General features: G+C 42.3%; 2 protein-coding genes, 3 long non-coding RNA genes and 4 pseudogenes across 15 annotated transcripts; 6 read left to right on the plus strand and 3 right to left on the minus strand.

The window, feature by feature from the left end:
* Window positions 1-3,629: 3,629 nt before the first annotated feature.
* Window positions 3,630-6,868, minus strand: LOC100400326 (F-actin-monooxygenase MICAL2 pseudogene; annotated as a pseudogene).
* A 649-nt stretch (window positions 6,869-7,517) lies between these two features.
* On the plus strand, window positions 7,518-9,402 carry LOC144581422 (uncharacterized). Its single transcript, XR_013532228.1, has 3 exons — window positions 7,518-7,646; window positions 8,446-8,494; window positions 9,266-9,402. It is a non-coding gene; the product is annotated as an uncharacterized LOC144581422 (long non-coding RNA).
* Window positions 9,403-22,448: 13,046 nt separating this feature from the next.
* Window positions 22,449-89,315, plus strand: PTPDC1 (protein tyrosine phosphatase domain containing 1). Of its 10 annotated transcripts, none has more exons than XM_054253651.2 (11): window positions 22,449-22,742; window positions 37,431-37,555; window positions 52,923-53,010; window positions 72,419-72,590; window positions 74,954-75,034; window positions 75,257-75,375; window positions 76,350-76,487; window positions 78,359-79,617; window positions 82,577-82,762; window positions 84,410-84,520; window positions 87,333-89,315. In XM_054253651.2, the coding sequence occupies exons 3-11, from the start codon at window positions 52,929-52,931 to the stop codon at window positions 87,447-87,449; spliced, it is 2,265 nt and encodes a 754-aa protein (XP_054109626.2). In that variant the 5' UTR covers window positions 22,449-22,742; window positions 37,431-37,555; window positions 52,923-52,928; the 3' UTR covers window positions 87,450-89,315. The 10 variants fall into 10 exon arrangements, with proteins under 10 accessions (XP_054109626.2, XP_054109624.2, XP_035154937.3 ...); XM_054253649.2 differs by lacking the exon at window positions 37,431-37,555 and adding an exon at window positions 46,171-46,340; XM_035299046.3 differs by lacking the exon at window positions 37,431-37,555 and having other exon boundaries at window positions 22,449-22,777.
* On the minus strand, window positions 69,191-195,397 carry LOC144581420 (uncharacterized). 2 transcript variants are annotated; one of them, XR_013532221.1, is made up of 6 exons: window positions 132,388-132,529; window positions 129,972-130,156; window positions 109,880-110,030; window positions 102,637-102,716; window positions 98,885-99,127; window positions 69,191-72,759 (listed from the first exon to the last, which is right to left on the minus strand). It is a non-coding gene; the product is annotated as an uncharacterized LOC144581420 (long non-coding RNA). The 2 variants fall into 2 exon arrangements; XR_013532222.1 differs by lacking the exons at window positions 102,637-102,716; window positions 132,388-132,529 and adding an exon at window positions 195,025-195,397.
* Window positions 135,634-136,224, plus strand: LOC144577580 (splicing factor U2AF 35 kDa subunit pseudogene; annotated as a pseudogene).
* Window positions 147,818-159,481, plus strand: LOC100404216 (NUT family member 2G-like). The gene is made up of 7 exons (XM_078365152.1): window positions 147,818-147,939; window positions 150,107-150,800; window positions 152,554-152,682; window positions 153,661-153,800; window positions 154,264-154,553; window positions 155,025-155,141; window positions 158,832-159,481. Exons 1-7 carry the CDS (start codon window positions 147,924-147,926, stop codon window positions 158,907-158,909), a joined length of 1,464 nt encoding a protein of 487 aa, XP_078221278.1. The 5' UTR covers window positions 147,818-147,923; the 3' UTR covers window positions 158,910-159,481.
* On the plus strand, window positions 155,176-156,523 carry LOC144577613 (NUT family member 2G pseudogene; annotated as a pseudogene).
* A 7,039-nt stretch (window positions 195,398-202,436) lies between the features above and the next one.
* Window positions 202,437-215,837, plus strand: LOC144581421 (uncharacterized). The gene is made up of 3 exons (XR_013532227.1): window positions 202,437-202,490; window positions 207,446-207,701; window positions 212,240-215,837. It is a non-coding gene; the product is annotated as an uncharacterized LOC144581421 (long non-coding RNA).
* Window positions 215,838-218,492: 2,655 nt separating this feature from the next.
* Window positions 218,493-223,764, minus strand: LOC118153557 (small ribosomal subunit protein eS28 pseudogene; annotated as a pseudogene).
* Window positions 223,765-268,078: the final 44,314 nt, after the last annotated feature.

Below are 268,078 nucleotides of genomic sequence, written 5' to 3' on the forward strand. Positions count from 1 at the left end.
CAGGTCACTGGTCCTCACAGAGAGCATTTGGTGTGGCTGTGGGACCAGAAGCCAGCATGACAGGGCAGTGTGCTGAGATGCAAGAGGTAGAAGGTGGAGGCACTGACTATGTTTGCTAAGTGATTCAGCAGACAGGCAGAATAAGGTGGCACTCGGCCTTACAGGAAAGAAGGGTCAGAGAACACTGTTTTTGGGATGGTAGCATCCTCATCATTTTGTAGTGTAAGGGGAAGAATCAGAGGAAGAGATAAAAGATATAAGAGAGGGGTAAAAGGTTTGAAAGTGAGGTACTATATATATATTTGCTCCTGTTGGTGATTCAAGTGTTTTGTCACCTGAGTCTACTTTTCATGTTAATTTCTCAGATTGGGGGTAAATTTTTAACCCCAAGGCAAACTGAGAGTTTAATTTCTTTTTTTTTTTTTTTTTTGAGATGGAGTTTAGCTCTCGTTACCCAGGCTGAAGTGCAATGGCGCGATCTTGGCTTACCGCAACCTCCGCCTCCTGGGTTCGGGCAATTCTCCTGCTTCAGCCTCCCGAGTAGCTGGGATTACAGGCACGCGCCACTGTGCCCAGCTAATTTTTGTATTTTCAGTAGAGACGGGGTTTCACCATGTTGACCAGGATGGTCTTGATCTCTTGACCTCGTGATCCACCCGCCTCGGCTTCCCAAAGTGCTGGGATTACAGGCTTGAGCCACCGCGCCCGGCCCGAGTTTAATTTCTTAAAAGAGAGACTTTGAAAAATCCAATTCAGGTGAAGCAGGGGGCATGAACTTCCACACCTGCTCTGAAGTAATGAGGAACTGCCTTCCTTGGATGTCAGCAGAGGCTGAGGAAGAAGCTAGACTTCCATACCCACCTGGCAGTACCAAGACAGCATCCTCCTTCTCCCACTAGTGCAGTGCCAGAGGAGGACGGCTGAAACAAAGGATTTTGATGAGAACCTGGGTCTCATAATATAACACTCAATATGTTCAGAACATACTAGAAAATCACCAGTCAAATCAAGAACCAGGAAAATCTCAACTTAAATAAGAAAAGACCATTAACAGAAGCCAACACTGAGAGGACATGAATGTTGGAATTATCCGGTGAGGATTTTAAAGTAGCTATCATAAAAATGCTTCAGTGAACAAACATGGATACATTTAAACAAAAATACAGAAAGTCTCAGCAAAGTAATAAAGATGTAAAGAAGAATCAAGTGAAAATTTTAGAATAAAAAGATCCAATGAAAAACTCAATGGATGAGCCCCATGGAAAATGAGAAGAACAGAGGAAAGAATCAGTGAAGCTGAAGTTAGGATAATGCAAATTACTCAGTCTAGGAACTGACCCGATCTCTGAGAAATGGAGGAAAAATAGACAGGAAAAAAAAATGACTGCAGCTTCAGAGTCCTATGTAACTACAACCAAAAAAATCTAGTATTTTGCCATTGGAGTCCCAGAAAGGGAAGAGAGACAAGGTGGGGCTTAAAAAAGTATTCAACAAAATAATGGCTGAAAACTTCCCAAATTCAGCAAAAGAAATAAAAACAGATTCAAGAAGGTGACTAACTCTGAATAGTATAAACCTAGTGGAATCTATGCCAAGACATATCATAGTCAAACTCCTAAGACAAAGAAAAAAATCTCAGAAACAGTGAGGGAGAAACACCACCTTATCCATAGGGGAAAAAATAAAGATGGCAGCAGATGGCCTCCTGGAAACCGTGATGGTCAGAAGGGAGTAGCACAGTATTGTTTCAAGGAACTGCAATAAACTGTAAACCCAGAATTCTATATCCAGTGAAAATACCCTTTAAAAAGGAAGGGGAAACCAAGACATCCTTATATGAAGGAAAACTAAGAGAATTTGTCAATAGTAAATCTACCATAAAAGATCCTCTTGAGACAGAAAGGAAATAATGAAAGAAGAATTTTGGAACATCAGGGAGGAAAAGTAAAAAATTGAAAGAGGAAAAGTATGGGTAAATGGAATATGCTTTCCTTCTTCTCTGCTTTTTTTTTTTTTATCATGACCTTGAGAATTTACTTTCTATAATCAAACAAAAGGAATCAAGGACTCCTCCCACCATGTTGAACATTAAAATCCCAGCAAAAATTGGAGAAAACACAATGCAAGTCATGGGACTGAGAACAGTGCCAACGAGGACAGAGATGCCAGCTCCCAGAGTTGGCCATGGCCATGCCTCTGTTCTTCCCAAGGATTGCAGGGAAGTATTTGCAGAAATGCACTTCGTTCTTTCTTTCCATCCCATATAAACTTATCATCTTAAAGCTCTCAAGAGCTCTAGCTCCTCACCCACACCCAGGCACCCTCTTAGTTAATCCAGAGGCATCTCTAGTGATAACTGCACGGAGCTATCTTGGGTCCAGCAACTCCAGATACACTGAGCACTGCAGACTGCCTTTCTCTAGCAGCCTCTTGACTGTTCAGCCAGACCCTGAAGCTGTGCATGTCTAGGTGTGGAGTAGGGAGAGCTGAGGACTCTTCCAGACACCCAGAGTGAGGAATAGAGGTGGGCCCATGTGTTCATTTTTACCCTTACTAAGGCATGTTTCCTTTGGTTCAGTCCATAAACAGTTTCCACTCCCAGCCCTCCCTGCCAGTCAAGATACCGTAGAGCTTCCCCTGGAGGTCAGACCCGTTCCTTTGCCAGGGCAGTGTGAAAATGGTTTCCGTTTTGACCACATATGCATGGCAGTGGAACAGTTAAGCAGTCAGGATGTCCACAGGCAACACTCACTGGGCAGGCCACACTTCCCAGCAACAACCTGATGTGCTAACAAACCCCCTCAGTCTCTAAGGACACCACATGAGCGAACAGAGTCTTCCACTCCACTCAGCCTGATCCATATGGACCCTGCATGCCCTTAGCTCAGCCTGCAGCCTGGCTGGGGGATCTGATGGGAGCCGCAGGGGCTAAAATGACATCAGCTGAAAGCGCTCATCTTCAGCACCACATCAGCTCCCTAGTCAAACGCCAGTGAGCTTGCACTGCGGTGCCCATTAGTGGGAAGGGAAAATACATGTTTGTAAAATCTGCTGAAACCCTTGGTTCTTTGTCATTTGGCTGTGATTTGATATGCAGTGGGGAAGCCTTTAATCTACTATTTAACATCAAAACAAGGGAGCAAAATAGTCCTCCCCCCGGGGGACAGATAAGAGCCATCCACACACTACTCTGTGCTTTTGTAGGTTGAATTCTATTCTGCCCTTTACTCTCTTCTTCTAAAGTAATTATGCTTTCATGTTATAGAAAGCATCCTGCTGCTGACAAGTGGCATTTGGGCACCTAAGTCAAAAGGCACTGGTCAGGAGGTGGCACACTCACTTTCACGTATGTAAAATCCCAAACCATTCACTCGGCAGGCAGTGGCTCTGACAACTCACTGCGATGTTGAAGGGGTTTATAAAGCTGGCTACGAACTTCAAACCCCCATATTTAGAAAAACTGACACTCACATAAAAAAATGCTTTCTCTAGGCTTATTAAAAAATTGAAATGTAAACCCAGAAATATGGCTCACTTTGGTGTATACATATAAAAGTACAAAGCTACAGAAAAGATCCTTCATCTCGCCCCTGGCCCTAGCATCATGAGTAGATGTTCACCCTGACAAAGCAGGTGAAAGTGGCCCACATGAAACTCTTTGGCTTTGAGCTAATTTTTTAGAGAATGCTAGGTTTCCCGGCCAAAGCCTGAGCAAACTGCAAGCGCACTGCCACCTGAACCCTGGAAATGTGAAGGCTCTTTGGGGCAGCCAGGTGTGTCAGCGGAGCTTCATTGGGAAGCATCTGAGCACCCAGTTGCGGATGCTCTCGAGGGAGCCCTCAGATTCCCTGTACACGGCCACCAGGACCTTAGAGAACACCCAGAGGAGCAGCAGTCCCAGGCTCAGGAGCTTGTACATGTAGCAGTAGTCGTAAGCATTGTCCCTGACATGGAGGCCAATGGCTCACAGGAGTCCCTGCATTCAGTTACACAGGTCCCTCAGCAGCCTGAGGGGCCAGCCCAGCGCCTTCCTAAAGAAGGAGGTGGAGATACCTGGGGGAACTGACTTCCAGGGTGCCAATGGCAGCCACGGTGCAAGAACTTTTGGTGGGAGTGTCTCGCCAAGGTGCTTCCTGCTCTTGCCATGTCGCCTCCTCCTCTCTTTGTTGCTTCAGCTCTGCCCATCTCTTCCATTGTTTGCTATTGGCTTTACAGTGAATGAAGTGAGGCTTGCAGTAAAATTTGCCTTCGTCGCAGTCAAAGGTGTAGGTGGCCAGACGCAAGGTGCTAGCGCAGGTGCTGCAGCGGAAACACTCCTGGTGGAGGAAGTGGCCCTCAGCGCTCAGCCGCTTCATCACGTACACACACTTCTTGCAGAAGTAACACATGTCACTGCCTCCCAGGTTCAGGGGATATGACTTTCACATCGATTCCAGGTCTGGAGAGGTGGCCTGGGCCTTAGGTCTGTGATCATTCATGTTCAGATTGACCAGGACTTCAGCTGCAGCCCCTATTCCTCTGGACACTTTCCCTACTGTCAGCTGAGGACGCACTGTTCTCAAATGGCTGGGATGAAAATGGAACCCTGAAGGTGACTTCTCTTCCTGCTTCATGAGTGAGGGGTTCTGAGTGCTCTTCTCGAACTTGGCCAGCAGCTGATTCGCCATGGACTTGACTTTGTTCTGATTTCCACCTTCTTTACTGCTCCCACACTCTTGATTGGAGCCCAAGCTACGGCAGGAAAAGTTTGAAGGCTTGTCGAAGTTATTGAAGCCCTTCTGCCTCCGTTCGTTCATGTCGTTCTCTCCAGTTTGACCATCACTCGTGGAGTCCTCTTCCTTGGAAATGTGAGGTTGAGATAGTTATTAGAAATGGATGATTTGGCCAAGCTGAGGTCAGCATTTTCTCCATAGTTTTTGCACCAAGAATTCACGGGCCTCAGCTGGGTGCCCCGGAAGAGCTCATAGAACTTGGAGAGGTACATGACCATGCTGAGCTTGTTAGGCTCCTGGGCAGATGCCATCTCTTTGCCCGTGGTCACCGGAGGGATCCCAAACTCTCGCTCGGCCACATCAAATGCGAGCTGGTTGTTCTCCACAGCATTGTCTTCATTCAAAGAGTCAAAGTTGATGAGCTCAGGCCGGAAGCAGTGGATGATGGCACACAGGGCCAAGCCGCTGCGCCAGGATGTGGTCAGGTCAGTGATGTTGACATGCTGGTAGCCCTCTGTCTGCTGCTGGCACCAAGTTAGGAGCTTGCTGGGCCGGATATCTGACTCCCTCCTGGAGAGGCTGACAGATCTCCTCACTGAGCCCATCTCCTCACTGAGCCCAGTCTCTCGAGAGGGTAGCAGTCCAGCTCCTTAGTGATGTACAAATGCTTCACCTGATGGGGTCGGACACAGTGTGAGTTGAGGTTTGGGTACCGCGTCCCTGGGTCCAATGTGTACTGCTCAAAGTTCTTGTTGATGTTCTCTGGGGCTGTCTGAGGCAAGAGCCGGTAGACACTTTCCCTTTCAGTCAGCAGCTCCAGGGGAGGGGTGCCCTGGTTCTAGTTCTTCACCATCCATGCTGTGTCAAAGGCTGCCAGGAAGACACAGGCACAGCCTGTACCCATGGGCCAAAATGGCTTAAGCAAGCTGTCACCCACGAGGGCCACAAGCAGCTGGTGTGCCTGCCGCTCCCGCACCAGGGCTGCATTCTCTGAGGCATACATGGAGGTGAAGTCAAACATGGCCATGTCAGGCTGCCCATAGTGGTCCATGGCAAAGTCTAAGGATGGCAGCTGGTAGTTGCTGGCAAAGTCTGCAGCTTCCTGGGCATAGGAGAGCAGGTTGTCTTGGTTCACGTTCTCCACACACAGCAGCATCTCTGTGTCGATGTAGTCATTAATGATGACACCTTTGTCCAGCAGGCTCTGCTTCTTGGCTGTCATGGCAAAATAGTGGGTGCAGTCCTTGTAGTAAACAATGTTCTCAAGATCTATGCCTGTTTCTTCTTTAAGGTCCTGAAAAAATTTCTGATTGAAGATGAAAGCCACACCGCTAATCTCTTCCACCTTGGCCTCCGCTGTGCTGTTTCTGTTTATGACGTTGGCGGTGATGGCAATCGCCAGCTTCCCACGGAATTCTTTTCTTCTGAACCCTTCCAGGGTGTTCCTGCGGCCTGGAACCAATGATGACGTCAAACTCAAACTCTGACAGAGAGTGGTCTGCAGGGAGAAATTCTGCCCGCCAGCCAATTTTTTTATTTTCTTGATCTTCAGGAGGCTCTAGAACCTTCACAAACTCCACATTCACATGGATTTCAACTCCCACCATCAGGGCCACCTTGAATAGAATGAGCTGTAGTTGGCGAATACTGATATGGTCGATGGAGCCAGCACAGAACTTCCCATAGAACTTCTTGGCTCCCAGGCCCCGAAGGTCGTGGATGGTGAAAGGCCAGAGGTGCAGCACGTTGTTACTGGAGAAGGTGTCCCTCTTCTCCACCACGACCACTTTGACTCCCAGGTAGGCAAGTTCAATGGTGGTGCGCAAGCCACAGGGTCCTCCCCCAACGATGAGACACCTGGTGTTCGTGCACGACTTCCCTCGATTATACTCTTTGTGGGAACCACGCTTATCCAGTTTATACCACAGGGCTTTGGCTTTCCAGGTGGTCACCTTAGACTTGAGCTTGGAATAAGTTTCTGTGGTCCAGAGGGTCTAGGTCCAGCTGCCGTGTGAGGATGTCGAAGGCCTGGAGGGTACCTTTGCACGTGGACGCCTGGACAAAGTTCTCAAAAACCTGCCCTGCCTGGGCCTGCTTCTCGTCCTCGTTCTCCCCCATGGTTTAGGAGTCGTGTGCACCAGTGGTGTGGCAAGGACAGAGGCGAACAGCATGAAGTACGTGGAGAAACGTCACACTCACTAGATTCTCAGGCATCACAGTGGCTAAAGTCTTCTCCTTCCGGGATGAGAAACACACTGGTTGCCATGTTACGAAAGGTGCGGGCGCCAGGCCCCAGGTTAGCGCCTGCCTCCGCCCTGGCCGCGGGCGCTGCGATCCGGCCCCGTGGGCCGCTGAAGAAGCTGGGAGCGAGCGAGGCAGTCCCGCGCAGACTTAGCCAGCCGAGCACCTGGGGTTCTGCATCTCTGCATTTTTTTTTTTTTGAGCTCCGCCTCCTGGGTTCAAGCAATTCTCCTGCCTCAGCCTCCCGAGTAGCTGGGATTACAGGCACACGCCACCATGCCCAGCTAATTTTTGTATTTTTAGTAGAGACGGGGTTTCACCATGTTGACCAGGATGGTCTCGATCTCTTGACCTCGTGATCCACCCGCCTCGGCCTCCCAAAGTGCTGGGATCATAGGCTTGAGCCACCGCGCCCAACCTGCATTTTTTTTTTTTTTTTCCTGAGACCTCTGTTGCTCAGGCTGGAGTGCAGTTGTGCCATCTCGGCTTACTGCAACCTTCGTCTCCTGGGTTCAAGTGATTCTCTTGCCTCAGCCTCCCAAGTAGCTGTGACTACAGGCATGTGCCACCATGCCCAGCTAATTTTTGTATTTTTAGTAGAGGCGGTTTTCACTACCTTTGACCAGGCTGGTCTTGAATTCCTGACCTCAAGTGATCCACCTGTCTTGGCTTCCTGAAATGCTGGTATTACAGGTATAAGCCACTGCACCTAGCCTCCTTCTTCTCTTGAGTTTTTAAAATAATATTTGGCAGCTGAAGCAAATCAATGTTACCTTGAGTCTGCTAGATAACAATGAGCATCAGTGTCAGGCATGCCCTGTAACTGAGGTTTCAAGATAAATGAAATAGTTTATATGTGTAAAATGTTTAGAACAGGCCAGGCACAGTGGCTCACACCTGTAATCCCGGTACTTTGGGAGGCCAAGGCAGGCGGATCACTTGAGCTCAGGAGTTCAAGATTAGCCTGGCCAACGTGGTGAAACCCTGTCTCTACTAAAAATACAAAAATTAGCTGGCTGTGGTGGCAGGCACCTGTAATTCCAGCTACTTGGGAGGCTGAGGCAGGAGAATCGCTTGAGTCCTGGAGACCGAGGTTGCAATGAGCTGAGATCATGTCACTGCACTCTAGCCTGGGAGATAGAGCAAGACTCAGTCTCAAAAAAATAAATACTTAAAACAGCACCTGACACATAAAACAATAAATAAGATATCTACATGCAATAAATGTAAAAAGACAAAAAAAAGTCAAGAGAGGGCCACCCACTAGCAAATAAGGCACTGAAACCTTCTTTCTTCTCTCCTAAATGTGGGCACAAAGCAAGTGCAGGCAGAAATCCATCTAGCTTTTCCATTTGAGTCCCATACTGAACTATCTGTTCTTAGTGTACCAGGACTGAGGTGACCATAGAAACTATTTTAGTGTGCTTAGGCTGCCTTAACAAAATACCATGCATTAGGTGGTTTAAACAAAAGAAATTTATTGTTTTCCCAGCTCTGGAGTCTGGAAGTTGAAGATCAAGACACAGCTGGTTGGGTTCCTGGTGAGGGCTGTCTTCCTGGCTTGCAGTGGACACCTTCTCATCATGTGGTGACATGGCCTTTCCTTGGTGCATGGGAGAGGGAGTGAGCAATCTCTCTCTTCCGCTTCCTCTTCTTATAAAGCCATCAATCCTGTCATATTGGAACTCCACCCTTATGACATCATTTAATTACCTCCTAAAGCCCCAACTCCAATACAGTCCCATAGTAGGTTAGGTGGTCAGCATATGGATTGGGTAGGGAGAGGGCACAATTTAGTCCATAGGGTAAATGTCTGGGGGGAGATGAGTTCTTCTCAGTCTTTATCCCCCACGGGCTTTCAGGTTGCCAGCTCCATCAGAACGCTAAAATCTGTTCTCAGAGAAAAGTCCTTCCCTTAATTTTCCATCCTGAATATACACTTTTCCCTGGGCCCTGAGCCACAGAGCCTAGAACATAAGAAACAGGTTCTGCTCTTACTGCTCTTATCCAACTTCTTTCATCTGACTATTTCAAAATATCCTCACAGCTCTAATTAGGTAATGAATTAATCAACAAAGTCACTGGTTAATTGGCTTTCATTTTTGGAAGTACTTCCAGAAATGTCAGGAGAAATGACATTTTTCAGAGTTTAAAAATGCATTGCTTAGCCTGAAATGAAAAGGTTTCCTGCTAGAGTAGATCAGAGTGAATCGCGGGGAGGTGGAGGGGGCAGGATGACTTCTCTCTTTCCGTGGCAGTCTGCTACAGGCTGGAGCGTGCACCCTCTGCTCTCTCCTCTGATTCTGTTTCAGCGGGCTAGAAGAGAAAGACTGCATTTGAAGTCAGAAGACCAAGCCTCCAATCTCTGACCATAACCCAGCTCTGTCACTAACCAGCCACCTGACCTTAGACATCAATTCCCCAAGCCGTGCCTATAAAGTGGATATTAATCTACCCCATCTAGCCTTTGGAAAAGAATTAAATGATTATGTATGTAATCTATAACATGGATATAAATTGACACAGTCTAACTTTTTACAGGAATTAAATGATTATATATATACAAAAGAACTTTGTATATAATTACCCAGTCCTTTTCACAGTACAGGCACCCAACCCAGGCTGGGGTAGAGAAGTTGGGGCAAGGCTTCAAGGAAGAACTAATAACTGAGTTCAATCATGAAGTATGTGGAAAGGAAAGCAGGGACATTCTGGGCCAAGAGAGCAGCATGACAACTGTGAGAGAGGGCCTGGCACATCTGACCAAGCACCTGATGTTTGCATATAGCTAGGCTTAAAAATTAAGGGGAATGGGGAAGGAGGAAGGATGCTAGAGAGAGAGGGTGAAACACTTTGCATGCCATCCTAGGGAGTGTGGACTTTTCACAGGTGTGGGAAACAGTGAAAGCATTTAGAGAGGAAATGCCATCAGATTTGTAGTTAGAAAGCTCACTTGGAGGACAGCAGTACAGCAGACGGATTGGAAGCAGTCTAGACTAAACAGAGAGGTCACGGAGGAAGCAAGTGCAGTAACCTTGTTGAGGATCTAGGGCAACCGTAACAGAAGTGGAGAAGAAGAGTTAATTAGTTCATTAATCCAAGTGGTTCTGAGGAGGTGGAATCCATACGACACATGGCTGGTAAGCATGGAGGCAAAGGAAAAGCTCAAAATGGACTCCCCAGTTTCTGGTTTGGGCTAACAGATAAATGGTGGTGGTTACATTCATTTGGCTAGAACAGTTAGGTGGAAAAAGACTAAATCGAGTTTTAGAATGTTAAGTCTGTGGGATAAGAAGTAGAAGTGTCTAATGACTGTTAAATATAGGGTTCTGGAGCACAGGAGGGAGATCTGAAATGGATAAATGGAAGACAGTATGTTTTAGAATCACATTATTCACTTATAGCTAATATGAAAGATACTCTATATCTTTTTCAAACTCTGCACTCATTTTCACAGATTTTTTAAAAGAAATTAAACTGGAATTCCAATATCTAAAATACATTTTAAAAGGTCTTTGGATGGTTTAAATCTTCATCTTGCATGGACCATGGTTTTAAAGCCCTCTGACTCATAATAATCTGAGAATACTGCTGCCTCACTATGCTTTTCCAGGATAGAGAAGCCTCAGTAACGTGGTCAGTGTCATATAACTTTTGGTCAGGAATTGCCCTCTATATCCAATGTAAATTTCTTTTGTCTACTTAAGCCCATTGTTTTAGGTTCTGGTCTTCATTGGAAACAGATTAATTGCTTATTGTCAGCTTACACAATAATAGTTACAATTTTAAACCTGTGATTTGACTATTACAAACATATGGATGAAAAATTTTAAATGCAGTTGTCCAGATGTTTCCAAATTTCAACTGATAACATTGACACTATTTATGATCATGCCCCTAGGATAGGGACTAAAAAAATAGTTAAAATTGCCCTGAAGGCCCTTCGTGGTCTGAGCCTGGCCTACCTCTTCAACCTCATTGCACAGCCTTCTCCCTCTTGCTTACTCTACTGCCACAGTGGGCTTCTTTTTATTTCTGGGTGGCACTGGCCCTTATTTTCACTGTTTTTTTTGAGACGGAGTTTTGCTCTTGTTACCCAGGCTGGAGTGCAATGGCCTGATCTCGGCTCACCGCAACCTCTGCCTCCTGGGTTCAGGCAATTCTCCTGCCTCAGCCTCCCGAGTAGCTGGTATTACAGGCACGTGCCACCATGCCCAGCTAATTTTTGTGTTTTTAGTAGAGACGGGGTTTCACCATGTTGACCAGGATGGTCTCGATCTCCTGACTTCATGATCCACCCGCCTCAGCCTCCCAAAGTGCTGGGATTACAGGCGTGAGCCACCGCGCCTGGCCCACTGTTTGTTTTTTATAATGACTGCAAATAAGCTGATATATTAAGATCAAGCTGATAAATTAAGATCAAGAACAGAAATGAGATCACTTCCTTCCTCTTAGCTGTTAGTTTCTTCATCTATAAAATAAGAAAGTTGAACTAGATTGGGGTTAAACTCTAAGGTTGGGATCCCTGAATTCCTGGGATGGGGAGCTCAGCAATATGAATGGGAGCTAGTAAGCTTACTAAAACCAAACTTTTGCCCATGAGAAGGCTAGAAAAGGGATAAACATTTACTTACTACCCTCTTAACAGCTCATTTTTCCTCAAGTTCCTTAAAAGTAGGTGTTGTTATATCTATTTTACGATTTCCATTTTCAGATGAGGAAATGGTCCTACAGAACGGCAAGATAGCTTTATTAAGGCAGAGCTAGAGTTTACAAGGCCAAATGAAATACAAAAACCAATTTCTTTGCTTTTACAGGAAATTATATCTATAAAATAATCCAGTTAGAGGAAAGAAAAAAGGAAAAGGAAGTGTATCAGCCATGGCCTGGTGGCTCATGTTGGTAATCCCAGCACTTTGGCAGACAGAGATGGGAGGATTGCTTGAGCTCAGGAATTCAAAACCAGGTAGGCAATATAGGAAGACCCCAACTCTACAAAAGATATTTTTAAAGTAGCCAGGCGTGGTGACATGTGCTGTAGTCCCAGCTATTCGGGATGCTGAAGTGAGAGGACCACCTGAGCCTGGAAAGTTGAGGCTGCAGTGAGCCATGATCATGCCACTGCACTCCAGTCTGTGGACAGGGTAAGACCATATCACAACACAAAAACAAAATTAATTAAAAAAAAACCAGTGTATCTTTGTTTAACAGAAATCTTTCAAAATATGGGCTCATGTGGGAAGCAGATAATCAGTGGTATCCCTCTCAACAAAACTTGGAAGCCAATGAAATAGCCTTTTCTAACGCAAAGACCTACAGCTCAAAAAGTACTAGGCGTCCAAGGAAACCTGTTGACACAATATGTGCAGTGACAGGCAATTGCCACAAGATGGCAAAATTCTCAGGAAAAGGAATGAGGTTGTTCCAAGTCTGAAATCTCACTTTTGCCTTCTTCACTTAGAATATCCTTTTTCTTTTAGATATTGTCTTGAGATTTCAATTTAATAAGAGCTAACATAAGAATGTGGTATTTCTTTGGCCTGAAATCTCTTCCACCCTTTCCTCCCTCCCTCCCCCTGTTAACTCACATTCATACTCAGTTATCACCTAAGATATTATTTCCTTAGAGAACCTCACTTCCCTGGATGAGGTTTGTCCCCTATGCATACACTCACTCCCAGAGCATCTTGCCCTTAGCTATCAAAATGATTTTAAGCTTCATACAAGGGCAAGGAACCGTGTTGATCTTTTTTGCAGTTCAAACCTAGAGGCCAGCCCAATGTTTGAGTCACAGTGGGTACTCAGTAAGTATTTGGTCAATGAATAAATTAATGGTAGATTTTAGTGGGAAAAAAAATATTTCCACCAAAAATAAGCAGCTACCAACTCTGTATAATGGTGGGAGACTAGCAATGCATATGAACTACTTAATAATTCTTTAGTATCATACTATTTTCCATAATTGCTAATGTAATTTAACCATCAATCCTTGGAGCAGTCAGCTAAAGTAATAACTGAGTCTCTCATGGCTCATAGAACAGCTAGGACCTAGTGTGAAGACGGGATTTCCTCCTGGCTGCCAGAAGTGGCAATATCAGGGGTATGAACTGTGGCATACTCTCGAAGTGTGCTATAGCTGCTCCATACTTTCCAGCTTTTTGGGTTTGGTGTGTGCAAAAAGCCTGAGCGCAATCCATCAGGAAGCTCTGAATAAGATCCCTACTCCATTTTTATTTGTGTGCTAATTTCAATTTATCGAAAATTAAATTTAATTAGACATTGAGCACCTGCTGTGTGCAGGAAACTGTGCTGTGCTTTAGGTGATATTGAGAAGTGAAAGGAAGTTTGCAAGCCAGTAATTCTTATTTCAGCCCTGTGATTCTGTCATTCAATTAAGGTTCTATTTTGGACAAGAGAGTCTCCAGGAGAGCCTAATAGGATCCTGTGTTAGGTGGCAGGTGGGAGCAGGGTTAAGTTGTGATGTCACTGCAAAGAATATATTCAGTATGTTCTTATTGATTTTATCATTCTAACTACAGAAAGTAAAGCTCAACAAAACTATCCTTCAGAGGCGATAAGCACTAGATTAAAGGATTAGTAAATATTGATTACATTAATTTAAAATTAGTGAGGAGCCAGGCACAGTGGCTCACGCCTGTGATCCCAGCACTTTGGGAGGCCGAGGTGGGCAGACCACTTGAGTTCAGGAGTTAGATACCAGCCTGTCCAACATAGTGAAACCCCTTCTCTACTAAAAATACAAAAATTAGCTGGGCATGGTGGCAGACGCCTGTAATCCCAGCTATTTAGGAGGCTTAGGCAGGAGAATTGCTTGAATCCAGGAGGTGGAGGTTGCAGTGAGCTGAGATAGTGCCACTGCATTCCAGCCTGGGTGACAGGGAGAGATTCAGTGTCAAATAAATAAATACGTTAAATACATGAAGTAAAATAAAATAAAATAAAATTAGCGAAGTTCAACTGATGTTCAATGTGTTCAGCATAGAGGTATCCTATTTACAAAATCCTGTCTCCAGCTTCACCACTCCAAATATTCCAGCAATAATCTATTTTCTAACAGTTCCCACTTACTGAATACCTGCCCTAGGCTTAAGAATCAGCAGGTATCACCTGCACTGTCAGTCTCATTCATGTCCCATGCCTTCCCTTATGCTGCTACCTCTATTTGGACTGCTCCAGCACCAATAGCCTGGTAAACCACAGAGCTTTAAAATCCAGGCCAAGCTTTACATCCTCCAACTAAGACTCCCTCCCTTCTCTGGGACTTCACTTTGTAGTCACTGCTTATTCATATGGACACCAACGCTCGGCCCCACTACCCAGAGTGTGAGGGCAGGAACCTTGCCTTATTCCTGTGGTACTTCCGAGCTCTAGCACAGGGCTCAGGACATTGAAGAACCTCATTCCCTCACGTGCTCCCTAAGTTTTCCACAGATGAGCTGATGGCCTTTGAATCAGGAGTCACAAACTCTATCTTCCCAACATATCCATAGCCACAGCCCTAAAATACAAATTACTTTTCATGAGAAACTGTTTTAAGAATCTTAGAGCCATCTGAGCTGGAAAGAACCTTAAAGATCACATCTGATCCTCTTTCAAGTGAAAATTAAGACCAGAAAAGTTCAAAGACTTGTCTCAAGTCCCAAGATTTTGCAAGAAAAGCAAGGTGTGTGTTAGTTTTCTATTGCCGCATAACACATCACCACAAACTTAAAGGCATACAACTACATTCATTTATTAGTTCACAGTTCTGTAGCTTCTGAGTCTAGCATGGCCTGGCTGGGTTCTCTGTTCAGGCTCTCACAAAGCTGAAGCAAGATGTCAGCCAGGATAAGTTCTGGTCTGGAGGCTCTGGGAAAGACCTGCCTAAGCCCATTCTTGTGGGCAGGTTCAGTTCCTTTCAATTGAAGGACAAAGGTCCCATTTCCTTGCTGGCCATTGGCTGCGAATTGCTCTCAGCTCCTCATGGTCTCCTCCATCAAGGTAAAAACACTGCAGCAAGCCCTTCCCATTCTTTGAATCTCTCTGACTTCTGCTACGGCTACTGGCCAGAATGAACTCTCTGCTTTTAAAGGTCTCATCTGCTTAGACCAGGCCCACCTGTATACTCTCTTAACATCAGCTGTGCCATATAATATTTACTACCCTATAATCATGGCAGTAAAAGCAATCAAATTCACAGTCCTAAGGTTTATATAGAATGGGTACATGGGATGGCAAGGAGGGAAGTCTTAGAAGACATAGAATCCTGCCTAGCATGCAAGGATTTGGGAATCATTCAGACATAGATTTGATAGCAACATTACCACTTAACATCTCTCCAACTGGACAAATCATTAAATTTCACTGAGCCTATGTTTCTTCCTCGGGAGTACGAAAATAATAAATATTCCACATGCCTATACATGCCTTTTGTATGGGTTACAGAGAAAATGGATATGAAAGTGCCTTTTAGTTTTTTGAGATGCAGTCTTGCTGTCACCCAAGCTGGAGTGCAGTGGCCACGATCTTGGTTCACTGCAACCTCTGCCTCCTGGGTTCAAGCAACTCTGCCTCAGCTTCCCGAGTAGCTAGGATTACAGATGCAGGCCATCACGCCCAGCTAATTTTTGTATTTTTAGTGGAGACAGGGTTTTACCATGTTGGACAGGCTAGTCTTGAACTCCTGACCTCAGGTAATACACCTGCCTCAGCTTCCCAAAGTGCTAGGATTACAGGCATGATTCACAACGCCCTTTCTGAAAGTGCTTTTAAGGTATAAGGTGCTACCTGGCAGGGTCTAAATTATTGTGTGCAGGTACATGGCACCCCTTAGAAAAATCTTTAAGGTTAGAGACTTAAGGACGTGACAAAACCAGGGACTGCCTCCCCTACATGAACCTTACTGTCTTTTAGTGACAATAAGATGGAAGTTTAGGGTACCAAGAAACAAGACAGTAGATAAGAGTTTCAAATGGCCATTTATTTCCTATCTAAGGCAATGCCAAGCCACATTCAGATATATCTTGACTGTTCTGGCCCTCAGCTGAAGGTGGGATTTCTTCAAGTGACTAGACAGTCCTGGACCTCCATACTGGCATGGTTCATCTAGTACAGTTGGGACCTAACTCAGACGACTGTCCTACAGATTAGAGCAAGGCACTGCAGAGGTGACCAGGCAAGTGTTTCAGCAAGGAACACAGCCTGTCCACCCCTCCCTGCTTCTGAACATTCCTTAGGGCAGAAATTGTGAGTTTTGATAACAACTCTCTAAATTTAGAACCCTGAGGGGCAAGACCCTGTTACCTGAAAGAACCACTGAAAGCAAGCCAACACAAGCATCTGTAGGAGCTCCATTTTTCTCTTCCTTCAGGGTAGCTTAGTTTCTGAGAAAGGAGCACACAGACTTTGGTGCAATCTGCTTAAGAATGATTATAGTATATGAACTGTTTCCTCCTTAAGCAGAGGAAATCATTATGTGATGGTCTCCTTCAACTCTTCCTTGCTAAATACACAGGGCCTGGCACATAACAATTATTTCAAAAAGCATCTACAGAATGAATAAATGAAACCAACGAGTCAGTGAGCTGGAACCCAATTCTTTTCACTTCCCATCCAACACTTTTTCTAGTACACAATTCTGTTTCCTACTATACTGGTCTCGTGGCTGCCTTCTGAACAGAATTAATAAGTAAGTATTGAGGCTCTAGCTAAACTTAAATGTGCTAGCTCCAACAGTCCCTAGAAATTCTAAGCCAGGCTGTCAAGTTGAAACTGTACTAGACAATAGCCGTGCAGCTGAGGAAGTGAGCACCATGCTGACCATCTGTTCCCTTTTTTCTCCTGGGAGCTGAGCTGAAGGAATTCACAGAGGTTAATGAGCCTTCTCTGGCTCACGTAGTCTTGCACAATCTGTGGGCCTGGGTCTCATCCATTTTAGAAGATAAACACACACATGAAATGCCTCTGGTGTGCAAATGCCTATGCAATGATTAGAGCTCTCTTGCCAAAGTGATATGTGAACTTTTTAGAGGTTCTAAAGGAATACTAGAAAACTACTCAGCCTTTGTAGTCAGACAGGCCTTTGTAGTGCAGGGTTATGACCCCTGATTTCTCCACTTATTAACTGGGTAAACTTTGGTTCCTTTTACCTCTCTGAGCCACTGTTTCTTCATATATATTATTCCCATATAATGGGAATAATACAAAGAATTATGCTTTGCAGGGCTATCATGAAAATTAAGTGAATTAAGTGTGCAAAGTGCTCAGTACAGAACAGGCATTCAACACACGGGCTACTGTGGTTATTGGTATGTAACTAAACTCCCTCTTGAATATATTTCTACACATTTACTTCTTCAAACCATCCATGGTATTGAAACCAAAGGCTTGAAACTATCCCATAAAGATTCACTAAGTGACTAATATACACAAGTACCTGCACTGTGTGATGAAAGCAGACATTACTGGACATCAATCTATTTTCAGTAGACATCAATCTATTTTGAGACAAATAAGAGAATGGCATAGGAGAAAGGGGGAGGAGAATAACATTTATTGAGAACCCATATTGAGCTAGGCACTGTGCTATATGCTGGGAATCCCAGGCAAATAAGTCACACCATTGGAATTTAATGTTTAATTTTTCATTTCACACATTCATTCCTTAATAGAAATCGAGTTTATGAAAGTTCCTATGGCATTCTGGTTACCAGAATCTCTTCTGTGAATGTCACTAGAACGGAAGAACGTACCTCAGAGACTGCTTCACACTCCAGCCAGGCCTCTCCTGGATTCTCAGCTTGCCACTCCTCTCTCTCTTCAGTTGCCCATTTGCAGTGATGAATGACTCCAGTTTCTGAGGCCTGGGTGCCCTTGGCCTCAAAATTATTGTCTTTGACAGTAATTGTGTTGTGGATCATCCTGCCCTCTTAATTAAGGGCATTTGTGCTTTGGTCCTTGTCCCATGTCCTCCTGGTCAATTAGGCTTATTTATTCCCTGTTGTCAATTTGTCACTAATAAGCCCTCTCATATAATGTTACTATAACACAAGTGATACACTTCTATATAATTTCAGGAAAAAGTAGACATTACTGGAACAAAAAGTACTTACAAAATCACATGATGAAGAAAACATTTCAGTGTTGGTTTGTACTCTATTTCCCACAAATCTACAGTAACAAATTACAGATTTTAAAAATAACTCTAGGGCCGGGCGCGGTGGCTCAAGCCTGTAATCCCAGCACTTTGGGAGGCCGAGGCGGGTGGATCACGAGGTCAAGAGATTGAGACCATCCTGATCAACATGGTGAAACCCCATCTCTACCAAAAATACAAAAAATTAGCTGGGCATGGTGGCTCGTGCCTGTAATCCCAGCTACTCAGGAGGCTGAGGCAGGAGAATTGCCTGAACCCAGGAGGCAGAGGTTGCGGTGAGCCGAGATCACGCCATTGCACTCCAGCCTGGGTAACAAGAGCGAAACTCCGTCTCATAAAAAAATAAATAAAAATAAATAAAAATAAAAATAAAAAAATAAAAATAACTCTAGAGTTACCCTTCTCAATTGAATAACTCAGTTTTTAAAAAAAACTCATCACAATCCCAATCGCAATCAATGTGTTTTGCAACCCAATAATTCTAGAACAATTAAAATGTAAATGTTAAAAGAAACCATAAACATTCAGAACGAAAAATAAGTGAAAAGTTTTATGCCTTTATGTGGGAAACACATTTCTAAGCATGCCATCAAAAGTAAAAAGTATTAGGAAAATCAACAGAATTGATTTCAAAAAACATTTAAAACTTTTCTAAGGCCAAAAATCCTCCATAAACAGAATTATCCCCTAGAAACAAAATAACAAAAATTTAACAAACATAAAATAGGAAACATATTTGCAATCCACAAAGAACACTTAACATACAAAGTGCTTTCACAATTGCAAAATGGGCAAACAATTAAAACACCACAATAACCAGTAAACATATGAAAATGTTTGAGTTCACTGATTAAAACAATAAGAAATTTTTTTTCACCATTAGATTGGCAAATGTTAAACTTATGGGTAATGCCAATGTTGCATACAAACCAGCATTCTCAAACATTCTTAGAAATATAAATGGGCTTAGTTTCACTGTATTGCAATACACAAAGTAAGAAAAAAAGATTTAAAAAGAATACCATCTGGGCCGGGCATGGTGGCTCACGCCTGTAATTCCAGCACTTCGGGAGGCCGAGGCGGGTGGATCACGAGGTCAAGAGATCAAGACCATCGTGGTCAACATGGTGAAACCCCGTCTCTACCAAAAATACAAAAAATTAGCTGGGCACGGTGGCGCGTGCCTGTAATCCTAACTACTTAGGAGGCTGAGGCAGGAGAATTGCCTGAACCCAGGAGGCGGAGGTTGCAGTGAGCCAAAATCGCGCCATTGAACTCCAGGCTGGGTAACAAGAGCGAAACTCCATCTCAAAAAAAAAAAAGAATACCATCTGTCTTAGCAATTCCACTCTGGGTTTATCCTAAGGAAATAATCACAGGAGAAGTCACAAAGGTATATGCACGAGGACATTTACTATAACACTGTTTATAATGAAGAAAAATTTAAAACAACCTAATATCCGCAAGGCAAAGAATTGAGGGTGGCCTTTAGAAGGTGACAGCAGCCCATTGCTGACAGTCAGCAAGAAAATGGTGACCTGTCTATAGCTGCAAGCAGATGAATTCTGCCAATAACCTGAGGCCACATGGAAGTGGATCTTATCCCAACTGAGCTTCTGATAAGATTGTAGTCCTGGCCAATACCTCGATGGCAGTCTACTGACAGAAACTGTGACAGGACTGATGATGCACAGAAACAGATAGTAAATGTGTGGTGTATTTTTGCTTTTGTTTTTGAGCCAGAGTTTCGCTCTTGTTGCCCAGGCTGGAGTGCAATGGCACAATCTCAGCTCATCGCAGCCTCCACCTCCTGGGTTCAAGTGATTCTCCTGCCTCAGCCTCTTGAGTAGCTGGGATTACAGGTGCCTGCTATGGCACCTGGCTAATTTTTGTATTTTTAGTAGAGACGGGTTTCACCATCTTGGCCAGGCTGGTCTCGAACTCCTGATCTCAGAATCCACATGCCTCGGTCTCCCAATGTGCTGGGATTACAGGTGTGAGCCACCACGCCTGGCCTAAATGTGTGGTGTTTTAAGCCATTAAGTCTGTGGTACTTTGCTATGCAAAGTTGTGTTATGTAAAAAATAAGTTATATAATATAATCTTAAAGTACATTTATTTTGAATAACAGTACATAAGATATAAATTACATTAATATTTGAATAACAGTACATATGCTATAATCTTAAAGTACATTTCTATTTGAATAACTGTTCACAGAAAAATGTCTTGGAAATGTAAACCACCATGTGTATTCCTCATCCTTTTCTGCCTTTCTTGAAACTTACTTTTAATGAATATATATTTTATAAAGATAGATGTATTCTCATTTTTAAGGAAAAATTATATTCAAAACTTTGATAAGAGTTTGTGATGGTGTAATGTTTGTGTCATCATGACACTACAGTTTTAAGCCCTTAGAAATTTAGAAGACTAAAGAATTTACATATAACATAAATAATACAGTGATTTTTTTTTTTTTCCACTGAGGAGTCTTGTTTTTATTGAGTTAGAACTCCAAGAAGGTTGTTAGGTAAACATGGAATGAAAGAGTAAAACTGAGGACGGCTTTTCCACATATTACTCAAATATGTGGAATAACCATCCAAGTTATAGTAATGATGTCTACATGGTCCAGATTTCCCATTCAGTGCTTACTTAAAATACTAAAGCCATTTAATTTTTGGTTACAAAATATAATCCGAATAACTATAGAATATACCTTTCGAATGCCTGAAATACACGGATGGAGGGAGAGAAAAAGAGGGATTTTCATTAGAGAAGACATTCTAAAGAAATGATGATTGACCTGAGTCTTGAAAATCAAGCCTGAGAGGATCAAGCTACGTAAGCGGAATGGCAGTCCAAGTAGAGGGCCCCCATTACTGATTAATAAGCCCAACTATGGGCACTGCTCTCTGTGGGACAATACTGAGAAATATCAAGTCGATGTTTTCAAATCTCTTCACCTGTTGCTTACTAAAACACATTTTTTATATCACCATACTGGTGTTTAGATGTCACACTATTTTTGCATTGATGTATTATGTGGGGCCTGCTTCCTGAGCTACAGAGCAGTGTCCTATGCTTTAGGCAGAGTGGCCTTTGTGGACTTGGTACAGAAAATTACATTCTTAGGTCACATTCCATGTGCTTCCAACTCTGCAGCCAACTGGTATCAGACCATCTGGTCAATCAAACAGCCTCTCTACATTCACAGTTTGTCACCGTTTCTATCCTCCAGTGTCATCTGCAACACGGGGCTAGTAATCCCTAACTAGAGAAATTAAATGTGAAAATATATGTAAAGTATCTAGCACAAGGTCTGCCAGAGAGTATTGATTTGCCTAACGAGTTGTTCTGCAGACGCAGGGGAAGGGCTTATTTCTACTGAACTGTGAGACACGGGACCTCTTGTGAAGGTGGAAAAACAAGATGCAGCTGAGATTGCTAGTTGCTTAATCAAATTCACTCTTCCCTTCATTTTGGAAAAAAGATTTTTAAGAGCATCAATGTGCCTAGTTAAGATTATAGATCCCAGCTCTGCGAGGCATATTGCTAAATTCGAGTCTATAAGATGTAGTTAGAAGTTGCTGTATGGGGCTTCCAGAAAGACCCTTTCTAAAATAAGAATGTGATGGCTGGAGCTCCAACTACTATTTTGGTCCATAAGGCAAATTTGTGGACGGAAGCCAGGCTGTACAGATGACAGAGCCGAACGAGCTTGGGTACCTTCCTCCCATTTAGTTTTATAGGAGAGGGGAAAAAGCCCCTTGTGGGTTTAGGATACTGGAATCTGGGGGTTTCTGTTACAAGCAGGCAGATGCCGTCAGCCACTGTCAACTGCTGGGCCTTGGTCTCACCCAGACTCTGCTCCTCGGATTTCTCTGAACCACCTGGGGCCGCGATGCCGTAAGAACTGGGCCGATAGGAGCAGGAGAAGCGGGAGGAACGACGCAGGAGGCGCGCCGGGAGAGACGCAGCCAGACGCCGGGCTCCGTCCGCGCTGCTCCAGGCCCTCCTGGCCCTTCCTCCTTCACTCATCCCGAGAATGCGGGCGGAACGCGGGGAGCCAGCTCCGCCGCCCTCCTTCACCGGCGCCCCTTCATGACCAGCGCCGTCCCCTTAGCTAGGGTCCCCTGTCCGTCCCCGCGCCTTCCCCTCAGCGTCCCTTACCGTTCTTACACCGCCCGCGGCAGTTCGAAAATGCCCCGAGCCGCCGATTTCGTCACTGTCCGCTTCGGGCCGCCATTGGCCGGCACACGTCACATGCGGCGGGCGGCGGCTGCCATTAGCGGGCAAGCGGGCGCGCTGAGGGCCGCGCTGGAGACGCGGCCTTCGTAGGGGCGCCCCGCCCCGGGGAGCAGCCTCGGCGCTAGCAGGAGGACGTTGTCCGGCGGGCCGGGCAGGGAGCCCTGAGCCTGCAGGGCGCGTCGGGACCCGCAGGGATCCGTGCCGCGCCGTGAAGGTGCGCAGGGGCTGCCCCCGGGCCCGCTACCCACAGACCCTCCGCAGGCCAGCGTCTCCGGGCCGGCCGCAACTTGGTCAGTCGGCCACAGACGACGTGCCAGACGGGCGGCGCGTCCCGCTGACCCCAGCCGGCGCCAAGGGCTTGGAATCCCGAGCAGGAAAAGGTTCGGAATCCGCATCTAGTTTAGCGGCACACTCAGTATGGTTCTTTCAGATTTGTTTTTTAAACGTCTAGTTATTAAGTGATGCGTGGTTGGAGGCAAATCATTGATGGTCGTGAGCTTGAAACTAGTTTAAACGTCTTGGGTTTGAGGGTCTCACATTCAGATTATCTGCTGGGAGAACCCCCACGTTCTAGGGTGGCAAGTGCCTCTAAACTGCCGCTGAGAGCGATCTCAGATTTTTCTTGAGAAGTTGAATATCGGGATTTTTATGTGAAATCTCTTGGTTTGTAAATGTTGGCAACCAATTAAAAAAAAAAAATACTGGAAGCCAAACAAAAGACGTTTATAAGCTGGTCCTAGTCTGCCAGTTTGTGACTTCTAATTTAGATCTAATTCTGCCACTAAATTAGTCACGTGACCTTGACCAAGTCACTTAACTGTCGACCTCTGGGACATGCATTCCCAACATGTGATATTGCTCATGTTCTTAGGGGGCAAAAAAGATCTCAGATATTACCGTTCTTTGTGGCCTTCCAAGGAGCCTCAAAACAAGCAGACATACATTATACCTATGGCATTGAAATTTTATGGGGGTGGCAGATTCGGAAATAAAATGTCTAAAACGTCTCCTGGGAAGAGAGGGAGAAAGTGAAGAAAAGGTTGAGAAACTGCTTTAGGGAGGTTGATAAGCAGATGATCCTGTGGTAGTTGTGTGTGTGGAAGGATTAAAACATAGTAGCATTCATTCATAGGCTGAGGGCTGGAAAACCCCAAGAGGTCCATCTGATAAAAGTTCTGTGCCAGGCAGTTTTAGCACACATACGCACAGGTACATACATAATACACACACATACATATGCCCACACAATTTTATTTGATCTCCATGACAAAGTGTCATTTCATTTACCTGTGGGAAAGCAAGCTCAGAGGGTTTGAGTGACTTGCCACAGTCAGAGCTGTTAATAATAAATGGAAGAACTGGGATTTAAATCCGTGTCTATATGGCTCTAAAACCACCCACTCATCCCGTTGGTTCCCAGCTTGTCCAGTTGTGTCCAGACCTCTTTGTGCACAAGAATTCCACCTTGTGGCTTTTTAAAAATGCAAAATCTCAGCTCCCACTCCAGAAATGAGGATTCAGTATCAGGGATTGGGCTGGAGGATCTGAATTTTCATATCCTCCTAGGATGATTCCCATATTGGTGACTCAGGGACCATTTTAAGGAAAAGTGTTCTAGTCTCATTTCTCACCCAATCCCAAAGATTTCATGGGGTTGTACCCAAGGGTCTCAAATTTCTCCTCCCAAGCAGAGATTCCATCTCCTTTTCCAGACAAGTGACCATTCAGGCTTTGGAAGGAAATCTTTTGTTGGAGGAAACCAAGGTTTAGGAGACATCACCCTATGCAGTGGAACAGCTCTCATTTTGAGAAGGTCCTAACAATTTTGCTTTGCTTTTTTAAATATGAGCTTCCCTCTATGCTATTCTCATCCTCCTTGAAAACTTTCAAGGAGGTTGAGAGCATTTATTGGAAAGTTACTATTAAAATTCTATTATTTATTTACTTATTTTGAGACAAGGTCTCACTCTGTCACCCAGGCTGGTCTCATACTCCTGGGCTTAAATTAAGCCTTGGCCTCCTGAAGTGCTGGGATTGCAGGTATGAACCACCACACCTGGCCTAACGGTTCTCTTAAAAGCACATCCTTTTTCCCTCCCTCCCTCCCTTCTTTTCTTTTCTTTCTTTCTTTCTGTTTGAAATGGAGTCTTGCCCTGGTGCCCAGGCTAGAGTGCAGTGGTGCAACCTCAGTTCCTTGTATCCTCTACCTGCCAGGCTCGAGCAATCCTCCCACCTTGGCTTTGCAAGTAGGTGGGATTACTACTGTGTGCCACCGCACCCAGCTACTCTTTTTGTATTTTTTATAGAAATGGGTTTTCGCCATGTTGCCCGGGCTTGTCTTGAACTCCTGGGCCCCAGTGATCTCCCTGCCTCAGCCTCCCAAAGTGCTGGGATTACAGCTATGAGCCACCGTGCCCAGCCTGCACATCCTTTTACAAAACCAACAACTGCCTCAAAGTCTGAACATTTTCTTTGCTCTAAATTAAGCAGTATAGAGGATGTGAAAAATGTATATATTGAAATGTTTCTTAAGAATTATGTTTTATGTAATTATATATTTCTTTTTCTAAAAATGATATAAGTTGAATAATCAAAACATTCCTTTGCAAGTATTATCTGGGTTGTTTCATGTACTTAATGTGTTGTTACTGAAAAAGTTATATTTCGTTTTTCTGGTTTCTGTGGAGGCAACATGGGGTAGAGGAAATAAAGTGGGTTTAAGGAAGAACTGGTGTTCTAATCCCAAATCTAGTAATTACTAGTTATGTGACCTTGGGCCGGTGACTTCCTTTCTGATTCTCAGTTCTTCCTCTGATTCTCACTTTCCTAATCTTTCAAATGGGGACAGTGCCTCCAGGGTTGTGACAGTTATATGAGACAGCATGTGTAATGCCCTAGCAGAGTGCTAAGCACAACTGTTTTCTATTAATATTAGTTCTTTTTCTCTCTCACTCTATTTAGAGCAAATTTATGAGATCCTATCTTGCTGTAATATTTAAGATCATTTTCATTTCCAAAAAGATGCATTTTCTGAAGCACTTAACTATACGTGAGATGTAAAAAAAAAAAATTATAAAAGTAGTGGGCCGTCTTTTTTAAAAACTTTGCTGAGAAAACTAAGGGTAGATTACTATCTAGTTCCTTATCAGGTTTTGCTCTCTATGACCCAAATCATCCATTTGTTAATTCAGCAGATATTTACGAACACTTGTTATGTGCCAGGCAGTATGGTAGATGGAGACAATATAACTGTGAAGAAGACAGACAAGGTCCCTAATCTAAGTAATTATATAAGGAAAAGATAGTAAGTAAATAAAAGTAATTAATGCTTTACACTAAAACTGAATAATGTCCATGGATTTAACATGGTGAAAAGGTATGTGCCTCACTGAGTTTAAATTTGTGAAAAAATATTAAGAAATTATCTTAAACTCTTAAATCTCAATTAAGATTTTGAAATTAGATTATGTGTCAGAAAATGAGAGATTTGTGGCCAGGCATAGTGGCTCATGCCTGTAATCCCAGCACTTTGGGAGACTGAGGTGGGCGGGTCACCTGAGGTCAGGAGTTGGAGACCAGCCTGGCCAATATGATGAAACCCCATCTCTACTAAGAATGTAAGAATTAGTGGGATGTGGTGGCATATACTTGTAATCCCAGCTACTCAGAAGACTAAGACAGAGAATCACTTGAACCTGGGAGACGGAGGTTGAAGTAAGCTGAGATTGCACCACTGCACTCCAGCCTGGGTGATAGATAGAGTGAGACTCTGTCTCAAAAAATAAATAAATAAATAAAAACAAGAGAGAAAATGGGAGATTTAAGGAAAATAAATGAGAACACAGTTAAAGATTTCCTAGGTCTGAAGTGTTTTACAGTTGATCCAAGGGTTGTAATTTACATTTTTTCCATTAAAATGTCAATGTTTTGATAATTTTCTGCTTCTAAGAAGTTATGTCATTTTTCTTAGAAATCATTCTTTTGAATAACAATTACTATGGACACTTAATTGTGCCACCAATAATCTTTCTCAGTGGTTTCTCTGAAATTTTTTAATTGACAGTTTATAATTTTATATATTTATGGAATACAAAATGATGCTATGATTTATTAATTCATTGTGGAATAACTAAGTCAAGCTAATTAACATATTCATCACCTCACATACTCATTTTTTGTGACTAGAACATTTGAAATTTACTGTTATCAATTTTGAAATGTATGCGATTCATTTAGAATCATCTTTTGCAGTCAATCGTAATGTGTTTCTTTCATACCTTATAATGATGAATTCAACTCTTAGGTAGAAAAGATTCTAGGAATTTGCATTTTCTCTACTTGAGTCTTCTGTTTTAGGAATTAATTGCCTGTTTAATTGATGTTGTGACTGTGTTTTTATTTTATTTTCTTCCCAGTACTCTTTCCCAAGAAGTTTTCAATATAATGTAATATACTGTTATTAACTATATTCACCACACTGTGCAATAGAGCTCAATCCTTCTTGTCTATCTGATGCTTTGTACCCTTTTGCCTTCATCTTCCTATTCCTCCCCACTGCCAGTTTCTGGTAACCACCATTCTGTTCTCTGCTTTTATGAATTCAAGTGTTTTAGATTCCTAATATAAGTGGAACATGTGGTATTTGTACTTCTGTGCCTGGCTTATTTCACTTGCATAATGTTCTCTTAGTTCTCTTACTCCATCCATGTTGTGGCAAATGTCAGAATTTATTTCTTTTTTAAGGCTGAATAGTAGTTCATTGTGTATATATACCACGTTTTCTTTATCCATTCATTTGTTGATAGACCCTTAGTTTGAGTCCATAATTTGGCCACTGTATATACTTCTGCAATAAACATGGGCATGCAGACATCTCTTTAACTCATTTCAAATGTTTTGGGTAAACACCCAGAAAAGGGAATGCTGAATAGAGTGGTAGTTCTATTTTTAATTTTTTTAGGAACCTTCATACTGTTTTGTGTATAGTGGCTATACCAATTTACATACCCACCAATAGGACACAAGGGTTCCCTTTTTTCACATACTTGCCAACACTTACCTTTTGACTTATTCTTAATGCCATTCCAACAGGCGTGAGGTGATAGCTCCTCATGGTTTTGATTTGCGCTCCCTCACGATCAGTGATATTAAGCACCTTTTCATGTACCTGTTGGCCATTCGTATGTCTTATTTGAAAAAGCATCTGTTAAGGTCCTTTGCCCATTTTTAATTGGATGATTTGCTTTATTGCTACTGAATTGTATGAGTTCCTGATGTATTTTGGATAGTAATCCCTTATCAGATATATAATTTGCAAACATTTTCTCCCATTCTGTAGGTTGTCTTCTCATTTTGTTGATTGCTCCCTTTGCTGTGCAGAAGGTTTTGGTTTGTTGTAGATCTGCTTTTTTATTTTTGCTTTTGTTGACTGTGCTATTGGTGTCACATCCAACAAATTATTGCCAAGACTAATGTCAAAGAACTTTATCCCACTGTTTTCTTCTAGGAGTTAGTTTTAGATGTTAGATTTAAGTCTTTAATTTATTTTGAGTTACATAATTTAGGTGAGTGGTATAAGATGGTGGTTCAGTTTCTTTCTGTCTCTTTTTTTTTTTTTTTGCATGTAAATATCTAGTTTTCCCAACACTATTTATTTAAAAGATTATTCTTTCCCCATTATGTACCCTTGGCACCTTTGTCAAATATTGACCATATATGCATCGGTTTATTTAATTTTTTGTCATGGTTTAAAACCTAACTGTTGTGTTCTTGGATGGTAAACCTTGTGATATTAACCTGAAACTTTTTGAGTGATAAGTTCTACCACAAGTCATCACCTGCTCTGATTCTGGTGGCTACAAAGGAATACTTCCTCTGTGTTCTTTCTGTGTGGAATGAGTAAGTATCAATCTCTAGATTAGACTTCCCTGGCTGGATGCTGCAGTGTACAGCACAGGTAGTTGGCCACTGTAGGTGGAGAATGATTAGGAGAAGACTCACGAATAATTAATCAAGAGAAACAATTGCATTTTTTCATCTGTAAGAGTCATTTCTATATGTTAAATTCAAGCAGCACCATTTGCTCTTTTGACAACTGTTTTATCCAGTAATTTGTGTCAATCTTCCCTTCAAATGGAAAGTTGCCTTGTCCTATATGTTATGAACTCAGAACATTGTTTTATCAAATTTTGAGCACTTAGTATATGCCAGGCATTGTAATGGTTTAAATTGATCTACTACAAGATTACATGGCCAAATCCTGTATGCTTAAGAAGGTCCAGGTAATGTTAGCTTTTGTGGAAACATTTTCTCATTTAGAATCATGCCTTTGCAGTCAATCTTAATGTGTTACTTTTATACCTTATAAAGACCAATTCAACTCTTAGGTGGAAAAGTGTCTAGGAATTCACATTTTCTCTATTTCCTTGAGTTTTCTGTTTTAGGAATTAAATTGCCTATTTAATTAGCGCTGTGACTCTTTTTACTCTATTCTGTTCCCAATACTGTTTCCCAATAAGTTTGCAGTATGTCTTTTAAAAATAACATTGTTTTCTTCTCAAAGTAATATGTATTGCCAAATTTAGAAAATATCAGAAGTCAGAAAATAAAAACCACCTGTAATCCACCCTGTTAATATTTTGGTTTATATTTTTTCCAGTCTTTTATATATGTGTATGTGTGTGATTCTTTTATAAAAATGAGATCGTACTCTGTTCTCTTTTGTAGCTTGTATTTTTTTTAATCTAATATGTGGTAAATAAGTAGGCTTTTTACTCACATGATTCTTTTTAAACAGAATTTTTTTTCCTAGAGCAGGGACCAGAAGACTACTGTTAATAAATTACTGTACAGGATAAATTCAGAAACCCAAATTGTGACTCAGGAACAAAATCCACTTCTCTGCTCCTTTCCGTCCTTAATTCTTCCTGCCCCATTCCCACTCCATAAGCCTAGCTTAGGAGGGTTCTGTTGAAGTCACTGAAGGAAGGTTATCCAGTCAGAAAAATAGCACTTTAAGTTCTCTTCTTTGCAGAGCTTTTCAACTGACTCTTCAGGATGTTCTATGGCTAATCATTCTTCAGAATGATCTACTGTTAATGTACGAATATATTTGACTATTAAATTATCTCTGTTTTGAAATACTTAGTGTTTTTTACTTCATTCTAAATGTCTTTATAAGAAATTATATACAAATAACCCAGGCCACAGATTAAATAAATTTATACTAGCTATTAAAAACAATGCTATTTTAAAATGTAGCATGTATTTTTTTAATCTAATAAAATACATTTTAATTTAAAATGTATTTTAAAATGTAGCATGAAAATATATTTCTAAAAACGTACATAATAGCCAGTGCAGCCACAGTCTTTTGAAAATTGCATTTTTATTCCCATAAAAGTAAAATATTGACTATGAAAATGTAGAAAATACCAATAAGGGTCAGGTGTTGTGGCTCACACCTGTAATCCCAGCACTTTATGAGGCCAAGGCAGGAGGATTGCTTGAGCTTAGGAATTCAAGACCAACCTGGGCAATATAGTGACACCTTGTCTCTACAAAAACATTTTTAAATGAGGCAGAAGGATTGCTTGAGCCCAGGAGGTTGAGGCTACAGTGAGCCATGATCATGCCACTGTACTCTTGCCTGGGTTACAGAGCAAGACCTTGCCAAAAACAAAAAAAGTAAAATAAGAAAATACCAATAAGCAGAAAAGAAAAATCATTTACAATTCTACCGTTGTGAATATTCCATTAGTTTACTAATCTGTCTCTTTCTAAATCTATAGTAGATTCTGTTAAAAATGGTTATATCAAAGGATAGCTCCTATGAGTGTTTTTTGACCCTTGTTAAAAATCAAATTTCAACAAATTTAACTTAAAGATATTTTATTAGGGATTCATGAATTGGGCAGCATCCCATCTAAAGACTTCAGAAGCCACTCCAATGAGCTGAGCAAAGGAGATGTAATTTCTAAGTAGAAAAAGGCTGAAGAAAGCAGAAAGAAGGAGCACAAAACAGATTGGTAGTTACAAAGTTACTTTCCTTACAGGATTCAAACAGAGGAGACTTCTTTACCATGCCAGCTCAGGTAAACTGGGCCTCTACTGATTGCTGTGAATCTCTGGTTTTTTGGAAAATTGGCTCATTTCAGAGTTCAGGTTAATTACATTCATGAGTGACTCCATTCTGGTTTGGTCTGGTCAGTTGATCCTAGTCCAGGATCTCAGTCCAAAACAACGGCCTCCTATAATTTTTATTTGACATCCTCTTTATTTAAATTGAACATGTATACATTAAGTATCTATTTTTAACCTAGTCCATGAACAAATGGTCTTATTCCTATTTTAAGCTCACAGTCTTTTATCCACTCTGTGAATAAACCACAGCAGGTTTAATTTAATTCCAGATTGATTTCCCCTGGATACCTGTAGATATCTGGGCCATCATGTATCTTTAGTGAAAGGTGTTAGTAAAAACTAATTTTTAAAGTTTGTTTTAGTCATTTGAGGAATAATATAATAATAGAATATATAAAAACATACAAAGGAAAAAAGTCAGCTATACTCCCATCATTAGCATTTTGGTCAATCTGTTTCAGTTTGTGTATATTTATCTTTACATACTTGTACACAGTTTTGTATTTGACTTTCTTTAAATTATAGAAATTTTTACCATTAAAACATTGATTTTTAATATATTGCCATGATAATGTTCTGCAGCTAATGCCAAAACGTGTCTTTTCTAACTCTTCATACCTGAAGACTCCTAGGTACTGACCATCCTGACTTGGATAATTTGTAATATTCACTATCATCATTGCTATTACTTCTTGAACAATTCTTATGCTTCTGATACTCTGTATCAGTGGTCTACCTGAACAAGGTCTCCTTCATTGTGTTCATTGAACATTATTATTGGACAGCTATCTCTTTTGTTTTCCTACCTCATAGTTGAGTTGGTATTTTCAGCCCCTATGTTGACTGACCTTTACATCTTCCTTCATTCTATATGCCTATTTTGCAAAAGTTCTATCATGCCTCCCAGGCCTTAGCATGCCTGGTTGTACAAATCAACTGACTCTAGTTCAGTGTTTTCTTTCCTTGGAGCAAAAGCTTTTGAAAACAGAGATAATAAGCAAGGACCACAGGGGAGGTTTTCCTCTCTCTCTGATTAATTGCATTTGTTGCCTGGTACACATGGGGAAAGGATTACCATTTAGATAATTTTCTTCTGTCCCATCTGATGCCACTGTTTAGATAGTTCAAAACAGGGAAAACAGAGTCCTGCTAATTACTTGTGTATTTTTAAAGTGTGAATGCCCTTGCTTAAGTGATTGTAGAAAAATTACACTTTTAGCCTATACCTTCTAAATTCTGTTTTCTAAGTGATTATTACTTGGATCTACCTCCTTAGTAGACAAATCAACTTAAAAATCCCTCAAATTTGTAAAGCTGTAGATAAAATTGAACTGTTTTCATTAAATTTTAGGTTTTCTGTTGCTGCCCAGTTTTACCTGAATACTGCATTGTTTATTTTGTTACTCAAATTATTTCTACTTTTGCCGTTGGGAGCTCTTTCAGTTGCTTCTGAATCTTTTTGACATTCTCACCAGTCTCTGTGTTTTGAGCACTTTCCCAACTTTTCTGGCACTACATGATGCTCCAGGCTAATCTTTTTTTTTTTTTTTTGAAATGGAGTTTCGCTCTTGTTACCCAGGCTGGAGTGCAATGGCGCGATCTCGGCTCACCGCAACCTCGGCCTCCTGGGTTCAGGCAATTCTCCTGCCTCAGCCTCCCAAGTAGCTGGGATTACAGGCATGCGCCACCATGCCCAGCTAATTTTTTTTGTATTTTTAGTAGAGATGGGGTTTCACCATGTTGACCAGGATGGTCTCGATCTCTTGACCTCATGATCCACCCGCCTCGGCCTCCCAAAGTGCTGGGATTACAGGCTTGAGCCACCGCACCCGGCCCCAGGCTAATCTTTTATATTCTCTGCTCTAGCCCTGAAATTAATCACTTCAACAAGGACCCCTGGTTTCTTTTATTGGAAAATAGTATTAGAAACCAGATTTGCTCTGATATGCTCATCACTCTTGGAGTGTCATTGCTTTTAGGCCATGTCAGTGACCACAAGTAGGAACTGTATGTATATTAACCTGTGTATGCATACATATTTTTATTTCTATTTTTACTCATCAATGTGTGTATTAAGCTAAAGATTTCACCCTGAAATTTTAGAATCTAACTGAGAACTACAGAGTTTATTCTTACCTTTCCTCCTTACTTGTCTGTAACTACCCAGTCTCTAGTGAGAAACCTGGCTCCCACCATTCACCATCCTTTTACTTATTTTTTCAATTCCAATATACATGTACAGCAGTATCAGAACTATTAACCCATATTTCCATAAAAACCATTACCTACTACAGAACAGTGCTTATATACAGGGTTTCGTTGTTGTTTTCTTTTACAGTTTCCATTCATTTCTAAAGTTTCTTACACTCCATTCTCCCCTTCCCCTTCATTGAGAGAGTATGTCATGTCATGCATTTTTTATACAGCATACCTCAGAGATATTGCAGGTTGTTTCCAGACCACCACAATAAAGTTAATATCACAGCGAAGCAAGTCACTCAAATTTTCTGGTTTCCCAGTGCCTATAGTAGTTACATTTTTACTATATAGTAGTTTATTAAGTGTGCAGTAGCATTAGATCTAAAAAAATATATATATATGTTAATTTTTAAATATTGCTAAAAAATACTAAGGATCAGCTGAGCCTCCAGTGAGTCATAGTCTTTTTTGGTTTAAGGTCTTACCTCAGTGATGATGGCTGCTGACTGATCAGGATAGACTTCTGCTGAAAGCTGTGGTGGCTGTGACTGTTTCTTAAAATAACAATGAAGTTAGCTGCATCAGTTGACTCTTCTATCATGAAAGATTTTTCTGTAGCATGTGATGCTGTTTGATAGCACTTTGCCCACAGTGGAACTTTTTTCAAAACTGGAGTCAGTCCTCTTAAACCCTGCCACTGCTTTATCAACCAGGTTTAAGGAATATTCTAAATCCTTTGTTGTCAGTTCAGCAGAGTTTGCAGCATCTTCACTAGATATAGATTCCCTATTATGAAACCACTTCCTTTGTTCATCCATAAGAAGCAGTTCTCATTCATTCAAGTTTTATCATAAATTTGCAGCAATTTAGTCACATTTTCAGTTCTACTTCTAATTCTACTTCTCTTGTTTCCACTACATCTACAGATACTACTGAAGTCTTGAACCTCTCCAAATCATCCATGAGGGCTGTAATCAAGCTTCTTCCTAACTCTTGTTAATGTTGATATTTTGACCTGCTCCCATGAATCACAAATGTTCTTCATTGTGATTCATAAAGGAGAGTTCCTGTTATTCTCCATTCTTGTCAGTACTAGTTTGTAAAAACTAAATATTGCTAGTTTTTACAAAAAAACCATTCTAGGCCGGGCACAGTGGCTCCACCTGTAATCCTGGCGCTTTGGGAGGCCAAGATGGGTGGATCGCAAGGTCAGGAGTTCAAGACCAGCTGGCCAATATGGTGGAACCCTGTCTCTACTAAAATACAAAAATTAGCCGGGTGTGGTTTTGGGCGCCTATAGTCCCAGCTACTCGGGAGGATGAGGCAGGAGATTCGCTTGAACCCAGGAGGCGGAGGTTGCAGTGAGCCAAGATGGCACCACTGCACTCTAGCCTGGGTGACAGAGTGAGACTCTGTCTCAAAAAAAAAAAAAATCCGTTCTAATAGATATGTAATGGTATGCATTAGGGTTTTAGTTTGCACATCCCCTATACTCAGCATCTTTTCATATACTTATTTTCTATCTATATGTTTTCTTCAGCAATGTGTGTGTTCAGATCTTGTGTCCATGTTTTTCGGTAGAAATTTTAAAATATATCAAGGTTTTATTTATAATTAAAAAATAATTGTAAAGTTCAAATAATACAGAAATGTATAAAGGCAATAAAATAGGTATACTCTCCCTCTTTGCTCCACACCTGAATCTCTGAAAATCACTCCCCTGTCTCTACAAAAAATATAATAAATTAGCCAGACTTGGTGGCTTGCACCTATAATCCCAGCTACTCCGGAGGCTGAGGTGGGAAAAATGCTGGAGCCCAGGAGGTCAAGGCTGCAGTGAGCCGTGATCACACCACTGCACACCAGCCTGGGTGACAGAGTGAGATCCTGTCTCAAAAAAATAAAAACTCCAGCAAACCAAAGATCCTGTAGCTTTTCTCCAATATTTTCTTCTAGATGTTTGATAGTTTCTGCATTTACATCTAGTTCTGAGATACATTGAGTGAATTTTTGTGTAAGGTGTGATGAGGTTGAATTCACTGCATATAAACATCCAGATGTTTTGCATCATTTGTTAAAAAAACTTTTCTCCATTGGATTGTCTTTGTGCCTTTTTCAAAAATTAGTTGACTATATTTTTCTGGGTCAATTTCCAGTCTCTCTCTTCTGCTCCATTGATTGATGTGTTTAATGTTTTGCCCCTCTATATTTATTATTGTAGCTTTACAGTAAGTCTTGAAATCAGGTACTGTAAATCCTGCAACTTTGTTCTTCTTTTCCATAATTGAATTGGCTATTCTAGCGCCTTTCCCTTTTCATGTAAATTTTAGAATAAGCTCTTATTCTTATATGTCTACAAAATACCTGGCTTGGATTTCAATATGAATTTCATTACACCTGTATATCAGCTTAGAATTAGTATCATTACTATGTTATCTTTCAATGACAAACACAAAATAATTCTTCATTTATTTAGATTTACTATAAGTTCCAGGGAACATGTGCAGGATGTGCAGGTTTGTTACATAGGTAAATGTGTGCCATGGTAGTTTGCTGCACAGATCAATCCATCACCCAGGTATTAAGCCCAGCATTAGCTGTTCTTCCTGATGCTCTTCCTCCCCGCACTCACCGACAGGCCCCAGTATATATTGTTTCCCACCATGTGTCCATGTTTTCTCATCGTTCAGCTCCCACTCTTAAGTGAGAACATGTGGCTTGTGTCAGTTTGCTGAGGATGACTTTGTATCTTGCAACCTTGGAAAACTCACTTGTGTGGGATTCTCTGGGGTTTCCTGCATGCATGGACAACCGTGATAGACAATTATGTTATCTGTGAATAAAGAGGCTTTCTTTCCAACCTGTATGCCTTTCTCTTTTTTTCTTATCTTATTACACTTAGCTGGGGCTTTTAATATGAAGTTGAATAGATGTGTGAGAGAGCACATCTTGCCTCGTTTCTGATTTAATGGGGAAACATCAAGTCTCTCACTATTAAGTATGATATTAACTGTAACTTTTAAAAAATAGTCTTTATTAGGTTAAGGAAATTATTTATTTAGTTTTGGTATTAGGTTAATGCTAGCCTAACAGAATGAATTGGGAAATGATCCCTACTCTTCTATTTTCTGGGAGAGATTATAGAATTGGTATTATTTCTTCCTTAAGTTTTTGGTGGATTCACTGTTGGACATCTAAGTCTGGTGTTTTCCTTTTTGAAGAAGTTTCTTTTCTAATTTCACTACTAATTTTATTGCTTTTTTAGATGTAGGACCATTCATTATCCATATCTCCTTGAGGGAATTTTAGTAGTTTTTGCATTTCAAGGAATTGGTTCATTATATATAAATAATCACATTTACAGGCATAGATTTGCTTATAGTAATTTTTATTGTCTTTTTGCTGTCCATGGGGTTAATAGTGATAACCTCTCTTTTATTCTTGATACTGGCAGTTTGTATCTTCACTCCTTTTTTTTGGTTGGTAAGTGGTCTGTCCCTTCCTTCCTTCCTTCCTTCCTTCCTTCCTTCCTTCCTTCCTTCCTTCCTTCCTTCCTTCCTTCCCCTCCCTCCCTCCCTCCCTCCCTCCCTCCCTCCCTCCCTCCTTCCTTCCTTCCTTCCTTCCTTCCTTCCTTCCTTCCTTCTTGCTTTAGGTTTAAATTGGTTTTTCTTAGATTCCCAAGGAGGAAGCATAGGTTATTGATTTTAGGTCTTTGTTCTTTTCTAAAATGTGCTTTTAATACTATAAGCTTCTCTCTAAACATTACTCTAGCAGCATCCCATAAATTTTGATGTTGTATTTTAGAAATTATTTTTAATTGTAAAATACACATAACAAAATTTATCATCTTAACCATCTTAAGTGTACAGTTCAGTGTGATTAAATACATTCACATTGTTGTACAAGGTATATATATTTAACTTTATTTCAAAATATTTTTAAATTTCTCTTGAGACTTTTTAAACCTATGTGTTATTTAGAAGGGTGTTGGATATTTTTCAGATGTTTCCAATTATCCAACTATCTTTCAGTTATTGATTTTAGTTTAATTCTGGTGGGGTCTAAGAACATACTTATTTCTCTTCTTTTACATTTGCTACAGTGTGTTTTATGTCCCAGATTGTGTTCTATCTTGGTGTGCTTTTCTATTGTTGGATGGAATGCTCTATAAATATAAAGTAGATCAAGTTTGTTGATAGTGCTGTTCAAGTTATTACTGATTTTTCTGCCTGCTTAATCGATTACTGAGAGAAAGATGTTGAAGAACTGTAAATATAGATATATAGTGGGTTTGTCTATTTCTCCTTTAGTTTTTGCCTTTTATTAATAAAGCTAATATTTTTAGTTTCTTGCAATTGGATGTATGATCAATGAGTTAATTTTTATATGTGGTATGAGAAATAGTTTGAAGCTCATGTTTTTGGTACATGGATTTTCAATTGTTCCAGCACACTTTGTTGAAAAGACCATACTTTGTCCACCTCATTGCCTTTGCATTTTGTCAAAAATTATTTGTGTAGTAGATGTGGGTATATTGTTTTTTGTTCTGTTGCTCTATTGCTCTGCCTTTAAGCTACTACCTAACTGGTTTTATTACTGTAGCTTGAAATTGGCTAGTGTTGTTCTGACAACTTTTTCTTCTTTTTCAACGTTCATTTGGCTAATGTAGCTCCTTTGCATATCCATATAAGTTTTATTTTGTTTATTTTTATTTTTACTTTTCATAGGGACATGGTCTCACTCTGTTTCCCAGGCTGGAATGTAATGGCAGAATCATAGCTCACTGCAGTTTCAAACTCCTAGACACAAGCCTCAGCCTCCTGGCTTAGCTTCCCAGGTACCTGGACCACAGGTATGCACCACCACACCCTGCTAATTTTTATTTGTATTTTTTTCATAGAGGTGGAGTCTTGCTCTGTTGCTCAGGCAGAGTGCAGTGGTGCAGTCATAGCTCACTTCAGTTTCAAACTCCTGGACTCAAGCAATCTTCCTACCCTAGCCTCCCAAGAAGCTGGGACTACAGGCACATACCACCACACCCTGCTAATTTTATTTGTATTTTTTGTAGAGATGGGGGTCTCACTATGTTGGCCAGACTTGTCTTCAACTCCTGGCCTCAAGCAATTCTTCTGCATTGGCCTCTCAAAGTGCTGGGATTACAGATGTGAGCCACCACTCCTGGCCCATATAAGTTTTAAAATTGGCTTACCCATTTCTACAAGAAACCTTATGGGATTTTAATTGGATTGTGATTTGTAGGTTATGATGGAGACAACTGATATCTTAACATGTAGTCTTCTGAACTGTGAACACATAGATCTTGCTATTTATTTAGGTCCTTTTCAGTTTTTCTTAGTAGCATTTTATAGTTTTCAATGTACAAGCCTTTCATATCTTTTGTCAGATATGGTAAATATTTCATACTTTTTGATGTTATTGCAAATGTGTTTTTAATTTCAATTGCATTATTCATCTCTATTAATAAGATGACTAATTTTTATATATTGATTATGTTTACCACAACCTTGCCAAATTAGCTTACTATTTTAGTAGATTTTTTGCAGATTTCACTGGATGTTTTGCACAGTTGAGCCTACCATCTCTGGGCAAACATAATTTTACCTCTTTGTTTCCAATATGGAAGCCTTAGATTTCTTTTTATTACATTATTGCTCTGGCTAGAACTTAATAATATGTTGAATAAAAGTAGTAAGAGTCAACATGGGTGTCATCAAAGGGAAAAAACATTGAATGAAAACCCAACCTATCAAAATTTGTGAGCCACAAGTAAAGCCTTGTTGAGTGGAAATGCAAAGCTGGTGCAGTATTTGAAGTTTAACCAGTATAACCCACCATCATATTAATAATAGGCTAAAGAAAAAAGTTACAGGACTGTATCAGTTGGTGCCAAAGAAACATTTGGCACAACTTGACACCTGTTCATTATTTTTCTAAAACTCTCAGAAAATTAAAGAATAAAATGGAACTGCCTCAACTGGAAAAGAGATTTTTTTTCTTACAGAACTTACAGAAATACAGTCACAATTCAGTTTAAACTTATAGAAGTATTACTGTTTTTATATATTATCAATCTTGTATTCTGTCACCTTGTTTATTAGTCCTAATCATTTTTTTTAATGGATTCCTTAGAGTGTTCTATATACAAGTTCACATGATTTGTAAGGAAACAGTTTTACTTTTTCCTTTTCAATATGGAAACCTTGGAGAACGATCCAAGATGGCTGATGGCTAACATCTCGGGATAGCAGCTCCCAGTGAAAGCACAGAGAATGAGAGGACGCCATACTTTCAGACAAATTTTTGTCGCTCACAGAGCAGAAGATTCCCAGTGGAGGAGCCCCACGTGTCGCCAGCACAACTCTTGTGGCCGGCGCAGCAGTTTTGCTGGCACCTCGGCACAGCAGCTCTTGGTGCAGAGTAAACGGGACTGGTTCCCCTTCTGACTGACGTTTGGAGCTCTGGGAAGGCAGAGTCACCTATTACAGACTCAAGAAGGAAGGCAGACTGGAGATTCCCGGGCAGAAAAGCACCATCAGTCTTAACGCCGCTGTTTTGGCCTGCACAGTGGGTTGCTCATATTTTGGCCCTGGGAATTAACAACTTGGACGTCCACTCAGAGACCTAATTTAAAAGTTGGTAATTACAAAGATGACAGGTGGATAAATTTACAATGATGGGAAGAAACCAGCGTAAAAAGGCTGAGAATACTCAAAATCAGAATGCCTCTCCCTCTAAAGAGGATCACTGTTCCTCATCAACAAGGGAACAAGGCTTGATGGAGAACGAGTGCATACCATTAACAGAATCAGGCTTCAGAAGATGGATAATAAGAAACTTCTGTGAGTTAAAAGAACATGTTGTAACCCAATGTAAAGAAACTAAGAACTTTGAAAAAAGGTTTGACGAAATTCTAATGAGAATAGACAATTTAGAGAGAAATATAAGTGAATTAATGGAACTGAAGAATACAATACAGGAACGCCGAGAAGTATGCACAGGTTTAAACACTTGAATTGATCAAGCAGAAGAAAGGATATCAGAGGTCGAAGTCCAACTTAATGAAATAAAACAAAAAGACAGGATTAGAGAAAAAAAAGGATAAAAAGGAATGAGCAAAGTCTCCAAGAAATGTGGGACTATGTGAAAAGACCAAATTTACATATGATAGGTATACCTGAATGCAACGGAGAGAATGAATCCAAGCTGGAAAATATTCTTCAGGATATTATTCAGGAAAATTTTCCTAACCTAGCAAAGCAGGACAATATTCAACCCCAGGTAATACAGAGAACACCACAAAGATATTCCTCCAGAAGAGCAACCCCAAGGCACATAATCGTTAGATTCACCAGGGTTGAAACGAAGGAGAAAATATTAAGGGCAGTAGAGAGAAGGTCAGATTACCCACAAAGAAAAGCCTGTCAGACTTACAGCAGATCTCTCAGCAGAAACTCTACAAGCCAGAAGAGAGTGGGGGCCAATATTCAACATCCTTAAAGAACAGAACCTTCAGCCCAGAATTTCATATCCAGCCAAACTAAGCTTCACAACTGAAGGAAAAATAAATTCTTTTATGAACAAGCAAGTACTCAGAGATTTTATTACCACCAGGCCTGCTTTACAAGAGCTTCTGAAAGAAGCATTACACATAGAAAGAAACAACCAGTATTAGACTTTCTAAAAATATACCAAAAAGTAAAGAGCATCAACATAAAGAAGAATTTACATCAACGAATGGATAAAACAGCCAGTTAACATCAAATGGCAGTAATCCTAAATTTAAATCAACTGAATCCCCCAATCAAAAGATACAACCGAAACCCAACGGTATGCTACATCCAGACCTGTTTCACATGCAAGGATACACAATGACTCAAAACAAAGGGATGGAGAAAGAGTTACCAACCAAATGGAAAGCAAAAATAAATAAATAAATAAAAAGCAGGAGTTGCAATTCTCGTATCTGATAAAATAGATTTTAAAGCAACAAAGATATAGTGGTAAAAGGATCAATGCAACAATAAGAGCTAATGATCCTAACACCCAGATACATAGAGACTTAGACTCAATGAGACAGAAACTTAATAAGGATATCCAGGACTCAAACTCAGATCCAGAACAAGTAAACTTAATGAATATTTATATAGCTCTCCACTTTAAATACACAAAATATACATTCTTGTCAATACCATATCACACCTACTCATAGGTTTAAATGAAATATTGATTGGCCATTATTAATGCCCATTTTTTTTAGAATAAAGCAACATTTCCATTCTCTTTTCCTCTTTTTCTTCCTCTTTCTTCCTCTCCTTCACTCTTTTTTTTTCTTTCCTTCTCTAAAAAAAAAAAAAAACCAGAAAACAAAAAACTGTGCTGGGTGTGACTGCATGCCAAACACCAATCTTAAAAAAAAAAAAAAAATATGGAAACCTTTCATTCTTTTTCTTTCTTTTTTTTTTTTTTTTTTTTTTGAAACAGAGTCTCACTCTGTCGCCAGGTGCCAGACTGTAGTGCAATGGCGTAATATCAGCTCACTGCAACCTTCGCCTCCTGGGTTCAAGCAATTCTCCTGCCTCAGCCTCCTGAGTAGCTGGGATTACAAGTGTGCGCCACCACGCCCAGCTAATTTTTGTATTTTTAGTAGAGACAGGGTTTCACCATGTTGGCCAGGATGGTCTCGATCTCCTGACCTTGTGATCCGCCCGCCTCAGCCTCCCAAAGTGCTGGGATTACAGGCGTGAGCCACCGCACCTGGCCTCATTTCCTTTTCTTACATTATTACACTGGCTGGAACCTCCATTACAATGTTGAATACTGCTAGTTAGAGTATATATTCTTATTTCTGATTTTAGGGGGAAAGCCCTAAGTTTTTTGCTGTCAAGTATGATGTTAATTGTGGGTTTTTCATAGATGCTGTGTATCAGGCTACGGAAATTTGTTTATAATCGTAGTTTATTAAGAATCTTTATCTTGAAAGACAGATTTTCTCAGATGTTTTTTCTTTGTCTATTGAGATGGTCATGTGGTTTTTGTCATTTAATCTATTAATAATTGTTAATATTCTATTCTATTAATATTCTACATTAATTGATTTTTGAATGTTAAACCAACCTTGCATTCCTGAAATAAATACCAGTTGGTCATGGTGTGTATTCTTTTTTTATGTTGTTGGATTCAGTTTGCTAAATTTTTTAGGATATTTGCATCTATATTCATATAAGATTGGTCCTTGATTTTCTTGTGATGTCTTTTTCTCATTTTGGTATCAGTGTAATATTGCTCACTGAATGCATTCTTACATGTTTCCTCTTCCTTCTTTTGAAAGAGTTTGAGGATTGGTGTTCCTTTTTAAATATTTGATAGAACTCATCAGTGAAACCTAGCTTTTCTTTGTGGAAAGGTTTTGAAGTAGTTCAGTTTTTTTTACATGCCATGGGTTTCTTCAGATTTTCTATTTCTTCTTGAGGCATTTTTGATACTTTTCCAGGAGTTTATTTTACCTTCATTACCTATTTAGCTGCATACTTTTTTTCATAGTATTTTTTTATAATCCTTTTTGTTATTGTATTTGGTTATAACATTACCTCTTTTATTTCTGATTTAGTAGTTTGAGTATTCTCTTTTCATTGGTTAGTCTAACTAAAAAGTTGTCCATTTGGTTTCTCTTTTCAAAGAAACAACTTTTGGTTTCATTGATGTTCTCTATTGGTTTACCTTTTGCTATTTTATTTATTGCCACCTTAATCTTTTTTATTTCCCACTTTCTTAGTCTGTGCTGTGTTGCAATAACAGAATACCACACACTGGGAAATTTCTAAAGAAAAGACTTATGTTTTTACATTTCTGGAGGCTGAGAAGTCCAAGGTTGAGAGACCCATATGTGATGAGGGCCTTCTTGCTGCATCATCCAATGGCAGAAGGCAGAAGGGTATAAAAGCATGTGTGTTAGAAAAGAAAGGCATGGAACTCATCCTTTTATTAGGAACTCACTCTTGTGATAATAGCACTAATCCATTCATGAGGGAGCCCTCATGACCTAATCACCTCTTAAAGGTCCCATCTCTTAATGGTGTTGCATTAGAAATTAAATTTCCAACACATGAACTTTGGGGTATACATTCAGACATAGCACTTACCTTTTGCTTGTTTGGGGGTTTGTTCTGCTCTTCTTTTTCCAGTTACTTAAAGTAGAAGGTTAGGTTATTGATTGAGATCTTTCTTCTTTTCTAATATGCACTTAGAGCTATAATTTTTTCTCTGTACACTGCCGTAGCTTCATTCCCTAAGTTTTGGTATTGTGTATGTTTGTTTTCAGGCAACTCAAAAGTATTTTATATTTTCCACTGTATTTTTTTTAACCTTCACCCCTTACTTATTTAAACGTGTTTTTCTTTGACCTTCACCCATTAGTTATTTAAAAGTGTTATTCAACTGGTATATATTTATGATTTTTCCACATTTTCTCTGTGTTGTTGACTTCTAATTTAATTTCATTATGGTCAGAGAGCATACATTGTGATTTCATTCCTTTTTAGTGTATTGAAGTTTGCTTTATAGCCTAGCATATGGTCATATGTTCTACCCTGGAGAAGGTTCCGTGTGCACTGAATGTATATTCTGCTGTTGTTGGGTCTGGAATTTTCTATAGATGTCTGTTCTGTAAAAGGACTAAGTATGCAAAATGACCCCCAAATGCTGAAAGAGCAGAGAAACCAGAGAAGGGGGCAGACAGATTTAGTTTGTTGGTATTGATGGATTGATTTAGGGAACTTATAGAACTGTGGTCTTTGGCAGCCACAAGACAGCTGGATATCTGTACTGTTACTCCTCAGACCCAGGGCTTATATACCATAGGGAAAGGGTATACCTACTGTAGCAAAACAAAGGCAACCCTCCAGTATAGTCAAGGATGCTAAATTCATTATAGCCTATAATTTATGTGATAACATCAAGGTTGCTTTGATCTAAAAGCAGGAGTAGATGTTTTTATACTAGGGACAGTAAATAAAGTGGGAATCAGGAGGCATTCACAGGACTGGGGCTAGTCAGAAGTCAGTATGGTGAATTAGCATCACAAATGGAGTTACTTTTGTCTCCACAGCATCTCTTAGGATTAGCTAATTCATTGTGTTCTTCTGTTTTCTTGTTGATCTTCTGTTTTGTTTTTCTGTCCATTTTTGAAAATAGGGTATTAAAGTCTCTACCTATTGTTGAATTGTATATTTCTCCCATCAATTTTGTAAGTTTTTATTTTATGTATTTTAGGACTCTGCTCTTAATTGCACAAATGTTTATAATTATTATATCTTCCTTATTAACTGACTCTTAACATGATAACATGTTCTGTTGTCTCGAAACAATTTTTGTCTTACAGTATTTTGTGTAACATCAGTATTGCCATGTCAGCACTATTTTGGTTACTGCTTGCATGGTATATCTATTTTCATCTTTTTACTTTCAGTCTATTCATGTCTTTAAATCTAAAATGTATCTCTTGTCAATAACATAGTTGGTTCATTTTTATAATCCATTCTGCCAGGCTCTGCTGTTTGATTGGGATATGTAATCCATTTTAATTTAATGTAATTACTGATAAATCAGGATTTATTTGCCTACCTTTTTTATAGCTTATGTCTTTTGTGTTCCTTTATTTCTCAATTCCTGACTTCTTTTGTGTTAGATATTTTCTATTATACCTTTTCATTTCCTTGTTTCTTTTCTGCATTTTTTAATTTATGTTTTTAGTGCCTCCTCTTAGGATTACAATTAGCATCTTAATTTAAAACAGTCCCTTTCAGATTAATACTTAATTTCAATAGTATGAAAAAACTTTCCTTTAGTGTACTTTCATTCACTTCTACCTCTTTTGTACCATTTTATAAATGCAAATTACATCTTTATATATTATAAGCTCATTAACTCATTTTTATAATTTTGCTTTATGCAGGTATATTTTAAAACAGGTCAAGAAAAAAGCTACATATATGTATTTTTTTTTTTTTTTGAGATGGAGTTTCGCTCTTGTTTACCCAGGCTGGAGTGCAATGGCGCGATCTCGGCTCACCCCAATCTCCGCCTCCTGGGTTCAGGCAATTCTCCTGCCTCAGCCTCCTGAGTAGCTGGGATTACAGGCACGCGCCACAGTGCCCAGCTAATTTTTTGTATTTTTAGTAGAGACGGGGTTTCACCATGCTGACCAGTATGGTCTCCATCTCTTGACCTCGTGATCCACCCGCCTCGGCCTCCCAAAGTGCTGGGATTACAGGCATGAGCCACCACGCCCGGCTCCATATATGTATTTTTATAATATTGATTTAGTTATCTTTATTGGTGTTCTTTATTTCTTTGTATGGATTTGAGAATTAAAATTTACTGTTTTTTCATTTCAGCCTAAGGGATTCTCTTTACTTTTTCTTCTAGAGTAGGTCTGTTACCAACAGATTCTCTCAGGTTTAGTTTTGTTTTGTTTTAATCTTGAGATGTTTTAATTTCTCTTTAATTTTCTTTTCTTTTTTTTTGAGACATTTTTTTCTTTGTCAGCTGGAGTGCAACGTCATGATCTCAACTCACTGCAGCCTCCATGTTCTGGGTTCAAATGATTCTCCTACCTTAGCCTCCCAAGTAGCTGGGACTATAGGCATGTGCCACCACACCTGGCTAATTTTTTTGTATTTTTGATAGAGATGGGGTTTCACCATGTTGCTCATGCTGGTTTTGAACTCCTGACCTCAGGTGATCCACCCACTTTGGCCTCCCAAAGTGTTGGGATTACAGGTATGAGCCACTGCACCCAGCTCTCCTTCATTTTTGAAGGGGAGTTTAAAGAGCAGGTTCTTGGATAACCAGCTCTTGTTCCTTGCTCTGTGGGCTTATTCTTTATAAAATTTCTTTACCAGTCTTTTCACCAGAGTCTCAGGAGGAAGGGAAGGCTAATACATGAGTTCAATCACTACCTAAACTAAATGTCCTGTGTATCTTGCTATGGATAATCTGATCTAAGACTTTGAATTCCCAAGAGCTACACACCTGCCTGTGTTTTAAGACACCCGCCTGTGTTTTGAGACATCCAGGCTTGCCTCCCAGACACATGAAATATATTTCCCAGAATAACTATTAGAAAAATAGAGAAATAGTTCAGGAATTGAAGAAGTAGAAAATCTTGTTATCCTTCCTAGTTTGCATATAAATAGGGATGAAGTGAATAACAAATTCTACTATACTCAGTATTTTGAGCTTTTCCTGTCGAACTAGCTGAAATTATTATTATTCTTTTTTAAGACAGGATCTCACTCTGTCACCCAGGCTGAAGCGCAGTTGTGTGATCATAGCTGACTGCAGCCTCAACTTCCCAGACTCAAGCAATCCTCCTGCCTCAGCCTTCTGAATAGCTGGGACTGTAGGTGCTCACCATCACACCTGGCTAATTTTTTCTATTTTTTGTAGAGATGTGGTCTCACTATGTCGCTCAGGCTGGTCTCACATTCCTTGGCTCAAGCAATCCTCCCATGTCGGCCTCCCAAAGTATTAGAATTGCAGGCATGTGCCACTGCTCCCACCCAGAAATTATTAATTGAAAAATATTTCAAGCAATGTCACAAAAGATGTATTCAAAGGTAAATATAATTGTGTATCTGTAATTATATATTTATTAATATGGATATTCAGATAATGAACATTATTGATTATAAAGTCAGTCACTTTATGGTGTCCAAACTGTGGTATCTGGCACTTCACTAAAAAGTGTCTGATATTTGGGGATTCTTTGATCTTGTTGATACCACCTATATAGCAATGCTCAGATTTCAAGTGATGTCTTTATCCTAAAACAGAATTTTGGTAGCCACATCTCATCCAGGAATATGAGCCTCCTTTTAGATCTGGTTGGTGATGTAGGTCTTCTTACTGTATTTCATGATTTTGTGAAGGTTGGCTTAGGAATTGTAAAAAGAAGGTTTTTAGTGTTTGACAACTAAACAGAACCCAGGAGACAGACCTTCTTAGTAACCTGTGTGAACATGAATACTTGCTGTTAGGTAAAGGCAAACTGCTTACCCAGTACAGTGGTTCTGAAAACACCAGCATCACATGGAAATGAATTAGAAATGCAGAATTCTCAGTTCCACCCTATAACTACTAAGTCCAAAACTCTAGAGGGGGTGCCCAGCAGTTTGAGATTTTAAGCAAGCCATCCAGATGATTTGTTGGATGTTAATTAGGAATTGTTGGCTTTTTGATGAACTTAGAAGTATCTTTGGTAGTGTCTTTGATTTGAGGTTGATCGAACCTATGGGAATAAGTTTCAATCAAATAAGTCATGTGTGGCTGCTTGTGGGAAAAAGGATAGGAAATACAGAAACCTTAGTTGTAAAAAACAGCTTTATCTATAGTTAACATCTTACCCATTCTTTATTATAATGTGTTTTCTGAAGAATCCAAATCAAATAGCCTATTTCTTTAAATGATGAAATAACAGGGTTCCTGCTGAAGTGTTGTTTTTCCCCAGTCTGTGACTAGTCTCCTGAGAGCCTTGGAGACTTCTCTAGGGTGTATTTGAGGTGTGAAATCACAGAAGCCAGTGAAGGTAATAGTGTAGTAAACTGCCAGATATAACATTTCTAGGTGGCTCTCACTCCTTTCCCCAGGACTAACCTAACCAGAAATAATGAGGGGTCTGAAAAAGGAAAAAAGTTTTTTTTTTAATGTTGCCTGGCTTCCTCCAGGATGATTTGAAAAGAAAAGAAATTTTATATAGTCGTGTCATTTTTTAGTTTATAAATTCAGAGGTGAGGACATTTCAGTTTAAAATAGTCTATTTTTGTTTAATTTTACTACATAAGGAATCATAAACAGTGCTTTAATTCTTTAAGAAGAAAATGATACAGTGGTATTAAGAGGCTGTTTTTAATAGCATCTGAGCCACATAAACCTAGATACAGTAGATCTTCACTCAGCCACACCTGATGAAGGGATGTGAGTGAAATATGTAATTGGTATTAGGGAAGGCATCCTAAAGGAGAGTCAATTTGGGCTGAGGGTTGAGGTTACTGCTGTCATGCATATTTGGCTGAGAAGAAAACAAATCCAACCCTCAGGGAATTGGAACACAAATCTGTCATTTAGAAAATGGGCAGGAAGTTAGATATACATGTGATTAGGAAGACTAAATAAGGATAATCCTATTTCTTGTATTTGTGTAGTGCTCCCATATAATTATATATATATTCTTAGTAATAACCCTGAGATGGGTAAGCTCCTACCTTACAGATGAAAAAGCTGACATTCAGAGAGATTAAGTGATAATAGTGTTGGTGGTGGTAGTGGCAGTTACCTTTTATTGAATGTTTATTCAGGCATACATCCAACAAATACAGAGTACCACTATGTGCAGGTCCTGTTCTAGGCTTTGGAGATAAAGCAATTGACAAAGCAGACAAAAAAATCTATTCCTTCATGGAGCTTACATTCCAGTAGGAGAAGGCAGACAATAGACAGGACAAATAAATAAAGTATATAATGTGTTAGATGTGTTTTCTCCATAAGTCCTATGGAGAAAAATGAAATGAGGAGGAGTTGATTTAAATTTTAATTAGGATGATGTGGAGGGTTTTGAAGAGAGGGGTCACATGACTGGCTAAAGTTCACAGGATTACCGTGGCGGCTATATTGAGAAAGACTGACTTACATGTTGAGGACGGAATTAGGTCTGCATATAGGTTGTCATGTCATCTTTACAATGACCCAGTATGGTAGGTAATAAGTCTCAGAGATATTAATATATGTGCCTAAGATCACAAAGCTAATAAGTGCCAACTCCTCTATTGAAAATGTGTTTGGATTTTATAATCTTGAATTATAATCTTAAATTATAAACAAGACTAGCATTCTCGTTTCTGTTAGGAGGTAGGAGGCTAAAATGTGTAAAGGGGCCACATTCCTGATACTTATCTTTGAGACAACAGTGAGTGAAAATTTGGATTAAAAAATTGGTAAATTATTAATATCTATACAAAGGAAAACAGACTTAAAATCTCATAAATAGGGATAGCTGCAAAGTGTCTTTAAGTGAAGGAATTATAAATGGAAATTAATGGTACAAAAATGCATCTGATTTAAGTGAATCTGATTTAAAATGCATAAATAACAATAAAATTTCTATTTAATGTGGGATTTGGTAAATAAAATTTATGCAAGCCCATTGATTTGGACCAAGTTCCTGTGTGAGACCCTAATAGACCAAACCAAGATGGAGTCATTCATGGTACATGCCACATAATTAAACTGAAACTTAAAAAATAAACCAGTAGGAAATCCTCAAATGGGCCAGTTTTCTAGAAAAAAAAGCAAACCAACAGGAAATTTGTAGTGACCAATGAGAAGGGGCCCAGTCAACCTGGCCAGCATAAGGAAATCTCTTCTGCTTAAACTCATACAGGAAAGTAACCTGCTTTTTGTACCGGGCTGTTTTCCTGTTTCTGCTACAGCTAGCTACTTGGGAAGCTGAGGCAGGAGAATTGCTTGAACCCAGAAGGCGGAGGTTGCGGTGAGCCGAGATCATGCCGTTGCACTCCAGTCTGGGTAACAAGAGCGAAACTCCATCTCAAAAAAAAAAAAAAAAGCCAGTTGACCTGCCACACCCAATGGAGCTCCTTTCTATTTTGTAGAGTAGATATTATATTGCCCAGTTCATGAATTGTGAATAAAAGCCAGTTAGATCTTTAAAACTCTATTTGTTCAAATTTTATTCTTTAATAGGTCTTTATTGTTCAGAAACTATGTGTGTAGTTCTTAAGAGCACAAACTCTGGTGCTGAACTGTGGGAATTCAAATTCCGCTTTTCATGCTTAATAGGTATGTAACTTTAGGCAAATTATTTGACTTCTCTTTGTCTTAGTTTCCTCATCTATAAACAGGAATAATATGCAGAACTGAATACATGCTTACTGTACGATGAGCAGTTGTGCTACTTAGTATTTACTCAGATGAGCAGAAAACTTAGGTCTACACAGAAATTTGCACATGAATGTTTATAGCAGTTTTATTCATCATTGCTTAAACTTGGAAGCAACCAAGATGTGCTTCAATAGGTGAATGGATAAATAAACTGTGATATATCCATACCAAGGAATATTATTCACTGCTAAAAATAAGTGAATAATATTCATTTAAGGTTTAATAGCCATGAAAAGATATGCAGGAACCTTAAATGAACATTATCCAGTGAAAGAAGCCAATCTGTAAAGGCTACCTACTGTGTGATTCCACCCCGTGACATTCTGAAAAAGACAAAACCATGGAGATGGTAAAAAGATCAGTGGTTCTTAGGGTTTTGAGGGAGAGATTCATAGTTGGAGCACAGAGGATTTTTAGGGCAGTGAAACCACTCTGCATAATACTATTATGGTGGATACATGTCATTATACCTTTACTAAACCCACAGAATGCACAACACAGAGTGAGCCCTAAGGTTAAATACGGACTTTGGGTGATAATTATGTATCAACGTAAGTTGATTAACAAATGTACCTCACTATGTTGGGGATGGGGAAACATGGGTATATGGGAAGCCTTTGTACCTTCTGCTCAATTTTGCTGTGAACCCAAAACTGGCACGGGGGCTCACGCCTGTAATCTCAGCACTTTGAGAGACTGAGGTGAGCAGATCACAAGGTCAGGAGTTCGAGAGCAGCCTGACCAAAATGGTGAAACCCCATCTCTACTAAAAATACAAAAATTAGCTGGGCGCGGTGGCGCATGCCTGTAATCCTAGCTGCTTGGGAGGCTGAGGCAGGAGAATTGCTTGAACCTGGGAGGCAGAGGTTGCAGTGAGCTGAGATTGTGCCACTGCACTCCAGCCTGGCAATAGAGCGAGACTCCAAAAAAAAAACAACAACCCTCTATTTTAAAAACAAATGGGAATGTTAGTAGTGCTCAATGTGTGGTGAGGATTAGTTGAGCTAAGATTATATAAAGCACTTGGAACAGTACCTGGCATGGAGTGAGCTTATGTGATTTAGTTATTATAATAATATTATATTATTAAAGAGCATAAAAATATTTTTATGGCTTTTATAAGTTCATTCAGGTAGTTGGGCTTCCACTGCTGTTTTTTCCCATGTAAGCTTAAGTTTTTCAACCTCAAATTCTTCTGTTATGATTGCTGTCTAGACTCTAATCACATTGACAATATTCATTTAAGTGTGGGCAGAGGGCCTCCTACATCAGAATCACCTGGAGTATAAACTGATAATACAGATTGTTACATTCCTCCAGATTTGCATTTCCACAAACATCCTGCATAATCCTGGTGCATTCCAGAGTTGGAGAGCTAGTGCTATGAGAGTCTGGGAAGGATTATACCTTTTCTGATCTCCCAGGCACTGCTTAATGTAGTTCCCTGACAAATTTGTTCAAAAAATACACATGTAGATTTTGTCAGAACGCCATGTGTCTGAGAAACAGAAAGGAAAGTAGTGACCTAAGAATTATTCAATCCATCTCAGAGCATAGTCTCTGTGTGAAACAACTTTTATAAAGTAGAACGTTCTTTGTGTTCTATTCTTCTTAGAATGAGTGATAGTCCATTCTTGCACTTAAGTTTTAAGTATTCTGTACTAATTACTGACTGTATGGCTATTTCTAAACAGTTGAGTAATTTGGGTGTTTTTAGGGATAAAAGGAAACCATAGGCCTGGGTGAGCAAAATGTCTGTCATTGACAACAGGAAATAGACTTAAATAATATTGATTGTGCAGTGAAATGACAGTTTTATTATTCAAACCCTTCTCCTGATTCTACAATCAGACATATGAAATAAGTTGAGTTGTGAATGGAAATAATGTTTTTATAAGTCAGAGGAGTTTCCCATTACTAACATTTGTTTCTTTTTTGTTTTTGAGGCTGGAGTGCAGTGACACAATTACGGCTCACTGAGGTTGCAGCCTCAACCCCCTGGGTTCAGATAATCCTCCCACTTCAGCCTCCCAAGTAGCTGGGACTACAGTAGACACGTGCTACCATGCCTGGCTAATTAAAAAAAATTTTTTTTTGTAGAGACAAGGTTTTGCCATCTTGCTCAGGCTTGTTTTGAACTCCTGGGCTCAACTGATCTGCCCACCTCAGCCTCCCAAAGTGCTGGGGTCACAGGCATGAACCGCTGCACCCAGCCTATTACTATTAATAGGAATATTGGACAGGTATGAATGGAATCCTATTCAAATTCTTATACAGATAGGAGGAAAATAAAGTGAGTACAGACTAAGAAGGTAAAACGCAAAAAGATATTGCAGATACTGGTTTGCAAATTAAAATAACAAGTATTTATTTAAAAATACTTAAAAGCCAGGTATTATGGTAGGAACACACACACACACACCCCGTCTTTATCCTCACAACAACCAAGGAGAGTAAATATTGTAGTCTTCATTTTATAGAAGACACTGAAGCTCAGAATGGTTCGTATAGCTGACAGTGAATGAAGAGTCAAGACTTAAACACAGAACTTTTGATTCTAAAATATAGTTTAACATACTTGAAATGTAATTTTTGATCTGCAGTTACATATAGTTGGACTATAAATGAACGGTTTTATGCATAGGTAATGCATATTTGGCACTATTTCACAGTACCCCTGGATTTGACTTATTTGAAGAAGGCCAGAGGGGATTTTCACTTTCAACCAAGATGAAATAAGAGAAACTAGATTTATTAATACCTTTCTGCCTAAAACAACTAGAAAACTGGACAACATATATAAAACAATGTCTTTTGGATTTTGGTATTGTGTTTTTGTTTTTTTGTTTTTTGAGATGGAGTTTCGCTCTTGTTACCCAGGCTGGAGTGCAATGGCGCAATCTCGGCTCACCGCAAGCTCCGCCTCCTGGGTTCAGGCAATTCTCCTGCCTCAGCCTCCTGAGTAGCTGGGATTACAGGCACGCGCCACCATGCCCAACTAATTTTCTGTATCTTTAGTAGAGACGGGGTTTCACCATTTCGACCAGGATGGTCTTGATCTGTAGACCTCGTGATCCACCCGCCTCGGTCTCCCAAAATGCTGGGATTACAGGCGTGAGCCACCGCGCGTGGCCCGGTATTGTGTTTTTAATTGCAGTTTCCAAATGCTTTTTGTTTGTGTGTAGAAATGAAATTGATTTTTGTGTGTTGATTTTTCTTACAAAAAACATTTTTTTTTCCAACAGGCTACCATGGCTGCAGGAGTCTTGCCTCAGAATGAACAACCGTATTCTACCATGGTGAATAACAGTGAGTATGCTGCAAACATGAAAGGTAATATCTCTTTAATATACTTTCTGTTGCTCTGTGCAAGCTGGTGTTTAATGAAAGTAACTATATGAATGGGCTATTCTTCATACTGGAATCCCAAGTTGCAGGTCTTACTGCCTTACCATGCTGGCATGTTAGAATTCCTTTTCAAAATCCTGAATAATGACCGTGGCCTTTTAACTTCTTAAAATACTCCTTCGAGTATTGCAAACAGTGTTTGTCTCCTGCATTATTATCATCGGCTGAGATGATGCATTTGTTCTTATCACACACCTACTTATGAATCAAACTTTAATTTCATTCTCCTTTCATTAGTTGCTGTTGCCACGTAGCACATCCAGAAGCATTCCAGCCCTACTTCTCCCATGTTGTTTTGATTTTTATATGGCACCCCAGGCAAGGACAAGTGCCATGACTTGAACACTTACTACCACAGTTGCCCTTTACTCCTTCTAACCATCACAAGCTCTGAGGTGGGAGTCTCCCTGCTTCTGCTTTGATATTGCTGGTCTTGCAGCAGTAAGTTAGCTGAGGGAGATGTTAAGTAATTTCAGTCAGCCTAATTCCTTTGAGATTCATCCAGGTTGTTGTGTGTACCAATAGTTGATTCCTTTTTATTGCTGAGTACTATTCTGTAGTATGGATGTACCACAGTGTGTTTATTAGTTCACTCACTGAAGGGTGTCTGGATTATTGCCAGTTTGGAGCTATTACAAATAAAGCTGCTGTAAACTTTCATGTACAGATTTTTGTGTGTAGATGGGTTTTTATTATACTGGAATAAATACCCAAGAATTTACTTTCTAGGTCATATAATAGTTGCATGTTTGGCTTTATATGAAACTACCAAACTATTTTCCAGAGTAGTTGTACCATTTTACATTCCTACCAGCAATGTACAAGTGATCAAGTTTCTCTGCATCCTCACCAGCCTTAGGTTTTATTAGTATTTATTTTAGCCATTAGAGCAGTTCTGTAGTGGTGTCTCTTGTGGTTTGAATTTGCATTTCCTTAATGGCTAATAATGATAACCTCTTTTCATGTGCTTATCTGCCATCTGTATATTCTCTTTTTACAAGTCTGTGCACGTCTTTTATCCACTAATTGGGTATTTTTTACTGTTGAGTTTTAAGAGTTCTTTATATACTCTAGATATTAGATCTTGCTGTGATACATGGCTTGCAGATACATTCTCCCACTCTGTAACTTACCTTTCCATCTCTTCATATGATCTTTCTCTGAGAAAAAGTGTTTAATTTTCATGAAGTCCAATATTCTTTTATGGATTACACTTTTGCTGTCAAGTCTTCAGAACTTTTCATCTATCCCAGTCCCCTGAAGCTGTGTGAATGTGTTTGTAGATTCACTGTTCTGTTTCACTGATCTATATACCTGTCCCTCCACCAATACCACCCTGTCATGAATACTGTAGTTCGGTAATAGGCCTTTGTATTGGATAGAGTGATTCTTCCCACTTAATCCTCTTTTTCAAGATCATCTTAGATAGGACCGGTGACTTTCTATATACAATTTTAAATAAGCATATTTATGTCAACAAAAAATATTACTGGATTTTGATAAGAATTAAGTCTCTCAATTTGAGGAGATTGCCGTGTTTACTTTGTTGCATCTTATAATTGTAATATATTTCTCCGTTTTTTCATATCTTTGATTTCTTTCATCAGAATTTTATAATTTTCAGCACATAGATTCATATATGTTTTAAGTTTATACTTAAGTATTTCATTTTCTTTGGGGTGAATGTAACTGGTATTGTGGTTGTTTGTTTGTTTGTTTGTTTGTTTTGAGATGGAGTCTCACTCTGTCACCCAAGATGGGGGTGCAGTGGCATGATCTCAGCTCACTGCAACCTCTGCCTCACAGGTTCAAGCGATTCTCCTGCCTCAGCTTCCTAAGTAGCTGAGATTACGGGCGCCTGCCACCATGCCTGGCTAATTTTTGTATTTTTAGCAGAGACTCGGTCTCACCATGTTGCCCAGTCTGGTCTTGAACTCCTGACCTCAGGTGATCCACCCACCTTGACCTTCCAAAGTGCTGGGATTACAGGCATGAGCCACCACACCTGGCTTAGGTATTGTGTTTTTGTTTTTTGAGATGGAGTTTTGCTCTTGTTACCCAGGCTGGAGTGCAATGGCGTGATCTCGGCTCACCGCAACCTCCGCCTCCTGGGTTCAGGCAATTCTCCTGCCTCAGCCTCCCAAGTAGCTGGGATTACAGGCATGCGCCACCATGCCCAAGTAATTTTTTGTATCTTTAGTAGAGACGGGGTTTCACCATTTCGACCAGGATGGTCTCGATCTGTAGACCTCGTGATCCACCCGCCTCGGTCTCCCAAAGTGCTGGGATTACAGGCGTGAGCCACCGCGCGTGGCCCGGTATTGTGTTTTTAATTGCAGTTTCCAAATGCTTTTTGTTTGTGTGTAGAAATGAAATTGATTTTTGTGTGTTGATTTTTTGCCTTACTACTTTGCTGAACTCACTTTCCATTCATGGAAGTTTTTGGCGATTCTTTGGGATTTTCTTACGTAAACAATCATATCTGCAAATAAGGATAGTTTTATTTTCTCCTTTCCAATTCGTATGCTGTTATTTTTTTTTTCTTGCCTTATGATAGTAGCCTAAAACTTCTACCATGCAGAATTAAGAGTCACAAGAGCAGAAGCTTTGCCTTCTTCCTGATCTTGGGGAAAAGCATTCAGTCATTCACCTTTCGGTATGATGTTAGGAGGTTTTGTCATTGTTGTTGTTGAGACAGAGTCTCTCTCTGTTGCCCAGGCTGGAGCACAGTGTCACAATCTGGCTCACTGCAACCTCTGCCTCCTGGGTTTAAGTGATTCTCCTGCCTCAGCCTCCTGAGTAGCTTGGATTACAGGTGCCTACCACCATGCCTGGCTAATTTTTGTATTTTTGGTAGAGACGGTGTTTTACCATGTTGGCCAGGCTGGTCTTGAACTCCTGACCTCAAGTGATCTATTTGCGTTGCCCTCCCAATATACTGGGATTACAGGCATGAGCCACCGCTTGTTTTCCATAACAAGTTGAATTAGTTCCCTTCCATTCTTAACTTGCTGAGAGTTTTTATCATGATTTGGTGTTGAATTTTGTCTAATGCTTTTTCTGTGTTAATTGATATGATCATATGATTTTTCTTCTTTAGCTTGTTGATATGGTGAATTATATTTTTTGATGTTTTAATGTTAAATAAGGCTTATATGCCTGTAATACATTTCATTTGGTAGTGGTATATAATTCTTTTTATGCATTGCTGGATTTGATTTGCTCATTATTTTGTTGAGGATTTTTTTTCTAAGTTCAGGAGAGATGTTGGACTATAGTTTTCTCTTTTTGTACTCTCTTTATCTACTTTTGGTATCAGGGTAATGTTCACTTCATAAAAGGAGTTGGGAAATGTTCCCTCCTCTTCTATTTTCTGGAAGGCATTGTGGAAAATTGGTGCCCGTTCTCTTTAAATGTTTGGTAGCATTCTCCAGTGAGATCATTTAAGCCAGGAGATTTCTTTTGGGGAACTTTTTGTTTATTAATTCAATTTCTTTAATTTTTACAGAACTCCTCAGGTTGTCTTACTCATCTTGGTTGAGTCTTGGTAGTTGGCAGTGTTCAAGGAGTTGATTCATTTTTCTAAGTTGTCAAATTTATGTCAACAACTTCTAAATTGTTTGTATTAGTTCCTTGTTATCCTTTAAATGGATTCCAGATCTGTAGTGATAGCTCCTGTTTCATTCCTGATATGGGTGATTTGTGTCTTTTTTTGTTTTTGTCAGTCTTGCCAGATCTGTAGTGATAGCTGTGTTTCATTTCTGTTATGGGTGATTTGTGTCTCTTTTAGATTTTTGTCAGTATTACTAGAGGTTTATCAGTTTTACTAATTTTTTTCATAGAGCCAGCTTCTTATATCACTTTCACTGTTGTTTTCCTATTTTTAATCTTACTGATATACTTTCTTATTTTTATCTGTCCAATGCTTGCTTTATGTGTGTTTTGCTCTTATTCTTCTAGTTTACCTAGGTTAGAATCTGGATTACTGATTTGAGGCCTTTCCTCTCTAAGCATTAAGTGATAGAAATTTCTTGCAAATCTCTGCTTTACCAGCAGAGATATATATTTTTTGATATATTTTCTTTTTATTCAGGTCTATGTGTTTTGTAATTTCCTTTGAGACTTCTTATTTGACTCGTTATTTATTTATAAGTTTGACATCTAATTTCCAAGTCTTTGGAGTTTTTCTCATTGTCTTTTCTGTTATTGATTTCTAGTTTGATTTCATTGTGGGCAGAGAACATTCTCTGTATGATTCCAGTTATTCTAGGAATCAGTCCTAAGACACATTATAATTAAAATTCTTATTGGAAATTTTCAGCTTCTCACTTATCTCCATTTTGATGTTTGTTGATTGTGTCTTGTGATTCAAGTTGTGACTTTTCTAATTCTTGGTATGACAAGTGATTTTCAACTGTATTGTGGACATTTTGGGTCCTTTTTTTCCTTGTTTGGCAGGCAGGCTTCCTGTTGAAGCATTGCCCAGGAGCCAGGTGAGTGTATATGCCCAGCTCCCTGTTCAGCCTTACTGACACCACCCTGACAAAAGTGGAATGCTTAGAAACATGCCTCAGTCCAGATGACGAAGTGGAATTTAAGCTCTCTCACCAGCTCTGTTTGACATTTTTGTGGTAAAAGTGAGGCATTGCCTTGCACTATCATGTTGCCTTGAGTCAGGGGGATAAGATCAACAACATGAGAAAAAGCTTATCTGGGCCCCACTGCCACCTGGGAAGAAGTAGAGGGCAGCTCACACTGCTTTGTTTCTGCGAGGTGTGGCTGAAGCTCATTTCCCGGCTGGGCCTTGTCATCCTTGGGAGGTGGAGGTGGGAAGTATAATGCCAACCCTCCCACCCCCCACCACCTCTTTCCTCCTCATACCAGGTGGAGTTGGGGGTTCAGCTCCCCACTGGACCCCATTGATACCAGGGGATTGGAGAATGGGAATGTTGACTATTCTGCTTCACACCCCCTCATTCTGCTTCATTGATGGCAAATGAGTGTGGACGCTCAGCTCCCCTTGAAGCTCACCAATGTTTGGGGCAGTGGACACAGGAGTGCCAACTAGCCCTTCCTCATACTTCACCGTTCAGTCTTGTTGACACCAACTGGACGTGAAGGCTTGTCTCCCACTGGGCCTCTTAAGACTAAAGTATGGGGGAAAGTAGAGTGTATACAGGTCCCCACTTGCACAGTTTTGTTCAGTGTCCTTGATGCTGGGAAAAAAGGTTCAGGACCACTGGGACCCACTGACATAGAGGCAGGTGACGAGCCTCGTGTTGACTAATCTCGCTTTAAACCACCCTGTTAAGACTTGTTGCTGCTGGATGAGGCACAACTCACAGCTAGACCCCAATGACACCACCCTGGCAGGGGAACTGCAGCACTGCTCATTTCTACCTGATGGGGGAAATCATCTTTTTTGCTCAAGTCACTACTGCCACCCAGCAGGGGAATCAAAGTGCCACCTGCTTCTTCCAGTTGGGGTATGGAAAATTGGTTCTCTGATCAGTGCAGAAACCACCCAGTGGGGGAATCAAAGCATCACATGGTCTTCCTAGACACAATAGAAGATGAGCTCCATGTTTATCCCTCTGACACCATCTGATGGGAGAAGTACATTGATTCCACTTCTGCAGAGCAGGACTATTGGATAGATGATTAGCTCCCTGTTCATCCTCCCTGAAACTGGTGGTTGGAAGATGATACGGTGGTTTTAACTGGTATTTAACTGGAGTAGCATGGGTATTGCCAAAAATATATTCAGTTGTTAGGTCATATTTTCCACAGACCTTTGGCAAAGGGAAATAGGTTTTTCTTATAGCTTGTTCTAATTGAAGGATTCTGCAACCCCCTATTTGGGATCTATGGGAGGCAATAGGGAATCCCAGGTCGCTCACAGCCGTATTGTTCTGCAAGTCCTGACGTCCTTAGACAGTCTGTCCCTCTCAGAGTCTTCCTATGTGTATGTGTTCTATTGTGTCCAGAGTTTCTAAGTTGTAAGGATGAGGAATGGGGCTATCCTGCCTGAACAGAACCAGAAGTCTGCCTAGTAGCTTTTTGCTTTATTTATTAAGCAAAGGAAAACAGGAAGGAGAAAGAAAGAGAGAATTTCCTTTAACTTATTTTATGTATAATTATCAATAATTCACCCATTTGAAGTACCAATCCAGTGTTTTTAGAGCATTCAAAGAGCTATGTAACCAACACTGCAGTCAGTTTTGGAACATTATTATCACCCCAAAAATAAACCTTTTGGGCTTTTGTTTGTTTGTTTGTTTTGTTTTAAGACAGAGTTTTGCTCTTGTTGTCCAGGCTGGAGTGCAATGGCATGATCTCGGATCATGAATGTCAGAATGTCAGAATTAAATTGGAGGACATCCATCTGGAGTCCCCTGAAGAATGTATTGCTTGCTTCGTGTGTGGGGAAAAAACCTCTGCCTCCCAGGTTCAAGTGATTCTCCTGCCTCAACCTCCCAAGTATCTGGGATGATGGGCATGTGCTACCGTGCCTGTCTAATTTTGTATTTTTAGGAGAGATGGGGTTTTACCATGTTAGGCTGGCTGGACTCCTGACCTCAGGTGATCCACCCATCTCAGCCTCCCAAAGTGCTGGGATTACAGGCATGAGCCACCACACCCGGCCATCTTGTACTCTTTAGCAAGCACCAGTTCCCATTTGTTCTTCCCCTTCCCTCTAGCCCATGGAGCCACCAGACTATTTTTTCTGTCCTACACATTTCATTTTTTCTGGACATTTTGTATAAATGGAACCATCTAAATACATGGTCTTTTGTGATTGGCTTTTTTCACCTAGCATGTTTTCAGGGTCATCCATGTTGTAGCGTGTGTCAGTGCTGCTTCCTTTTTATGGCTGAGTAATTTTCCATTGTGTAGGTATACCACATTCTATTTATCCATTCCCGTGATGGGCATTTGGACGCTTTTCACTTTTTTGCTATTATGAGTAATAATAAAACCTGAGTTTTTGTGTGAGCTATGTATTTTTCTTGGGTATTTACCTAGGAGGAAAGCTCTGGGTCATTTGGTAACTCTGTTTATCATTTGAGGAACTGCCGAACCATTTTCCAGAGTATTTGCTTCATTTTATATACCTATCAGCAGTAGATAAGGGCTCTCATTTTTTTACATCCTTTCATTTTTTTACATCCTCCCTGATACTTGTTATTTTCTGACATTTTATTGTAGCCATCCTAGTAGGTATGAAGTGGTATTCATTATGGTTTTAATATGCATTTCCCTAGTGACTAGTGATGTTGAGCATCTTTTTATGTATTTATTGAAACTTTCTACATCTTGTTTGGAGAAATGCCCATTCAAATTATTTGTTCTTTTTAAATTATTGAGATCTAAGTCATGTACCATAAAATTTGCCCTTTTAAGGTAGTCATTGGTTTAGATACACTTAAGGCTGTGAAATCATCAGCACTATTTAAATCCAGAATATTTTCATCAGACCAAAAAGAAATTTTCTACCAATTAGCACTTGAGAATACATAGGAATAAGCAAACTCGGTTTCTGACACAAGATGTGTGGGTTTTTTCCCCACACACGAAGCAAGTAATACATTCTTCAGGGGACTCCAGATGGATGTCCTCCAATTTAATTCTGACATTATCTACCTAGAGATAGCATCAGATCCCCCAGGTTGAGGGCTCAGTCTTATAAGATTGCCTCCTACTTCTGATGCCAGTCACAAGCCCCAGCTTGTTTAACCTGTGCTTCTGACTGACTGGCTATAAATTGGGGTTCCCACACCCCTCTCTTTGGATTTGATTAATTTGCTTATAGTAACTCACACTACTCTAGGAAATACATTTACGAATTTATTATAAATGCCGTTACAAAGGATACAGATGAAGAGATGCATAGGGTGAGGTATGGGGGAAGAGGCACAGAGCATCCATGCTGACCCCAAGTGTGCCACCCTCTGCAACCTCCATGTTCTCAGCTCTCTGAACCTTGTCCTTCTGAGCTTTTATTGAGGCTTCATCACATGGACATGATTGACCAAACTACTGGTCGTTGTTGATCAACTTAACCTTCAGCCCTTTCCCCTCCCCAGAAGTTGGAGTTGGTGCTGAATGTCCCAACACTGTAATCCTCCCTTGGCCTTTCCAATGGCCAGCCCCCATCCTGAAGCTACATAGGGGCTGACAGCCCCAGTCAACTTGTTAACATACAAAGAGATACCACCTTGGAGATTCCAAGGACTTCAGGACCTGTATGCCAAGAAACAGGGACCAAGACCAAATATGTATTTCACAATATCCCCACAGTCAGTTCCCATTCCACTTTCACCCTGGTCCCCCTGGCAAACACTAATCTACTTTCTGTCCCTGTCAATTTGCCTCTTTGGGTCATTTCATATAAATACATACTGTCTGTTGTAATTTACCGGTGTCCTTTCTTTTACATGGATTCACATTAATCTTGGGTAACTTGCTTTTAATCTGAAGAACCTCCTTAAAATTCTTATAAGCTGAGTCTGGTAGCAACAAATTCTCTTCTTTTGGTTTACCTCAGAATGCCTTTATTTCCCCTTTATTTTTGACAGATAATCTTGCTGCATGTAAGATTCTTGATTGACAGCTTAATATTTAACACTTTGAATATGTCATTCCTCTGCTTTCTGGTCTCCATGGTTTCTGATGAGACATAAACTATTAATCTTTTTAAGGTTTCTTTGTATACAAGGAGTCATTTTTCTCTTTGAGCATTTTTGCTATGATGTGTTTTAATGTGAATCTATTTGTGTATATCCTACTTAGAGTTTATTGAACTTCTTGGATGTGTAGATTAATGTTTTTCATCAGATTTGGGAAGCTTTAAGCCATTATTTCTAAAAGTTTTTTCTACTCCTCTCTCAACTCTCTTTCTGTTCACTTGTGAGGTATATGTTTGTTCACTTAGTGATGTTCCACATTTCTGTGAAGCTCTGTTCATTTTTTCACTTTTCTCTGTTTTTCAAAGTACATAATCTCTATCAGTCTATCTTCAGGTTCTCTAATTCTTCCTTCTGCCACTTCAGATCTTCTGTTGAGCTCCTCTAGGGAATGTTTCATTGTTTTTGTACTGTTTAACTTCTGAATTTCCATTTACTTCTTTTTTATCATTTCCGTCTCTTTATTGGCATTTTCTATCTGATGAAATACTGTCGTCATAGCTTCTTTTACTTCTTTAAACATGGTTTCCTTTAGTTCTTTGAACATATTCGTAATGGCTGCTTTGAAGGCCTCACAGGTAGTGTCTACTGACTACCCTTTTTTCTGTGTATGGGTCATATTTTCTTATTTCTTTCCATGTCTCATACTTTTTGTTGAAAACTGGACATTTCAGGTAATATTTTTTAGCACCTGTAGATACTCTTCCCTCCCTGGGCTTGTTTTTGTTGTTACATGCTTGTCTGTTTGGTCAGAGACTTGACTAGACTACAGTAATGATAGACTAGTATTTTTTCTTCGTAGTTTGAAGCCTCTGACGTGACTCCTAAGAGAGCATGGCCTTGGCCAAGCAAACAATCACCCTGAGAAGACAGTGTTGTTTTTTTTTAAACAGGGCACCCTTTCACGCATCTCTCTGTTATGCTGTCTCAGTTGGTAGCACACCAGCTTTTGGGTTCCACTAATTACCTGCTGATTCCTCTGCTGTTTTTGACAAAGCCCTAGATCTTCTGTTGCCCCACAATCTGATCTAATTAAGTTTGGGCAGTGGTCGTTTTTGAGGTCAGTCTTTGAGGTTTGCTTAGTTGTCTCTTTCCCTGGGTCTCTCTGGCAAGCTAGCATGACTACAGTTCAGTGTATTGCTCTCATGAAGCTATGAGGCTACTCTTATTAATAACTGCTTAACCAAAGCCTCCATTTTTTTTTTAAAGCATGAACTTTAAAGGCTTGAACTTCCCCATGCTGTGTTTCAGATAAAGATAGTTTTGCAGGGGAAGAGCTTCAGAATTCTGTTTTTAAGGCCTACTTCTCCTTCTGAATGAAGTCTACTAGCCATGTCTCTGGAGCTTGAGGCCAGGACAACAGCCCACTTCTCTGAGTGATACCCCTGCATTGCAAGCTAAGCAGGAATGATAGCTTCTGATCTTCTTGGCTTTTCTAAGTATGGAATCTTTGACCTACAGATGAGGTGGAGCAGGGGCAATTGGGAGAAGCCAGCCAGGGTAAGGAGGAGATCCATGTGGTAGGGCAGCCCAGCAGTGATGAAGCCTGAGCGAGATAACACCTGTGTGGGAGAGTGACCTGGCCTAGGTGTTAGAACATTCCCAGGCATCCAAGCTTGGGTCAGCTTGGGAGGACTCCTGTGTGGTAGGGTGACCCTGCATGGAATATTGGAACATAGGCAAGGCGAGGGCAGCATTTACCCAGGTGGGTGGCAGCAGCAGCCTGGCATAGGTGTTAAGAGTCCAGATGGGATGAGAGAGGCATCCACATGGAGGAGGGAGCAGAGGCAGTGATGGCAGACTGGTTACGTGTGGGGGGCTTGGTTGATTAGGTAAATATATTTAAAATTATGGTAGCCAGACTTCTCCTGGAGTTATAGGTATAGTTGTGAAAAGGGTGGAAATGAGGGGAAACTCTATGGTATTGGCTTGGAATTGGTAGTATCAGGGTAAATACTTTTTCCATATGTATATATTTATACACAAGAGACATAATTATAGATGTAAAGTGTGGTTATGTGTGTGCCTGTGTATAATATGCATATTCTTTAGCTCTGTCCACTCAGAGGGCCTGGCAGCAGTAATACCCTGATGGCAGTGAGCATACCTAACACACAGACATTAGTTTCTAGATACAATTCCTTTTCTTTCTCTTTTTCTTTTCTTTTCTTTTCCTTTCTTTCTTTCTTTCTTTCTCTCTCTCTCTCTCTCTCTCTCTCTCTCTCTCTCTCTCTCTTTCTTTCTTTCTTTCATTCTTCAGAATCTCACTCTGTTGCTTGGGCTGGAGTGCAGTAGCATGGTGTCTTGGCTCACCACAACCTCCTGGGTTCAAGCGATTGTCCTCCCTCAGCCTCCAGAGTAGCTGGGCCTACAGGCGTGTGCCACCATGCCTGGCTAATTTTTATATTTTTTAGTAGAAATGGGGTTTCACCATATTGGACAGGCTGGTCTCTGACTCCTGACCTCATGATCCCTCTGCTGATCCAACCTCAGCCTCCCAAAGTGCTGGGATTACAAGCATGAGCTACCACACCTGGCGATACCATTCTTTACTGATAAATGCAAGGGCTTCTGAGTCTAATCATGAGGAAACAGCATGCCCAAATTGAGAGACATTCTACAAAATAAGTGGCCTATACTCTCCAAAAGTGTCAATGTCATCAAAGTCGAGGAAAGATTGAGGAACTTGTTCTAGTGTGAAATAGGTGAAAGAAACAGGACAACTATATGCAATGTGTCATTTTACTGTAAGGAACATTTTTGGAGTAATCACTGAAGCTTGAATGAGGTCTGAGGAATAGAGGGCAGGTAGTAATATCTCAGCCATAATTTTCTGATTTGGTGTAATTTTCAAGAATGTCTTTGTGGGAAATATGCACTAAATTATTTGGATAAATGGGGCAGCATTTCTGTAACTTACTCTCAAAAATTCAAGGAAAATACACACACACACACACACACACACACACACACGCACATATTTTTGAGATAGTCTCAGTCTGTCACCCAGACTGGAGTGCAGTGGTGTAATCTCAGCTCACTGCAACCTCTGTCTCCCAGGTACAAGTGATTCTTCTGCCTGAGCCTCCCGAGTAGCTGGGACTACAGGCACGCACCACTACACCCAGCTCATTTTTGTATTTTTAGTAGAGATGGGGTTTCACCATGTTGGCCAGGCTGGTCTCTAACTCCTGACCTCAGGTGATCTGCCTGCCTTGGCCTCCCAAAGTGCTGGGATTACAGGCATGAGCCACTGGGCCCAGCCAAGGAAAAATATTCTTTGTACTCTTTTGTAACTTTTCTTTAAGTTTGACATTGATTCACAGTAAAGAGGTAAAATATTCTCAAAAATATATAGGCCAGGCATGGTGGCAGGCAGAGTTGTATTGGCTGCCAAGGAGGCTGAGGCAGGAACATCGTCTGAGCCCGGGAATTCATGACTGCAGTGAGCTATGATCACATCACTGTTCTCTAGCCTGTGTGACAGAGCAAGGTATTGACTTTTTAAAAATTACAAATTAAAACTAAAGCATTCAGTTGTGTTGGATGCTGCTTTGCAGTCAAATAGGAACTCTAAAGAGTCCACCTTGAAATATCATTGGAAACCTTAGCAAGAGCAGATGGAGTTGAGAGTGGAGGCAGAGACCAGAGCTGAGTAGGCTAAGGATGAGACCTGCGGCATGTGGAGATGGCAGGTCAGTCACCTTGGTTTGGAGGTTTAGCTATGAAAGGGAGGGAAGAAGGGCCCTCAGAAGAAGGAAAATCATAGTGAAAGATCTAGAAACAATGACATATACCCAGGAATGTTTGAAAAACAGAAATAGCGAAAAGTCTTGGAAAAGTTCTGTCTTCGGATATTTGGAAATCTTTCAAGACAAAGAGATGCTTTATTCTTTGTTTTTAGTAGGAAGAACCAGAACCAATGCTTATAGAATGGATTTTTAACTCTGCACTAGAGAACATTTGAAGCCCAGCATGGTGGCAGGCATCTGTAGTCCCAGCTATGCAAGAGACTGAGGCAGGGGGATCCTCTTGAGCCCAAATATTTGAGTCCAGCCTGGGCCACATAGTGAGATCCCCACCTCTAAAGAAGGAAGGAAGGAAAACATTTGAGCTGTCTTAACAGTGGAATAGTTCCCATTTGTAAAGTGAGCCTCTTGTCACAAAAAGTAGGGAACACGAGGCTGGAAATTCAGCTGTACAGCAAATTCCTGGAAGTGACTCCTCCATGGACTTAAGAATGTGGATAGGTGGGCCTCCCACACCCACCAGGCACCCACTGCATTCTCAGCCTATTGTTTCTATGACTTTAGGAAGTAATGGGCTCTTCCTGAAATCTTGAGTATAGAAGGAAATTACCAGTTCTTGGTGTTCTAGACCTCACTTTTCAGTGTTTTACCTGCTCACTTGTAGAAATTAAGGAAGAAAAAACTCAGTACTCACTGGTACATTTAGTGAGTTTCTTTGTTGTGTTTATTGTGCCATATATATATATATTTTTTTTTTTTTTAATTGCACATTAGGTTCTGAGGTACATGTGAGGAACATGCAGGATTGTTGCACAGGTACTTAAATGGCAATGTGGTTTGCTGCCTCCATCTCCATCACCTATATCTGGCATTTCTCCCCATGTTATCCCTCCCCAACTCCCTACCTGCTGCAGTCCCTCCCCTAGTCCCCTGCAACAGACCCCAGTGTGTGATGCTCCCCTCCCTGTGTCCATGTGTTCTCATTGTTGAACACCTGCCTAAGAGTGAGAACATGCAGTGTTAGATTTTCTGTTCTTGTGTCAGTTTACTGAGAATGATAGTTTCCAGGTTCATCCATGTCCCTACAAAAGACATGAACTCATCATTTTTTATGGCTTCATAATATTCCATAATGTATATATGCCACATTTTCCCTGTCCAGTCTATCATCGATGGACATTTGGGTTGGTTCCAGGTCTTTGCTATTGCAGACAGTCCTGCAATGAATGTACATGTGCATGTGTTTTATATTAGAACAATTTATAATTCTTTGGATATATACCCAGTAATGGGATTGCTGGATCAAATTAAATTTCTATTTCTAGGTCCTTGAGGAATTGCCACACTGTCATCCACAATGGTTGAACTAATTTACACTCTCACCAACAGTGTAAAAGTGTTTCTATTTCTCCACATTCTCTCCGGCATCTTTTGTGTCCAGATTTTTTAATGATCACCATTCTAACTGGCGTGAGATGGTATCTCAATGTGGTTTTGATTTGCATCTCTCTGATGACCAGCAATGATGAGCATTTTTCATATATTTGTGGGGCCTCGCATCCCCGGGATGAAGCCCATATATGTCTTCTTTTGAAAAGTGTCTGTTCGTTATCCTTCACCCACTTTTGAATGGGTTTGTTTGTTTCTTGTAAATCTCTTTTAGTTCTTTGTAGATTCTGGATATTAGCCCTTTGTCAGATGGGTAGATTGCAAAAATTTTTTCCCATTCTGTTGGTTGCCAGTTCACTCTAATGATTGTTTATTTTGCTGTGCAGAAGCTCTTTAGTTTAATTAGATCTCATTTGTCTATTTTGGCTTTTGTTGCCAATGCTTTTGGTGTTTTGGTTGTGAAGTCCTTGTCTATGCCAATGTCCTGAATGGTTTTGCCTATGTTTTCTTTTATGGTTTTTATGGTGTTAGATCTTATGTTTAAGTTTTTAATCCATATGGAGTTAATTTTAGTGTAAGTTGTCAGGAAGGGGTCTAGTTTCTGCTTTCTACACATGGCTAGGCAGTTTTCCCAACACCATTTATTAAACAGGGAATCCTTTCCCCATTGCTTGTTTTTGTCAGGTTTGTCAAAGATCAGATGGTTGTAGATGTGTGGCATTGCCTTCAGGACCTCTGTTCTATTCCATTGGTTTATATCTCTGTTTGGGTACCAGTATCATGCTGTTTTGATTACTGTAGCCTTGTAGTATAGTTTGAAGTCAGGTAGTATGATGCCTCCAGCTTTGTTCTTTTTGCTTAGAATTGACTTGGCTAAGTGGGCTCTCTTTTGGTTCCATATGAATTTTAAGGTGGTTTTTTCCAGTTCTCTGAAGAGGGTCATAGGTAGCTTGATGGGGATAGAATTGAATCTATAAATTACTTTGGGCAGTATGGTCATTTTCACAATATTAATTCTTCCTAACCATGAGCATGGAATGTTTCTCCATCTGTTTGTGTCCTCTCTTATTTCTTTGAGCAGTGGTTCATAGTTTCCCTTGAAGAGGTCCTTTACATCCTTTGTGAGTTGTATTCCTAGGTATTTTATTCTCTTTGTAGCAATTGTGAATGGCAGTTCGTTCTTGATTTGGCTCTCTTTAAGTCTGTTATTGGTGTATACAAATGCTTGTGATTTCTGCACATTGATTTTGTATCCTGAGACTTTACTGCAGTTGCTTAGTGTAAGGAGATTTGGGCTGAGACAATGGGGTCTTCTAAATATATAGTCATGTCGCCTGCAAATAGAGACAATTTGACTTCCTCCCTTCCTAATTGAGTACCCTTTATTTCTTTTTCTTGCCTGATTGCTCTGGCTAGAACTTCCAGTACTATATTGAATAAGAGTGGTGACAGAGGGCATCCTTGTCTAGTGCCAGCTTTCAAAGGGAATGCTTCCAGTTTTTGCCCATTCAGTATGATATTGGCTGTAGGTTTGTCGTAAATCACTTTTATTATTTTGAGATATTTTCTGTTGATACCCAGATTATTGAGAGTTTTTAGCATAAAATGCTCTTGAATTTTGTTGAAGGCCTTCTCTGCATCTATTGAGATAATCATGTGGTCTTTGTTTTGGTTCTGTTTATGTGATGGATTACATTTACAGACTTGCGCATGTTGAACCAGCCTCGCATCCCCGGGATGAAGCCTACTTGATCATGATGGATAAGCTTTTTGATGTGCTGTTGCAGTCAGTTTGCCAATATTTTATTGAAGATTTTTGCATCTATGTTCATCATGGATATTGGCCTGAAGTTTTCTTTTCTTATTGAGTCTCTGCCGGATTTTGGTATCAGGATGATGTTGGTCTCATAAAATGATCTGGGAAGGATTCCCTCTTTTTGGATTGTTTGGAATAGTTTCAGGAGGTATGGTACCAGCTCCTCTTTGTACATCTAGTAGAATTCAGCTGTGAACCCATCTGGACCTGGGCTTTTTTGGTTGGTAGGCTATTAATTGCTGCCTCAACTTCAGCCCTTGTTATTGGTCTATTCAGGGTTTCGACTTCTTGGTTTAGGCATGGGAGGGTGCAAGTGTCCAGGAATTTATCCATTTCTTCCAGGTTAACTGGTCCATGTACATAGGTTTGTTTGTAGTAATCTCTGATGGTAGTTTGTATTTCTGTGGAATCGGTGGTGATATCCCCTTCATCATTTTTTATTGCATCTATTTGATTCTTCTGTCTTTTCTTTTTTCTAATCTGGTTAGTGGTCTATTTTGTTGATCTTTTCAAAAAATCAGCTCCTGGATTTATTAATTTTTTGAAGGGTTTTGTGTTCTATCTCCTTCACATCTGCTCTGATCTTAGTTATTTCTTGTCTTCTGCTAGCTTTTGAGTTTTTTTGATCTTGCTCCTCTAGCTCTTTCAATGTTGATGATAGGGTGTCAAGTTTAGATCTTTCCTTGCTTCTCATGTGGGCATTTATTGCTATAAATTTTCCTCTAGACACTGCTTTAAATGTGTCCCAGAGATTCTGGTACCTTGTGTCTTCATTTTCGTTGGTTTCAAAGAACATCTTTATTTCTGCCTTCATTTCATTGTTTATCCAGTCAACATTCGAGAGCCAGTTGTTCAGTTTCCATGAAGTTGTGAGGTTCTGAGTTAGTTTCTTAATCCTGAGTTCTAATTTGATTGCATTTTTAGTATAGTTGAAAGCAGTTACTTTTGACTACTCTGTAGATGTCCCCAGATGCTGGTTCTCTAGTGCATGGATTTGTCTGTGCAGAGCTCACCACTCTTTCTCAAGATCTAAGTTAACATTCTCAGAAGCACAGACTTGCCTAGAAATCTTTGTAGACTCCCTCTTACTCAGATAGCAAATATTCAACTCCTTAGTTTGAGCATTTAGGGCCTCCTGCCAGTAAGTTCATACTCTTATCATGCAGACCTCTGTGCAGCCGCTGTTTCTGTGTTGCCATTAGGGTCCTGTGAGTCTTGCCTAGAATAATCCTCATGTAATTCCTCCGACAGGAAAGCTGTGCTAAACGTCCCAATGAAAAGACAAAGACTGGCAAATTAGATAAAAAGTCAAAACCCATCGGTGTGCTGTATTCAGGAAACCCATCTCACGTGCAAGGATACACAGGCTCAAAACGAAGGGGATGGAGGAAGATTTACCAAGCAAATGGAGAGCAAAAAAAAAGCAGGAGTTGCAATCCTAGTCTCTTATAAAACAGACTTTAAACCAGCGAAGATCAAGAGAGACAAAGAAGGGCATTACATAATGGTAAAAGGATCAATGCAACAAGAATAGTTATTAACAATCCTAAATATATGCCCACCCAATACAGGAGCACCCAGATACATAAAGCAAGTTCTTAACAACCTACAAAGAGACTTAAGACTTCCACACAATAATAGTGGGAGATTTTAACACTCCACTGTCAATATTAGACAGATCAACGAGACAGAAAATTAACAAGGATATCCAGGACTTTCTTCCATGGCTGTTTTCTAAATAACAAAGGCATGATACTACACTTAGAGTAGCAATTTGGACACTAAATTGAGATTCTGTGTCCCTGTCTTGTTTCACAAAAGTGCACATTGTTGGGGAGATGGGGGTGGCATTTTAAAAGGAGCTTAGTATAGCATTAATAATCATTTTTAAAAAAACAGAAAATAACCTTATCTCTTGCAGTACAGTAGTTTGTTTCTGTGCACACACATCTGAAGTACCATTTGTGCAGAGAGAGTGAGCAAGCAAGGGCGAGGGCGCAGCCTGACATTAACAAGAGAGGAGGCGGACAATGAGCGCATTAGTGGTTGTTGCACTTTCTGTTTTCTTTGTATCCTTTATCTTCACGTTGCAACCTTCCCCTCATTTAGTTCCTTAAAAAATGTGATACTTAGTGAGTTTTCTTTATATGCCTCTGCCAAGATATTATTGAAGCTTCCTTTTTCCCCTCACTGCAACAAAAGGCAGAGAATGGTGTTTTTGAGTTTTTGAGAGGCATTCTATACCTGTCCAACAGAGGCATGACTAAGAATCAGGTTTTCATAGTCTGCAAATGTCAAGTTAAATGTCTTCTGATAATATGTCACCTCTAAAAATGTCTTCATTTGTTCTATCCAAGTATTTCTTTCATAGTTTTACCAAGAAAAAAATAAGAGTGGTTTTGGTTGTGAAAAATTGAATATTTTAATAATGTTGTAAGGTATCCGGCATATCCCACTTTATTACAATTAACTTTTTTCTACACTATTCAAAAGAGGAGTAGAAAGAGAATTTTTTCCAAAATATCCAGAGACAGGCTCTGAAAGGAATAACAGAATTTAAGCCTTTTAACGTGTGTGTAAAAGGCAGTGTTTGCATCATGAATACAGTTTTCTAAATTCAGTGCAATATTTTGAGGGTAGTTCTTTGAGTAGTTAGATCTTTTAAGTGCATTTGAGAAACAAAATTTAGTAATAAATGTATTTAAAATTTATATTCTTCTTCCCTCTATTTGAACAGTTGTTCCCAAATGCAATCTGTTCATATAGGATTTTGCCCGTTCATATGTAAGTGAGAATCAGTAGTTTCTTTGTTTGTCACCATGGAAACCAGTCAGCCAATCTGAGTGGCTCTTAGATCATACGGAACAATGCAATGCTCCGTGCTCTCAGTGAAAGTTCCTCACTGAGTAAGTGGGGCTGACTCTTCCCTGCCTCTGGCTCTTGCCTCCCAGTGCCATGCAGGTGCAGGATGCAACCAGGCGGCCCTCAGCCATGCACTTCCTCAGCTCCTTTCTCCAGGGCCGCCGGCACTCCACCTCGGACCCAGTACTGCGGCTGCAGCAGGCCCGGCGGGGCTCTGGCTCAGGCTTGGGCTTGGGCTCTGGCTCCCGCTCTGCCACGAAGCTGCTGTCCTCATCCTCTCTCCAGGTGATGGTGGCTGTTTCCTCAGTCAGCCATGCAGAGGGAAACCCAACTTTCCACGAAAGAAAAAGTAAAGATCTCTTTCTTCTTATAGATTGTCATATCTTTGTATGTAAGTTTGAGGAATGGAAATCGGCTGTATTGTGTTTATATCTTTTTAAATATTGGCAGTTTCGTCTATATTATACTTTTCGCTGTCTGTTATGCTATATATTTTAGTGAATATGTAAGAAGATATAAAATGATCAAATGTTTTGTCTTTTGATTAAAAATATAGGTTTGAACAAAACTCATTCCCTTGTAAAACTTTTACAGTTTCTTCTTCTTAATTGCTAGTATATGTGGAGATTATCATATGTGAAAACTTTTTTATGTTAAGAGATATATGTCACTTTGATGACAAGGAAACAGTTTTGTTTTCTTGACAAAATGGAGGGGATTTTGCACTGGCTTGTCATCTACCATCCTGAGATAAAATGGAAGCTGCTTCCCATGTTACAATTTCATTTGGAGAGTGGAATTTTGAATTTCCCTTTCCTTATTTATTCTAGGAAATTTAGCACATCCAACACCAAAGTACACAAAAGTAGGAGAGCGTTTACGGCATGTCATTCCTGGACACATGGCGTGTTCCATGGCGTGCGGTGGTAGAGCTTGCAAGTATGAGAACCCAGCCCGCTGGAGTGAGCAGGAGCAAGCCATTAAGGGGGTTTACTCTTCCTGGTGAGTGATCCTGTTGGTTTTTCATAGTTCTGTCAGTTCTGTGTGAGCCAGGAACCTGCAGTGTGGGAGGAGCAATGTGGGACTTTGAAGTCAGGACCTCACTTTGGCAGTCAGGTCTGGCTTTGCCCAGGCTGTGTGATCTTGGCCTACCGACTCTCAGTTTCTTTATCTGTAGGGTGGAAATAAAACCAAAACCAGAGGTTTTTTTTTTTTTTAATTATGTGAAATGATACACATATAAAGTGTATTGAAGAAATGGGTAATTAGATAGCTCTTAAATTCAGAACTGTTTAGAAATAATAACTGTTCAGCTATAAATTTGAGAAAATTATGAGGTACATGTGTAATTTTTCAGTTTCATGCCGGTAAGCTTCAGCTTTTATGTTTACTGTATTCTCTATGGAAGGTCACATTTTCATACAAATACTCTTCAGTCTACCCTAATAGAAGTTATACAGTTGTCAGCTCAGTAGACAACATACTTGCTTTTTTTATGGTGTACAAATAAAATTAATATTGTTTTTTAATCATACTGCTTTTATTACACAGCAAACTAATCAAGTATACCTTTTTGATGTAGCAACATCTGAAAAATTCTGATAAATCGTATTTGAAGCATACTTAGAGGAATTCACTGTTTAATTCTAGTAGTGAATTATATTATACATCAAGAACCCATTTTTAAATTAGATATTTGTTAACTGGCATATCCAGTTTACGACCTATACTTTTGCTCAATACATCTGTAGTGATAGAGTCTGGGATCCACTGTCATCATTGTTTGCCACAGATCATATAATCGTCCATCACGATCATACTAATAGTATGACGAATTAAACATTCATAGACAAGAAAATTTCTAATAATGTAGCTTAGGTCATTTGCATATTTTTGCTAGTCATGTGAGTCTTTTTCACCTCTGCTGCTTTCAATTACATCCTCCTTCATCTTACACTAATTATCATTGAATAATTATTGAATTGCAGGGATTCCAAACCTTCTTTTTAAATCGCATGCCTTCTTTCAGAGGGAAAGGTGTCATTTTGGATCCCGCTCTGCCAGTCTCTGTTATTCCCCTGAGATTCATGTGACCCACAACTTCCAGCAGACTATCTTACATATCTCATTAGGCCGCTGATGAAAAATTTGAACAGAACAGAAGGAAGCCAGAGCCCGGAGGCCTGACAAGAATAATAGTCATTTATTGGGCATCTGTCTACTCATTCATTTGGCTCAGTAAATATCCATTTGGCTAGAGGCCAGTCAGTGTGCTAGATGCTTTCATATTACTACCTTTTATCTTCATAAAACTGTTGTGAGCTGTTAATGTGATTTTATTGATGACAGAATTGAGTTCCAGAGAGACCAAGTAATTTGTTACTGAGCTAGAAAGTAGAAAAGTCAGCATTTGAAACCAAGCCCAACTGACTCTGGAGCCCATATTTGTCACCAAATTACAGTAACTCAGCATTTATTTGTAACTGCATGCCAGGATTTGCGCCAAAGACTTTATATCCACATCATAATGAATTCTCACATCAACCCTGTGAGGCAGGCATTATTATCCCCATTTAACATCTTAGGTAACTGAGGTTCAGATAGCTGAATAACTCAAAATGTCTCCCAATTGGCCCTCCTCTTAGTCACTACCCAGTGGATAACCATCTAGACTGTTGCTTTCACCACCAGCTGAGTTTTCTCCATTGCGTCTGCTAGAATCTCTTGAGAGTCCTTGAAAATACTTTTCTGGAATCCACAAATAATTTATGTCCTGGAATTTTTTCCATGGATTTAAGAAACTAGAGTCTCTTGGAGCTCTAATCATGCAAAATTGAAGCCATATTTGTATAAGAATATTCTTAAACAAGTGCACCAAAATCTCAGAATTCATCACTAAAGAACTCATCTTCAGAACCTAATATCTGTCTGTACCCCAAAAACTATCAAAATTTTTTATATTAACTTAAAGAGAAAAAAAAGGCATAATATCTAACAGTACCTTTACTACACAACCTTTTGTACAAGAAAAAGCAGAGAAATAAGAATAAATTTTCATATTTGCTTATATTTGCAAAAAGAAACACTAAGATGATAAACATGAAATTAATACACATGATTACATATGGGGAACAGACTGATGGAGTGGATGAAAATGGGTGAGAGCAAACATTTTACTGCATACATTTTTGTATTGTTTTGATTTTATTGAACCATGAAACTGTATTATTACCTGTTCAAATAAAATTTACACACAAAAAAGAATATTTTAACAGAATTGTTGAAATCATAGAAAAAAATCATCTCTCAGGGCTGGAACTTCCTAGGTTTCAGCACATCTCACCAGTCCCTCCACCTATTTACAGGGTCACTGATAACATACTGGCCATGGCCCGCCCATCCTCCGAACTCCTGGAGAAGTACCACATCATTGAGCAGTTCCTCAGGTAAATGCTGTATTGTTCACACAATGAGTGAGCAGACTCGTGATTTTCTTTCATTGCCTTTGTTTTCAAATAAAAAAGAGCTTTCATTTTAACAATAGGCAGTGAAGAGTGTATTTTAAGTAAGAAATTAAGATTTTGAGAGTAATTAATGTTAATACCAAAAATGATTAATTTTTTTAAATGCTAGCTCCCAATATGACTGACTGCTCTTTTTCCTTTAAGCCATGGCATAAAAACAGTAATCAACCTCCAGCGCCCTGGTGAGCATGCTAGCTGTGGGAACCCTCTGGAACAAGAAAGTGGCTTCACATACCTTCCTGAGGCTTTCATGGAGGCTGGCAGTAAGTTCCTCCCACCCTCCTCTCATGAATTATCAAGGACAGCACTCAGAGACTTTTCTCTGCTGGGTTCTTAGATTTAAAAGGTGATGAAAATAAATACCTCCTGCATAGGAGTAGGGATCAAAAAAAAAAAGCTACCATTCTCTTTGGTGTTGCTGTTGAAAGTACAGGATTTCTTTGTTCCTGTAAGAGGGATGTTGGGAGGAGACCCTGTAGTAACAATGATTAACATTAGTTAATGCTTGCAGTATGCCGGCCACTATTATCTCATTTAATCCTTAAAGCAGTTATGTAACATAGTTGTTATTTCTGTTTTACACATGAAGCCAGCCACAGGGGCTTGGAGAATTACCTACCCGCCTAAGATCACACAGCTTAGAAATGGTAGTCAGGTTTGGAACCTGGACATGCTCGTGGTTTTACTGCTGTCCAGCCCCACTCCCAAAATGTCGCCCAGGAATTCTGCTTCTAACAATTTGAAAGCCGCCTCAATCACAGGAGCTTTGGGATGAAATACACTCAACATGTGTCCTTCAAACCAAGCTGGAAAGGATAAACAATCTGGAACTTGTTTTCAAGAAGCTGATTTACACTGGATAGAAAATCAGTATGTGCTGTCTTTAGCTATTTATCAGTCATTTAGACACATTTCCTTGCTTAAATAAGAGTGAATGCAATCCCTCCATAGCTGAGTAACTATGGCATGAATCATTGACTTTATTAATTTGCAATTGTACTTTGCCATAATTCTTTCTGGCTGAGTTTCTGCAGGAAATGTCTTAAGTAATATAAAATGTGCTTTGCAAGTAAATGTTAGCAGTAAAGTTACTGGGAATGTAAAATCCCTCTTACTTTATGCAGTGTATGCACTGACATCTACATGGCTCAGTGTAGATCTGTGTACTTTTCATTAATGTGTGTACTTTCATCAATTCCCTGTATGTTGATTTTCTTTTCCTTTTCTTTTTTCTTAGTTTATTTCTACAATTTCGGATGGAAGGATTATGGTGTAGCATCTCTTACAACCATCCTAGATATGGTGAAGGTGATGACATTTGCCTTACAGGAAGGAAAAGTAGCTATCCACTGTCATGCAGGGCTTGGTCGAACAGGTAAGTCCTAAGAGGTGGTTTTATTGTCTCACAGGCATATTTAAATGTAAAAGGAATAAGGTTTCCTAATTTGAGATAAATGTTTCTCACAATCCTATCAAAGCTTTGGAGTCAGGTGGAAGAAGGGAATAAGTTCTAGCCTTCTGTACCACTGTTGGCTGTCTGTAGTTAACAGTTATATATAATAGTTTCAAATAGCTAGAAGGAGGATGTTGAATGTTCCCAACACAAAGAAATGATAAATGTTTGAAGATTATGCATATACTAAATACACTGATCTGATCACTATACATTATATGTATTAAAACATCACTATATACCTCATAGATATGTAAAATTATTATATGTCAGCTTCAAAAATTAAATCAAAACATTTTTAAAGATATTTGAATATTTTTTAAGATACTGTAAACAGGTAGTTACAATGACCATATGTATGTCATTTTAAAGTCTTCAGCAACAATGTGAGTTGAAGAGCCTGCAGTTTGGGAGAAGTAAAGTAATCTCCTACATTGAGTAAGTAGCAGGGTCAAGCTTTAAATCCATGGTTATCTGACTCCCCAGTTCATGTGCTTTCTATTTTTGGAGGTATAAGGATTTTGTTTGTAAAGGAGAGTCTATCTGTGCCTAGAATTCTATTAAAAAGTCAGTGATTTTACTTAAGAATTCAGCAGAATTTTATTACAATGCTGGTATTAGGGCAAAAATAAAGACCTTAGGGCTGAATATTTCATTGTCATCTGATCCAGGCACATGCAGCTCAACTCTGTCCGCAGTGTACCTGTGCTCCCACCAGGGGATCTGCCACATACTTGGGAGCATGCTCAGGGAGGGGACTCAGCTCTGCTTGAGACTGGTAGCTCTTAGGATCAAGCCAAAATCTCACTGTTTCTAGACATTGACAAGATAGTTCTGCAGACATTTTACATTTTTACTAAGATCTTCTGTGTTCTAGTGAGAAAGGTATGATGTTCCTGACGGTGAATTGGAGAGCATGCAGTTTTCAGAGGTTCAGATTTTCATATGTAACAAGATGTTCACAAACTTGGGGATCACATAGGTATATTTGATTTGTCTTTTACTTTAATATTAATGGACTGTTATATTTGAATTAATTTATTAATTATTACCTTTTCATTAGTTACTCCTTTTAATTAGATGTTAATAAGAATACATAATGTTTACACCATTAAGGCTGGCTTCCTTGAGATTGCTTAATTTTCCATAATTGCTTATGGAAAAATAGAGGTATATCATGGTCTGAAGAAAAACACATATTAATATAGGCACAAATTTGGAAAAAGAATTGCCAGGAAGAAAAGTAGGCTGTGAATGTGAATAATCCCCAAAGAAGAAACTGCCCTGGTAGGGAGAGTGCCAAGCTGTGAAGTGCCAGCAATTGATGGCAAAGATGGCAGGGTGGGAGGTTCCAAACACAAAGCGTATGGATTGATTGGATGGAAATTCTCAAGAACTGCTCAGAGTGGAAAATAGAAACAGATTTTCTTTCTTCTGTTGGAATTGAGTAGAACAAGGAGGATAGATGGGTCAGATGATCAGTTTCCCTTCCCTCCTGGCACACTTACTCACCTATATTGTGCCTCTGCTGGCACAGCTCTGGGCTACTGAGATGACTCAGTTATGGGGAGGGGGTGCCATATAGACATTTAATAAAGTTCTATGCAGTAAGGAGCATATAATAATAATACCTCTACAAAAAGTCATTAAGTTATCATCATAATTGTCCTTAAAGTGCGTCTCTATTTATATGGTTTCTTAACACATACTCAAATTTTAAATCATCAAGGAGTGATAAACTGAATAAAAATGTAAGCTTTTCTCATACCAGTCTTCTCTTCTTCACTGTTTAGGTGTTCTAATAGCCTGTTACTTAGTTTTTGCAACAAGAATGACTGCTGACCAAGCAATTATGTTTGTGCGGGCAAAACGACCCAATTCCATACAAACCAGAGGACAGCTCCTCTGTGTAAGGGAATTTACTCAGTTTCTAACTCCTCTCCGCAATATATTCTCTTGCTGTGATCCCAAAGCACATGCTGTCACCTTAGCTCAATATCTAATTCGCCAGCGTCATCTGCTTCATGGTTATGAGGCAAGACTTCTGAAACACGTGCCAAAAATTATCCACCTAGTTTGCAAATTGCTGCTAGACTTAGCTGAGAACAGGCCAGTGATGATGAAGGATGTGTCCGAAGGACCTGGTCTCTCTGCTGAAATAGAAAAGACCATGTCTGAGATGGTCACCATGCAGCTGGATACAGAGTTACTGAGGCCTAGCAGTGATGTGTCCAACCCGTCTAACCCCACTGCAGTGGCAGCAGATTTTGACAATCGAGACGTGGTTTTCTCCAATGAGCAAGAGTTTGACCCCCTTTGGAAGAGGCGGAATGTTGAGTGCCTTCAACCCCTGACTCATCTAAAAAGGCGGCTCAGCTACAGTGACTCAGATTTAAAGAGGGCCGAGAACCTTCTGGAGCAAGGGGAGACTCCACGGACAGTGCCTGCCCAGGTCTTGGTTGGTCGTCACCCCAGGCAGCAGAAGCTCATAAGCCATTGTTATGTCCCACAGTCTCCAGAACCAGACTTACATAAGGAAGCCTTGGTTCGCAGCACACTTTCTTTCTGGAGTCAGTCTATGTTTGGAGGCCTGAAAGGACTCAAAGATAATGGGTCACCAATTTTCCATGGAGGGCTCATTCCAAAGGAAGCACAGCAGAGTGGAGCTTTCTCTGCAGATGTTTCAGGCTCAAACAGCCCTGGGGAGCCCGTTTCACCCAACTTCTCAAATGTCCATAAGGATCCAAACCCTACTCACCAGCAAGTGTCTCACTGTCAGTGTAAAACTCATGGTGTTGGGAGCCCTGGTGCTGTCAGGCAGAACAGCACGACTCCCCGAAGCCCTCTGGACTGTGGCTCCAGGCCCAAAACACAGTTCTTGGTTGAACATGAAATCCAGGACAGTAAAGATCTGTCTGAAGCAGCTTCACACTCTACATTGCAATCTGAATTGAGTGTTGAAGCAAGAAGAATACTGGCGGCCAAAGCCCTAGCAAATTTAAACGAATCTATAGAAAAAGAGGAACTAAAAAGGAAGGTAGAAATGTGGCAGGTATTATTAGTACTTTATTTAATTATAGTTATGTGGGAAATATTTATGTCAGAGCAAAAGTGAAATACATTTTCTCAAACTTCCCAAGTGAAATATGAAGATACATTTGCATAATACTTAACTTTCTAACTTCAGGTTTCTCATCTGTGATGCGAACCTGATGTTACAGAAAAGTCACAGGGTGTTTGTGTGGTTTCATTTAAATCTGCATATGCAGGAAAGCACTTAGCACGATGCTTGACCCGCACAAGGCATTGATATTGGTAGCTTTCTACTTTCTTGCTGGGTCTGTGGAGGCAACTGGCCCACAACAGACAGCATTAGAAACTCACTTGAAGCATCTTTAACCTGAGGCCTGGCAGAGGGAACCATACTTTGAGAACCACTGAGCTAGAGACATAAATAAAATAGTTATTTTCCAAAGCTCATCAGCACTAGTGCTGAGCAAGGTCAGAAGAGTGAGGCTGTCTCCTTGGCATCCTCTCCTTCAGACTTGCCAATCCTGCTCTAATCAGGCAACTATGGGAAATCAGGAGAGCAAGTGGGAGGAACCACAGATTACTGCGTGCCATTCACTTTAGGGTCTTTGGGGTCCATTTCTTAGCTTTTACTTCAATTAGAATATAAATTTTTAACTCTTTTTTTGTGTTGTACTTTTACTAGGGTACAGTTTTAAGTCAGTCACACTTTCTTTGCTCTGAATCAGCACTTGGTCTAGAGAAAAGATAGGCCTCATAAACCTAGCTATCAGAAACAGCCAGACTACCCCAAAAGGAGGCTGACTTGGACAGTTGTCAGCAAGTCCAAGTGACTTGGACACTGAAATCTTGACTTTTGAGCCCAGGTTGGTCACCACCCCAGGCAGGCAGGTTATCTACTGTGAGTTATTTTAATAGCTTGCTTTCATAGTCTGCCATTGATTAAACAAGGCATATAAAATTTCTGAGTGTCAGTATCTCTTCAGATACAGAGGCATGAAAATTTAGAGCTTCACACTAACTGATAACTATATGATGAGAGAACTTTTGATAAAAATTGTGTTCCTCAGAATTGTGTTTCGCCTATCCAATAGTTAAATGTATTGCTTTCTCCCAAAATGAATTATTTTATTTCCTACTCCAAACTGAAAAAGTCATTCAGTCAGCAAATGTTTCCTGGGCATTACAGTGTGTTAAGAGTTAGCAAGCAAGAGAGTCTTCCGTTTTAGATGAAAATCTTGCACCCCCACTCCTGGGTCAGCCGCAGTGCCCATGTGCGCTCTGCCTGTGGTGATGAAGAATTCAGGACTTGGTTTGGGCCAGACTGTATGTAGCATATATGAAAGCATTTTCTGGAGGTGAACACAGGCCTTTTATCAGGAGAGTTTTTCATTTCTATATTTTATTTTAGGACTTTTAGTAATCAAAACAATAAGTTGAATTCTGGAAAAGAATAAAGTGAACATGATTTGAATGGCATAATGGTACCTAAGCCTGTACACAACCATCTCACATGTATTATTTCAGGTGATTTTTCACAGTTAGAGAACGTATCTGTGAGGCAGATGATACTATTTCTACATTCTTGTTAATCTTAAGAATTCAGTATCACAGATGGGGATACTAAAGGTCACAGAGGTTAGAGGGTAAGTGACTTGCTCAGGGTCATATGGCATACATGTGGCAGAGTTAGGGTACAGCTCATGTGTTTAACACTTTCCATTATCCCAGGATTCTTGGCTAACCTCACTGGAAAGCCTCAGGAAATATCATGATAGATAGCCATTTTGCTAGGAGGGTTTTTGAGTAATGTCAGTTCTGCCCAGCTTGTCTTCTTCATAAGATTGAATAAAGAGCTTTGTTACATACATGATCTGTGCAACAGGAAGGACTATGAATAACAAAGTATTAGCGTATTCATAACATAATAAAGAGAAACCAGGGTCCTTGTGGTGTAGCAGAAGCAGCACAGACTGTGGAGTGAGGCAGAACTGGATATGATGAATACCCCCTTTGCCATTTTCTGGCTTTTGGCTCCTAGGTGAGTTATTTCATCTTTCTTGAGCCCCAATACATTTATCAGTAGGGAACCTCCCTGCTGGGTGCCATTTGAGGGTTAGAGATAGTCGTGTATTACAGTTTCTGTCCCACTGTGTGCATGCAGTAAATATTGGATAGGTGAATGAATGAGTGAATGGTAGCAGTTATTATACTTCTATTGTCAAAATTTATTTGACTCACTAAAACATAAATCTGAATGCTGTCAGAAATTCATTAAAATCCTTAGCTCACTTTTCCCTTGCTCTTTGTGAGGTAAAATTTCTAAATCTCATGCTTAAATTTTCTCAAGGCATTTTGAGTATTCAAAAAACTTTCTAGTTATTTTCCCCATGTGAAATTTCAGGACTTGGAGCTTATTGTTAAATCCTACATAGGATTCTAAAAAGATATTTTAAAGATATACATGTGTCCCATTTACCAACTTTCAAGCACTTTTATTTTATTTTTGCAGACTTTGAAGCTGTCAGAGCTTTTCCTTAGACACCAGGTTAATTTATAAATGTTCCCTTATTTGTACTTTTTCATCTACCATTGACTTTATTGCAAAAAATAGTTCTGTTTTGTTCACCAGAAGCCTGAAAAGGAAGATTCTTCTGAACTGTTTCTCTGGTTTCTGAATAAAGTAGAGAACTTGGACAGTTAAGCCCTTTCTCTGTGCTATAAGCTTTAACAGACCTTATCTCTCAGTCAGTCAGCCCAACAGCTTGTGAGGCAGGGGATGAGTTTCATAGAGGGAAACGGAGGCTTACAGAATTCAGTGTCTTATTCCAGTGTCCAGCCTGGAAGTGGAGAGGCTGGGAGGGGGTTCCAGTTCTGTACCCTAGAGCCTGAGCCTTTCACTCTCGTGGGCAGCACAAAAATCATCCAGTGTGCACCTCTCTCTCCTCTCCCTGCCTCTGTCTCTTTCTCTTCCTTTTTAGAAAGAGCTAAATTCCCAAGATGGAGCCTGGGAAAGAATATGTGGCGAGAGGGACCCTTTCATCCTATGCAGCTTGATGTGGTCTTGGGTGGAGCAACTGAAGGAGCCTGTAATCACCAAAGAGGATGTGGACATGTTGGTTGACAGGCGAGCAGATGCCGCAGAAGCACTGTTTTTATTAGAGAAGGTAAAGTGGCTATATATAGGACCAGTTAATGACTGTTAACTGAGGCTTTTAGTTTTTTGCACAGAAAGAAAAATCCATTATAAAAAATGGAATTTGTACAGAATCCCAAATCTAGGTCCAATTTAATTATTTTTCCAAGAGAAGAGAAGAAACTAATACCCAGTGTAAACACTTAGAAAATACAAAAATAAAAAGGGGAACGATCCATAGTCCTGGGAGAGGCACTGCAAACATTTTCAAATCTTTTAAACTTAGCAATATGTATATTAACTTGGTAAAAATCATTTTACCATACAAGTTTATGTTTCCTTTTTGCTTAAAGTTATAGCTGTTTTCCCATGAATAATGTAAGCTTTTCATAAATTTTGACTGTAATGGATATGATGCTGTACCACAAGAATGTGCCATAATTAACCACTTTTTCACTGTTGGGCGTTTGTTTCTACTTACTTGCTATGAGCATGCATATGGAAAAACTATGAAGTAGGTTGGAATATGCGCTGGTTGATACTTTTAAAAAGGGGTAGATGTCCCACATACATACATGTATATATAATTTGTATGTGTAAAATATATTTTCTATGTGTATAAAAGCTATATGATTAAAAGAGAAGATATTTATATATGTATAAAACACAGAAGGAGAAATAAGAAACTGGTAATAGTAGTTACCTTTAGGAAATGATATTAGAAGACAATGGATGTAGGAAATGGGAGAAATTGTATGAATCCTTTTATATAACTGGGCCTTTTTAACCATACAGAGATACTAAATTTTCAGTTTAACATAGGCTTTGTTTTGGGTTTTTTTGTTTTTTGAGATGAAGTTTAGCTCTTGTTGCCCAGGCTGGAGTGCAGTGCATGATTTTGGCTCACTGCAAGCTCTGCCTCCCAGGTTCAAGCAATTTCTCCTGCCTCAGCCTCCCAAGTAGCTGGGATTACAGGAATGCGCCACCACACCTGGCTAATTTTATTTTTTTAGTAGAGATGGTTTCTCCATGATGGTCAGGCTGGTCTTGAACTCCCGAACTCATGTGATCCGCCCTCCTTGGCCTCCCAAAGTGCTGGGATTACAGGTGTGAGCCACCACACCTGGCCTGTTTTTGTTTTAAGAAACAATGTTATCTAATAATCAGACTTGAGTTACCTACTATGCTGCAGTGTAAACATGTCCTCAGTTTCTAAATTTCACTAAAAATCTGCTGTTACTACACACACACGCACACGGACACATATGGACACATGCACATGCAGACATGCAGATACATGCACTCACACGTGTACACAGACGATACAACTGACAGACAATACACACGTGTACACAGACGATACAGACTGGACAACTGAAATAATTATAGCCAGAAACAAGAACGGGAAAATCTATTCAGTTCACTGCAGGAGAAAAACTTGGTTTAAAATTGCAGTGATCTTTAAATTTACTTTTACTTTGTGCAATAGCTAGCCAGCTTTGATATTATTTCCTGAAGGCTTTTTAAATTATATTAACGCATAACAATAAATATTTTTTGATGTTTAGATATTTTGTTAGATATTTTGGCATTTGACACTATGAGTACTTGGTCACAAACCAATTCTTTCTACAATAGTTTTGAACAATTTTTAAAATTTCGATTTCTACAAAAACAGGGACAGCACCAGACAATTCTCTGCGTGTTGCACTGCATAGTGAACCTGCAGACAATTCCCATGGATGTGGAGGAAGCTTTCCTTGCCCATGCCATTAAGGCATTCACTAAGGTGGGTCACACTCTTCCTTTCCCCTTTCTGAACCACAGATCAGCATCAACTTTGTAAATCAGAATCCAGAGGTCACCTTTGTCCTCTAAAATAAAACATGTATGTATACATTTCCCTCCATGGAAATGTGTTTGACATTTCTTTTGAGTAGTTGCAGAGTTTTGACCAAAAACAAAGTTTCCGAACAATAATCTTAGGAAAAGCTGAACTGTGGGTTTTTTGAAGGAGAATGTTGGAACAAAGAGCTTTTATGTAAAACAAAGAGAGAAACAACTGTGCATTGAATACATATTTTTAGATCATATGCCTAATTAGAATCAGAGAATCTTTGCTTGTCGGGCCAGTTCTACCTTGGGTTTAAGTTAAGAAACCATCTATTGAAAATTAAACTGAGTCCTGGTTGGCAAATCCTAAGGAAAGAGTTAAAAAAAGGTTTCTTTCTAAAAGCCCATCCTTTTGGTTGCAGTAGTTTTTCCTGGCTGAAGAAAGAAGCATTAGCCAGGTTCACACCCAGAGAAAACTTTTCCCTTACCCCATCAGCTATAATTTCTTTGTATTTCTCATTGATATGAAAGTATCTATAATTTGTTTATTACCTGTCATCGATATGAAACTGTCATTAAACAAAGGACCCGGCTTTTGAATGACAGCATCTTTGCCAACATTAATGATAATAGCAGTTATTATCTGTACTTATTCACGAGTTATAAAGATTCTTCATCTTTAATATTTGTCCAGTTTCCTTCCTCTCCACTCTTTCCAAAGTGATGTTCTTACTTCAGGCTTCTTTGTTCCTCATTTGGATTTTATGGCACTAACTGCTGACATCTTTTCAGTCTGTTCGCTATTGTTTCCAGAGTCAATAGTCTCAAATCCAAACCACGTGGTCCTTTACATCTGCACTTGCATTTTCATAGACTGAGAGGTTACCTACCGTGTGAAGAAGGTTGTGGTTTGGTGTTTAAGAAAGTAAATAATTCAGACCATTATTAATGTTAATAAGGAGTTTTTTGCAAATGGGATAAACAATATAGTTAAATAAATTCCTGAGCTTGACTGAAAAAAAAAAATCCTTAAGATTAGTCTCTCTGAAAGCAGTAGGAATTCTTTATAACTTCTATTGGCCTTTTAAGGGGATACTAATGGAAAGTTATAGAATCAAAAGTTAGAGTTAGCAGTCGTTCAGAATCTGTCTATAGAAAATGTTAGGAGACAGTTCTCCTTGGGTCTCTTGTGTCTCTTTTTAATCTGATGCGCAGAGGCACTAACCACTCTCTTTGGGGATTAACTCTTCACTGATGTCTGCAGGGCTCTGCTGGGAGGGCAGAAGGCACACATTCTGCCTTCCAGGATAATAAAACTTTTTCCCTTCAGGGCAAAGGTTGGCAGACTTGCTTGCAGCCCCCTTGTAAAACATTGGAGTTTCCTATGCTTGGGGCTCCTCAGCTATGAGGCAAATCCCATGCTTGTGCAGCCTCCACCTGAGCCCCTCTGCACTGCCCCCGTGGGACTTGGGAGACAAGGAGAACCCATGTGAACATGAAGCACATACAGCTGTGAGAAATAAAAATTATCTGTCTCTGACCCAGGAGTCTTATATCTTGTTCCAGGATCCATGACACTGGCAAGCTAACAGGTCAAAATCTAAGATCCTTTACAGTTTTGACAAAGGGAACAACCTTCCCTTTGTCGGAATTTATCAGAGAAGGAGAAATTCCAGGAGAGAGGCAGTAATTGTGTGACCCTGATTCTTTCCCAGGGAGTCACACGTTTCTCTGAGTTTGGGGTTGAGGATGGGTACACACTCTGGTTCTCTGTCTTGTTATCACTCCTAACCCAGAGTATGGTAAACTTGGGTGAAAAATGCAAATTTGTGTAAATAGTGCTCTCCCATCTAGGGGAAAGGAAATTTACTTTTATCAAGGCGGGGTTGGTTGGTTTGTTTTTTTGAGACAGGGTCTCACTCTGTAACCAGGCTGGAGTTCAGTGATATAATCTCACTGAACTGCCTCCTGGGCTCTGCCTCCTGGGCTCAGGCAGTTCTCCCACCTCAGCCTTCCAAGTAGCTGGCATTACTTGGAAGGCGTGTGCCACCATGCATGGCTAATTTTTTAATTTTTTGTAGAGGTGAGGTTTTGCCATGTTGCCCGGGCTGGTCTCAAACTCCTGGGCTCAAGCAACCCTCCCACCTAGGCCTCCCAAAGTGCTGGGATTATAGGCATGAGCCACTGCGCCCAGCCAATTGAGGTTTGTATATATGTACCAAACATATGTTAAGAATCATAGATACACTATCTTATGATGTGGGAATACTTATCTCTGATTTACACAGGAGGAAATCGAGGTCCAGAGAGGTTGGATAGGAGATGAGGACACATAGCTAGCAGGTGTCCTAGGCTTCTATTCAGGTCACTCTGACTCTGTCCAGAGTGGCTGTAGGGCTTCTCAGCAGGACACATACAGCTGATGTGCTGTTTTAATACAGGAAACTTTTCCCTTATACCATCAAAGATTAGTCTCAAAAAAGTCATTTCACACCCACTGTTGAATTGCTTCATGACTGGCTGTATATAATTAAACTAAGTATCCAGGGACTAGATTTAATTTTGGGGTTTTCATTCTTGAGTTTGGTATTGACATGGTTGGCAGTCCTAACATAGTCTTTCAATTAAAATGTGTGAAATTTATTATTTGTATTTTATATAGAATTTTGTTTGTAAGTCTGTTTTTTTCTCTACCCCCTCCTTCTCAAAATAGAAACTAGTTAAAATTCTTGTTACAGTGTCCTGAATATAAATTTCTTTGTCACCAGGTTAATTTTGATTCTGAAAATGGACCATTAGTTTACAACACCCTGAAGAAAATATTTAAGCACACGCTGGAAGAAAAAAGAAAAATGACAAAAGATGGACCTAAGCCTGGCCTCTAGCTTTCCCTCGTGGTGAATATTTCAGACCTAAAGATCCAGATAGTATCTCTGTTCATGTGTGAACAAGTTGAAGTTTGTGGGACTACTTTTTCTCATAGCACTTTATTTTAAATGTTGTTGGTTTGTGCTGAGAATGGTTGTCCCAATTTGAACCAATTATTTATTTTAAAATATCCTTGAACTACATTTTTGTTATGAAAAATTGCCATAAAGTTGGTGCCACTTTCTTTTATTTATTTGACTGAGTTAATATTGTATTAACATTTTAAGTATATGGTGTTTACATTTTTATCTCTTTTGACATTTTAGAAAAAATCGTAACTTGTTTTTCCAAAATAACCATTTTCTTGATGGAACTCTTCCTAGAGTTATTTCCAAATACCTGACTTTAGTAGTAAAACTTCATTATGTATCCATTCCTCAGCAAATGCATAAGAGAGTCACCAAGTGTCTTAAACTGTTTTATATTTGCTACTAAGAAGGCTGTTGCTACAATATTTTTAAAGGGTTTTTTTAAAACTGAAATTTTTGTTTTTCCTTTTCTTTTTATGAATGTAACAAAGAGTTTCAAAGCATATTATTTTTCAGAGAGATTTAGTTTTACTTTAATGGAGTGACTGTGAAGTGGTTGGATTTTTTACTTGTAGAAAGTAGCCTTGCTCTTTGTCAGATTTCCAAACAACCTTGCCAGCTTTGACTGTCAAAAGGAGGCAGGAGCAGTTCTCAACACATGAAGCCTTATTCCCACTCCCTTGGGTTGCTGCTGAGCCAAATAGCATCTTTACAGAGGAAGTGGGATCAGAGGCAGAAAGTGTGGGAACTTGCTAAGAAGCAGGGCTTGCCTCTGTCCTCCCAGGGACTTCGCAGGGACATTCGTGCAGGGCAGGGGTTGTGCCAGCCCTGCTCTCTGAGGTGCCACAGTCACTCTGCAGAGGCAACTCTTGGAGCTGGAGGAAGCCAGGGCTGGGCCACTGTTTGTGCTGATGGTGTATTAGCGTGAGCAGCCTGGCCCTGGCCTCAAATCTGCTTGCTTTGAGGCTCTGTATTTGGCTGCTATTTTATGAGAATTAAGATTTTTAAACTGAAGTTGACCATACAGGTTACATTAGCCCTAACTAACTTCATAAGAAGGGCGACTGCCTAAACTAGTTCCTTGTAAGCCAAACCGTCAATTAGCATACTTTTATTTAAATTAATATGTGGAGATACCAGAGGCCAAGCCACAGAGGATAATAGTTTTTCCCAATAAAGGTGATACTAATCAGACTAATTTGAAACTAAAGAAGTTATTACTTAAAAATGGAATTTCAGGGGAAGCAAGACTAATTTAGAACAAATGAAATTTCTCTAGCTCCTTCATTTCTGAATTAACCTCTAGCACATCAAAAATATTTCAGTCATTATCAGTCTCACTAACTCTAATACCAAATGCTAAATCCAGTGTTCTTTCACACAGTTTTAATTTTCTTGGGAAATCAAATCCAGTGGATATTAATGAACTGGGTTGCCCATCCCTGAAATGTCTTACTTTCAAGTGCCTGGCCTGGGAAAGAAGGGGAAGAAACAATTGCATTTTATCCAAAGGTACATTATAAAAATAGAGGTTTTACTAAAAAAAAAAGATATTTGTTCTAATCTCAATCGGCCTCATTTGGGCAAGTGACCCACAGGTCTTTTGGTGAGTCTGCTATTTGCCTGTGCATCTGAAATACTTGTTTCAACTTCGAGAATAGTCATAATGTGACCATAGCACTGCACGTCTAAAATCTAAGCCTGAAACCTGAAAGAAGAGATATGACAAGGGAAATTAATCAGGCTACATACAAGTATTGTATTTATTTGAATAAAAGTAAAAAGAACAACCCACAACCTTAGTCTTGTACTTCTTTACCTTGATGCTCTAGGACATCTGATGGTAAAGATGAAATTTTGCTCTTAGATTATCCTGACAGGTAGATTAAGTTGTCAGCTGAGTCAGTGAGCCAAGCTCTAGTTAATACAGATGACTTCCATCAGTTCAGCAGCATGACCAAACACTGAGGGACTGGGAGAGGTGAGTTCTAAGAGGAATAGCTGAGGAAAATCTCCATGCTGAAGATTCTTGCCTTCCCATATTTGGATGAGAAGTTCTTTGGAGCCCGGAGGATAGAAATCTCACATAGTGGGAGAAATGATAAGATTTAAAAATTCAGTTCAACAGAAATGGGAAGGTTGAGGGCACATACATATTAAGATCTTACAGTGGTCCAGCCATATCCATTACCTCACTGAATTCTCTTAACAGACAGAGAAGTCTTTTTTTTTTTTTTTCATTTATTTACATTTATTTATTTTGAGATGGGGTCTTGCTCTGTAGCCCAAGCTGCAATGCAGTGGGCGTGATCTTGGCGCACTGCAACCTCTGCTCCCAGCCTCAAGCGATCCTCCCACCTCAGCCTCCTGAGTAGATGGGACTACAGGCACACGCCACCACATCCACCTAATTTTTTGTATTTTTTTTTGTAAAGATAGAGTTTTGCCATATTGCCTAGGCTTGTCTTGAACTCCTGAGCTCAATTGATCCTCCCACACCTGGCCTGAGAAGTCTTAATCCTAACTGTGTGATGTGAGATAAGGAGTCTGATGGACTCCATGCTGTGTCTTCCTCCCTGCTCGTGTTACCTGCCTCTAGGACTCAACCTGGCAAGGCTGTCCAGTCAAAGTGCCTTCTCAGGGACTTTGAGGTCCCTTTAACTAAATTTTATAATGGCATTAGAGAGCACTGTGCTGTCCATATTTGGTGAAAATATCACACATCTTCTGTCCTCTGGAAAAGACTGAGCCAGCTCTATTTCTATCATATGATGCTCTCTAGTATATCACACTTAGAGGAAGTACATGATGTCTTGCCACTGTTGCCTTTTCTTTTCTTTCTTTTTTTTTTAATTTCATTTTAGGTTTGGGGGTATATGTGAAGAACATGCAAGATTGTTGCATAGGTACACACATGGCAGTGTGATTTGCTGCCTTCCTCCCCATCATCTATATCTGGCATTTCTCCCAGGCTATCTCTCCCCAACTCCCCACTCCCCGCTGTCCCTCCCCTATTCCCCCCCACCCCACCACAGTGTGTCATGCTCCCCTTCCCTGGCCTTTTCTTACTTCAGAGAGCTTACTAATGCCCTTTGAGACAAATTGCTGCTGGTGGTAGAGCTTGCTCCATTTATTTATGTAACTCAGAAAATCTATGCTGAGTTACTTAGTCATATCTTCAACCAGCTTCCCAGTCTTATCTGAGAAAAAGCATTTGCTTCATCACTGTGGATTCCATGAAAAACACCATATATCATAATTCAATAGAGATCAAGTTTCTCTATTTTCTCTTAAATGGAGAACACTTGCTGATATGATTGGGTGCTATTTCAGGCTAGTCTCCAGATGTCTGAAAAAATAACTGGGGATAGTATAATGTAGGCAGAATGTAACCCCAAGTTCATGACATCTGACAGCCCCCATGTAATTTGGGGGATCAATTTAAAAACGACAGCTTACTCATAGGATCTTAATTGTTGTTTCAAATTAACAAGCATTAATATATTTTCATTGAAATATATTAATATATTTCAAGAACAACATTCTCTGTGATGCTTTTTATGAATGACACAAGATTAGTGTGTTACCTAAGAGAGCTTTTCTCAATGCTCGGTGGGTGCAAATTGTTTGCAGATAAAGTGGCAGGAGAAAAATTCAACAAAACCCTCTTCCTCAGTGGTGCATTACTTTTTTAGTTATGCTTTTAAGCATGAGCTAATCTCTGATTAGCCCAACACTGACAATAAAACTGATTTATAAGTAATCACAATGGAGCCATTCAGTATTGGAGATTGACAAGCCTTTGTTCTAAGCCCTCCAGTCACTAAAAATAATGTCCCAGTAAGACTTAAATGTCGTAAAACCTTTTGCAACAAAAAAGTTTCATACATGCACTGAAATTTATATAGTAAGAGAAGTCTGCTAAGCCCTTGCCTCTTGGCTTTCTTGATTAAAATGAGAAAATATTTTACTCTTGAGATTGCCTATTTTAGAGAGAAACTACATTTTGGGGATGGGCTCCTACTTACCTGACCCTTACAGTGTGGTCTGACGGTAGCCTCTGGTTTTGATTTAATAAGTTGCTTTATCATTTTTGTCTCCTCCTAAAAATGAAAACAGGCTGGGCATGGTGGCTCACATCTGTAATCCCAACACTTTGGGAGGCCAAGGTGGGCAGATCACAAGGTCAGGAATTTGAGACCAGCCTGGCCAATATGGTGAAACTCCATCTCTACTAAAAATACAAATTAGCCTGGCGTGGTGGTGGTCACCTGTAGTCCGAGCTACTCGGGAGGCTGAGGTAGGAGAATCACTTGAACCTGGGAGACGAAGGTTGCAGTGAGCCATTCACACCACTGCACTGCAGCCTGGGTGACTCGTCTCAAAAAAAAAAAAAGAAAAGAAAAGAAAAGAAAAACTACTCAGGCCTTTGACTTAGGTTGAACCATAGGGATTGGCCATTTTTTTTTTTTTTTTGGTAAAAAATGATCAAGCATTGGCCATTCCATGTGGTTCAACCTAATATCAACTCAATATTTCCAGGACTAGTAGGTGACATTTCCTGAATTAATTTTGGTAGGTTTAGATTTGATGATCAATTATTTTCTAAGACTATCCTGTATGCTCACAGTAGAGTTCCAATATAATTGTAAGTGACAAATATGAAACATATTCTTTTAGCAACATGTCTGTGCCTGTTCTACTTGGCCCTCTGCTAATTCTGGGGACACACAGGAATTATTATTCAGTCATTCATCCCTCTAGGAGTCGCACTGCTTATCCCTCAGAATTCATGTGTTGGAAACTTAATTCCCAATGCAACAGAGTAGGAAGGTGCAGGCTTTTAGGAGGTCATGAGAGTACCACCCTCATGAATGAATTAATGTCATAATTAAAAGACCTGATGGAGGGGATTCTTTTTTTGCCCTTTCACTTAGTCATGTGAGGACACAGCGTTCTCCCCTCCAGATGACACAGCATACAAGGCACCACCTTGGAAGCAGAGAGCAACCCTTACCAGATGGCAGTGCCTTGAACTTGGCCTATCAAGCCTCCAGAACTATGAGAATAAATGTTGTTTAAGTCGCCCAGCCTATGCTGTTCTGTTATAGTAGCACAAAATGCACCAAGACAGAGATTGGTACCAGAGTGGGGTGTTGCTAAAACAAATACCTAAAAATGTGGAAGCAGCTTTGGAACTGGGTAATGGGTTGAGGCTAGAAGAATTTTGAAATGAAAGCAGGAAAAAGCTTGTATTGCCATGAGTGGAGCATTAAGGGTGATTCTGGTGAGAGCTTAGAAGAAGAGAACTGTAGGGAAAGTCTCATTCTTCCAAAAACTGCATAAGTAAAACTATGGACAGTAAAGACCATTCTGATAAGGTCATAGAAATGAGGAATATCATTGGAAACTGGAGGAAAGACCATCTTTTGTTACAAAGTGGCAAAGAACATAGCTGAATTATGTCCATGTCCATGTTCTAGGACTTTGTAAGGGGCAGAACTTAGAAGTAATGAACTAGAATATTTGGCAGAAGAAAAGTCCAAGCAACGAAGTGTTCAAAATGCTGTATGGTTTCTCCTAACTGCTTATGCTAAAATGGGAGAAGAGAAATTACTTAAAGACATCGTTTATAATTCAAAGGGAAGCAGAACAAAGATTTGGACAATTCTTGGTCCAGCCATGTAAAAAATAAAAACGTATGTTTAGGCCAGGTGTGGTGGATCACTTGAGCCTGGGATGTGGAGGTTATAGTAAGCAGAGATTGCACCACAGCACTCCAGCCTGGGTGACAGAGGGAGACCCTGTCTCAAGTTTTTAAAGAGGAGAAGAGATTGAAACACAAACATGGACAAAGGGAAGACTATGTGGAGATACAGAGAAAATTATCATCTACAAGCCAAGAAGTGAGGCCTCAGAAAGAACCAACCTGGAGACACATTGATCTCAGACTTCTGGCCTCCAGAGCCATGAGACAGTAAATTTCTGTTGTTTAAGCCACCCAGTCTGTGGTACTTCATTATTAGAGCCCCTAGTAGACTAATAAGACAATCTTCCCTGCTGTCTCTTAGTTCTTCCACTATAACTTGTGTATTTCTTCATAATTCTGTCTTAAACAACATAGTTCTTGATTTTGCCCGTTTGTAAACTTTACATAAATTGAACAATGCAATGTGTGTATTCTCTTGTGACTTGCCTTTTCTGTTCAACATGCTATTCACATTTCTCCATATTGATGTGTAAGCTGTAGCTTGTGTTCACTGCTGTATGGCATTCCATTGTGTGAATATTCCACAGATTGCCTCTTTTACTTGTGATGGGCATTTGGGTTGATCATATTTTCACATGTCTCTGAGTGTACATGTGCAAGAGTTTTATAGGCTTTGTAGCTAAGAGTAGAATTTGTGAACTTTAGGGTATGGACAATTTCAGTTTCCTCTGTAATGACAAATTATTTCTCAAAATGATTGTACCAATTCATACTCCCAACAGCAGTAAATGAGAGTTCCCACTGCTCTGTGTCCCTGTCAACACTTAGTACTGACTGACTTTTTGATTTTTGCCAGATCCATTTCGTATGAGATAGTACCTCAACTGTGTTACCTTATTACATGTTTTGAGCAATTTGTGTTTCTTTTCTCTAGTGCTTGTTCATGTATTTTCAATTTTTTTTACTGTAGTAAAATACATATAACAAAACTTATCATTTTATTCATGTTTAAGTATATAGTCAAGTGTTATTAAGTACATTCATACATGTTGTACAACCATTACCACTATCCATCTATTTAACTCATCATTTTGTAAAACTGAAATGTTTATTAAACAAGAATTCCCCATTTCTTGAACACACCAGCCCCTGGCGACACCATTCTATTTTGTGTCTCTCATTTTAACTACTCTAAATACTTTATATAAGTGGAATAATACAGTATTTGTCTTTTGTTACTGGTTTATTTCACTTAGCAAAATGCCTTCAAAGTTTGTGTTGTAGTATAATGCAAAGTTTTCTAACCCTTTAAAGCGGCATAGCATCCCATTGTATATATATACCACATTTTGCTTATCCATCTGTCAGTAGACACGTGGGTTGCTTATATGTTTTAGTTATTGCTAATTATGCTGCTATGAACATGGGTATACAAATATCTCTTCAAGACTCTACTTCAATTCCTTTGGGTATACAGCCATAAGTGGAATTGCTGGGTCATATGGTAATCCTGTGTTAAATTTTTGAGGAACCACCACACTGTTTTCCACAGTGGCTGTACCATTGTATGTTCCCACCAACAGTGCACTAGGGTTTAAGTTTCTCCACATCCTTGCCAACACTTGTTATTTTCTGCGTATTTTTGATAACAGCGTTCCTAATGGATATGAAGTGGTATCTCATTGTAGTTTTGATTTGCATTCCCCTAATGACTAGTGACATTGAGCATCTTTTCATGTGCCTATTGCCCTTTCATGTATCTTCTTTGCATAAATGTCTATTCAAGTCCTTTGCTCATTTTTCAGTTGGGTTGTATTTTGTTGTTGAGTTTTGTGAGTTCTCTATATATTCTGGATGTAAAATCCTTATTAAAGATGTGATTTGCAAATATTTTCTCCCATTCTATGGGTTGCTTTTTTACTCTTATGACCGTGTGTTTTGATGCACAATTTTTTTAAATTTTCATAAAGTCCGATTTTCTATTTCTTTTTTGTTACCATTTCTAAGAAATCACTGCCAAATCCAATATTGTGAAGTTTTTGCCCTGTTTTGTTTTGTTTCCCCCTAATAGTTTTATTGCTTTAGTTTTTACATTTAGGTCTTTCAACCATTTGAAGTTCATTTTTTTACATGACATTAGGTAAGGGTCCACCTCATTATTTTGCATGTGGATGTCCAGTTTTCCCAGCACTACTTGTTGTTGAAAAGGACTGTATTGTTTCGGTCTTGACACCCTTATCAAAAGTTATTTGAAACTGGCTGTGGTGGCATGGGCCTGTAATCCCAGCTACTAGGGAAGCTGAGGCAGGAAGATTGCTGGAGCTCAGGAGTTCAAGACCAGCCTGGCAACATAAGGAGACCCTCTCTCAAAAAAAAAAAAAAGTGGCTGGGCATGGTGGCTCATGGGTAGCTCAAAGTGCAATCCCAGCACTTTGGGAGGCTGAGGCAGGCAGATCACTTGAGGACAGCAGTTCAACACTAGCCTGGCCAACATGGCAAAACTCCATCTCTACTAAAAGTACAAAAATTAGCTGGGCATGAACCTGTATTCCAAGCTATTCAGGAGACTGAGGCATGAGAATTGCTTGAACCTGGGAGGCAGAGGTTACAATGAGCCAAAATTGCACCACCACACTCTAGCCTGGGCAACAGAGCAAGACTCCATCTCAAAAAAAAAAAAAAGGAAGTAATTTGACATATATGGAAGAGCTTATTTCTGAGCTCTCTATTTTGTCTCTTTGGTTCATATGTCTGTCTTTTTTGCCAGTGCTGTGCTCTTTGGATTAATATAGCTCTGTAGTAAGTTTTGAAATCAGTAAGTGTGTTATACAGCTTTGTTATTTTTCAGTATTGTTTTGGCTATTAAAGATCCCTTGAGAATCCATAGGAATTTTAGAGTGAGTTTGTTTTATTTCTACAAAAAGGAATCATTGGGTTTTTTATAGAGATTCCACTAAATCTGTAGATCACGTTGGATAGTTTTGACATATTAACAATATTCTTCCAAACCATGAACACAGGATGTGTTTATATTCTTTAATCTATTTCAGCAAATTTTTTAAGTTTTTATTGTAGGAATCTTTCACTTCTTTGGCTAATTCTAAGTATTCTACTCTTTTTGATGTTTTAAATGGAACTGGTTTTGTACTTTTCTTTTAGATTGTTCATTGTTAGTGTATACAAATGTAACTGATTTTGATGTGTTTATTTTGTATCCTGCTATTTTGCTGAACTTACTAGTTTTAATAGGTATTTTGTGGACTCTCTAGGGTTTTCTTTATAAGATTATGTCATTTGCAGATAATTTTACTTCTTCATTTCCAATTTGGATGCCATTTATTTATTTTGCATAATTGTTGTGGCTAAAGTTTCTAGTACTATGTTGAATAGAAGTGGCAAAAGCAGACATTCTGGCCTTGTTCCTAATCTTAGAGAAAAAGCTTTCAGTCTTTTACCATGATGTTTGAGTGTGATGTTTGCTGTAGGTTTTTGATACATGACTTTTATTTTGTTGAGATAGTTTCCTTCTATTTGTAGTTTGTTTCATGTTTTTATCATGAAAGAGTGTTAAATTTTGTCAAATGCTTTTTCTGCTTCAATTGAGGTGATTGTGTAGGTTGTTTTCTTTTTTCTGTAATACAGTTCTTTTAACATGCTGCTGAGTTTGTAGTACTTTGTGGATAATTTTTGCGTAAATGTTCATAAGAGACTACCTAATCAGAGAATGGGTAAAGGGAGTTCTATAAACAAAAGCAAATAATAACAGAAGATGGCTTGGAACTGCCGAAAGGGAAAAAACACTGGAATGAGTAAATATAATGGACTAGCCACATGAGTTTATTAAATTACATGTAATGGTTGAAGTAAAAATTTTACCATTTGATCTGGTGTTTAATACATATAGAATAAATACCTGAGGCAATTATATTTAAGAACTAGGAAGGGTATGAGGACATTGTAGAAGCAAAGTTTCTCTACTTCAATTAAAGTAACAAAACATCAATAGATGTTAGACTGTACTAAGTTACATTTGGTATATGTACTTCCTAGCATAATCACTAAGGAAACTATACAAAAGTGATTTTTAGAAAATGTTCAAGTAGGCCAGGCACGGTGGCTCATGCCTGTAATCCCAGCATTTTGGGAGGCCAAGGTGGGTGAATTGCCTGAAATCAGGAGTTCAAGACCAGCCTGCCCAATATGGTGAAACCCGTCTCTACTAAAAATACAAAAATTAGCCGGGTGTGGTGGCGGGTGCCTATAATCCAGCTACTTGGGAGCTGAGCCAGGAGAATCACTGGAACCCAGGAGGCAGAGGTTGCATGAGTCAAGGCCAGGCCATTACACTCCAGCCTGGACAACAAGAGCAAAATTCTGTCTCAAAAAAAAATCAAACAAAATGTTCAGGTAACCCATAGGAAAGCAGGAAAAAAATAACCACAGAGGATATGAGGTATGAGACTGTACTGTGGTGGGGGTGTGCACAGGATGCTACTAGAACACTATGAAAGAGATGCAGTAATACATTATAAACTGCTGATGTACTGTACACGACAGCCTCTGAAATACTTACCCAAAACTGGAACCTGAATCACACCTAACTACAAATTTTACAGACAATAAAGAATCACATTGAAGACAACATGGAGATGCAATCAGAATAACCATTCTCTAAGAAGCTATACAGGACAAATGACCTGCATTCTTCAATAAATAAATTACAAGGGAGAAACTAGGGAGGAATCAATATGTTGAAAAGGACCTATCCACCAAATACAACGTGTAGACCTGGTTAGGATCCTGATATGAATAAACTGTTGTAAAATAGCAATGAAAACAGCTAGAAATTTTATTATATTAAAGAATAATTATCATTTGCTTTTGTTTGTTTGTTTTTGAGATGAAGTCTTGCTCTGTGCCAGAGTGCAGTGGCACAATCTTGGCTCACTTCAACCTCTGCTTCCCAGGTTCAAGCAATTCTCCTGTGTCAGCCTCCCGAGTAGCTGGGATTACAGGCATATGTCACCATGCCCAGCTAATTTTTATATTTTTAGTTGGGACATGGTTTCACCATATTGGCCAGGCTGGTGTCAAACTCTTGATGTCATGTGATCCACCCGCCTCAGCCTCCCAAAGTGCTGGGATTACATGCATGAGCCACCACACCCGGCCTATCATTTGTTTTTAAAAGTTATGTATTTTAGAGGTAAAAACTGAGTTATCTGCAAGTAAAATTATACAATATGTGCAATTTGTTTCAAAATTGATAGGGGAAAGTATCATAAGATCAGAGCATAGGCAGAGAAGTGAACTGAATTACAGATGAAACAAAGCTGGCCATCAATATCATTGTTAAAGCTGGGTGATGAATACACTGGGATTCATTATTCTATTTTCTCTATGTTTGAATGCATTTGAAATTTTCCATAATAGAAAGCTAGAAAAAAGCAATACGTATAACATCATTTATATGACCTCCCCTTCCAGCCAAGATGGAGTAACAGGAACTGGACTTACCTCCCTCCTGAAACAAGCAAACACACACAACAACAAAAACAATAGCATTTAAGACACTGGACCTCAGGCAATGAAAGACAGTGATCCCTGAGAGACAAGAAAAAACATTGTGAACTGCACAATGGCCACAGCTTACCATCCTGAGAGAGCTTCCAGACCATAGCAAAGACAGAACAGAGGCAGAACCTGGAAGATTCCTGGACTTGAGAAGATGGAGCTGAGGGCCTGGGAGACCAACACAGCTTGAGTTGATGAAGCAGAATCCAGAGAGGAGAAAGGCACAGAGGCAGAAACCTCCGAGGATCTGCAGAGAGACATCCTGGAGTATTCAGATGAGTACCAATCACTTCATTCATGAGGAAATTGCCATGTTAACAAACTGAGAAAAGAAAAATGTGGTAATCTTAAGACAGAAAAAGCATTTGATGAAATCAAACAAGATTTTTGATAAAAATTCTCAGCAAGTTGATAATATGAACTTTCTCAACCTTATAAAGGGCAGCTACAGAAAACCTACAGGTACTCTCGTACCTAGTAATGATGAAAGTCTGAACACGGATCCCATAGGGTCAGGAGCAATTCCAAAATACATGTTCTTGCCACTTCTATTCAGCCTTGCACTGGAGGTTCTCACTAGTGCACCTGTTACAGTGGGTAGTTAGACGTGAGCAGGGCAGGTGAGGCACCCCCATCAGGAACGTCAGGCAAACATCAGGTGATGGCCAGGCAGTTATTAAACTGTCTCTCCGAAATAATTATTGGTCGCAGCCAGCACCAGGGAAAGGCAGTTTCCCAACAGATAGAAACACCTAAAACTGGTGATCAGCAGCTTCCTGATAAGATCTTAAGAGCTGGATGAGTGGGCTCAAGCATGTGCACTAAGAGGCAAAAAGGTGGAGTTTAACAGGTATATGACCCTCCTCTAGGAATGCTAGACTGGTAGAGGAAAAACACCCGGAGTGAGCGTGCATACGACTCAGTAAACACACTGCGCATGCGGCCTCTCCTGAGGGCTAGCAGGCCACTGCACATTCGGACAGCTGACCCCAAGGGAAGAATCGGGAGAAGTCATGCACGACCCCAGAAGTATGCCAATGTTTAAAACCCTAAGAAAAAAGGTCAAACCACACTTGAATCTCTCAAGTCGCCAGCCTGGCCCTTTTCCAAGTGTACTTTACTTCTTTTCATTCCTGCTCTAAAGCTTTTTAGTAAACTTTCTCTCCTCCAAAACTTACCTCCGTCTATCATTCTGCTTTATGCCTCTCACTCAAATTCATTCTTCTGAGGAGGCAAGAATTGAGGTTGCTGCAGGCCTGTACAGATTTGCCACTGCTAATACAATCAGGCAATAAAAGAAATAAAAGGCATCGAGAATAGAAAGTAAAACCATTTTTATTCTCAGATGTGATTGTCTATGTAGAAAATCTGATGGGATCTAGAAAAGCAAAGCTACCAGATCGAATGGGTGAGCTTAGCAAAGCGAGGGATACGAGATCAACATACAAAATCAGTTGTGTTTCTATAAACTGGCAACAAACAATCCAAAATTGAAATTGGAAAAACAATGTCCTTTACCATAACATCAAAAAGATAAAATACTAGGGATAAATCTGCCAGAAAATGTGAAAGACCTGCTGTATTCGTTTCCTAGGGTGGTCATAACAAATTACCACCAACTTGGTGGCTTAAAACAACAGTTTATTCTCTCACAGTGTTGGAGTCCAGAAGTCTGTCTGACAAGGCGTTGGTAGGGCTGAAGTACTTGCAGAATTTCTAAGGAACAGTCTGTTCTTTGCCTCTTTCTGCTGCTGTTGGCTTCAGATGTGCCTTGGTATTTCCTGGCTTGTAGCCCCATCATTCCAGTCTCTGCCTCCATCTTTACTTCACCTTCTCCTCCCTCTCTCTTACAAAAACTTGTTTTTGGATTTAGAGCCAATCTGGATAAAATTCTGGGTGATCTCTTTATCTTGAGACGTTTAATTGTATCTGCAGAGGTTTTTTTTTTTTTTTTTTTTTTTTTTTTCTGAATAAGGTTACATTCTCAGGCCCTGGATATTAGGACATGGACATATCTTTGGGGCAGGGGCCATGATTCAACTCACTACACCCGTCCACTGAAAACTACAAAATCCTGCTGAGAAATTAAACTGACCTAAATAAATGGAGATATACACCTTGTCCAGAGTCAGAGGATTCAAGATTGTTAGAATGTCAACTTCCCCCCATAATTGATCTACATATTCGTTGCAATGCTAATCAAAGTCCAAGCTGGCTTTTCTTGTGGAAATTGACAAGCTGATTCTAAAGTTCATGTGGAAAGGCAAAGGATCTAGAACTACCAAGACAACTTTGACAAAACAAAATTGGAGGGCTAACACTACCTGATTTCAAGAACCATTATATAATTACAGTAATCAATACTGTGTTATTTTGGTATATAGATAAATAAATAGATTAATGGGACAGAATAAAGATTCTAGAAAAAGTTCCATGCATATATGAACACATGATTTTTAACAAAGGTACAAAGACAATGGAGTAGAGAAAAGATAATCTTTTTTTTTCTTTCTTTTTTTTTTTTGGTAGAGATGAGGATCTTACTGTGTTGACTGGGCTGGGCTTAAACTCCTATCCTCAAGTAATCCTCCTACCTTGGCCTCCAAAAGTGCTGGAATTACAGGCATAAGCCACTTCACCTGGCTGAGAAAAGACAGTCTTTCAACAAATGGTGCTGGGACAATTGGACATTGTATCATTCATCATGTTAAAAAACTTAAAAAGGATTATAAAACTAAGTGCAAAATCTAAAACTATAAAATTTTTAGAAGAAAACATTAGAGAAACATGTGCGACCTTAGGTTAGCTCTAGATTTGCGAGCTACAACACAAAAAGTACAATCCATAAGAACAGGTTGGTAAACTGAACTACATCAAAATTTAAAATTTGTTTCTCAGAACACACTGAGAGCGAATGAAAATATATATATATCTGAACTGCTCTATGAGACGAATGAGAAGACAATCCACAGACTAGGAAACAATCTTTGCAAAGCGTGTATCTGGTAAAGGACTTGCATCTAGACTATATGAAACCTCTCAAAATTCAACAGTAAGAAAAAAAGATCAGCCCAAATTTTTAAAAGTGCAAAATATTTGACTAGACCAACAAAGATGTATGGTTGATAAGTAAACACATGAAAATGTGCACTATTAGTCATTAGAGAAATGCAAGTTAAAACATCATTAGCTTTTAGAGAAATACACACTTTAGAGTGGTTGAAATTCAAAAGACCGACCATACCAAGTGTTGATAGGAATATACTGAAACGGAAACTCTCATCCACTACCAGTGGGAATATAAAATGGCCCAATCCATTTGGAAAATGGTTTGGGAACACCTTATATGGTCCAACCATTCTGTCAGAGGCATTTGAACCAGAACCAACTCCATTTTTAATAGGAGCTGGGTAAAATGAGGCTGAGAACTATTGGGCTGTATTCTCAGATTAGGCATTCTAAGTCACAGGATGAGCTAGGAGTAGGCACAAGATACAGGTCGTAAAGACCTTGCTGATGAAACAGGCTGCAATAAAGAAGCTGGCTGAAACACCAAAACCAAGATAGCAACAGGCGTGACCTCTGGTCACCCTCACTGCTACACTCCCACCAGTGCCATGACAGTTTACAAATGCCATGGCAATATCAGGAAGTAACCCCATATGCTCTAAAAAGGGGAGGCATGAATAATCCACCCTTGTTTAGCATATTATCAAGAAATGGCCATTAAAATGGGCAACCAGCAGTCCCCAGGGTTACTCTGTCTGTGGAGTAGCCATTCTTTTATTCATTTACTTTCTTAATAAACTTGCTTTCACTTTATGGACTCACCTCGAATTCTTTCTTGCTCAAGATCTAAGAATCCTCTCTTGGAGTCTGGATCGGACCCTTTTCTGGTAACAATTCGACTCCTAGGCATTTACCCAAAAGAAAAAAAATGCATATGTCCCTACAAAGACTTGTACATGAGTGTTCACAGCAGCTTTACGTGGAATAGCCAAAAACTGGAAATAACACAAACATCCATGAACAGGTGAACAGATAAACTCATTGTGGTTATAAAAATAGGTGAAATACTATTCAGCAATTTTAAAAGAACAAATTATTGATACATACAACAGGAATGAATTTTCAACCTAATTATGGCTGAGTGAAAGACTCTTGACAAAAAAGATATATATTCTGTGTGATTTCATTTATATAAAACTCTAGAAAATGCAGTTATCCGTCATGACAGATGGCTGATCTGTGGTTGCCTGAAAGTGGGAAAAGGAGAGGAAGGAGGCATGACCATAACCAAAAAGCAAGTTAGTTGCTTGCCACATACAGTGTCCAGTTAACAAGAGTGAGATCTAGTACAAAAAAAGTGAATTTATTCTGAAGTTACCTTATGGGAAGACGCACAAGGTGCTCTGAATTGAAATGTGCTGTTTCACTTTTGGAGCTGAAAACTTTTATAAGGTAGTGGGTAAAGTGTGCATGGGCAGGGGGTCCCACTGCTAGGTTGGTGCCTTATCTATCCAACAGCTGAGTTGGCGCTTTCCTGGCCAGAAATAAGTTGTAAGATGGCCACATCAGCATGCCTTTGACATGATCTCCGCATGGGTTCGGGTTCTGAGGTGAGAGTTCCATGGGGCATACTTTGGTCTGCAAATCAACTGTCAACTCTCCAGGAGAGATCTGTCTTGGAGCACATAGTTAGATGAACGTGCCCTGTAGGGAGTGTCTGGTGAGGGGGGGTGAAGGTTATATTTGCATTTCTGAAGGGGAAAGTAGGAAGCAGGAAGCAGAGGGGGAAAGAAAAAGAAGGAAGTAAGAGAAAATATATATTTTTTAATTTAAACTATCTTGGCTAGGCGAGGTGGCTTATGCCTGTAATCCCAGCACTTTAGGAGGCCGAGGCAGGTGAATCTCTTGAGACAGGAGTTCAAGACCAGCCAGGCCAACATGGTGAAACCCCGTCTCAACTAAAAATAGCCAGGCGAAGTGGCACGCGCCTGTAGTCCCAGCTACCCAGGAGGCTGAGGCAGGAGAATCGCTTGAACCCAGGAGGTGGAGGTCAGTGAGCCAAGATTGTGCCACTGCACTCCAGCTGGGCAACAGAGTGAGATTCTATCCCCCCCAAAATAATAATAACAACCCCCTGACCATCACCTGATGGTTGCCTGACATTCCCCTTACCCCTGGGGGCCCTCTCCAGCCTTGCTCTTGTCTGCCTGACTACCTGTCATAAATAATGATGGTGGTTTTCTCTGGGGAGGGCCGTGGAAAGGGTTGTTACATACAAGAGGAACTTGAGCTTTAACTAACACAAATGTGCTGACATATTAACTATGTTATTTTTTAAAGTTAGGAAAAAGTTCTCTAGCTCACAACTGAGCTCTGATGTTTGTTGATTCTGAATCTTCAGCAAACCTCTAAGTTGTAATATTTTTACAGTAGGAGCTTTGTTTTTACAATGTAAAATATCTTTAAATGAACTAAAATTAATTTTTATTTAAAACATTTTTCCTAAGAATTTCCAAACGACTGTGTTTGGAAAAATCTGCTTTTTAACAGATGTCTTACATTTCCTCCTCAGTTCTGTCTCTAAATATTACTTGGTAAAAGTAACACTGTTTTTCTAGACTCTGACTAATGCTTTTTTGGGTTTTTTTGGCCACCGCCCATTCAGAACACAACCTCTATTACCAGATGTTTGTCTTCTTGCTTTCTATATTTAAAAGTCACAGATGAGATTTAGCTATTATAACTACATTATGATTTTTGGTCAACAGTTTAAAGTTTTTACAATCAGCATTGGCAAACTAATTTGAGGACCAAAACAAAACCAAAAAAAAATCTTGATTTAATTAAAGAGCCTCGGAAAGATTTCAGCCTGTCTGACTTCCGCAGGGCAGAGCAGGAGGTCAGAATGGCACTCAGAAGTCCTCCTCCACAGGAATTCTTGACCGGGAGCGCCTGCTGGCCACTGCCCAGAGACTGAGTCATGAAGAAACCCCGCATATAAAATAATCCTTCAGACAGATGGGAAACGGTACCTTAGAATGGGCTGTATCAGAGCCATGGACTCAAGATTTGAATGAGATATGGAGCCATGCCGGGCGCGGAGGCTCACGCCTGTAATCCCAGCACTTTGGGAGGCTGAGGCAGGTGGATCACGAGGTCAAGGGATCGAGACCATCCTGGTCAACATGGTGAAACCCTGTCTCTACTAAAAACGCAAAAAATTAGCTGGGCATGGTGGCTCGTGCCTGTAATCCCAGCTACTCAGGAGGCCGAGGCAGGAGAATTGCCTGAACCCAGGAGGTGGAGGTTGCGGTGAGCCGATATTGCGCCATTGCACTCCAGCCTGGCAAAAGCAAAACTCCATCTCGGAAAAAAAAAAAAAAGAAAAAATATGGAGCCAGCTAAGTTCTTCCCTGCTGGTGCCATTCATTTAGCACTTCACTAAGGAGCATCTTCTGAGTCCTTCCTGGGCTTAGGGACACAGGACCGCAGGCGGCGGCTGCTCCTCAGCTGTTCAGATGAGAAGGGAGGTGGGCTCTGGGAACAGACTGCAGCCCCAGGCCGGATGGCTTCTTGCTGGGAACACACCCGGTCATATGAGGCCAAGAGCCCTTTGAGAAGGCGGGGAAGGCTCCACAGAGAAGGGGACATGCCTTGTGGATTTGTATGCAGAAAATAGAGTGACAGGAATTCTGGAGGAAGAAACAATGAGTACTAGCACTTCTGGCCTTTTGTTCTGAAAAGCCAAATCATTTTTTGTCCGTGGACTGTAGGGAGAGGGTTGGGGTAGAAATAAAGTTGGTGGGCCATTCTGGTGGCAAATTTCAAAGAGCCCCAACACTTTTTAAAACAATGCACAAACAAGTGAGCAAGCAGTAACACATTTCTTCACTTTCCTTAAGCCAACTCAGTGTAGACTTCAAGTCCCTGTCTCTCCCCAGATGGTCAAAATACCTGATCTCAGTCATGCCAGGCCTCCAAGAATGTGCCACAGTCCTGAGACCATCCAAAGCTCTACAGGTTGGGCCGCGTCCTCTGCTCCCCATCCCAGGGCCTGGGTTGTTGAGACGTGGAGCCTCTGGGTAGGGACCACCAGCAACGCTGGAACTCCTGTGTATTCTCTCTTTAAAGGATAGAAATATGCCTAAAGGCCAGCCTTTCCAAAGCATGCAGAGGGCCCCTCTCCACCTGGGCTGGGGGTGGGTAAGAACAACACCTTGGCATTAGGCCTGTTCCCATTCCACAATCTGCAGTGGATGGCTCTGTCCGAGGTTTTCAACCACAGACATCCTGGTAATCAGGTTCCGGGAGTTCAGAGAGCTATCTTCTAATGTGGCATCCTCTCTTGACCCCAAGGAAATCACTTTTATCTTTCTCTCTGTATGAAGTCAGCTGGCCCACACTTCTAGCCATTCAATTTGTCTACAGGTTCTTGGGCAAATGTCTTTCAGCTCCAACTCCCTGTCTTCACCCCGAGGTCAGTCTCTGGGTCTCTTGCTACTTCCCTCCGCACCCCTCACAGCCTGTCTACAGACGCATCCTCCACATTCTTTCCCTGCTTCCAAGTCCTATGGTTTCCCTGGCTTTGTCTGACAGGTACCAAAATGGGCCCCAACCAGAGTCCAGCTTGGTGCCCACAATGGGGGCCAGTGTCCCATCATCCCGCACAGTACACCCCCCTCCCTTCTGAGATCCCACTCCTGCTGTGTTTCCACCCTTCCTCCTGGCACACCTCAGGGGGCCTTCTCCATGCCGTTCCCCAGGCCCCAGGCCAGTGATCTTCTCTTAGTCTTTAGGGAACTGGCAAATTCTTCTCCTCAGAGAGCACTCACTTCCTGCAGTAAGTATGCTGCCCCAGCTGACTTCAGGCTCCTGGGAGGCAGGGGTGGCTCATGACAAAGATTTTCCCAGACCAGCAGAGCCCGCCAGTGTCCATGGGGAGCAGAGGAGGAAGAATCTGCTACAGGGAGAGTGTGGAGAATATTGCAACGAGGCAAAACCACATCAGCATCCCAAAATAGGCGGGAATGGGGCAGGTTCCACAGAGGCAGGAAAGGTTCTACCCCCGTTTAAGTCGGGTGACCTCTGGAGAGGGGTCTGGGGGTATAGGGCAGACCTCTCCCTCTCTGCCCCACCCAAGTTCCCCCCCAGCCTGCGTGTCCCCTCCCTGGCTTGTGCTCCCACCACCTTTGCCCTCGTCCCTGGCATCTGGCCTCTCTGGAACCAGTCACCCATGATGTCTGAAATTCCAAGTCCTCTGCCCCCTCCGACCTCAGAAGCACCATAGGGTTATTTACCCGCTCTCCTCTCTTGGACCCTCTGGCTGTCCGAGCCCTTTTCTGGGTCATATTTTTCCTCCTGACCCGAGTATCAGTGCTGCCCACACCCCTCACTGCCTTCTGGGGAGGGGGTCACTCCACTGTGCCCATCCCACTCGGCCACTGTGGCCTGGGAGATGGCATTTACCACCCAGAGCCAAGCACAGGGCCCTGGAGGTTGTCCTGTCCCAGGGCCACCAGGATGAGGGCTGGCTGTCTTGCCACCTCCTGTTACCTCTGTTTCTTTTCCGTCTGTAAAGGGCAGTGCCAAGAATGGTGGCTGTCAGGAGCTATGAGGAGGGGGAATGGGGAGTTGTTGCTTAATGGGGACAGAGTTTCAGTTTGGACTGAACCAATAAAAATGTTCTGGAGATGAATGGTGGTGTTTGTACAATCATGTGAATGCATTTAATGCCACTGATCTGGATGCTTAAAAATGGTTAGGATGGTAAATTCTATGTTACGCATATTTTACCACAAATTTTTGTTTGTTTTGTTTGTTTTTTTCGAGATGGAGTCTTACTCTGTCACCCAGGCTGGAGTGAAGTGTTCCATTTTGGCTCACTGCAACCTCCTCCTCCCAGGTTTAAGCAATTCTCCTGCCTCAGCCTCTGCAGTAGCTGAGGTTACAGGCATGTGCCACCATGCCCACCAAATTTTTGTATTTTTAGTAGAGATGGGGTTTCACCATGTTGGCCAAGAAATTGATCTCAAACTCCTCATGATCTGCCCATGTCAGCCTCCCAAAGTGCTGGGATTACAGGTGGCCTACCACATTTTTTTTTTTTTTTTTTTTTTTGAGACGGAGTTTCGCTCTTGTTACCCAGGCTGGAGTGCAATGGCGCAATCTCGGCTCACCGCAACCTCCGCCTCCTGGGTTCAGGCAATTCTCCTGCCTCAACCTCCCGAGTAGCTGGGATTACAGGCACGCGCCACCATGCCCAGCTAATTTTTTGTATTTTTAGTAGAGACGGGGTTTCACCATGTTGACTAGGATGGTCTCGATCTCTTGACCTCGTGATCCACCCGCCTCGGCCTCCCAAAGTGCTGGGATTACAGGCTTGAGCCACTGCGCCCGGCCCACATTTTTTTTAAATGAAAATAAAAGGTAGTGCCCAATAGTGCCTGCTTTGCACTGATTAAATGGGATGATGTTTGCAAAAATTGATGAATGCAATGCCCGCATCCAATAACAGTTCAATAAATGACGGCTAAATTATCTCTAGATCTTCAATCACAATCTCCAGTTGCCTGAAGACAGTCCCACATACCCTTCAGACCTCACTTTGGGGCAGATGAGCAAGAGGTGCCCATTGGGGCTGATGAATCCAAGCAGAGCCCAGGCTGAATCCCACTCCCGTTGCCCCTTGGCCTGTGTTCCATACACAGGGGCCTGACAGGGGTGGGATGGGACAGGCCTGTACAGCTCCAAGGGTGGTCCCCATTTGGAAAGTGGGGTGCAGAAAGTAAAAGTAAGGATTTAGAAACTCTATGCCAATGTGACAGTGCCTGTTGAATAGAATAATTAAAGTTGGGTTTGTATCGTGGATGTCTTTTAAAAATATTTTCCAGTAAGTTACTTTTACTTTATAAAAGTGTTGATCTGTGTTATATTAGAAATTTTTAAAAAGAGGCTGGGGGCACCGTGGCTCACACCTGTAATCCCAGTACTTTGGGAGGCTGAGGTGGATTGATCACTTGAGGTCAGGAGTTTGAGACTAGCCTGGCCAACATGGCGAAATCCTGTCTCTACTAAAAATACAAAATTAGCCGGGTGTGGTGGCAGGTGCCTGTAATCCCAGCTACTAGGGAGGCTGAGACAGGAGAATCACTTGAACCCAGGAGGCAGACGTTGCAGTGAACCAAGATCATGCTATTGCACTCCAGCCTGGGTGATGACAGCAAAACTCTTTGTCTCAAAAAAAAAAATTTTTTTTTTAAATTTTTTTTTGAATGAGAACTAGCCCTTTGCCATAGATAGTTTGAGAAGCCCCAAGCTAGGCTGTGCCATGATAACAGATCAATTCCTAAATCTCAGTGGCTTAACCAACAGTAGCCTGCTTCTTGTTTGAACTCCCACAGGATGGGCTAGGTGGCTCTCCCCGGGTCCAGAACCCAAGGCCTTGGGTTGTTATGCAGGGAACAGAGGAGGCTGAGCTTAGCTGCTCACCTGCTGCTGTGTGTCTTAGGACTGAAAGGACCACACAGCCTGAGGGAGGCTGGGAAACACAGCACAGCCGGTGGATAGTGGGTGAAAGAGGTCTGCCACCATGTAGATCTGAACCTGAGCCCTGCTCCTGGGATCTGGGTTTCTGTAAAAGGGACTGGTCTTCACTGTCATTGGGTGCCTGAGTCTTAAAGGCAAAGGCCATCTTTGGCCTCTGTCTGCCTGTTTTTGCAGGTCCTGCCTGCAGGCAGCCCCCAGCCCAACCCCATAGCTTCCCATCTCCTGCAGATCATCAAACACACACTGCATTTCAGTGCCCAATAAACTGTGAACGCTCTTGTTAAGCCAGACTACTCACTATCTTCACACATTCCAGCTCCTTGCCTTGGCTCCAAACAGTTCCTTTTCTGGAATCGACCTCTCCCCAGTCCTCTCCTTTATACTTGCATGTCCGAGCATGACCCATCCTTAAAGCCTAAGCTGAAATGCCAATCTTCCAGGAAGGCTTGTGCACAAGCCAAGAATGAGCATTAGAACACCCAATTAATAATGGCTTAAGTAACAAAGACATTTATCTTACCAGAAGTCTCCAGTGGGGTGGTTCCAGGTTCTTTCAGCAGCTCGCTGATGTCAAGGCCAGTGGTCTGGATCACCATTGCTGCTGACCTTCAGAGATTTACTTCTTGATCACAAGACAGCTGCTGTAGTGCCATGATCATGTCATCACACAACTGCAGTCAAGATAGAAAGAAGGAGAGGCAGCAGGAAAAAAAAAAAAGGTGGGCAGTTTTTCTTTTTTATTATAGAGAGAAGCATTTCCTAGCAAACCTAGCTAGATTCCCCTGACATCTCATTGGTGAGAACTAATCCATGTAGCCAAACCTGCCCTAAACGTTGGGGTGATCTCATCCATCATGGACTTGTCTCAAGAGGCGGGTGGATCACGAAGTCAAGAGATCGAGACCATCCTGGTCAACATGGTGAAACCCCGTCTCTACTCAAAATACAAAAAATTAGCTGGGCATGGTGGCGCGTGCCTGTAATCCCAGCTACTCTGGAGGCTGAGGCAGGAGAATTGCCTGAACCCAGGAGGCGGAGGTTGCGGTGAGCCGAGATTGCGCCATTGCACTCCAGCCTGGGTAACAAGAGCGAAACTCCGTCTCAAAAAAAAAAAAAAAGAGCAGCCAGGGCGCTCCTAGGAAGACAGAAGGCAGCCAAGCAGAGTGGCTCATTCCTGTAATCCCAGCACTTTGGGAGGCCAAGGTGGGTGGATCACTTGAGGTCAGGAGTTCCAGCCTGGCCAACATGGTGAAACCCCATCTCTACTAAAAATACAAAAATTAGCTGGCCGTGGTGGTGGGTACCTGTAATCCCAGCTACTCAGGAGGCTGAGGCAGGAGAATCACTTGAACCCGGAGGTGGAGGTTGCAGTGAGGTGAGATTGTACCACTGCACTCCAGCCTGGGCGACTGAGGAAGACTCAGTCTCAAAAAAAAAAAAAAAAAAGCAGGCAATAAGGCAATGGCTCTAGTAAAGTCAGCAACAGGCAAAGCCTACCACACCTTCCCCATCCTTTCTGTTTCCACTTGCAAGTAGTCTTGTGTTCTCTAAATGTTTACAGCTTTTTGGCAGGGCGCGGTAGCATGCCTGTAATCCCAGCACTTTGGGAAGCTGAGGTGGGCCAATCATGAGGTCAGGAGTTGTAGACCAGCCTGGCAAACATGGTGAAACAGTTGGTCCAGCAGTTCGCTGATGTCAGTGTCGATATATCTGTGATTCTCTTGGCCGTTTCCCTCATAGTTCCATAATGGCTGCTGCAACTCCAGCTTTTGAGTCTTCACACAAGGTGGAAAGAGATGGGGAGGTGTGGTGAGATTCACATGTTTCTTCTTCCAGGAGTGCAAAAAAGTTTCTTTGAAACCTCTCAGCAGACTTCGGCACATTCCACTGGACAAAAGCATGTCACATGATCGCCCCTTGACGTCAGTCTGATGAGGGTAGTAGTCAGCATTTCTGGCCTTGATGGAAGATGGGCAGGGATCTCATGACTAGTGGGCCAGTTGGGATGCCTGCAACTCTCCTTCTGTATCTGTTTTCTCCATTGGACTGAGAGTTTTGTGACAGCAGGAATATTACCCTATTTCCTTTCTTTTACTTTTATTTTTTATAGAGACAGGGTCTTGCTATGTTGCCCAGACTAATCTCGAACTCCTCAGCTCAAGCAATCTTCCTGCCTCAGCCTCCTAAAGTGCTGGGAGTGCAGGCATGGGCTACTGTGCCCAGCCTACTTCTTATTTTTGCCTTGGACCTGATTATATAGGAGTGTTCTGGTGAGTAACTGGAATAGTGCATGCTGAGAACTCATATGTACTGAACCCTCCCAACAGTGGCTGTCACCATCGTGAACAATGAGCATTCACAGCACCTTCAGCCCCCCAGGGCCCATCTTGTGTCTTGAACATATTCGATGCTGGGTGCCTGCATGCTGAATGGGGGGCTGAGAGTGTTGGGTGTGGGTTTTCACTCCTTCCTCCCTGCTCCCCACGGTCTCATAAGCATGTCTAGCTGTGTAATACACCCATACTTTTTTTTCTTTTGATGCAGAGTTTTGCTCTTTTGCCCAGGCTGGAGTACAGTGGCACGATCTCAGCTGGCTACAACCTCCATTTCCCAGGTTCAAGCAATTCTCCTGCCTCAGTGTCTTGAGTAGCTGGGATTACAGGCACCTGCCACCACGCCCAGCTAATTTTTGTGTTTTTAGTAGAGATGGGGTTTCAGCATGTTGGCTAGACTGGTCACGAACTCTTGACCTCAAGTGATCCACCCACCTGGGCCTCCCAAAGTGCTAGGATTACAGGCGTGAGCCATCGTGCCTGGCCACACCCATACATTTTACCATGAACCTTCACATCTACACGACAACCTCATCTGTGAGGCAACATAGCCTGTCAGGAAAAAAGAAAGAATAGTATGGAACATGACACCTTGCAGCCTGAGACAGGTTATCCTACCTCTCTGTGCCTCAGTGTCTCCGACTTAATGTAAGCTAATTCCTTGAGCCTGTTAGGGCTATAGAGATGAAATAAGAGATAACACATGACAATGGCATCCCAACATTGGTGCTCAACCAGTGCCCCTTGTTTAGACTGGCTGATCCTCCAGGAACCCCAGGCAGGCAGGCAGTTGAGACAGGCACTGAGGGCTGGGAAAGGTCAAGTCACAAGCCAAGACTGGCAATGCCCAGGATCAGAAAACTGGAAGGACTGAGAGATGGCCTTGTGCAACACGCCTGAGTGAAGGAACAGCAGAGGCCAGGGGCTGCCTGCCTCAGACAGTCCAGCTATGGTGGTGAAAGGCTATCCCCCCACTTCTCCCTGATAACCTGAGTCCAAGATGCTGTGCACAGGAGGGACTGGATTTTAGTATGTTCATCTTCTCAATTACACAAGACCACAGACTCTTTCAGTAAAGTAACTATTCAAGACTTTGCAGGTCATGTATGGTCTCTGTTTCATATCTTTGTTTTTGTTTTTGTTTTTTTTTTTATACAATATCAAAAAAAAAATGGCCGGAGGGGACTCAAGATGGCGCTGTGAGAACAACCCAGGATTGGAGCCCGCGTTGAATTCGCAAACGGTGAGTCAGTGCTGCATTTCCAGACTGATCTTTGTTGCCCACAGAACGGGGAAACTCCCAAGTATAAAAAGACACGGGACGCCAGGCAGTAGGTCTGCCTGGCGAAGCCGGCAGCCGGGGCGGCGGCGGCCGGCCCTACCCAGCAATCCCCACAGGGCGCACTTGTCCGGGTGCCTTGTTGAACCGGCAATCTGAGACTTGAGAGGGCTGGACTTGAGACTGAACGAGACTTGCACAGTAGCCCAGCCCAGGGGATTGCAGGGACAGATCGGTTGGGATACCCAGTGGGACGAACAAAACCGCGATTTCAAACTATCCCGGGCAGACGGTCCGAGACGCTCTGTGGGGGAGGGGCATCCACCACTACGGAGGCAACCTGCCCCAACTGATATACACGCCCACTGCTGAGGCAGCCAGCCGTTGCCGAGGCAACCCGCCCCAACTGAGATACACGCCCACTGCTGACGCAGCCAGCCGTTGCCGAGGCAACCCGTCCCTACTGAGATACACGCCCACTGCTGACGCAGCCTGCCGTTGCTGAGGCAACACGCTACAACGAAGAGACTCCGCCACAGGGCGTGGCGGAGACCACAGCAGAGCCGGCAGGAACAGCGCGAATCACACAACAGCAGGGCGGAGCCTCGGCAGCCAAACAGTGGCTAGTCTGCCTTTGAGCTGGGCAGGACACCTGATCGGACATCCAAAAATAAAGCCCAAACCCCTCAACACAGAGCATTTGAGAAAAAAAAAAGGGTTGTTTAATGAGCTGTGTTGCAGCAGAATCAAACATAGCAGCCTAACAGCCCTGAATGAACACAGAGTGCACAGCTCAGCAATTAAACCCCTATAAAGTACAAACTGTCTCCTCAAGCAGCTCCCTGACCCCTCTATATCCAAAAGACTGTCATTAGGCAGGCATCATCCTGGGACAAAGAGAGCAAAAAAAGAAGCTGGTAGCATCCCTCGCTGTGCCACGGCTACTAGAGGTGCACCCCAGACAAGCAGGGTCTGGAGCGGACCTCAACAGTCGTACAGCGAAGGGGCTAGACTGGTAGAAGGAAAACCAAGCAACAGAAATACTTCATCATCAACATTCTGGGTGTCCACTCAGAGACCCAAACGAAAAGTCAGCAACTACGCAGACGACCAGCGGACAAATCCACAAAGATGGGAAGAAACCAGCGCAAAAAGGAGGAAAACACCCGAAACCAGAACACATCGCCTCATAGAAAGGACCAAAACTCCTCACCAGCAAGGGAACAAAGCTGGACGGAGAATGACTGTGACGAAATGACGGAATTAGACTTCAGAAGATGGATAATGAGAAACTTTTGTGAGCTAAAAGATCATGTATTAAATCAATGCAAAGAAACTAAGAACCTTGAAAAAAGATTTGAAAAAAGATTCGAGGAAATGATAACAAGAATGGATACCTTAGAGAGGAATATGAATGAATTAAAGGAGCTGAAAAACACAATACGAGAACTTCGCGAAGCAAACGCAAGTTTCAATAGCCGAATTGACCAAGCAGAAGAAAGAATATCTGAAGTCGAAGACCAACTCAATGAAATAAAACGAGAAACCAAGATCAGAGAAAAAAGCGCAAAAAGGAATGAACAAAGTCTCCAAGAAATGTGGGACTATGTGAAAAGACCTAACCTACGTTTGATAGGTGTACCAGAAGGGGACGAAGAGAATGAATCCCAGCTGGAAAATACTCTTCAGGACATCATCCAGGAAAATTTCCCCCACCTAGCAAGACAAGCCAACACTCAATTGCAGGAAATACAGAGAACACCACAAAGATATTCCGCAAGAAGAGCAACTCCAAGGCACATAATCGTCAGATTCAACAGGGTTGAAATAAAGGAGAGAATACTAAGGGCAGCCAGAGAGAAAGGTCGGGTCACCCACAAAGGGAAGCCCATCAGACTCACAGCAGATCTCTCGGCAGAAACACTACAAGCCAGAAGAGAGTGGGGGCCAATATTCAACATTCTTAAAGAAAAGAACTTTCAACCCAGAATTTCATATCCAGCCAAACTGAGCTTCAGAAGTGAAGGAAGAATAAAATCCTTTGCGAACAAGCAAGTACTCAGAGATTTTGTCACCACCAGGCCTGCTTTACAAGAGCTCCTAAAAGAGGCACTACACATAGAAAGGATCAACCAGTACCAGCCATTCCAAAATCACACTGAATGCTAAAGAGCTTCAACATAAGGAAGAATCTACAACAACTAACAGGCAAAACAGCCACTTAGAATCAAAATGGCAGTATCAAATTCACACATAACAATATTAACCCTAAATGTAAATGGACTAAATGCACCAATCAAAAGACACAGACTGGCAAATTGGATAAAAATCCAAAACCCATCAGTGTGCTGTATCCAGGAAACCCATCTCACATGCAAGGATACACAAAGGCTCAAAATAAAGGGATGGAGGAAGATTTACCAAGCTAATGGAAAGCAAAAAAAAGCAGGAGTTGCAATTCTCATCTCTGATAAAATAGACTTTAAAGCAACAAAGATCAAAAGAGACAAAGAAGGCCATTACATAATGGTAAAAGGATCGATACAACAAGAAGAGCTAACGATCCTAAACATATATGGACCCAACACAGGAGCACCCAGATACATAAGGCAAGTTCTTAATGACTTACAGAAGGACTTAGACTCCCACACAATAATAGTGGGAGACTTTAACACTCCACTGTCAATACTAGACAGATCAACCAGACAGAAAATCAACAAGGATACCCAGGGCTTGAACTCAGACCTGGAGCAAGCAAACCTGGTGGACATTTACAGAACTCTCCACCCCAAATCCACAGAATACACATTCTTCTCAGCACCACATCACACCTACTCTAAAATTGACCACATAATTGGAAGTAAAGCACTGCTCAACAAATGCAAAACAACTGAAATCATAACAAACAGCCTCTCAGACCATAGTGCAATCAAGTTAGAACTCAGAATTCAGAAACCGACCCAGAACCGCACAGCTTCATGGAAACTGAACAACTGGCTCTTGAATGTTGACTGGGTAAACAACGAAATGAAGGCAGAAATAAAGAAGTTCTTCGAAACCAATGAGAATGAAGACACAACGTGCCAGAACCTCTGGGACACATTTAAAGCAGTCTCTAGAGGAAAGTATATAGCAATAAGTGCCCATATGAGGAGAATGGAGAGATCCAAAATTGACACCCTATCGTCAAAATTGAAAGAGCTGGAGGAGCAAGATCAAAAAAACTCAAAACCCAGCAGAAGACAAGAAATTACTAAGATCAGAGCTGAGCTGAAGGAGATTGAGACACGAAAAACCCTTCAAAAAATCAATAAATCCAAGAGCTGGTTTTTTGAAAAGATCAACAAAATAGACAGACCACTAGCCAGATTGATTAAAAATAAAAGAGAGAACAACCAAATAGATGCAATAAAAAATGATAAAGGGGAAATCACCACAGTTTCCACAGAAATTCAAACCATCATCAGAGAATATTACAAACAACTCTATGCACATAAACTAGTAAACCTGGAAGAAATGGATAAATTCCTGGACTCCTGTGTCCTCCCAAGCCTAAACCAGGAGGAAGCTGAAACTATGAATAGACCAATAGCAAGGTCTGAAGTTGAGGCAGCAATTAAGAGCCTACCTCACAAAAAAAGCCCAGGTCCAGATGGGTTCACAGCCGAATTCTACCAGACACACAAGGAGGAGCTGGTACCATTCCTTCTAAAACTATTTCAAACAATCCAAAAAGAGGGAATCCTTCCCAAATCATTTTATGAGACCAACATCATCCTGATACCAAAACCCGGCAGAGACCCAACGAGAAAAGAAAACTTCAGACCAATATCCATGATGAACATAGATGCAAAAATCTTCAATAAAATATTGGCAAGCCGATTGCAACAGCAAATCAAAAAACTTATTCATCATGATCAAGTAGGATTCATCCCAGGGATGCAAGGCTGGTTCAACAGACGCAAGTCTATCAACGTAATTTACCACATAAACAGAACCAAAAACAAAAACCACATGATTATCTCAATTGACGCAGAAAAGGCATTTGACAAAATTCAACAGCCCTTTATGCTAAAAACCCTCAATAAACTCGGTATCGATGGAACGTATCTCAAAGTAATAAAAGCTATTTATGACAAACCAACAGCCAATATCATACTGAATGGGCAAAAACTGGAAGCATTCCCTTTGAAATCTGGTACTAGACAAGGATGCCCTCTCTCACCACTCCTATTCAATATAGTACTGGAAGTTCTAGCCAGAGCAATCAGGCAAGAAAAAGAAATAAAGGGTATTCAAATAGGAAAGGTGGAAGCCAAGTTGTCTCTATTTGCAGACGACATGATAGTATACCTAGAAGACCCCATCGCCTCAGCCCAAAAACTCCTGAAACTGATAAACAACTTCAGCAAAGTCTCAGGATATAAAATCAATGTGCAAAAATCACAAGCATTCGTCTACACCAATAATAGACTTAAAGAAAGCCAAATCAAGAGTGAACTGCCATTCGCAATTGCTACAAAAAGAATAAAATACCTTGGAATACAACTCACAAGGAACGTAAGGGACCTCTTCAAGGAGAACTACAAACCACTGCTCAACGAAATCAGAGAGGACACAAACAGATGGAGAAACATTCCATGTTCATGGTTAGGAAGAATTAATATTGTGAAAATGGCTATACTGCCCAAAGTAATTTACAGAATCAACGCTATCCCCATCAAGCTACCATTGACTTTCTTCACAGAACTGGAAAAAACCACCATGAACTTCATATGGAACCAAAAGAGAGCCCGCATAGCCAAGTCAATTCTAAGCAAAAAGAACACAGCGGGGGGCATCACACTACCGGATTTCAAACTATACTACAAGGCTACAGTAATCAAAACAGCATGGTATTGGTACCAAAACAGAGATATAGACCAATGGAACAAAACAGAGGCACCGGAGGCAACACAACATACATACAACTATACAATCTTTGATAAACCTGACAAAAACAAGCAATGGGGCAAGGATTCCATGTTTAACAAATGGTGTTTGGAAAACTGGCTAGCCATGTGCAGAAAGCAGAAACTGGACCCCTTCCTGACACCTTACACTAAAATTAACTCCAGATGGATTAAAGACTTAAACATAAGACCTGGCACCATAAAAACCCTAGAAGGAAATCTAGGCAAAACTATTCAGGACATAGGAGTAGGCAAGGACTTCATGAACAAAACACCAAGAGCATTGGCAACAAAAGCCAAAATAGACAAATGGGACCTAATGAAACTCCACAGCTTCTGCATGGCAAAAGAAACAGTCACTAGAGTGGATCGGCAACCAACAGAATGGGAAAAAATTTTCGCAGTCTACCCATCAGACAAAGGGCTGTTATCCAGAATTTACAAACAACTCAAGCAGATTTACAGGAAAAAAACAAACAAGCCCATTCAAAAGTGGGCAAAGGATATGAACAGACACTTTACGAAAGAAGACATATATGAGGCCAACAATCATATGAAAAAATGCTCATCGTCACTGGTCATCAGAGAGATGCAAATCAAAACCACATTGAGATACCATCTCACGCCAGTTAGAATGGCGATCATTAAAAAATCTGGAGACAGCAGATGCTGGAGAGGATGTGGAGAAAAAGGAACACTTTTACACTGTTGGTGGGAGTGTAAATTAGTTCAACCATTGTGGAAGACAGTGTGGCGATTCCTCAAGGCCTTAGAAATAGAAATTCCATTTGACCCAGCAATCCCATTACTGGGTATATATCCAAAAGACTATAAATCGTTCTACTATAAGGACACATGTACACGAATGTTCATTGCAGCACTGTTTACAATAGCAAAGACCTGGAATCAACCCAAATGCCCATTGATAATAGACTGGATTGGAAAAATGTGGCACATATACACCATGGAATATTATGCAGCAATCAGAAATGATGAGTTCGTGTCGTTTGTAGGGACATGGATGAATCTGGAAAACATCATCCTCAGCAAACTGACACAAGAACAGAAAATGAAACACCGCATATTCTCACTCATAGGTGGGTGATGAAAAATGAGAACACATGGACACAGAAAGGGGAGTACTAAACAGTGGGGTCTATTGGGGGGAAAAGGGGAGGGCCAGTGGGAGGGGGAGGTGGGGAGGGATAGCCTGGGGAGAAATGCCAAATGTGGGTGAAGGGGAGAAGAAAAGCAAAGCACACTGCCATGTGTGTACCTACGCAACTGTCTTGCATGCTCTGCTCATGTACCCCAAAACCTATAATCCAATAAAAAATTAAAAAAAAAAAAAAAAAATGGCCAGGCATGGTGGTTTATGCCTGTAATCCCAGCACTTTGGGAGGCCGAGGCAGGCAAATCACCTGAAATCAAGAGTTAGAGACAAGCCTGACCAACATGGTGAAACCCCGTCTCTCCTAAAAATACAAAATTAGCCAGGCATGGTGGAACATGCCTGTAATCCCAGCTACTCGGGATGCTGAGGCAGGAGAATCTCTTGAACCTGGGAGGCAGATATTGCAGTGAGCCGAGATCATCCCACTGAACTGCAGCCTGGGCAATGAGAGCGAAACTACATCTCAAAAAAAAAAGGTCTAAAAAATCTAAAAGCCATCTTGGTACCCAAGCTACACAGAAAGGAGCTGCAGCTGGATTTGACCTCCTGGCTTCCTGGCATATCTTGGCACCCCTGAAGCACTCAAGGAGCTTCCTTGCTTCATCCCCTGGAGGAAAGCCAGGTCTGGCCATGGCGCTGTTGTGACGGCTCCCAGAGCATTTCCAGGGCTGTTCTAGCATCTGGTCAGGCCAGTAGCCTGAGAGCCATGGAGTCGCTGGGTGCAGCACTGCCCTGCCCTGTGTGCATGGAGCTGCTCACGTGCCTGGAGCTGATCTTCATTTGCCAGAATTACCCAGGTCCAGGAATGGTTCTGCTGTCCAGTGTGTAGGAAAGCAAGAGGAAAATTGGGGCCATTTCACTCCACGAGGGAGCAGACTTCTTTGTGGTCTGTACTCTTTGGACCCTGGCCAAAAAGAAAACTGGAGATGTTGGGCCCCAAAATGAAGACCAGCAAGGCAGACCCGCATCTATGAAGGGCTGTGGGAGGGAGTAGGGAGGGGGACAGACTTCTCCTTTAGGCTTAGAAGACCCATCAGGACCCACAGGGAGGAGCTACAGGAGGATATACACTGTGGTCTAAGGCGGCGGCGGCGGCCTGTGCAGCGATGGCCAAGATAAAGGCTCTAGACCGGGCCGGGCGCGGTGGCTCACGCCTGTAATCCCAGCACTTTGGGAGGCCAAGGCGGGTGGATCACGAGGTCAAGAAATCGAGACCATCCTGGTCAACATGGTGAAACCCCGTCTCTACTCAAAATACAAAAAATTGGCTGGGCATGGTGGCGCGTGCCTGTAGTCCCAGCTACTCGGGAGGCTGAGGCAGGAGAATTGCCTGAACCCAGGAGGTGCAGGTTGCGGTGAGCTGAGATCGCGCCATTGCAGTCCAGCCTGTAACAAGAGGGAAACTCTGTCTCAAAAAAAAAAAAAGAAAAAGAAAAGAAAAGAAATTCTACGACACGGATGAACCTTGAGGACACTACATTAAGTCAAATAAACCAGTCACAAATACTATATGATTACTTAAATGAGGTACCTAAAATAGTAAAGCTTATAGAAAGAGAAAGAAAATAGGGGTTGCCAGGAGCTGGGGAAAGGAGAAAGGGGGAGTTGTTGTTTAACGGAAATAGTTTGTTTTGCAAGACGAAAAAGTTCTGGAAATTAGTTGTACAACAATATGAATATATTTAACCACACTGAACTGTACACTTAAAAATGGTTATGATGGTAAAATTACGTTACGTGTATTTTACCACAATTCAAAACAATCAATTGGCCGTATTTTTGTGAGGATCTAAGTCTAGGTTCCATTCTGTTCCTCTGACCTATACTTCTAAGTCTTCTCCAATACCACACTGTCTTGATCTGATTCGTGTAGCTTGATCGTGTCTTTTTTTTTTTGGAGATGGAGTTTCCGTCCTGTCACTCAGGCTGGAGTGCAATGGCATGATCTCAGCTCCTTGCAACCTCCACCTCCCGGATTCAAGTGATTCTCCTGTCTCAGCCTTTCCACTAGCTGATATTACAAGAGTTCACAGATACACCTGGCTGATTTTTGTATTTTTAGTAGAGATGGGGTTTCACCATGTTGGCCAGGCTGGTCTCGAACTCCTGACCTCAGATGATTGGGTTGCCTTAGCCTCCCAAAGTGCTGGGATCACAGGCGTGAACCACTGCACCAGGCCTTCATAGTGTCTTAAAACTGAACATTGCTGGCCAGGCATGGTGGCTCATGCCTGTAATCGCAACACTTTGGGAGGCCGAGGCAGGTGGATCACAAGGTCAGATCAAGACCATCCTGCCAACATGGTGAAACCCCATCTCTACTAAAAATATGAAAAATTAGCCAGGCATGGTGGCAGGTGCCTGTAATGCCAGCTACTCAGGAGGCTGAGGCAGGAGAATCGCTTGAACCCGGGAGTGGAGGTTGCAGTAAGCTGAGATCATGCCACTGCTCTCCAGCCTGGTGGCAGAGCGAGACTCTGTCTTAAAAAAAATTGAACAATGCTTATTTTTTATTTGGGGGAAAAGGTGAGGTAAGATGAACAGCTATAAAAAGAACCACTAGCATTGTGAGTATATTCTTAAATAAACACAATGGGCACAGTCTGGTAAGCTTTATGCTGAGACACATGGGGCCATATTATGTTTCTCTGTTTTCCGGTGCCTCACCCAGTGCCTGACACCATGCAGTAAACACTCAAGACATTTTTTTTTAGACAGGGTACTGCTGGGTTGCCCATGCTGGAGTGCAGTGGTGCAATCACGGCTCACTGAAGCCTCCAACTCCTAGGCTCAAGTGATCCTCCTGTCCAGGCTGGTCTTGAACTCCTGAGCTCAAGCTATCCTCCTGCTTCAGCCTCCCAAAGTGGTAGAATTACAGCATTTGAGTGCCAGGCACTCAATTAATTTCTGGCAAAGGAATGAAGATATACCTTCCTTTACCCATTGTAGCTTAACATGCAAGAGAAGCTCTGGGATATTAAAATGAGAAACAGTCTTGGAAAAAATTAATTTGAGCACACAGAGTATTTCCCAGTATGTGCTACAAAAAATATGTAGTCAAAATTATCCATAGAAGTGTTGCTTAGAATGGGAAAAAAGCCCAAGGGAAAAAAACACCCTCACAGGGTTAATGAGAATTACATGCCAGGCTTTAGGCAGAATTGTAGTCAGGCATCAACCAGGGTGCACTGGTGTGCCCTGACTCACTTCCCTGCAGGTGCTAACCGAGGGTGTCACAGCACACTGACCACCGCTTCCCCGTTGCTCCCATTGATAGAAACCGACACTGGACCTTTTTACCCAAGAATCGTTTAAGGTGTTTTACAGATCCTGAACTCCAGCAGAATCCCTGATGCCAACAGGTCCAAAGATCCCTACCAGGAAACCAACTCAGCATCTCCTGGTCCAATGACTTCATCCCCCACTTCTCAACCATTCAGCAGTCCCCATACTTTAGCCCATCACCTGTCCAGACCCCTGAAAATCCCCATCCCCGAAACTCTCAGGAAGGCAGATTTGACGTTTCCTCTCATTTTCTTGTTCAGTTTTCCTACAATTATTCATCTCTTTCACTGCTGCAACTCCCACTGTTTTGGTGCATTTTGGTGCAACAGGCAATCCAACCTGGTGGTCTTATAACCATATTAAAGTGAAACAGAGAAATAAATAAATGTGAAACAGAGAGGTGTGACTTGGAAATTGTATACACTGGGTGTGGCAACTTCCTGATACTTTGTGTTTTCATACTGACCTTGTTCACGCTCATGAAGTGCTACCTTTGACTGACTGCGATTCTGATGATGATAAGGAGGAGGAGGAGAATAGGGGTGGTAAGATTTTAAACTACTCTTCCTCATTTTCCAAGCATTTACAAGTAGCTCAAATTTTCCAGGTATTCCTTTCTTTCTACAGAACTTCCATTAAAATAAAAAGCAATTCTGAATCAAGCCTTATGCATAAGAATCAATGGTTCCACCTTATAGATCCCAAATCAGTGTGTCATTTGGGCAAGTCACCTCTCTCCCATATTCCTATCTGTCCTACACATAACTGGAGTTGTGCAACAGATGTTACTCTTCCTTCTCCTTTCCAACTCTGTTAGAAACTTTATTAAGAAAGCCTGAGAGTATAAATCCAGAGGAATGTTTATACTGTAAATAATTTCCTCCAATCTGTTCACCTTTCTATATGAAAATTCCTCATCTTACAATGTCTCATGCATAAAGTCATTTGGCCTCTTAACTGCATTGTTGAATATTTTTAAAGACAAAAAAGCTTGCTAAACTCAAAACAGTGAAAGAATTCAGTTGAAAATAAAGTGAAAAGCCACCTATGGCTTAGAGGGTGAAAGCAGCGCTAATGACTTTAGGCCTTAACAGTTTGAGATCCAGACTGGCTGCTCTGAAGCCATCTTTGCATTGTTCCTCATCCAGCTCCTTGCTCACGGCAGCCGCCTCCACTGTGTGCCTCAACTCATCCACTGAGGACTCTGGCAGCTTTATCGCCAGAGTCCCTGAACTCTGGCTTTCTTTTTAACCTCCTGCATCGGATCACCCACGTCCCCACCATGTCAGACGCAGCCACAGCTCCGAAATCACACCAAGGACTTAAAGGAGAAGAAGGAAGTTGTGGAAGAGGCGGAAAACGGAAGAGACGCCCCAGCTAACGGGAATGAGGAAAATGGGGAGCAGGAGGCTAACGCTGAGGTCAATGAAGAAGAGGAGGAAGGCAGGGAGGAAGAAGAGGAAGAAGGTGATGGTGAGGAAGAGGATGAAGATGAAGATGAGGAAGCTGAGTCGGCTACGGCAACCGGGCAGCTGAAGATGCTGAGGATGATGATGTCCATACCAGGAAGCAGAAGACCGACGAGGATGACTAGACAGCAAAAAAGGAAAAGTTATACTAAAAAAAAAAGGCCACCGTGACCTATTCCCCTTGCATTTCCCATCTCAGAACCTAAACGTGGTCACCACCTTTGAGTAGAGAGGCCTGTCCGCCCTCCCACCAAGGGCAGTGCCACCTGCAGATGACACATGCCTCAGTCTCTGGAGTAGCTGAGACTACTGGCTCAGCTGCTTGGTTGTGTTTTGGTTTTGATTTGTATTTCCCTAATTAATCGATTAATGGAATTTATTTTATTATTATTCCTTTTGAGACTGGGTTTTACTCTGTCTCCCAGGCTGTAGTGCAGTTGCATGATCTTGGTTCACTACAGTCTCCACCTCCCAGGCTCAGGCGATCCTCCCACCTCAGCCTCCTGAGGAGTTGGGACCACTAATAAAAATTTTGCCTGGCTAATTTTAAATATTTTTTTGTAGAGATGGAGTCTTGCCCTGTTGCCCAGGCTGGTCTTGAACTCCCAAACTCAAGTGATCCTCCCATTTTGGCCTACTAAAGTGTAGGAATTACAGGTGTGAGCCACTGTGCCTGGCCTTCAATGTGCTTTTAAGAAGCTTCTGGAGGGCTGGGCATGACAAACATGGCAAGATTCTATGTCTACAAAAACTATATAATAAGATAAAATAATTAAAACTTCTGGATTGTGACCTTGGAGCTCTCAAACTTCTTTTTTTTCTTTTTTCTGAGACAAGGTCTTTGTTGCCCAGGCTGGAGTGCGGTGGCATGATCTAAGTTCTCTGCAACCTCTACCTCCCAGGTTTAAGTGATTCTCCTGTTTAGCCCCCCAAGTAGCTGGGATCATAGGGGTATACTACCATGCCTGGCTAATTTTTTATTTTTAGTAGAGATGGGGCTTCATCATTTGGCCAGGTTGGTCTCGAACTCCTGGCCTCAGGTGGTCCACCCGCCTCGGCCTCCCAAAGTGCTGGAATTACAGGCTTGAGCCACCACAGCCAGCCATCCAAACTTTTGTTAACTACCTCCTGTTGCATCAACAGCTACCTCCCGTTGAATCCAAGAGACCAAAGATGCTAAGCAAAACAAACACAAACTAATTTTTTCTTTCTTCCAAAATTTTTTTTAACATTTAATTTTTATTCTTGGAATTCTTAAAGGAGTATGTTTGTGTTTTAAGACTTTTACTAGTGCTTCCATGTATGGCCAGCAGAGGGCACCCTAAGAGCAGCCCAGCAGCGCTAGTAGCTGGGTTAGAAAGTGGCAAAGTTTGCTGTACTGCTCAAGAACTTGGGTTTAAGGGAGGAGGAAGGTTGAAGGAAGCTCCAATTAGGCTTTTTTTTTTTTAATGTTTCTTTTTTTTAATTGCATTTTAGGTTTTGGGGTACATGTGAAGAACATGCAAGACACTTGCATAGGTACACATGTGGCAGTGTGATTTGCTGCCTTCCTCCCCTTCACCTATATCTGGTATTTCTCCCCATGCTATCTCTCCCCAACTCCCCACCTCCTGCTGTCCCTCCCCTATTCCCCCCAACAGACCCCAGTGTGTAGTGCTCCCCTACATGTGTAGTGCTCCATGTGTTCTCATTGTTCAACACCCGCCTATGAGTGAGAACATGCGGTATTTCATTTTCTGTTCTTTGTGTCAGGGTGCTGGAGGTGAAGTGGTATGGAAGGGCTCTGCAAACCCCATCGAGGCTGAATTAAAAATGTAGGCCCAGTGACCCAGGTCTCCAGATTTAATTTTTCCTAGTAAAAACATTGTAAAAACCACTATTGGAGGGTCAAAAAATTATTTAATTTCCTTGATATTTTGCACACTTCTTGCCATGGTACTACAAATAACAGTTACACCATTTGTGAAATTGGACTACTTGCTGTTTTAATACTTTTTCTATATATTAAGTAAATAAATCTCAAGCATAGGAGTTTTTTGACAACTGAGGTTGATAACACAATAGGACCTAGTTCAGAGAAGAGTTAAATGTATTTTTTTGTTAGGTAAGGTACATTTGTTAATAAATTCAAAGCCTTTAGGCCTGGCAAGGTAGCTCATTCTTGTAATCCCAGCACTTCGGGAAGCCGAGGCAGGTGGATCACCTGAGATCAGGAGTTTAAGACCAGCCTCACCAACGTGGTGAAACCCCATCTCTGCTAAAAATACAAAAATTAGCTGGACATGGTAGTGGGCACCTGTAATCCCATACTCCAGAGTCTGAGGCAGGAGAATAGCTGCAACCTGGAAGGCGGAGGTTGCAGTGAGCTGAGATTGTGGCAGTGAGCTGAGATTATGCCACTGCACTGCAGCCTGGGTGACAGAGTGAGACTCTGTCTCAAAAAAAAAAGTAGGCCAGATGCAGTGGCTCATGCCTGTAATCCCAGCACTTTGGTAGGCCAAGGTGGGCAAATCAGCTGAGGTCAGGAGTTCAAGACCACCCTGACCAACATGGAAAAATTCTGCTGCACATACAAAAGCTTAGGTGGGCATGGAGGCAAATGCCTGTAATCTTAGCTACTTAGGAAGGTGAGGCAGAAGAATCACTTGAACTTGGGAGGCAGAGGTTGCAGTGAGCCAAGATTGCACCACTGCACTCCAGCCTGGGCAACAAGAGCAAAACTCCCTCTCAAAAAAAAAAGAAAAAAAAGCCGGGCTGGGTGCAGTGGCTCAAGCCTGTAATCCCAGCACTTTGGGAGGCTGAGGCGGGTGGATCACGAGGTCAAGAGATCGAAACCATCCTGGTCAACATGGTGAAACCCCATCTCTACTAAAAATACAAAAAACTAGCTGGGCATGGTGGCGCTTGCCTGTAATCCCAGCTACTCAGGAGGCTGAGGCAGGAGAATTACCTGAACCCAGGAGGTGGAGGTTGTGGTGAGCTGAGATCACACCATTGCACTCCAGCCTGGGTAACAAAAGCGAAATTCCATCTAAAAAAAAAAAAGTATTAAGTATATACAAATATGTTATGTATCATATATATATATACACACAATCTCCATCTATCTATCTAGGAAACAACATAAGAAATATAAGAGCTGGTCCCTTGCATTGGAGAGGTTTATGGAGTAGTGAAGGATATATACAGGAGAATCAGACTTAGGGAAAGTGAATAATGAAAAAACATCACGAGATGCCAGGTGAGCGGCCTGCATCGTACTTGCACTTAAATCTTCATCTCTTCACTCCCTGAACAACTAGTGAAACAGAAAGCAAGCACGGGGAACTGGATGCCAGCTGGTTTTGATGTCTTGTCCCACCAAGAACTTCTTTCTGGCCTGGCGCAATGGCTCAGACCTATAATCCCAGCACTTTGGAGCCTGAGGCGGGTGGATCACTTGAGATCAAGAGTTTGAGACCAGCCTGGCCAACATGGCGAAACCTTGTCTCCACAAAAATACAAAAATTAGCTGAGTGTGATGGCACAAACCTGTAGTCCCAGCTACTCAGGAGGCTGAGACATAAGAATCGCTTGAACCCAGGAGGCGGAGTTGCAGTGAGCTGAGATCATACCACTGCACTCCAGCATGGGTGACAGAGCATGACTCTGTCTCTGGGGAAAAAAAAAAAAAAGAACTTCTTTCTCATATCCAGGACCCCTTCTGTCGAAAAGAAAAACCCCACCAAAAGAAATCAGTCACCCCCATTACAGTGTGTAGGTTAAGAGCACTGAGTTACACCTTTTCCTCCAAGGGCTGGTCCCCAGATGCAACCTGGACACTCCTATAGATAGATGCCTGTGGTCTGCTGCGGCTCCCCCGCCAGAGGCCTTTGTGCAGGCTGGGCTCAACCTACTCATCTGGACCTGGTGAAGGGGAAAGGGAGGAAGGCCAAAGGTGTGGGGCAAGGGAGGGTTAGGAGAGAGAAGGAAGACAGACACTACAGCACTCCATGGTCAGTGGCATAGAGGAGGCCAGCCACCTGCTATCAGGGTCACTGTCACAACCTCCTGCCACTTTTATGCATGGGAGGGGCAGGGCCCGGCCTGGCGCTACCTGGGAGGAGCATGCATCTGTAACCTGGCTCCGGGCCCCACCTGTACCCCTTCCCCTCTGGAACTCCCACCCTCACCCTTGTTGCTGGATCTCCCTGCTGGGTCAGTCTTTCCTTCAGGTGAAACCTCTGGCACTGTTTGCAGTTAAAATCAGGACACCGGCTTTATTTTGGGAAGTTTTGAATAATAATTACTGGGGGAAGAGGGAGGAAGCAACCAGGTAAATCAAGAAAGTAAGGAGTAGCCACGGCCGAGGTCTCCGCCACTGTGTTGTCACTGAGCTGTCATGGTGCTGCTGTCAGCAGACCCGGGCCCACCCAAGCCTTTCCATTTCTTACGTACGTTTGGTCTCATTAATTCATGTCTAGAAATATATTTGAATGAAAAACAATCCAGAATATATGCATACATTAATTTTCAGGGATGTTTAGCAAGGCTCTTTGTGTAGAAAAATTGGAGCTAAGTAAATGACTAACAATAGGAGACTGATTCTAAATCATGGAAATTCATTAAGCAGACTTTTTGTTTTCAGACAGGGCCTCACTCTTTGCCCAGACTGCAGTGCAGTGCAGTGGCATGATCATGGCTCACTGCAGTCTCCAACTCCTGGGATCAAGTGATTTTCCTGCCTCAGCTTCCCGAGTAGCTGGGATTACAGATTCACACCACCACCCATGGCTAATTTTTAAATTTTTTTGTGGAGATGGGAGCCTCTCTGTGTTGCCCAGGCTGGTCTTGAACTCCCAGGCTCAAGCCATCGTTGAGCCTTGGTCTCCTGAAGTCCTGGGATTGTAGGTGTGGCCCACCACACCAGCCTTTTAGTAGAATTTATTGCTCATATTTGAAGTCATTTTATGGGAGAATATTTATGATAAACAGAAAGTGCTCACTATAGGCCAGGCAGGATGGCTCACACTTATAATCCTAGCACTTTGGGAGTCCGAGGCAGGCAGATGACTAAAAGTCAGGAGTTCAACACCAGCTGGGACAACATGGTAAAACCCTGTCTGTACTAAAGATACAAATATTAGCTGGGCAGGGAGGTGTGTGCCTGTAGTCCCAGCTACTTGGGAAGCTGAGGCGGGAGAATTGCTTGATCCCGGGAGTCAGAGGTTGCAGTGAGCTGAGATCATGCCACTGCACTCCATCCTGGGCAACAGAGTCAGGCTCCGGCTCAAAAAAAAAAAAAAAAAAAAAAAATTGCCCACTATATATTGAGTGGGGGAAAGCAGTTTACAAAATAGATTTTGGGAATGAGTGCAGTGGCTCACGCCTGTAATCCCCGCACTTTGGGAGGCCATGGTGGGCGCATCACAAGATCAGTAGTTCAAGACCAGCCTGGCCAACATGGTGAAACCTCATCTCTACTAAAAATAAAAAAATTAGACGGGCGCAGTGGTGGGCACCTGTAATAACAGTTATTCGAGAGTCTGAGGCAGGACAACCGCTTGAATCCGGGAGGTGGAGGTTGCAGTGAGCTGAGATTATACCGCTCACTGCACTCTAGCCTGAGGGAAAAAAAAAACAACAGGTTTTGACTTAAAAAGAAAACACGGAGATATAATATGGATAGACAACAGGAAAGTGATATCTCTAGGTGGCTGGATGCTAGGCATAAGTTTTATGCCATGTTATTTTTGCTTGTTTATTTGTTCTGAGATGAAGTCTCACTCTTGTTGCCCAGGCTTGAGTGCAATTGCACGATCTTGGCTCACTGCAATCTCTGCCTCCTGGGCTCAAGCAATTCTGCTGCCTCTGCCTCCTGAGTAGCTGGGGTTACAGGCGCCTGCCACTACGTCTGGCCAACTTTTGTATTTTTAATACAGACAGTATTTCACCGTGTTGGCTAGGCTGGTCTCAAACTCCTGATCTCTGGTGATCCACTGCCTCGGCTTCCCAAAGTGCTGGGATTACAGGCATGAGCCACCATACCCTGCCACCATGTTATTTTTGTAAAAATAAGATAAAAGGTTATTTTTTAAATCTCAGGGTTGAACACTTGGGAATGGTCAGCAGGTCACTCACCAGTGCTGTGGGCTTTGTTCCCTCTCTGGAAAGGGATGGAGAATTCCATGTCCAAAGGGAGCCTCTGCCATCCACGGTTCTGAGCTTCAAGTCACTAGGACTTCTTTCAAACTTGCGTGATGAGGAGACTCCAATGTTGGCCTCAGTTCCCAGGCTGAACTCAGCAGATCAGCCCATGAAAACTTCTGTATTGAGACAAAAGGAAATGAACTGTCGGAAAGCAATACCTATTGTCCTGGTCTTGACACCAAGGAAGAGAACAGGTAACAAAGAAACTGAAGACAGGTGGTGGAGAGAGGTATAATACTCCAGCCCCTCAATCTAGAAATGCTAGCAGGACCAAGAACAGCTTCATAGACCAGGCTGCGTGCAGTGGCTCATGCCTGTAGTCCCAACACTTTGGGAGGCCGAGGCAGGTGGATCACCTGAGGTCAGGAGTTTGAGACCAGTCTGGCCAATATGGTGAAACCTTGTCTCTACTGAAAATAGAAAAATTAGCAGAGGTTGCGGTGAGCCAAGATCACGCCACTGAGCTCCAGCCTGGGCGACAGAGTGAGACTCCATCTTAAAAAACAAAAACAAAAATCGTTCCAGGGTCAGAATCCCCCAGTGAAGATTCTTCATAAGAAAAAAGACAGGATTATAACTCATAAACATTTGCAGGGCAGACTATGGGAGGTGGGGAAAGAACACAAATTTTCCAAATAATCAAAATTGGAACTCTAACTTTTCAGGTCCCAGCTTGCTTTTTAAATCTCAAGCTAATCAGAACTTTGCCAGGACCAAATTTAGTGAGCCTCCATCACCAAGGGTTCTTCCCAAACCACCAAGCTGTTTCCTTTAATTCTTCAAATAAGGAAATAATGATATTTTAACTTAAAACCTTACTTAAAGTATAGGGACAAAATAAGATAAAGTACTAATGTTTACATTAAGCTATATTTACAGATAATTGTCAATTGGTCTAAAACAAATTCACCAAGGGATTAATGTATTTGTGAACTGTAAATTAATGTAAAAAATATAACTAACTTCATCTCATTTGTTTTATATGTCAGGTGCACTGTGATGTAATAATAGCATCAGTGCAACTTCAAGTAACTAAATCAATAATTGTACTTACTATTAAGTGTTCTCAAATAATTTTTTTTTTTTTAGGAATAGTCTTGCTCTGTTACCCAGGCTGGAAGTGCAGTGGTGCAATCTCGGCTCACTGCAACCTCTGCCTCCCGGGTTCAAGTGATTCTTGTGCCTCAGCCTCCTAAGTAGTAGGGATTACAGTCATATGCCACCATGCCCGGATAATTTTTGTATTTTTAGTAGAGATGGGGTTTCACCATGTAGGCCAGGCTGGTCTCAAACTCCTGACCTCCAGTGACTCACCTGCCTTGGCCTCCCAGAGTGCCAGGATTACCGGCATGAGCCACTGCGCCCAGACTCAAATGAGTAACTTTTAAGTGAAACCATTTAGCTTTAGAGACTGGCAAGGGAATCAAAGTTTTCTGTTGAATGTTGGGGGAAAATAGTAATATAAGATTATTATTCATGGACAGTAGGTTGTTGAAAATGAATCACGTTATAAACATCTACCTAAGACACAGGATTGAGAAGTAGGTAAACTTCTGAAAGTTCAGAATACTTAAACCAGTAATATACCAACAACCGATCTCTACTAAAAATACAAAAAATGTGCCAGGCATGGGCACGCACCTGTTATCCCAGTTACTTGGGAGGCTGAGGCAGGAGAACTGCTTGAGCCCAGGCGGCAGAGGTTGTAGTAAGCCAAGATCATGCCACTGAACTCCAGCCTGGGTGACAGAGCAAGACTCCGTCTTAAATAAATAAATAAATAAGATGTAAACTCTTGCATAATACCTTGATAACATGTTTTTACCAATCCTAAGGGCAAATGCCAAATATGTTAACTCAATAGCAAGTAAAATAAAATGTGGGTCAATTCAAAATTTTTGACTGGTACGGTGGCTCATGCCTGTAATCCCAGTACTTTGAGAGGCCACGGTGGTCAGATCAGCTAAGGTCAGGAGTTCAAGATCAGCCTGGCCAACATGGTGAAACCCTGTCTCTACTAAAAATACAAAAATTAGCTGGGCGTGGCGGCACACACCCGTAATCCCAGCTACTCGGAAGGCTGAGACAGGAGAATCACTTCAACCAGGATGGCAAAGATTGCAGTGAGCCAAGACTGTGCCACTGCACGCCAGCCTGGGCAACAAAGTGAGGCTCAAAAAAAAAAAAACTAGGCCGGGTGCAGTGGCTCATGCCTATAATCCCAGCACTTTGGGAGGCCAAGGCGGGTGGATCACAAGGTCAAGAGATAGAGACCCTCTTGGTCAACAAGGTGAAACCCCTTCTCTACTAAAAATACGAAAAATTAGGTGGGCATTGTGGTGCGTACCTGTAGTCCCAGCTACTCGGAAGACTGAGGCAGAAGAATTGCTTGAACCCAGGATGCGGAGGTTGCAGTGAGCTGAGATCGTGCCATTGCACTCCAGTCTGGGTAACAACAGCAAAACTCCGTTTCAAAAAAAAAAAAAAACCTAAATAAATAAAGTAAAAATTTTAATTGTTAATGCCCTGTTTTCTAATTTGGCACCTTTTAACTGTTTATAAGGAGATGGCTGAGCTGTATTTTTCTACATAAATTCGGATGAAATAATATTGTTCAAACTAAATACTGATATTGTAAAGAAAAGTTTATAAAGTATTTAATGTACATAATATGTATTTGAAGCAGGAATTTTTTAACCCCCCCCCATGCCCCCACTGCAGAATAAACTAAAATCTCCTCTTTAAATCCTGTCTCCCTTTTGTCCCCCGAGAGGCTGTCAGGTTTGAGAAGTGGCAGGGACTGGCTGGAAGGGCACTCACTCCTGCCATAGCCCCCACATATGGAGAACCCACACATCCAAGGAGCTGGGTGGACAGAGATAAAGCTGGTGGGACCCTTGCCCTATGCTAGGATGTGGGGAGAGCAGGCCTTTCAGGATATCCAGGCGGGCTGGGGTCATGGCCGGAGTCCAGGAATCTGTACCAGCTCTGGCCCACACACCATCCAAAGTCTGCCAGCCAGCCCTGCAGGGGGAGCGTGTTCCAAAGTGTTGAATTCCAGAATCCATCGGAAATTACAAGGCCAATTAAATGCCCTCTGTTCAAAGCTCTGGTGAGGCTTAAAAGGCTTCAAACAGCTCCTTCAATCCCAATTACTTTTTGCAACTTACTGTCCCAAGAAATTTCCCAGTGCCTATCACTGTGAGTGGAAGGGAGCAGGGCCTTGGCCTCCCCTCCAAGTGGCTGGGGAATGACCGCCTTAGTGTCCCAAAGCAGGGACTGGACCGAATCCCACTCAAGACCAGAAAACCAGGCGGATGCAGAACCTAAGGCAGCTGCTGGTTCCCTGGGACATAGCCTGGGGAGGGTGTCCTGGCTGACAGCCTGTCTCAGGGATATCTGCTCACAGGTCCCTGGGAGCTGTCATCATCTTTTTCAGAATCTGCCATGTTGCCATGCACCCCTAAACGAACAAGACACCCATTCTGCGAGTCTCCCCGTCTCAGTTGCCCTTTTGGAGGTTGCTAGTGACAGGAAGAAAAAAATGCCTTCCTTGAGTTTTCCCATTCTAATGCTTATCGGCTTTGCATCCTGTGCCATAAAATTGTAAAATAAGATACCAAGATGTCCAGACAAAATGGACTCCCTGTGCCTATTAGAGGAGCTCCAATTTTCTTTTCTTTTCTTTTTTTTTTTTTTTTGAGACAGGATCTCACTCTGTCACCCAGGCTGAAATGCAGTGGTGCAATCTTAGTTCACTGCAACCTCCAACCTCCATCTCCTGGGTTCAAGCAATTCTCCCGCCTCAGCCTCCCGAGTAGGTGGGATTACAGGTACACACCACCACACCCAGCTAATTTTTTGTATTTTCAGTAGAGATGGGGTTTCACCATGTTGGCCAGGCTGATCTCAAACTCCTGACCTCAAGTCAGAACTCCACCTCGGCCTTCCAAAGTGCTGACATCACAGGCATAAGCCACTGCACCCAGCCAGAGCTCTACATTTAAAAGCAGAACCCTGTGGCCATAGCAGGATGAGAAAGGGTACACCTTGGTTTCACAACAAGCAGCTCTTGACAAACATCCTGCTTTACAGCTCTGAGCCAGAAAAGTTTTAGTAACCACAGCCAGGATAAACTGCACCCAGAAAGCTACTCCTCGAAACCTATCCCACTCTGTCCCCCATCCCATGCCCACCCCCCAAAATGAACAGCTGACAAAGACTTTTGGTTTGGGGCTTGAAACCCTCCCAATCAGAACTGGATTATTTGACCAGTCAGAATAGAAGTAGTTTCAATCCTTCATCAGCATAAACAGACTAAGACTACGGGCTAGAAATGTTCTTATTTAAGCCAGACCCTCCCTTTGTTCTTTGAAGAGGACACTTTCATTTGTACTGAAGGCTGTGCCTCCCAGGTCTGTGAATTTTTTTAATGGAAAGTAAAGCTTTCCCTTTTTCCTCTGCTGATCTCATGGTCTTTTGTTAACCCCTACTAGGCCTTTCAAACAGGGCCACAGCAGGAAGGTCTGGTAATGGTGAAATTGACTGAGATAGGGCCTACCTTGCATATTTTTAGAAGCCTTAGCAATAATAATATAATCCAACCTCCTTGTGTGACAGATAAAGAAACTGAGGCTCACTGGAGTGATGGGCTAGGCATGGGTGGCACACTAGCTTCAGTCCACAAAGACAGCCCTGATAAAGCCTGGGGAAGTTTGTTAGGAGGGTTTCCCACCTAATTTCCATCCACCTGGCTACTAATGCCTGGAAAACTGTAGTTTCTACCTATCTTGAATGAAGACCTGTATATAAGCTCCATGTCTGTGTGTGTGTGTGTATTTGCTGTATAGAGACTTTGCATTCTTTTTGACTTTATTTATGGTGAGCTTTTTCCCAGTGCCATGCAGGAGGCTCTCAAATATGTTTGTAGGAAGAATGCCGCACAGTCTTTGAAAAATCTTAGCTTTAAGAGCCACCCCATATTCAACTGATACAGTTGAATGTGTCTCACAAGTCCTATTGCTATGCCTTTAGGTTTTTAAAATCAGTTTTAACTGTCAAAAAAAAAGTGCTGCTGAGAACATCCCTGTTAAGTCTTTGCATTTCTGAGTCTTTAGAAGTGATTCCTAGTACTCGACTTGTCACATTAAAGACCACAGATCTTTCAGTGCACAGTGCTTAGTTGCCTACTCAAAGGACTGCTAGTCTATACATCTAGAGGAATGAAGGTGCTTACTTTCTTTCATTGCTGGTGAGGCTGACAATTTGTTATGAGTGGAGGAAAGTGACAAAGTCCATACGCAGCTAGATGGTGGTCATGTGGTGTATTCTAGAGTCATCACCTTCTTTGCTTGTGCCACTGGCCCATTGTGCTTGGCACCTCCAGTACAGCCAGCACCATGCATCTTGCTGACATAATGAATGTGTTCTTACCTCAAGTCCCATCTCTCATCCCAACTCCCATAGGTCACAAGCCCGATCGATCTCTGGGGCTGTCATTTTTCCGTTCCTCTTCACTGGAAAACAGGAAGGCACGTCCCGCACGGGCTTCAGGAGGGTTGGCGGCGACAGCAGCAGTGTCTGAGGCGGCGGGTGGGAAACGACAGAGTGTCTGGCTTCCATCTTCGGCACCGGAAAGAGAAAGTCAGCTGTTCATTTTATTTCAAAATTGGAGAAGTATGGGGAAGCTGAGGAGATGAACGCTTGTGACAACCTGCCCGACCACCTGGTGGGGAACGTGTCTGGCAAATTTCGCCATGAGGAAGATGCGGAAAAGGCTGCGATTGACTGGAATAACCGTTGGCTTAACGGTCCGCCGATCCAGGCCCAGCGGTCGCTGTGAGGGACTTCAGAGAAGCCTGCTGCCGTCAGCACGAGACGGGAGAATGCACGCGGGGCGGCCTCTGCAGCTTCAGGCCTTTGAAGTCCGTTTCCAGAGAGCTGCGGTGGGAGCTGTACGGGCGCGGTCGCAAGAAGCATAGAGCAAGATCCCGGTCTCGTGAGGTCGTTCCCATGATCGTGACGGTGGCGGAGGCGGCGGCGGCGGCGGCCGGGAGCGTGACGGGAGGCGTGGAGACGCCGTGAAAGATGTGCGCGATTCTGAGCCATGCCGTTTTTACCTTATGTCTGCTAGAAAGCATTGTAGTTGATTGATCAAACTAGTTCATAAGGGGATTTTTTTTTAAACAACAACAACAAAACACAAAGATGGGTTTCTGAATAAAATTTGTAGTGATAACAGAAAAACAAACAAACAAACAAACCAGGAAGACACAAGGCTGCTAGCACCAGGCATAAGGACATCATGGTGTTCTCCTTCCTGTCTTTGCTTTCCCATCTGTCCTTTTGCTTTGCGTCCTTCCCAGTGCTGTCATATGCCCTGGGTGGCTGCTGTCACTTTTACTTAGGAGGTTTTGGTTCCACAAAAAGGACAATAAAAAGAAGGGCAGATCTCATCTTTCCTGCACTCACTCATTTATTTATTCATTCAACAAATATTTCTTGAGCCACCTATTGTATATGGGCCGGTATGCTTACTGGAGACATAGACAGTGCTGGAAACGCCCTAAATGACAAGCACTGCAATCAGGATAACATTACATACATGAACTTATTTAATTCTTACCACAGCCCTGTCATTTCCCCCATTTTAAAGATAAGGGAAGTGATACCTACAGAAGTTAAAGGTCACAGTTGATTAATCGATGAAACCTCAATCCCGGCCGTTGGCATTCAAAGGTAGTTTCCACAAAGGTAGGGAGTATTCCAGGCAGAAGGGGTGTCATTTCTGAAGGCCTTGATAGGGCTTGTTAAAGAAATGGTAAGGAAATGAATGTGGCCAGAGCACAGAGTTCTCAAAATTGTACCTACAGTATTTGTGATTGTACTTCTATCATAATGTGAATGGCAGCTCCTCCCAATCTCAGCCTGCTCTGTGTTTTGCTTGGGTACAAACTCAGCTGTGACTTTATGACTGAAGCACTGAGCCTACTGCAGGCTCCACTGACGTCCTAAGCATCTGTCTACTTTGATGACTTTGTCCCCTGGAATTGCCAACTTGCCAGTGTTCCAGAAGGACACTCTAAGGGCCCGCGAAGAGCTCCATCAACATCGTGGATGATACTTTACTTTGACCCCAGTTGTTGTTCCAGAGTTTCAAATATCCCTTTATATACTTTTTTTAAAACTATGGTAAGTGAATAAATAGTTATCATCAGATACAGACTCAAGTAGGGAAAAGAAATGCAAGCAGAAAAACTAACTCAGGAGGTCTCTAAATCCCATCAGTAATAAGGCTCCATAGTAAAATGACAGAGCCATGTTCTGTTGGTATTCATTATTCCCAAGGAGAGCACCGTTCTGCCCACAATCTGCATTCTAAAGTTTCTTCTCACGAATGGCTTTACGATTTTGCCAAGTCACTACATACTCACTCCCATGTTACAGGGGTTGTGAGGACAAATGAAATAAAGCAGTGGTTCTCAAACTTTCATACAGATTCCTGGTCCCCTCCCTAGACTTTCTGATTCAATGCTTAATAGGTAGAGCTAGATAATTTACATTATTAACTGCTTCCCAGATGATGCTGATGCTGATTGTCCAGGAACCACACTTCTGAGAATCACAGAAACAAAGCCTTATATTCAACAACAAAATCTGCATAATTCTGTCTCCCTTTTGTCTCAACTGATGGCTTAAGGGAAAGAAAATAGATTTTTTGACTATCATCCAGAATACACATAATGTCATTTTATTTAATTCTCACAACACTCTACAATGTTACATCATTTTGTGGAGGACAATGTTAAATCTCAGAAATTAAACCACTTGCTCAAATTATACAGGAAGGAAGGGGTGAACAAATGAGTTTGACTCAAAAAAATCTACATTCTCTGTTATACGTTGCCGCTTCCAACAATGTTTAGCCAGCATAATTATATTAGCCCAGACTTCTAACTTCATTTTACTTTCTATGTGGTGGTCTGTCTTCTACTTTGTCTTAGTCTATTTTAAAATTTTGTTAGAAACTGCTTCAAATTATTTAAAGAAGGCCAGGCACAGTGGCCCTTGCCTGTAATCCCAGGACTTTGGGAGGCTGGGGCCAGCAGATCACTTGGGGTCAGGAGCTCCAGACTAGCCTAGCCAACATGGTGTATTATAATACACAATAAAATATGGCTATTACAATTATAACTTTGGAAATTTGTAACCACACTTAATAACCACATGAAAAAAGACACTGTGAAGAAACACATGTTACTGCTGACCAGTAGCACAGGTCATGGTTCCTTAAGAGCTGGTCCACCATGTCCTCCACCGGGCACAGCTGGGCACCGCTCTGTAAATGAGGGGAGTGACTTTCACATCACCAAGTACTAATCAAACCATATCACATACCTTTATACATATAAATTCAATTCTCTCTCCTGTATAAACATAGAACCCCATCTCTCTATCAGAGACACACATACTACATTCCCAGAATACATAACTCTAATAACCACTTACTAAAAAATACAAGCACATAGCCCCACAAAATATTCGTCCAAACTGCCATGCTCTTGAACACACACACACACACAAACTCAATACTCATGTAGTTCTCTGCATGCCCTAAATATACCCACGATTAACTAATACCACAAATATGCTAACATGCCACTTCATATCCCCAAATACACATACAGTCCCACAATAGCTGCACATATGTAATCACACTTATAATGCTCACACAAAAATAACTCCATCTTCCAAGACACAAGAATCATACACACTCCACCTCACACCTGCACACATTCATCCTACCAGTTCCCCAAAGGTCATGTATCTGCCTTCACACATTGAAATAGCCACACACAACCCCTGAAAATCATGAAAAGAAACACACAAAGTCATGTAACATGTCCTGAGCACACAAAGGGCCTTGCTACATTCCCCAAATACATAAACCAAACAGAGTGTACATCCACAAAAATATAGACAGAAGCACTTTCTCTATTATTGCCCACATGCACACGATAATTCTTCCAAATATTCCAAACATTAGACACATACAAATCCCCAACAATCATTTGAGAAAACATGTCTTTACAACCTAAATCACAAACATCTACCCCAATTCTTCTGGCATACATATATTACATCTCATATCCTCCAAATATAAATATTAGCTCCTATACACTTGTGGGTAACATCCCCCATGGGCACCGAGACAGGAGAGCTGTGCAAACCCCAGGCACAATTAGTGCCTGAAGAATATCTTAGTTTACAGTGTTATTACTCAGCTATTTCCTTTATATAATACTTCATATATAATCATATATTAGTTTATAGAATTAGTGCCTGATGAATAAGTTAGCTTACATATATCTAGCTTATATAATCATACTTAATACTTATATCTAACATACTTAGTCCCATATAATCTTTCTATATAATCGTATAGGTATTGTAGCCGGAGCTGTACTGACATATTTAGTGCTAATTTATATAATCCTTCCATATAACCATATAGCAGTATGTAGTAGGAGGAGTGCCTAGAGCAGTCACAGAACCAAAGCAGAACATGGGACAACAGCCAGACCAGGACAAGAACCAAAAACCCAGGCGGGTCATATGCCATATGGCAGGCTTGGAGCAAGAGCCTCTCCTCCTGATAAAGGAGTTGTAGTACCTTGCATCCAGTTCCTGTGGAACGTAGGCCTCAGGCCTGAGATCCTGGAAGTAAACGAGGGAGAAGACCCCTCTGGTGTAACCAGTCATGGCGGCTGTACACCCTGTCAGTCTTTTCTCACTTCTGTGCTAGCTCAAATCATTCTTCCATAAATATCTTTAAGAGAAGAGCACAAGCCTGTCAGCTCCCACTGCATTGGCTTACAATATCCTTCTATTAGAAATCCTTTGAAGTCTCCAGCCCCTAAATAAGAAGTGTTGTGCACGACACCTGTTGCACACAGTCCACCTCCTTACCTTGGTGACCTAATGGAAGTGGACCCTTTTTCTGTACATGAGCCTCTACTACTGCACACGGCACAACCCCCTACTGCGCACAGCCCACCTCTCTGCCCAGGTGACATAATGAGGTGGCCCCTCACTTGTGACTCAAGTGGTTATGTATACCCTATCACTAAGCCTATAGATGATGACTTCACTCACGACCCTTCCCCCTGCTTGTACCTAATAAATATGGACACTTCTGGGCATTCAGGGCCTCCACTGGTCTCCGCTCATAGGTGGCGTGGACCCTCTGAGTCGAGATGCTCTTCACCGGTTCTTCAGTGTCCTGTCTCTTTACTTCTCAGATCCTGCACTTCAGCACAGCATAAGGGACACCCCACGACCCTACTGGGGGCCCAACAGCCCTACACACACTCTCACAAAAACAGTTATGAATAGTTATGAATGATCTTTTTTTTTTTTTGAGACAGTCTCGCTCTGTTACCTAGACTGAAGTACAGTGGAGTGATCTCCACTCACTGCAACTTTCACCTCCTGGATTCAAGCAATTCTCCTTCCTCAGCCTCCCGAGTAGCTGGGACTACAGGTGCATGCCACCACACCTGGCTAATTTTTGTATTTTTAGTAGAGATGGGGTTTCTCCATATTGGCCAGGCTGGTCTTGAACTCCTGACCTCAAGTGATCTGCCCACCTTGGCGTCCCAAAGTGCTGGGATTGCAGGTGCGGTGCAAGCCACTGCGCCCAGCTCAATTATGACCTTCCCTAATCTGCAATCTCCACACAGACACCACCAACCCACATATGTGAATACATATTAGATTCTCACTAGTTAAATACATTTCAAATTCCAATCTAAGAAGTCATATAAACACGTTTTTCACATACACACAACCACCCCACAAATCTCATAATGCCCCCAAATCCAAAACAAACCTTTCTTACATTCTCAAGTACTCCAACTGCCCAAGAAGACACACATGTGTGCAGTAAATTTTAGATATAATACATGTGTAGCCTACAATTTACAAATAATAATATACATCACTTTTTATTACAAATTCCACATAAGCAAGCGATTCTCGTAGAAGTTTTTCTTGACTTTGGCCACACTCTTGCATCTACAACCAACTTGTGCTACCAAGTGAACGGACTATGACTGAAGGCCTGTTTTTCCACTTTGCAGCTGCTCATATCATTGACAAATGAGCATATTGGAACATGCATGCTGGGTGATCATTCTGATTAAGTCAGCAAGCTTCACAACTCACTCAATGAGGATGTCCATGAGAACATCACTGATTTTACCAGGACAAGAGCTACTTTGCTGAACTGCATCACGGTTTCAACTGCTGGGGTTTTCCTCAAGCTCTTGCATTGTTCAAAATGTGAGAGGCACAGACTGGTGACAAGCAGGAGCAGGACCAGGAGGTGATTACCTTCTAATCACACATAGTTTTCTTTTTAGGTAACACCACAGATGATGCCACGAGAGCAAAGGCCATTGGGTAACCACCATTTCCGCTCACTCTGTGCATCTCCCTGCCCCAACCACCGGCAATGGATGCTGGGAGCCATTGAAGGCGCCGGTCGTGTGCTGGAATCCCGCTTGCCTCCAGGCTCCTGTGCAGGTCAGGTCAGGCCTGGAACCCGCCGTGGGAAGGCCCCAAAGGAGCTGCGCAAATGGAGGGATGTGGCACCTGGGCGTTTCCTGGGGCCAGGTGACACCTCCTCATTGGAACCTCCACGACTGTCCCTCTGAGAAACCAGTTCGTCTGAAACGACCATTCCCAATTTTCAGTAATAAAAACCTGCAGTCCATACGCATAGCTAACAGCCTCGCTGAAAGGTTTACCATTGGAGTGTTTATCATAAATCAAAGAATCCTCAGATTGCATTAGTCTTACATTCCCTTTGGACTGCATTTATTTCATTCCTGATCATGCCTTTCAAAATAATAGCATACCCTGTTTTCCCACCTGGTCTGGGGTTCCATTAAAGAACATTTCTGGCAAAGAATTTTAGACCCGAAAAAAACACTCCAAAAGATACTTTCTTCTGACTCCACTCCCAGAGTTTTTCCTACTGCATTCAAATTATTTCTAGAAATGTTTTTGTTATAGCTTTGATCAATTTCAGTAGACAAAGCAGCAGATAGTAAGGGAATAATTTCATGCTCCCCCGAACCCCACTCTGCAACATATTGCAGAATTTCAGTTGACAATAAAAACCTAGCAGAGAAGTAACTCACTTACTTGAATTTGTAATAGAAAAAACGTTAATCGTCAGATCCTTTCTGCTCATTTGCAGGTTCCTATCGTTCCTGGCTCCTCCTGATAAGAGTGAAGAGTCTTCATGTCTATCTTGGCCCAGAGCCTCAAGTGCAGAAACTGAGAGCTCTGCAGGACACAGTATGAACCCACCATTCCTCTACCTACTTTTCGTGATCAGGTAGAAGAGCATCTGTCTTCTGAAATGAGATCCGTGCCCTGAGACATTCTTTCTCAGCAGTCAGTGCGGCCCAGGTCTTCCTGTGGTCATGCTCAGAGAGCAGGGGCCAGAGGACTTTTAGCCACCACCTCCCATGGCCAGTCTTTGGCTAATTTGATTGTCTCTCCTCCTGGGATCTAGGACTTCAAACACATGCACAGGTGATTGCAGAATTCAGACAAGACACTCTTCCACAGTTTACTTTTTGTATCGATGGCTCAGAAAAAGACTCATTCAAATCCGGTATTAAAGCTGTATGTGAGAATATTGAGAAAGCATTGGCTGACTGACTTGACAAGGGGAGGAAGCAACCAAGAATTCTGCCCTTTTTCAGTGCCTAGGTAGGAGATTTTCCCTCTGCATCCCTCTGAGATACAGTTATTGATTGAAAATCATTTAAGGTTGCCCTGCGATAAAAGATCAAGTCCTCAGAAAGCTCTCCAAAGTGTTTATGTTGTTTTTTTGTTTTGGTAAGTTTACCATGGTTTTGCTTGAATTGCTCTCCATCAGTCTTCTCAGCTAAGATGGAGGTGAGCTGCACAGCAGAAGAGGGCTGCACATAAGAAGTCAGCTCTGTCTCAGAGGACAAAAGGCCTAGGAGCACCCAAATAGGCAGGCACTGCATGGAGGTTGCTCCCCTCCTGGTGGCCACTGTGGAGGCATTTCATAGAAATGCTCAAGGACCATTCAGGTTTAGAGTTGGGATCAAACCGAGAACTCATGAGGGATATTGGACAGGAGTTAGGAAATTAGTTTCTCATACAACTGGAGAAAGGAGGGGAGAACCCTGGGCTTGAGACTCGCAATCTGCCGCCTTCCCTGCAGTGTGGCCCCAGTTATGTTTTCTTGCAACTCTGCCTGGATGAGTCCAATTGTCTTTGGAAGGGACAAATGCTTCGTAAGTGTCAACAGGGAGCGTTTCAGGAAATGTCCATCTGAAAGCTTCTTCCCTTCCCCAATCCCCTCCCATCAGTGCCAAATTACTGCAGCCCAGCAGGGAGTGACGTGAGTGTGTGTCAGGAGATTCTGTTGCTGCGCTCTGAGTACTCGCTCCTCATCTCTGACCAGTTTCCTAACACTCCTCCTGTTCACAGCACAGAACGTGAGTGCTCTTTCCTGCCATTCGGATGCTGATAAACAGTCAGTGACTCTCAGTGTGAAAATGAGAATGAAGCAGATTTTTTTTTTTAAAGACAGGCTACAATAATTCCCGTGCTGAGAACCACATGCGATGACACTGAATTCCAAAGAGCAAGGATGTGTGGTGAAGATGAGGCCAGCAGTGAGCTGAGAGAGGCCAGCCAGGATTCTGACATGCGTGGGGACGCATGGGAATGGGGATGGGACATTGGTGGAGAGCATCCTGGCTTGTCTCAGAATGAACATGGGTAGTGGATTCCTAACTCCTGGAAAAACCAGAGCTCTAGGAGTTGTAGGCTGCTTTATGTTAGGAAAGAAAAAGACGGTGTCCTGTGCTGTTCCTTACATCTGGGCCTACTGCCACTAAACCTGGAAGCTGAGAAGGGTATAATGAAGACTCTAGACTTCACAGCATCAAATCAGACTATTTCTTTTTTTCTTTTTTTTTGGGGGGGGGAGGAAGGGAGGAAGGCAGGAAGGGAGGGAAGGAGGAAGGGAGGGAGGAAGGAAGGGATGAAGGAAGGAAGGGAGGAAGGGAGGAGGGAGGGAGGGAAGGGAAGGAAGGAAATCAAGCAATGAGAGAGACATTGCTGACCTGAAAAGAAAAAAAAATGAGTAAAGGAGTGGAAGAAAGAGGAAGAGAGAGAGAGGGAGGGTGAACGGAAATATTGCTTTATTCTGAAAAAAAATAGGTATTAATAATGGCCAATAAATGTTTCATTTAAACCTATGAGTAGGTGTGATGTGGTATTGACAAGAATGTATATTTTGTGTATTTAAAGTGGAGAGCTCTATAAATTTTTATTAAGTTTACTTGTTCCGGATCTGAGTTCGAGTCCTTGATATCCTTATTAATTTTCTGTCTCATTGAATCTAAGTCTCTATGTATCTGGGTGTTAGGATCGTTAGCTCTTGTTGTTGCATTGATCCTTTTACCACTATATCTTTGTTGCTTTAAAATTTATTTTATCCAATACGAGAATTGCAACTCCAGCTTTTTATTTATTTATTTATTTTTGCTCTCCATTTGGTTGGTAAATCTTTCTCCATCCCTTTGTTTTGAGTCTTTGTGTATCCTTGCATGTGAAACAGGTCTGGATGTAACATGCCGTTGGGTTTTGGCTGTGTCTTTTGATTGGGGATTTAGTCTATTTAAATTTAGGGTTACTGCCATTTGATGTTAACTGGCTGTTTTATCCTTTCGTTGATGTAAATTCTTCTTTATGTTGGTGCTCTTTACTTTTTGGTATATTTTTAGAAAGGCTAATACTGGTTGTTTCTTTCTGTGTGTAATGCTTCTTTCAGAAGCTCTTGTAAAGCAGGCCTGGTGGTAATAAAATCTCTGAGTACTTGCTTGTTCATAAAAGATTTTATTTTTCCTTCAGTTGTGAAGCTTAGTTTGGCTGGATATGAAATTCTGGGCTGAAGGTTCTGTTCTTTGAGGATGTTGAACATTGGCCCCCACTCTCTTCTGGCTTGTAGAGTTTCTGCTGAGAGATCTGCTGTAAGTCTGATAGGCTTGCCTTTGTGGGTAACCTGACCTTTTTCTCTGGCTGCCCTTAGTATTTTCTCCTTCGTTTCAACCCTGGTGAATCTAACGATTATGTGCCTTGGGGTTGCTCTTCTTGAGGAATATCTTTGTGGTGTTCTCTATATTACCTGGGGTTGAATATTGACCTGCTTTGCTAGTTTAGGAAAATTTTCCTGAATAATATCCTGAAGGGTATTTTCCAGCTTGGATTCATTCTCTCCGTCGCATTCAGGTATACCTATCAAACGTAAATTTGGTCTTTTCACATAGTCCCACATTTCTTGGAGACTTTGTTCATTCCTTTTTAATCTTTTTTCTCTAATCTTGTCTTCTTGTTTTATTTCATTAAGTTGGACTTTGACCTCTGATATCCTTTCTTCTGCTTGAACAATTTGAGCGTTTAAACCTGTGCATACTTCTCGGAGTTCCCGTATTGTATTCTTCAGTTCTATTAATTCACTTATATTCCTCTCTAAGTTGTCTATTCTCAATAGGATTTCATCAAACCTTTTTTCAAAGTTCTTAGTTTCTTTACATTGGGCTACAACATGTTCTTTTAATTTACAGAAGTTTCTTATTATCCATTCCTTGAAGAGTGATTCTGTCATCAGGATGCGCTCGTTCTCCATCAAGCCTTGTTCCATTGTTGATGTGGAACTGTGCTCATCTTTAGAGGGAGAGGCGTTCTTATTTTGAGTATTCTCAGCCTTTTTACGCTGGTTTCTTCCCATCATTGTAAATTTATCCTCCTGTCGTCTTTGAAATTACCAACTTTCAGATTAGGTCTCTTGAGTGGACGTCCAAGTTGTTAGTTCCCAGGGCCAGAACAGCTGCGTTAAGACTGATGGTGCTTTTCTTCCCAGGATTCTCCTGTCTGGCTTCCTTCTTGTGTCCGTAATAGGCGCCTCTGCCTTCCCGGGGCTCCAAAGCTCGGTCAGAAGGGGAACCAGTCTCGTTTACTATGCGCCGAGAGCTGCCGCGCCAAGGTGCAGTCACAGCCACTGCACCGGCCTCAGGAATCATGCTGGGGACCCGTGTGGGTCCTCCAAACCTCGGTAGGAAGGGGAGCCAGCCCTGTTTACTCTGCTCCGAAAGCTGCCGCGCCGAGGTGCCGGTGAAACCGCTGCGCCGGCCACAAGAGTCGCACTGGCGACCAGTGTGATTCCTCCGCTGGGGTTCTTCTGCTCTGTGAGCGACCAGAATTTGTCTGAAAGTGTGGCGTCCTCTAGTTCTCTGTGCTTCCACTGAGAGCTACAATTCCGAGATGTTAGCGATCGGCCATCTTGGATCGTTCCTCCAGACTATTTCTTTTTCTGCAACGGTTGTGTTTAGTGCAGCCAAGATTCACACTTGAGCCTCCTTACTGCCAGTTCTCACTCTGACAGGGAGACTTAACAATAATGACTTAATATGTTACACTTTTTTGGGAAGAGTTACCAGATAAAGTTCAAGATCCCAGCGAGTTGTGAATAACAGATAAAGGACAGATTTGTTGTAAAAGTATACTCTAAATATCATATGGATCACAAGTACAATAAAAACGAATTTCCTGTTTACCTTGAATTCAAATTCCACTTGGTATTCCTTATTCATACTTGCTAAATCCTGCCACTCTTCTTCCATGCATTTTTAATTTTTAAAAAATATTACAATGCCTCATTCTAGCAATTTCCCGAGGAAATAGACAGGAATGACATTACTGAGACATAGTCACTGCAAATATCAGAAAGCTGAAACATATTAATATATTAATTTTTACCCCAAAAAAACCTGAAAGTATTTTTAGATGGCAAAAAGAGCTTCATTATGCTTTTGTTTGCATAATATATCTCTGGAAAGATAAAAAGGAATCAGAACAGCCATTTGCTCCAAGAAGGAAAATGTCATGGACAGGGAAAGAGGTTGGAGGAAGACTGGTCACTGCATATTCAACTGTGCACAATTTGAATTTAGAATCATGCAAAACTGTTGATTGGTTAAATTAAAATCATTTGAAAGATTAAAAAATAAATATTTAATACCAGCAGAGTACACTGGGAAACAAAATGAAAGGCTTTCTGGCCTCATAGACACTCTTCCCTGGACTGAGGCTTTCTAGTAAAGGAGATGGGAAGGCTGGCCTGCTGGTGTGGACAGACTGCAGCAACATACACAACCTGGGAGCACAAGGACGGATTCCATAACAATGATGAGCACACAGCCACCTAAAAGCCTGAATCGTCCGAACCAGGCAGAAAATCCAGACATGGATCATCTGACAAACACAGGGGTTCTTAGGAAGGGTCCTAAATTGTGTTTAGGAAGTGCAGCCCCTGTTGAGATTCATCAAGAGCGGGAAAGAGCCCAAGTAAGAAGGAGCATGGGTTGAGGGGGCACAAAAGTAGGTCTGTTGACAAAGAATGGAAGTAAATGGGACATCAGGTTGAAGCTTTGTGCTGTGAGCCAGAAGGACAATTTAAAAGTTACCTGAAGAGGCGCATGCTGTCTGTGTTGCTGCCGTCCAGCTGAAAATGAACCTCAATTCCTGCCTATTGGCTGGAGCCCTTCGCAGAATGTGCCCCACCCCTACCAGTACCTGCTGCACTGCCCCTCCCCCACTGCAGAATGTCTGGGGTCCTATGTTCTAAACCTATGTGCTTTCAAATTTTACCTCATCTACCTGAACTCAGGAGAATCTGTTGAGGGAGGTCACTCTCTGGGTCCTGCCCTTGACTTTTCTCATTGTGGAAACTGTCAGACAGCAGTGATCGACATCCAGCCTGAGGGGATGGCTTCAAATGGAGGTGAGTCTGTAGGGACAGGGGCATTATCCAAGTCTCTGCCATGTTTCAAATCCTTGGGAATTCAAATTTATAACTGTCCCAGGGGACAGTTGATAGGGCTGATGTCGAGGAGGGAGGGAGCACTGGATGTCCCCAAAAACATCACACCTGGGGAGGCCCATGGCACCCTGAGTCTGTGGTTAAGGAGCACAGCTCCTTAGAGGTGGACCAAGGTGCCTGGGGGAATACACCACATAGGGGATAGGATGGAGTGGACGTACTGATTCTTTCTAGAGGGGGCAGGTCATGTCACCATGTGTTTGTAGGTAGTGGTGGGATCGTGTTGTGCTGGTGGCCCAGGGAGGATGACAGACAAGCCTGAGCCCTGTGTTGTGTCTTCAGGCACCTGGAAGGTGCCCTTCCATAGTGTTCAGAGGGATTTGGACTGGAATTTTCTGGATCTTAGGGAGGAGTGGGGAGAGGTGGTCTCAGCCAGAAAACTGTTGGGTATATTGTCTGTGACAGAGCATGCAGTGACAGCCTCTGGGTGGGCAAGACTGGGGCTACTGTAACTGCCACAGCCTCTCAGCTCCCTTTCCAGTGGTGGCTTCTCCGTCAGTTCAGGTGGCTGTTGGCTCTGATTTAACAGGGGTGGTGGCAGCTGGGGAAGTTCAGGCAACACGGCCTGGGCTATTCAGTAGAGAAAAAAGGGTAACACACAAATAGGGAGATGGTCCTCTTATTATTATTATTATTATACAAGTTAGGATGTGTGTCCTGACGGATGAGGTGCATGTGCTGTATCCCTATCCCCCTTGACTGGAGACTGCATGAGGTCCTAGTGAACAGGATGAGCTCCGGACAACTTTGCCACACCTGGCCTGTGGCCCAAGAACCTCTGGTTCTTGGTTGGTCACTGTATTCAGTTATTGGGAGCTCAAAGGAAAAAATCCAGAGATGGGCTCGTTGTCCCATGACCTACTGTAACATGACCAGCAGCTGTGGAAATTCCCGGACACCTCCCTTGACAGCCCCACTGCTCACCGCTTGCTGGCTGTGCTCTAATCGTGTGCCGCTGTTGCTGGCTGAGCAAAGACAGTACCTCAGGGAACTCCACCACTGCTTCTCAGACCTGCTCCCTGGGAACAGAGCTTCCTGAGTGGCAGCCAGGACCACCGAGCACTGAGGAAAGGGTGACCTAAATCTGACCCTTGTGTAGCACTTGCTGTGCATGGTGCCAGGACAATCACTTGCAGGCTGGGCATGATGTGTATGGGTTATCTTCAGGGTTCACAGGGTGCTGACTTGGGAGAGATTTCCATCCAGTGGTTTTCTTTCACTGTTTCTCTTTTGAGACAGATTCTTCCTCTGTCAACCAGGCTAGAATGCAGTGGTACAATCTTGGCTCACTGCTGTCTTTGCCTTCTGGTTCAAGCAATACTCCTGCCTCAGACTCCTGAGTAGCTGGGATTACAGGCGTGCGCCATCACACTCAGCTGAATTTTGTATTTTAGTAGAGACATGGTTTCACCACGTTGACCAAGCTGGTCTTGAACTCCTGACCTCAGGTGATCCACCTGCCTTGGCCTCCCAAAGTGCTGGGATTACAGGCCTGAGTGCTGGGATTACAGGTGTGAACCACCACACCCGGTCTATCCAGTGGCTTTCTTTTGTTGTGTTGAGTTAGGAAAGAAAGGGCTTTACAAGAGCTTCACGGAAAAAAAGACTGAAGGGGAGATGGGGCCATAATATTAGGAACCTTCTGGCTTCCTGTTGGCCTTCTGAGTGCGGAGCACTGCCCTGGGGGTGGCCCCTCACTTGCTGCTGAGCATGCTGAGGGCCTCCAAGCCAGCGAGAGATTCATCCCTGACCCATGGCTTGGGAGATGCCTATAAGGCTGGCAGGGTCTGCCAGGGATGCCCAAGGGAGACCCTCAGAGGCAGCAAAGGCTTGGCTGTTGCTTCTTGGCAGACAGGGGTCAGGGAGTCAAGTGGAGCCAGGGCCAGGCTCTCTAGTGAAGCGACCCTCCTGAGGAGGAACAGAGCATCCGATGCACACTCAGGGACACTTGCAAGCAGCAGAGTTTCCCTGTCACACGCCCTCAGCGGTAGGACACACCTCTGATTCCCAGTGACTACTGCGGACCTGCAGACCCCAGCTCATTCACCTCTTTCCTTTGTCTCCACAGCATACCCAGTGCTGGGACCAGGCGTGACCAAGAACCCAGGCACCTCCATGCCAGTGTTCACGGCTCTGTCCTTCACCACACCTGCTTCTGGCCCAGCAAACGAGCCGCCCCTCCTGACTGCAGTGGTTCCTCCAGGTGGCCCTCCGGTGCTGTCTGCCTTCCCCAGGACCCCTCTGGGGGCAGGACAGGATGGCCAGAACCCAAATTGGTCTGGGGCTTCCAACGTCCTTGTCCAGATGGGGACAGAAGTGGGGCCTGTGAAGGCTCCTCAGGCACAGACCTTGGTCCTAACTCAGGACCCCCTCGTCTGGCAGGCTCCAGGTGCCGTCTGTGAGGGTGTCGCATGTCCACCTCCCCAACCCCTGGCAGCTGCTCCTGTGGTGCCCGCTATGGCTGCCCAGGTCTTTGGGGGCACCCGGGCCTGCAAAGGAGGCTGGCCCCAGGGCCTTCCTCCTCCAGCACCACCGGCTCCCCAGCCAGCCCCCATCATGGCCCCAGGGAATGCTTGGTCATGGCCACAAGGGGCTCATGGAGAGGGCAGCCAGGCTCCCTCCCAGGCCAAGGCCCCCCCGGACGACTCCTGCGACCCCAAGAGCATGTATGAGAACTTACGGCTCTGGCAGCACTGTAAGCCCCTGGCCCGGAGGCACCTTCCCCAGAGTCCGGACATGGAAGCACTTTCCTGTTTCTTCATGTGAGTGTCCCGGGGCACCGGAGCTCATCCTGCAGCTCACCCATAAAGAGGCTGCTGGGTGGACGGGAGGTCACGCTGTTCAGGGGAGCTTGCAGGGCGGTGTTGAAGGTGATGGGTTGAGCTATGGAAGGGCACATTTTCAGCAACATTAATCTGCTGCCACTCAGGACAGACTCTTAGGGGCCTCATCTCACCTGCCCCTCACTGTCCTGTGAGTCCAGCCAATCCTTACTTTCAATCATTTTCATGACAATGTTTACAGAACACCCAGGTCAGAGAGGGTTCCCGGTCCAACATGAGCCACGGGTTGGGTTTAGGACTTTGAGTGTGCCCCAGTGCTTCCCCTTGACCTGAGTGGCGAAGGCCAGGGGCACATCACATGGGACTGGGGGTGGGAGCTGCAGGAACCTGGCACATGCCTGCACAGGGAATGGTTTTGGGACCCATACTAGGGTCCATGCTGGGCAGGTATTTGCAGCTTCACCCTCAATCCCTCCTAGAAAAAGGGGCGATGGTGCTTCATTCAGAGGATGGCGAACAGGTGACTTGAGCTCACATATGATGCATGCAACACAGTGCCCGGCACATGCTGTGACACATTACATGATAGCAGTTATGATTACTGTCCCTATTGCTATCACTATCAGAACTAGGCCATCTAGGACAGCGCTCCCCAAAGCCACGGGCTCCACTGATGGCTCTGAGTGAACGACGAGCCCAGCAGCCCAGGGCCGTGGACTGTGGTGACTGAAGCAGCAATGCCAGCATCTGAGAGTTTGTAGATTCAGTCCCAGTCCTGCCTCTCTCCATCCTGCAGTGCCTCTGTGACCATGCCCCCACTGATGAACAAACCCGTACTCCACGGGAGCTTGAGCACATCTACTATGCAATATACTGGCCACTCCTCTAGGCAAGTCCCCTGCCCAGGGTTTAGGTGTTAGGAGGCCCAATCATTGTTCCCAAAAATCTTGCCACCTCTGCATCCTGGAACTGGTTGCATTCTCCCTTTGAGCTGAGTCCCGGTGCACTGGGGACCCTGATTCTTGGAGTGGAGTCGCCCCAGGCTCACAGGCTCCACAAGCAGTGGGATTGGACAGTGCTCTGCTTTGGTTCTGGTTTACGCTCCTCTCCAGGACACTGAGGCTGTGTCACCAGGGGCTGCCTTGTTCCAGAGTCCCCAGAAGGCTGGTTAAATTCTCAGTCCTGGGGCCCTGAAACCTGCATGTTAACCCTCACTCTCCAGTCATTCTGTGTGTGCGCTGTCTCAGTCAGCTCAGGCTCTGCCATAACAAATCCTACAGACTGGGTGCTTTATCAGGACACATTCATGTATACCAACTCCAGAGGCCAGAAGTCCCAGGCTAAGAGGGAGAGCCCTGGTGTCTCCTCCTGCCCTTATCAGGGCTCAGCTGCCATGACAGGAACCCACCCACATGACCTGCTCTTACCCTGATTGACTCCAAGAACAGACACACCAGGGCTGAGGGCTTCAGCACAGGAATGCTGGGGACACACACATTCCACCCATAGTACTGAGTTCACTTGTCAACACTGAGGACTCGAGGGGCAGTCAGAGAGGCCACCCGGTGGCTTGTGTTGATGTTTGATATTGGGGGTGTGTCCTGGAGGCTGAGGAACCCACATTGGGGAGAACAGGACAGGGACACATGGCAGGACACATGTGGGGAGGACAGGGGCCGGGTATTGGGACCAGGTGGGCTTGTGGACTGGGACTGACTGCACCACCTTACAGCCCAGTTCTCAGATCCCTGGCACGGCGGAAGCCCAGCATGACCCTGGAGGAGGGACTGTGGCGGGCCATGCGGGAATGGCAGCACACTAGCAACTTTGACCGGATGATCTACTATGAGATGGCAGGAAAGTGAGTCTGGGGTGCAGGGGCAGAGCCCGCATGGCAGGGTGAGAGAGGGTGACAGAGGCCCGGTGGCCATGGTGGCTTCTCAGCATGAAGCATGAGGAGGGTGTGGACAAACACAGGCCCTCCTGGGCCCCTGGCTCCCTCAGGAAGCTGCTCCTCCCTCCTAGAGTGCTCTGGGGTCTCTATCCTGCCCAGGTGGGAAGCCACACCCTGCCTGGTCTGGGGACAACCCCTGCCTGACACTGGGGGTCATGGAGGGAGCAGTCAGCATCACAGCTCAAAGATGGTCACCTCCAGCTGTGGGGTGGAACGAAGGGGCGCTGGCGACTATAGACAGAGCGGGGTGCACTCTCCTCACAGCAGTGGCCAGAAGTCGGTTTTTGCCCATCCCGGCCTGGCCAGGATTGGAGATACCTGTGCTGGGTCAGGGGAGACCTGCATCCAGGACACCATGAGACCCATCTCTGGTCTGCCTGCCTTTCCTCCTCATAGTCCCCTCCTTTAAGACAGAAAGACAGCAGCCTCAGGGGAAAAGGCCCTGTCTTCTGGGCTCATCTTTTGCTTCCTCCTGACCATGGGTCTCCCAGGCCTTGTGCTCCTGGGTTATCCTTCAGGGAACCCCCAGTCCAACCTCAGGACTCCTGCATCTGGGCAACATTCCTGACACCTTCTGCCATAAACGCCACCCCTGGCCAGCTGATGCCTGGAAGAGGGGTCCCCCTGGTGACCTCCAGGGCCTCGTGGTCCTGACTTGAGTCAGAAAGCCCTGTTGATGCCATGGGCTCTGCAGGGGCTGGGTGAGGGAGGGAGACCCCAGAACTCTGGGAGCAGTTCCCTCCTGGGATGGGGGGATGGGCCCCAGGGAAAGCCTGGACAGCCCGCCTGAGGCACCCCTTCACATCCCTGCCATCGGCTGTTGCCTGGTCCTGGGGGCAGGGGGCCTGGACCATCTCAGCACAACCTGCACCTTCTTCACCCTAGGTTCCTCGAGTTTGAGGCTGAGGAGGAGAGGCAGATTCAGAAGTCGCAGTGGATGAAGGGGCCCCAGTGCCTGCCTCCTCCAGCCCTGCCAAGGCTTAAACCTCAAGGACAATCAGCCCCTGGGGTGGTCAAGGAGCCAGGTAGGGCTTCCCACAATCCCACAGGAGCCACGGCAAAGCCTGGAGGGAGGCCACTGTCCCCACACCCCATGCCTCCCTTCAAGAGAGGGATTTGTTCCTTCCAACAAGACAGCTCAGGGGAGCCGGGGAGCTGGGCGGCCCGTGGTCATGAAGTGGGTATTCACCTGGTCACGTTTCCTAGCTACTCTCTCCCCTCACCATTCCAAAACTCAACATACAATCCACCCAGGAAGCAGGGATGAGCCGGTAGAGTACTCAGCATATCAGTGACTCCAAACTTCCTCTAAAAGGATGCTGTCTCACAAGTGCCCCTCATGCGGCATTTCCTCTGGGGGCACTGTGGTTCACGTGGTCCTGACCCAGCTGGGACCCACTTCAGGTCCCTGAGCCCTGCCCTCCCCTGTGTGATGCAGGCAGGAGAAGCAGCCCTCACCACGCCCATCCTCCTCCCTCCCTGCCTCAGTGTACCTTCCCAGTAAGGCCGGCCCCAAGGCCCCGCCTGCCTGCCTGCCACCACCCAGGCCTCAGCAGCCAGTGGAGACCAAGGCCCCTGAGGAGATCCCCCCTGAAGTGGTGCAGGAGTATGTGGATATCATGGAGGAGCTGCTGGGGCCTCCCACTGGGGCCACGGGGGAGCTCGAGGGACAACGGGAAGAGGGCGAAGTGGAGCAGGAAGAGGACGGGATGCTTTCAGACCCCGACCTCCTGAGCTACATTGACAATCTGTGTTCCCAGAAAGACTTCGTCACCAAGGTGGGCTGACCTGAAGTGCTGGGGTCTGCAGGACTCTGGGGGCGGGGGGCACTCACAGGTCCTTGGAATTAAGCTCTGTTCCTTAGCTACTCCATAGGGGGTGGATGTGTGTGTTTCCGTGGATTTGAGGGTCTGTGTATGTGATTGTGTGTGTCTGTGTGTTTGTGTCTGTGATTTGTTACTATGTGTCTCTGTGGCTGTGAGTGTGGAGTGTGTACGTTACTTGTGTCTATTTTCCTGTGTCGTATGTGGGTCTGTTTGTGTCTGTGTGTGGTTTGTGTGTCTCTGTCTGCATGTGTGTATGCTAACAGGTCTGTGGTCTGTATGTGGAGCTGGTGGTTGCCATAACATGAGACAGCTCCAGAAGGGTGGGGACGGGGCGCTCACTGCTTTCTGCATCTCCTCCAGGTGTCCTTGGCTTCAGGTTACTTCCTGCCCAGGACCCTCACGCCTTCTTCCTTCTGTTTCCAGGTGGAGGCCATCATTCACCCCCGATTCCTGGAAGAATTGCTTTCCCCGGATCCACAGATGGATTTCTTGGCCCTAAGCCAGGAGCTGGAGCAGGAGGAAGGACTCACCCTTGCCCAGGTAGAACAGGCAGGGAGGGGAACCCAGGTACCCCATGGGCAGGAGGGACCCGGCACACAAGCCCCACCTGATTGTCTACTCCACCCTGCGGGGGATGCTCGGCTTCTTGGGGAGCCAGTCCGAGGTGGGGAGGTGCAGGTTCAGACGCAGCAGGATGGAGAGGAGCCGGGGAGGGAAGTCAGGATGCAAACTGCAGTGAGGTCCAGCGGGATGCCCAGCAGAGCCACACCCTCTGTCTTTGACAGGAAGCCCAGCTGCCTCAGGCCTCCCTGCCTGCCGCCCAAGTGCCTTGGTCTCCACCACTCTGGGCCCTGCTCACATTTGGGGCAGAGCCAGTAAGTGCCCTGTTTCATCCTGCAGGAGCAGAGAAGCGCCTCCTATCCTTGAAGGAGGAACGGTGTGAGAGGGCAGCCCCTAGTCATGGCACCACCCAGCTGGACTCAATCTCTTCTGAGTCTACAGTGGGCCAAGGAGCAGAGAGAGATATCCCTGGCCCCCAACAAGGGGTCAGCATGGAAACCTGCCCACCCTAGATGGCTCCTTGGGACCCTCAGGGATGAGGCAGAGCGTGCACTGGCAGGAGCAGGTCCAAAAACCCTGTTGTCCTTTTGGAAAGGCTGGATTCTAGCAGGCTGAGGGCTGCCTGGCCATACTCTGCTCCCCAGGACCACAGATCTGCCCCCCAGACGGCCTCCCAGGACCATCAGGGACAAGGCAGAGTGCACTGGGATGGGGAGAGACTGGATTCCTGCTGGCTTTGGGCTGCTGGGCCAGACTGTCCTCCCCAGGACCATATACCCACTTGCCCAGGCATGGGGACTAAGGACACCTGGGGTCTCCCTGGAGCCTCTCCTGTCAAGGAGTCATGCAGGCTGTCTAAGGGGTCAAGTGAGGAGGAGAGGGAAATCCCTGGTATGGTTTCTGTCGTGGGTACCAACTACAGGCTGTGGCCCTGGAAGCTGTCCCAGAGCCCTGTCCCTGCCTCGGGCCTTCTCAGCCCAGAAGGGCGGGGACCCCAGGGAGCTCTTCAGTTCCAATCTGCAAAGAGAAGAGGCCTCAGCCCAGCACCTGCTCCTGCCACCAAGTCCAAGAAGCGAGCTCTCTCCAGAGGCCCATCCCCTGCTGTTCAGATGCCCCACCTAGGGCCTGGGCTCAGAGTCTCTGGGGTGCAATCCTTGACTTGGGGGCTGGGTGGCCCCTCACAGTCCCAAAAGAGAAAGGGTGATCCCTTGCTCTCTAAGATTCAAAAAAATGCAGCACTGTAGCCAGTAGAGGGACAGGGCAGGCTCTCTGGTGCCAATCCCCAAGGGTGGGGCTCTCAACTCTCAGACCCTCATGGCACCAGGTGACCCAAAGCAAAGACTTCTCCCCCAGTGCTGATCTTGCTGGGCATTGGCTTTGGAGGGTGGGGGCGGGTGGGGGAGGGAGGGGAGGGAGAGAGTCGGGGAGGAAGGGGAGGAAGAGTGTGGCTGAACAGGAAGGGAGGGCCTGGGGGAAGGGGTAGGAAGTGGGGAGCAACACCTTGGGGGTCTCCTGTATAAATACAAACAAACATAGTTGTGTTGGAAATGCTCTCGGGGCTGCTGCCTCTATCCTCAGGGCTGCTGCTCAGTGGAGAGGGTCTGTGAAGGAGTGCAGAGGGACTGGGAGATGCCAGGCACTGGGGACCCATGGGAGCCAGCCCCACTCATTCCGCCAGGTTAGGTTGCCCCTTCAGATGCTCCAGGGACTGACGGATGCTGAGGAAGCCCTGATCCCTCCCATCACCCACTTACAAGGCCCCACCTGCTTTAGTTATCAGCATCCCTGGAAAATCCTGGGATGAGAGCTGGCTGGCTCTTGTTCTGCCCCATGGGAGCTGAGGAGAAGGCAGCTGCCCACAACATGGACACGGGGAGAGGCAGTCACTCCTGCTTAATCCTCATCAGGAAGAGCTCAGGCCCTGGGCTGAGGGGAGATGTTGAGGCATCCATCCACAGGGGTGTGCTTGGGATATGACGGTGGATGGAGAGCAGGGGAAGTCCCTCTGCCAGTTTCTGGGCAGGAAAGAGTCTTGTCCAACTGGTGGAAGCAGATGCTCCTTGCTGTGGCCAAACGGACTGGCCTCAGGGGCCCTCAGAATCCTGCATGGAGCCCCCCCACAGCTATGATTCCCTTCCCATATGATGACTGAACCCTTGGGTGAAATTGATGCAGACACAGACTTACATTGGTATCTGAAACTGTTCCCTCCCAACCCACCATCACCAGAGGGCACAAGCATGGCCAGCCTGCCAGGTGCAGGGTGGGTGTGTCTGCTGCTCCTAGGGCCAGGGAGAGCTCGGACCCAGGCCGAGAGGGGCCGAGGGTCAGCCGCCCTTTTGCCAGGCACAGACCCCAAGGGCAGAGCAGGGGCTGCCTGGGATGTGGCACTGGCTGTCTGGGAAGTGCCCTGGAAGTCGGGGCCAGGTGTTCGCTGAAGGGAGAATTCTGGAGTCTAAGAGTGAGATGAGGACTGCATCAGGAGAGGGACTGAGGCTGGGGAGGATGCTCTGCACTTTCCCACATTGTCCTGTCCTCCCCATCTCTGCTGAACTCCCCTCACCCCATATGTCTGACCTCTATCCCCTTACCCCTACCCCCCTTCTCAGAATCTCAGATTCCAGCATAGACAGGACCCAGCACCCACCCCCCCAACCCCGATTCCCTCCTGGCCAACACCTTCTTCACTGTCTGACTTCCGATTCCTCCCCAGGGTACTTGTTGGCTCATGGCCACGGTGACTGCCAGAGCACTGGTCCCAGCACTACCTGCATGCAGAGCTGTGGTCATGGTGCCAGGGCCTGGCCCAGAAGCAGAGGGTGGTGGGGCACAGCTGTCCGGTACACAGCGGTCTGGCCCATCCACTGAGTGACAAAGGGAGCCATGTTTGGGTCCTCTCCGGCCCCATCCACCCACAGAACACACCCGTCAGCTAGACAGATGCCCCTCTGCCCCATCCCTTCTGCTCCATGTGGGCAGTGTCAGATCCTGCCCTCTGTGGCCTTTGGGAAGAAGAGTTTATCTTGACAGGGCTTCCCCAGCTCCGTGCACATCAGCCCATTGGGGAAAATGTGGGGAGTGAAGAGTCACTGGTGGGTGATGTGCGCAGCTCCCGTGACTCCTCTACCTTCAGGGCCATCCTCAGGAGACGAGGTAGCACCTTCCCTTTGCAGGGTTGAGGAATGGCAAGTGAGCCGTGTTTGAAGGGAACGTGGTCTGTACTCTGATGTGTGTGGGTGCTCAGCCAACTTCCTCGCCTAAGGATCAAAGTGACACTTCGACTTAGTGACACCTTGGGACTCCTGCTCGTTACCCCACTGGCTGTTGTCTGCCCCACGTCCCTGTCCTTGTTTTGGCTGAACCATTCCCAGGAGGAAGAACCTGTGCTTCGTCCACCTCTATGTCCCCCCTGTGCCCTACAATCTGCCCCTAAACGGGGACAGTGTGGGTGACTGGAGGGCCCTGATAGACTGAATGTTCATTTCCCCGCTCCCGCCAATTCCTGTGTTGAAGCCCTAATCCAGGATAGATGATGGTATTCAGAGATGGGGCCTTTGGGAGTTCTTCAGGGTTAGAGGAGACCATGAGAGTGGGGCCCTAATGTTGGGATTAGGGCCCTGGTGGGCCCTGGTAAGAAGCAGAGACCCCAGAGCTCTCTTTCCCCAACAGGAGGACACAGTGAGAAGGCGGCCGTCTACAAGCCAGGAAGAATGCCCTCACCAGAACCTCAGCACACTGGGACCCTAACCTTGGACTTCCAGACCCCAGACTGTGACAAATAAATATATTAATTTTCTTAATACATGCCCCACCCATCCCCCAAGTCTATGACACTTTACCCTAGCAGCCCTGTGTGACTAGCACAAGTTCTATTATCTCAGGAACTTCTTTTCTAACTGGTATCTGAAAACCGTGCACCAGAGCTATGGGAAAGAACGAAGAAAGGCTCAGCCCTTTACAATGGTCAGCACACCTCCACCGCAAGTGCAACTTATCACATATGAACCAGGAGTGCTGTAGGACACAGTGAAAGGGAATCTGCAAACACCTGTGAAGTCATCACATCCATGCTCAGGGAAGCCAGGCAGCTCCCTCACACCAGGTGCTGGGGGTGTGCTGAGGCTCTCAGTGAGCTTGGCCTCCCTGCTCACGCACCCAGGTCACATGAAAAATACAATAGAAACCACATTAAAAAAATAGGATAGAAACCAATACACCTACCACATAGATGTGGGCCATGTTAACATTCTACCCTTTGCTCATTTTTATTATTTATTTATTTATTTATTTGGAGACAGAGTTTCGCTCTTGTTACCCAGGCTGGAGTGCAATGGCGCGATCTCGGCTCACCGCAACCTCCGCCTCCTGGGTTAAGGCAATTCTCCTGCCTCAGCCTCCTGAGTAGCTGGGATTACAGGCACGCGCCATCATGCCCAGCTAATTTTTTTTGTATTTTTTAGTAGAGATGGAGTTTCACCATGTTGACCAGGATGGTCTCAATCTCTTGACCTCGTGATCCACCCGCCTCGGCCTCCCAAAGTGCTGGGATTACAGGCTTGAGCCACCGTGCCCGGCCAGCTCATTTTGAAAAGAAAAACTTTATTAAGACATTCACATAGCATGCTTTCACTCATTGAAATTATACAATTTGTGTTTTACATAGAATTTGCAACCATCACCACATTAAATTTATTTATAGAATTGGCAGCCGTCACTGCATTAAGTCTCCTTACAGAATTTGCAAGCATCACCTTGATAAACTTTAGAATATTTTTATCGCCTCAAAAAGAAACCCCTGGTCGGGCATGGTGATTCACTACTGTAATTCTAGCACTTTGGGAGGCCGAGGCAGGTGAATCACCTGAGGTCAGGAGTTCATGACCAGCCTGGCCAACAGGGTAAAACTCCATCGCTACTAAAAATACAAAAAATTAGCTGGGTGTGGTGGCGGGTGCCTGTAGTCCCAGCTACTTGAGAGGCTGAGGCAGGAGAATCGCTTGAACTTGGGAGGCGAAGGCTGCAGTGAGCCGAGGTCACACTACTGCACTCCAGCCTGGGCACCAAGAGCAAAACTTGGTATCAAAAAAAAAAGAAAAGAAAAGAAAAAAGAAGAAAGAAAAGAAAAAAATCCCTAGTTTGTGCGCAGTGGCCCATGCCTGTAATCCCAACACTTTGGGAGGCCAAGGTGGGTGGATCACTTGAGGTCAGGAGTTGAAGACCAGCTCGGCCAACATGGCAAAGCCCCTTCTCTACTAAAAATACAAAAACTAGCTGGGCGTGATGGTACACATGTGATCCCAGCTACACGAGAGGCTGAGGCAGGAGAATTACTTGAAACCCAGAGGCAGAGATTGCAGTGAGCTGAGATTGTGCCACTACACTCCAGACAAGGTGACACAGTGAAGAAAAAAAAACAAAACTCTGTCATTTAGCTGTCCCCCCATCTGTACTCTAGGCCTATGTAACCACGAATGTACTTTCTACATAGCCTTACATACTCTGGACTTTCATATGAGTGGAATCATACAATATACATCTTTTGCAACCTGTCTTATTTTACTACGAATATTTCCAAGGTTCACCCATGTTTTTAGCATCTATCATCACATCAAATCTTTTTGTTGCTGAATAATATTCCACTGGTGGATATTATTTATACACCAGGTGATGAACACTTGGGTTGTTTTCACTTTTTGTGGTTATTGTGGATAACACTTCTAAGATATTTGTGTACAATGTTTTGTGGGGATGTATGTTTTCATTCCTCATAGCTATATATCTAAGAGTGAAAGTGATGGGCCACATGTAAACTCTATGTGTAACAATTTCAGAAGGTACCAGACTATTTCCAGAGTAGAGATATCATTTTATATACCCACTAGCTGTGTGAGGGTCTCAGTTTGTCTCCACATTCCAGCCGACGTTTATCATCTCTCTTTTTGATAAAGCCATCCCAGTGATTCTGAAGTCTCATCTCATCATAGTTTTCATTTGTGCTTCCCTGGCGTTGAACCTCTTTCATGTGCTTATTGGTCATTTGTGTTATCTTCTTTGAGGCAATATGCCCTTGTCATTTTCTCATTTTTAACTGGTTTGTGTGTTGTCACTGAGTTATAAGAACTCTCTATATATACCCGGTAAAAATTCTTTCGGGGGGCCAGGTGAGGTGGCTCACCCCTGTAATCCCAGCACTTTGGGAGGCCAAGATGGGTGGATCACCTGAGGTCAGGAGTTCAAGACCAGCCTGGCCAATGTGGTGAAACCCCACCTCTACTAAAAATACAAAAATTAGCTCGGCATGGTGGTGTGTGCTTGTAATCCCAGGTACTCTGGAGGCTGAGGTAGGAGAATCACTTGAACCTAGAAGGTGGAGGTTGAAGTAAGCTTGGATCATGCCACTACATTCCAGCCTGGGCAACAAAGCAAGACGCCGTCCCCCCCCAAAAAAACAAAGAAACCCTTTACAGGATATAATTTGCAGTAATAGTCTCCCATTCCATGGGTTGTACTTAACTTTCTTTTTTTTTTTTCCGTATAGAGGCAGGGTCTCGCTGTGTTGCCCAGGATGGTCTTGAACTCCTGAGCTCAAAAAATCCTCCCCCACCTCGGCCTCCCAAAGTGCTGGGATTATAGACCTGAGCCACTGTGCCCAGCCGTCATTTACTTTCTGAGTAGTACCCTTTGAAGCACAGAAGTTTTTTACTTTGGATGAAGTCCAATTTATCTATGTGTTCTTTTGTTACTTGTGCTTTTGGTGTCATATCTAAGAAATCATCTAGCTCATGAAGATTTATTCTTATGCTGCTGCTTTTGAAAAAAATCATTTAAAGCAATTTGAAGTGTACAGTGCAATAATGTTAAATACATTTGCATCACTGTGAATATACTTGACACGTTAAGGATATTCTTCTTAATCTTTAGAAATTTACATCTTTAGAAATTTTTCAGCTTTCAAAACTAAAATTTTCTATACTAAACACTAATCCCATCACCACCACTCTCACTCCCGACCCTCAGCAGCCACTACTGTGATTTTGACTACTTTAAATACTTCATACGAAAAAAAAATTTGTCTTTTTGTTATTGGCTTATTTCACTTAGCACAATGTTCTTGGAGTTCATCCATGTTGTAGCATGTGACATGGTTTCCTTCATTCTAAAGGCAGCTTAGTCTTCTATTTTATATATATATATATATATATATATATATATATATATATATATATGATAGAATACGTATATATATATATGGTATAATATATATATAAAATATGGTATGTGTACATTCACATACACATACATATACACACCGTTATTGTATCCTTTCATCTACCAAAGTCATTTGGATTGCTTTTATCTCTTGGCTATTGTGAAGAAGACTGAAACATACATGGATGTGGAAATATCTTTTTGAGATCCTGCCTTTAATTCTTCAGGTTATATACTGAGAAGTAGGATTGTTGAATAGTACGGTTGTTCTATTTTGCATTTTAAAACAACCTTCATTCTATTTTTCATCACTGGGCACAGACCCTCAAGAGTGGCCACCACCCTAGCACATCCCCTGTGAGGGACCTAATAAGCTGTTTTACTGAATTCTGAGTTATGATGTCATCAAGGATACTCTGTGCATACAACTGTGCCCTGGGAGCTTATGTTAGGCAAATACATTGAGATTAAGGTTGTCCTAATGCTGGTTCATTTCTCTTCTTCATCCCAGTCCTCTGAAGGACCAGTTCTACCTCTCATGCTATAGGCCTTCCTTCTAATGTTCTTTGAAATATATTCGTTCATTCCAAAGATCATGACTAGGGACTTGTATTGGATGTATCTGTAGAAGTGTATTTGGGATGAAAAGACATTCTCTGAGAGCAAACACAACAGACAAACACCCAAGGTGAATACAGGATCAGTAAGTTCCTAAAACCAATCCTAAAGGGATTGGTCATGATAAATTTATCTTGCCTCTTCCAATCAGTTCATGTGAACATGTCCAAATACAGATTCACTCATTGACATGCAGAAGGAGAGTCTTGAGAGAGTAACGGCACAAGCCAGCTTATCCCATGGGACCCTGCATGGGTCACTAGAACCAGCTAGTTGATGCCAGGACATTCCCCATGCTTCTATTCCACACCTGATTCTGAACACTTATTCTGGCTTTGTTGGATCCCTGTGTGCTGGCCCAGAAGGCAATGAGCACTTGGGGACTCAGAAAATTCCCACTATTTCTGTTTCTGTGAGCTTCTCCAGTGGCCTGAGGGTCATATTTTCAGAGTATTTTTTATTTGCCACTCTACAAGTGCAAATAACTGACAACCACTACATAAAGTTAATATCTGAAAAGTCTGCTCCAATGATACTTGAACAACCTATATAATGTAACCAAACAAGTGTAATTGAATTTTAACCTAATGTGTTCAGAGTATAAGCTTTCATTATATAAAAATAAGAAAAAAAATCCCTCAAACATATGGAAATTGAAGTGCATTCTTCTAAATAGCTCATGAGTTAAAAAGGGAAATCTTGGGGAAAATTAAAAATAATATAAACCTAAATAAAAATAAAACATATAAAATGTGGTAAGACACAGATTAAGCATTGTGAAGAAGCAAATAATCAACACTAGATGCATATATTAGAAAAAAAGAAAAATCTCATATCAATCATTTAAGCTTTCACATAAAGAAACGAGAAAAAGAGCAAAATAAAATCAGAGCATGCAGAGGAAAGGAAATAATGGAAGAATAAATCAATAAAACTTTAAAGAGAAAATCAATACAATTAAAAAAAAATTTTTTTTTTGAGACAGAGTCTTGCCCTGCCCAGGATAGAGTGCAATGGTGTAATCTCGGCTCACTGTAACCTCCCCATTCTGGGTTCAAGCCATTCTCCTGCCTCAGCCTCCTGAGTAGCTGGGACTACAGGCACATGCCACAATGCCCGGCCAAGTTTTGTATTTTTAGTAAACATGAGGTTTCATCATGTTGGCCAGGCTGGTCTCAAACTCCTGACCTCAAGTGATCTGCCCACTTTGGCCTCCCAAAGTGCTAGGACTACAGGCATGAGCCACTGCAACACAGCTTAAAATTGTTTTTTAATACAATCAGTACAGTTTGTAATCTTGTGATGCTAAAATAATAGAGGAGATTCAAATTAAGAACGCCAGCACTGAAAGAGAAGATATAACCACAGATCCTGTAGTCACTAAACAGATAATAAAAGAACATACTAACAACTACATGCACACTCATGTTAAAAACTAACATGGGCAGGGCGTGGTGGCTCAGCCTATAATCCCAGCACTTTGGGAGGCCGAGGTGGGCAGATCACCTGAGGTCAGGAGTTCAAGACCAGCCTGACCAACATGGAGAAACCCTGTTTCTACTAAAAATACAAAATTAGCTAGGTGTGGTGGTGCATGCCTGTAATCCCAGCTACTTAGGGGACTGAGGCAGGAGAATCGCTTCAACCCAGGAGGTGGAGGTTGCAGTGAGCTGGGACAGCGCCATTGCACTCCAGCCTGGGCAACAAGAGTGAAACTCCATCTCAAAACAAAAAAGAAATGTTACTAGATGATACTGTGTTACCTACATCCATAAATTAATTTTTTCCTGATTGGCTCACAATTATCCTTTCATGCTGACAATATTCAGAGACCAGTCTTGTGGACTAAACATTTTTGTGTTTGTTTTTTCTTAATTGACAAAAATTATATGTATTTATCTTATCTAACATGTTATTTTGAAATATGCATACATTGTGAAAGGAATAAATTGAGCTAATTAGCATATATTACCTGTTTTATTTTTTTCTGTCATGAACACATTCAATCTGCTCTCTTCACAAGTTTCAAGAATACAATGCATTGTACAGTCACACACTGCATAACAATGTTTAGCCACTCTGGACCACATAGATGACAGTGGTCCCATAAGATTATCATTCCCCACCCCCCCTTTTTTTTTTTTGAGACAGAGTTTTACTCTGTCACCCAGGCTGGAGTGAAATAGAATACGATCTTGGCTCACTGCAACCTCTGCTGCCTGGGTTCAAGCGATTCTCCTGCCTCAGCCTCCCAAGTAGCTGGGATAACAGGTGCCTGCCACCACACCCAGCTAATTTTTGTAGTTTTTAGTACAGACAGGGTTTCACCATCTTGGCCTGGCTGGTCTTGAACTCCTGACCTTGTGATCCACCCACCTCAGCATCCCAAAGTGCTGGGATTACAGGCAGGAGCCACAGTGCTCAGTCTTTTTTTTTTTCTAAGTATATACTATCTATGTTTACATAAGTACACTCTATGATTTTCCCACAATAACAAAATCACATTATGAAACATTTCCCAGAATGTATCCCCACTGTCAAACAATGCATAACTGTATTATAGTTATCATACATCATGTCTCTTAAACTTTTTCCTCTTATCTAACTGAAATTGTGTATCCTTTTGTCAATATCGCTCTATAACCCCACCCTCAGTCCATGATAACCACAATTCTACTCTCAATTTATACGTGTTCAAGTTTTTAAGATTCCACATGTCAGATCATGCAGTATTTGTCTGTCCGGCTTATTTCATTTAACATAATGTCCTCCAAGTTCATCCATGTTATCAAAAGGAGAGGATTCCTCTTTTTTTAAGGCAGTATAATATTCCATTGTGTATATATGGTCTAATTTTTTTAAGGTATGCACTGGTATTACCACAATCTTAGGAAATATGACAACAGCTTAGCTATAAAAGATAATGCTTCTATAAAGGAATTATAAATAAACATCTTGCTAATGACATTTGACTTAAAGAAATAGCTAATAATAATAAGTAATTGAAGAGGGAAAAAGGTTTGGTTTTTTGTTTTTTGTTTTTGCTGGACATTTCTTTTGTAACCATAGACATATTTTGCTATAGCAGTTCCAACACAGCTGGAAAATAAACTTAAAATTTCACCAAGTTTACTCTGGTTGTACCCCTCCTGGGTTCAAGTCTCGCATCAAGGCGATATTATCATATATGAGCCTTGCAGGAGCCTGATATCTAGGAACCGTTTTTATGTCAACATTTTGTTTTTAAACATCAGTACTCACTAGCAGTATCTCAAGTAACACCTTCTCTCAACCATGTACCGACTGACACGCACAGCTTCCCTGAAACAATCAGAGATACTGGGCTCCATTACTTTGTGTGCAGGTTTTTCTTGGCTGACCCTGTCAACAGGACTCTTAGCAAATGGAGAGCAAAAGCCTTAACTTGCTTATAACAATGGGGCCAAATAGGATTGATTTACATTTACTGACAGAGCAAATCAGGCTTTGCACAGTCTGCTCTCTCTTCTTCTATTTGGATGGCTTTAGAATCCATTGGAGAGGATCCTCATAAAAATCAGGAAAAAGACAATTGATCGTCCAAGGCCAAACTAATATAATGTTTCTTCAAGACTTGGCTTGGACAAAAAGGAGGCTGTTTGAGTAAGCACTTACAAATATTAATTATGTCACTTTTGCAATTACTATAAATTGCTGTTGTTGTCAAATCTGCTACTAATAGGGTCTTAAATGTTATTGTGAAGCCACTTCTTTATGAGTTCATGATTCTACATAAATGAGCCGGAAACAACTTACATGTTCAAACCTGATGAATACCTGAAACCAAGCTGGTGGTATACATCTGAAAACCTGATCATCTTCCCAGCTTCAGGGAAAGACAACAGGAAGGACTGTAAAAGGAACATTTCCACTTACAGCAGCACTTGTATAGAAGATATCCAAAGTGAATGGTCAAAAATGCTGAACAATTCAATTTCTATGAACTGTCCAGAATAAGCAGACCTACAGAGAGAAATAGTGGTTGCCAAAGGCTGCAGTGTCTGAGGGAAATGGAAGGTGATGGATAAAGAACACAGTTTCTTTTGGAGTGATGAAAATATTCTAAAACTGATTTTGTAGCAGTTATGCAACTCTGTGACTACACTAAAAACTACTGAATTGCACTTTTTAAATGGGCAAATTGCATGGTATGCGAACTGTTTTTATGAAGCTGTTACAAAAGAAAACCTCTGAAAGAGTGAATGGTCAATGTGGGGAAAAAGGGATGAAAGGTACTATCAGAAAAATAAGCTACAGATTAAATGTGTAGGACAAGGCTAGAGTGAATCCCATGCTGTTAGATTAAAGCTGAAGAGAGTACGAATTCATTTTATTTTAATATAGAAAGGTAGATATTTACAGAAATAGGTATATGTGTAGATGGATGTTTACAAAAATATATATGTGTACATGGGTCAGTAAATACACAACTATTTCCTACCTCTCTCCCTCAGGGGTCCAGAAGCACAGCTAGTGTCTACACCTTAGATTCTAAATACCATTCTTTAATAAAATAAGCCAGGGAAGGCCCATTCCAGGGCTAGGACAGGGAAAATGCAAGATGAACTTGGAACATCTTGTAGTATAGAAATTAAGGGTCGTTCTCAATGGCTAAAGCTGGAAAAATTTGAGTAACAAAATAATATTAAATTATAACCCAATGAATAAAATAAGTAGCCATGAGTCCATAGTGATACAAATAAATGACTAAATATAGAAATAACAGGAGAGGGCCGGGCTTGGTGTCTCCTGCCTGCAATCCTTGCACTTTGGGAGGCTAAGGTGGGCAGATTATCAGGTCAAGAAATCAAGACCATCCTGGCCAACATGGTGAAACCCCATCTCTACTAAAAATACAAAATTAGCCTGGCATGGTGGCACATGCCTGTAATCTCAGTTACTCGGGAGGCTGAGGAAGGAGAATTGCTTGAACCTGGGAGGCAGAGGTTGCAGTGAGCCGAGATCACACTATTGTACTCCAGCCTGGGCAACAAGAGTGAGACTCTGTCTCAGAAAATAAATAAATAAATAAATAAATAAATAAATAAATAAATAAATAACAGGAGAGAGCAGACATGTCTTCATTACAGAACAATTTCAAATAAATGGAGAAAATTTAAGGAATAAAAATCAACTTTAGAGCACTCTGGTAATTAAGTTGCTAGAGGCAAGATTCATCAATTAAAGCTAAAATTAAAGGACAAAACATTAAGAAGAGATATTTAGTGGCGTGCTGTGGCTCATACCTGTAACCTAATAATTTTGGAGGGAGGCTGAGGTGAGAGGATCACTTGAGCCCTGGAGTTTAAGATCACCCTGGGCAACACAGGGAGACCCCATCTCTACAATTTAAAAAAAATTAGCTAGGTGTGGCCATGGTGCACGTCTGTAGTCCTAACTACTTGGGAGGCTGAGGTGGGAAGATTGCTTGAGCTGGGGAGGTAGAGGCTGCAGTGGGCTGGGATTGTGCCCCTATACTGCAGCCTTGGTAAAACAGCAAGACCCTATCCTGTCTCAAAGAAAAACAAGATTTCTTATGTATCTTAAAATTGTCTTCCTAAAATATCTGTTAATTTCTTTTTCTCTTTCTTTCTTTCCTTTTCTTCTTTCATTCTTTCTTTCTTTTTTGAAACAGAGACTTTCTCTGTCACCCAGACTGTAGAGCAGTGGGGTGATCTCAGCTTACTGCAACTTCTGTCTCCTGGGTTCAACCAATTCTCCTGTCTCAGTCTCCCAAGTAGCTGGTACTACAGGTGTGCACCATCACATCTGGCTAATTTTTGCATTTTTAATAAAGACAAGGCTTACCACGTTGGCCAGGCTGGTCTTGAACTCCTGACCTCAAGTGATCCGCCTGCCTCAGCCTCCCAAAGTATTGGGATTACAGGCATGAGCCACCACGCCCAGTCAAATACTTGTTAATTTCTAAGGTGATTTTAATATTGTGTTCACAAATTCTTTGATAATCCTTTCTCCAGGACATGCAGTTTAATTTCCCTCCTTTGGCATATGCGCTAGGTGTGGTGACTACTTCTAAAAATAAGAGTATGGAAAGAGAAAAATGATAACTCTATGGTGGCAAAGCCCATCAGACTTCACCTGCACCAAGTAATCAAGGTCAGCATCACCAGAAAAGTCACTTTGGTATCATGTACCCCTTGATAAGATATAGTGAAGACACTCAGCTCTGTGATATTCTTACAAATAGTTGGTAGTGCCAATCTAATAAGAAAACATCAGACAAGTCCAAATTGAGACACTATGTAAAGGCCCCAGCCAGTTCCCTTCAAGTGTCAAGATCATGAAAGACACAGACTGACAGACTTACAGATTGGAGGAGACTAAAGAGATGTGACCACTAAATGCCACATGGGATCCTTGACTGAATCTAGATCAGAAGAAGGGGAAGAGTAAAAACCTAGTGGAAAATGCAAATCAAGTTCAGTTAATAGTAGTGTCCCAATGTTAGTTTATTAGCTCTGGCAAATGTACCACGGTTGTGTAAGATGTTAACATTGGGAGGGAAACGTGAACTGACCCACTGGCCCATGGCATCCTTCCGTAAGAATAGACTTCACTTAATCATAAATTTACTGTTGGTTTAGACTCAAAAGGTTTTATTTTCCCCCCCATGCTTTGTAAGTCATTAGTGTACTCAATTAGATTGATACTCCAATTGTCCCAGATTTGGGCAATGGGTGGGAGTCCCTTCAGACTGACTCTTCTGTCCTAGTGGGATATTCCATCTTTCTTTCTCTTTTTTTTTTGCATTTCCCTTTTGGCCTGACAAGGTATTCTGGGATCATCGAATCCTAGTCCTGGAAGCAGCCCCTTCTTCAGGTCAGCCTGCTTTCATTACTGGGAAGTGGTATTATAAGATCTGGATACTGCCTGTGCTCACGGCTACTGGTGTGTCCGTGCTTCTTAGTCTTTTCAGTGGACAGAACTAGAAAATACATATGTGTGTATACACATACATACTCATGCAGACAAAGATGCATGTGCAGATAAACATGCATGGACACACACATATGCAACTTAAGAATCAAAAGTTCATACCAATACTTCCAATTCTAGTCCATCCTCACAGGATTCTTTTTCTTTGCCCCATTTCTCATTTGTAGGACTTTTCTTCCACAGTGAGAACCCTGGCTCCCAACAACACAGACACATGTACTCAATTGCTCAACCCAATAATGTATATAAAATAGTTTCAGGATGACTCTGCCCATACCACTACAATATACAAACCCACTAGAGTTTGGATTTGTTTGTAATTCTAATTCATATATAACAAACCCTACCCAACCAAGACTGAGGGGGTATAGTCAAATGCTATCTGCATTATTTTTCCTTCTTTCTTATATAAGAGGTAACAGACTGTATAGACTTTTTCCACTTTGCTCTTTCATTTAACATTTCCTTTAAAACTCACTCCAAAACAGTTTGCTGATATCTTCTTCTTCATTCTCTTCACAGTTACATCTGACTCCATCATGTGGTTATTCAATCCATTTCATATGCTTGAATGTCCAAGCAATTTCCAATATTTTGCAACTATAAATAATGCTGATAAGTAATCATGTACATATGTACATTCATATCATTGGAGGTGACTTTTTTTTTCTTGATACAGAGATTTTCACTCTTGTTGCCCAGGCTGGAGTGCAATGGCGCGATCTCAGCTCACCTCAACCTCTGCCTCCTGGGTTTAAGCGATTCTCCTGCCTCAGACTCCCAAGGAACTGGGATTACAGGCATGTGCCAACACCCCTGGCAAATTTTTTTTTTTTTTTGTATTTTTAGTAGAGATGGAGTTTTTCTATGTTGGGCAGCCTAGCCTCAAACTCCTGACCTCAAATGATCCCCACCTCGGCCTCCCAAAGTGCTGGGATTACAGGCATGAGCCACCACACCTGGCCTGACTCTCTTTTTTTTCTTTTGAGACAGAGTTTTGCTTTGTTGCCCAGGCTGGTGTACAGTGGCATGATCTCGACTCACTGCAACTTCTGCCTCCCAGGTTCAAGCAATTCTCGTGCCTCAGCCTCCTGAGTAGCTGGGATTACAGGCGACCGCCACCACACCTGGCTGATTTTTTTGTATTGCAGTAGAGATGGGGTTTCACCATGTTGCCCAGCTGATCTCGAACTCCTGAGTTCAGGCAATCTGCCCATCTTGGCCTCCAAAAGTGCTAGGATTATAGGTGTGGGGTAATGCATGAGGCCTGGAGGTGATTCTTAAAAGATACATTCTTAGAAGTGTGCTCGCTTGCTGTGTCAATAGATATGTGCCTATATAATTTAATTAAATACTGCCAACTTCCCCCTATAGGACTTAAAACATTTTGCATTCCCACCAACAGTATATGAAAATGTCTGCTTCTCTGCAGTCTCACCAATAGAGAGTACTGTTAAGCTTTTATATTTTTGACAATTGGATGGGTGAGAAATGGTATCTCAGTGTGGTTGTAATTTACATTTCTCTTACCATCAGTGATTTTAACATCTTTTCATATATTTAAACATCTTTTGACAAAGAATCTGTGGATGTCTTTTGTCCACTTTTCTGTAGGAGTTCTAGTCTTTTCCTCTCAATTTTAAAAGCATCTACAAAGTAAGGTTTAACCTTTTATTTTTATTTATTTATTTATTTAGAGATGGAATTTCGCTCTTGTTGCCCAGGCTGGAGTACAATGGGACGATTTCAGCTCACTGCAACCTCTGCCTCCTGGGTTTGAGCAATTCCCCTGCCTCGCCTCCCAAGTAGTTGGGATTACAGGCATGCACCAACACACCCAGCTAATTTTGTATTTTTAGTAGAGATGGGGCTTCAGCATGTTGGTCAGGCAAGTCTCAAACTCTTAACCTCAGGTGATCCACCCTCCTCAGCCTCCCAAAGTGCTGGGATTACAGGTGTGAGCTACCATGTCCGGCCTCAGGATTAACCCTTTATCAGAGAAATATGGTGATTTGGAACATGTTGATAAAGATTTTTTGCAGTCATTTGTCTTTGATGTTATGGTACACTTTGTCCATGCAAACGATTTTTGGTATCTGCAGTTTTTATTTAGTAATCCTGTATTGGCTCTGGATTTAGAAGTAGAAAGCCTCTCCCTATATTAGGTTAAAGATATTTCATCCATATTTTCTTCTAACATTTAAATTTTTTTTTCACATTGAAATCTCTGACCTATTAGAAATTCCCATGTACGATCAGAGGAATGGAATTTTATTATTTTCCAAATGTCTAGTCAATGTCCCATTTATTAAAAGAGTATTTGCCACAGTCATTTGACATTCCACCTTTCTGATCAGCATTTTTGAATGCATTCTGCTCTTTTATTTATGTTACTTTGACCTATTCATGTGCCAGTACCATGCTGTTTAAATTATAGAGGCTTTGTAAAGTTTTCAAATCTGGAAGGGCTAGTCCCTCTAAAGCACTTCCTGTTCAGCATTTTTGTAGCAATTCTTATGTTAAACTTTCCATATGGATTTTAGGATTAACTTATAGTCCATGTCAATGTAAAAACTCATTAGAATTTTTAACGAGATTGCATAATTTTGTAAATTATAAAGTTAGTGAGAGAGACTCACATCTTCTTTATATTGAGTTGTTTTCCAAGAAGAGAGGATGCCTTTCTATTTATTGAAGTCTATTTTTGGTTTCAGTGCTGCTTTATAGTTTTCTATATATTGGTTTGGAATATTCTTTATTAAACTTATTCCTATTTATCTTTATCCAATGTTACCAAAATTGGAATCACTAATTTATTCATTTATTTTTTGTTGAGACAGAATTTTGCTTTTGTTGCCCAGGCTGGAGTGAAATGGTGCAATCTCGGCTAACTGCAACCTCTGCCTCCCTGGTTCAAGTGATTCTCCTGCCTCAGCCCCCTAAGTAGCTGGGATTACAGGCATGCGCCACCACACCCAGTTAATTTTGCATTTTTAGTAGAGACGGGGTTTTTCCATGTTGGTCAGGCTGGTCTTGAACTCCCGACCTCAGGTGATCTCCCACCTTGGCCCCCCAAAGTGCTGGGATTACAGGTGCCAGCCACCACTCCCAGCCTGGAGTCACTAATTTTATATTTCATTTTGTGCTGTTTTTAGGTATTAACAACCAGGACTATTATATTCCAGAATTCAGACAGAGTAACCCTAAAGAAGATGTTTTGGTAGTATGTTCTTTTCTTTTCAAAAAACCTATAACTGAATGTTGTGTGGTAGTGTTAGGCATAGATTTTTTTTTTTTTTCCTTTTTTTTTTTCAGACAGAGTCTCTCTCTGTCACCCAGGCTGGAGTGCAGTGGCATGAACTTGGCTCACTGCAACCTCCATCTCCTGGGTTCAAACTATTCTCCTGCCTCAGCTTCCCAAGTAGCTGGGACTATAGGCACACGCCAACACACCTGGATAATTTTTTGTATTTTTAGTAGAGACGGGTGTCACCACATTAGCCAGGATTGTCTCCAACTCCTGACCTCGTGATCCACTCCCAAAGTGCTGGGATTACTGGTGGGATCCACCGTGCCTGGCCCGCATAGATTTCTTATTTCCATAAAACACTAATATTCATTTCTGGTGTGGTTTTCTATTAACACAATCAAAAGCCTTCTATTCCCTTTCTCTCATCATCATTTTTATCTAAAAGAGAGGTTTCAGGTGTATCTAGCAGAGACTTTTTTTTTTTTTTAAAGTTCAGATTGATTGATTGAGATGGAGTTTTGCTCTTATTGCCCAGGCTGGAGTGCAATAGCATGATCTCAGCTCGCTGCAACCTCCACCTCCCAGGTTCAAGTGATTTTCCTCCCTCAGCTTCCTGAGTAGCTGGGATTACAGGTGCCCACCACCACACCTGGCTAATTTTTGTATTTTTAGTAGAGACGGGGTTTCACCATCAAGGCCAGGCTGGTCTTGAACTCCTGACCTCGTGATCCACCTGCCTTGGCCTCCCAAAGTGCTGGGATTATAGGCGTGAGCCACTGCGCCCAGCTTCTTCTAACATTTTCTGCATCATTCTTCCTGCAGCCACCACCACAGCTCTCAGCATATGCTCACCTCGCCATTCTTTGCCCACTGGTATTAGACGCTACTCCCATTTGCTGCCTCTCCAACAGCCGAGCCTCTTGTGAACAGCTCCTTCCTCATCTTCCCTCCCTGAGCAGGTCCTTGGCAACCTTAATTTCTCCATTGTGATTTTAAGTAATGCACCGAGCAACTAGAGATAATGGCACCCTCTGAAGCTACACTTTGTAAGGGAGGCTCTTGCCCTCTTCACTGGCTTTCCTCCTCTCAGGTGACAGACGCAGAGGCTCCTCAGACTCCAGGAGCCCATAAGGAAGGTGCAAAGGGCACAGGAAGTACACTGGAGGTCTTCAAAGTTTTGTTGAGCCTCGATTTGTGGGGGTTGCAGGTCATGCAGGCGCCATCCGGAGAGGGTTGAGCAGGTATAACCGTGTATTCTCACCCTGACAGGACACAAAGCACTGAGTGAAGGGACAGTGCTGGCTGCGATACCAGCTGCAGCCTAGAGAAGTGGGAAGGAGATTTGGATTGATTGAGTAGAGGCAGAGATTTAAGAGAGGAGGGCGGAGAGGACTGGCGTGCCCAGCTCTGGAGGCAGGCCCTCTGGCACATTTTCAATACTCTTCAGTTTTCTTTGAAAAGAAAAAAGGCCCAGATCCCAGGCGCTGGCCCATTCATCTTCCATGGAGTATTCACTTGGCTGAATTCTGGAAGAGATTTCTACACCAGTGGCATTCTGTAGTGAGTGCTAGGCTGGAATTCAAACCCAGGTCTACCTCTTCCCAAAACAAGTTCTTTTCTCATTTCCAAGGGACCAGGCAAATTCTGAGTGCAGTAGAAAAGAAATCACTTCCCAGGGCTGGGCGTAGTGGCTCACACCTGTAATCCCAGCACTTTGGGAGGCTGAGGTGGGCAGATCACTTGAGGACAGGAGTTCAAGACTAGCCTGACCAACATGGAAAAACCCTGTCTCTACTAAAAAAATACAAAGTTAGCCAGGCATGGTGGCACATGCTTGTATTCCCAGTTAATCAAGAGGCTGAGGCAGGAGAATCACTTGAACCCGGGAGACGGAGGTTGTGCTGAGCCAAGATCGCACCATTGCACTCCAGCCTGGGCAAGAATGAGAGTGAAGCTCCATCTCAAAAGGAAAAAAAAAGACACAGTGAGACCTGGTCCTTCATTCTCTGTACTCCGCTGTCATATCCAACTGTACAGTCATCAACTGTGAGCATTTGTCTTCCCTCTGGACTGAGTTACTGTGGAAGACAGAATAGGTCCTAACCAAAACTCAGTGAACTAACTGAAAGAACACAGGTTCCGGTTTCACCTGGTGGAGTTTGTAATGACTTTCAAGACAGACGTTGGTAACAGGCTGCAGCAGTGGCAGCCTGAAGTGTTATCTTGCAGGGTTTTCACAGTCACTTCCTTCTCCAGGTCTTATCAGCGTTCTCCAGGGTGGAATGTGAGTCCTTTCCTCCTCCTGGGTGGTGTTTTGGTGACCAGGAAGGGAATATTTCAACATTCTCCAAAGATGAGGTGGCATTTGGCCTCAGGAATTTGCCACAAACTCAGGTCATCTCTGTGTTTTAGGACATTTATTTGAAGGGCAGGGGAACAAATGGATTGCAGAGAAAACATTCTGGCTGAAAATATCCTGAAAAAGTTTAAGGAGGTACTTGAGACACTTCACACCAAGGAGCAAAACCAGCTCAAATGTGTGAAAAGCATGGAGAAATCATGAATCTGGTATTAAATTATACTTTTAAAATTTTATTTTTGCCTAGCTGCCCAATCTGTCAAATGACTCAGCAACCCTACATAGTTGAAACCAGATGTTTACTCAAGAGTACAGTAGAGGATTACTTTCCAAATCCACAGCCCAATGCTGACTTTATTCTTGATTCCTAACATGGAGCCCAGGGACAAATATGTGTGTGCGTATGTGTGTGTGCATGCACGTGCATGTGCACACATGCAATATTCAGCCCTGCAGCCCACAGTGGAGTTGAAGGGGTCAAATGTAGATGGGGCTCAAAAAGCAACAGTGATTTATGAGACTTATGAGACTCCAGCCACCCTCAGGCATCTTGGAGAGAGGGTGGGGTAGGATGAGACTGGTGAACTGGCTAATATTTCTGTTGCTCTCTGAATAGCTGCTGAGGAGTGACTCCTTTGGAGAGCTGAGTGTAATTCTGGTGTTTGGATGCTCAGCACACGTTTTCCACACAGTGTGCCATATGAACCCTTAGTTGTTTCTGTGCAATGCTCTGTACATTGTATGTTTCTACACACATATCTACAGTGTGCCTTGTACAAACCTGTTTGTGTTCTATAAGACACTCCACATTCTCTTGCTAAGGGATCTTCAAAGGGAATTTTGAGGTAAGTTTCCCTTTTGGCACTGACTTTAGGATGGATCCTTCTGTCAGATGGGACACCCCGTAAAAAGGCTTTAATTCTTTGCTACTGACAAAACAGGTTTACAACCTTTAGCCTGCTTAACTCCCTGAGCAACCCCAGAAGGGCAGGAGAAGGCACAGTTTCCATGTTTTTTTCTTTTTGTTTTTTTGAGATGGGCAACCCTGTTGCCCAGGCTGGAGTTCAATGGCCTGATCTCGGCTCACTGCAACCTCTGCCTTCTGGGTTCAAATGATTCTCCAGCTTCAGCCCCTCCGAGTAGCTGGGATTACAGGCGCCCACTACCATGCCCAGCTGATGTTTGTATTTTTAGTAGAAACAGCGTTTCGCCATGTTGGCCAGGCTGGTCTACGAACTCGACCTCGTGATCCGCCCACCTCAGCCTCCCAAAGTGCTGGGATTACAGGCGTGAGCCACCGTGCCAGTAGCATCAGCCACCAGGCTTAGGGGCCTCATCTAGGTTGCTTTGTCTTACTGATTATCAGGTGTAAACTAAATTGACAATTTACTAGGAAGGAGTAAATACTCAAAAGTATTCATGAGTCTTCATAATTTTGCTGTAACGTGAAACTCTGAAGCTAACTCCCAAAGCGGAGATGTGGCTCTGAAAGAGGCTCTGAATCAGGTCCATCCTGGTGGGGCAGGGTCTCTGAGATCTTCTACCTTCAGCCTGTCCCCTGGACCACTCCTCTCTTCCTTGCAGCTCACACTTCTGCCGAGATCAATAACATTGCTTGGGACAGGCTAGGTCAAGCCCCTGAGGTGCAATTACGTATTTCTCTTTAGACTATGCCTTTAAGAATTGTTTTAGTTTTTCACAAATTTGCTATGTTTCTGCCTGGTGTTCAGCAGTCACCTCCATAGTGTTCATTCAGAACCTGCACCTGAGCTGAATAAGGAAGGGAAGGAAGCAGAGGAAGCAGGCAGGGGAATGGCTCCTCTATGATCCCTTCCATCTAGAAATGTGCTCAGCTTTATTTTGAGTCCCATAAAGGGGATCCACTTTGTTTGTGGAGGTCCTTGTAATATTATCAATAGCTACCACATGTTTAATGACATCCAGGTGTCAGGCACTACTCCAGGCATCTTATGTGCATTGCCCTACTTAATTCTCACGGCAATCCTAAGATGCAGGTGGTATGCCAACATGGGAAAAGCTCTGGCCTTAGACTCAGAAGGACCTTGTCTTCTAATCTCAGTGCTGTCCCTTCCTGGCAAGTTACTTAGAGCCTTCTGAGCTTCCTCTCCCATAAAACCTACTATCTAGGCTGGGTATAGTAGCTCATACCTGTAATCCCAGAAACTTGGGAGGCTGAGGCGGGCAAATCACTTTAGGCCAGAAGTTGGAGACCACCCTGGCCAACATGGCAAAAGCCTGTCTCTACTATAAATACAAAAAAAATGAGTCTCACCTGCTTGGGAGGCTGAGGCAGGAGAATTGCTTGAACCCAGGAGGTGCAGGTTGCAGTGAGCTGAGATTGCACTCCTGCACTGCAGCCTGGTGACAAAGGAAAACCATCTCAAAACAAACAGCAAAATGAAACCAAACCATACCATCTAAAGCAAAGGATGGTTGTGTGAGGAGTCTGTAAAATAACAACATGCACTTACTAAATCACCACCAGACCATCCTAGTACTATCATCACCTCTGTCCTACACATACCAGGTCCTGTGCAACAGTTGTCCTGTGCAACTGACTTTTATTTTTATTTATTTTATTTTATTTTATTTTTTCGAGATGGACTCTCACTCTACCACCCAGGCTGGAGTACAATGGCGTGATCTTGGCTCACTGCAACCTCCACCTCCTGGGTTCAAGTGATCCTCCTGCCTCAGCCTCCCAAGTAGCTAAGACTACAGTCATATGCCACCATGCCCAGCTAATTTTTGTATTTTTAGTAGAGACAGGGTTTCACCATATTAGCCAGGGTGGTCTCAAACTCCTGACCTTGTGAGCTGCCCACCTCTGCCTCCCAAAGTGCTAGGATTACAGGTGTGAGCCGCCAGCCTGGCCTTTGCAACTGACTTTTAATACCTGCTTCACACATTCATAATATCATTAGCCTGGGTAGGCAGGTCTCTAGCACATAGGGTTGGAAAAGGAAGGAAAGAAAGTGTCTGGCTTTTCTCAACCAGATGTGCCTAAGTGATGAAGAGCCAATATGCAGGATATTCAAGCTCTTTGGGAACCACAGTTCTCACCAGATGACCAAGATTGCTGATGTGTTCACAGAGAGGAAAACTAGCTCTGTTGAGGACATTCAGCAGGTGCTTTGGAGATCTGAGAGCACAGCCCAGGAAATGGAGGTACAGCTTGAATGGTTCCTCTCCTGTCCCCACATTAACAGGAAGACAATGTTTAGTTCTGGTTTCAACAGTTTTCTCTTCAGAGTACTAGGCCAACAAAGGTAGTGTTTAAATGCAATGGAGAAATCATACATTGCATTCTCTAGAGACAGGTGCCCCTTGAGTCTGTCCTGAAGCATGCCAAGTTTTGAAATGCACAGCTTAAGAACTGGGTCAGTCCTGATTGCTTTCAAGACTTCAAAAAATAAAAAGTTAATACCCAATTAATTTACCTTCCCTGAGTTCAGGAGATGGAGCTAAGAGTCTAGGGAGACCAAAGCAGTTAGAGTACATAGGACAGAGTTCAGAGAGGAGATGGTTACACAAAGAGAGAGCCTAAAGACCTGTCCGGGGTCTTCCTTGAGTATTCAGCAGTGAGCTGATCAGCACATATCTGTGAAGACACTACCAAAGGTCTGAAAAGAAAACATAAAAATATTGATGGAAGAGCACCTGTTGCTTGCACAGGACAGGGAACAATGCCTGTTCCCACTGACGAGACTGGAAAAATTAATACGTCATGGAACATTGGGAAGAGTACTCGGAAGGTCTTGCCTCTGAGTAGTGGGGAATAATTAGCCCTAGATTGACCACTGCCTTGGACCCACCTAAAAAATAATAAAAGCAACACCTGAAAAGATCAAACTCTTTCCAAGTACCTCAACTGCATCCCATAACAAAACTGAAGATTTATAGGAATACAAAAATATCCAGCACCCAAAAAAGTAAAATTCACAATGTCTGGCATCCAATCAAAGATTACCAGGCAAGGCAAAGAAGCAGGAAAACATGGTTTATGATGAGGACAATAATCGCACAATCCAAATCAGAACTGAGACAGATGTTAGAATTACTAGACAAAGACACTAAAAGTTATTATCATTGTATTCCATATTTCACAAAGAAAGTATAAAAATATTCAAACCAGAGCTACATCTACTATGTACTCAAACAAAAATTAAAATTTTTTTTTAATTTAAAAAGAATTTCCTTATGGGCAAATTGTGAGAGAGATCTGTAACTGTATCATATTTGTACTTATATAGGAATAAAATGGGAGGCAGATTGCCTGACACAGTTCCCAGCTTGACTTTTTCCTTCGACTTGGTAATCTTGCACCTCAAGATTTATCTTCCTTTCACAAGAGGTATACATTGTTCATGTTTAGGAAGACTCAACGTTGTGGAGCTGTCAATGCTTTCCAAATTGTTCTATAGATTTAATCCAATTATTAATCCAATTGTTGTTAATATCAGCAAACTTTTTTTTAATTAACAAGGTGATTCCAAAGCTTAGATAAAAAGGCAAGGATTCTAGAGTAGCGAAAACAATTTTGAAAAAGAACAAAGTTGAAGGGCTAACCTGATTTGAAGAATTATGATAGCCGGGCATGGTGCCTCTCACCTGTAATCCCAACACTTTGGGAGACTGAGACTAGAGGATTGCTTAAAGCCAGGATTTCAAGACCAGCATGGGCAACAAAGCAAGACCCTGTCTCTACAAAAAATTCAAATAAAAGCCAGGTGAGGTGGCGTATACCTATAGTCCCAGCCACCCACTTGGGAGGCTAAGGCAGAAGGATCGCTTGAGCCTAGGAGTTTGAGGCTGCAGCAAGCTGTGACTGCAGCACTGCACTCCAGCCTGGGCCACAGAGTGAGACCCCTCTGAAAAAAAGATTTTCTTAAAAAAACAAATTCTGCCCTGCATTTTATTATGAGAAGGGGAAACTGCTGAAGCCAAAAAAAAAAAAAAAAAAAAAGTTTTTAAAGTTATAAAAATGTAATCAGTTTCTCATAGGGTTTCTGGGGGAAAAAATATAAAGTATAAATCTATGACTCATTTTTTTCCAGAGATAATAAAAATGCGTTGCCTAATTTTACTCAAGGTAAAGTCTATAATAACTTCTTTCTTCTGTCCACCAAAAAAAGTTTCAAATAGAGCACATGAGCAGTGACAGTCAGAAGATTGTATGTCCCAATAAAAGTGAATTCAAGCAATTAATCATTAGAGAACTGTTGCTTCCACCGATCAGCAGCTTCTATGTCAAAACCGTCTGTCAATGGAGTCAATATGCCTCTTGGTACATTCTTTCAAAGAGAACACCTCTCCATCCCCAAGTTTCCCTCCAAATCTGTGCTCAAATGGGATCATGTTGAACTTCTTCGCTGCTTTTCGATACATGCAATAATGTTTGACCCAACTGGAACCAAATGGAGCAGGCCTTTATTCCTGGACATACAGGTAGCCTTCCGCTGTAAACTGACTTGCTCATTTGTGGTCCTTGGGATTCTGCCTGATTTTGTTCATAAGCTCTTCCACTTCTGACCTTGTGCCTTCAAATCGATTCCGTGTATTCTGAATGTTGAACTGTAGCTCCATTTTGTAGTGATTGAAGTCTTTGGCAAGTTCATGGCCCTGATGATAGAAGGTAAACATCCCCTGAAAAAATGACAGCATAGGTTCCACAAACTCAAACTTCTTTCTTTCTTGGATTTCCTGCAGCTTACACACATATTCGAGAGACAGTTCACAGAAGTGTTGCCGGTTTTGCTCCACTTGGATATCTGCCTCTTGTAAATGTGAGTCTTTTTTGCTGATAAATTCAAATGTTTATCAATTAGACTATAATTCTTTTCTGTCTCTTGGTCAAACTTCTTTTTTTCTTCCTTTACAGCTCCAAGTTGCTCTTTTCTGAATTTTTCCAAGGGTTTAATCAGGGTCTCAGTTACACTTAATGCCATAATTTCTCTCTGTTCTTCCAGATTCTTCAGAAGATTTGAAAATTCATGTAAGGAAGCATCTATGCATCGTTCATCATCTGTCTCAGCATCACCAATAAACTCGAAGTCTCTGAGTGGAATGAGCAAACTTCCGCTAGACCACTGACAAACTTTTGGTCGCAGCAATGAGATTCTTCCCATCCTTTGATGAGCTCTTTGATGAACTTGTTGGTCCTCTCGAGTTCCGCTTCGTGAGCGCGGATCTTCTCCCGGAACCACGGGCTGTCTAGGTAGCAGTCCCTGACTGCAGCGGTCCGGGTGCGGTGCGCTCGCCGCGCGCTACTGCCCGAGCTGGGCTCCGAGGTCGCTGCCGCGAGCGAGTCCCGCGCAGGTCCCACAGAACCGAGTCCTGCGGCGCCCCAGTCCCGGCAGCCCCCGCCAAGCCCTGAGTGCCCTCAGCCCCGCCCCGGCCCGCCCCCACTTCCTCCCCCGAGACGCCGCAGGTCCCGGCCCGCGTTCCCGTTCTAAAAAAAAAAAAAGATTTTGCCGGGCGCGGTGGCTCACGCCTATAATCCCAGCACTTCGGGAGGCCGAAGCGGGTGGATCACGAGGTCAAGAGATCGCGACCATCCTGGTCAACAAGTTGAAACCTCGTCTTTACTAAATATACAAAAATTAGCTGGGCATGGTGGCGCGCGCCTGTAGTCCCAGCTACTCGGGAGGCTGAAGCAGGAGAACTGCTTGAACCCAGGAGGCTGAGGTTGCGGTGAGCCGAGATCGCACCATTGCACTCCAGCCTGGGTAACAAGAGCGAAACTCCATCTCAAAAAAAAAAAAAAAAAAAAAAAAAAGGGGATGTTATGGCGGGGTGCGGTGGCTCAAGCCTGTAATCCCAGCACTTTAGGAGGCCAAGGCGGGTGGATCATGAGGTCAAGAGACCGAGACCATCCTGGTCAACATGGTGAAACCCCGTCTCTACTAAAAAAATTAAAAATTAGCTGGGCATGGTGGCGCGTGCCTGTAATCCCAGCTACTCAGGAGGCTGAGGCAGGAGAATTGCCTGAACCCAGGAGGCGGAGGTTGCGGTGAGCCAAGATGGTGCCATTGCACTCCAGCCTGGGTAACAAGAGCGAAACTCCGTCTCAAAAAAAAAAAAAAAAAAAAGATTTTTAGTAAAAAAATAAAAAGTGTTATTCTAAAGCTATAAACGTTAAAACAAAGTAATGTTGGCATAAGGATACACAAATAGAACAGTGTATAATAAAGTAAAAATAAAGAGTTGGGAATAAACCCATAAATCTGAGTTTTTACAAAGCTACAAAAGCAATGCAGTGGAGAAAGGATGGTCTTTTCAGTGGCTATCCAAATAACAAAACTTTTTTTAAAAAAGAAGGAAAGAAAGGAAGGAAGGAAAGAAAAGAACCTGCATTCATCCTTAACACTACATGCAATAGATCTCTTGATAGATCATAGATTTATATACGACACCTAAAAACTATCAAACATATAGAAGAAAACATAGGAGAAAAATATTTGCAAAGCACATATCTGATAAAAGGTAAAGAATATAAAGAACTCTCAAAACTCAACAATAAGAAAACAACACAAAAAAAATGGGCAAAGTATTTGCATACTCTTCACCAAAGCAGCTACATGGATGAAAAATAAACATATGCAAAGGTTATCTTAAGGAAATGCAAATAAAACCAAAACGAAATAGCACACACCTGCTACAAAGGATAAAACATACCAAGTGTTGAGGAGGATGTGGAGGAATTGGAACTCATACACTGATGTCAGAAATGGTACAGACACTTTGGGACAGGCTGGCAAAATTTTTAAACATTTTTAAACGTTATATGTATGATCCAGTCATTCCATTCCTAGGTTTCAAAGTACCTGAGACTAGGAAATGGATATGCATACAAAGACTTGTGCACGCACAAATGTTCAAAGTAACTTTTTGAACTAATAGGCATGAACTGAAGACAACCCAGATGTACAGATGAATGGATAAACAAATTGATACACACAAGAACCCGTGAATGGAACTGAAAACTGCTGAGTGAAAGAAGCCAGACAAAAAAAAGAGCAAGATTCTGTTTATATAAAATTTTAGAAAATACAAACTAATATTCAATTAGAGAAAGAAGGTCGGGGATTGCTTGGAGAGGGAAGGAAAGAAGTGGGTGGAAGGAAGGCATGCGGAAACTTTTGGGAGTGATAGATATTTTCGTGATCTTGCTTGCGATGATGGTTTCCAAATATCGAATAACTTTCAAAACTTATCAAATTATACACATCTTGGTTCATAAATTACACTCAATAAAACTATTAAAAAATTTAGAGGCTATTAAAAAATGGAGCTTACTGAACACTAGCAAGCATATGGCATTATCAGAAAACAAATGTATACTTTCCTCATTCATGTATTTGTCTGCATCTCTTGGATGCCTGTTAGGTGCTAGGCCCTGTGATGGTGACTGCGTGCACAAGAGAGAGCAGGACAAAGCTCCAGCTCAATGAATTTGATTTCCCCTGTTGTTCACAAATGCTTTCATTTGACTTGTAGATATTTATCAACCATTAGTATATTGGTTCTAATGAAGGAGTAAGAACATTTTAAGCTAAAATTATTTTTTCTTTCTTTTTTTTTTTTAAATTGAGATGGAGTCTTGCTCTGTTGCCCAGGTTTGAGTGCTGTAGCATGATCTTGGCTCACTGCAACCTCTGCCTCCCGGGTTCAACTGGTCCTCCCACCTCAGCCTCCCTAGTAGCTGGGATTCCAGGCACACACCACTACATCCAGCTAATTTTTGTATTTTTAGTAGAGACGGGCTTTCACCATGTTGTCAGGCTGGTCTTGAATTCCTGACCTCAAGTGATCTGCCAGCCTCAGCTTCCCAAAGTGCTGGGATTACAATATGAGCCACCCTGCCTGGCCCCATTTTAAGCTGAAATTCAATGGTGGTGAAGAACAAAATTAATACTTTTGAGAAATGCCCCTGCAATGGTGCACTCTAAATTGGAGGGCTCTCTTCCAGACCCTAGTGATCTCAGCCTAATGGCTCACTGAGTGGTACTGAAAAAAACCGTAACTCTATGTGCTGGGAATCCAAGTGTATTTTAAACAAGAAGCAGGGCTGGGGGAAATAAACAAGCTTGTTCTTGGGTGAACTTCTCAATGGGACTTGTCCTGTTCAAAAATAAATGTCCTGTATCATCTATTCCTTATCATAAAAACAGAAATTTGAATGACTCATTCAAGCTAATAAATAAGGTATAATAGCTTTTAAATCTTTTTCATATTTGTGGCTCTGTTCTCTGTAGAAAGCCCTACAATATTTATCAAAAATAAATCATTTAACTTATCAGAAAACAGACCCTTTTACAAGTGTAGAATAATCCACAACTTGTAGCATTTTAATATTTCCTATATAGAAAAGAAGTGTACATTTTCTTGGAAGCTGAAGGACAACCAAACTAGCATTAAAAATTCAAAAGAAATATTTAAAATTTTAAAGGACCCAACTGGGTGAAGGATACAAATAAATCACAAAGATCTTTGCTTTCTTGACCCCATATGCCAACATCTCAGGAAACACTCAGTTCCAGATTATTCTACATAGAGTAGTCTGTGTTTAGTAACCATTTTCTGAACTCGAAGGAAATAAAATGGCTACAACCTCCAGGAGCTCAACCCTTCCTGTCTTTTCCAACTTCTGCAGCTAACTTGGCCACTTCTTAATGTTCATTCTCCTCTATTGCATCTACAAATCTTGGTGTGTCCCACTGTTCAGCCCTCAGGCCTCTGTATTCTCTCTAAAAATAATCTCATCGAGTCCCTTATCTTTTAAAATCCCCTTGTGCTGACTCCCACAGCTAAATCTCCAACTCAGATCCTTGTCTTGAACCCCAGTCCCACGCATACAACTGCCTCCTTGAAATCCCTATAGGGGCCGAGCATGGTGGCTCATGCCTGTAATCTCAGCACTTTGGCAGGTGGATGCAGGCAGTTCAAGACTAGCCTGAGCAACATGGCAAAACCCCATTACTACAAAAAACACAAAAGTTAGCCAGGCATAGTGGTGTGAGCCTGTAGTCCCAGCTACCAGGATGCTGAGGTGGAAGGATCACTTGAGCTAGGAAGGTTGAGGCTGCAGTAAGCTGTGATTGTGCCCCTGCACTCTAGCTTGGGTGACAAAGCGAGACACTTTGAGGAGGGGAGGGGAGGGAAGGGGAGGAGAGGGGAGGGGAAGGGAGGGCAGGAGAGGGGAGGGAAGGGGAGAGGATAAAAGAAAGAAGAAAGAGAGAGAGAAATCTTGACGGGATGCCCTCACACATCTCAACCATAACATGCACAAAGAGAATTCTCAGTTCCTCACTACCCACCCCAAAATTGCTCCTCCTAATCTGCTGGGCTCCAGGCACCATGGCTCCCTAGGGTTCAGGATGACTGGGGCTATCACCGCAGCACCCCCTCCTTACCAATTGCATCTGTTACTGGCAGCAAATCCGGGCACATCTGCTGTAACCTCAATTCTTGCCTCCTCAGCAGACAGAATTTGATGGAGGGGCATAAGGCAGAGGGAGAGACTGAGGCAAGTTTTAAAGCAGAAGTGACAGCTTATTAAAAAGCTTTAGAGCAGGGATGAAAGAAATAGAGGGCATTTGGAAGAGGGCCGGGCAGGCAAATTCAGAGCGCATTGTTTGACCTTTGACTTGGGGTTTTCTACATAGGCATGCTTCTGAGGGGGTTGCCTCTTTTCTCTGAATTCTTGCCATGGGGTGTGCTGCCCACATGCGCAGTGGCCCGCCAGTACTTGGGAGGGGCTGCATGCACAGTGTATTTACTGGAGTTGTGAGCATGCTCACTTGAGGTGTTCTTCCCATACCAGAGTGTTCCTAGAAGGTCACATGCCAGTTACACTCCACCATTTTACCCCTTAGTGCACATGCTTAAGTCCCCTCCCCCAACTCCTGAGATCTTATCGGGAGGCTGCTGTTTTAGGTGTTTCTATCTATTGGGAGACTGCATTTTGCTGGCACCAGTCATGACCAATTATTATTTTAGAGAGACAGCTTAAAAACTACCTGACCATTACCTGATGGTTGCCTGACATTCCTGGTGGGGGGGAGGGGGTGCGTCTCCTGCCCTGCTCATGTCTGACTAGCTGCCCACTGTAACACATCACACGGCTGCATGTCCTATCAATGCCAACTCGGACTCTTCCCATGTCTTCCGTTCTCCCATGACTCCTGCTCCCCTTGTCACCTCTGACGGCTTTTGTGGCTCCCAGTTGGCCTCCTGGTGCCCACCCTGTTCATTTTCACAGCCAAGTGGTTGGGGAACATTGTAGATCATGCCATTCACTTGTTTAACACCTCAGTTGGGAGGTGAGGGGAGTCTATACTACACTATTGTATATATTCATGTATCTGGTTGCTAGCCCCCAGAACCTCTGTCTTCTGGCCCCGTCGCCCTTTCTGCTCCCCAACGCACTCTGAACCTGCTCAGTCTCTCAGCCTCCCCGGCCTCCTCACAGTGCCTCACACGTGATGAGCGGTTCCCATCACAGGGTCTGTGTCCTCGTGGTCCTATTGCCTAGATCTTTCCCTTTGATATTTCTGCTGCCACCTGCTGCAGCCTCTCTAACTTGGAGGCCTGCTCGAGTGTTCAGGCTTCTCCTCATGGGTCAACGGGCTGAGAGGCTTCCCAGATCTCCCCAAATAAACAGCCTCCTCCCCCAGCCCTCTGTCGCTATCCCCAGATCCTGCTGTAGCTTCCTTCCTCTTTCTTCAGAGCCTTTATTAGTATAATAACATTCTGTAGTATATTTAGAATATTTATGTAGTTTTGTTGCCCTCAAGAAGATTAGTCTAGCAGGTCAAACAAGGCCACGAAACGCACTGGGTGCTCAATGCCTGTGGACAGGGGTTAGTAGGCATAGTATTTAACTGGCTGAATTGGCAATTGCAAAAACCTGATTTTAGAAACTGATTCTGCAGGTTCACATTATTTCATAGTTTGCACATAATATTATAGTATTTTTGTACTGTATTTTTTCTTTTGAGATGGAGTCTCGCTGTGTCACCCAGGCTGCAGTGCAGTGGCACAATCTCAGTTCACTGCAACCTCTGCCTCCTGTGTTCAAGCGATTCTCCCACCTCAGCCTCCCGAGTAGCTGGGTGCCTACCACCACACCCAGCTTATTTTTGTATTTATGGTAGAGACAGGGTTTCACCATGTTGGCTAGGCTGGTCTCAAACTCCTGACCTCAAGTGATCCTCCCTTCCCAGCCTCCCAAAGCACTATTCTGAACTATGATCCAACTCTCACCAAATAAAATCCCAGTGTACTTACAAGACAGTGTGATGCATCTAGAAGGGAAGAGTCAATTACCAGAGAGGGAGGAGGTGTTAAGGAAGGGGAAAAAGATGGATTTGTTAAGTACCTATTCTGTGCCAGGCCCAGTGCCTGGGACTACATATTCATCATTGCATTTAGTTCCCTTCAGAACATAGAATCCCTTTCTTTTTTTCTTTCTTTTTTATTTTTTTAAGATGGAGTCTCGCTCTCTCACCTAGGCTAGAGTGCAATGGCATGATCTCAGCTCACTGCAACCTCTGCCTCCCAGGTTCAAGTGATTCTTTTGCCTCAGCCTCCCGAGTAGCTGAGATTACAGGCACCTACAATCATGCCCAGCTAATTTTTGTACTTGTAGAGAGGGGGTTTAACCATGTTGGCCAGGCTGGTCTGATAAATTCCTGACCTCAGGTGATCCACATGCCTCAGCCTCCCAAAGTGCTGGGATTACAGGCATGAGCCACTGCCCCTGGTCAAGATCCCTTTCTCAGAAGGCAGGAAACTGAGATCCAAGGCTACCTGGCTAGCAAGAGCCAAGATTCTCCTGGGTCTGTATGGCTTCATTGGTGTGCTTTCCCCTACTTTTTGCTGCCCCATCTGGAAACACCTGATCACAGAGTGATGCTGGTGCTGGGTTTTATTTATTTTTGAGGGAGGGTCCTGCTGTGTCACCCAGGCTGAAGTGTAGTAGCATGACCATGGCTCACTGCAGCCTTGACCTCCTGGGCTCAAGGGATCCTCCCATCTCAGCCTCTCAAATAGCTGGGACTACAGGCATATACCATCATGGTCAGCTAATTTTTGCATTTCTTGCAGAGAAGAGTTTTTGCCATGTTTCCCAGGCATCTCAAACTCCTGAGCTCGGGTGATCCCCCTGCCTTGCCTCCCAAAGTGCTGGGATTACAGGTACGAGCCCCTGTGCACAGCCTGGTGCTGGGCTTTAGGGATGAACTGGAGACCACCAGTTACAGAATATGAGATCTTGACTTTTTCTAGAAACATTAGAATGGTTGCATCTGAGATTTCATTTATTCCCCTCTAAAATATTCGGGTGATTTCTTCCTTGTAGCTATTCTTTCAACAATGATCTACATTTGGCTATATCAGAAGTCCATGAGCAGTGGCTTTAAAATATTAGGGGTTCTGGGCCGGGCGCGGTGGCTCACGCCTATAATCCCAGCACTTTGGGAGGCCGAGGGGGTGGATCACTAGGTCAAGAGATTGAGACCATCCTGGTCAACATGGTGAAACCCCATTTCTACTAAAAATACAAAAATTAGCTGGGCATGGTGGCACAGCCTGTAGTCCCAGCTACTCGGGAGGCTGAGGCAGGAAAACTGCCTGAACCCAGGAGGCGGAGGTTGCGATGAGCCGAGATCGCGCCATTGCACTCCAGCCTGGGTAATAAGAGTGAAACTCCATCTCAAAAAAATAAAAATAAATTAGGGGTTCTATTTATTTACTTGAATGAAATGTCCCAAGGTAGAAAATCAAAGCTGTTGGCTTGGGAGCCACAATGCTCCAGGTTCTTTTCTCCCGGTTATTATGTATGTGCTCTTTTCAGCACGTAGTCACAGGATGGCTGTCCCATATAGGCATCCTGTCCACGATCCCAGCAAGGGGAAACGGAAGGGTCAAGACTTCTCCTAGGGGCACCTTCCCACTTTTAAGCAGCTTCCCAGAAGCCCCATGACTGGATTTTACTTCTACTTCCATTACACACCTGGTCATCCCACTGTCAAGGAAAGCAGCAAATGAATGTAGTATTTTTAGCTGCCCACATTGGTTCCCCCAAAGAATCAGAGTTCTTTGGGTAGGAAAGAGGTGAAAAATGGGTAGTGGGTTGGCAACCAGCAGTGTCTGCCAGGCCTAGGGCCTCCCTGCCTCAGGGTGGAAGCCCAGGCAAAGTAGAGCCTGCGGGCCTGAGGACCTCCCTGTAGGGCTTGCCTTAATGTGTGTTCGTATTCCCTTGGCAGGACATGGAGAGGCTCATCAGACCTGTCCACCAGCACCACCAGCACAAGGACCATGATTGAAACCATCAGAAACTGCCTGATCAGCAGTATCCACAGTCCCAGCCACACAGTTACCCTGAAGCAGGAGCATGCTTATGAGTTGGAAGGGCTGCAGTGGGTGGCCGGGGACCTCTCAGCCCCCTGCAAGTTCTGCCACTAGATGCGGAGGCTCTTGCAGCAGCACGGGAATGCGGTACAGTTTCTGCATGAGGACAAAAAGCTCAGGACGGAGATGAAGAAGCTCATGCATGACAGCATGGTCCCCAGGTCCCTGAAAAGGACAATGTGTCTATCAGGCACTATTATCAAGAGCTCATTAAAGACACAGACATTGCTGGGTTGGTTCTGCCTGAGTCAGCCCAGGTGCTGGCCACCGCAGCCCGAGGCCTACAGGACAAGCAGGGCCATGCAGAGCAAGCTGCTGGAACGAACTCCAGGAGATTTTATGCAAGTCAGAGTTGGGCTTGCTGCCAAAACCGAACAAAGAGGCAAAGCTTCCTGGGGACCCGTGTCATTCCTCCTCCACTTCCTCCACTGGTGTGTTCTCCACACAAGGAAGTGGGCTTAGGTCTAGGGAATCAACAGTGTAAAGTCCTATTTTGGCCTCAAAATGTCAAAAACTGATCATTTTGTCTGTAATTTGAAAGTTACTAGATTTTACCTCTTATAAGAAAAAAAAAATCTCTCCACATTATGATCTCTCTCTTGATTTGGGTTATTCTGCTGCTAATTAATCATCCAAAGCTTTTTTCCCCTCATTTTGAATGGAAACGTGCTTTAAAAGCTTGTTGCTGAAAGCTAACATAGGAAGGCTTTCACTAGTGGGAGATGCTAGGCTTGGCTGGGCTGAAGGTGGTGCAGGAGGTGAGTTCTTGGCACAACTGAATAGAACAGCATTGTGCCCTGATGACTTACTATGCAATTTCAGCTCAATTGAGCTTCAAATACTAGACATTCCAATGGCAATGGCTCCACAGAAATGAAGCCTTTGGTTAGCTCTGGTCCATGGATTTTGTTCTTTTTCCATCTCATTAGTACTAATTACAGTTTGTTGAATGCTTACCATAGACTACTACACACACTTTATGTTAATGAGTTAATTTAATTCTCAAAAAATTGAAAGAGCCCAGAATTATTATCTTCACCTTATAGGTGGACACTCAGGGTCAAGAAATGTAAAGAACTTGTTTAGGATCACACATTTGCTGAAACAGTGAGCCGTAAGACAAATCCAAGTACATCTGGCTGAGGCCTGGCTTCTTGCAGGCTATTCCCGGGTCTCTGAAAGCAGTACTGATTTGGAAATATCACCTTAAAGAACACTACTGGCCTGGGGTGGTGGCTTATGCCTGTAATCCTGGCACTTTGGGAGGCCAACACGGGAGGATCAATTGAGGCCAGGAGTTTGAGACCAGTCTGGGCAACGTAGGGAGACCTTGTCTCTACCAAAAAAATTCTTTTTTAAAATGGTAGAGCATGGTGTTCCCCATCTGTAGTTCCAGCTACTTGGGAGGCTGAGGTGAGAGGATTGCTTTAGCCTAGGAGTTCGAAGCTGCAGTGAGCTATGATCATACCACTACACTCCAGCGTGAGCGACAGTGACAACCTGTCTCAAAAACAAAACACAAACAAAAAACCCACTATTACAATTCTTCAGGATTTCACTTTTTCCAGTCCACTAATTTTTATTAAACATTTATCTTAAAATTCAGTGTTTATGAAATACTTTGTGAATGCCTATTATGTGCAAGTACTGAGTTTAATGCTTTATATACATTCCATTATGAGAACTCCATTCCACCTGAGGAAGTAAGCATTAGAATGCCCAGTGCTGACTGAACAAACAGATGAACTGAGTTGGAAGGAGATCACCAGTTTGTCCGAAATCACAAATAGCATGGTAGAAATGTGGATTCTATGGGAGGTTGAGGCAGGAGAATCACTTGAACCTGGGAGGCGGAGGTTGTGGTGGGCTGAGATTGCACCATTGCACTCCAACCTTGGCAACAAGAGCGAAACTCTGTCTCAAAAAAAGAAAAAATAAATAAAAAGAAATGTGGATTCTAGATGTTACTCTCAAGACAGCCCTCCTCCTAACTACCTCATTGGTAGCATTTCCAGTTGCAAGTGACAGAAATTCCATCCAGCTCCGGGTGAGAAAAGAGGAAAATGTACATCTTCTGATGCTCAATGGGGAAGAGGCAGGGTGGCCTGGAGGATGCCCGGATATGGATGTGGGGACTTACCTGCTGTTACGACCCCTCTCTCTGTTTTTTTTGTCTGTTTCCTGATGCTTGCTTTGCTATTTTTGCTGTGGACTGACTTCTCACATTTCATTACAGCTTGGGATCTGAGGCTGAGAGGACTTCCTTCTCCTAGTTCATGTTTACTGCATTTCCAGGAAGGGACACTGGCCCATTGAGGTACTGTCCCCTTACAGGACTAACCAAGGTGTTACCCACTCACCTCTGTGGTAAGGTAGTATGATTAACAGCTAAGACCAAAACCCACAACTAAAGTGGGGCAGGAGGAGTATTTCAAAAGAAAAGACCATGCTTCCAGGCCAGAGGACACAAACTTAGATGACTTCAGGGGCCAGGCTTGTAGTAAAAATGAAGCAGGCTCAATGGGGACTGTGACAAATAGCAGAGCCCACACTGCACATAAAGAAAATATTGTCATGTTGGAATGTAGGCTGAGTGTAGCCAGAGATGCCAATTTTTTTGAGAAAAGCAAGAAATCTAGATTTTTTTTTCATGTTAAATGTCTTGATTCTTTTGCATGCTGTCAGCTAGTTAAAAATAGTTTTAAAACATTGTGTGGTTGTAACAAAGAACTTCTGTGAACCAGATGTGACCCCCAGGCCATCACTAGTTTGCAAAAACCCTGGCTGTAGGTAGAAAATATAATAAATGTCCACTCCACCTCAGGAATGCTCCCTGGGGAGATTCACAATGCCTGGGGCCTCAAGCTGTGGGTTTTCTTTCTTTCTGCTATAACTCCTCAAAAGGCAGCTCTTCTGAATACACAGAAAATGGGAGGCCCCTAGGTGAGGTTTTAGAAGGCACTATCCAGACATCACCCTCGTGGTCAACATGTTCACCATGCTCTGTGCTAAGACAGACCTGGGCTGATTGTTGCAGAAGACCCAGTGTATTACATAGCGTCCAGAGAAATAGAGCCAAGAAGAGATATATCCAGATATAAAGAAATTTATTTATTTATTTTTTTCCTTTTTAAAAATTTTTATTTTTAGAGGCACAATCTTGCTCTGTTGCCCAGGCTGGAGTGCAACGGCACAATCACAGATCCCTGCAGCCTTGAACTCCTAGGCTCAAGCGATCCTCCTGACTCAGTCTCCTGAGTAGCTGGGACAACAGGCATGCATCCCCATGCCTGGCTAATTTTTTTTTTGGTAGAGGTGGGGTCTTGCTTGTTGCCCAGGCTTATATACTCCTGCTTCTGTATGTATGTATGCATGTATGTATGTATCCTCTTTTTCGAAAATGATTTCACTGAATCTTTCTTTAAGCATGGACTTTTCTGAATCTCTGGGGACACTTAGAGGGAAGAGGAAGGGAAGGTTTTAGATACCCCTTAGGACCACATTGGCCCTGGGTGCAGGACAAGCCCAGGCAGGAGAAACAGACCCTGCTGAGGGGTCTCCTCTTTGCCTCCTCCCTGGGTCCCAGCTGGGTGGTCTCCTCAGCTCACTGCCAGCCAGGGTCAGGCAGTGCATGGCCAAGCCCACCACTATGTCATTATTCCAGGGGGAAGGGGCTTGAAGGCTACGTCATGGGGTGATGGGAACTTGGATTTAGTTGGTATGACCTGAGCTCAAGGTTCAGCTTTTCCACATCCTGGCGGCGGGGCCTTCAGGTGGGAATTCCTCCTCTGCAAAATGAGAGCTTGTGAGAATTAAACTGGCCCTGGCATTTAGGAAACAGCCCTGTGATGTAGGTTCATGCTCTCGTGACCCAATTACTTCCCAAATACAAAAAATTAGCTAGGAGTGGTGGTGGGCACCTGTAATTCCAGCTACTCAGGAAGCAAAGACAGAAAATTGCTTGAATCCAGGAGGCAAAGGTTGCAGTGAGCTGAGATTGTTCCACTGCATGCCAGCCTAGGCAACAGAGCAAGGTTCTGTCTCACAAGAAAGAAAAAAAGAAAAAAAAATGAAATGGAATGAGATGAAAAGGAATATATGTAACATAGGCAAGGACTTCATGACTAAAACACTAAAATCATTGGCAACAAAAGGCAAAATAGACAACTGGGACCTAATTAAATTCCAGAGCTTCTGTACAGCAAAAGAAACAATCAACAGAGTGAATCAGCAACCAACAGAATAGGAAAAAATTTTGCAATCTACCCATCTGACAGAATCTACAAAGAACTAAAACAGATATACAAGTAAAAAGCAAACAAACCCATCCAAAAGTGGGAGAAAGATATAAACAGACACTTTTCAAAAGAAGGCATATATGAGGCCAACAAACATATGAAAGAATGCTCATCATCACTGATTATTAGAGAAATGCAAATCAAAACCACATTGAGACATCATCTCATGCCAGTCAGAATGGCGATCATTAAAAAATCTGGAGACAACGGATGCTGGAGAGGATGTGGAGAAATAGGAACACTTTTACACTGCTGGTGGGAGTGTATACTAGTTCAACCATTGTGGAAGACAGTGTGGCACTTCCTCAAGGACCTAGAAATAGAAATTCCATTTGACCCAGCAATCCCATTACTGAGTAATATACCCAGAGGATTATAAATCATTCTATTATAAGGACACATGCACACATATGTTCATAACAGTGCTGTTTACAATAGCAAAGACCTGGAACCAAACCAAATCCAGCGCCCTGGACCAGTAACAAAAAGGAACAGAAGAACAGGGAACCAGCACTGCCACCCTACGGCTCAACTATAGCTGCCACCTGCACACGGCACGGCAGACGCAGCGGCAACCCCAGCTCCGCCTGCCATAAACAGCTGAAGGGGACGCAGGGATCAAGGCCGCCTCAGAGGCTGCCACCTGGCCACCTCTGCACCCGTCCCTGCCCTGGTGGCAGCCAGCCACAGTCCTACCTCTCCGGCGCTCTGCAGTCTCCGTCGCTGCCACCCACTTGGCTGTGCCACAGGCTCCAGCCTCTAGCATGCAGCAGATGTCTCTTCTTCCTTCTCCTGGCATGGAACAGCTGGGTGGGCAAAGCCAGAAAAGCCACAGAGACCTGCCTCTTCCTCCACCATCACGTGGAAGCCACCACCGCTTCTCCAAAGAAACTCGCTCTGACCGCGCCGCCGCCGCTGCTGACTTCTCTCTGGCTGGGCCAGGCCAGGGCTGCCGCCGTCTCTGCTGACTTTGCTACGGCCAGAGCCGGCCAGGGCCTCCGACACCTACGCTGACTTCCCTCCTGCTGGATCGGGGCCGCCGCCTCTGCTGACTCCCTCAAGTAGTGCCGCTGCTCTTGCCAGATCCTCACAGGAAGCGCAGTCTCAGCTTCCGTAGGGGCACGCACGCTGGCAGGCACTCTAAAGGGATTTATTAAGAGGAATTTGCTTATGTGATTTATGAAGGTTGAGAAATCCCACAATCTGCCATCTGCAAGCTGGTGACCCAGGAAAGCTAGCTGGTAGTGTAGTTAAAGATCTGAGAGCCTGAGAGCTGATGGTACAGATACCAGTCTGAGTCTGAAGGCGTGAGAGCAGGAGATCGATGCCCCAGCTCAAACAGGCAGAGCAAATTAAACCCTCCTCAACCTTTTTGTTGCATTTGGGCTTTCAATGGATTGGATGCTGCCACCCACACTGGGGAGGGCCACCTGCTCTCCTCAGTCCACCATTTCAAATGCAGGTCTCTTCCAGACACTCCTGCAGATGCACCTGGAAATAATGCTAGGCCGCATATTTGGGCATCCCGTGGCCCAGTCAAGTGGACACATAAAACTATCACACTCGGCAGGTGGTTCATGCCTGTAATCCCAGCACTATGGGAGACCGAGGTGGGTGGATCACAAGGTCAGGAGTTCCAGACTAGCATGACTAACATGGTGAAACCCTGTCTCTACTAAAAATACAAAAAATTAGCTGGGTGTGGTGGCATGCACCTGTAATCCCAGCTACTCAGGAGGCTGAGGCAGGAGAATCATTTGAACCTGGGAGGCGAAGGTTGCACTGAGCCAAGATCACACCACTGGTGTGGGCAACAGAGCAAGACTCTATCTCCAAGTAAAAACTATCACACTCAGGAATAAGAGCAGGAAGTCTAACCTGTGAATAGTTGGGAGGCAAGCTGATCATCACAACACCATGTGATGAGTGTAGGGCCGTAGTGGAGCAGCTACATAACGGCAGCGCACTAAATATCTCCTAGGGAAAGGGGCTTAGGGAAGGTGAAGGTCACAATTTCCAGAAGTATGTGTTTGTTTTACCTTAGTTGTTTGGGTTGCAAGGAAAACAGACTAGTTTGCCCAGTTTATGAAAGGTAGAGGGAGGGTTCTGTCCTAAGGCTGCACGGAGACAGGTGGACAAATAGAGTTGTAATCATGAGGCAGCAAGGCCTCTGGGACACACGCCTTAGGGACAAAAGGTCTCTGGCTGTGGTTTGGAGTTTGGCTACAATAGGAACCTCAGATGTAGGACTTTGCTGGTCTATTCACCACTCGGCATCTCTGCTCAGTTCTCTTCCTGGGCCCAGCCAGCTACTTCTCCTTCAACTTATTCACACTTTCTGTGGGTCCTGACTCTGATTATTTGTATCCTTCAAGCTCAGCCTCCACTTTTCTTTATCTTTCTTTTTTCTTTTCTTTTTTTTGAGGTGGCGTCTCCCTCTGTTACCCAGGCTGGAGTGCTGTGGTTGGATCTTGGCTCACTGCAACCCTCTGCTTCCCTGCACTCAAATGATTCTCATGCCTCAGCCTTCTGAGTAGCTGGGACTACAGGCATGCACCACCATGGTTGGCTATTTTTTTTTCTTTTTTTGTAAAGACGGAATTCCACCATGTTTTCCAGGCTAGTCTCAAACTCCTGACCTCAGGCAATCCACCCGCCTCAGCCTCCCAAAGTGCTAGGATTACAAGCATGAGCCACCACGCCTGGCCATGTCTTCACTTTCAATTCTACGCTTCAAGAGAGATTTATAGGGTACCTTCTGTGTTTGCCAGGCCCTATTCTAGAATGTGGGAAACAGTAGTGAAAGCATGCCAGACAAGTTCCTTGCTCTCATGGGGGTAGAACATCAATAAAACAAGAAACATGGAGCCAGAGAGTTGCCAAAATGTTGTGATGTTACAAAACCAAAGTGGTAAAATCTGATTTAGAGCAGAGATTTAGACTGGGGGACCAGCAAAGTCCTCTCTGAGCAGGGGAGGTTCAAGTGCCATCTGGGTGACAAGAACCAGCCAAAGATGAGTCAAGCATGCCAGCTGATCTGAACAGTGGCAGGAGTGGTGAATGGAGAGGGAGGCCAGGGCTGGACACAGGGGCATGCTCAGACTTGAACCCAAGGAATACTATGGGCTGGTTTGCACTGCAGGCAGCTTGTTCTGTTTGATCTCAGATGAACAGTCAAATGCATGCTCTTCCTATACCTTGCTACATAATAACAATTAATGACAACCAGGCTCTGTTTATCACTCAGCAGTCCCAAATCACTTCCTAGGTCTGATCTAACTGAAATAGAGAGTCTCTGTCCAAAGGTGCTCCTAGGAAACAAAGTTGCTGGACATTCACTAATTTTTGTTCTATTCCAAAGACTGCATGTTCTCTCCACAAAATGCCCACATGCATGTCTGTGACATCGGGCCAGGTTCCGGCCAAAGTATACCCAAATTTCAGGGCTTTTATGAGATGAAAGTCATATCTTTCTCATTTAAACTCCAAGCTTGTGTAGAGAGTACCCCATGATGCCACCAGGGAACTCAGGTTAGCTCTACATTGCTACTTGCAACTGGTGGGCCCAGTAGCTCTCCACCACAACCCAATTACAACCAGGTAGCTAGAAAGCAGAAATGGGGAGAGAGAGGGAATCCAGAACACCCTTCCATCCTTCTGCTCACAGCTCACCAGCCAGAACTTAGGAAGGTACATTCAGGGGTAATTTAATTCTACAATCACCAAAAAAACAGCTTTCTGTTTATTATAGAAAAAGGAGACATTGGATATTGGGGAACAACTATCAGTCACTGGCATGGCTTTTATTTTTTATATTTTTTCCTAATTATGAAAGCAATACATACTGCCAGGAATCCAGCGATACAAAAAGACAATAAAGGTCAGAAGGAATTCCAGAGGTAACTATTGTTTAAAACACACAACTTTCTGTAACCTTAGTTCTCACTTAACATTATATCCTGATAATATTCTCATATCAATAAATATAGATCTACTATTACTATCAGAGCTTTCCTTTTTTAAAAATTTTTCTTCTTGAGATGGAGTCTCGCTCTGTCGCCCAGGCTGGAAAGCCATGGTGTGATCTCAGCTCACTGTAACCTCCCCATCTCAGGTTCAAGCAGTTCTCCTGCCTCAGTTTTATTTGTCTGCATCTCTTGGATGCCTGTCAGGTGCTAGGCCCTGTGATGGTGACTGGGTGCACAAGAGAGAGCAAGACAAAGCTCCAGCTCAATAAATTTTATTTCCCTTGTTGTTTACAAATGCTTTCATTTGACCTGTAAATATGTCAACCATTAGTATCTTGGTTCTATTGAAGGAGGAGGAACATTTTAAGCTGAAAAATTCTTTTTTCTTTAATTGAGATGGAGTCTCACTCTGTTGCCCAGGGTTGCGTGCTGTGGCATGATCTTGACTCACTGCAACCTCTGCCTCCCAGGTTCAAGCGATCCGCTCACCTCAGCCTTCCAAGTAGCTGGGATTCCAGGTACGCACCACCACTCCTGGCTAATTTTTGTATTTTTAATAGAGATGGGATTTTACCATGTTGGCCAGGCTGGTCTCAAACTCCTGACCTCAAGTCATTCACCTACCTCGGCCTCCCAAAGTGCTGGGATTACAGGCATGAGCCACTGCACCTGGCCACGATCATAGCTTTTTGTGGCATGTTTGGACCATAATTTATTTATGCAATCACCTATGGTGTACTGGTAGATGGTTGTGATTTGAAGCTACTATAAACAAGATGATGAAGAGACTGTGGAGGATCTTTGTATGTTTGTCCTTTATTTTCTAGGCATAAATTCCTAGCAATGGCTAAATGCTGAATTAAAGAACACTTTTAAGGATTCCAATTCTTGCCGCCAAATTGGCCCCTAGACTTGCAGAAATTTATACTAATGCCTCCAATGTTTCTTTGTTTTTAAAAACTTTGTCTTTATTTGATTACTAGTAAGGATGATCATCTTTTCACATTTATTGACCATCTTTTTTTGTTAACTGTCAGTTCACATCTTTTTAAACAGTCCGTATTTTAATAGGAGTGTTCACTTTATCCTTCTGATTTGAAAAAAAAATCCACTTTATTAAGGATAACATATTGGCAAATGCTTATATAGTACTTATATATACCAAGCACTGTTCTTAGTTCTTAAGGTGTTTTTATTAATCCTCTCAACAGCCTATAAGGCAAGTATTGTTATCTCTATCTTACAGGTGAAGAAACTGAGGGACAGAAAAGATATACAATTTGCCCATTGTATAGTTGTACAGCTAGGAAGAAGCAGAACTGAGATTCACACTGAGCAGTCTGGTTCCAGATCCTTGCTTTTAACCACTGGACATTCAATTATAAATTAATCATAAAATGAATGTTTTGCCTCTTAGAAATTTTTTTTAGACTTTTACAATGTTTCCAATTTTTGTTTTTTAACTTCAAAGTTTTTGAAAATTCAGTTTTCATTTACATTGTCAAATCTAGTAATATTTTCCATATGGATTCCACGTTAGGATTCAGTTGGCCTTCAAGGGTAAAAAATGAAGCATAATTAATGTATGTCATATGTACTTCTGCAAAGTCACCAAGAAATTTCCGACGAACATATAAAGAAAATGTCAGAAAGGCTCATCGTGCTATATGGTTTCTTGTTATAAATTTCTTCTAAAGGCTGGGCACAATGGCTCACACCTGTAATCCCAGCACTTTCGGAGGCTGAGGAGGACAGATCTGAGGTCAGGAGACTGAGACCAACTGGCTAACACAGTAAAACCCTGTCTCTACTGAAAAAAAAAAAAAAAAATTAGCTGGGCATGGTGGCACTCACCTGTTGTCCCAGCTACTCGGGAGCCTGAGATAGGAGAATCGATTGAACCCGGGAGGCGTAGGTTGCAGTGAATCAAGATTGCGCCACTGCACTCTAGCCTGGGTGACAGAATGAGACTCTGTCTCAAAAATAAAAAAATAAATTTCTTCTAAAACACATTGGCCCACCAGCCTCTACTACCAAGCTCTGTTTGACACTCACAGCACCTCTTAACTCTGATATCCAACAATATCCTGAATCCTTTGCTAATACTTTCTTCCCACCCCAGCCTACTTCATCATTATTAGATTTCATTTAATACCACCCTTCATTTAGGTACTTGTCATGAACAGGAACAATACAATTTCTGCCCTTGAAGAGTTCCACATCCCCTGAGGCATTACCCCACTCTTTCCCTGAACTATAGTCTATCTACCTCTGGGGTGTACTCTCTCATTTCTCAATACATCTTTCAACCTCAAGAAATCCTCCCTAAATCCTATCCATGGCTCAAGTTTTCCTTCTTCTAGTTTCTTGTTCACTTTAGCTCACAAAATAAAGTCCCCATTAAAAAAACAAAACAAAAAACTCCTTGGGCACTTATTGCATGCATTAATATGAGTGTTAAAAGCGGAGTTGAAACCAGGGAGACCACCTGAGATCATAAATGTAAATGTATGGCATATAAAGTACTATTTCCCATAGTTCTATTAAAGATAAGGACCCATTTTTTAAAAAAAGTGTTGCACACAAAGTTACAATGAATTACTAAAAGAAGAGCTAGAGCCCAGGTCTTGGGATTCCCAGCCATAAAATCTTGGAACTGGCAGAAACTTCAAAGGGCACCTGAAGTAGTGATTTCAGTCCTAGTATGTGAAAGTCGTAATGGGGATGGAGGAACTCTGCTTTGGATTAATTTTAAAACAAGAAAATCGAGGACTGCTTTGAAAAACGTTTGAACGCAAAAATCTTTAAAACATGGGGTGGAAATAGATAACAAAAGAAAACTCAAGGAGGCTGAGGTGGGAGGATCTCTAGATCCCGGGGGTTGAGGCTACAGTGAGCCGTGACCCGCGTCACTGCACTCCAGCCCTAGCTAAAGAGTGAGACTCTGTCTGGAAAAAAACCCAAACCACAAAACGTAAAGGAATAACATTAAGAGGCTGGATGGACACAACTCCTCCATTTGACAGATGAGCAATGTGAGGCAGAGAGAGTTGGCCTGGTTAAGGCCTCCTGGAGGGCTCAGGGTCAGCGGACAGATAAGAGCCGTAAGAGCCGGAGGCTGCACCCTAGACAGAGTTCAGACCTTTCGAGTCGCGCACGTGTAAACTCCCCCAAACCGGCCGAGTGAGCAAAGCAGCCGCCCCGCCCTGCGAGCAGCGCGCTCAGCGGCCACATGACATAGCCAGCCGAACACGCGCAAGGGGCGGGACCTGGGGGACACCACCCCCGCCACTCAGCCCTCCAATAGAAAAGAAGGAGATAATAACGGTGGGCGGACCAGACCCGCCTCTCCCGTGGTAACCGCCCGGCACGAGGCGGGACCAGCCGCCGCCCTCCAATGGGGGACTGACGAGCTCGGTTAGGCCGAGGCGAAAGAGCGACGCGCACTTCAATCAGATGGCTTCACCAATGGGCTTGCGCGCTGTCCGCTGCGCCCGCCCCTGCCTCAGCCTCCCGGCGCCCGCGCTGCTTTCCTTCAGGCCGCCGCGGCGGCGCCCGCCCGCGCCTCCATCCGGGTCCCGGCGCGCTACTCTCCCGGCGGCGGCGGGCGCGAGGTCCGGGTTATTCCCGTGGCGGCGACGGCCCTCTCCGCGAGCTCGAGGTAGGTACGGCGGACGCGACGACGAGCGCGGGCCCGGGCCCGTCGCCATTTTATCTCCCCGAGACCCACGGCGACGGGCAGGCAGGAGGGGAGAGCCGTGGGCCGGCCCGCGCCCGTCCAGCTAGCGCGGGCTGGGATTCGGGGGGCGGCCTGCTCTTTCCAGCGGGCGGGTTGCCCCGGGGCGGCCGGTAAGCTGCGAACGGAGGTAGCGGTCGCTCGGGCACGGGGGAGGGGTGCCGCGTGGCCGCCGCGGGGCTGGCCCCAACCCCCTCCGCTTCCCGCCTAGCTCTTCACTGACGGGGCGGGGGAGGGGGGTCATTCTTCACATTCCTTACCCCGCCCTTCCCCCCGCTTCAATCAAACTTGGGGCGGGCGGAAGGCCCGCCCTCCGGCCGGCGCCAGTTGGTCGGCGGCGCCTCTTGGTGTGGCGTGACTGGTTGTAGGGGCTGCCAGGTGCTTCTGACGTCACTTCCGCTATCATGTTTGTGGGCCGGGGAGACCTTGGCCTTGGGGGTTGGGATGAAGGAGTGAAGGTAGGAAGTGCTAGGGGCGGGGGACGGGGCGGGAAGGCGCGCGCGGGGAGGGCGGGAGAGTGGTGGCTGGCTCCTTGCCCCTGCTCCCCGCGGCCAAGTGCAGCCTCTCTTCTTGAAGCAGCTGCTGCGGCTGGAGGTCCGCTGCGGCAGCCGTCCTTGGCGAGGGGGAGGGGAACGCGGGAGCGGGAGGAAATCGTATCCCGGGGGATGGGGCTTGGAGATTTGCAACTTAGTGTCACCGGAAAGTGCGCTGGCCTTTTGACTCCACACTGCAAACTCTCGGAACCGAGTGCCTCTCAGAAGGCTCGCTAATAAACTTCCCCGGCGGGCTCTAGTGTGAGTAATGTGGTAACCTGTATGTCCTTGGCTAGTAATGCCCTTCGGTTTTTAGACTTTTACGGTAGGTTCTGTGTCAGAGGTGATGGTATGTATTTTTCAACTTTTCAGTTTTTAAAAAATAGACTTAGCAGAAGGTGCGCAGACAGGAAAAAGGCAGGGATGACAGTGAATGTTAAAATCTTGACGTAAATCTGGAGAGTTGGTTTTGCTGTTTGACTTCACTGATAAAATACTGCTTTCTTGGCATCCAGTTCCTAAAGTTAAAACATCATGTGGCATTCTTTTGCATTATTTCTGTTGGCCTGAAGTATGAATGTCAAATTCCAAGTTTATATGTAGTTTAGAAAATAATTGTTTATATCCAGAATTCTTTTGGTGTTTGGCAGATTTTGGTTTTATTTACTGTGTATTCAGGAAGTATGTGTAGTTAGGGAAGTAAAAACTTGGAAGTTACTTTGGGTTTTGTGAGAATGTTTGATTTATTATACCTGTTTGTTAAAAGTATTATTTTGAAATTTCCAACTTTGAGAGAATAGACAAATTTCTTGATGTCTTGTAAATTGAGTGATACTAAGTAATATTTAAAAATGTATCACTTAGGTACAATGATAGTGTGAGGGGGAAAAGCTAATTTTTTTGCATAGTTACATTGCAGTGACAGAGTATTTTTATGTGTAGACTGGCTATGGGTTCCCCTCACTTTAATTGAAGCTCTATTGAACTTGAGACACTAAAGGATCTTGCAAGTGTGAAAAGTGGAGGGAAACAAAACACTCATTTCTAAAAAAAAAAAAAAAAAAAAAAAGCGTAAATCACTGCGTTCAGTTTACAGAGTGAAGAGATCAGTGTTAAACAAGTTAGTCTCAAATGTTTATACCTTAAAGACATTTTATTCCTGTTATTGACTAGACGTTCTTGGTTTAGAGAGCAGTACACTAGACATTGTGTACTTTTTATTTTAATAGCCGAGATGGTATAATAATTACTTCTCTGGGAATTACTGAGTGTTAAGAGCGCCAAACCAGTGTTTCAAACTGTAGGTCCTGAGTCATTATGTCATAAAATCACTTTAGTGGGTGGTGATCCGAATTTTTTTAAAAAAGTAGGAAATATTCAGTTGAATACAAAATAGCGTGTTGATTCAGCTCGACATTTGTGTATTCCTGCAAAATAATCTTGTGAAGCTGAGTGTCAAAAGTGAAAAACTTTCTCTGTAGGGTGTCTTCCTCGTTTATAGCATTGTATTGTTTAATACTTTTCTAAGGAGTGTTAAATCAGCTGTTTATATTTGGTGGAGCATGAGCCCCTCATTTTAGTTTTCACAAGTTGGGAAATTGCCGTCTATGACCAGTATGCGTTTTAATCATAATATTTTTAATAGCCTGAGAAGGTTTTCTTTAGACTATAAGAGATCTTTTGCGTCCCAGAATATTAATTGCCATTGATTTTTCCTTGTCTAGATGAGACTAGAAGAATCCGAATCCCCAGTAATGAGTTGTCAGCGTTGCCTAATGTGACCTCAGGACTGATCATTATATGCTTTTTGTCTGTGTCGATGCTCTAAGCATTGTATAATCACTTAAGAATGGACTTCATTAAGTAAATATGAGAGCCATTACTCTATTTTTGGTGCCAAGTCTTTGAAATCCGGACTGTGTTACACTTACGGCACATAACACTTTGGGGCTAGGCACACCTGAGGTGCTCAGTAGTAACATGTGACTAACAGCCACCAAATGAACAGTGCAGTTCTAGTGAGTTGTCTAGCTGCTTAAAAAAATTTTTTTTCTCTTGGTTGAATAGTTTTAGTTTCAGATAAACAGTCAAAAATATTCTCTCTCTCCACAACTTCATCTCAATTGTGAGAAAATTGCATTAGTTGATCAACCTCCGCCTCCCCCCCAAATAATTGACAAAGTCTATAGTGCCCAGGCTGGTGTCCAACTTCTGAGCTCAAGTGATCCTCTTGCCTCAGCCTCCCAAAGTGCTAAGATTACAGGTGTAAGCCACCACGCCTGGCTGAATCAGGTGATTTTTTTTTTTAGGCCCTTTCTAGATACAAGACTTAAGTATTTTGAGGCAACCAACAGCTGTACCTTTAAGTTACGTTTGCTTCTCTAAGAATATGTAAGACATTTTGGATGATTTGTTCTAAGATAACATAATGAATACAAGTTGGGAGCATTTTGCTGTTCTGTTAAGCACAGTTGGCCTTTCTATCCAAGGATTTTGCATCCTTGAAGTCAGCCAACCTCAGATGGAAAATACTTGGGGGGAAAACTATATGCAAAAAAAGTAATACGGACAATACAGTATAATGACTATTTTATATAACTTTTACATTGTATTGGGTATTTTACGTAATCTAAAGTATATAGGAGGATGTGTGTAGGTTACATGCAAATATCACACCATATTCTATAAGGGACTTGAGTATCTGAGGATTTTCCTCAGGGAGAAAGAGGTATCCTGGAAGCAATCCCATGAAGATACTTTTCTACTTTGTGTGAATATTTCATTAACAGGAAGTTAAAAATATATAGTTTTTATTGGCAAGTTATGTAATTGTCAAATGCTTAGAAGGGAACATTTTTCTTAGTGAATTCACTCTTGTGCCGTATAGACTATGAATTGTCTACTAAGGATAGAGTTAATTATAGCAAATGGTGGAATCTGTATTAAATAATTAGACTCTACCTTTTTCCTTTGCTTGGGAGATGTGTAGACTACATAGTGGTTTTTTTCAACCCAGGAAGTAACAGTATAATGGAAGATAGGAAGGCAGAAGATATTTAAAGGGTTGAGAAATAATGGTATATGTATAATGATCGGTAAGCAGAACAAGGCAGCCAAGTTGGATATTCTTCCTCACCCTAAATATTTGGATGCATTATAGTGTTTGCAGCAGAATTTCCTTAGGTATATAGGGGGTAGCATAGAATGTGCTTGAGGTAGCAGAGAAGTTGGCCCAAAATTAACAAATTGCGTTGGTAAATTTACAAAGGGAACACGGGGAATGGAAATGGCATTAGTTACCTTTTTAGAAATCTTCAGAATTTGGATATATTGACTAATCAGTGAGAGTATCTTAAGTGTCTGCTGTATGTCTAAGATTGAAGGAAACAAGGAATAGTCCTTTTGGAAAACCTGATTTACTGCTTAGGCATTTCAAACTTAAATCTTAGTCTCAGGTTAGTGCAATGATTGATAGAATAAGAAATAAGATCTTAAATTAGAATTAGGTTAACTCTCTTTAGAGAAACTTATTTATACATGTATAGAATTCGTTATCTTGTCTGTTGCACTTGCTCTGTTGAAGGAAACAAAATACAGTGGGAGAGTTTGCTTGTTAAGGTAATATTCAGCCTGTGTCATTGTCTGATAATTTTGTTGATAATTCAACTATTTGAGATTGAAAGAAATCTGTTAAAGTAGCCAGTGTTATAATTTTGAAACAGTAGAGGAAATAATTTATTTTACTTGTGAACTTTATAAGCTACTTTATTATAGGAGAACTTAAATTACTGTAAAAGTGTAGGGAAGTGTTTAGCTCAGAAATAAAGTAGCTCATAAAGAAAATTTAAACTCTGGCCAAGTACAGTGGCTCATGCCTGTTATTCCAGCACTTTGGGAGGCCGAGGCAGGCAGATCACGAGGTCAGGAGTTTGAGACCAACCTAACATGGTGAAACCTGTTTCTACTAAAAATACAAAAATTAGCCAGGTGTGATGGCGCATACCTGTAATCCCAGCTACTCAGGAGGCTGAGGCAGGAGAATCACTTGAACCTGGGAGGCGGAGGTTGCAGTGAGCTAACATCATGCCACTGCACTCCAACCTGGGTGACAGAGCCAGACTCTGTCTCAAAAAAAAAAAAAAAAACTTACTAGATATTAAGAGCTTAAAAGGTAGAGTATGCTTGCATTTGGACTAAATTTAGTGTATTTTAACAATTTAGAAGCTATTTTGAAAAATATTTTAAATTGTAAAGTTAGGAGTATGTTCGTAAGTGTTTTCACTATACGGAAATAAGTCTGTTGGGGTAGTACATATGTTAATTAACTTGATTTAGCCATTATATAATCCTATTTTATGTACACCATAAAAATACAATTTTATGTCAATTTAAAACTAATTACACAAATGAAGTTAGGAATGTGAATGTTCATAACTTAGTTATGAAAACTTGATGCAGATATAGACAAGTTTGTAATTAATAGTAGGTTTGCCTGCTTTTAGCATGCTTTTAAAGTGATAGTATTTTTAACCATCACAAGTCTATCTGGAAAGGTAAAATTAATGTTAGGATATTTGTCAAATTTATTTATTTAAGTAAAGTTGCCCTTTGTTGAGTTAACTTCTCAGACATTCAATTTGTTTTGGTTTATCTCAGTCCTCAGAGCAACCCCATGTGGTGGGAATGTTACAGTTCCCCCAAATGGGTATGAAAGAACACAGCCGCTAAGTAGCTGTTTGACCCTGAAACCATTGCCCTTAACGGTTTTCCTGTATTGGTATGCTGAACTGAATGAAATGAGTTTATAAGATACATTTTGTCTAAGTTGGATTTTGACTTTTAGTTGCCCTAATTTTTTTTTTTTTTTTTTTTTTTTTGAGGAGTTTCGCTCTTGTTGACCAGGTTGGATTGTGATGGCAAAGTCTTGGTTTAACTGCAACCTCTGCCTCCCAGGTTCAAGCCGTTCTCCTGCCTCAGCCTCCCAAGTAGCTGGGTTTACAGGTGCCCCCCCACCACGCCTGGCTAATTATTGGACTTTTAGTAGAGACGGGTTTCACCGTGTTGGCCAGACTGGTTTCGAACTCCTGACTTCAGGTGATCCACTCACCTTGGCCTCCCAAAGTGCTGGGATTACAGGTATGAACCACTGCTGCCTTTTTTTTTCTGCCGATGGGGTGGGTGGGTGGAGTCTTTTCCTGTCTCCCAGGCTGGAGAGCAGTGGCATGATGTCTGCTTACTACAACCTCTGCCTCCCAGGTTCAAGTGATTCTTGTACCTCAGCCTCCCGAGTAGTTGGGATTACAGGTGCCTGCCACCACGCCCGGCTAATATTTTATATTTTTAGTAGACATGGGGTTTCACCATGTTGGCCAGGCTGGTCTCGAACTCCTGACCTCAGATGATCCACCTGCCTCAGCCTCCCAAAGTGTGTGAGCCACTGTGCCTGGCCGCCATAACTTTTAGTGGGAGAGTAGATCCAGCTACAGATTGAGGTAGTATGTGAATAAGGACAGAAGGTGAATATTAAAGTGTTTCTGTTGCTTTTTAAGAAAGAATTACCAAGAAGATTGAATTCTGATAATTTTAGCTAAGAGTACCCTGCCTAAGAATGCAAACAAAGGCCCCAGAAATTACATGCTTTGTCCAAGGACATAGTAAATGGGGAGCCAGGATTAACTGCAGGCAGAAAAATTTCAGGAACTAAGTGTATACTAGCTATCCACCCACTCTTACCCAGTACGCAAGCATTATGTAGTTGTGATTAGTGAGTTAGGGTTTTTGCTTAATTTACAAACGAATGTTTCCATGGGTTCTTGTAATCCATAAATTCTAGTATATGGATTATGTTCAGTGTTTGAGAGCTTGCCTAACTGAACATTGCTTTACCTCAGCTGTTTGGTTTTAGTTTCCACCATTTGCTCTAATCAGTGTCTAAACTGCAGGCTGGAAACCATTAGATTATTAAAATCTGTTTATGTGTACAAGAAAATAACAAATACGAGATTGAGAGTATTGGGGTTTGTGAACAATGTTATTTATTGGATTATTTATATATATAATTTTCAAAGAATTGAGGGTCATGTTAATAGCACTTGATATGTAAATTACCAGAATGCTTTCTAGCAATATGGTATTTATTTACTTAGCTGGATTGACAATAATACAAAGTAAGCATGTGACACTCACCGAGGTTGGATAATAATACATTTTTGAATGTTTGATTGAGGATTCAAAGATGTTTTAACTGAGAAAATTGGTGGGGGTGGAGGGTTGGAGTAGAGTTACCAGATGGTTTTTCATTTGGCTCTTATTTATTTATTTATTTTTGGCTGTGTTTTTTTTTTTTTTTTTAAGTAAGGAGTAGGCCGGGCATAGGGGCTCACGCCTGTAATCCCAACACTTTGGGAGGCCAAGACGGGCAATCACCTGAGATCAGGAGTTCAAGACCAGCCTGGCCAACACGGTGAATACCCATCTCTACTCAAAATACAAAAATTAGCTGGGTGTGATGGCACACACCTTTAATCCCAGCTACTTGAGAGGATGAGGCAGGAGAATCACTGGAACCCAAGAGGTGGAGGTTTCAGGAGCTGAGATTTTGCCTTTGCACTCCAGCCTGGGTGACAGCGTGAGACTCCATCTCGAAAAAATAAAAATAAGTAAGGACATTGCTGATTCATGGGAAAGATTTTGGCTTATAAAGGGCCTGACTTTAGGGACAAGTGTATCTGCAAGTTGATAGTTGGCATCGTTTGGCCATATAGAATTGAAATGGGCTCAGATGTAGTATAGTTTGGTGATGCAGTGCCATCTCCCCTAATTTGGGGCAAGTTGTTAAGCTTCTTAGCACCAGTTTTCATCTAGAGATGATGAAGTGGTGGGGCCTTACCTATTTTGGATGTATGGTATTAAAAAATCTTTCCCTTTTTCTTACAGACATACGGATACTGCAGCTAGGAAAGCTGAGGGACTTCAGCTAAATTGCTTGTGCATGGTTTCAATGGCAGTGAGTTAGTAGGGTCAGGATTTGAACCCTAGTTTCTATTGACTCCAAATGAGTAATGTTGTGAACATTCAAGTACACATTTTTTCAATTCTCTTGCCTCCTCCCCCCCCCCGTTTTTTTTTTTTTTTTTTTTTTCTTTTTTGGAGGCAGTCTTGCTCTCTTGTTCTGACTGGAGTGCAGTGGTGTGATCATAGCTCACTGCAACCTTTAACATCCTAGGCTCAAGCGATTCTCCTGCCTCAGCCTCCTGAATATCTGGTACTATACGCCTGCACCACCACACCCAACCATGTTCAGTTCTCTAGGGATATACCTAGAAATTGAATTGCTGGGTCATACAGTGAACCGTTTCTACTCATCACAGCCAGTTTTGTCTGACACCAACAATCAGTTCTTCAACTCAATACCAACTGTCCTACAAATCAATTTAATTCTGAAACCACCTGGAGTTAATACGTACCTCACAGGTTGAGGGCTCAAGCATGCAAGGCTGCCTTCACTTCAGATGCCAGTTTCAAATCCTAGGTTGCCACCTGAATTTTTAACCAACCAGATATAAATTAGGGGGTTTCACAACTTCTTCCTCTGGGTCTGTAATTTGCTGGGGTGGTTCACAGAACACAGGAAGATGCTTATTACCACTAGTTTATTATAAAGGATATAAATGAATAGTCAGATGAAGAGGTCCTTAAGTTGAAGTCTGGTGGGGTTCCTAGCATAGGAGCTTCTCTATCTGTGGAGTTACACTATCCTCCTGGCACGAAGATGTGGTTTTCAACTCAGAGCTCTCTGAACCCTAACACTTAAGGGGTTTTAATGGAGGTTTCATACTTAGGCATGATTGATTACATTATTGGCCTTTGATGATGGTTTACTCTCCATTCTCTCTGCCTTACCTGGAGGTTGAGGGGGTGAGGCTGAAAGTTCCACCCCTCTAATCACACTTTGGTCTTTCTGGTGACAAGCCCCCTCCTGAAACTGTAGGAGCCACCAGTCATCTCTCAGTAGTATTAAACTGACATTCATCACTTGGAAGATTTTGGGGGCTTTAGGAGCTGTATGCCAGCCAGGATTTCCAAATGGAGACAAGGACTAAATATGTATTTCTGATTCCACTTACAATGACTGTTTGACTTTTCTAAATTGTTCTCCAAAGCAGCTGCACCATTTCATGTTCCCACCAGCAATCTAAGGGTTCTAATTTTCTCCATATCCTTACCAATGCTTTTATTAATCTTATTAGCTATCCTGATGAATAATACAGTATCTTTTCATGTGCGCTTTGGCCATTTGTGCTTAGGAGTCATATCTTTAGTAAAATATCTATTAAAATATTTTGCTTACCATTAGTAAGCAAATGGTAATGCTTACCATTACCGCTGTTTTATTTTTTATGTGGTATGTTTTGCACACCAATTTGCAAAGAAGAATGCAAATCCATTCTTCTGCATGTGGATATACAGCTGTCTCAGCATTTGCTGAAGAAATGATTCCCAGTTGAATGAATTGTCTTGGCATGGTTGAAAATCGGTTGACCCATGGATGGGTTTATTTCTAAACTTTAAATTCTACATTGAGCTGTATGTTTTTCATTACATTCTGTAACTTTAAAAATTAGTGCTTTTGGTTACTAAATCATACCATGGAATGCTGTGTAGCCATAAAAAAGGGTGAGTTCATGTTTTTTTGCAGGGACATGGATGAAGCTGAAACCTTCATTCTCAGCAAACTAACACAAGAACAGAAAACCAAACACTGCATGTTCTCACTTATAAGTGGGAGTTGAACAGTGAGAACACATGGACACAGGGAGGGGAACAGAACATCACACACCCGGGCCTCTCGGGAAGTGGGAGGCTAGGGGAGGGGATAGCATTAGGAGAAATACCTAATGTAGATGATGGGTTGATGGGCAGCAAACTACCATCGCACATGTATAACTATGTAACAAACCATGTTCTTCACATGTACCCCAGAACTTAAAGTATGATAAAAAATGATCTTTATAGTAGCTACCTACTAAATTATGAAGTCTGTAAATTAAAGAGTAATATGGTTTAGATTACTTGGGGTTATTAAATATTTTGGACTATGCCTTCAATCCCCTACTACTTTTCTGTCTGAAGGAAAGGATCCTGACCCCGAATCAGATCCATGTGATTGTCTTTGATTTAATCCTAGTAAGACCACTTAAGTGTTTGCTGGCATGGGATAAATGAGTAGGTGCCTTTAAAAATTAGTTTCTCTTTATGTATATATATGTTTTTTTAAATATTAGTGCACTTGGATTATGCGTGATGGACTTTTGGGTTTTGAAGTTATTGGATTTAATTAGAGGGTGTTGTGTTTTCCTGTAATGATTTGTTATTGTTTGTCAAGGAAGAATAAGTTATTTCACGAATTTTCATTTGTAGGAACTGTAAGAAAACCAACAGCTGATAATAGTAAAAGGTAGTGGTAAGAAGATGATTTCTGAATCTTGTAAATAAATGGTTTTAGGGGTGGATTTAGATAACCAAGCATTTAAAATACTGTTAATGAAATACAGGAAATGAAAAGAAAGCACTGCATAGGTTATGCATGTAGCCAAAATGTGAACATTAAACTTTATTTTCAACATTAATGATTGAAAATGTCCTAATACTTTTTTTTCTTGTTACTCACACAGGAGACCAGGATTACCGAGGAGGAAAGGAAAGAGCCTTCCTGTGGTGCTCAATTGTGATTCCTTTTCATCATTCACCCTGGATGTTCTCTTCACTGTGGGATGAGGTAGTAGGTTGTATAGTTTTAGGGTCACACCCACCACTGGGAGATAACTATACAATCTACTGTCTTTCCTAACGTGATAGAAAAGTCTGCATCCAGGTGGTCTCATAGAAAGTCAGTTAACTAATTGTGTAATATTTAAAATTAACTTGTCTTTAAAAGATGTACAGCATTTGTTTATGGTGTGCAAGTTTAGAGATAAAATCTGTAGCAAGGACACTGGATGGGGGTGGTGATACCTTTTACTACTTGTCTTATTTCTTTGTGTTGGAATAAGTGTTTGTTTTTTTTTTTAATTTTTGATTGATGCTGATAATTTTATGTTGAAATTTTCTTTTAAAAGAGATTGTAGATTCCATTCCAGAAGAAAAGATTGCTCTATCAGAGTGAGGTAGTAGATTGTATAGTTGTGGGGTAGTGATTTTACCCTGTTCAGGAGATAACTATACAATCTATTGCCTTCCCTGAGGAGTAGACTTGCTGCATTATTTTGTTTTTATTAAGATGATGTTAAAACTCAGAAGAGTTAATTTTGACATTTTGTATATTAATTTTCTCTGTTCAAGTATAGTACAGTTAACACAGAGATTAACATTAAAATTTTTCACATATGGTATATTTCAGAAATTTAAAGTTAAGCAAAAATCTCAATGAGTAGAGTAAGTAGCCTTCAGGAAATCTTAGTTGAAGACTAAGGCCCTTTTGGAATTGTGAATAGGTTTATTGCCTTTCATCCTGGTACACATGTCCAAGGTGGTAAAGGTAAATAGAGATTGGAAGGGCACTCTGTGAGCCAAAACAGAGTCATCTGAATCATGATTCATTTCCAGTTTGGGTTTTGGCTGGTCTTGGAGAATGTTGTAAGCACTGTTTGATTGGTATGTTGATTTAGACAAACTTTACTCACTAACTTGGGAAAGGAGAGATGGGCTCTGGGTTCTGCCTTTGCTCACTGGTAAGTTGCTAAGATCTCAGTTTTGCCCTCAAACCCTGAAGTGTAGTCCCTCATTTACACAGTGGGATCACTTGAAAATGTCAGGTGGGGAAATCCATAGGTTGTTGCTTTAAGAAAATAGAAAAAAAAATGCTGGAAAAGGTTTCTTTAATTTTAACCCCCATGGAGGTCCATGGTTTACCTTTCTTCCTATAGGCAAACCATATGCTAACTTGGGCCTTGTGATTAACAAGCAAGGCTAAAAGCTCTTTAAGTGCTTGCTGATTAAACTATTTTGTGTTGGAAGAAGAGTTGGAAAAGAGGCAGTGTGGAGGTGAGGGAGAAGTTACTTCCCTCTCCAATCATTTCCAAAAAATGGAATTTTAAGGAGAAATGTCCATTTATCCTTAGCATCTAAGATAATTACTGTGTGCCATTGGTACTTTTCATGAGAGAAGAAACATCAAACTCTTCCTTGGATGGGCCCAACCCAGGTGACTTACTCTTGACCAAATTTACGCTTTTTATTTTAGCCACTGTGGACAGCTGCATAGGTAATTAGTCTTTGTTCTAAACTGCACATAAAAACAGGAAAATGATATTCGCTGCCTTTTGATGTGCCAAAGAAAAGTGGAAATGTTCTAAGAATTCTCTTTGGCTTAATCTTTCTTGAATTGAAAATATATATATAACTCTTGCTGAAAGTGTCGCAAGTACAGTCATGAAATTTTGTGGTTTTCTGACTTCCTCCAGCATTAACATTGCCAGCTTCAGTTGAAAATGTATCCTTACCTTACTAATAATTAAGGCCTGGAGAAAAATTAATTTATATATTTTATTAATTACATAAGGATATTCATATTAGCCGAGTAGGGTAAGTGAATTGAAATAAAACTTTAAAAATGTCTTTATGGAGAGTGTGACTGTCTGTAAAAGCTTGTTTTTAATGATGACAAAATTCATGATCAGAATTTGCTTCTGTTTAATGCAGGGGTCAAAAAGTGAAATACCTTCAGAGGTCTAGGAGGGGCTACAGTAAATTAATTGCTCTGGTTGATAGGTGGCAAGAAGGGTTTATATACAGTGTCACCTACTTTTCCAGTTACCAAGAGAGATTTTATGAAACCTGATACTTAAACATTGGTAATTGGGCCGGGCACAGTGGCTCACGCCTCTGATTCCAGCACTTTGGGAGACCCAAGACAGGCAGAGCACCTGAGGTCAGGGGTTCCAGACCAGCCTGACCAACATGGTGAAACAGTCTACTAAAAATACAAAAATTAGGCCAGGTGCAGTGACTAAGGCCTAAAATTCCAGTACTTTGGGAGGCTGAGGCAGGAGAATTGCTTGAACCCAGGAGGCATGCAGTGAGCCAAGATTGCATCATTGCACTCCAGCTTGGGAAACAAGAGCAAAACTCCATCTCAAAATAAAATAAAATAAAAATTAGCCAGGCGTGGTAGTGCATGCTTGTAATCCCAGCTACTCAGGAGGCTGAGTCAGGAGAATCACTTGAACCCGGGAGGTGAAGGTTGCAGTGAGCCAAGATCGCCTCTCTGCACTCCAGCCTGGGTGATAGAGTGAGACTCCATCTCAAAATAAAATAAAAAATTAAATTAAATGTTAAAAGTCAGTGACTCCAGTAATACATGGTGGGCTGAGTATTCAATATAATTAAGTTACTTTCTTATTCCTTTGTGACTTGTGGTTGGATTTTAAGCAAATATATTTGTGGCTTTTTACCAAGGTCATATGGCCAGATAACTTTTCAAAAGCATTAGTGAAAGAATTCTGATTGGTTTGAATTTGAAACAAAACTCAAAGAACGTGACCTAATTTAACAGGTTAATTTGAAGTACATCTGCCAAGTAGAAGACCAGCAAGAAATAAAAATGGGTTCCTAGGAAGAGGTAGTAGGTTGCATAGTTTTAGGGCAGGGATTTTGCCCACAAGGAGCTAACTATACGACCTGCTGCCTTTCTTAGGGCCTTATTATTCAGCGGTAACCTGTTTCCTTGTTACCTTGCTTTGGTGTAAGCAGAATTCTTTCTGCAGGTTTTCTCAAATGAAAACATTGGAAGAATACCAAAGACAGCAGTGTTTGCATTTGTGATTTATAAACTGCAGCATGGTGCTGACATTGATAACTGAAAGTCAGCTGATGAGAATTTGAGACTTCTGATGTATACTTAATTGCTAGTGTGTCTCCCTTTTGGGGTCACTGCAAAGTTTAGAAAGCATGGTTTTGTTTTTGCTCAAATTTCTCTTTCTGTGATATAGAGACTGTCAGATGTTCCTCCTCTGTGTCCTCTACATTATGTCTGAAGGAAATAATTTAACAAAAGTGTTGAAATATTGCTGTTTTTCCACACTGTGTTTGTAAATATTTTTCTTGCCACATTTCTAGGTTTGTCTTCTGGATTTAAAATTTGGGGCAGTTGGGGTGGAATTGCATGGTGTGGGAATGGGTAATTGAGCTGCTGCTCATTATGGTATGTAATAGTGTTTTGTTTAATAATGTACAAGGATTGGAAGGTCAATAAAATGAAAATGGTTATCTTGACAGGGTAATGGTGTTACGTATTTTGTTAAAGTTATACATCTTTTCAATAAACACATTATATCAAAACCGTGCTTTTAAAGTCATCCTTAACCCTGATCCCCATCCTTGCAGAATTAGATGCATTTTTCATTTGTAATTATTTAAGGTTTGTTAGTTGATTGTTTGATTTTTCGTTAGCAGTAATTTGGTGATTGTTCAATCATTTACAGATGTATTAAAGCTAACACAAGCCATTTCCATATCTTCCATTTTTGTAAACACTCGTGTGACTTTGTACAGACAATTAACTGCTCAGGATCACCCTCCTTTTTGTTGTTTCTTGTTTTGTTTTTGAGATGGTCTCATTCTGTCACCCATGCTGGAGTGTAGTGAAATGATCACAGTTCACTGCAGCCTTGACCTCCTGGACTCAAGCTTCGTAGTAGCTGGGACTACAGGTGCATACCCCCATGCCTGGCTAATTTTATTTTTGTAGGGACGGTTTCACCATGTTGCCCAGGCTGGTCTCCTGGTGATCCTCTGGCCTTGACAGCTCCCGAAGTGCTGGCCAGGACAGCCTCTTTTCTTAAGTAATTGTTGTTTAAATCTGCTTAGGCAGACACTACCTTGGGATTGTTTGTTTGTTTGTTTTGAGAGAGAGTTTTGCTCTTGTCCAGTCTGGAGTGCAGTGACGCAACCTTGGCTTACTGCAACCTCTGCCTCCCAGTACAAGTGATTCTCCTGCCTTAGCCTCCCGAGCAGCTGGGATTACAACCATATATATGCCACTGTACCTTGTAAATCATCTCATTTTGTGAGTCTAGTTTGAGCATTTATCATTCAAGGAATGAGTGGAATTTGTGCATTAGCATCCCAAGGTAGTCTTACTCTTTTTTCCACATGTTTTGAACAGTTACTTAAACATTCATTCCAAGACAGTCTTACTCTGTTGCCCAGGCTGGAGTACACTGGTGTGATCTTGGCTCACTGCAACCTCCGCCTCCTGGGTTCAAGTGATTCTCCTGTCTCAGCCTCCCAGGTAGCTGGGATTACAGGTTACCGCCACTAGGCCCAGCTAATTTTTTGTATTTTGAGTAGAGACTGGGTTTCACCATGTTGGCCAGGCTGGTCTTGAACTCCTGACCTCAGGTGATCCGCCCGCCTTGGCCTCCCAAAGTGCTGGGATTACAGGCATGAGCCCCTGCACCCAGCGGGAAGGGACATTTTTATGGTTAAACTCATTTAAAGAGTCTCCTCAAGAAACAGTACACTTTATGTGTAATCCCTTGGAACTATCGCAGACTGCTTTAGACCAAGGAAGCCTGGAAAGTGTGGTTCTGCCAGGCTGAATAGAATTAGGGTTCCACTAGTAAGGAAGCAGGGGAGAAAGGAAATAACACAGATCATTATCTCTGCAGTAATCAACATTAGGGCAAAAAATCTTGGCAAAAGACTAAGAAGCTCTGTCCCACTCCTGGCCATTAAGCAACAGGCGGCCTCAGACAGAACTCCTCCTGACCATAGGCTTGAGAAATTTTCATTGGTAGTCTGATAAGGCTCAGCCAGAGTTGTATGGAACTTTTCAGTTTCAAGCAGAGGAGCAGAGAAAGCTGGTTAGGTGAGGGAGGCTTCCCACTTTACTTAGACCCTACAATGTATAACTTACATCACAGGGTCTAGTATAGAATTGAAACAATAAAGCATTTTTTAAAGTAAACTAATTTCTAGAGCAGTTTTAGGATTCAGCAAAATTGAGCAGAAAGTATGGAGTTCACATATACTTCCCTGTTCTATGCACACACTGCCTTCCTCACTATTTAAGTCCTGACCACTGGTACATTTTAATAAAGCAGTTTTTCCATTTTCTTTGAAGTTCCTCCATCATGAGAATTAGGCTAAAAGTCTTAGCTTACTGCCTCCCGGAAGAAAGAACAAGTACCTCAGGAATGACCAAGCAATATATTCTTAGCTTTGAGGCCAAAATTGGCTGAAAATGACAGAAGCAGGTACTTCCGAGAAAGTGATTTTTATAAGGAACCAGTGGTAGGGAGAGGGTTTCTTTCTTTCCCCTGCCCCTCCCCCTCTCCACTGAGTCTCACTTTGTCAGCCAGACTGGAGTGCAGTGGCATGGTCATGGCTAACTGCTGCTTTGACCTCTCCAACTCAAGTGATTCTCCCACCTCAGCTTCCCACATTGCTTGGACTTGAGGTGCACACTGCCATACCTGGCTACTTTTTTTCTGTTTTAGAGACAGCATCTTGCTGTGTTGCCCAGGCTGGTCTTGAACTACTGGATTCAAGCAATCTTCCCACCTTGGGCTCCCATAGTGCTGGGATTACTGATGTGAGCCATTGCACCTACCCCGCATCATGCTTAAGTTTGAATGTGGTTGTGATGATCAGAGCTGCTGCAGCCATCTTGTGGCCATGAAGGGTAGGTATGTCAATAATACCAAAGTAAGAGTACTGACATTATTGAGCTGTTGGCCATTGCCAGCATCTGCTCTCTACACTTACTAAGTGAGAAAAATGAACTACCTTATAGTGAATGGGTACTATGAAACTTGCAGAGGAAAGCTCCCCTCATAGGATCCCACATGGGGAAGTCCAGGGAAAGCCCCTAAGTGATGGAAGAGCGAAGGTGCTAAGCCATCAGCTAGGAAGAAGCCTTGTGGCTTAGATAAGGGTGGTAGACAATGGATCTCTGACGTCTGTAGCAGGACCCTGAACATGAGCATGAACATGAAGTGAGAGGCTGATGGCAAGACGACATTTCTGAAACCGGGATCTTAGAGGTGGTAGACAGCAAGGACCAAGCTCAGACCATATGGACCAGACACCCCTCCTTAGTGCAGACATGAGTTAAGTCGTTTGGAAATTTAGATCCTCTTGAATTTGATAAACTAACTCTCCTAAAACTTTTTAAAATCAATACAGTCTCTTAAATGGATGAAAATTTTATTGTTTTTCCATTTGTAGACATAGAGTCTCAAGATAGTCGGCAACAAAAATTTCTGTTACATTTTTGCTCTTGAATGGCAACTGCAGACTTTGAACCTCTGCAGTTACCCTAATGCAGAACTTAATATTTCTAGAGTTTTGATGATTCACAATGAAATTTTAGACACGTAGGTATATTGTCCAGAGTATTGAATATGAGCACATTTCACATGATTGCTCTCAAATGCAAGTGTGTGTGTGTGTGTGTGCAGTCCTTGCTTTGCCTAGTACCTTGTTATCAGAAATTCATGCCTATAAGAACCATGTCCTTGCTTTGTCTTGGCTGGTAGAGAACTGTGCAAAGCAAGAACAAGGTTCCAGTATGAACAAGTTTGCATTAACATGGTATCATGCAGTGTAAAAACTTCCTGTGTATACTGTATGTACAACTCTGCTTAAAATATGCCCAGCACCCTTCTATGTCTTTGTCTTGCTTCTCATTCTTTTTGGGCATGTTAGTCATAGGTCCTCATGGGGAGCTGCTCTAAACTTTTGAGTTGTATCATCCAGCCCATTGCCAGCTACTTAGGAAGCCAAATACTATGCCCTGAAATGTGTTATAACAAGGTCTGAAAGAAAAGGAGGGTCACTGACCAAAATGAGAAAGGAGGTGGTTGAGAAAGTCTGAAATGATGCACAAAGTTTCTTTCAGGTCTAATACCTTTGTCTAATATCTCCCAATATTGCAAATAAGGTCCCTAAGTGGTCTTATGGTTATTTTAATATCTTGGGCACTTCAGTATAGGAGAAAGAAGAGCTGAGTATGGTGAATGGCAAAGCAGAAGATACCTGAATAGTTAGGAAAAACAATCCTGTGACTGGAAAACTATTAAAAAAAAAATGTATCAAGTTGATACATCCTTTTGTGATTGGGGGAAATGGTGACTTAATCCCTAAAAGAATCATGCACCATGTAGACCTTTGAATATGGCTTTTGTCATTTAGCATGTTTTTAAGGTTCATTCTTGGTGTGATATATAGGTTTTTGTTTTTGTTTTGTTTTGAGATAGGTTCTCACTTTGTTTCCCAGGCTGGAGTGCAGTAGTATGATCTTGGCTTACTGCAGACTCAGCCTCCTGAGCTCAGTTGTTTCTTTATATTGTTGAGTAGCATTTTCTTGTAATAGATACCAAATTTTCTTTATCTTTTTGTTCTGTTTTGTTTTTTGAGATGGAGTCTTGCTCTGTTGCCCAGGCTGGAGTGCAGTGGTGTGATCTGAGCTCACTGCAACCTCTGGCTCCCAGGCTCAAGTCATTTTCCTGCCTTAGCCTCCCAAATAGTTGGGATTACAGGCACCCACCATCATGCCCAGCTATTTTTGTGTTTTTAGTAGAAATGAGGTTTCAACATGTTGGCTAGTCTGGCTTAAACTCCTGGCCTCAGGTGATCCACCCGCCTTGGCCTCCCAAAGTGCTGGGATTACAGGCGTGAGCCACTGCACCTGGTCTTGTTTATCCTTTCACCGGTTGGTGGGATTTTTTTTTCTAGCCAATCTTATGATTAATGCTGCTACACAGTATTCATGTCTACAGTTCCTTTTATGGACATCTGTGTTCAATTCTCTAGGAGAAATACCTAGGAGTGGAATTGCTAAGTTGTATGGTAAATTTATTTAACCTTTTAGGAAACTGTCAGACTGTCAAACTATTCAATATTTTGCTGTCTTTTTTTTTAGTTTAATTGGCCTGGCACCTTAATTGAACATTAATTTACTGTATATAGAAGGCCTTATTGCTTGACCTCTGTTCTGTTTCATTAATCTATATATCTATCTTTATGCTAGTACCACACTGTTTTGATTACTGTGGCTTTATAAAGTTTTGAAATTTAGTAGTGTTAAGTCCTCCAGCATTGTTCTTTTTCAAAATTGTTTTTACTACTCTGGGTTATATGCATTTCTATGTAAATTTTACAATCAGCTTGTAAATTTCTTGAAACTCTGCGATTTTGGCAGGGATAGCAAATTGATAACAATGCTGAGTTTTCCTATCCATGAACCTGGAATGATCTCTCCATTTCTTTAGATCTGTATTTTGTTTGAGCAGTGTTTTGGAGTTTTCGGTATATAAGCCTTACACTTCTTTTATTAATGTTATTCTTGTTATATTCTTTTTTCTTTCTTTTTTTTTTTTTTTTTTTTTTTGAGACAGGGTCTTGTTCTTTTGCCCAGGCTGGAGTACAGTAGCTATTCATAGGTGTGATCATAGTTTACTACAACCTTGACTCCTGTGCTCAAGTGATCCTCCTGCCCATCCTCCCACATAGCAGGGACTACAAGTGTGTGGCACTGTGCGCAGCTGTCTATTGTTTTTGATAATATTGTGAACATACTGTTTTTCTAATTTGATACAATAAAGGTTCGTTAGAACCTTCGTTGCATTATTGAGTAGAACTGGTAAGAACAGGTATCCTAGTTTGTTTTATGCTGCTATAATAAAATACCACAGACTGGCTAATTTATAAAGGACAGACATTTACTTCTGGTAGTACTGAAGCCTGGGAAGTCCAAGATCAAAGCATGAGCATCATGTGTGGGCTTCTTGCTGCATCCTCACAGAGTGGAAGGTAGAAGGACATGAGAGGAAATCCACTCCCATAAACCCTTTTTATAGGGTCATTAATTCATTAATGATGGCAGAGCCCTTATGACCTAAACACCTACTCTAGAATTTCTATTTGAATTTCTTTTTATATTTTCTGTGTATCCATATTCTCTATTTGTTTATATATTATATTCTTGGTTCACTCTAGTTCTTTGTTCTTGGTTTCCTTCAGTTCTTTGAGCATATTTAGGACAGGTGATTTAAAGCCTTTTATATTAAGTCTGGGCTTTCTCAGGGATGGTTCCTATTAATTTCTTTACTCCTATTTGGCTAGCCATACTTCCCTCTTTCTTTGTATGCCATATAACTTTTTTTTATTAAAAATGGGATATTGGCCGGGCACGGTGGCACGTGCCTGTAATCCCAGCTACTCAGGAGGCTGAGGCAGGAGAATTGCCTGAACCCAGGAGGCGGAGGTTGCAGTGAGCTGAGATCGCGCCATTGCACTCCGGCCTGGGTAATGAGCGAAACCCGTCTCAAAAAAAATGGGATATTTGGGCTGGGGATGGTGGCTCACACCTGTAATCCCAGCATGTTGGGAGGCTAAGGCAGGCAGATCACTTGAGGTCAGGAGTTTGAGACCAGTCAAGCCAACATGGTGAAACCCCATCTCTACTAAAAATGCAAAAATTAGCTGAGTATTGTGGTATGTGCCTGTAATCTCAGCTATATGGGAGGCTGAGGCAGGAGAATCGCTTAAACCCGGGGTGGAGGTTGCATTGAGCCAAGATCACACCACTGTACTCCAGCCTAGGTGACATTGTGAGAGTCTGTCTCAAAATAAAATAAAGGATATTTGAAATATTATAATTTGTATAATCCAAATTACATTTTCAAATACTATATTCTTTGTCATTTGTGGTCACTGAAGTGTCTTCTGGTATTTTAGCATCAGTTATTTCACAGCGATGTGCCTAAATGGCTGGGACCAAAAATAAAACCAAAAAACTCTCCTAGTTTGCAGATTGGATCTGAGCTGAGGGATTCCTTCAATGCTTAACCGGGCCATCTATGACTCTGCCTTAGTCTTTACCGCCTACTTGCACAGAGTTCAAAAATCAGCCAAAGGTGCAAGCCTAGGGTTTTATCATGTTTTTATGAGCATGTTTCCAGCCTTGTGCATGCATATTGCACTCTGGGTTCTCCGGTATATGCAGTAGCCCTTAAAACCCTTATTTCCCAAAAAACATCTTCCTCAACTTCCTTCTTTCCAGATGTTTGATTCTGTATGCCACCCACCGGCTCCTGCCCTATCCACCATACCTTGATCAAGACAGCTCTGTGTAGTATCTATCTTTGAATGCTTTCGACAGATGTTACCTGGAAAACCACTCTAGCCTGAAAGGCTTGGGAAAAAAAAAAGCTTATCCTATGCACCAGTCCCTCAGGGAATTGCCAAGTCCAAACTCAGAACCATAATTTTTGGGAAACATGGTTATTGGCACCAGAAAGCTACACTAGAAATGCGGGTCCCTGTTCCCATTGCTATTGGTGAGAGGGGAAATGGAATTGGTAAGAAAGGAAGCAAAAAAAAAAAATTCTTTTTTTGTTAAGCATTTCCCTGGTTGCTGCCAGTTTTGTATTAGAATTCAGAGGTTGAAAAAGTTGATTCTGTCAGATTTTGCCAGCTTAATGGCTGCTTCACTGGAAGGACTGGACTGATTATTAGAACTCCCTACTCCATCGTTTATGTGGCATCACCCAACTGCTTTTGCTTGCCTTAGAACTTCCAGTACAGAGATGAAAAAGAATGGTGAGAGAAGACATTCTTGCCTTGTTCTTGGTCTCACATGGAAGACATTGAGTCTTTCACTGTTAAGTATGATGTTAGCTGTAGCTATTTTTATTTTTATTCTTTTACTTTATTATTTTTTTTAGTAGAGACGGGAGTTTCACCATCTTGGCCAGGCTGGTCTTGAACTCCTGACCTCGTGATCCACCTGCCTTAGCCTTCCAAAGTGCTGGGGTTACAGGTGTGAGCCATAAGCTATTTTTTTTTAACTTGGAACACAAGCGCTTTATTTAAAGGTCTATCTCAATTTACGTGTGGTGGCACAAAATAAAAGAGCAGATCATGACACACTATTTCCATCTCAAGTGGTTGAAGCCAACATCCAAGACTCACTGAGCAGCCAAGCTCAGAGCAACCTCCGGGCCTCTCACTCAGATTCCAATAGGGTGAGCACGTCGCCCTCTCACCCTTTTATGTTGCGGATGATGGAGCGCCTCATATGGTCCATAAATTCCATGTGCACCTGTGTGCACTGTCCCTGAGAGCCGGTCCTGCCCAGGACCTTGGTGACCCTCGCCAGCTTGATAGGCTGCACACGGCTGGTATCCATGATGGCAGCTTGGCGGCAGTCTGGTGGAGAGGAATCTGTAGCTATTTTTAAGAAAATCTATATTAGGTTTAGGAAATTTCCCACTATTGCTGGTTTTATGAGAGTTCTTATGAATAGTATGAATTTTGTCAAATGATTTTCTGTATTTATTAATGTGGTCATGATCATATGGATTTTTTAAAAATATCTTTTGAAATTTCTGTTCTTTTTTGTTTTTGTTCTTTTATCTTCAAATGTTCCAATTTTTAAAATTTCAATAGATTTGGGGATACAAGTAGTTTTTGGTTACATGGATGAATTGTATAGTGGTGAAGTCTATTTTAGCGCACTTGTCACCTGAGTAGTATACATTGTACCCAATATGTAGATTGTTATTTCTCACCCTCCACTCCCCTCCTGCTTCTGATTTTACATAGTCCATTATATCACTCTGTATGCGTCTATATACCCACTTATACTATTATATGTTGTCACTTACAAACTTATGTTTGTTTGTTTGTTTTCTGCTGATTTCTTTGAGTTCTTTGTAGACTCTGGATAATTGGCCATTGTCAGATGTAGAGTTTACAGATATTTTCTCCTATTCCCTGGGTTGTCTGTTTACTCTGATGATTATTTCTTTTGCTGCATGGAAGTGTTTTAGCTTAATTAGGTCCCATTTATTTACTTTTATTTTGTTGCATTTGCTTTGGGTGTCTTAGCCATGAATTACTTGCCTAGGCCAAGGTCCAGCAGAGTTTTTCCTAGGTTATCTTCTAGAATTTTTATGGTTTTGGGTCTTAGATTTAAGTCTTTAATCCATCTTGTTGATTTTCGTGTAAGGCGAGAAATGGGGATCCAGTTTCATTCTTCTACATTTGGCTAGCCAGTTTTCCCAGCACCATTTATTAAATAGGATGTTCATTTGCCAGTTTTTGTTTTTGTATGTTTTGTCAAGGATCAGTTGGCTCTATGGATTTGGCTTTACCTATGGGCTCTCTATTTGATTTCATTGGTCTATGTGCCTACTGTTAGATCAGTACTATGCTGTTTTGGTACTGTATTAGTCTGTTCTTGCACTGCTATAAAGAAATACCTGAGACTGGGTAATTTAGAAAGAAAAGAGGTTTAATTGGCTCATAGTTCTACAGGCTGTACAGGAAGCAGAGTGGCTTCTACTTCTGGGGAGGCCTCAGGAAACTTAAAATCATGGTGAAAGGCAAAGGGGAAGTAGGAACATCTTATGTGGCCAGGGAAAAAGTGAGAGAGAGGTGGGAGGTGCTACACACTTTTTTTTTTTTTTTTTTTTGAGATGGAGTTTTGCTCTTTTGGCCAAGGCTGGAGTGCAATCACATGATCTCGGCTCACTGCAACCTCTGTCTCCTGGGTTCAAGCAATTTTCCTGCCTCAGGCTCCTGAGTAGCTGGGATTACAGACACCTGCCACCATGCCTGGCTAAATTTTTTGTATCTTTAGTAGAGACAGGGTTTCACCATGTCGGCCAGGCTGGTCTCAAACTCCTGACCTCAGGTGATCCACCTGCCTCAGTCTCCCAAAGAACTGGGATTGCAGACATGAGCCACCATGCCCAGCTGGTGCTACACACTTTTAAAATGTTTAAGATCTTGTGATATTTTACTCACTGTCATGAGAACAGTACCAAGGGGATGATGCTACCATTCATAGGGACTCCACCCCATGATCTAGTCACTTCCCACTAGGCCCCACCTCCAACACTGGGGATTACAATTTGACATGAGATTTGGTAGGAACACAGACCCAAACCATATCAGTAACTATATAGCCTTGTAGTATAATTTGAAGTCTGGTAATCTTATGTCTCCAGATTTGTTCTTTTTCTTACTATTGCTTTGGTTATTAAGGTTCTTTTTTTGGTTCCAAATGAATTATAGGATTGTTTTATTTAATTCTGTGAAAAATAAGGTTTGCATTTTGATAGGAATTGCATTGAATCTGTAGTATGGGCAGTATGGTCATTTTCACAGTATTGATTCCTCCAATCCCTGAGCATGGGATATGTTTCCATTTGTTTGTGTCATCTGTGATTTCTTTCTGCAGGGTTTTGTAGTTCTCCTTGTATAACTCTTTTACCTCCTTGATGAGTTAAGTATATTCCTAGGTTGGTTTTTTGTTTATTTGTTCGTTTTGTAGCTATTGTAAAAGGGATTGAACTCTTAATTGTATTCTCAGCTTGGTTGTCGTTGATGTGTAGCAGTGCTACTGATTTGTGTGCATTAATTTTGTAATCTGAGACTTAACTGATTTTTTCTTTTGAGATGGGGTCTCACTCTGTTGCTGGAGTGCAGTGGCGCAATCTCAGCTGACTGCAACCTTTGCCTCCTGGGTTCAAACGCTCCTCCTGTCTCAGCCTCCCGAGCAGCTGGGACTACAGGTGCCCACCACCATGCCCGGCTGATTTTTATATTTTTAGTAGAGATGGGATTTCACCATGATGGTCAGGCTGGTCTCGAACTCCTAACCTTAGATGATCCACCCACCTTGGCCTCCCAAACTGCTGGGATTACAGGCATTAGACACCATGCCCAGCCAATTGAATTGATTTATCAAATCTAGGAGTCTTTCTGAGGAGTCTTTGGGGTTTTCTAGGTATACAGTGTCATCTGCAAACAGCTGTAGTTTGACTTTCTCTTTTCCAATTTCAATGCCCTTTATTTCCTTCTCTTGCCTGATTGTTCTGGCTAGGACTTCCAGTACTATGTTGAACAGAACTAGTGAAATGGGCATCCTTGTCTTGTTCCAGTTCTCAGGGGGAATGCTTTCACCTTTTCCCCACTCATGGGGAAAATGTTATGATGTTAGCTGTGGATTTTCACATATGGCTTTTGTTATTTTTAGGGAAGTCCCTTCTATGCCTAGTTTGTTGAGTGTATTTTATCATAAAGAGATGCTGGATTTTATTGAATGCTTTTTCTGCAACTACTGAAATGATCATATAGTTTTTGTTTTTAATTCTGTTTATGTGATGTATCACATTTGTTGATATGTGTATGTTAAACCATCCCTGCATTCCTGGGATGAAATCCACTTGATCATGGTATATTATATTTCTGATATGCTGTTGGATTTTGTAAGCTAGTATTTTGTTGATGATTTTTGCCTCTGTGTTCATTACAAATATTGGTCTGTAATTTTCTTTTTTTGTGTGTGTCCTTTCTTTGTTTTGCTATCAGGGTTATACTGGTTTCATAGAATGAGTTAGAGAGGATTCCCTCTTTCTCAATCATTTGGAATAGTTTCAGTAGGATTGGCATCAGTTCTTTGAATGCCTGATAGAGTTCATCCATGAATCTCTCCGGCCCTGGGCTTTTTTTGTTGGCAATCTTTTTCAAAATTACTGATTCAATCTTACTGCTTCTTCTTAGTCTGTTCAGGGTTTCTATTTCTTCCTGATTTAATCTAGGAGGGTTGTATGTTTCCAGGAATTTATCCATTTTCTCTACCTTTTCTGTTTATCTGCAGAGAGGTGTTCACAGTAATTCTGAATGATTTTTTTCTATTTCTATCATGTTTATTGTAGTGTTTCCAGTTTCATATCTAATTGAGTTTATTTGAATCTTCTTTTCTTGGTTAATCGGGCTAATGGTCTAACAATTCTGTTTATCTTTTCAAAGAACCCACTTTTTGTTTCATTGATCTTTTGTATTTTTTAAATTTAATTTTTATTTGGTTCTATTCAGATCTTTGTTATTTCCTTTGTTTTGCCAGATTTGGGTTTAGCTTGTTATTGTTCCTCTAGTTCCTTGAGGTATGATGTTGTCAATTTGTGATCTTTCAGACTTGATGTAGGCATTTAGTGCTACAAACTTTCCCTTAGCACTGCTTTGGTCCTATCCCTGAGGTAATGATAACTTGTGTCACTATTATCCTTCATTTCAAGGAATTTTTAAATTTTCATTCTTTTTTTCTTTACTGAGACAAAATCTTGTTATGTTGCCCAGGCTGGAATGCAGTGGCATGATCTTGGTTCACTGCAACCTCTGCCTTCCAGGTTCAAGCGATTCACCTGCGTCTACCTCCTGAGTAGCTGGAACTACAGCCATGTGCCACCATGCCTGGCTAATTTTTGTATTTTTAGTACAGATGGGGTTTTACCATGTTGGCCAGGCTGGTCTCAAACTCCTGATCTAAGGTGATCTGCCTGCCTTGGCCTCACAAAGTGGTGGGATTACAGGGATGAGCCACTACACCCAGCCTAAAATTTCCATCTTGATTTCATTGTTAACTCCAAAATCATTCAGGAGCAGATTATTTAATTTGTATATACATGTATAGTTTTGAGGGTTCCTTTTGTAGTTTATTTCTAGTTTTATTCCACTGTGGTCTTAGAAGATACTTGATATGATTTTGATAATTGTAAATTTATTGAGACTTGTTTTGTAATCTCTCATATGGTCTATCTTGGAGAATGTTTAATGTGCTGAAGAGAAGAATATGTCTTGTATAGTTCTTGGGCAGAACGTTCTGTAAGTATCTGTTAGGTCCATTTATTCTAGAGTATAGTTTAAGTCTATTGTTTCTTTTTCTCTTTTCTTTTCTTTTCTTTTTCTTTGCTTTCTTTGAGATGGAGTCTCACTCTATCACCTAGGCTGGCTTGATCACAGTAGCATGATCTTGGCTGACTGCAACCTCCGCCTCCCAGGTTCAAGTGATTCTCCTGCCTCACCCTTTCAAGTAGCTGGGACTGCAGGTGTTCACCACCACACCCAGCTAATATTTATATTTTAAGTAGAGACAGGGTTTCACCATGTTGGTGAGGCTGGTCTTGAACTCCTGACCTTGTGAGCCAGCTGCCTCAGCCTCCCAAAGTGCTGGGATTACAGGCATGAGCCACTGCACCTGGCTAAATCCATTGTTTCTTTGTTGACTTTCTTTCTTAATCTGTCTAGTGCTGTCAGTGGAGTGAAGTCCCCCACTAGTCTTTTGTTGCTATTTTATTTCTTAGGTTTAGTAGTAAATGTTTTATGAATTTGGGACTTCCAGTGTTAGGTACATGTAAATTTAGGATTGTAAAATCTTCTTGAGTTGATTCTTTTATTATATATAATAATCTTCTTTGTCTTTTAAAATTTTTTTAACTTTTTTACTTTTGTTGCTTTAAACTCTGTCTCATCTGATATAAGAATAGCCACTACTGGCTGGGTACAGCAGCTCATGCCTGTAATCACAGCACTTTGGGAGGCCAAGGTGGACAGATCGCCTGAGGTCAGGAGTTCCAGACCAGCCTGGCCAAATGGTGAAACCCTGTCTCTAATAAAAATACAAAATTAGCCCGTTATGGTGGCACATGTCTATAATCCCAGATACTTGGGAGGCTAATGCAGGATAATCCCTTGAACCCACGAGGTGGAAGTTGCAGTGAGCTGAGATCGCACCATTGCACTCCAACCTGGGCAACAAGAACAAAACTCTGGCTCAAAAATACAAAACACAAAAAAAGAATAGCTATTGCTGCTCACTTTTGGTTTCTATTTGCATGGAATATCTTTTTCTACTCCTTTATCTTGAGTTTATATGAATCCTTACATGTTAGGTGAGTCTCTTGAAGACTGCAAATAATTTGGTTTGTGATTTTTTTTAATCCATTCTGTCAATCTGTATCTTTTAAGTCAAGCATTTAGGCCATTTACATTCAATGTTAATATTGAGTTGTGAGGTACTCTTCAAGTGATCATGTTAATTGTTAGATACTTGTTTTCTTCATTTTGTTGTTGTTTTATGAGCCCTGTGTGTTTTATGCTTTCAAGAGGTTCTCTTCTGGTACATATCAATATTCTGTTTCAGGATTTAGAACTCCTTTTAGTATTTCTTGTAGGGCTAATCTGGTAGTGACACATTCCATCAGCAGTTGTTTGTTTGAAAATGACTTTATTCATTTATGAAATTCAGTTTTGCTGGATACAAAATTCTTAGTTGACAGTTATTGTTTAAGGATGCTAAAGGTAGGACCCCAATCCCTTCTGGATTCTAAAGTTTCCAGTGAGAAGCCTGCAGTTAGTCTAATAGGTTTTCCTTTATAGGTTACCTAGTCCATTTGTCTCACTGCTCTCAGAATTCTTTCTGTCATGTTGACTTTAGATAGCCTGATGATTATATATGCCTTGGTGAAGTCCTTTTTATGATAACTCTCCCAGGAAGTTTTTGAGCTTCTTTTATTTCAATATATAAATCTCTAGCAAGACCAGAGATGTTTTCTTCAATTACTCCTTCGAATAAATTTTCCAAATTGTTTGCTGTCTTCTGGCTCAGGAACATCAGTTATTCTTAGGTTTGGCCATTTTAGATGATCCCATATTTCTTGGATACTTTATTCATTTCTTTTGACTCTTTTAAATTTTTGTCTGATTATTAATTTTAAAACTATGTCTTTGAGCTTGGAAACTATTTCTTCTGCTCATTCTAATCTATTGTTAAAACTTTCCCATGTATATTGTAGTTCCGTAAATGTGTCTTTCATTCCCACAAGTTCTGATGAACTTTTCTTTAAAATAACTATTTCCTTAGAATATTTTTCATTCATTTCCCAAAGTTTAAAAAAATTTGTGTATATTGGCTTTCACCTTTCTCTGGTATCTCCTTGAATAGCTTAATAATCAGTCTTTTAAATTCTTTGTCTGGCATTTCAGAGATTTCATCTTGGTTTGGATACATTGCTTGGAGAGCTAGTGTGATCTTTTGGGGGTATAAAGGAATCCTATTTTTTTTTTTTTTTTTTTTGTATTACCAGGGTTATTTTACTTTTTCTTTTCTCATTTGGGTAGACTATTTCTTCTAATTATTCTTGAATTTATTTTTTATTTGAATTTTTTTAAGTTCTCTTTTCCCCCTTAAAGATGTGACTTTATGGTAGCCTATTTTGATTTTTGGTGCTTTCAGAGGGGAAGACTCTGTATTAGTTCCTTGGTTATAGAAAGTCTTTCTCTGTGTCTAGCCACCCAGTGGAGCTTCCACACTCCAGGCTGGTGCTGGGGAATGTCTGGAAGAGATCCAGTGATGTGACCTGTCCTTAGTGGCTTTTTCATAGTGGTTGTAGTAGAATTGTGCTCACTGTCTCCAATGGGGTTGGAATCGCAAAGGCCTCTTGAAGCTTACCTTGTTCCCCTGTGGTGTGTACTTATTTATTTATTTTCCCTGTATTTTATTTACTGGGTTGAATATTTTAGGCTTCAGGCCATTAGAAGAGGCATCACTGGGTAGAAACTGGCTGTGGTTATTATAGGTAGGTAAATGCAATGCCCAATGATGGGTTGAAGTCCTCATCTTGACATAGGTGGAGCTCTCAGTGAAACACACTGAAGTCTTATCAGGGGGTAGGTTCGGAACCACCTCAACTCCCCTGCAAGGCCAGCAGAGAAGCAGTCCACCTCTCAGACACACTCCTAACCCAATGTTCCAGCTATTCAGATCAGACAGACACCTCTTTTTGTCTGCAGGAATGTTGTTGTTTCAAGTAGAGAGGAATTGTGAGTCTACCTCTCATCCAAGTCTGAACCTAGAAGGTGCTCTCTACTGTGGAGATGCATTTACCCTGAAGTGTTCCAGAAAGGCTGTCTATGGTGTGCCCACACCATGCTCCCACTGGAAAAGCCCCAGTTGTTTCTGCGGTGGTGGAAAAGGGGAAAAAGAAGTCCCCTTCTCCAATACCCTGCAAAAGCACCAAGGTTTCCTGTGTGTTGCAGTAGAACTTCAGATTTCTCCTGCTGAGCTCAGTATTGTAAATGTGCCTCTGCTGAAAGAAACCTTCCACCAGCAGAAAGATCTAGGACTCAAGTCCTGCATATAGATTTTTTTGTTCATGGGGTGTTCCCTTTATGTGGCACTCTCCCATTTTCCCTAGGAAGTTTTCCCCTGGGAGTAGGATTCCCTGAGAAAGAGACAACTGTGAATGCTGCTGCTTCTCTGTGTCTAGCCACCCAGTGGAGCTGCCACACTCCAGGCTGGTGCTGGGGAATGTCTGGAAGAGATCCAGTGATGTGACCTGTCCTTAATCCTCCCAGTAGCAAGTACCAATACCCCGTCTGATGAGGGTCACAGGGGAGTGATGTAAACTCTGTGAGATTCCTTGGTTGTAAACAGCCTTAATATGTTAGCTTTCTCAAATGCTGCTTGTAGTCGCAATTAACCTGTCAGGTGGACGGACTTGGGACCTGCTTGGTGCAGGCAATGGTGATAGCTCATGTTATGCACAAGTTTTCTCTTTCTTGGGCACAGTGTTCTTCTACCCAAAGATGCTATTATGTATCAGTTGGCCTCCAGCCTGGAGGTGGCACTTGCAAAAGAGCACCAGCTGCAGTAGAAGTGGTGGGATTGACTCCTTTGCTTTATGTTAGTTGCCTTATGTTACTCCAGGGAGATACTCTGGATTCTCAAGCAATGGATGAGGCCTTAGGGCTCCCAAAAGTTGCTGTCTGAGTAAACTACCAGGGTTGGTGGAGTGGCAAAGCCAGGTTGGGTCTGGATCAGGCAGATCCACGCTTTGGCTCGCCATGTACAGGGCAAGCAGAGGCCCTTGTGGGATTTGGGGGACATTTCTCTGGCCATTGGGTAATGTTTTGGAAACACAGCTGCTTCTGCCACACAAAAGAGTTCATTCACAAGCCTCACCCAGCTCTCATGCACTTGGCAAGGCAGGTCTCTCACTTTCAGTATTTGCCAGCAGCAGTTAGCTAAATTCCGGGCCATGTAAGCTCAGAGCTCAAAACTGCCCTAGGCCATAAGCCTTCCCTGTGGAGACAGGAACCAGTTTTCAGGCCATGCCCCCTCTTCATATACCTGCAAAGCAAGAGTGCCCAGTTCCTGTGCCTGTGGCTGCAGCACACTTCTTACTCACCCACTGGTTCTGGTCAAGGGAGTTCATCTCCACTCAACATTATACGAATTTCAGTTGGGAGCTTCTTTTAACCTGTAACCACTGCCTGAGATAGTTAGCCAACTTCTGTGAGACCCTCTGTGACATGGAATCAGGATTGGCTTCCCTTGGTCTGGAGAATAGGAATGCATGCAGGGCTCTTCTTGCTGCTGCTTCTACGTTTATATTCCCCACCACTCCCTATATTAGTTCCAGTGCTGGGTAGGGTTAAAGCCTTTCCCTGTGGGCTGGATTGCCAGGTTACCTGGTGGGGATATATATACTGGAGGCAGTCTCTCCTCCATCACACTCTGGGAACTTAAAGCGTTTTTCACCAGGCTCACAGGGGGTGTAGGCTGCAGCCTGCTGCTTCTTTCAAAGGGTATATGGTTTCTGTTTTTCCGTTCAGTTCTTATGCTGCTGCCTAGAAAAAAGTTCACAGTATAAATTTCTACTCACTATTTTGTCTTCCCATGTGGGAGAGTCATGCTGCTACTGTCTCCAGTCCACTGTCTTGGGAAGAAAAACAAATGTGATTTTTCTTAACTAGCCTATCTACATGGTGATTAGATTGATTGATTTTCAAATATTGAAATAGCCATGTATGCCTGTAATAAACCCTCATTGTAATCATGTATTACTTTATTTAAATGTGATCTCTTTTCTTTAAAATATATTTAAAATAGTTTTTAAAAGTCCTTGCTAAATCTGTTGTTTGGGATTATTCAAAGATGAGTTCTGTTGACTTGTTTCCTGAGTATAAAACACACTGCTGGCCAGGTATGGTGGCTCATGCCTGTAATCCCAGTACTTTGAGAGGCCAAGGTGGGCGGATCACGAAGTCAAGAGATTGAGACCATCCTGGCCAACATGGTAAAACCCGTCTCCACTAAAAATACAAAAATTGGCATGCTGGCACATGCCTGTAGTTCCAGCTTCTTGGTAGGCCGAGGCAGGAGAATCACTTGAACCCAGGAGGCAGAGCTTGCAGTGAGCCAAGATCACGCCACTGCAAAAAAACAGTATTTCTTTACATGTCTTTTTTGTTGCTAAAAGTTGGCATTTTACACATTATGTTACAGGAACTCTAGATTGTGATGTGCCCTAAAGGAGGTTATTGCTGTTTGTTTGTATAATACCCTTGTCTGGACTAATTCGTCTCTGTTGCAAGTCTAATGTCTTGCACTCACATTTTTTAAAGAGACAGGCTTTCTAGGATTACTCTTGTTTCAGCATATTATGTCAGCCAAAAATTAGTCAGAGGTTTTGTTCAAACATCTCAAGGCAGTTAGGTCCCCACTCTTTGCTGATAGATCTGTGTATAGTTTGGAGAATGTATTTGCTGTAGTTTGAATATTTGTCTCCTTCAAAACTTGTGTTGAAATAAAATCCTCAATGTGGCAATATTAAGAGATGGGGCCTTTAAGAGGTGATTTGGTCATGAGGGCTTTGTCCTCATGAGTAGATTAATCTGTTCATAGATTAATGGATTAGTGGGTAAATGGATTAATGGGTTATTATGGGAGGGGAACTGGTAGCTGTATAAGAAGGGGAAAGAGACCTGTGCAAGCATGTTAGCATGCTCATTCCCCTCCCCATGTGGTATCCCATGCTGCCTTGGAACTCTACAGAGAGTACCTGTGTTAGTCCATTTTGGGGTTGCTATAAAGGAATACTTGAGGGTGGGAAATTTATAAAGCAAAAGTATTTATTTGGTTCATGGTTCTGCAGAATGTACATGAAGCATGGTACCAACAGCTGCTTCTGTGAGGTCTCAGGAAGCTTAACAATCGTGGCAGAAGGCGAAGCGGGGGCTAACATGTGGCATGGCAAGGGAGGGAGCAAGAGAGAGAGGGAGGAGATGCCAGGCTCTTTTAAACAACCAGATCTCACATGAACTGATAGATTGTAATTCACTCATTACTATGAGGACATATCACGCTAATGAGGGATGCATCCCTATTTCCCAAACATCTTCTCTTCTCCTAGACCCACCTCCAATATCGGAAGTCACATGAAACATGAGATTTATAGGGAACAAAAGAGTAAAACCATATCAGTCCCCACCAGCAAGAAGGCTCTCACTAGATGCGGCCCCTTGATCTTAAACTTCTTAGCCTCTATGACTGTAAAAACTTTTGTTTCTTATAAATTATCCAGTTTGGGGCATTTTGTTATCAGTAAAAGAAAATGGACTAAGAAAGTATTCAAAGTTTAGGCTTTCGAATCTTTCCTAGGTTTTTTTTTAATTGATTGATTGATGGATTGATTGAGCCCTTTCAGGCCTTTTTCACATGTGTGCAGTCTTGCAGTCATCCAGGAATGTGTGAATAGCTGTAGTCCTCTCTGGTCTCTTCTACAGATGTGTGCAATTTTCTAGTAAGTTTGGGATGTATGGAGAGCCTATCAAGGTTCTCTGTGTCTATCTCATTTTTAACATCTCTTTGTTAAATTTATGGCTAATCTGCTGGTGCCTTGCTTTGCCCCAACCAGGACTGCAATCCCAGGGTAGCTGAGTCACTGGCCTTTCCCATTTGTTTGCTACCTAGATTGCTACTGTTTTTGACAGTGTTGCTGGGTATAGGGCTTTTGCACTCTGCTCCAAGTAAAGTGAGTTCAGTTCCCCCTGGCAGAACACTGTAGAAATAATTGCCCCAGAGAAAGACATTCAAATACTGACATTTAAGAGAACCATAACTAAAAAGCTGGCATGTTGTCTGATCACTGGACAGGCAACAGTTTTAAAAGTGTGGTCCATGGACCTTCCGGGGATCCTTAAGATCCTTTTGGGGATCTAAAATATCAAAATTATTGCTGAAAAAGAATAAATAAATAAAATATCAAAATTATTTTTATAATATTTCATATTCTATTGCTTTTTTCAGTGTGTTAATTTTTGCACAGATGGTCCACAAGCATAGGTAACACTGCTGGCCTATTTAGCATGAATCAGAGCAGCAGTACCAAACTATTTTAGTAGTCACTTTTTTCTTCACTGCCATACAAAGAGTCATTAAAAAGCCACTTTAGGCTGGGCATGGTGGCTCATGCACAGCACTTTGGGAGGCCGAGGTAGGTGGATCACTTGAGGTCAGGAGTTCAAGACCAGCCTGGCCAACATGGTGAAACCCCTTCTCTCTTAAAAATATAAAAATAGCCAGGTGAGGTAGCCAAGATCATGCCATTGCACTCCAGCCTCAGTGACGGAGAGAGACTCTGTCTAAAAAAAAAAAAGCCACTTTGGCCAGATGCAGTGGCTCACACCTGTAATCCCAGTACTCTGGGAATCCTTGGCAGGTGGATCACTTGAGGCCAAGAGTTGGAGACCAACCTGGGCAACATGGTGAAACCCCATCACTACTAAAAATACAAAAAAAATTATCCAGGTGTGGTGGTGCATGCCTGAAGTCCCACCTACTTGGGAAGCTGAGGTATGAGAATCACTGGAACCAAGGAGGTAGAGGTTGCAGCAAGCTGAGATCACGCCACTGCACTCCAGCCTGGGTGACAGCAAGACTCTGTCTGAAAAAGCAAACAAAAAAAATTAACAACAAAAAGTCTGGGCGCAGTGGCTCACACCTGTAATCCTAGCATTTTGGGAGGCCGAGGTAGGCAGATCACTTGAAGCCAGGAGTTTGAGACTAGCCTGGACAACACAGTGAAACCCCATCTCTACTAAAAATACAAAAATTAGCCAGGCGTGGTGATGGGTGCCTGTAATCCCAGCTACTCAGAAGACTGAGGCAGAAGAATAGCTTGAACCCAGGCAGCAGAAACTGCAGTGAGCCGAAATCATGCCACTGCACAGTGAGACTCCGTGTCAAAATAAATAAATAAAATAAAACCACAATGCCACTTTTACTTAAGAATGTTCTTGCTGAAGTGGTAAATTTATTATTTTAAAAAAATTCTCCACTCTTACATACATGAGTTTTTAACATTTTGTATGACAAAATGGGAAGCATGCATAAAGCGTTTGAACAATTATTTTAGTTTGTGAGCTTTGGTAGCTTTTTGTTTTTTTTGTTTGTTTGTTTATGTCTTCCTCTATCAACTAGGCTAGAGTGCAGTGGCATGATGATGACAGCTCACTACAACCGCGACCTCCTGGGCTCAAATGATCCTCCAACCTTAGCCTTCCAAGTAACTGGAACTACAGGAGTGTGCCACCATGCCTGGTTAATTTTTTTTTTTTTTTAAGAGACAGTGTCTCACTATGTTGCCAAGAACTCCTGGGCTTAAGCAACCCTCCAGCCTTGGCCTCCCAAAATGCTGGGATTACAAGCATGAGACACGGTGTCCCACCTGATTTTTTTTATATGTAGGAAAACCATTTTTCTTTGAACTACTGATAGAACAAACATGAATATTCAGACTGGATATTTGGTAGACATTTTCTCAAAAACCAATAAAATGAGCCTGTCATTCTGACATTTGTTGCCAATGATAAAATTTGAGCTTTCAAGCAAAATTTAATATTTTGAAAATTTGTTTCTGCTTCTCAATATTTAAAGATGTTGCTGATGGGATCAATGATAATGATATTTTTGATATTATATAAAGAGGTGTACTGTAATCTCAGCTACTTGGGAAGCTGAGGCAGAAGAATCACTTAAACCTGGAAGGTTGAGTTTACGGTGAGCCGAGATCGCACCACTGCACTCCAACCTGGGCAATAGCGTGAGACTTTGTCTCAAAAAAAAAAAAAAAAAAATTGTGTTACCATTGGAAAGCCCTGTATTTCTTAGGGAACCAGTATTTTCCAAATGACCAATGCTTGGTGTAGCAAAATCACGTATGGGCCCATCCAATAGGGGTTTCACTTTAAAATGTATACAGTACTCAACTCAGTAGCAAGAAGACAACCCAATTAAAAAATGGGCAAAGCACCTAAAAGGACATTTCTCAAAAGAAGATACACAGATGGCCAACAGGTACATTAAAAAATGCTCAACATCACTAATCCTTGGGGGGAGATGCAAATTAAAATCGCAATGTGAGACTACCTCACACCTGTTAGAATGGGTATTATCAGAAAGATGAAAAATAACAAGTATTGAAGAGGATGTGGAAAAAGGGAACTCTTATACATTGTTGGCAGAAATGCAAATTAGCACAGCCATTATGGAAAACTAAATATAGAACTCCTATAAGACCCAGTAATCCCACTTCTGGGTTCATATCCAAAGAAACAAATCCCTATGTCAAAGGGATATCTTCACTCCCATGTTCACTGTAACATTATTTATAAGAGCCAAAATATAGAAACCGAAGTGTTCATCAATGGATATATGGATAAAGTAAATGTGAGATATATGATATATCTCACATTTACTTTATCCATATATATCACATATACATCCATATATATATTGATTATATATATGATATAGATATATATATGGATATATATGATACATATCCATATATATATCATATATATGGATATATATGAGATATACATATTCCCCAATGGAATACTATTTAGCCTTAAAAAGGCGGTCATTTGTGAAACATGGATGAATCTGGAGGATATTATGCTAAGTGAAATAAGGCAGACACAGACAAACACTACATGATCTAATTTATATGTGGTATCCAATGAAATTGAACTCATGGAAGTAGAGAGTAGAATAAAGGTTACCAGGGTGATGGGGGTGGGAAGGAGAGAATGAGGGGTCATTGATCAAAGGGTAGAAAGTTTCATAGAGACAGGAGGAATAACTTTTGTAATCTATTGCACAACAGGGTGCCTATAGTCAATAATATGTTAAATATTTCAAAATAACAGAGCTGGCTGGGTGTGATGGCTCACAACTGTAATCCCAGCACTTTAAGAGGCCAAGGCAGGCGATTACCTGAGGTCAGGAGTTTGAGACCAGCCGGGCCAACATGGCAAAATCCTGTCTTTATTAAAAACAAAAATTATCTGGGTGTGGTGGTACCACCCCATGACTGTAGTCCCAGCTACTACTTTGGAGGCTGAGGCAGGAAAATCACTTGAACCAGGGAGGTGGAGGTTGCAGTGAGCTGCAATTGCACCACTGTATGCCTGGGTGACACAGTGACACTCTAAAAAAAAAGAAAGTTTCAGATGTCTCTACACAAAAAATGCTAGATAAGGAAAGTGACAGATATGTTAATTAGTTTGATTTAATCATTCCATATTGTATACATATATTAAAACATCATATTGTACCCCATAAATGTATATAATTATGATTTGACAATTTAAAATATTAATTTTAACAAGCAGCTTTCCATAAAAATGATTTGCCTATTACCTTTTGAGTAGTCTAACAGTATCATCTGTAAATCAAAACAGAAAACACAAAAACAAAGTTAAATGTGGGTAAAGATACATTCAATGTGAAAAATAAGTTAATGGATTTAAATGTAACAATGAGAAAAATTTATTGATAAGTATTGAGATTCCACAGTGCAACTAACCTTGAAGAAACCAGTATTTGAAAGGAAAAAAAAACAGTATTTATTAAATTTTGTTGTGGTGTCCAAGATGAATATTCATAATTACCTAAAAGGGTTATTTTTAAATGCCCACTTTTCCAACTACATATTTGCGTGAGTCTGTCTTGTTATTATATACTTCAACAACAACCAAAAAATACGTATTGGCACAGAGTGAAGGCAGAAGCAGATATGAAAATCTACTTCTATTAAGCCAGACATAAAAGAGATTCACAAAAACATAAAACAGTGTCACTCTTCTCCCCATTTTTGTTTTGCATAATACACACACACACACACACACACATATGTACGTATGTGTATGTATATGTATATTGAGACGAGTTTCTCTCGTTGCCCAGGCTGGAGTGCAATGGGATGATTTCGCCTCACCACAACCTCCATCTCCCAGGTTCGAGTGATTATCTTGCTTCAGCCTCCTGAGTAGCTGGGATTACACCCGTGCACCACCACGCCTGGCTAATTTTGTATTTTTAGTAGAGTTGGGGTTTCTCCATGTTGGTCAGGCTGGTCTTGAACTCCCGACCTCAGGTGATCCGCCCACCTCAGACTCCCAAAGTGCTGGGATTACAGGTGTGAGCCACTGCACCTGGCTGAATAATGTATTTTTTAAAATAAAATGTTATCTTAACATGTAATAGTTTTATTTTAGCTATTTTACTTGTTTTTTTTTTCTTGAGACAGGGTCTCCCTCTGTCACCCAGGCTGGAGTGCAGTGGTACAATCATAACTCACTGCAGCTTCCAACTCCTGGGCTCAAGCGATCATCTTACCTCAGTCTTCCAAGTAGCTGGGACCACAGGCATATAACATCACACCTGGCTAATTTTTTTTATTTTGTGGTGATGAGGTCTCACTATGTTGTCTAGGCTGGTATCAAACTCCTGGACTCCAGTGATCCTCCTGCCTCAGCCTTCCAAAGTTCTGGGATTGCAGGTGTGAGCCATCATGACTAGCTGTTTTTATTAAAGTATTTAATTTTTTATTTCTAATATAATAGTATTTATAGATTTAGCCCACTTAAGCTTAAGCTCTTTATGTCCTGAATAATTTTTAAGTATCTAGTGGATTCCTAAGACCAAAATGTTTAGAGACCGACCACTGCTCTGGAGGTTATGGTATACATCCTTAACTTATCATTGTCTATTTTTAAAAGATACTACTTTGTGGGCAATGTAAGAACTTTACAATAGTGTACTTCTAATTGCTACCCTCCCATACTTTATGCTCTTGTTATATGTTTTATTTCACTATATGCCAGAATCCCCACATTATATTGTTTTATTTTAAACAGTTGAGGCACCCATAAACATATGTTCAGCACTCCGTTTAAGAAAAACCTTGCTGTTCACCTCTGACAAGTGCAGTTACCTGACAGCCTCCAGCTGCAGGGCATTCAGGATCTGCCTTAGCTGAAGAACTGAGGACATGATTTCTCTGCCAATAAATGAGCATCACAGGCTTACTAGGGCTTGACCATTTCGGCACAATATAAGACTCGTTTAATGGGCTTGCTTTGCTATGAAGCTCCTTACTGGGTTGTCAAAGATTTTGTCAGCGTTGACTGCCAAATTCTGCCTCCTCTTTCATTCTTTTTATAGGTGTTCAGTTTACATCAGGGTCTGAAGCCTTACCCTGCCAAATTCCCCGCCCCCTTTTTTTTGAGAGGGAGTCTCACTCTGTCCCCCAGTCTGGAGTACAATGGTGAAATCTTGGCTCACTGCAACCTCCGCCTGCCAGGTTCAAGCAATTCTCTTGCCTCAGCCTCCTGAGTAGCTGTGGCTACAGAAGCATGCCACCATAACTGGCTAATTTTTTTTTTTTTTGTACAGACGGGCTTTCACCATGCTGGCCAGGGTGGTCTCAGACTCCTGACCTCATGATCTGCCCCGCCTTGGCCTCCCAAAGCACTGGGATTACAGGCATGAGCCACCGTGCCTAGCCCCTCTTTTTTAACTTTCATAAATATTACCCTCAATAAACCTCTTGCACTCCTAACTCTATCTTAGCATTTGCTTCCAAGGGGACCCAACTAACCTAAGTCTTTGTTTTTCAAAGACTTTATCTGGTGTTTTACAAATTTCTTCCTGAAGAATTGAGTTTCTACCTGGTATCATTTCAGCCCTTCAGCCTAATAGATTTCTTTTATCATTCTGTGTAGAGACAGAATGATCTGGTCTTGAACTCCTGACCTCGTGATCCACAGCTTTTGTCAGTCTGACATTACCTTGCCTTCATTTTTGAAGACTGTTTTTACTGGATGCAGAATTGTAAGCTGACAATGTTGTTCTTTCATCATTTTGAAATTGTTATTCCGTTGTCTTCTAGCCTCCACTGCTTCTGGTGAAATGTCAGACATTTTTCTTGTACTGTGTCTCTCTGTGTATTATGTCTTTTTTTTTTCTGGCTGCTTTCAAGATTTTATCATTGTTTCTTGTTTTTAGCAGTTGATGATAATGAGCCTATATGTGGATTACTTTGCATTTATTCTACTTGAGGTTCACAGAGTATCTTGGACTTGTGGATAGATATATTTCACTGATTTTAGTAAATCTTGGCCATCAAATCTTCAAATATTTATTTATCTGTCCCATGCTTCCTTCTTGTGTTGCAATTACATCAGTTAATCTATTCAATACTGTCTCATGTATATCAGAGAGATATGTATAACAGACTCTGACATTTTTTAAAAATCGGCTTTATTAAGGAATAAATGACATATAATAAATCACATATATTAAAAATGTACACATCCGTGGAACCATCACTGGTCAAGGTAGTAAACATATCCATCACTTCCAAAAGTTTCCTCATATTTCTTTGTACACTTTCTTTCCTGGTCCACTGTTTCCAGACAATCCTTCTCTGTTTTTTTTTTTTTTGACAGAGATTTACTCTTGTCCCCCAGGCTGGAGTGCAATGGTGCGATCTTGGCTCACTACAACCTCCACCTCCCAGGTTCAAGTGATTCTTCTGTCTCAGTCTCCTGAATAGCCAGGATTACAGGCACTTGCTACCATGCCAGGATAATTTTTGTATTTTTAGTAGAGATGGGGTTAGACGGGGTCTCACCATGTTGGTCAGAACAGTCTCAAACTCCTGACCTCAGATTATATGCCCACCTCAGCCTCCCAACGTGTTGGGATTATGGGTGTGGCCCACCATGTGCCCAGCCCCCTTCTCTGTTTTATATAACTGTTGATTAGTTAACATTAATGTTTCATATGAATGGAATAATAAAATATGTACTGGGAAGTCAGGCTTCTTTTACCTATTGGAGTGGCTCAAATTAAAGACTAACCATATTTTGTATTGTTAAGGATGTAGAAAATGTTTCCCAGACTGTGTTGAGATGTTTCTATGTTACTGCATGTATCCATAGTTTATTATTGTTTTTACTTAGTAGTATTCCATTATATGAATAGGGTACAGTTATCCATTCTCCTTTATATGGACATTTGGATTGTTTTCAGTTTGTGCTATTAACAAAGCTATGAGGAACATTTGTGTACACATATTATACGGAGATGTATTTTATTTTGGGTAAATACAAGGAGAATGGCTGGATCATATGGTAATTATATGTTTAACTTTTTTGTTTTGTTTTTTTTTTTTTGTTTTTTGAGACGGAGTTTCGCTTTTGTTACCCAGGCTGGAGTGCAGTGGCGCGATCTCGGCTCACCACAACCTCCGCCTCCTGGGTTCAGGCAATTCTCCTGCCTCAGCCTCCCGAGTAGCTGGGATTACAGGCACGCGCCACCATGCCCAGCTAATTTTTGTATTTTTAGTAGAGACGGGGTTTCACCGTGTTGACCAGGATGGTCTCGATTTCTTGACCTCGTGATCTACCCGCCTCGGCCTCCCAAAGTGCTGGGATTATAGGCGTGAGCCACCGCGCGCGGCTGATGTTTAACTTTTAAAGAAACTGCCTCAGTTTCCCAAAGTGGTTGTACCATTTTGAATTCTCACCAACGTGTGTATCAGAGTTATAGTTTTTCTATATCCTTGACAACATAAAATATGGGTAGTTTTTAATTTTAGCCATTCCAATAGGTGTTTACTGGTATCCCATTGTGGTTTTTATTTGCATTTCCCTAATAACTAATTGTATTGAGATTTCATACATGTGCTTATTTGCCATCCATATATATTATTTATTAAAATTTTGTTTAGATCTTTTGCTTATTTTAAAAATGAGTTGTTGGTATTCTTGTTACTGAATTTTGAGAGTTATTTCCATATTTTGGATACAAGTTCTATTTTTAAAATTATACTTTAAGTTCTAGGGTACATGTGCAGGTTTGTTACATAGGTATACACGTACCATGGTGGTTTGCTGCATTCATCACCCCATCTTCTACATTAGGTATTTTTCCTAATGCTAACCCTCCCCCATCCCTCCACCTTCTGCTATCCCTCCTCTAGGTCCCCATGCCCCAACAGGCCCAGGTGTATGATGTTCCCCTCCGTGTGTCCATGTGTTCTCATTGTTCAACACCCACTTATTAGTGAGAACATGCTGTGTTTGGTTTTCTGTTCTTGTGTCAGTTTGCTGAGAATGATAATTTCCAGCTTTTTCCAAGTCCCTGCAAAGGACATGAACTCATCCTTTTTTATGGTTGCATAGTATTCCATGGTGTATATGTGCCACATTTTCTTTATCCAGTCTATCATTGATTGGCATTTGGGTTGGTTCCAAGTCCTTGCTATCGTTAACAGTGCTGCAATAAACATACGTGTGCATATGTCTTTGTAATAGAATGATTAATAATCCTTTGGGTATATACCTGGTAATAGGATTGCTGGGTCAAATGATATTTCTAGTTCTAGAGCCTTGAGGAATTGCCACACTCTGTTCCACAATGGTTGAACTAATTTACGGTCCCACCAACAGTGTAAAACCATTCCTGTTTCTCCACATCCTCTCCAGCATCTGTTGTCTCCTGATTTTTTAATGATTGCCGTTCTAACTGGTGTATGATGGCATCTCAATGTGGTTTTGATTTGCATTCCTCTAATGACCAGTGATGATGAGCTTTTTTTCATGTTTGTTACCTGCTGAATGTCTTCTTTTGAGAAGTATCTGTTCATATCTTTTGCCCACTTTTCAATGGGGTTGTTTTTTTTCTTGTAAATTTGTTTAAGTTCTTTGTAGATTCTGGATATTAGCCCTATGTCAGATGGGTAGATTGCAAATTTTTTTCCCCATTCTTTTAGTTGCAGTTTCACTCTAATGATAGTTTCTTTTGCTGTGCAGAAGCTCTTACGTTTAATTATATTCCATTTGTCTATTTGGCTTTTGTTGCCATTGCTTTTGATGTTTTAGTTATGAAGTTCTTGTCCATGCCTATATCCTGAATGGTATTGCCTAGGTTTTCTTCTAGGGTTTTTATGGTGTTAGGTCTTATGTTTAAATCTTTAATCCATCTGGAGTTAATTTTTGTATAAGGTGTAAGGAAGGGATCTAGTTTCAGCTTTCTGTATATGGATAGCCAGTTTTCCCAACACCATTTATTAAATAGGGAATCCTTTTCCCATTGCTTGTTTTTGTCAGATTTGCCAAAGATCAGATGGTTGTAGATATGTGGCATTACTTCTGAGGTTCTGTTCTGTTCCATTGGTCTATATCTCTCTTTTTTCTCCTTAGAATTGTCTTGGGTGTGTGGACTCTTTTGATTCCACGTGAAATTTAAGGTGTTTTTTTCCAGTTCTATGAAGAAAGTTAATGGTAGTTTGATGGGGATAGCATTGAATTTATAAATTACTTTGGGCAGTATGGCCATTTTCACAATATTGATTCTTCCTAACCATGAGCATGGAATCTGTTTGTGTCCTCTTTTATTTCTTTGAGCAGTAGTTTGCAATTTTTTTGAAGAGGTCCTTCACATCCCTTGCTTGTTTATTCCTAGGTATTTTATTTTCTTTGTAGCACTTGTGAAAGGGCATTCACTCATGATTTGGCTTTCTTGTTTGTCTGTTATTGGTGTATATGAATGCTTGTGACTTTTTCACACTGATTTTTGGATACAAGTGCTTTATTAGTCAACTGCTTTGTAAATATTTTTTTCCAGCCAATGGTTAGCCTTTTTCATTGTCTGTACAGTGTCTTTTGAAAATCAGAAGTTTTAATTTTGATGAAGACTAATTTATCAGTTAGTTCTTTTATGGATCATGCTTTTGGGGTTGTATCTAAGAAACCTTTGCCTGGCCGGAAGCAGTAGCTCATGTCTGTAATCCCAGCACTTTGGGAGGCTGAGGCAGATGGATCACCTGAGGTCAGAAGTTCTAGACCAACCTGGCCAACACGGTGAAACCATGTCTCTACTAAAAGTACAAAAAATTAGCCGGGCATAGTGGCATGTGTCTGTATTCCCAGGTACTCGGGAGGCTGAGGCAGAGAATTTCTTGAACTCAGGGGAAGTAAAGGTTGCAGTGAGCTGAGATTGTGCCACTGCCCTTCAGCCTGGGTAGCACAGTGAGACTCCATCTAAAAAAAAAAAACAAAAACAAAATGCCTTTCTTTAACCTAAGGTCATAAAGATTTTGTCTTGTGTTTTATAAGTTTTGTGTTATTTCTTAAGCTTTTTATTTTAACATAATTGAAGATTAACATACAGCTGTGAAATAATACAGAAAGATCACATATACTCTTTATCTGTTTTTTCCAGTAGTCACATCTTGCATAACTGTAAGTATAGTATCACAACTAGGAAATTGACAGTGATGTAATCCTCCAGTATTATTTAGATCTCATTATTTAGAGCTTTACATGCCCTCACTTGTGTGTTAGATGGACTAGGTGTGTGAGTGTGTGTGTGTAGTTCTGTGTGATTTTATCACATGTATGGATTCATGTGACTGGCACCACAGTCAAGATATGAAAGAGTTTCATCACAAGCATCACTTATGCTAACCTTTTCTAGGCACAGCCACCTCCTTCCTTCTCTATCCCTAATCCCTGGTTACTGTTAAGCTGATAAATATCTCTATAAATTTTAGTATTTCAACAATTTTATGCAAATTGAATCATATAGTATATAATATTTTGAGGTTGGCTTTTTTATCTTGGCATGATTATCCCCATTTTCCAGTAAGCCCTCCCTTTTGCTTAAGCTGGATATAGTCTGGTATACCTCATTGCAACCCCAAGTGTTCTGACTGATATGGCAATGAGAAAGGCCTTGGGGAAACATTGTGCAGGAAATGGCACTGCCTTCTGCAAGATGCCTTAGTTTCTTTACTTTATGGAGATAAAATTGTGTACCCTGTCTGCTTCACAAGTCTCTCGGTAGATTCTTCTGGAATAATGAATGTGAATGAGCTCTGTAAAATGTACATTAGTGTGTACCTGTTACTGCTATTGATAAGAGTTTTGTTTATTTGTACTGCCTCATTGTCTATGGAACCATGGTCTTCTCTCTTTTGGTACTTCCACTTTCTGGTTTGGGCTCATCTTTTCTCACCTGGCACTTTCTCTGTGCTAAATATTCTGACTCAGCACTTTAGGTGTCTGTGCTATCCCTATTCCTGACTCCAGCTCTTACTAGCTTTGTAGTGTTGGAGATATAATATAACATCCCTAAACCTCAGTTTCTTTATTTGTAAACTGGAGATTAAAATATCATATAACTCCATAAGGGTTGTTGTGAGAAATACTATGCCTGTGATGTGTGCCTGGCACACTGAAAGTTACTTGCCCAAGGCCACATGGTCGGTATACATCAGAGCTTGTCTAGAGTCCAACTCTGTGATGCCAAAGATACCGTTCAGGATTACTGAATTCTGTGGTCTCTGAATAGCTTACTTGAGTTTTCCGCCTCACCTTGGTTACATACTCCACAACACTATGCTTTTTCCGAGATGCCAAGAGAACTGAGTTAGTTAAATAATGAAAACAAAACAAAACACCATGCTTTTAAGGTCTCTCCCTTGTCCAGACCTTTGATTGGTTCTCAATGCCAGGGACTTTCTCTACTACTCCAGATTAATTATGCTAACATTCAAGGCTCCTAAATGAGCTAGACAAAACTTAACATGTCAAATATGCCTCATTGCTATGTTTAGCCCATGAGTGCCCTGGCTGTACGTGGAATTCTGGGCACATACAAAGAGGGAGAGGGTGATAGATTGGGTGGTAGAGGGCATTTCCCAGGGAAAAAATAATGAGAGTGAAGACCAGGGGACAGGTAAACATGATGGTGTATATGGGAAAAAGGAAACAGTCCATCTAACAGCATGTTGGGTGCATGAAAGGGAGGAGTTGAAGATCAGACTGAAACATTATCTCTAGCTAGATTGTGTAGACCATGAATGTGGTTCTAAAATGCCTACTCCCTGTTTAATAGGCAATTAGGAATCCTCAGACATGGTTTGAGAGGTAAGGACATAGCCACCTGTGCCTCTGCAGGACATCTTGCCTCAGTTTTCACTCAGACTGTCTCAGGGTTTACATAGTCTGGGGTAGACTCTCAGCACTCCCATCCTAGGTTCTTCCCTCATGGTCTCTGGGAGACTCGGCCTCACTCACTATGGGAAAAATGCTATCTGTAGTCTCATACCACTGAGATGCTGCAGCCTGAAGACCTGAGAAAGCCTCTAGCATGCAGCACAACCACAAGATCTCATTTTCTCTGCTTGTCTCCATTGGAAATCTCTATGTCTCATAGCTGCAAAATGGATATAACAGCACCTGATTTAGAGGAGTGCTATGTGGATTAAGATAATGTAAAAAGAGTACATAGCATAGGGCCTGGCACTAAGCAAGTACCCAATAAAGCCTCTCCCCTGGCCTTCCCTCCACCACATTCTGTACACAGAGTGGTTTGAAGACACAAACCAGCTCCTTGCCACTTGTCCAGTGTGTGGGCATCACCTGAGAAGTAGCCACTCAGTTTATGTCTTTCAGAAAACACAAACAATCCGTGGTCACAGCACAGAGATGACTGGTGATTCAGATTTCCAATACAGTAGAAGGCACCTGCGAAGGTACTTGCCTTTGCCTCCTGGGAGCCTTCAGTGAACTCTCCAGGAGAGTAGTATGATGCAGAGAAAGAAAGAAACAAAAGAGATGCAGATAGTCATGTGGCTTCTAGTTACAGCTCTTCTCATTCACTGGGTGAACTTGGGCAGTACCTCTCCTTCTCTGATCCTCAGTTGCTTTGTTGAAATAGGGTTGGTGTGATGGGCCAGTGAGATGACATAGGTAATGTGCTGCATGGTGGCTGATACTACTAGCTCCTGGTGGGGGATGGTTCTCCCAAGTGGGTGCCTGTGAGACTCAGCTAAAGGGAGGAGCAGTCAGGATGATCAGAAGCTCCCTTGTTGCTTTCTAGGACCTTGCTGCGTTTCACCCCTCTGGGACTAGCTCTGTTATAACAGTAAAGAAGTTCTGTGACATCCATGTGCTTTCCATCTGGGAGCAGAGGCAGGCGTATCAGCTCCTTTGCTCTGTGCTGGTTCTGCTGAAAGGTTTTATAAGAGCACTGTACAGTAGAAATGTGTGAGCTGCATGTATAAGTTTAAATTTTCTGATAGCTACATTAAAAAGAATAAAAAGCAGGTGAAAATAATTATAATGTATTTATGTTATTTAACCCAGTAGAGGTCGAGTATTCCTAATCTGAAAGTCTAAAATTCAAAATGCACCATAATCCAAAATGAGCATTAACATGATGTTCAAAGGAGATGCTCATTGGAACATTTCAGATTTTGGACATTTGGATTAGGATGCTCAACCAGTAAGTATAATATTAATGTGTTAACCCCCTTGCCCACAAAAAAGCAGGAATTTGAGACACTTCTAGTTCCAAACATTTTAGAAAAGAGATACTTAACCCATATATTCAAAATATTATCATTTTAATAATTAATCAATATTAAAACAATATCAAGGAGTTTTTATATGAAGTGTTAAAAATAACTTGTGTGTTATAAACACATCATGGAAAATAGTCTTTTTTTTTTTTTTTTTTCCGACGGAGTCTCACTCTGTTGCCCAGGCTGAAGTGCCATGGTGGGATCTAGGCTCACTGCAACCTCCGCCCCCGGGGTTCAAGTGATTCTCCTGCCTCACCCTCCTGAGTAGCTGGGATTACAGGTGCCCGTCACTCCGCCTAGCCAATTTTTGTATTTTTAGTAGAGAATGGGTTTTCACCATTTCAGCCAGGCTGGTCTCCTGACTTTGTGATCCATCTGCCTCGGCCTCCCAAAGCGCTGGGATTACAGGCCTGAGCCACCGCGCACCAAGGTAAATAATCTTAATTAGGACTAGCCATATTTCAAGAACTCAAATAGCCATTATCATTACGTGGCGGCTGATGGCTTCGTCATTGGAGAGTTTATGGCTTAGACTCGGCTTCCTGGAAACAGAGCCATGCTGCCATCTCGTGGTTACTTTGTCAAATAGCTCCTCAGGCACCCACCCCGGGCTGGCCCCTTCCAGGTCAAAGAGGACAGAAGTTATATCCTTCTTGCCCTTCTGTGCCCTCAACTTAGCGTTCAGAGCAAAGGATGCAAAGTCGCAGGGGAGAAACCTATCTACAGCACTCTGAGATTTGAAAGTGAAAAGGCAGTAGGAATGAGGAAATCTCACAGATGTGGAGATGAAAAGAGGAAATCACCTGCTTGGGGCCATGTGATAATTAAGTAGCTGCCCTGAGGTGAGGACAGCTTCCGCCGAGTATCACACCTAAACCGAGGCAATTGCTAGAAAATATTGGGGTTTTTTTTTTTTTTTTTTTTTTTTTTACAAAGTAATGAATCCATTCATGTTTCAAAATGTGAAAACAGAGTTTCCCATCCCCACACCCTAACTACCCAGTTCTCCTTTAGTGAAGCATCACAGGAAACGCTATGATAAGCTTGTACACTTTATTATTTTGAGACAGAGTCTCGAGGCTGGAGCACAGCGGCATTGATAGAGACCAGAGGCAGCCAAGGCACACCCCTATTCCCAAACCCCCGCCCCCCATCTTTAAGGCTGAAAAACCGGATTGCCAGTCCAGCTGAAGCCTGCCCTTTGCCCGACTGACTCTGAATAAGCCCACCTGTGAATGGGGATGATGAGTTAGGGCCTTGGGAAGTTCACACCGTTTGTAGTGGGAAGGAGCCTGGGCTCTCCTGTTCCTATGTGGTAACCTGGGATTCAATCCGTGAGGTGGAGAGCCTGTTAGCAGGACTCCATCTCACTTTGCTGAGTTGTTTTTCCTTTCTGCCCAATAAATTTCATTCCCTCTCACCCTTCGAACTGCCTGTGGGCCTCATCTTTCCTGGTCGTGTGACAAGAACCTGGTTTATCCTACAGCAGTGTGATCACAGCTCACTGCAGCCTCGACCTCCCAAGCTCAAGGGATCCTCTCACCTCAGCCTCCTGGGTAGTTGGGACCACAAGAATGAGCCACCACACCCAGCTAACTTTTAAACCAATTGGGAAGTGCTCCTTATTCCTATGTTTTTGAAAGCACTTGCTTAAGATTGGTATTATTTCTTTCTTCAAATGTTTTACAAAGTTCACCAGAGGAGCTATCTGGGCCTGCAGTTTTCTTTGAGGAAACTATGACTAATTCAATTATATTAACAGAGTATAGCTATTAAGTTTTCCTGTTTCTTCTAAAGTGAACTTTAATGATAGTTCATATCTTTTAAGAAATTTATTTCATCCAAGTTATGTTTATTGGCATAAGTTTGTGCATAACTTATTATTATTTTAATTCTAAACTGTTGATCTTCCCACTGTTGTTTCAGATATGAGGAATGTGTGTTCTCTCTCTCTGCCAGGGTGCCTTTATTTATTTATTTAATTTCCATAGGTTATTGAGGAACAGGTGGTGTTTGGTTCCTCATGAGTAAGAACATGAGTAAGTTCTTTTTTTTTTTTTTTTTTAATTGAGACGGGTTTCGCTCTTGTTACCCAGGCTGGAGTGCAATGGCGCGATCTCGGCTCACCGCAACCTCCGCCTCCTGGGTTCAGGCAATTCTCCTGCCTCAGCCTCCTGAGTAGCTGGGATTACAGGCACGCGCCACCATGCCCAGCTAATGTTTTTTTGTATTTTTAGTAGAGACAGGGTTTCATCATGTTGACCAGGATGGTCTCGATCTCTTGACCTCGTGATCCACCCGCCTCGGCCTCCCAAAATGCTGGGATTACAGGCTTGAGCCACCGCACCTGGCCTATGAGTAAGTTCTTTAGTTGTGATTTGTGAGATTTTGGTGCACCCTTCAACCAAGCAGTATACACTGCACCTTATTTGTAGTCTTTTCTCCATCATTCCCTTCCCACCCTTTCCCACTGAGACCCCAGAGTCCATTGTGTCATTCTTATGCCTTTGCATCATCATAATTTAGCTCTCAATTATGAATGAGAACATATGGCATTTGGTTTTCCATTCCTGAGTTACTTCATTTAGAATAATACTCTCCAATCTCATCCAGATCTCTGCAAATGCCATTAACACATTCCTTTTTATGGCTGAGGACTATTCCATTGTGTGTGTGTGTGTGTGTGTGTGTGTGTGTGTGTGTGTGTAATGGTTTCTTTGTCCACTTGTTGATTGATGGGCACTTGGGTTGGTTCCACGTTTTCGCAGTTGTGAATTGTGCTGCTATAAACATGCATGTGCAAGTATCTTTTTCACATAATGACTTCTTTTCCTCTGGGTAGACACCCAGTAGTAGGATTGCTGGATCAAATGATAGTTCTACTTTTAGTCTTTTAAGGAATCTCTGCACTGTTTTTCATAGTGGTTGTACTAGTTTACATTCCCACCGGCAGTGTAGAAGTGTTCCCTGTTCACCACATCCATACCAACATCTACTATTTTTTTTATTTTTTGATTATGGCCATTCTTGCAAGAGTAAAGTGGTATTGCACTGCCAGTTACCTCTTGAAACTCCAACTTGTCATCTAGCAACAGTGCTTCAGGAGGACTTCTGAAACTTCGCTTCTCTAGCTCCTCCCACTATTATGTAAGGTGTAGTTCCTTATCTAAGTCTCTCATCCAATAGCACTCATTAAGGCTCTGCTTTCCTGAATAAAACCTGAACCATGTTCAATTTGTCAATATTTTCAAAGAATCAACTTTTGGCGTTTTAATTCTTTAAATTGTTTTGTGTGTCATTGATTTCTACTCACTATTCTTTCCTTCTATTTACATCCTGTTTAATTTTTTCTTCTTAATGTGGAATTTTAGATCACCGACTTCAAACCTATTTAATTTTTAAATACAAGCATTTAAAACTGTAAAATTTCTGTGCCTGGGAGCGGTGGCTCATTCCTGTAATTCTAGCACGTTGGGAGGCTGAGGTGGGTGGATCACCTCAGGTCAGGAGTCCGAGACCAGTCTGGCCAACATGGTGAAACACCATCTCAACTGAAAATATAAAAATTAACTAGATGTGGTGGCAGGCGCCTGTAATTCCAGCAACTCAGGAGGCTGAGGCAGGAGAATTGCTTGAACCCAGGAGGTGGAGGTTGCGGTGAGCCAAGATTGTGCCACTGCACTCCAGCCTGGGTGACAGAGCACTCTGTCTCAAAAAAATAAAAATTAAAATTAAAAAATTGTAAAATTGTTTCTAAACACTGCATTAGCTGAATCCCACAATTTTGTATTTGTTGTATTTTCATTATCTTTTTTTAAACTTTTAAGTTCAGGGGTACATGTGAAAGTTTGCTTTAAAGGTAAACTTGTATCATAGGGGTTTGTTCTACAGATTATTTCATCACCTAGGTATTAAGCCTAATGCCCATTAGCTATGTTTCCTGATCTTCTCCCTCTTCCCATCATCCACCCTCCGATAAGCCCCAGTGTATGTTGTTCCCCTCTATATATTCATGTGTTCTTATCATTTAGCTCCCACTTATAAGTGAGAACATGCAGTATTTAGTTTTCTGTTCCTGTGTTACTTTGCTAAGGATAATGGCCTCCAGCTCAACTGATGTCTCCGCAAGGGACACGATCTAGTTCTTTTATATGATTGCATAGTATTCTGTGCTGTATATGTACCACCTTTCCTTTATCCAGTCTATCACTGATGGGCATTTGGGTTTATTCCATGTCTTTGCTATTATAAATAGTGCTGCAATGAACATACACATGCATTTATCTTTATATCAGAATGATTTATATTCCTTTGGGTAATGGGATTGCTGGGTCAAACAATATTTCTGTGTTTAGGTCTTTGAGGAATTGCCATACTGTCTTCCACAATGATTGAACTAATTTACTCTCCCACCAATAGTGTATAGGTATTCCTTTTTCTCTGCAACCTGACCAGCATCTGTTATTTTTTGACTTTTTAAAAATAGGATGGCTTAGGTTGTCTTTCAGAGTTTTAGTAATAGCCATTCTGACTGGTTTGAGATGGTGTCTCATTGTGGTTTTGATTTGCATTTCCCTAATGATCAGTGATGTTGAGCTTTTTTTCACATGATTGTTGGCTGCATGTATGTCTTCTTTTGAGAAGTGCCTGTTCATGTCCTTTGCCCACTTTTTAATGGGGTTATTTAGTTTTTTCTTACAAGTTTGTTTCAATTCCTTATAGATGCTGGATATTAGACCTTTGTCAGATGCATAGTTTGCAAACATTTTCTCCCATTCTGTAGATTATTTATTCCCTCTGTTGATAGTTTCTGTTGCTGTGCAGAAGCTCTTTAGTTTAATTAGATCGCATTTGACAATTTTTACTTTTGTTGCAATTGCTTTTTGGTGTCTTCATCATGAAATCTTTGGCCATTCCAGTGGGGCTTGATGGCTCACACCTGTAATCCCAACACTTTTGGAGGCCAAGGTGGGCAGATCACTTGAGGAGTTTGACTCAGGAGTTTGAGACCAGCCTGGCCAACATGATGAAACCCCATCTCTACTACAATTACAAAAATTAGGCAGGCACAGTGGCTTATGCCTATAATCTGAGCTACTCAGGAGGCTGAAGCAGGAGAACTGCTTGAACCGGGAGATGGACGTTACAGTAAGCCGAGATTGTGCCACTTCAGTCCAGACTCCAGCCTGGTGACAGAGCGAGACTCCATCTCAAAACAACAAAACAAAATAAAACAAACAAACAAACAAACCAGAAATAAATCTTTGCACATTCCTATGTCCTGAATGGTATTGCTTAGGTTGTCTTTCAGGGTTTTTACAGTTTGGGGTTTTGAATTTAAGTCTTTAATCCATCTTGAGTTGATTTTTGTACATGGTATAAGGAAGAGATTCAGTTTCAATTTTCTGCATATGGCTAATCAATTATCCCAGTACCATTTATTCAATAGGTGTTCTTTCCCCCATTGCTTGCTTTTGTCAGTTTTGTCAAAGATCAGCTAATTGTAGGTGTGTGGCCTTAATTCTTGGTTCTCCATTCTGCTCCATTGGTCTATGTGTCTGTTTTTGTACTGTATAATGCTGTTTTGTTTCCTGTAGCCCTGTAATATAGTTTGAAGTTGGGTAGTGTGATGCCTCCAGCTTTGTTCTTTTGCTTAGGATTGCCTTGGTTATCTGAACTCTTTTATGCTTCCATATGAGTTTTAAAATAGTCTTTTCTAGTTCTGTAAACTTATTATAGTTTAATAAGAATAGCATTGAATCAATAAATTGCTTTGGGCAGTATGGCCATTTTTATGATGCTGATTCTTCTTATCCATGAGAATGGAATGTTTTCATTTGTTTGTGTCATCTCTGATTTCTTTGAGCAGTGTTTTGTAGCTCTTTGTAGAAATCTTTCAGCTCCCTAATTAGCTGTATTCCTAGGTATTTCATTATATTTGTGGCAATTGTGAATGGGACTGCATTCCTGATTTGGCTCTAGGCTTGACTGTTGTTAGTGTATGGGAATGTCTGTGGAGAGAGGATCCTCCATCCTCATCCAATAGCAATGAGATTGAATGAAATGGTATTGACTGAAGCTAGACAGACTCCATTTTTTCTTTCCTCAATGTCAATGGGTTCCAGTAAGAAGCTGAACTTAAACATTTACTCAGAGACAATGAATGTAAGTTAGTACTCTGCTTTTTCTGGAAAGGTGACAGTAGGGCTGAGGGTGGAGCTGAACTTCTACCCTAACCGCCTGAAAGAGACAGTGTAAACTAGCTCTACTTCTGCAGGTCGGTGTCAGCCAGCTTATCAGGGCGCTAAACATTCACTCCCACCAAGACCTGTGTACTATACCTAAGCAGGGCGATGGCTGTTAAAAAAGAATATTTTTTAGAATGTAGAGGCTCACAATATTCCAAATATTCAAAAATATAATCTTAAAAATCACACATGATACCAAGAACTAGGACAACTACAATTTTCTTGAGAAAAAATAATTAATGTATTATCAACAGATGCCAACAGTGATTGATCAGATACTGAAGTTCACAGACTATCATAAAAGCAGCAATCATAAAAATTCTCCAGTAACCAATTGTAGATTATTTGAAACAAATGAAACAATAGAAAACCTCAGCAGAAAATTGAGAATATTAAGAAGTATCAAAGGGAAATTATTGAACTGTTAAAACAATAACTGAAATTAGCAACTTGCTGATCAGCAAAATAGTTAATAAAAGATGACTAGAGTAAGAAATAATGAACTCAGCCTGGGCATGCTGGCTCACACCTGTAGTCCTAGTACTTTGGGAGGCCGAGGCAGGTGGATCACTTGAGGTCAGGAGTTTGAGACCACCCTAGCCAACATGGTGAAACCTTGTCTCTACTAAAAATACAAAAATTAGCTGAGTGTGGTGGCATGTGCCTGAAATCTCAGCTATTTGGAAAGCTGAGGCAGGAGAATCATTTGAACCCAGGAGGTGGAGGTTGCAGTGAGCCGAGATCATACCATTGCACTCCAGCCTGGGGGAAAGAGTAAGACTCCATCTCAAAAAAGAAAGAAAAAAGAAATAATGAACTCAGTGACAGATATATAGCAACTACACAATAATAACAACATAGAGAAACAGACTAAAAAAGAATAAATGGAGCTTCTGGGTCCTATGAGGCAATACCAACAGATGAAACATTTGTATCATCAGAGTCCCAGAAAGAACATGGCACTGAAAAATATTCAAGAAAATAAACTTTCCCAAAGTTGGCTAAAGTCATTAACCTACAGATTCAAGAGGCTGAGCTAACACAAATATGATAAGCCAAAAGAAATCCATGCCAGTATGCATTATAATCAATCTTCTGAAAACAAAACACAAAGATGAACTTGCTTCAGCCAGGCACAGAGCCTCATGCTTCTAATCCTAGCACTTTGTGAGGCTGAGGCGGGTGGATCACCTGAGGTCAGGAGTTCGAGGCCAGCCTGGCCAATATGGTGAAACCCTGTCTCTATTAAAAATACAAATATTAGCCAGGGGTGGTGGCATGTACCTGTAATCCCAGCTACTAGGGAGGCTGAGGCAGGAGTATCTCTTGAACCTGGGAGGTGGAGGTTGCAGTGAGCCGAGTTCATGCCATTACACTCCAGCCTGGGCAACAGAGAAGATTAGCATGACCCCTGTGCAAGGGACCACAACTCCTCACCAGCAAGGGAACAAAGCTCGACGGAATATGAGTGTGATGAAATGTCAGAATCAGACTTCAGAAGGTGGGTAATGAGAAACTTCTGTGAGCTAAAAGAACATGTTCTAACTCAATGCAAAGAAACTAAGAACCTTGAAAAAAGATTTGAAGAAATGATAACAAGAATGGACAACTTACAGAGGAATGTGAGTGAATTGAAGGAGCTGAAAAACACAACACGAGAACTTCGCGAAGCATGCACAAGTTTCAACAGCTGAACTGACCAAGTAGAAGAAAGGATATCGGAAGTCAAAGATCAACTCAATGAAATAAAATGAGAAGCCAAGATTAGAGAAAAAAGCGCAAAAGGAATGAAAAAAGTCTCCAAGAAATGTGGGACTATGTGAAGAGACCTAATCTATGTTTGATAGGTGTACCTGAATGTGAGGAAGAGAATGAATCCAAGCTAGAAAATACTCTTCAGGATATTATCCAGGAAAATTTCCCAACTTAGCAAGGCAGGCCAATATTCAAGTCCAGGAAATACAGAGAACACCACAGAGATATTCCGCAAGAAGAGCAACCCCAAGGCACATAATCGTCAGATTCACCAGGGTTGAAATGAAGGAGAAAATGCTAAGGGCAGCCAGAGAGAAAGGTTGGGTCACCCACAAAGGGAAGCCCATCACACTCACAGCAGATCTCTCAGCAGAAACCCTACAAGCCAGAAGAGAGTGGGAGCCAATATTCAACATCCTTAAAGAAAAGAACTTTCAACCCAGAATTTCATATCCAGCCAAACTGAGCTTCAGAAGTGAAGGAAAAATAAAATCCTTTGCAAACAAGCAAGTACTGAGAGATTTTGTCACCACCAGGCCTGCTTTACAAGAGCTCCTGAAAGAGGCACTACACATAGAAAGGAATAACCAGTACCAGCCATTCCAAAAACATACCACATGCTAAAGAGCATCAACAAAATGAAGACTCTGCATCAATTAATGGGCAAAACAGCCAGTTAGCATCAAAATGGCAGTATCAAATTCACACATAACAATATTAACCCTAAATGTAAATGGGCTAAATGCACCAATCAAAAGACACAGACTGGCAAATTGGATAAAAAGCCAAAACCTATCGGTGTGTTATATCCAGGAAACCCATCTCACATGCAAGAATATGCAAAGGCTCAAAATAAAGGGATGGAGGAAGATTTACCAAGCAAAGGGAGAGCAAAAAAATGCAGGAGTTGCAATTCTCATCTCTGATAAAATAGACTTTAAAGCAACAAAGATCAAAAGAGACAAAAAAGGACATTACATAATGGTAAAAGGATCAATACAACAAGAAGAGCTAACGATTCTAAATCTATGTGGACCCAATACAGAAGCACCCAGATATATAAGGCAAGTTCTTAATGACTTACAAAGAGACTTAGACTCCCACACAATAATAGTGGGAGACTTTAACACTCCACTGTCAATATTAGACAGATCAACCAGACAGAAAATTAACAAGGATATCTAGGGCTTGAACTCAGACTGGGAACAAGCAAACCTGATAGACATTTACAGAACTCTCCACCCCAAATCCACAGAATATACATTCTTCTCAGCACCACATCACACCTACTCTAAAATCGACCACATAATTGGAAGTAAAGCACTCCTCAGCAAATGCAAAACAACTGAAATCATAACAAACAGTCTCTCAGACCATAGTGCAATCAAGTTAGAACTCAGAATTCAGAAACTAACTCAGAACTGCGCAGCTTCATGGAAGCTGAACAACGGGCTCTTGAATGTTGACTGGATAAACAAGGAAATGAAGGCAGAAATAAAGAAGTTCTTCGAAACCAGCAAGAACGAAGACACAACATACCAGAATCTCTGGGACACATTTGAAGCAGTCTCTAGAGGATAATATATAGCAATAAGTGCCCACATGAGAAGAGTGGAGAGATCCAAAATTGACACCCTATCATCAAAATTGAAAGAGCTAGAGGAGCAAGATAAAAAAACTCAAAACCTAGCAGAAGACAAGAAATAACTAAGATCAGAGCATAACTGAAGGAGATAGAGACACGAAAAACCCTTCAAAAAATCAATAAATCCAAGAGCTGGTTTTTTGAAAAGACCAACAAAATAGACAGACCACTAGCCAGACTGATAAAAAAGAAAAGAGAGAATAACCAAATAGATGCAATAAAAAACGATAAAGGGGAAATCACCACAGATTCCACAGAAATTCAAACCATCATCAGAGAATATTACAAACAACTCTATGCACATAAACTAGTAAACCTGGAAGAAATGGATAAGTTCCTGGACACTTTTGTCCTCCCAAGCCTAAACCAGGAGGAAGCTGAAACTATGAATAGACCAATAACAAGGTCTGAAGTCGAGGCAGCAATTAAGAGCCTACCACACAAAAAAAGCCCAGGTCCAGATGGGTTCACAGCCGAATTCTACCAGACACACAAAGAGGAGCTGGTACCATTCCTTCTGAAACTATTCCAAATAATCCAAAAAGAGGGAATCCTTCCTAATTCATTTTATGAGACCAACATCGTCCTGATACCAAAACCTGGCAGAGACTCAACAAGAAAAGAAAACTTCAGACCAATATCCATGATGAACATAGATGCAAAAATCTTCAGTAAAATACTGGCAAGCTGATTGCAACAGCACATCAAAAAGCTCATCCATCATGATCGAGTAGGATTCATCCTGGGTATACAAGGCTGGTTCAACATATGCAAGTCTATAAACATAATTCACCACATAAACAGAACAAAAAACAAAAACCACATGATTATCTCCATTGATGCAGAGAAGGCCTTTGACAAAATTCAACAGCCCTTTATACTAAAAACCCTCAATACACTTGGTATTGATGGAACGTATCTCAAAATAGTAAAGCTATTTGCGACAAACCAACAGCCAATATCATACTGAATGGGCAAAAACTGGAAGCATTCCCTTTGAAATCTGGCACTAGACAAGGATGCCCTCTTTCACCACTCCTATTCAATATAGTACTAGAAGTTCTAGCCAGAGCAGTCAGGCAAGAAAAAGAAATAAAGGGTATTCAAAGAGGAAAGGAGGAAGCCAAATTGTCTCTATTTGCAGACGACATGATTGTATACCTAGAAGACCCCATCATCTCAGCCCAAAAACTCCTGAAACTGATAAGCAACTTCAGCAAAGTCTCAGGATATAAAATCAATGTGCAAATATCACAAGCATTCCTATACACCAATAACAGACTTAAAGAGAGCCAAATCAAGAACGAACTGCCATTCACAATTGCTACAAAGAGAATAAAATACCTAGGAATACAACTAACAAGGAACATAAGGGACCTCTTGAAGGAAAACTACAAACCACTGCTCAATGAAATAAGAGAGGACACAAACAGATGGAGAAACATTCCATGTTCATGGTTAGGAAGAATCAATATCATGAAAATGGCTATACTGCCCAAAGTAATTTACAGACTCAATGCTATCCCCATCAAGCTACCATTGACTTTCTTCACAGAACTGGAAAACACCACCTTGAACTTCATATGGAACCAAAAGAGAGCCTGCATAACCATGTCAATTCTAAGCAAAAAGAACACAGCAGGAGGCATCACACTACCGGACTTCAAATTATACTAAAAGGTTACAGTAATCAAAACAGCATGGTACTGGTACCAAAACAGAGATATAGACCAATGGAACAGAACAGAGGCCTTGGAGGCAACACAACATATCTACAACCATACAATCTTTGATAAACCTCACAAAAACAAGCAATGGGGAAAGGATTTCCTATTTAATAAATGGTGTTGGGAAAACTGGCTAGCCATGTGCAGAAAGCAGAAACTGGACCCCTTCCTGGCACCTTACACTAAAATTAACTCCAGATGGATTAAAGACTTAAACATAAGACCTGGCACCATAAAAACCCTAGAAGAAAATCTAGGCAAAACCATTCAGGACATAGGAGTAGGCAAGGACTTATGACCAAAACACCAAAAGCATTGGCAACAAAAGCCAAAATAGACAAATGGGACCTAATCAAACTCCACAGCTTTTGCATGGGAAAAGAAACAGTCACTAGAGTGAATCAGCAACCAACAGAATGGGAAAAAATTTTTGCAGTTTACCCATCTGACAAAGGGCTGATATTCAGAATTTACAAAGAAAAACAGATTTACAAGAAAAAAACAAACAAGCCCATTCAAAAATGGGCAAAGGATATGAACAGACACGTTACAAAAGAAGACATACAAGAGGCCAACAAACATATGAAAAAATGCTCATCATCACTGGTTATTAGAGAAATGCAAATCAAAACTACATTGAGATACCATCTCACGCCAGTTAGAATGGCGATCATTAAAAAATCTGGAGACAACAGATGCTGGAGAGGAGGTGGAGAAATAGGAACACTTTTACACTGCTGGTGGGAGTGTAAATTAGTTCAACCATTGTGGAAGATAGTGTGGCGATTCCTCAAGGACCTAGAAATAGAAATTCCATTTGACCCAGCAATACCATTACTGGGTATATATCCAAAGGACTATAAATCGTTCTACTATAAGGACACATGCACACAAATGTTCACTGCAGCACTGTTTACAATAGCAAAGACCTGGAACCATCCCAAATGCCCATTGATGATAGACTGGATTGGGAAAATGTGGCACATATACACCATGGAATATTATGCAGCAATCAGAAATGATGAGTTCGTGTCCTTTGTAGGGACATGGATGAATCTGGAGAACATCATTCTCAGCAAACTGACACAAGAACAGAAAATGAAATACCGCATATTCTCACTCATAGGCAGGTGATGAACAATGAGAACACATGGACACAGGGAGGGGAGCACTACACACTGGGGTCTATTGGGGGGAATAGGGGAGGGACAGCGGTTGGGGGGAGCTGGGGAGGGATAGCATGGGGAGAAATGCTAGATCTAGGTGAAGGGGCGGAAGGCAGCAAATCACACTACCACATGTGTACCTGTGCAACTATCTTGCATGTTCTGCACATGTACCCCAAAACCTAAAATGCAATTAAAAAATAAATAAATAATAAAAACCTGGCAATATATATTAAATTAAAAAAAAAAAAAAAAAGCCAGGCGCAGTGGCTCACGCCGGTCATCCCAGCACTTTGGGAGGCTGAGGCGGGTGGATCACGAGGTCAAGAGATCGAGACCATCCTGGTCAACATGGTGAAACCCCGTCTCTACTAAAAATACAAAAAATTAGCTGGACATAGTGGTGCGTGCCAGTAATCCCAGCTACTCAGGAGGCTGAGGCAGGAGAATTGCCTGAACCCAGGAGGCGGAGGTTGCAGTGAGCCAAGATCGCGCCATTGCACTCCAGCCTGGGTAAACAAGAGCAAAACTCCGTCTTAAAAAAAAAAAAAAAAAAAAAAAAAAAAAGCGTGGGCTTGCGGTGGCTGGCAAGGTGGTTTTGTTCTGCTCAGTTTCTGGAGAGGGCTGGATGTTTCCCTCACCCTTCCCGCTCGAGGCCAGTCCTGAGTCTGGGACCCACAGCGGGAGGGGCTGGCATCTCCCGTGACCCACGCCTTCCTCAACGGAGCTTCAGCTCACAGGGAGGTGGTTTAAATCCTGTACACACTTTTTAGAGGCTGTTTGAAACTTTCTGAAGCGCTTATGTACATATTTTCTTGTACACACTTTTGTTAAGATTTCGAGGGGAAGCGAGTCGTCCTGCTGTTAAATGTTTTTTTTTTTTTTTTTTTGGTTTTTTTTTTGAGACGGAGTTTCGCTCTTGTTACGCAGGCTAGAGTGCAATGGCACGATCTCGGCTCACCTCAACCTCCGCCTTCTGGGTTCAAGCAATTCTCCTGCCTCAGCCTCCCGAGTAGCTGGGACTACAGGCGCATACCACCATGCCCAGCTAATTTTTGTATTTTTAGTAGAGACGGGGTTTCACCATGTTGACCAGGATGGTCTCAATCTCTTGACCTCGTGATCCACCTGCCTCGGCCTCCCAAAGTGCTGGGATTATAGGCGTGAGCCACCGCGCCCGGCCATAAATGTTTACGTTCCTGTTCTGCAAGACACCGTCCTCAGGGACCATTTGGGGACCATTCTGTTCAGCGCGATCCTGACGGTCCGGGAGATGGGGGTTTCCGGGCTAGTGATCGTGATCCCTTTTGTTTTGCAACTGTAATGAGAATTTTGAGACTAACTCAAGCAAAGGACTCATCACACTGATTTTCCTCCTGCCTCTCCCATGAGCCTCCAGCCTGCATGTGGGTGCTGCATGCCCTGGTGCCCATGTCTTCCACAGGCACAGCGGGCACAGGTGTGTGGAGTCCATGGTCAGGGCCTGGGGTCCTGGTCGCTGCTGCCCAGGCATCTGTTTTTTGAGTGCCTGCTTGTCTGCTGGATTGTAAGAACAGGAACTTTGGAGAGGTGCTGCCCACAGCCGCCTGGCCCAGCCCAGGCATGTTCTCGACGCACGTGTCTGCCCTGCTCACCCCCATCTGGGCACCTCAACATCTATGAACTTGAGCGTCCAAAACCCCCGAGTGTGATTCTGGGCAGTGGGCCTGGCTCTAAGTCAGCCATGACCCTGAGCACAGGTGAAGCCCCTGCCCGCCCTACCACAGGTTTAGGAGGAGAGAGGGACCAGTGCCCAGTATTAGAGCAGGAAGACAGCCGTGTTCAGAATTCCAGTCACTCATCTGAACAAAAATGGTATGAATTGAGCTCCAAAGCAGCCTGAGATGGGAATTATCTAGAAAACTTTGGGGTTTTTTTTTATTTTTATTTTTTGGAGACAGAGTTTCGCTCTTGTTACCCAGGCTGGAGTGCAATGGCGCGATCTCAGCTCACCCAACCTCCGCCTCCTGGGTTCAGGCAATTCTCCTGCCTCAGCCTCCTGAGTAGCTGGGATTATAGGCACGCGCCACCATGCCCAGCTAATTTTTTGTATTTTTAGTAGAGACGGGGTTTCACCATGTTGACCAGGATGGTCTCAATCTCTTGACCTTGTGATCCACCCATCTCGGCCTCCCAAAGTGCTGGGATTACAGGCTTGAGCCACCACGCCCAGCCAAAACTTTGGTTTTTTAAAGTAAATTTTAATGTTTCATATTAATTTCTTGAAAATTTATCAAATGCCATTGAAAGCCTTACTACAGTTTTCAGATCCTTTCAATAAACAAGACTTGTTAAAAAAAAATACAAAAATTAGCTGGGCAGGGTTGTGCGTGCCTGTAGTCCCAGCTGCTTGGGAGGCTGAGGCAAGAGAATTGCTTGAACCCAGGATGTGGAGGTTGTGGTGAGCTGAGATCGCGCCACTGCACTCCAGCCTGGCACCTGGCGACAGAGAAAGACTCTGTCAAAAAAAAAAAAAATAAATAATAGCATTGTTTAACTTTCTATAGTCTACAATAATAAGTCCAGTCATCAGTAACAACTCACCTTTAAGCAACTAAAAAGTGAGATGGTAGGAATCAGCACCCCTTCTTAACTAAGTCAGTCCCGACATGCTGGCACCCTTCAGTGCCTTGTCTCAGCCAGAGCAGTGGTGTATCTCCCACCTCAACTGGATAGTGTAAGGCTAACTGGTTCCCACAGGGAACCCACCTTCCAACAGTGTAAAAGCCTTAGGCTTGTTCCCTGCTGACTGAGAAGGTCTATTCAATAATGAGAACAAGAACAGAAGTATTTCTTAGCAAAATGGGACTTTATTTATTTATTTAGAGATACAGTCTCACTCTGTTGCCCAGGCTGAAGTGCAGCAGCACAATCTCAGCTCACTGCAACCTCTGCCATCCGGGTTCAAGCAGTTTTCCTGCCTGAGCCTCCCAAGTAGCTGGCGCATGCCACCACACTTGGCTCATTTTTGTATTTTTAGTAGAGATGGGGTTTTGCCATGTTGGGCAGGTTGGTCTTGAACTCCCGATGTCACGTGATTCACCCGACTCGGCCTCCCAAAGTGCTGAGCCATTACAGGCATGAGCTACCACACCCAGCCATAGGGACTAACTAGTTAAGTGGCTTATTAACTAATCTTCCTTCCAAGCCTGTCATTTCCTTGAGGGGTCCTTTGAAAGCATGAGTGCTTCCTGGGATTAGGGAGATTTGACCATCCACATCCAACAGAGCCAGCTTGTGGTGTTTATTTTTTGGAGCCCAAACCACAGTTAATGGAAGAGGGTGATTGTCTTCCAGGGGAACCTGATTCCACAATCACCAGATCCCTGTGTGGGGTGGGTACCTGCCACTGGTGAAGGTCAGGGGCAGGCACAGAAGGTGGAGCTGGCTTGAAGGAGACACCATAATCTGACCCTAGTAAGAACTGTAACTGCCCCATGGGTTTCTGAGAGGTCATCCAATTTGGGGTCCCCTTGTCCCTTAGGTCCTAGTATAACCTCTCTTGTTCATCTTGGCAGGAACATGGTTGCAGGTGGTTTGTTTGGCTTGTGTGAGGGAAGCCCCCTCATGGTCGATGGTAATTGTGAAAAGTCAGGCCCAGGGAGGGAAAGAATAAGACCCTGAGATGTAGGATTAGGATATTTGAGTGGGCAATTAGATAATTTTGACCTTTCTGTTCCAAATTTCCTTGAGGCCTCCCTGATAGCCTTACAGGGGTTCACCATTCAAAGCTTCCCTCCCAGGGACAAGGGATGCTCCCTTGGCCTCATGTCCACCCCTACCCCCACAAATTGAGGGGGCAATCAGAGAATTTTGACCTCCCCAGTAAAGATTTCCTTGAGGCCTCCCTGATGGCCTTACACAGAGTATATGAGAACCTTGGCTCTGTCTGGCCCTAGGCCCTAATGCAGCCTTTGCAAGGTGGAGGTGGGTCAGGCAGGCTGTACTGTGCCACCCTCTTCTCCCACCTGCTCCAGGGTGTCTGGTGCTTCTTGCGGACAACTCTGGGTGCCTGAAGAACAGGTGAGTCATATAAACAATTTATTGTCCATGAGGCCAGGGGAGCGTCCCTTGTCCCTGAGAGGGAAGCTTTAAATGGTGAACTCAGACTGGGGACTCTGGTCCCCACCTTAGAGCCTCCTTGCTCTGAGTAAGGCCACATTTCCTGAGTTTTGGGGACCGTGGCCTGCCAAGGATGGCAGATAGAGGGACCCAGCCTCCTGGGCCCAGGCCTGCCCAGCTTCCTCCAGTCCTACCACCTGGAGCAGGAGGGCCCAGCATCACTCTTGGCCTCAGGGATCTGTCTGAGTGGTGACCAGGTGACCAGGGTGGTGGCCAACCTGCCTACTCATCGCCAAGATGACTAGTTGCTATTTGGGCCCCCTAAGGTCACTGACTTGGCCTTCTGGGGTTTGCACAGGTCCCAAGTAGCCATGTACTGCTCTGAGAGGGCTTGCCCTGCTTTGGGCTAGATTCCAGTTCTGGTGAGAGCCACAGTTGGCTCAGTCCTTTTGGTGATCACCTTGGCTGCTGGAGGCCCCAGGCTCTGGTTAAGGCCAGATCAGACCCCTCTGGGCCTGGGGCTTGTGCCATGTGAGGGGACTCTGTCCCACAGCAGGTCAGCATGAGGACATTGTGCTGGCTGGCCAGAGCTATGAGAATGCCACACACACCCTCCTCTCCAGAAGCTTCCAAGTGTCCAGCTTCCTTGTGGATGTTGGTCTCAGCTGGCTGAGGGACCATCTGGGGCTTCTAGACAGTTTACAGGGTAGGCTGCTGCCCTGGCTCCTTCCAGATCATGCAGGTCAGTGAACCTGACAGGTATAGGACATGGCCCACCATGAACGGGAGATGACGGGCTCTGCCTGTGGGTCTTCAGAGGGCTGGGCAGGGGTCGATGATGGGCCCCAGTGAGGTTGCAGGGCCTGTTCTGTCCATGGTCCTGGGGGTAGCCAGGGTGGATGTTGAAGGGATGGGGGCCCAGCATTCCTGCCTGAAGCAGTACTGTGGGAACCATGGGCCCTGAGATCAGGGTCCAAGGGAAGGTTTGGGAGTGAATAACCACCAAATTGGTGGTCTGTCTTGGACTGGGGACAGGCTGGCCAGACCCTGAGCTCCTGGAACCCCCAGAGAAAGGCCTGTGGCCCTAGGCTCTTTGGAGACCCTCATGCCACTGGAGATCTCAGCCTTGGGAAGAACCTGGCCAGGCACGGGTCAGGGAGGACCAAACTCCTGTTTTAGGGGGACTATCCTTATGGGGAGGCATGGTCTCACTCTGTTATCCAGGCTGAGTGCAGTGGCGTGATCATGGGTCACTGTTGCCTTGGCTTCCTAGCCTTGAGCAATTCTCCCACCTCAGCCTCCCATGTAGCTGACACTAAGGCACATGCCACCACACCTGGCTAATTTTTAATTTTTTGTAGAGATGGGGTCTTGCCATATTGCCCAAGCTGGTCTCAAACTCCTGGACTAAAGTAGTCCTCCCACCTCAGCCTCCCAAACTGTTGAGATTACAGGTGTGAGCCATCACATCTAGCTGAGTTTTCCTTTATTTTTGAAAGATAATACAAGAATAATCATGTAATTTTCATTTTTTTTTTTTTTTTGAGATGGAGTTTCACTCTTGTTACCCAGACTGGAGTGCAATGGCACAATCTCGGCTCACTGCAACCTCCGCCTTCTGGGTTCAAGCAATTCTCCTGCCTCAGCCTCCCGAGTAGCTGGGACTATTAGGCATGCACCACCATGCCCAGCTAATTTTTATATTTTTAGTAGAGACGGGGTTTCAACTTGTTGACCAGGATGGTCTCAATCTCTTGACCTCGTGATCCACCTGCCTCGGCCTCCCAAAGTGCTGGGATTATAGGCATTAGCCTGGCAATTTTCATTTTTCTAATGTCCTTGTTAAATTTTAATATCAAAACTACTGCTGGTGTCTGAGTAGGCTTTCTCTTATATTCTCTGAAATCTTGACGCTTTCTCTTTATTAAAGTGATTGGCAGAATTTAGCAGTGAAGTTATCTGGGCCTGGAGATGACATAATGAAAATATTTTAATTTGGAGGTTCAATTTCTTTAGTAGTTTAAGACACTTCAGGGGTTTTTGATTATTGCAAGTTGAATTTTTCTATGAATTTGCCAATTTTACCAGAATTCACATTTATAAAGTTACTTGTGGCCATATACATATATATGTAAATACATATACACACATATGTAAATACATATACATACACACATATACATACACACATATATGTAAATATATACACACATATATGTAAATATATACATACACATATAAATATATATACACACACATATATATGTAAATACATATATATACACACACGTTTTTTTTTTTTGAGACGGAGTCTCGCTCTTGTTGCCCAGGCTGGAGTGCAATGGCACGATCTTGGCTCACAGCAACCTCCGCCTCCCGGGTTCAAGTGATTCTCCTGCCTCAGCCTCCCGAGTAGCTGGGATTATAGGCGCCTGCCACCACGCCGGGCTAATTTTTTGTATTTTTTGTAGAGACGGGGTCTCACTATGTTGGTCAGGCTAATC

Source organism: Callithrix jacchus, chromosome 1, assembly GCF_049354715.1.
Source record: "Callithrix jacchus isolate 240 chromosome 1, calJac240_pri, whole genome shotgun sequence".
NCBI classification, from domain to species: Eukaryota; Metazoa; Chordata; class Mammalia; order Primates; family Cebidae; genus Callithrix; species Callithrix jacchus.

Bases quoted from the DNA above. Each gene is read 5' to 3' on its own strand.
- PTPDC1 (XM_078365113.1), top strand. From the start codon at position 71,682: ATGCAGGTGCAGGATGCAACCAGGCGGCCCTCAGCCATGCACTTCCTC. The intron at 79,618-82,576 runs GTATTATTAGTA...CTTCCTTTTTAG, and splicing joins GGAAGGTAGAAATGTGGCAG to AAAGAGCTAAATTCCCAAGA. The intron at 82,763-84,409 runs GTAAAGTGGCTA...CTACAAAAACAG, and splicing joins CACTGTTTTTATTAGAGAAG to GGACAGCACCAGACAATTCT.
- LOC100404216 (XM_078365152.1), top strand. The intron at 150,801-152,553 runs GTGAGTGTCCCG...ACCACCTTACAG, and splicing joins GCACTTTCCTGTTTCTTCAT to CCCAGTTCTCAGATCCCTGG. The intron at 154,554-155,024 runs GTGGGCTGACCT...TTCTGTTTCCAG, and splicing joins AGAAAGACTTCGTCACCAAG to GTGGAGGCCATCATTCACCC.